Genomic DNA, 288,358 nt, shown 5'->3' with positions numbered 1-288,358 from the left:
AGCAGACACATAAACTTTATTTCTAAATGAAGTTGAATGGAAATTTGGTTAGCATATGATGGATTTTACAAAAAAGAAAAAACAGAATAGTGGTTATGCAGTAATACAAATTATATTAGGACAGATTAATATGGTTATATTTTATTTATTTGTATGAATGTTGATAATTTTCTAAGTAATTCACAATGAAGTTCAGGTTCGTCTCACAAACAAAACAATTTGTACAGACCCTTCCTGAGGACTTCAACACCTTTGTCAATCAGCCTGGGACTCCCATCATAGACTATGCTGTTTTCCGGGAGAGGTTATTTATTAGCATATCAGTGACACAGATTAACATACATTAACATACATTATGCCTGAATTAAGCATGGCATGAAGTAGAACTTGGAGAGGCTTCTGAAAACAGTTTGCTCTGAAGTCGATTCAAGGAAAAGCTTGCTGTTCCTTGCATAATAATCTCCAGTAACTCAAATAAACATGTACAAAATGTATACTGATATTTTTTATTATCTGTACAATGCCCATTCACTCATTCTTTAGCATATGCATTATCCAAGCTGTTGACATGGCTGCTGCACTAATTAATAAAAGATTTAGATGTAACAGTTTTTTTTTTTTTTTTGTGAATTTTAGACTAACCTTCACATCTAGCATTAACACAGGTGGTTGTCTGGTGGTTTGCCTTGGGATGATGTTTGTTCCAAATTGGTACTTTGTGGATAAAATTAATTGAAAATACAAGGAGAAAAGTGTAATTTCCTTAGTAACTGTTGCATATGTTTTATTAATTTATTTTCTATTGAAGATTCAAGATTTATCTGAACACAAACTGAATGATGAGGCTCATCATTAAATGATGAGGCTTAACAAGAATAGAACCAAAACATATCCAGTCTGAGTACCACCATAAGATAATGACTGCATTACTGTACAACTGAGCATATGCTGGCATTTTAATTATTGCTGTTTTGTTGTTTACTTACAGCAAACAACTTTTTGACCTCAATCAGACTCTTTCCTCATACAATATTTTTTATTTAAACTGACATTTTCTGGACCATTTACATTGAATCTAGATTTTTAGAGAGGGAAAAAAAACAATGCTTTCAGAAGTGGATAATTTGACAAACTTCTGCATGGAGGGTAAAGGTAAGAGGGAAGGTAAACTCAGAGAATACACAAGTTATGATATTTTGGAGACATCTTTAGCTTAACATTGTTTTAGCTGTGCTTAGGATCTTTTAAATTCTGGTGTTGCTAACCTTAAAGTCTGCACTTGTTGACATGGTAGCTACATGTAATACACAGTCTAGCACTTGAATTAAATTAAGTTATTAAAACAAAGCGTTCAGACTTGTTTTGTTTTGCATTTGACTTGGCTCTCTTCACAACATAACATACAAAGTGTTTTATTTATGATTTTAGTTTAAGCAAGACAGAACTTGATGTCATCTTGTCATTATTATCCCACAACATGATAGGACATGTCACACAGGTCATAAGAACTTAAAATATAATACACAGAATAAAAAATACATATCACCCATATGGAAAGCAAATGTGTAGGACACAAGTGAAGCTTGCATTCAATTGTGATAAAGAAGGATAAAACAAAGCAAAACTTATACTCATTTGATGCTTGTCAGGAAAAGAGACAATTAAGTCCTTCAAGATTACTCTGGTTTAGACCTTTAGCCTCATTTGGCTTCACCTTTATAGCAACCAAATAACTGTTTACAGTCTGAGTGTGGGATCTTGCAAGATTCTCAATTCACGCTTGATTTCAGCAACATCTTCACATGTGAGTTCAGTAATGAACTAGGGTTCAATTAAGAAAATGTGATTTAAAAAAAAATACTTATTCAAAAAACCTATTAAATTAACTAATGCATTGTGAATATGTAAACATCACCTACTCTTGACTTCCTCTGAGATTCCAGTGTGATTGTTTTTTGACTGTGCGGTGTAAGGAGGACGGTACAAGCTTCTCTTTTGAATGTATCTGCCAGAGACTCATGAGTCGAGTAAACCTTTGCATGCAAGAAACCTCAAAAATTTGCACACAAGAGCTTTACGTTGAATTTTACCTATTCTTCAGACAATCACTGCAATTCCTATTACAAACAGTAGATGTTGCTACAGATAAAATTTGTCTGTAAGTATTTAAGAATTGGCAACAGAAGAAGAATTTGCAAAGGCAATAGTTTCATAGCTACAAATTTTGGCTACAAGTATTACCTTTAAACATATTTTTAAGAGTATGTAATATTTTGCAGTCAGCATTTCTGTCTTACCTTAAACTGTTTAGAAGCAACTTCTCTCTCAAAGCTTATTTTGATAGAACAGAAAAGGCATTTTGTAACTCGGGTGTTAGATATCAAAATCTGTGTTTGTGTGGACAGTTTTTCACCTTTCACTTCCATGTTTTTTTTGGATAAAAATGCATTATCTTTTCAGAATTATGTTTTAACTAGATATTGCTCAGGGGATGTAATACTATTTTTTCTCTTTAAACATGTAACACGGTCTACCTGCAGTCACACATCTAAGGCCGTCTTAGTCCCAACTGGAGCAAATCTCGAAGTGACTCTTTCACTTCGAGAAAGTGAAAGAGTCTTATAGTGGAGGGCCTGAAATAACTCATGAAATGTCACTGATTCTTTTATCAGTTGGTCAGAGCAACTTTTGAGCTTTGCTATCTGGGTGAGGCACACAGCTAGAGTCCTATCTTGGCATGAACACACACTCAGCCTTGAGCTCAGGAAGCATCTTATGTGGTAGCACTCTTGGAGATGAACTCTAAAAAAGTAGATATTGCTGTTCCTTTCTATCATTATCAGCTCCTGACTGCCAGCCATATTGTGATGCCCTCACTGATGCAAGGCCATATCATCGGAGGTGTTACTCAGGTCCTGACCGCCTGTGCAACTCAGTTAAGAGTTCCTCTAATAGTACCATTCAAACATGATTTGAACATCCGTCAAAGGCCTCTCCAAGTAATGGAATGACCGCATCATGCAGAAAATTAGAAAGCAAATGCCTAAGTTAAATAGATCCCTTGAAAAGAAGTAACACAATGGTGGACAGCAGCATTTTGTGGCCAGATACTTTTCTATGTTACAAGGAAACTGACTGACAGCATGATTTACATGGAAGTTATAGAGTCCAATCTGGCTCAATGTGACTCTTAATAACACGGCTGTAAACATGAACATAGCACTGCAGGTTTTTCCCAGTAAAAAGCCTAAATTGAGAGCTTAGAAAAATGTAAAAGCAACTCCTCTCTGATGATACTAGTGCATTTTCAAGGCCTATGTTGTCTCTGTCAGAAGGAAAAAGAAGTAGAAAAAAATCAGTGCACAAACAAATCAAGAGTGACATCTTACTTCAAGACAGGTATTCTGAAAATGAAAAAGGTGAATATTCATCAAAGTAGAAATTCCTTTTTTCACAATAATGGAAACCTAATTTCAAAGTGTCACTTAGAAATTACAATGACTTAGGGCCCTTTGTTAGTCTAACAGATAAAATAGCAATAAAAAAAATAATTAAAAAAACACTTCGTAAAACCTCTGAAGCACAGATTGCCAACATATCTAAAAATACTTATTACCATTTTGTAGAAAAAAAAAATCAAGTAAACCTCTGGACTTCTAGGCAAGGCAGTTTCTATGGGCTGACAAAACCAAATTAAAAATTGTCTGGGAATTGCAGTTCTTTGCAACTAATAATATAGCTTTCATCTACATACAGTTGAAGTAAATACTTTAAAGAACAGCTTTTTTACTCTTATTTAATGAAGATATTATTTCAAATCTGCATTTTATATTTACTTGGGGGGTTTATGGCAATTTAAAATTTGTTAAGGACATGCAAACACAGAAAGAATCTAAAATAATTTAGCTGTCGAAACACGTGACAATGGTAACCATACTCTACACCAAAAGTTAACAAACTTACTTTTGCCAAAATCAGATAGACACTTCTGTTTGCAGTAAATATTGCAAATCCTCAAAAATAAACATCTTTAGTTCCAGTCTGCTGTCTCGATCTCAGATGGCATTACTGTATTTGTTTTAACTCCCATACAACTCACATTTCTATTTCTGTTGTTTCCTTATGGGCCTACGCCTGAATGGTACAAAAACCAGAAAAGAAAAGAAAAGAAAAAACTTCCAAGAAAAGCACTTTGCTTGATGACATGGGAAGGACATGAGAGGACAACGTCCCTTTAATCCTTCTTACACTGACTAAATAATTCATGACACCATCCAAGTGTAACTGTGGGTTTAAAAAGCATTCATTTATAGTAATTGATGACCTGAAGGACCCTGTCTCACACTGTTAGCCAGGCCAATTCAAACTCCTTGGTACCTGTGCTGTGATGTTAAGAACAATATTTCTTTCTGCTTTCCCTCTTTTCATCCACAACCTGCAGAGAGGAATTCATGCCAAGGACGTGACTCATGTTCTTTTAACCTTGTACACAACTCAGAATTTTTTTTTCTATTTTATTTTTTTTACTTTTTCTGTTCGACAATGTCATAAATGCACATTCGATGTTTGCAGCATGTCAGACAACTTAAGTCGTTAACTAAGCAGCTCTTTCAAAAGAACAGGAGTCATTATTCTGTCCTGCTTTTTGAATGAATGGCCTTGAGGGGCAGTTTAGTTTTTCACTTATTTTTGGGGGGAGACCAGACCAAATATGTGATGCATTGTAGTTTCGATGGAAATGAGGAAGAGCTAATTCAGTGTGAAACACAAATGAACACATCTGCGAAAATTTACAATTAATTAGGTCTCCTTACTAAATTAACTTTGATTCAAACATGTGCCCTTTTGATTGCTCTGCTTATTCTGAGTGAATCAGTGTATTTGAATTTTCTCTGAGCCAATTATGCATAAAACAATGCCTTAACAATAAAACAACTCACTATTTTGAAATATAGAATTTAAAAATGTATTTTTAAATGTTTTCTTCTAAAACAAAATACAGAATTTCTCTGGAGACATTTGGGTGGAAAGTAACTGCAAAATATGTCAGCTTTGAGCGCTTTACTTTCACTGCTGATATTAGGAATGGATGGCTGCTCTTCGGAGATAGCGTTGGCCCTTCCAAAGCAGTGCACCTCAATGACTTTGAACAGATCTTTTTCAAAGATATTGTATAATATACCCTTCTTGGTATAACTTGACATGTTTCCATCTAATATGGACGGTGCTGTAAGTGGAGCTCCCTTACGTCCTTAGGGGAACGATTTATACAACACACATTGCCAGAACTGGAATAAGACCTGACAACCCCATAAATGGAAACATCTGATATCTGACTTAAATTCTTATCCAGCTCTCTGGTTTTATGGAATTTTGCAGATTGGACCTCGAATCGTGAAGGCCACAGAGAGGCTCAAAACAGACTTTTTGTGGATCAGAGGTGCTTCATTTGACATTTTGACACGAGCACTAGAAGAATTGCTCATTTCTATGAACAGCATGTCAGTTAGTCTGAAGAACACTTGACTCTCAAAGAAGAAAATATAAAAAAAGGTCGAGTAATCATGTGTGAAGTCTGTCAATTAATTGTCAGACCACAGAGATTCATTAAGCAGCCACTCTAACAAAGTAGCAGGATCTTAGCAAGTTTTTATTGCTTTCATGCAAGCATTAATTGTATTCATTTGAGGCGCTTTTAACGGATTGAAAAAAGAGAAAGATTAAAATTAAGTAACAGTTAAACTTTATTGATTTATTTATGGAAACTTTATGATTACTGGTAAATTGGAAAGAAAGAAGTGGATAACGTGAATAAAACAGAAATGTGTATATATATATATATATTTCTATTTGAACTGTAAGAATAAATTAATGGGAGTCAAAGTATAAAAAGATAATAATAATAAAGTTTCTCACAACTGCAAATAAAATCTGATTCAATACTTGAGGGAACAGCACAAGATTTTTAAAGACTTATCGAATTTCTATTCCCAGAAGAGCTTTTTGAATTCTGCCTCCACCAAACGTCCGTCTGCTCCCAATCCCTCCAGACTCTAACAGCTAGAGCAAGGAAACAGATGAGAATCACACTGACTGAAATTACATGCAAGCCCCCCATTGTGAAGCATTTCACAAAAGGACCAATCAGTGATTTAGCATGTCATCAAGGTGACAACTCTGTCCTCACATTGTTTGACAGCACACAATATGGCAACAGAGTGTCTTTGGAGATTCTGCAGGTCATCAAGGTTGGCCGCCCAGAAATCTCTGACAGTAACCCTGTGCTCAAAGGGGAAAATCTGAGCAAACCGCTTCTTTGGACATCTTTACTTTCCACCTCCATTCTCAAAGCTAAGAACTCTCTGGCTGCTCTCTGCTCTGACGATCAAATCCTTTACACGTCTCTCTGGCGTCTGACAGAAGGAAAAATAGTCTACCCCATGAGGATGAATCCTGAACTAGACAAAAAATAAAAAATAAAAAAACATACATTAATCTGGTATTGTCTCTTTATTGTTCGGGGAATCATAGCAGGGGTCAGCAATGACTGATCCAGTGAACTTGTAAGACTTTTATTTTGTTGGATTTGTTATAGATGTGGATGTTTCTCCAGAGGGCATGGTCTCATAAATCTAAAGAACACAAGTTTTGAAGCACAAAACTTCTAAGAGTTTCGCTTAAAGTTACGGGAATACCAAAAAGTGGTACTACTTTGCTGCTTATTTATCCTAATTATAAATGGTTTGAGAAACAACACTATTTTCCACATTTCCACATTTTACAATACGTCTTCGTCAATAAAATCTATTTTGGGCTGCAGAAATACCTAATATCACTTCAACATCCTTTACTCATACTACTTCAGCATTTCAGCCTAGTTTTGGTATTTGTAAATCTTAGAAATATGTCTTTAAATGGCCATATTCAAAAATATCTCCAGCATGAGCTCTGGCAGAGAAATAAATCCTGACCAGACAGGATCTGCTGCTGTACTCCGAGAAGGGATACGATCAGGGAAGTTTGTGGTTTCATTGATTTCAAGACTCCAATCAGCTCCATCTGATGTAGTGGGCTGAGGGAGAATCTACAAGGCTAAACAGTCTGCAGATTGTCGCACTGTTTGAAAACACAAGTTTGAAATGTTTGTTCTGTGATAACAGCAGTCAATTAAAGGAAGTCAGGGGTTATTGATTCATGTATGAGCTACATTATTTTTATGTTAATCTTCTATAATTCCTTTTTTTTTAATTACTTTTATCCAATTTTGAGGTTATTCCTTTTCACTGTCCCCATAATTAGAGGTTCTTTTGTGAAATCTGAGAAACAACCGTTTTAGTGTTTATACCCCCTCACAAGCAAAAACACAAACACACACATACACACAAAAAAATTAATGGAAAAATAAAAGCACAAAAGATAAAGGACAATATTTCCAAAGGGCCGACAGCGAAAAATTAGATCAAAACAACTTACAAAGGATTTTTAAAAGCGTTAATCAGTTTGTGGTAAACTAGGGTAAACAGCAGTGAATTAAATTTTCTGTGGAAATTTTGCACACAAATGTCAGAGTCATAGAAGTCCTTGTTGCATGAATGAGCTGACTCAATCAAATAAAGCTAACTTTTTTTTTACTTTGTTTACTTTGATGAAAATGCATTATTACATTATGTTTGATTGAAGGTGATAGATTATTCTTAAAAAGCGATCAAAACACCAGAAGTCTTTAAGTTCTTGTGAAACTTGTAAAAATGTAAAAATGAAAGAATAAATTTTTTCCCTTCATCATTTATTCATCTTATGCCTCAGAAGAAAATAACTTTAACCTCTTTTTAAACTCCTTTGCTCTAATTATGCAAATAACCAGGAAAATGAAAAATATTAAGCAATGATTGGTTTTTAATATCTCTGTTTGAGGAAATGTAAAGGACCAAACCAAATTAAAATATCATTACAACTATTTTAAGAATGTACTTAAATAATATATTTGTATTATTATTATTATTATTATTATTATTATTATTATTATTATTATTATTATTATTATTATTAAGAAAAATATTGTGACATGTTAGAAAATAAGTCACAATAAAAGTGTATAAAGATTGTCAAATACTGAATATGTTTATCTACATAAAAAACAACAATAATACCAATATACATATATACAAACAAATATAATGATTTGTATGTAATTCAATGTAGACAGAATTATAATATATATTTTTTTCAAATCATACCCCAGTTTGGATTTTTCACTTCAGAGCATTTCAAAATCTAGTCAGCATAATATTGATATTAAAACAGCTGAACGAATATTTTGTATTTCTCCATGATTAAAATACAAATGTATTTTTCCCAAATTAATACAAATAGTATTTTTTTTAAACCAGTAATTTTTATATTAAAAAATTCTAGTTATTTTTATGGCCAAAAAACAGCCATAAAACGGCACATGAATCACATGTGAAGTCACATGAAGTTTACCGTCATATAATAAAAAACATGTCATTGCAATATTTAGCAGAACAGCACAATTTAAGCTGCAGTCACTAAGAATAGGCATTTAATGCACGAGTTATTTATTTCTTACCTAAATAAATGCCATGTCTGGAATAATAACTGTAAAACACTAAAATGCTGAAATATTTGTTTAGGAGACTTGGTTTTAAGTGACTGTATCTGTAAAGTTCTTATCAACACAAAGAAGACTTTACAAACATCTCTTTAGCAGCAATAAACTTCCATAACCAACAGCAGTCATCCACCAAGGTGACGAGTCAACAGAAACAATCAATCGTGTCTGTTGCAATAACCGTGAAAGGAAGTGCCACCAATTTATCTTTATTAAATCAATAGGGATTTGATAGCCTTACCTGCAGTGGAGTGCTTTGCCCAGTGTTGGAGCTGTAAGTGTCTTGTGCTTTGGGACAGGGGGGAGATCTCTGATTCACTTGTTGTTTGTCGGGGATAGGGTAGTTTGCTGTGTGGCTGGAAGCGACACTCCTAAGGGTCCACTGTGAATAGAGGTCAGGATAATAGACACAGGCACACAACAAAGACTGATAATCCTGTCTCGCCCCACAGCTCCCATGTTGCAATCAGACATTTTCAGGGCAGTTAATTTGCAGTGAGGGGCACCTGAATGAACTGCGGTTGGGAAAGACTCCCAAGCTCCCATTATAGGCAGTAACCGGTGTCAATTCACAGCAATTAGACCACTCAGATGTGTCAGTAGACAGGCCTCAAATTAATAAATAAATAACGTCAACCACAAGTGCTTGCTGATATAGCCTTTTGAGTCATTTGAGTCTCCCAGTGGTCTATTTCAGAGCAGAACGCTTACCCCTTTAAAAAGTGACGAGGTGTGCTCTCCTCCCTGGATGTCCGGGGTGACCTCTGTGTGAAAATTGCTCTTAGCAAGATGGTTGCTTAAATCAGTTTTCAGTGATTTGCATTAAACAAATCGGCATTTTGAGAGGAGTGGCAAGAAACGCGCATTTGTTGAAACAAAATCACAAGAGTATATATTTAATATATATACATATTTATATATATAAACAATTCCCAACCAAATAAGATTTTTTTCAATTAAATATGGTGAATGTGTTACTTTGAAAAATGAACACCGATATTTTGTTTTTCTCTGACAAGCTACATACACTAAATTTTTGCTGTTAATTCTTCACTGAGCTATTTTAAAAACTGTACCCCATGCATTACTAACACTGCACATCCATCCTTAACAAACCTAAAACAAGGTGGTGGCAGCATCACGCAATGATTTTCATGTGTAGGTACAAGAACAGAGGCTGGAAATAATTTTACAATTGGGACAGAGGTTCACCTTTCAGCAGGACAATTACCCTAAAGGCAGAAGTATGTGTAATTTTCAATATAATTTGTTGCAAAGTTTTCACTAATGCATCTTAACAGTCACATGGTATTTGAACATTAAGAAGTACAGAAAAACAATGTAATATAACAACGTTAAATGAGGACACAGAATACATGCTACCAGATATTAAAAGCTGTGAAATGTTAGAATCAAGGTTATTGCCTTAGGCCTTACAGGAGTAAAAGAGTAGCCCCAGGCTCGCCACTCTGTTGGTATGAAAGGTTAATCACAGGCTGTAGGACCTAACTTTCCAGTTAAACATTCATATACACAGTAAAATCATTTAAAAATGTTTCTTATATTTGTATTTAAAGAGAAGTCCACTCCACCGAACTGTAAAGAGGGATAGGCGAAAATTTTTTCAAAAATAATTTGTGGGAACAGCCATATCACAAAGAATTGTATGAAAGCATATGCAAAAGAAAAATAATATATATTAATTTGCATGAATGCTTGCAAAGAGGAGAACAAAAATGCCTTGACATTTTTCCAGCAACACTCAATCAAGAGGAAGTCATTACTCCAGAATAAAGGATAGCTATGCTTTGCAGCTTGACTTCAACTGAATACCACACTTTTCAGCAATGCATAAATAATGTGCCAGCTGCCTTTGATCTGTTGGAGGTGATAACTTCACAAGCATGGACACGTTCCTCTGATAGAAGAGGCCCTGCCTTGTCCAAAAATGTGTCAGCAAGCATCACGCTCACAGAAATCTACTGAAGGGGAGTCAGTGAACAAAGACAAGCCCCCAGTGGAGAATACAATGCTGCAGGAGACAAACATGGTTATTGATTCACAAAAAAAGATAAGGCATTGCCCCTGGAAGATACCTTTACATTCCCTCCTACCCCGGCTTGGACTCCCATCATGAATATGCATTGCTGTTTATGATGACAAGAATAACAATTGGTGCAATCCAAATATTGCCTTCTACAAGGCCGAAAGTATAAAAGTATTTTCTTAGTAATAATGCAAACCTAGAAACCCAGTTGCAGGCTAAAAAGTTGTTTATCCATGAAAATTGAACAGATTGCTAAAAGGGACAGTACAGAATATTTTAGCTGAGTGTTGGTTCACAGGATTATAGGCGGCTGATATCTTACCTTCAGTGGACAACTCTCTTGGCTTCATTTAGTATAAATTGAGAATATTTAAATTTCAAAATGCTAATGGGTATTCTGAAAGGAGAATATACAAAATTATAACTCCAGTCTCCAAATTTTCTCGACAGTTTATTCAACTAATTTTTTAATAGCATTCTAAGCATTGTCGTTTGCATTAGGTGGTTATTTATTGGAAAGTTGATGACTTATTTAAACAGGAAATGGAAGGAGTTAAGTGGATTTTGTTGTGTAAAAAATGTGCTAAGAGAAAACAGTGCTGCCAAATCCGAAGTGAAGAAAGTAGCTGCTGGCTATCCTAAAGGTCATTATCCAATTTGCATACATATGCATTTGCATGTGTTGAGAGTGGATGCCAGTGGAGAAGGAAATCAACAGAAAACAAATGAGGTGAGACAGAGAAAAAAACTGAAGATGTTTAAAATGACAACACAATGTTCTTGAACAAATTTTTTGTTTTCTGAATGTAACAGTTTCGGCCCTGTTTCCATTGCCTGGGTTTGTTAAAACCAAAAGTGACCAAAAAACAATTTTCTATTTGTGGCATTTCTTCCCTGTTATAATTTTTCTCTTAGCTTTTAAAGTGGATTCAGTTTTCTAATTTAATAGTGCAATTACGAGCCTTTAACAAAACTCTTTTAGCCATACCATTTGAACTTCTTTTTTACCAAAAAATTACCAAATTTATCATCTGCATGAATTAATCACTTGTAGTTTGAACAAGCAACAACATTTATGCTTTACTGGAACAGCTCCTGCACAAGCAGTTGAGTATAGTAGGAGTTAAATGCCATGTCAGAGTCTCCAAAAGTCTCCAAATTTACTAGAAATTTGCTAGATTTTTGCTTATCACATTTTGAAAAAACACTCTCATATGAGTGTTTTTTGCCTCTATATTGTTGCAAAATATAGTGACAATAAGAAGGAAACACTGCTTCTTGAATGCTGGTATTGAATTCCATGTGACTTTATTTTTCCATCATGTAGTTACTTGAACCAGAAATGTGTCAAATGTTTAATCTAGTCTATTTTCTTGAAATAAAGATAGGAAGATAAATAACTACAGATAATAAATTATCAAGTGCTCATAACCTCTGCCAGAACTTGCATTCCAGAAAATCAGGCCTTTTGAAGTTGTTTAAGTCATGTACCAAACATGTGGTTTATTTATATCTCCAATGAATTGGATATTTTTTAACAAAATCTGAAATAGCAACAAGAAGGCTAGATGTAGCTTTAATATCAAGAAGCAAAAATGATTACAAAAAACAGTCCATTAATGGTGTGTAAGTTAGTGGTTTTAAGATGGTAAAATATATTTATTCTTTTCTCTCAGGAGAAAGAAAATCTCATTTATGACAGCTGTCAGCAGTATTTTAGGGCCCATGGTAAATTCTTTAGATTCAAGCTCCCCAAGAAATCACAGAGGTCTGTAAAAGCTCTCTTGTGTGTCAACGTGGCAGACTGAGTGACTGTTCACGGACAGTCTGAAACCCTGATACAGCTGAAGAGGGAAGAGAGAGTAAAAAAAAGAAAGAAAACACATGGTAAAGTGAGCACACAAAGCACTCTTCTGAGAGGTCAAAGTGAACACAAGACCCCCTTTCAGTCAGAAAAAAAAAAAAAAAAAATCCCATGTGACTTTTAGCACACCTGCTTTGACCAGAGTGCCTAAGCTGTGTGAAATGAAGGCTCTCTGTGTAATAATGGTGATATTAGACATTGTTATAATTGCTTTACGTTTCCATTTCAGATTTAAGCTGTGAAAATATAACCAGAAATGGCCTGGGCTTCACAGAAGCAATTTATTTAATCCTTATTAATTTGAAGTGGTGAGGGACCTGAACAAACACTCTGGGAGAAGTATGATTAAACTCTGTTTTCACTTCATCCATTCATTTATTTTTAATTACACAAATAGAACAGAATATTCATGCTTCTTTTAAAAGTTGTTCGGGAAAGCAAACGCATGCTTAGTTCATTTTATCCAACAAGGAATGAGGCCGAAAGCAGGTTGGGGTTAGCCCTGGGAACTTATTAGCAGAGCCTCCCTGGTGGGTGAGCTTCCGAGGGAAAGGTAAGAGAGGCTCTTCCTCTTCAGAATTGCCTATAATGCCACAAGCATCTTGTCTTGGTGTGGAAATACTTCAAATAGCAAACCATTAATGAAACATCTAGGCACTACACTGATTCACATAGAACATAAATAACCTCTATGAGTGGACCCAGCGCTCAGTCTCACATTATAATCGCATCTTACACAGCAGAATTCACTAATGAAGACATGCAATTAAAAAGTAACCCCATGACTCCGGCGTGTATTCAGAAGAACATGTGTCTATTATAGAGGAAAGAGACTGAAAGAGATTGTTCCTCTTGAAACTAACAGTAAGATTTAATGCATTTTTATTTCTTCAGAAAGAAAGACAGACTGCTCATAGATGTAAAATTACTAAATATTTTTTTTAAATCACTTTGAATTGTAAGTTAGTTAACTGCAGAGCTCTAAGATTTCTAGTGATGTACCTTGTGGCAGAGTAGATATTGTTTTTTTTTTTTTTTTTTTTTTTTTTTTTTTTTTAAGATAAACCATTTTTGTCAAGTTACTCATATAAACTGTAGCTAGATTTTGCATAAAAATGTAACTGGACATGTGTTCTTCAAAAATTGCAACATACATGTCCTATCTTTTTTCTAGACTAAATGGAGGTTTGTCACAATTTACTTTAACTCATTTATATGCATGGAGTTTATTCCTGAAGTAAGAAAAATGCCTGTTTGAGTTGGTATTGAGTGTTGAGTTTTCTTGGACCATTGACAATGGATTTAATTTTTTTTCTGTTGTGTGCTTTAAAATACTGTTCACCAAGGGAAGATGGGTGTAAGCAGTAGTGCCCTTTCAACACTAAAAGCAACCACAAAATCTCCTCAAATTCAAGATAACACAGCAAGACTGAACCATTACAACTTGAGATTATTTTAATTTATCTATCGCAATACATTTTCTGTTTTATTTATTTGTTTATTCATTTATTTAAAAAAAGGCAGGACAGAAACTCAGTATTAGTTGCCAACCAAAAACCTCTCAGCAGCATTATATAGTTTTATATCGAAAGAAATCCACCACCACCTACTGGTGAGAACTCTACCTGCTCAAAAAAAAAAAAAAAAACTGTTATGGTAATAAACAACCCTTGAATATTGACAAATTAAAATGGTTAAATCAACAAAATATATTTTATGATCATGTCCATTCACACATGCTGACACATCCATGTATCTGAAACTATGAGGAGCAGACGTTTCCCAAAGTAAATTCTTCCCACAATCCCTTAGGGTAGCAAGCAAATGAGTAACACAACCAAAACTGGAATGGTCAATTAAACAACTGACCAGGAGCCGAAACAGCAACCAAGACGTTGGAAATCATGTCCATCCAGAAGAAAGGGTCCAGGTAGGGCTTCTATCAGGGGAGACCTGTGGTTGGGCAATGAGTAATTTGTTGCAGCCACCAAAACAGATATCTGACAAAATTGTGCTATTTTGGCTAAAAAAAGCTTAATCCAGGCTCCTCATGGCTGGACAAGCAGCATGTAGACAGTGACCTGATGAATGATGCGTTTAAAGAGATTCAGCTCATCCCTCAAAAACTCATGCAATTAAACACTCCTGCAGCAAAGCTCACCTTGTCACAGGGTGTTAAAAATGCAAAATGAATTTACCTCATCATGAGGTAAATATTTATATATTTATAAATATATAAATATCAGTATATAAATTTTACATTAGCTAATTAATCACAAACAACTGTCATTCCATCAAGAGTTAAAAAATTATTCACAGAAGTACTTTGTTACAAACCAATATCCCATATTATAACTCGTCATATACACAGCCAAAACATTTGTATATGATGGTGGAGTGGCCATTTATGTGGGAACTTTTCAAACCCTGCAGCAGTCTCTCCACAAACTGAAATTGATTTTTTATCTTGTTGAAGATTATTTTCCTGACTCCAACTTATGCTTATGTGATACTAGACGGTGTAAAGAATAATATTAAGTATTGTCCAAATTTTTGGAATCTGGCCACGTAAGTTATGCTTGGATGTTTTTGTTAACATTTGTCTAATTGTGATGTCATTTAATTTTTTATTTATTTATTTTTTTGTGGTATAATTCATCTACCTACATGTTAACATTTTGTCCTGTTATGCTAATCGTTTTATGTGGCTTATTTTTCTAGTTGAATTTTATTTGGCATGAAATGAATTATTTTCCTTATATCTAATTTCAAATAAATTTCTGGAATTGTTTTACTTTTGTGAATGTTTACACTTGAAACGATGTCACAGGATGTTTATGCTATCATCTTGCTCAGAAAATATCTTTTATTTGCAAAGACAGCTTCCTGGCTAAACAAAAACTTCATCATTATTATAAACTGTTTAGTTGACTTGTATTTAATACTCAAAATAAAACAAAAGCAAACATTACATCAGGGCTACTAAAAAAGATGTGATAGGTTTGCAATAATTGTTGATTGTCCTCATAGACATGGCTGTGACACTAATCTTCAGATCCTCCAAAAGGACATATATAGATATATATGTGAGAGCGCTGAATGGATTAGGCAGGGTTATCTACCTCCTGTGGGTACATAGCCTGAGTCATGCTGAGAGTGCCAGGAATTCTCTGGAAGTCTGTTAAGGATGGAGAGGATTTGGCTTTACTTGTTGCATTGTTCTGACGGAATCCAAACAAAGCCACCAGCATGAGGCTCGTGCAACGGGTACAGTCCATTCACTCGTGACTATCCCCATTTATTACTCATTTGTTTTTAATCATGGCAATTTAGACAGCTAAGAAATTTATATTTTTATTAACATTATACTAAAAGTACAATTCTTTACTTTTTGTATCATTTGAAAAAAAAAACATTAATGACAGCAATTATACTTAAAATACAGCTGATACAATGATACTTTGGTCAGGCACTTAACCTAGTGAAGAAAAAATGTTAACAAATTTTACTTCATCAACATTTCCAAAATTATATATTTGTCTGTTGCATGTTTTTACACATTTATCATGTGTAAAATGTGTAAAACTTTTACACATGAAGTGTGTAAAATTTCATTTTACACATACAAATTTCATTGTTTTATTGATTCTGCATAACCTGCATAGCATTAGCTCAGTTGTACATTTTTAAGACATTTTCAAGAATATTTTTATTATTTTATTTAATGGAACATTTTAATCTTACTTTAAAATAAATCAAAAGGAGAATATTTACAGTATAAATATTATAAGATTCCTCCTCACTGTGATGTCTTGAGACTTATTTGAACTGAAAACCGGTTTTCTGTTCAAATAAACAAAAAACTTTAGAATTTTCTATTTATTTGTGTTTGCAGTACTAATTTAAGAACTTAAAATGATTTCAAGGTAAACTAAATTATCTCCAGGTACATTGATGTGTTTCAGGAAGTTTTTGAAAAGTAATATATGGACAGAATTACAACAGTTGGACTTTTATTGCATGCTACTAATCAACACTGACAGAAGTTTGTTTGTTTATCATGTGGTATTTTTTATTTATTTCTTTGCTCCCATCAGTGTTTCTTACCAGAAAATGCTGTTACTTAAATACAAAATGAAAAAAGGTGATTTGAAAATGTGACAAACCCATTTCTTGAATTCTACAAGATGATGAGGGGGAAGTTGTTTTCTAACAAATGTGTCCTTTAGTTCATCGTTTGTTTGTAATGCCCTTAGAAGTCCAGTGTGTGGTGGCAAAAGCTTAGATCATGTCTCTATCTGACATATTGAGGGTGAATGAGACAACAGCATTTAAGGTTTCTTAAAAATGAGAATTTGAATAGATTTTCATTTCTGATAGCATATCCCAATAATCTCTTCTTTGGAAAATGAGTGAGACGACATGGCCCAAACAAACAAATACTCACTGAGCCAGGCACATAGCTATATTTGCATTTATAGATCTATATATATAGATCTATAAATGTAGTCTTCCTAACACATTGAAAAGTACAAGCTGTTTCAATAATTTTACTAGTTTCTGTATCTGAATTTATCAAACGAAAAATGTCTTTGCAATAATTTGTCATAAAAGTAATATTTTACCATAGTATTTTAAATGACAATGTAAAATGTTTTCAATGATTATTCTCTTGACTAGCATATAATTCTAGCAATAGCATCCTTTCCTATACATATCCTAATGGTGGCAAAAATATGCAATTATAAATCAAGCAATACTATTAAAATGTATAAATTCATGTTAATCTTTTTAACCAAATGTGATGTCGTAGATATCTTAAGATGTAAACTAAATCATGGATATAGATGTCTCACATCATTTAATAAAAGCTCAGTTAGTTTCTTATTCTCTCCAAATGTTAGGTTTCTCATAATGCAATTTAAAAAAAATAATTCTTGATTTAAAGTGGGCTGTGTGAACAATATATATACTTTTAACTGGCATTTTGAAATGTCTTATGTTAAAGAAACTTTTCACAATCAATTATCTATTTACTGTCTCTTCTGATCCTTCGTCTTTGAGCATTACCATCAAATCCTCTGCATGCTTATGCTTTGATATGTTTGCATTTGATTTCTTTCTGTTCGTCTCCATCACAGGAGACCAGCTCTGTTGGATCATGACTCTGTCTCATCCTTTCCGACGTAAATCTCCATCTCATCCTCCAGAAGCACAGCATCTGTCAGAATGATCAATGCTTTGGTTCCTGACTCAAGGAACTGTTTCCACTGAGCAAGATATGGGGACCATACATTGATATTCTTTCCAGTGAGCCTCCCTTCACATTTTATTTCATATAATTATTTTTTTTACCATACCATGTCAGTCAAACAGACCCTTGTGCACCCTATGCTTTTAATCATGTCTAACTGATATGTCTTCATTCTTTTAAGATGTTAAAGAGGTTTGAGGTTTTTGCCAGTCATTTTCAAAAATCGAACTATCATTCTCAACAGTGTTGTACAGAGTTAATTATTAATTAAGTTTTTGTTTCTTCTAATTTTTGTGATTATAACTTACAGTGAATGAAAGTCCAAAATAATATGAAAAGTTCTTTCCATTTAGACTCAAGACAATATTTTTAAACTGGCAGCTTTTAAGAAATATTGCCATCTGAAGAATTTCACCACTCCTATGTTTGCAATATCTTTTCAATCAGAGGCAGGAGAAGTGTCTCAGTGCTGTCTATCAGCCTCATGCATATTTACTAAAAATGCTAATGTCAGGGAAACAACTTACTGTTAAAGGAAAACCAGTGGCCGTGCTTACTAGACTAACATTTATGACAAGTTCTGTTGTGGTGAACCACTAGTAGCATAGCAGAGAGCAAGGGGGTTGTGAGCATAAAGATGATTGACAGCGCTAAGACCCTCCTCCTGGCTCTGATTGGTTGCCCATCGGGAGAAGGCAGAGGTTTCTATTTATATTTGTTTAATGCCATACTGTCAAGCCATAGTAGAAACAAATATGCAATATATGCAAATTTGCAAATATGATTATGTTACTATTATAGTAATTATATTATTATTATACTCCGGTTTAAATTTCTGATTCAATGAGAGTGTCATATTTGTTTTTATTTTTTGTCTCAATAAATAAAATAATTGTTTAAAAATTGCAAGTTGTATTTACACTGAATATCTGCAATATTAAAATGGATTTCAGCAGCTAAAACGTAGAAGTGAGGGGGAATAAAGCGAAAAAAAAATAAATACGTGAGTGAAGGGGGATTACTTTTTTCACAGCACTGTATTTACACCATGTTTGAACAACTTGATAAATAAATTTTTAAAGGGATTTAATCCACATAAAACATGTGATAAAAATACCTTCCACACATTCCTCCTCACTGTGAAAGTAAAATTACATTATAAAACAGATAAATGCTTGTCATATAAGGTATTTATTTGCTCTCAGCACAGCTTCCCTGATGCTACATGTGCTGACACAAACTTACTGGAAAGGCATGTTAATTTAAAAGCAAGCAATAATTCAAAAACGTACAACAGTCCTCAGAACAGCCTTTTTGAAAACCTATTAGTTCACACTGCTGATGTACACCAGCAGCTATTAACCCTCTCAGTGATTCTCCAGAGTTAATTCCTAATGAAAAATAAATTGAGTTGCTCCCTACACTTTCATAATATTTCCCCCTCAAAATAAATGGGTTCCTTTATGAGAAAAGACACACTGTTGTTAATGATTTTATAAGCAGGGAGCCCACCTGACATGCTATTTTCTATTACTCTTCTTTATTCAATTTGCAGGGCTCGCTGCAGGTGACCTAACCTATAAAAGGGCACTCTAAATTAAATTATCAGAGCTTCTTGAAATTTTATAAATTCAGAACCGGTCTCACAGAGGGGTCTCGAAGCAGAAACTAATGGCTTCACCTTTAGCTCTGAATAAATCAATTGCACCAAAGGTTAGATCATAACATCATGCCAGGGCCTATCAATGCCGTTTTTAACATCATAACACACAGTCATTTTGGGAGTGTGAATGGCAGATGTATGAGGTCATCTGTGAGAAAATATGTCTTTGTGTAACTACATCTGTTTCAATCCATGCTCATGGTGCAAAACATGTTGCAATAATTATAATTCTCTTATTTTATTTACAATTTGCTAAGTTTTACAGACTTTTCAGGATCAGCATGTACAACCTTATGCAAAGTAAATTTCAATAATCTATTACATCAGCATCACATCATTGTAAATGTCATTTGGTTAAGCTGAATTGACTTCAGATAGCTATGTTTGTAATTGAGGCTTTTAGCTCCTGTGTTTTTATGGTTATAGTATGAATATGTAAGAAATTAAAGATTTCATAAAAGTTACGTAACAATTAATGATGGTTCCAGTTGGTCCTGGAAATAGAGACAGTTTGTGGCAACGTTTTAAAGAAAATCAATACAAACTCAAAAAAAAAAAAAAATGAGGAAGGAAACAAAGAGTTACAAGCAGGGCGTAATGGTAACAAAACAGCAGAATCCAGCAGGAAATGATTGAAAGTGATGAGCTGATATTCGGGTGATGAGCTTATATTTGATCACATGTTGAAAAACAGGTGGCTGATTGGGAACAAGCTACAGATGAAAGTGTGGAACAGGTAGGCAGACTGAAGGAAACAGAGTAATGGCATGGAGGAGCAGAGAAGAAAAAAAAACCTACAAGGAAAATAAGAAATGACTAAGGAAAAAACACTGATCTAATAATATGAGCAACAAGAACTAAGTCATGTAAAAGAAATGAATTAATAAGAACTAACTAATTAGAAAAAAAGAGTGAATTAATGAGAACAAGGCTAAGCATAAATACAAATACAAGAAAACCCAAAATGACAAACACTTGGAGGAAAGATTAAACCAATCAAAATCAAAATCATGCTCTTCATATTTTCACTTCCAAGTAGCAAATAGGTTATATCATGGCTCATTATTTAATGCACCCAAATAACCCAGAATTAACCTTTCAACTATGAAAGTCTTCATGTTACTTCAAAATATTTGTGATTGACCATAGGTTTGATCAAAATAATTTTTACAAGACCCATTGTCTGAAAAAAGGTTTCTCTGAATGCTTGTACTTATGAGTACTTTCTATAAGTATTCACATTTTAAAGATTTTAAATTTCACATTAAAGTAATTTCAATCTTTAATCGTGTCAGATATGTTTTGTGTCCCTGTCTAATATTTAATTAAAAATGTATTACACACGTGTGAGACATCCACAACTGTCAGACAGTGTGACTATACAAATAGACTGTTTATATTTTAGGTTTCTTAAATGACTACACTTGTCTGTGTTGCAAGACTTTATTTTGTTTTCACAGTTTATGCCATGAAAATGACAAGCAGTCATCATAGAAAATTGTTTTGAGTTCATGGATTTAATGACACTAAAATATTTTTTGAAACTTAAACAAGCTACTTCTTTTGATTTAAAAAGTACATCCATACTTCCTTCTAGCAGGTTTATGTTTGGCAATAATTTGAGTTGAATTTAGAATGAATGCTTAATGTAACAGCAATATTTGTAATTGTATTTTTGTGCAATACTGAAAAAATGGTAGTCCAAAGCTTTGTCACCTCTGTTGGATCCCCTTTATCCTTGAGAGAGCAGAAGCTCTTTCCAGTGTCACTTTGTTCCAGTTGGTAACCTAACAAGAGGTTGGTGGCAGAAAAAAAAAGCTCCAATCAGTAACACTTGTTGCACCTGAGAAGATGGAAATTTCCTACTTCTTTCTCTCTGAAAATGGAAAACATTGTCTGGTAAAGAAGTCGGGAATATGGATAGGATCACTCAAGTGTGTTCAATCTGAGTCAGGACAAATGCTTTTATGAAGCAGTCAAGCATGAAGGAAATTCATTTGTAAATTGCACCCCATCTTTGGAGGAATTGCTCTTTTTTTCAAAGTCAAGTCTTGACACAGAATTGACACAAAACAAAGACTGTTTCATGTCATTTGAGTGAAGTGTATTTTGGCATTTGTCATTTGTGTAATAAATGAAATATCAAAACTTTTTTGCCAAATGAGTGTGATAGGGGTGAAATTCATACATTTAAAGGAAAAACTTTTGGTGGTTTTCTCACTTTTTTAGTTTTGTAGGCCAGATAATTATTATTCAATTGTTTTTAGAGCTATAAGTTTTCAAAATTTCCATAGCATTAAATGTTACTCTCTGCTTTTACTTGATCATTGCTAAGCATCCACTTTAACTTGAGAGCTCCAGAAAGAGTACAAGAGCCTTTCATTCTTTCCTTTTTCTTTTGCACACAGAGACTTTTTTAAATTAAGTTGACATGATCATGGATGTAAAAGGCAACATCTGACAACAAATATCCAAAATTATCCCAGGCCTCAGAGGCAAATGTAGTTGTGCAATTAATTAGAATGAGTTCTTGATACAGTTCTTGATTAGCTTTATTGATATTTCATTAGAAAACAAATGGTCAACAAAGCAGGAAAATGTAATAAAAGTGGTCTTGATATTCCTTTTAAAGACATTACTGGCTATAGTTAATCTAAAGGACCTTCTTCCTGACAAGCATTGTATTTAACATTGTATGTTCACCTATGTTTTTTCTCCTCCAGATTCAAAATGGCCCTCTATCCAAAAGTGCTCATCTCTGGTATTTATTTTGAGCTTAAATAATTTTCAGTTAAAAAGTTTTACGTATTGATGGTAAACCATAGGGAGAAAATTATAAAGCACGGATTCCTTTCCCACAGCTAACAAAAGTGATATTTGCTCCATTTCTTTCAAGCCCCGCAGCATTGTATCTAAAATCAAAAATCTTTATTTCAACATTCCCAATGGCCACAGTTTGTATCCCATGGAGAGAATATTTTAACAATGAAAATAGTGTTGGTTTTGCAAGAGCTTAAAATTACACTGTTTGAAATGCCCTGATGAAACAGAGTAGCAAATGCAAAAGGCAATTTGCAGCCTTGACTTTGTTGTTTAAACTCAAAAGTGCCCCTTTGACGCTGCATTTGTGGTTTAAAACTGATAACAGCTAATTGCAAAAACCATAACAATGAAGTGTGTGACCCGTTCTCAGGAAGTGATTTTAGAAATGGTGCAGCAATAAACAGCACCTTTACCTGTAAAATATTCTTCTAGCCTTATATCTAAGAAAAACCTTAAAATATATTTTAGTCCACCTTTAAGATTTGAAAGCTTAAAGAGCAATAAAAGTTAAGTTTCTAATATTTCTAATTATTCTAATATTTTCTACATAATTATTTTAGAAGTTAAACCTCCACAGACATTTGTGGAAATAAACATAAAGTCAATTTTCTTCTCTTCTGAAATTATTTATTCTTTTTTAATTGACATTTGAGTTTTTTTGTTTTGTTTTTTCTTGTACAATTTTTTCAAAAAATCATAGCTCCATGCAATTAAAAAGATTATGACGGGGGGAAAAAAAACAACATGAAATAACTGCCTATTACTCTAATATTTTGTTCAAGGCAGAGGTTGCCTCAGGTTTAAAATGGGTATTTCCTATTTAAAAAGGTTCAGGTGCTTTACTTGAAGTGACTATGTTACTATATTTCCCTCTTCTCACACACGCAAACACGCATGCACAGCAATTGGAATGTGTGTGAACTCGAGCAGGAAGGATAGTTTGTTTCTCCAAGCTTGTGTATTGAAATATTCAAGAGTTGGTTGTTTAGGAGACAGTTGCTGCCATCTGCGCCCGTGAGTTCAGTCCTCCTATAATGGCAGCGCATAAGGCCAACATCAGAGCAAATATGTGTGAAAAGTGTCAAAATAGATTCTCCGCTCTACTCTGTATGGCAAATCTCAATATTGCCTGAATAGCATAAACAACACTTCTCCTTTGCTTAAACACTCGCAAACGCAGGAAGGCCTGCACCTGTAGGATCCAAAATTTCCATATCCATGAGAGAGGAAAGGAAAAGAGGAAACATTTACACAAGGCTGCCTGCAGACTTTTGAAGCAATCTTTTCTGTTAGATGTCTTACAATGTTATTGTGGAATGAGCATGCTCCTGTAGGCTTCACAGATTCCTTGCTAAATGAGAGATTTTCTGAGACAAAAAAAAAGCGGAGGAGGAAGGGTGCAATCAGTCCAGGTTTGTTCTAGGCAGCATCACTTCCTTCCTTACCGCCAGGAGTGTGTCAGAGCGAGACATTCAAATGTGGTTTTCACCCAGCACTTTCCCAGGACACTAATGTGGAGCAATTCTAATGGTGCCATTCAAAGCAGCTGCCTTTCTCAGCAATAAACTGAACGCCTTGCCTAAGCAATTCAAACCACCTCCAGAGATTGCAATACAGTCAGTAAAGAACTTATCTTTGAAGTGAAACTATTCATCAATGAATGTGTTTGTATGCCAAAGAGAAGAAGGCGCTTTGAAAGGACCCTTAGCTAGACCTGAATGGCTACTCTTCCTGTTTGATGGCTGTCACTTTCTCACATTTTGTTCATTTTACCTGTTTTGTATCTGCTGTGCCAGTTGGATTCTCCTCTGAAACAGCAATTTATAATATTGATGGATTGACTGGAATTACAGAACTGGAAATATTTGCTGGAGAAATAACCTTTTACTGCTGAGGAAAAACTTTGTTTTGATGGGTCAGAAGTCTACCAGAACTAAATAGCACAGAGCCCTGCTCATTTTCTTGACAGAGAAAAGAGTCATTAGTCCATGACAGATGTCAAAGAACCAAAAATAGAAAGCAGCGCTTTATCACTTATCTTCAAAGACACACTCTGAATGTGACCACAGCACAAAGGGTCTGAAAATTATGTTTATATTGCCATTTTATACAATCCCACAATTTCTCGGGCCTTGGTCATAGGAATAAATCATGCTTAAAGGAAGTGTGTTTGTAAATGTGAATGCGGCACACTGCATAGTCGTCAAATGGCTTCATTAATAGAACACAGCTTCTTCAATGAATTGCTGTTTTAAAGAGAAATATGTTAAAAGGCCAGACCTTATAAAAGAAAAACCGTCAAAGAAAAGTCTTTGAATATAAATTAGAATTTGACCAGCGATAAGTCCAGATTTGTCGCAATCAGTATCTCCTTTTCAATTTATTTTCTTTTCATCAGTCCAACAATAAGCCTAACGAAAACATAAAACTGAAAAAAGGAGCTGAAAATTTTGTTGCAATTTTTTTTACATATATTTTTACACATAAGTATAAATAGCTTGCTTCAGCAGTTAGAGGCTAAAGGAAAGGCTTATGTCCAATCCTTTGTCTAAGAAACACTGAAACAGACTCTGGACACGCTGGAATGTGTGCGTGTGTAAATTTGTAAACCGTCTTTTTGCGGAAGGGAGGGGGTCGTCCTTCAGTGAACCCAGTCTGTGTTGTTTTGACCCATGTTTACATAGCCTTCTGCATGTGTTCCAATGAGAACAATGAGAAGGAAGGTACCAAAATGGCATTGCAGAGTCGAGCTGCAAATAACTCCACAAAAATGTGATTAAGTGTCAGGAGAATGTTTTATGTCTTATTTGTAGGGTAACATAAAATCATAAAAGAGTCTTTGTAGTCAACCAGTTGGTAAAAGGGGTCAGGATGCTTGTTTTTGAAAGCAGATTAAAGATCAGGACAGGAAGGGCCAGGTTTAAGGAAACAGGAAAACTGATGCAAGGAAATGGTCTACGTCACCAGGCAGGCCACTGCCTTCTGGACTGAAAGAATAATCCACTCCCAAAGTCAAGTATGGAGTCTCTGCTCAAGTCACCAATGAAACTTTTACTTTTCGCAGGTAAGTGAGCCTCTTTGTTTTGTAGTGTAACATAGATCTAAAACAAAGCTTCAATAACTGAGTCATGATGTTACTCATAAGTAGTATTTGTACTTGAGCTTACTTTAAAGACAAAAACTTTTAACATTTTTCTTTCACATTTATGATAATCTTTTATGTTTCCATGTAAGCTGTCAATCTGTGCCACACAGAAGGCATTAGAAATAAATTTTTGTTACACTGGAGATAAACATCTTTAGATAAAAAACAACATCCTTTATTACTAAAGGATTAGGAATCTTGCGAGTTTAAATTGTTAATTGTCTTTTATCCATTTCTCTTCACAGCATGGCTCTGGAGTCTAATGGACACTGGAAGCCTCTCTGGTATTTGTGAATCTTGTCACTCAAAAGCGACATGTAAGCCTCAGAATGGCTCAAGCAACGTCTGCTTATGTAACTATGGATATACAGGAGATGGAATAAGAACTTGCAAAGGTGAACACAGTCACACACATTTTCTGTTTTGTGTCAGTTAAGTTGAACAAAGTTATTTCTACTTGCTAAATGTCAGAAGTTTTGAGAAGTTTTTTTTATTTTATTTGTAGTCAGAGCTTTACACAGATTTCCTTAGTAAAATTGCCTGTTAAACTGTATAATTTAGCTCAAATATTTTGCTGTCCAGTTTGGTCCTTGCATCAGTTTGGTCTATTCTTTCTGGCAGAACGAGTAACTTACTCAGGTTTGTAGACTTCCTGTCTCACATTATAGCGCCCACTTTATAATGACCTCTCCAAAATGTCAACTTTGTTGCTCTGCAGCTGAATTTTTATTAATTTGTATGGTGTGCTTAGAACCAATGTTCATTTAAATTAAAATTCAATTAAAATTCTATAGAACTCTTGAAGGGGAAATTGCTGTTATAATTCATATTGTCCAAGGTTCTTCAAAGAGTTGTTGATGCTTATGTCTAGGGACAGGATGGAGTTCCTGTAGCTGTCTGTATTACTCTGAAGCAGCCTCTGACTGAAGACAGTTTGTTGTTATAAAGCAGTGTCATAAAGATGATGTTCATGGTTGTCCATAATGGCCTTAATTTTGTGTTTGCACCATAACCTCCAGTGTTTCCAGAGTCATTCCCAGAACAGAACCAGCCTTCTTTATCAGGTTGTTGAGTCTTTTTAAGTCCCTGCCGCTGATGCTGCTCTGCCAACAAATGATTTCTGAAGATTTTAAACCTAGATGGACTTACAGACCTGAGAAGTACAGTCTGTTCTGTGCCTTCTTGTAGATGGCCTTGCTGTTGCATCTCCAGTACATACTGTTGCTCAGATGAACACTAAAGTATTTATATTCCTCAATCACTTTCTCCCATGATGGGAATATAGTTTAACCAAACCCTCTTTCTTTTGAAATCTACAATCATCCTCTTTGGTTTGTTCACTTTTAAGATAAAATGATTGTTGCCACATCATTCCACAGAGTGGTCCACCATGACTGGAAAGTCATTTGATTTTTTTTGCAAATATCTGGATCTGACCTGTACTGGAAATCGGAAGTGTACAGAGTGAAAAGAAATGGTCAGAGTACCGTCCCCTGTGGTGCTCCTTCACTGTTGGAGAAGGAGCACCAGCATCTGTAGCTTAAAGTCTACACGTTATTTCCATTTGAAGTCCAGTAGACCACACAATGTTGCATTTTAGAATGGTGTTCTCATATTTGCAAGTTCCCAAATTTCCCTCCAAATGTGACAATAATCAGTATGGTGAACACTTAGATTTCAGCATGATCAGACCCTGAGTGTATTTATAAATTGTCATTTGGCTTGTTATTCTGGTTTTGCAGTAAAGATTTTTTTTTTTTTTCACGAAGTGGCCTTTTAGCACATGTCTATGTGGAGTTTGTTTCATTTTAGACATTTTTTTGGATAGTTTCCTGTCAGGTTTTGCTAAAAATATTCACAAGGTCTTTTGCTCCTGTTATGAGATCAATACAAATTGTAAGCAGTGTGTTTGAGATGTGGTATTTCTATTTGAATTAAACATTATAAAATAACCCAACATAAGCTTAAAGAAGAAATTATATCATTATCAAATAATTTAAATGTATTGAAAACCTACTGTGTGTAATCTGATATTGTGGAAAGGGACAAACGCAATCTGCAAAACAATCCCAATTAATATTCTGGTATTTAGCAAATACAAAAAAAGAGATTATAACTCCTTATATTTTTCTGCTATTCAGGTGGTAATTATAATTAGAATTAAAACATGTATAAAATATAAATGTAGTATAGCAAACCTTCAGATATTTTATTATTTTGTATGCATTTTTGATGCCATATTTAAACTTTGAGAGACAGGGCACAGTTAGAAGAGACATAATCTCCATCAAGCAGCTTTATTGGTAAAATATTTATCGCTGGCTCTGCCTTTTGGTTGACATTGTTCTTCCTGTTATTTTTCTGAGCTGTTTATAATTGCTGGAACTTTTTCCGCCCCGTTTCCTGACCAAATCAAAAGCACGAGCACAGTGTACGTACTGTATTTTGAGAGATGGGCTTCTGAATTCTTTACCAACCAGACAATTCACAATTTATACTTCCTCCGGAACAAAATTTTAAAACTCAGATCGAGCTGCCAGTGCAGTTCTCCTTTTCCAGATGGTAGAGGAATTAATGAAAAATTAATAGGATGTATTGAAAATAAATCCAAGTTTTGCCTTTTTTTCAAATTACATCTTAAAAATGTGTTGTGAGGGATTTTATATAATAGACTCATGTAAAATATGGCACACAGTGGAAGGAAATGGTTTTCATATTTTATGAAAAGAAAACTTTTCAGATTTTTATTTGCCAATTTTTTTGAAAACCACATATCCCATTCCTTAAATTTCATAATTATGTATCACTGTATCGCAACCTACAGTACAACATCTGAATAAAGTACATAGAAGATTCAGTTTCATATCCTGACTAAATGTTAAAATGTTGAAGGAATATGAATACAGGTCACATCAGGGTGACCACATCAGGGAGAGTCAAAAACCATGTGACATCTTTGTATTGGTCACCTCCTCCATAGGAGCAGAGGATTTCCTTTACCGGACATGTTTTGTGCAAAAGGTACAGGAAAGTGGAAGAGCAGAGTGTTCATCACATCCAGGCAAAGCCAAAGTCCCTGTAGGTCGTTTTACAATAAACTGTGGAGCGCAACAAGGATGATGTGTTTGGAAAAAAGACTGAAACAGCAGTTTTTCTAATGAGTGAGCAACCGTCACATTCACGGCAAGCTGCCCATTGGCTGTTTTTTACACCTGAACAGAAATACAAATGCTTGGAAGTCATTTGCGTATACTGGAATTAAACAAATCATAAGATTCCATATAAAAATTGTAAATATTACTGCCAGCCCAAACTTCATTTCAAAGTAATCCTGATTGGCGTTCAAGCTTTTTAAAAAGGCTAAATACTTGTGTAGGACAGTTCTTTGCTTGTTGTAATTTATGGTGCTATTTTGGGGTTCAAACAGTAATCTCAACATGAGCTACTTTTTGTGAGTTACTAATGATTATCATCACTTTTTTGTTGTCAAAAAGCAGGGACACTGTAATAGGCTGGTCATGTTGCATTAAAGCTCGGCAGTCAGTAAGATATTAATTTACTGTGGAAGAGGCAGAACCAAGATTTGGATATCTCAGCAGAGTAAAATGCAAATCCTATGTCAAAACAAACTGCTTTTTAATGAGGAAAAAGACAAGTGCGATAAGGCTGCATATTGGCCATATTATTACTGCTTGCAATATGAAGCCGAGAAAAACGTAGCAGAGATGTCACATGTACAGATGCTGACACGTCCAGGGGGAAATAAACCAGTTTATTACTGATACTTGATTTTCTTTTTGTTTTATCAATCTGAGAAGGATGGCGTAAGTTTGTGTTCAACCATCCTGAGTAAATAATTTGTCAAGCTGCCTCTCACTCTTAATCTTTATAGAATTTGTCACTTTCGGCTTGACTGAAGACATTGCCCATTACACTGCAGTTCGGATTATTTTTAGCGTCATTGTCCTGCTACAGCATTCTTGCTGCGTCTCATAGATTGTATTTCTTAGATTGCCCGGTATTTAGCTTTTTTCATTCTCCAATGAATTCTGAACAGTTTCAAGTTGAAGACAAAGTATTTCCTACAACCACCATGTTTAACAAAGGGGATGTTGTGTTAAAGATGATATGTTGTGCTTGTTTTCTGTCATGGAAAGTAAAATGTCTGGGAAAGAGAAAGTTTCATTTCATCCTTACTTGACCAAAACACCTTCTTTCACTCTGAAAAAATTGAAATCAAATATCTTCAAGATTGTTTTGACAGTAACTTTCTTCTTCCCACTTTTCCATGGAAATCCGATTTATGGAGATTTGGACTAGAAGTAACAATTATTAATGGGTGAGAGAATAAAGGGGTGCTGTTTACTTCTTTTAGAGTATCCATCCATCCATCCATCCATCCATCCATCCATCCATCCATCCATCCATCATCCATCCATCCATCCATCCATCCATCCATCCATCCATCCATCCATCCATCCATCCATCCATTTTCTGTTCACCCTCATCCCCAGGGGGTCGGGAGTTGTTGGTGCTTATCTCTAACTACTTTCCAGGCAAGAGGTGGGGTTGTTTTAGATTATAATTTTCAAAACATAATTTTGAAAACCATATACTTTTTTTCATTTCGAAATAGTGCACCTCTTTGTGTTAAAAATGCAAAGTAATACTTAAAAAAAACAAAAAAAAAAAAAAAAACACTTGGAACTTAAACTGTTTCAAACTGCTTTGTACAACTTATCAAAATATTTCACTGCCATCCCTCCCACAAATTTGTTGTGTAATTGTAAATTATTCTAATTATACAATTTTCTCACCTCAGATGACAACGAATGTCAGAATGTGACTAACATCTGCGGGGACAGGGCCCAGTGCACAAACACGGAGGGTAGCTACTACTGTACATGTGTCTCTGGATATACATCGACCGGAGAAGCCCAGTTCCAGCCCAATGATGGCACTGGATGCACAGGTAATCTCAGGGGAAGTTTGCAAATGTGTAAAAAAAAATAAAATCTCACACAGGGATCTGTAGCTTAAAGTAAACCCTACTCTCGGCGGACCCCAGTAAAAATACCCAACTCGAATGTGTTTTAAAGCAGTTACCTCACAGCTGCAAGGACGTGAGGTCTGCATGAATGTGTGAACTGTTTTCTTTCTCACTGAAGAGAGGAAGATAAATATGTTGGAGGAGATTTTTTTTTCCCTCTTCAGCCTCTTGCTACTTCTTTCCCATCTGCTGCCCGAGAAACCATCTGAGATGTTTTGTTTATTTTGCACCAGGATAAAATCAGCACCTTTATTGTAAAACTGCAGACGGAAGAATTCCTGTAGAAATCCAACCGGATGTCAGAGAAACATGCAACAGACGAGTTCTGCATATCTAGCTGCAAAATATGCTTACAAGAGTTTACTGCTTTGAGGTTTATTGGTCACTGACAGAAATAATGTAAAATAAATGATGTAGAACCAAGTTTTATTCTACGTTGGTGTTGCTCATATTATAGTGCAATCATTTAATTAAAGCTCTCTGTCTTATTTCCATCCTTTAGATGTTGATGAATGTGAATCAGAACTGGTCTGTGGCCCAAACTCACGTTGCCATAATACAAATGGATCTTTCTATTGCTCCTGTAAGCGTGATTACATCTCAACTTCAGGCGATAAACACTTTCATCCAGCAAGAGGTGCAAGATGTAAAGGTCGGTATGAGAATCCAAGGACCGGCACAAAAGCACGCAGCAGAAGTCCTTTGATGTGTATCTTCTTTCATCCTATGTTTTCGTTTCTTCAACACAATTTTAACTTTCTTTGAGGATTTGCTGTGTAACATATTGACGAATTGTGAAAATGTTAGGGTGCAAACCGAAGAACGTTATACCATGCGCTCTGAAGACTTATTTTTCATAAGTGAAATTGTTGTTTTTCAGAACATCCCCAAAAAGATTGTCATGACAACATTGGATGCATGACACAGGCTGTTAACAAAACGCTTGAAAATGTAAGTACCCCTCAGTTGAGGGACAGTAAAACTAGACATGTTAAAGCTGCCCCCTGTTGGAGAGAGTGAAGAGTAACACAAGGCAGAACAAGTTAAAGTTACATTACTTACAGAAATGTGCATCATCAGACTTTGTGATGTAAAAATGATCTGTGACTCCAACCTGCAGCTCTGAACCCTAGGGTTGTGCATGAGAAATAACACAGCATCCATTTGGAAACATTAAATCACATAGCAAAGACAGCTTCAGTTGAATTGTGGCTGGTTGCAGGTGCAGTAAAAGGAGCAAATTAACTGTTTCGCAAGAAATAGGGCATATATTTGGGAAATTGATCATTGAAATGGAAAGTTGTTTTTAAAAATGAACATAATTAATAATAATTAGATCAAATTTCAGCTCTACTTGCTGTCTATATATAGAGCTGTCTTTAAATAGATATACTGCAGGATTACTGGCTATGTGATCAATAACTTTAGTATGTATGACTATCATAATTTGTACAATCTACATTTGAATCAGTAAATATGTTAATTATAGATACCTGTGTATGTTTGTTTTATGTGTCTTCATTTATATATTTTAAATCAATGTGCTTTATGCAAATTCATCACAAATAATAAAAAAATAAGCTGCTTCTTGCTCCCAGAAACCAACCAAGCTATTTTATAGACAAAAAAAATAAGTTAAAAATTATTTTAAGTTCAAATCACACTTTACCCACCAGTGCAACATAATTTAAAGATATTCACGAAGAAGCCTTCGGCAGAAATTTGTGTATATATTACCGAGCTATCCGCAGGTTTAAACATTCTGAAAAGATTTGAAGTCTCTTTAAAAAGTCATTGAAAGTTTAACAGCATTCAGACGTCAAAAAGTACCTCTCTCCCACTTTAGATGAGCAACCTCACGGAGCCACAAAGCCTGCTGAGAGAAATTGCCAACAGGACGTCTGGTGAACTTACCTCAGTGGAAGTGATCGCATATGTTGAGGCCTTGAGTCGATCCGCATCAACACTGACTGCTGTGGAGAAGGATTACACTGTCAAGCCATCTGCCGTCAACTCCACTCTTTCAGTAGGCTCTGTTTACCATTGTTGTTTCTCAGTCAACACTTGGAGCTATGCCGAAACAGCAGCCATGTTTTGAACTGGTTTAAAAGAACAACTTCTGCCACATGTGCCCTCGATATAGACTTGCATGCTCAAATCATTGAATGCCATCAAAAGATATCTGTGAGGCGTTGCAAAGGTGTTTATAACCCCTTGAACTTTCACATTTTTTTGTGTTACAGCCACAAATGTCAACATATTTTTTGTGGTAGTTATCTTTACTGACAATAAATTTGAAGGAAACAAGCCCATTTGTGTGAAAAATCAGGAAAATGTAGTAGCTAATTTTGGGTAAAGGTAAATGTTTCATAGTGTTTAGTATTTCTGTTTGTGGGAAGAAAATCTTAATTGTGAAGTGCACATTTGTATTCAGCCCCCCTTGCTCTCATCCAGAAGTCACATATTTCTTTAACTTTAACAGAAAATGAGCTGTCAGTCGCATGGGCTGTTCACCAGAAGCCAAGTTAGGGACACAGCAAATGTGGAAGAGGGCGCTTTGGTCAAATGAGACCAAGATTCTACTTTCTGGTCAATATAAAAATTGCTCTTTATTGGGGAAAACCAGCATTGCACATCACCTCAAACACACTATTTTCACCCTAATGCATGGTAGTGGCAGTATAATACTGTGAGGTTGTTTTTCTTTAGCAGGTGTTTAGAGCTGACAGGAATACAAAGGAAGCACCACACAAGTTATGATGAGGGTTAAAGTAATATAATGGCCCAGTGCGGCAAGGCCTGAAGAAATATGTTTACAAATTGTCTCCCTCCAATTTTACTAATCTTGAAAATTTTGCAAAGGACAGGCCACAAACTTCAGTCTTTATTTTGTGCAAACTTGCAGAGACATATATCAAATGATCTGCATGGGTACATTTCCCAAAAGGTGTGTGTTTCTGCCATGTTTTGACACAAAGGTGTTTGATGCAAATACATGCCACACTTTTCAGACTTTTATTTTGAAAACCATGCATTCATTTTTTCCATTTCACATTATTATGTTTGTGTCACTCACATGAAAGAATGTGAAAAATTTAAGGAATACCTTTGCATTGCATAATGTAATACATAAACAGCTTGAGGCCCCATTTTTAAACTGGTTTTTATTGCCTCTCTTTATAACTACAATCAAAATAAAGATGGCTCTTACATTTAAAAAAATCACATTGCAGTACAAATAAACATTACATCCACATATACAATTCTTGTCAAACAGAAATTTGTGAAAGCAGTAAACAATCTGGTGGAGAAGGATGAACTAGTGGCTTGGAACAGAATGAAAGAGGAGCGGCGAGAACATACCATCACCAAGCTGCTGCATGTTGTTGAAGAAAGCGCTCTGTTGTTGGGCTCCAACCACAAAACTCCAACTGAGCTCCAAATCAAAGCATCTGAAATGGGTGAGGGAACTGTGACAGAGAGTCTCAAAATTCTCTGACTTTTATGAAACTATTAATCCTCAGGTGTATATTTAGATATTACTGACTCTTTTTTATTTTTGTCCTCTGCAGAACTCAAACTCTTCACCTTTGATGTTTCTCAAACAAAGGCGCCACTTTCTGTTTCGATGGGAGGAGATCGCATAACCCTAAACCAGAAGACAAAACCAGAGAAAATAAGCGGTAAAGATGCTAACTTTCACCGTGGGAAGCAGAAAGTCACTCTGCTATGAAAAAATATTTTCCCTCTTACAAGCTTCTTCTGTTTTTGTTTTTTGTCACCATCATTCTTGTTAAATGTTTTGTTCATTGTGTAGCTCTCAGTGTGATTTGCCATAGCCTAAAAGCCTAAAGATTTTTGTGTTACAATTTCCAGATTGATAAGTGGTAAATGAACTGAACATATGACATTTCTTACTGCTTAGGCCTAAACATAGAGTACTTTTACACTAGAGCCACATTTACTAACAAGGAAACACTGCCGTGCAGATCAGAAGGTCGTTTTCTCAGGAGTTAATTGGAATGTAGCAACTAAAATCAAAGTATTCAAAATATTATTGAATATTATGAGTTTTTGGATCTGCATTAAAAGTCCTTCTTACAGTTTATCCCAGAGAGATTTGAGTAATGCAAGCCAATTTTCCATTATAAAACTAAGGTGCTGACTGGCTTTCTTCACCTAGCTAAAAGTTTGACGAGCAGTACAGTAAGTTTCACTCCGACTTGTCTTTTTTCTGCTTGTTTTGTCCGTCAGGAAGTGTGTCAGTGGTGTTTGTGCGATATGACAGCATCGGTGACATCCTGAAGCCGAGCAGCGACCCAGGTGTCACCGACTACTCACGCTACGCAGGAACCGGGGAAATCACTGTCAACTCCCAAGTCATGGCAGCAGCAGTCAAACCTGCTGACGTTTACCAACTTGACCATGTCACCTTCACTCTAAGGCACAATGAGGTAAAAAACGAGCAGAGTGCTGATGCCAGTTACATTGTTATTTCAGTCCTCTCACATCCTGCTGTCTTTTTAAAATGAACTCCAGCGGAGTCTGTTAGTAATGAAGAGTCTCTCCACAAAGGAGTCTCTTTTCCTAATGTTGACTTGCTGGTTTTAGCTATACTTCATAAAAAAGATTTGGAGACAAACTTGTTCAAGATCACATGAATTATAACCTAAAATAAAACTAATAATGTGTTAAAGATTTGGAGCTGTATTAAAATATAAACTCAAACAGACAAAGGAAACAAAGAATTAAAACCTGCCAAAATAATACAAATGAAACATAATGTAAAAACTCCTCTAACGCGGTGTGGCAAAACACTAAGAAATAGAGACTACATTTACAAAGGTAAATACTTCAGAAACAAGAAACCTTTACAAGCTACATCAACAAAGGTTACAGTGCTGCATCTTGAAATGAAACAAAAATTAAAAATGGATGTGAAATGTTGAAACAAGATGACAAAATGATAACAAAAATACAAGAAATCACAGTGAAACATTTACAAAAATAGACCACAAAAGTGCCAGAGAATAATACAAAATGACAACAAACGGCAACAAAAAGATGAACCACTACCACAAAGAAAATCAAAATCGGCTACAAAGGAAATCAAAAGAACACAAAGAGACAAAGAAAGCAAGGAGAGACACAGCAAATGATTGACTGTGGCAAATAATTAACAAGATATAGCAAACAATCAGAAACACACACAAAATGAGAAAAGAATCGATAATACAAGGAAGGCAAAGTGTAACTTTTTTCAGACTTGCCCCTCTGTCAGAGGGCACAAAAGCAGAGGCCTGTCTCGTGTTACTTTACCTGTAAAAAAAATTATTACATTTCACTTCTGCAACTTCAAACCATACTTTTTGTGTCACATTTATGAAAGGTAGTTTAATCTCGTTTATTCAGTTCTTATCTCACATTAATATTGGGCTTAAGAGATATTTACATTTCTCTTGTTGCACAAATTCTCATCCTCCAGTCTTGGCCTCAAGATTTACATTAAAGTCAAATTTGATCTCAACTTAGCATCTTAGACCATCTTTCTTGTAAAACACAAACAAATGTGAAAAAACTGGATGTAATGAGATAAATTACCCTGAAAGTTAATGTTCTGCTATTTTCTTTTTAGATAATTAAAATGTATGAAAAAGTAATATCATTATTTTTGTTGCCCCCTAGAGGTTTAAACCAAATGAAGGTGGTGTTGATTTATGCTGAAGAGGGAAAATTATCTTTAAATTGCCTTTAAAGATGAACAACCAATAATTTCAGTGGCATTCTTTCCTTGTTTGGTATTTTACACAGAAATACATTTTTTAAATAAATGAACGTGTTCCAAATTTTTACTCAATTGCATTTTTCATTAGATATTAATTTAACAAAATGTATATTATTCAAGAAAAAATGAAAGAGATAATATTTAAAATAAAATCACTGTAGCCAAAGCTATGCATTGAAACTCAAGCGATGCATCGTCATAAAACTGAGTTACTCAGTCAAATGACTGCTTCAGTCACTTGCAATGGTATTTTGATGAGACCGGCACAATCAGGTTTTATGTGGCGTCACCACGCACCGCAGTGGTAAAACTAATAAAAACGGCCTCTTTCACAGCGATAACACCTGCTCTGCTTCTTCTCTGTCCCCAAAGCCCATCAACACTAAAGTTGATGTGACGAAGTGCGCCTTCTGGGAGTATGAAGTGGACAGCCTGCAGGGTCACTGGTCCACTGAAGGCTGCAAGACTCTCCACTTTAGCAGCAACGCAACCAACTGTTCCTGCAATCATCTCACACACTTTGCAATCCTCATGTCATCTGGAAGAGCTAATGTGAGTAATTTCGTTCTTAAATACACAACCACTGGTTTCCCTGTTTAACTTGTCTAATGCAGTTTAATGCAGCTGGAGTTTCAGGCCAGGACACATGCAATGATGTTTCTCATACTGACTTTGTTGCACCGTAAATATATAAGGGTCTTTCTCAGACTCATAGCGTTAGGGATTTTTAATTATTTTTGTTAAGTATGATTATTTGTGTACAGTATTTTATGTTCTGCAGATTAGCTTTTCCACAACACTTCAGCGCCCTTCTTAAACGTAAAAACCTGAAACATTAAAACATTGAGAAATGTAACTAAAAAGGGAAGACGCTTGCTGTTTTTCCAAAGGCAATACTGTTTTACTGCACTCTGTGGAGTCTTAGATCAGTAAGGGGTTTTATAATTATTAAAACTGTAATTTTAATTTCAGATGTGAACAAAAATTAATGACAAAGTACATTCTTTTAAAACATGGACTAAGCAAAAACAGAGCATTTAAACTCAAATGAATAATTCAACAGAGCTTTTCTCTGATACTTTAAAACCAATATAAACCCAACATGTCTACAAACTGGCATATTGGAGTAACCTCTGCCTACATCTATGTTATACGAAGCTATTCCAAGCAGAAAATACAACAAATTACAACTCCAGCATACCATGAAACTGCGAATGAAACACCTCCCTTTCCATTTGCTTCCCAGCTGGCAGCCCACAATACCATCCTGACCCGGATCACCCAGCTGGGGATGATCATCTCCCTCATCTGTTTGTCCTTGTGCATCTTCACCTTCTGGTTCTTCAGCGAGATCCAGAGCACCAGAACCACCATACACAAAAACCTGTGCTGCAGTCTGTTTATGGCTGAGTTCATCTTCCTTGTGGGGATCAACATGAACTCACACAAGGTGTGAAGGCACTTGAAGAGCAGCTATAATCATCTGTCTGACAATCCTGCAATAACATCTGCATTTTATTTATTTATATATTTTTTCATCTACACATAAAAACACAAATTAGATGTTGGAAGTGTGTAGCAGATTTATAAATCTCCCCCATTCAGAACTTGTAAAATATCTCTCTGTCTCTTGTCTCTTTTCCTTGCAGCTGTTCTGTTCTGTGATTGCAGGGATGCTGCACTATTTCTTTCTTGCAGCTTTTGCCTGGATGTGCATTGAGGGCATTCATCTGTATTTAATAGTCGTCGGTGTCATCTACAACAAAGGTTTTCTACATCGGAACTTTTACATCTTCGGCTATGGGAGCCCTGCCGTTGTGGTGGCAATTTCAGCGACACTTGGCTCAAAGTATTATGGCACAGACAGAGTGTAAGCAGCAATATATTTTTTTTTTCAAATTTGTGTGTGGGGGTGGGGGAGGAGAAAACAAACTTGCAATTTGCAAAAGCATGGTAAATACATACAATTCTGGTATGAAGGAGTAAGTCACAATGTCTCACAGAACATAAAGTATCTTATTTGAAAAAGACATGACTAAAATTAGTGTATGTATGCAAATCACAATTAAGAGATTTAGAAATAAAAGCAGATTTTTTTATTTTATTTTAGAAGTTGTTTTTAACCTAAATACTAATAATAAAAACAAATACAAACAGTAATCAACTTGTTGTTGCTATTTTTAAATAGCACCAATATATTTTTCTCAAACCTTGTTTTTTAGGTGTTGGCTGAGTACAGAAAATCACTTTGTGTGGAGCTTCATCGGTCCTGCATGTTTAATTATTCTGGTAAAAAAAAGAGATGTATCAGCAATAAACTGAATATGTTGAAACATTAATTCCACAAATAGAAGTTGTTCCTCTGATAAATATTCATTACACTCATTTCATGTTTGTTGTGTTTGCCTTGTTTCAAACTAAAGGTTAATCTTTTGGCCTTTGGAGTAATCATCTACAAGGTGTACCGGCACACCGCTGTGAAAAAGCCTGAAATCAGCCACTATGAAAACATCAGGTAGGAATATTTATGTTTATGTAGGTCACAAACAACAACAAGAAGAAATTACTTGAATAGAGTTCTTATCTCTATTGATTGGTAGGATGCATTCTCCTGTTGGAATGTTGTATTATAAATAGGTTCTTTTTCAAAAACGGAGGCTTTCAACGCTGTGTGCAGGTCAGTTAAATCAATAATCTTCCCGTCAGGTCCTGTGCCCGTGGTGCTATGGCTCTGCTGTTTGTTCTCGGTGCCACCTGGACTTTTGGAGTATTGCATATTCTTCATGAAACCACACTGACAGCTTATCTGTTTACCATAACCAATGCTTTCCAAGGAATGTTTATCTTTATCTTCCTTTGTGTGCTGTCCAGAAAGGTAAGGTTCTTATTTTTCTTTGTTTTTTCCTTTATACTTCCTTTTTTTTTTTCAATGAGATTCATATCAAAACCTTGGGTATAAGTCAACATATTGTACTGATGTAAACCTTTTTCTGCTTTTCTTTCAGATTCAGGAGGAATACTACAGACTTTTCAAAAATGTACCCTGCTGTTTTGAATGCCTAAGATGAAACCTACCAGCTGAAGCTCAAGCATCTGAACTTTAACAATAATATTTGATAGTACAGCTCTGTGATACCTTGTGATTATTTTTATTATTTTTTTTAAACCATTGGGAAGAAAATACAAATGTCTGATGAATGTAGCATTTGCAGATTTAAAATATTTTTGGTTTTGTGTCTAAATACTAATAATATATACATGCTTTTATCTGACCACTTCACAATCTTTATTCAGTACTGTTGGACATGTTGTTTTTTTTTTTGTTTGTTTGCTTGTTTTTTAGTTTGTTTTCTCAAAAACATGTTTTAAAAGAATAGTGATAGTACTTTTGTATTAAATTGTTTCTTAGACATCCTGCTTTCACCTTTATTTCTGAAAATAATTTCTTTATTGCTATTCGCCTTTATAATTAATATTAAATCATATAGAGAAATGTGACAACGTACACATTGCTGATAAACGTTGTCAAAGCATAGCATTGTTCTGATTTTATTGGCCAAGAGCTCCCTCTACTGGACATGATGAGAAACCTCGAATAGATTATAACTCGTGCTTTTATGTCACAGATTCTTTGCATTGTTTGTTAACGATCATAAACTGTATGCTTGAGAATATTTTTTATAAAAACATTTTTTTTCAAATTACAAATAAATAAAAAACGTTTTAAAAGCAGTCTTATGACAAATGATGTTTTATCAGTACAGTGTCTGAAGCATTGGAAGTTTTATCTTTTTAATAATTTTACAAATCAGTCATGATCAACATAATCTGTCTTGACTCAAACACATTGAACATAATATATATCCTGGGTTCAGTCCACGTGCATCATAAAACTGCTTTCAGCGCCCTCTTCTGGCTAATGTTAAAATAAAACATCAGATAAGTTGACGGCTTCAAATGATGTTTGAGGGGGAAAAAAAAGGCTCTGATAACCCAGGTAATTGCCTGAGCATGGTTACACAATGACAAACATGTTACTTTGACAGAATGTCATTCTGAAAGTCATCAAGATTAAACATTTGACATGATTGCTGCTTGATTTCATCACCCTGAAAGTACATTTTAGTGAGGAGCATTTTTTGGGAGCTCTTGAAGCCAAGGAAGATTTTCAGAGCCGGTATTAAGACAAGAGAGTCATAACGTTGATTGTTTGATGAAATAGTTTTGAAAGAAGATTTTTGATTTAGACATGTACTAAAAGTGGGTGGAAGGTATCTTTTTTATTTTCCACTTGAAAATGTGGAAGATATGTCGTAAAGCAGTGCTGTACATGCTTTACATCAGTACTGATGTGGTCACTGCATTAACTTGACAAAAGACTTTTATTTTACATAATAGGAAGACATTGCCCTTTGCCTTTTGAAAATTTTTACTGATTTTCAGAGAGCTTTGCATAAACCTTGTGATGGTTTGAGTGCTAGCTGCTGTTAATTTTTCCCCCCAATCTGCAATTTATTTAATTCTATGTTGGCTATGGAATAGTTATGTCCTTGTAAAATTAAAAAAAAAAAAAGTTCGGTGAACACAGCCTTTCATCTGTTGTTCGTGTCACTCTGACAATGTCACAGGTTGATGTGACCTAACATCAGAAGACAAATGTTTACTCAGACTATGTCATTTATCAATGCATGTCATCTGTTCTCAAGGCTGAATGTGAAATTAAACAGCTGCTCTTATTTAAAGGGCCAGGAGAAACAGTCTCCACTACTCTCTCACCATGCGGGGTCTTCTTCTCTGCTGCCTGGTGGCTTTGGCTAGTAGGTTTTCATTCACTAACTTAAACAATGTGGCTGGATTGTCTGATAATTTATGTGCTTGTGTTAAAGCTAAAATATTGTCAATTCTTCATGTGATTCATATGCTCACTATAAATTCAGAATTTTCTCATTCAAATGACAATTTAAATGAGAAAATTATGCCTTTGTAGAAGATGAAGTAAGGAAGGGTGAGGGTTAAAGCAGAAAAGTCTTCAATATTGACTGTACTTCAAGGCATATGTATTTAGACATTTAGTACTATATGTATTTATTCAAGGTGTTTTATGCATCCTGTCAAAATACTTTGACAAATCCATAACACTTCATTCTTCAGGCTCTTTCATTGTACACAGCAAGCTGGCTTCAAATCAGCATTATGTGACAATTTTCTTCACAAAAATTTTAATTTTGTTTCTTTCATTTTTAACCTTTCAGCAAGCCAAAACCAACGATATGGTGAGTCTTTTTTTTATTTATTTATTTTTTTTGTATCAAATTGTATTATAAAAATTTCACAAAGTGTTTTATAAATAAGAATGTTAAGTTTAATGTTGATCACATCTTCCAGATATGACCCTGAACCACAGGAAAACCTATGAGTACAAATATGAAGGAGAGGTAAAGTTTGGACTTGGGAAGTATGACATGGCAGAGTCTGGGGTGCGAATTACCTGCAAGGCCACGATCAGCGGTTTATCTGAACATTCATTCCTACTTGAGGTGAGAAAAAGACAATGTGGTCTTGTATTGGATAAGTGGGGTGATATAATATAGGGATGGATGGATATGTTAAATTAAACAGTAAATTCACAATAGTTCAAATAAGTTATTTTTCTTTGGACTTTATCTACTCTTTGACATTTATTTTGCTTATTTTGATGCTTAGAGCAGAGCCAACTTACACAAGGATATAGCAGTGCAGTTAATAATAAAGCATACAATAAGCTACTTGTGCTAGGATAGCTTTTCAGAGATTTATGTTCTTTGAAAAGTAGTAGTTAGCCGACTAATAAGGATGATGCATGTTTATGATTAGGTTACTGGTCTTTCCATTTTCCATACCTCTTTAGAAACCCAATAGTTATTTTAGAAATTGATTTTCCATTTGATGTTTAAATCAGCAATATGTATAGTGTGGTGATCATGGACATGGACTAGAAAGACATTCAGGTTTATTCTTGTATTAATACTGGACACCATTTCACATTGTAGGCTACAGATTTCTCATAAATGTTATGATTTTAGCATTTTTTTTGGTTGCTGTGGCTGTCTGTCATCCAAGAATGACAGACTTTCTTGTTTGATTTTGGTTCAAAGGTCTCTGAAATGGCATTTGCTGAGTATAATGGCTTTGAAGGCAACACGGACTATAAAATCTCCCCAAAAGTCACCAAACGTCTTGCTTCTGAGCTTGCCGATCCTTTCCAGTTTGAGTATATCAACGGACACATTACTCTGATCACTGGACCTGCTCGGGCTTCCACTACTGCCGTCAACATTATCAGGGGTGTACTCAATTTTTTCCAGTTGACTGTGAAGACTACACAGACCATCTATGAGCTGAAGGAGGTGAACCATTTTGAAATGAACAACTCTATTCTACTGGTGATAGGTAATGGTAATTGATGTTAGATTTTGATTTTGTGTGCAGATTGGAATCCATGGCAAGTGTCAGAGTAACTATGATATTCATGAAAATGAGGAGACGAAGGATTGGCTCCTTACTAAGGTTGTGGATGTGACAAACTGCAAGGATAAGGCTGTAATGCACAGAGGAATGGCAACTGCTCCAGTGGAGAGACTAGCCAAAGAGGTTTTTATCCTTTTCTTATTTTAGCCTTCTTTGCAGTTGTAAGTCAAATGGATCTGTGTCAGCTCTGCTTGTGTCTCTTTGTTCCATCAATCCAGAGAGGAGAATCTGTCATTTCAAACATGAAGTATAATTACACCATCAAGCCAACAGCAGAGGGAGGTGTCATAACCAGAGCTCACGGGTTTGAGCAACAGCACTTCAGTGCTTTCAATGTGAAGGACGGCAAATTTAAGATGGAAGCAATGTAGGGGCAGAGAAATTATTTTTTTAAAATATCTGAAATATAAATACTGTGTATTAAAAATGTACTCTGGCAGGAATAACTTGATGCTGCTGAGAATCGACAACACAGCCAGAGGAAGAACACATGGACCACTGGTAAACAAAGGCAACATTATCCACAAGTTTGAGGATGTGGACATTAATTTTCCAATGATGATGCAGAACCTGAATAACCCAGTACCAAAGGTGATATGCTTGGTTCTGTATTATTCAATCTTATAGTCCATAAAGTTACATTTTACAACTTTTTTTAATTAACTGCACAAAATATAATGTCTATGCCCTTTTACAGGCTATAGAATTGGTCAAGCGCTTGAGTGACTTAAATAGAGCCTCTATTGACAATGCCACCACTGAGGACTCTATGAAGCTGTACCATCTCCTGCGAGTGATACCCAATGAAGGACTGGAAAACATGTGGAAGGAGTTAGCTGGAAATCCCACGTATAGGTGAGCAGGTTGTAAAAACACAAGATTAATCTTTTATAAAACAGCAATGGACAATTCCACCAAAGTCAGAGTATGATGCCAAGAATCAACAAGCTTAGCCACATGTCTGCCACCAAACTCACATGACACTCAGTCATGATCTTTCTTTCCTGAATGCTGAGCCCACCTGGAGGGAACTTCCCTTAGTATCTTGAATCTGGCTGCACCTCAGGAGCCATGGTTCAATCATCAGTTGCTCTCGAGGAAATTCTACCACTAGGCCTCAGGAGGGCATCCCTGTCTTCCTAATCCCGGCAAGATCTCTCTGCCTTTATGGGCTGCTATTTATCAAGATTATTGAACCTCAAACCCTCGAGCTGTAGAATTTAAGTGTATGGGTGTCTTGTACAGATGTAATGGCAAGGAGGAGCAGGAGATGGATTATCCTTTTGAGAACTTGTCTGGAGTAATCCAGAACAGCTTAGATGAATATCAACTTTTCTAATTTAACAGTCAATTCACTTTCTAACCATCACCTATGGTCGAGAAATTGGGATTATGACCAGAAAAATGAGACCTTGGATACAAGCATTAGAAATTAGCTTCCTCCAAGTGGAGGTTGCTCTCTGCATTAGAGACAGGATTATCTCCCAGTACCAGGAAGAGACATGAGATAGTTCATGGTTCTAATTAGGATGTATCTAGAGCATGCTGCACTCAGGGCCAAATAACCAATAGATGGTCCTTAAATTCTTGCCAGCAGAACACCTTGGGATAATCCACTTTCTCTGGGGAGAGGATGTTTAGGTTTCTCTGTTAGGGAAAAGGTAGGTGGATAGTTAATGACATTTTATAACATCACACTCACATCGCAGCCACTTTGGGTTTTCCTTTGAAGCTCAAAGTGGCTTCAAAGTAAACTTCCTGTTCTATGTCATTTTTATAATCACAGTATGTTTCCTGTCAGCATGAGTGTTTCTTTTCATCCAAACAAAATATCAGTATCATATTAGTACAATAAAAAATAAGTTGGACAGTTGAATTCTCCATTTATGAATTAATGTAAAAATTCTCAACTTTAAGGCAAACTCCACTACAAGTATTGACTTGTTCAAATTATAATTGTCTTTTTCAGGTCTTGGTTTTTGGACTCAATCGTTGAAATTGCTGATGTCAAAGTTCTGAATTTCATAGAGACCAGATTCAAGGCAAATGATTTGACTCATTTTGAAGCTTTGCAAACCATCTTAATGGCTTTTCACCATCTTCAGGTCACACCTCAACTTCTTGAAATTACTAAAGTGAGTAAGGCTATCAAACTTTTCTTAGAACTTAAAACTCTATTAAACCAATATAAACATTCTGGAAAAGTGACTGTAAAAATGTCCTTCTTTCTACATTTTGCAGGTTTTCCTCAAGCTGCCATTCAGTAAATCTGACCCCTATCTGTGGCGGACTGTGGTACTTTCCTATGGCTCTCTGGCGAACAAGTACTGTGTATATACTATGCCATGTCTGGTTACTGCTGTTCAGGTACAAAATTCATAAGGAATCAAAATTTATTTGGAAATACACATCATAAGTAGATACAAATATGTATCCTATGATAAGTGAAGAGAGCTTCACTAAGGCTTAGCAACATTAGCACCTTCTGATTTCTGAAATTTGAAAGTGACTGATAACCCATAAGCCAAATGTGTGTTGCATTTGCACTAGCCCCTGATGGAAATGGCTACAGAGGCTCTGAGGAGTGGCAACAAAGAAGAAATGGTTATCGCTCTGAAAGCACTGGGAAATGCGGGGCACCCTGGGAGCATGAAAACCATCATGCGTTTCCTTCCTGGAGTGTCTGTCACTCCTCTGGATCTGCCTCTTCGGGTGCAGAGTGCAGCTGTCCAGGCAATGAGGCTCATGGTGACCAGAGACCCTCACAGTGTAAGAACATAACATAACACATCTGGTAAAATCCAAATGCCTGAGAAAGCCATCTGAGTGACATTGAATAGTACGGAGCTGTTCTTAGAATAGAATAGAATAGAATAGAATAGAATAGAATAGAATAGAATAGAATGCTTTAATCTTCAATCTAGACAACAAATCTTGCTGCAGGCCAAAGGAAATTACAAAATGGATTCAAAGTGTAATCTAATCTTAGTATGAATACACTTCTTCCGTGAAGTCTTCAGCACAAGGGACAAAGTTCGACAAAAATTATGTTTGGTAATGAAACAAAATTCTAAACATTGAGTATTTCATGGAATGCTTTTCAATCAATCATCTGAAAATGGAAAGAGCATCGTACACAAAAATTATGCTAAAAACGTTCTCTTGTGACAGCTATGAACTTTATTCACCAACCCATAATGCCTTGTTTTCAGTAAGCTGCATGGTGGGGTTTTTTTTTTTGTTTCCATACCACTGACCTGTATGGCATCATTCCAGGGTCTCCATCAGTTCTCCACAAGACAAAGGCACAATATAGTTAGGGTGGAGCTACTGCTGTCACATCACACAGTCCATTTATTGGGGAATGGAAAAAAGTCACCACTTGCAATTAGCATGAGAGATACATTTGTCAGATTTGTCACCGGTTCGTTGCCACAATAGGTGTCTTCTTTTATCCCCACCTTAGCAGTGAGAGTCCACTGAAAATGCTCTAGAGCATAAAACAGCATGTCGAATCCTACCGACCCCTGATGCAGCACTCAATGGAAATGAAACTAAAACTAACACAACAATGGAAGAAAAGCTCTCTGTTTTAATAAGTTTGTGGAAGTTTTGTCATTAAGTAATTAATTTTAAAAGTAATTTTGCTTTCAGGTCCAAGACGTCACCCTGACCATATTTCTGCAGAAGCACGTTCCAGTTGAGATTCGCATGCTTGCCTTCAAGATTCTTTTTAAGACTAAGCCTTCGATGGCTCTTGTGTCCACTGTGACAGCTCATCTGCTGGAAGAAACAGACCTTCAGGTTGCAAGTTTTGCATACTCTTACTTGCATGGTATTGCCAAGTCCAAGGTTCCAGACAATCAGTATCTGTGAGTTGATCAAGAAATAAAACTTGTTTTTAACTGTAAATTTAATGTTAAATGTTAATTTTTTGAAATCTTTCCAATAGTTCGATTGCCTCCAATTTGGCTGTGAAAATCCTTGCACCCAGACATGGCCGTCTCTGTTTCTACTACAGCAAAGCAAAGCGTGCAGACTGGTTCAGTGGTATGTTGAAAAATGATAGTGACACTTTTGTTAAAAAGCCATTTCAAAAACCTTTCCTGAAGATGTATAATTTTTCAATCCAGATGCATGGCTAACTGGGATAACATCTGAATTGTTCATGATAAAAAATGCAAGCAACGTCATTCCCTCAGAGATTCTGTCAAATAATAAAATGCACATCATTGGTCGAATTATTGAGTTACTGGAGGTAAGGTATTAAGCATAACTGCATACACATGCATTACAATTGGACATTTCTCTCAAAAGTCTTTCCTGTCTTGTAGTTGGATATCAGTTTTGATGGAATAAAGGAGCTGTTTGGAGATCACATTCCTGGATTTAAAGGAGACTTTAGCAAGAATGACCTTATGGCTATTCTCCATGTGGTGAGTGATTTATCAAGCATTTCCCCACAAAACACACACTTATCTGGCGTAGTGAAGCTGAGCAACATAGTAAATATATACTATTGTTTCCAAATTAGTCTCAGTTCTTTTCAATATCAATTTGAAAGATAAAAAATCCTTTTTCACGTAGAGGTCGCTGCCAAACTGTAACAGAAGCAGCATGATATCTGCAAAAAAATTCACAAGTGAAAGAACAGCTAAAATACTTATTCAGCTGAATTTAGGTCTGAAAATGAGTAGGGACCTGAATGTTCAAATATATTCTATGTTCTAACATTTAACTTGAATGTCAGAGAAGTTATAATGAAAATCAGAATCATGAGTTTTTGTTGGTACCAAACAGTCTCAGAGTTTTAGCCTGACAGTTTCCCAATAACCTGGCAAGGTCAGGAGGTTTTCTGCAAAGGATTTTCTTCTGCAATCAGAAAACCTCTTCTGAACTTCACAAATGATGAAAATAACAGCAGCCACACAAGACATAATAATTATCAAGTCAATTAAGTTATTACCGCATTTTCTAAAATTTTTGGCAGCAGATTGTTCAAAAATCATATTTTAGGTGTGTGCGTGTGTGTTTCTATTTACGTGTGGTAATCAATACACTTTTTCATTTTCAGCTTCAATCGTGGGAGAACATGGACAATGAAAAACCAGTCTTTTCAGTTTTTTCACGTATTACAGGGCAAGAGTGGTTCTTCGCTGACATGAGCAAAGACACCCTCCGAACTATCATCAATGTAAGAAACAGAACTGACCCATAATTTGTCTCACTGTAGTTTACCATCTATAAAAAAATGTAGTAGATGGTGAAGTCAACAAGTCTTGCAATTCTTTTCATTGTTTCAGGCCTTCAAAGCTGCTACGTGGAAAACAAGTCCGGTGTTGGCTATGATTGAGAGATTACAGAAAGGAATCTCATGGGATTACACACGGGCATTTTTGGTCTTGGAGGCTCGTTACTTCCAAGCCACATCCCTGGGGCTCCCAGTGGAGATTAGCAAATATTATAATTCAATCACTGCAGTCAACTTTAATGGTGAAAAAAAATTATTAAACTATCATGTGATGTATGAATGAGAAAAATAACTAGAATTTTAAAATGATCTTAATTCCAATGACATATTTTTTTCTAGTTAAAGCTGCAGTTAATCCCCCTCCCACTGAAAGCCCTTCACAGCTCTGGAATGCTGAAATTACAATGGAAACGGATGGATACGCTGGGTAATTATGCTTAAAGTAAACAAAAATGGCAGCACCTCATATGAGGTATGCTAGTATCTGTGTGTTGCCAATTTGTTTGTAAACAAACACTTTGGACAAACAAAAAAGCTTAAAATGTATGTATGTTCAGCATAAATTCTGTAATAGACTTCATATTAGATCCTATAAACATTAAAGAATGGGATTAGGGGATTTTCTTTCAGCTCTTCTGCTGAGAACCTCAGAAATTTCTTGTTTAAATCAGACTACTGAATGAAAAACTTCTTTGTATTTCATGTAGAATTAACTGATAATTGCACAAGTTTGTAACTTGTGCAATTATCGACAGTTAATGACAGTTAACTAATTATTAATACTGATTACGTTTTGATTAATAAACAAACATTTCTTTAAGTTAGCCAAAATTAACTGCTTTAGTGATCATAAATTTTACAGTCTTGGTCACATTGATGTCAGACATGTCAAGATATGCATACTTTGCTTTTACATTAAGCAATGCTATAGTTGATGACACTTATTCTTACATTATGTTATGTTAAATTTCTTTTTTTCAGTTGCACCAAGGACTTTTGGGTTTTCTACGGGGTCAACACAAAAATCTTCCAGAGTGGCTCAGAGTTAAAGCTTAAGAGGCCCTTAGCTGTACCATGGAAGTTTTCTGCCAAGCTAAATGTGCCAGAAAAGAAATTTGAGCTTGATTTCCCCCCTACCACAAAGGAAATTGAATTTCTTTCGACCAGGTAATTTTGCATGATGATAAAATGATTGACTGAATTTAATAACATAACCATATTTGTTTTTTACATGGGGGTTATTATAAACCATATTTATGACTTGATTTACAGATTCTATTGGTTATATTTTGCATCATTGTTGTCTTGCGATGCGAAACCTGAAATTCAATCAACATTTGCTCACCCCAAAAAATTTTTATCACCATACTGAAGTAAATATTTTATGTTTTAAACAGATCAGATGTGTATGCAGTGTCCAGGAACATTGAAGATCTAGATGCATCCAAAATGACTCCAATAATGCCCCAATCTGCTGCCCTCAATGTAGGACTTGAGTCACAGCAGATACATTCTTTGCTTTTGATATAAGAATCATTTATATCAGTATGAAGAGATTCATGTCATGTGGATTTATTTATTTTTTGCTCTAATAGGTAATGAAACCCTACATCTGGCATCCTTCTCTGAAAATGTGCCATGAAGACAACATTTATGGAGTGGGTTTCTGCCTGGAATACGAGTTAAAACGAGAGTATCACGATGAGGAGTACCCACTGTACTATTTTCTTGGATACAGCTACATGGCATTCAAAATAATTCCAGGTATGTAAGATTTTTGTTTTGTGTAAGTGCTTTTAAAAGTAAAACTATTGCTTGAGGAACATAATGGATGTTCAATGATATTTAGATAAATGATGCACATTTTATGCTCGTCTGTTTTATCTCTCTATTCATGTTCCAAATATAATAAAATATTGTATCACATTAACGCAATTTTGCTCCCTGTGGGTGGATGAATGATGCAGAAGCTTAAATCAACAGAAACATTTTTACAATAATGAATAAAGAACACTTGTTTGCAGATGTTCTACCAATCAATTCTACCAAATGGTATTCCTTAACCTTCATTGTAAGGAGTGGGTATTTGAATTTAGAGCCTTACAACTAAATTTGATGAAGTAACTAAAAAGTAACCTTACATTTCCTAAATGTAAAGCTTTGAATTTGTTGAAAAAAAAAATTATACTGTTTAGATTTGATACTGACTTGAGCAAAAGACTTAAGATTTGACTTGGGCTTGAAGCATAAGACTTCTGAACATCCTCATCATCATTTGGTGCAAGAACACAACAGCAGCTACATTCTTAGAACAAAATAAAGGATATGGTAACACGGGTTCTTGGCCTCTTCCCTGGAAATCATTTCCTGCATTGAATATGAAAGAAATCCTGATATTCACAACAGCAAACAATCTATTCCTCTTCCTTTTACTTTGCAACATTTTCACCTTAGCAGTCAGTCTGATTGACTTCTTTGAAGCTTTTATTTTTAAAACAGCTTCTTAAAGGATTTAGCAAAGCTATCATTCAAACAATCATCTTCACAAAACACATCTATTGCTACTATATTCATGTTATTTTGAGTCAATTTTTTAACCCTCTATGCTAATGAAATCTCTGCACTTTTATCAGTTCCGACAACAAAAGCTGTTGAGAAAATCCACTTTGAGCTTGTCATTCATCCCAGCAAACCTCCAATAAGTGCACGCCAACTGTTTGGGACTCTGACAAGGCTTTCCAAGGTATTTGACATCATGCGCAATGTTATTATCACAGCACTTGTTCTGGTGGGTGATCCCATCAAATTTTCAAACTGTTCTAAAAATGTGTTTTCAGGAAGGGACAGAAGAAATTGATCCATCTACAAACTCATCTGAAAGAGACAGAGACTTCAATGACAGACATCTCAGCATCCTTCTGGAAGTATGGCTTGTACAGTTTAAGCTGAGAAAGCTTATGAAGGAAAATATCTGAGCTGTGCTTTTGCCTCCTCAATAACTTAAAAAATAGTGGCCGTGATTGACCTTTTTTTATAAGCATTTACGTGACATGTCACGGCTTAGGTGACAGACAGCGTGTATTAATTCTATCTTAGTATTTGCAATTATGAATATTCTGCATCCATGAAGCAGCAGTTACATGTTTTTGTACTCATTTCTTATGCCCAGAGCTCGACATCTAAAGCTATCTTCAACTTCCAAGCTTTCGCCATCATTGAAAACCAGAAGCCTGAGGGTTATGATGCAATTATGTACCATGTACCTGAAGCAAGCATTAAAAATGCCCATCTAATTGTGTCCCAAGTTGGAGCGGGCACCAACTGGAAGATGTATGTTGATGCCAGTATGGATGCTAAAGCAAAGGTTAGTAAGAAAACAGGAAAAACTGATCCTCTTTACCATATGATTTCTTGACATTTTAAAATCTGCTTCCTGGTTTGTGCAGTTGTTTTTAATATTATTATTTTTATTTATTGCCTCGTTTTAGGCATACATCATATGGGGCGATGAAAGTCAGCCCTATGACATCTCACTGGAAGCCACTGCTGCATATATCGATGGTTCCAAGCCAGAGCTCAAGGCCAAAGCACAATGGACCAGGATTTCAGAGTACTTGACTGACCTTGGCAAAAGGTAATTTTTAAAGGAATGCATCAATTAAGGAAGAGAATACGTTGTGTAAAGATGAATGCATAATCAGTATGACTCAGAGAAGGAAAAATTGTGAATTGAACAAAGTGTTCTTCTCAGTAAACATAATGCAATGTCAGTACACACTAAAAGTGAGTGATCAAGAAATCTACACAAAGAAGTCAAAACAGATGAAAAAGTTGTTAAAAATAATGTAGCAATAGGTATTGGAGCTTTATCTTATATTTATGGGATATTTGTGTGATGCAGAATTTCTTAGTGACATCTGAGGAATATAGGAAAAAAATAATAACACTTATTTTTCCAGTGTGATTTTTGGCCATTCTTTCAAACAAATTTCTTTAAATCTTGAAGGGTCTGGAACCATCTTGTGTTCAATCTGACCATCATGTTTTTCACATTTCTTAGCTGGATTCAAGTTGTGTTGTACATCATCATAGCTTTATTTTCTTCCACTGATCTGAGAGTTCATTGATTATGTAATTGATATCATTGTTCACATGTTCCACATTCTCATCAAGAAAGTAGTGGTACATTTCATCATTCTTCTTTCAGTCAGATGTATGGAGACCAGTCTCTACTATATGCTAAGAAAATAACCTGACATGATGGTGTTCCCATCTTGAAATTTCACTGCCAATGCAGTGCTTTTGTTGTGATCTATTATGTCATTTTCTCTTTCAAAATGCAATTTCCAGCACAATATTTTCTGTGTGATTCTAATAATGATGATATTCACATGTCTTCATTATTGGTTTAATTTACTGTCATTTTTGAGGGTGGATGGCTCTGATTACATCTGATACAAATTTCACTTCAATGGTTCCATTGTGAAAATATTTATTGAGGAATGTTGACTTTTCACGTCTGAATAAGGGAACTCAGTATCGTATATCTTACTGCTTAACCTGCCTTTTCTAGAATTGAACGGTACATCCCAGGTGTGGCATTACTTCATGGCTTCTCCCAGAAAAATGAGAGAAATCCAGAGCATGAAGTGTCTGCAAGAGTTTTTGGTGCCTGGACAGACGCCCTTGATGTGGAGATTAAACTACCAGAGGTACCATTAAATATTTCAACTTCACGCTTTGTGTTCATTTAAACGTACATCCTCATATCATATCTAAATATTTATTTGCATGGATTATGTTTTCTTGTGTTTGTAAAGTATACACTGCACAAAGATATGTCATTTCCGGTCCAATGGTACAGCGACTGGCGTTGTCATAACTTGACAAGCTCAACAGAATATTAAATTGTAAGTAATCTCAGCTAACCTTCAGTGAACACATTCACAACCTCTTTTGCCTTTTTGATGAAATTGTGCCTCTGCAATTGGATGTGTATTTCTGAGTTTCCTCTTAAAAGCAAATGAGAAAAGATTAATGCCAAGAATCTGTTTTGTTTTTCCTCATAAAATCTGTTTTTCTTGCAGAAAAACTGCAGAGCCCAGATGGCAGACAGATGCCTGATGTACCATTGTGGACAAACAACTGCAGCCAAAACCAGTATTCTAAGCCTATTGTCAGACTGTCATCAGTTTTAAAATTATCAGTTTGTATTATGTTATTGAAAATATCTTCTGAAGAATTGATTAATTAGACTAATAAATGTAGAGCAACATTTGTGTTTCCTTTGTAGTCATTTTGTGATTTGACTCTCCAGTGGCTTGCATCTTCCGTACCATTTGTCAATGGAATAAAGGTTAAAAATCAGTGAAATCTGATTTTTACCCAGCCTGGACTACACTGCAGGCTAGTTAACAAGTGTCTTGCAACAATGAACAATTATGATCACTGAAGATGATGAAATTGTCGGAAATACCCAAGAGGAAATCTTAAAATGTTGCATACAGTACATGCCACAGCCCTTTCAAATGTTTTATTTTGTTTGAGAAGAGAATCAATTTATATAGCACTCAGTTTGCAAAACATAATCAACCTCATGAGATTCAAGATCTGAACTACAATCTGAGCAAAAACCAAACGAACAAAAAAAAAAAAAAAACACAAAATGAATGTTTTATTTTTATTTGTTAATTGTCCTACTTTACTAGCTAGTTTGGTAGATTTAACCTTTTGTTATTAGATCCTCTTTTCATCTGAATATGTGTTATTAATGAAATTTGGATTTGCAAATGAATCCTAAGTGCTAATTTCTGAAGGTTTGCATAAAGAACAGAGTAAATGTTTGCCAGGTCTCCACAACCTTACATGTTTGTCTGACAGAATGACCCAACAGGAATGTTTGTTTGTTGGAGTACAACAAACAAGATACCCTGAAAGTTCACTACCACATAGGTGCATATTGATCTTTTGCAAATACACAAAAAGTTGACATTTTGACTTACACATATCAGCATAATTTTGAGAAGGCTTATTTGTCTTTTGTTTTTTTTTTCCCTCTAACTAGTCATGTAACTCTGGGAATAGATGACATGAGATTAACATTAAGTGAAACTCATTAACTGGGCACTCTCATAGCAAATGGGTTATGTCAATGTGCCAAAACCAATGATTGCATTCTGAATGAAGACTGGTTGTTCGAACAGCTTCCAGCTCCCGACTGCACAGACTTAGCCAGATGGTGTTGAATTGCAAGCAAAGGCATTGCCATCAAAAGCAGAACGGGATGAGCCTAAAATTATAACAACAACAATATGTTCCCATTTTCATTTCCTATATCCAAAGGGCTATAAAGATGACAGAGAAATCTGTTATGCCGAGGGCAAGATGCACATCACCTTGTGGTTAGGTAACAGATCATGGCAGCCTGACCTTGCGTTGATAAAACTTCAGCAGGTGACATCGGCCGGGTGGAGAACATTTGCAACTGACTGATCTGGTCATTTGGAGGAGGCGAGATTGACTGCCCCCTTTTTTAACTGTCAGTCCCTTTGTAATTGTAGCAAGCCTCATTAGGTTGACTATAGGATCCACATTAAAACCCATCTGAGAGGAGCTGATAGGAGAACAATGGCAATGTTCAGTCCAATTGCGGCTCCATGCTTTGTGCACAGAAATTAATCAAAGCTTTTATTATGTTGTTAAAGTGATTTTATATTGTAGGAAATGGCAAACGTTACATTAAAATACTCATCAATTTAACAAAGCCTTTATTTTTGTTTTTGTCGTTGCTACGTTATTTATAACTTTAAATCTGAATTTGAGTTATGAACATATGGGTGTGGTTTAGAATATAAACACTAGAGGGCGCTGGGTTCCAAGTCTTTAAACATAGCTGGCATTGTTGTTGAGAGCTTGGATCCCATCAGTATTTGTTCACAGTTCACAGAGAGGGCTCTGCAGAGCATGTTGACATTTTGAGAATAAATAAATATGTGACTTGGCATATTCAAAGTGTTCCTCTCTGTGGATTTTAGTGAAAGGACACATTCTGAACAAAGGTAGTCATGAAAAAAAAATACATACATATAAATAATTTTTTATACATATTTCACAATAACACACCTTTTGACATTACAGCTTCCTTATAATGGCATTGAATATTATATCACATATTCTGCAATATTTTTCTTTCCTTATTTTTACAAGTATCATTACTGACATTTTAACTGAACTTGACACTGACCCAATACAGCCTGCTGTGAGCCTTTCACTGCATGCACATCATTTCCCTCAATAGTTTTACTGCCACATTCACAAAATGAGCTGGTTGCCATGTTCCCCAACAATAATGGGAAGTAGATGTCCCAATGTTTTCAGGGGGAGATTAAAAGCAAATTCCGACTGAGAAAAGCTTTGGAAATCGCACAGGTCCTTGAAGGAAACTGAACATGTTATATGTTTATGACCATGTCAATGACATAATTCTCACTTTTATGCTGTTTGGTGTGTTGCTGCACTATGCTATTGCTTTCAGTTCATACAGCAGCCTCTTTAGGGCTTTTACATAAACAGAATTGGCAACAGAAGTGAGTTTAATGTGGGATCTTGTGCTAAAGGGTGTGAGATTGCAGGCAGCACAAAGGTTGATTTAGATGTGTGCATTACGTCATTGTATCTTACCAGTTTAATGTTTACTGGAATCTAATTCAACTGCAAAAGTGAACAATTATAACAATAATAAAACAGGATTAGCCATCCTGGCTAATCCTGTACTGTACTTCCTTCCTTTTTTCCTTGTGTGATTATTTTTGACTAATGAATAGCTGAATGTTACTTACTCATCTGATTGGAATAAAAATGCCTAAATTTAATTAGATAAAGTTAGATAACTTTGAGATGTAGAAATTTGGTCAAATTCTGAGAAGAAGATAAACATGGATGTACTGACAGGAGTGTTTCCTTCCTGTTTGCTAGAGCAGTCTAAGACCATTATGTTTATTTTGTGAACAGATTTAAGAGCTTTTAAGCAGTTTACTTTGACTTTCCATGAAAATATTTTGTGAGAGCAGATTGACAGTTCTGTTTTCCACCTACAGTGTAGAGTAAAATGTGAGCCTTGAGGAAATGTGTTTTGGCAGTTTTGAACAACTGTATTGTGTGAGTGGCTTCTGAATCCTATCTCGAGGCAATAAATCCATAAACAGTTTTTCCAAGGAAGCTTTGGCTACTGTAATAGTTTGGGATTATCCCCGGCTATCCATAAAGAAGATCACAGTTCTAAAAACCCTCCCGGTGGTCAGGCTAACTTTGTAGTTCCTTGCAACTAGTTTGAAGAGAACGACATTAATCCCTACAAGAAAATTTATAAAGCATGTAATATCAAAAGAAAAGAAACCATGCACACCTTAGACAGGGCTACATGCAAATGCAATGCCCACACCCCTGTTGCTTTTCATCTAAGTCTAAATTGTTTGAGCTCCATAATGAATTATCTCTCTCTATTTTAAGAACTCCCTCACACATTGCATTTGATTATTTAGAAAAAATGGCCAAGAGCTTTTTTGTCACCCACAGACCTTTCCTTAGTTTTTCTTCTTGTTCTTTATTCAGGATTAGTTCTTCAAACAGTAATAGAATATTTTTTGTTCAAAGAAAACGGCTCTAATAATTTAGAAATGTCTACAATTCAATGAAACTGAGAGCTAAAATCAAGGTGAACAATAAACATGAGCTGAAAAGATTGGATGTTAGTGTTTAATATATGACATAAAAAAGAAATATGAAACAACTCATTGTGTTTGTAAAATGGCTGGACAGAGCTCAAATTTTCACTTGAGTATGAAAAGTTACACTCTGTACCTTTCTTGATTGATTTGGATGTGTGTCATCTCTTCAGGAAATAGATGTGAGAGTTCAAATCTCTCCTCAACCACCAAAAGCAGTGTCTTTGTTGGACAAATTTTTGGCAACAGAGATATAAAATAATTAAAATCTCAAATTTTAAAAGAAAAGACAAACCAAAGCTGAGAGACAATGAGGCTGGTGAGTTAATGCCAAGACCAAAGAGATAACCATAGCTCTAAGTCAACAGCCAGACCACTGATGAACCTGTGGATATTGTTTCTAAACATGAAGATTATAGGTAAGAAAGGACTTTCTTTTACTGAAAATTAGATAAAGTTGCATAATGTTTTCAAATCAGAGGCCACAGATCAATCTGAACACAGTCGCCCTGGACTGTGTTCAGGGCGACTGTGTTCAGATTGATATGTGGCCAATTTGCGCAAATCAGCTGGAAATCAGCCGCGGGACGACAGTAAAAGATTCACTGATTACCATATTTGATTACCAAGCAAATATTCAAAAACAGCTGCTGTCTGAGTTTCTTAATTCAAAACAGAACATTTCTGGCAGGATTCAAACACTTACTTAAATGTCTTGGCTCCATTGCACTATGAGCCTGGAAAATACATAACAACGCCCCTTTAAAGTTATTTTGTTTTTCATCATAAGACACTGAATTCAGATTTTTTTTATTACAAAAAAATAAAACTATTAATTAATAGTTATATATATATATATATATATATATATATATATATATATATATATATATATATATATAACAGTTACAGGATGATTTTAACTTTCAATCCCTTTAGCCTTGTGTAAGTATATTGTTTTTAAATATGACTCTTTCTGGAAAAATGTTGAGAAGGTGATTTAATATTTCAGCTTTCAAAGGAGGTGGTTTTAAGTAGACTGGAAAACTTAAATGTGCAAATGACCAGGAGGGGGCACTGTCGATCTTGGCAGTGATGCGATACTATTCTACAGCAGCCCTCTCTTCTGTTTTTACTTTTTGTGAAAATGCAATCTCTTTTAGCCAGAATCAATGTCATTCTCCATTTTTACCAGTTTGACCCACCAAATGCATACATACATGATAAAACAAGTACCTTCGAAAGTCCTAAAGTGACTAATGACGTCAGTCAGTATGATAATCCTGTGAAGCTGTTTTACTGATTTTTTTTTCCAGTTCTGTATACATAGAAAAAAATGAAAATTACAACATCTTCCTTCCCTCTCTTCAAACACACAGATTCATAGATTAACTGATAACTGAGCAACAGAAATAGAAAAGCCTGTGAAAGAGTAAAGGTGAATTAAGGAGCTTTAAGCTTTTAGCCGCCAAGAACACAACAATTCATTCAGTGCAGTTCTATTAGCTCGCTGTCTTCGGGAAAAGAAGGCCACTGATCTCTGTGACTGTGAGGAGTGGTTACCATAGCACCCTGATAATTTATCAAACCGGCGAAGAGAGCGTACAGATGATCCACACGTAAACACACATGCAGGATGTGGGCTACAGTGACAAGCAGCAATCCTTGGAGAAACATGTTTTGTAAATTATGAATTTACCCAATCTCTCTGTTCAGCATGTGAGATGGTAAATGAAAACATGACTATATTCCTAAATTATATCAGCAATTCTATCCAGGAGCTTATATTGTAGTGAGTAAACATTTACATACTGAGTTGAGCAGGTGGCAGAGCGACAGGGTGATTAGAGATTAGCTATGAGTGTAGGCTTACAGCTTTGATTCCTGCGAAGATCAGAATTTATAGAGAGCTAATGTTGTGTTTCATTTAGTCATACCATAACAAGAGCAAGTCATTAAATTGCTACAACTGCTAGAACCAAATGTCTCATCTAATGACAGCTATAGTTGAGTCAGGCTAGAAATCTTACCGTTTAAAGTTCCTGATGTAGTTATTGGAACAAAGTGCAACAGCTACAAATGAAATGTGCATTTGTATTTGAAGCAAGGGACAAAAATAGCAAGATGGCCAGTACTTGTATGTTGATTCATCAAGTTCAGAGGACCCTAAACTGCTCACATTCAATCATTTGTGCACACATTAACACGCTGATGGTGGAGAGGTACATTGTGCCACAGAGAGACAGTAGGGCATCAAACCAACAACCCATCGATTCAGGAGTGAAGCTATCACTGATCACCATCATCTCCTCTGGAAATGCCACATTAGCAAGGCATGTGGTGCTTCCAGATTATGAGTTCAATTTATGGTGGCTCAGGAGCAAAATAAATTCGACAAAAAATTCACACCAGCAGCAGAAAAGAAACATTACTATTATATTCTAACTCTAATAGGGCAAAAGGGGAATTGAAAAAAGTAAGAGCTAAACACAATCTCTGTTCATTCTGTTATGGAAGAGTTAGAATTGCAGCAAAACTAGTTGCTACAGGAAGTAAGAAGAAAAAAAACTCTTGCTGTCTTCATACCACCCTTTACTAGGCTTTTTATGGAGCTTTGTCCTGTGGCCATTAAGGCAAGAATAAGAACTTTGAGTTTGGTATATTAATGTTTTGTATAAAGGCTTTTTGGCATTTGACACTAATGGAAAACCTATTTCTCTTCAAATTATCAAAGAAAAAATATTTATGTAAGGGACAGGGGTGATGTTTTTCCCATTAAAAAGTTTGATGCCAATTTAAAAAAATGTTTTCTTGTTTGGTATCGTTTGTTGAATTTGATGATTTACTTTTAAAGACGCAAGGTATTTTGGCATTTTATTCATTTAACAAGACCCTCAGACGTGTGAGTGGAGCAAATAAACACAACAAATTCACTCTGGCTATGGATCATAATAATGACAAAAGTATTTAACGTGGTTGAAGCCAGAACTGCAGGAAATTCATTTATGCCTCTCCCCTCCCAAATTCTTAGCATCTTAAAAAACAGAGTGGGAACCCAAAGAGAGGAGATGTGGGATTGCTATGCATCTCAACATCTATCTGGTTGAAATCACTTTTTGAAATGACTAACGTGGTGTTTCTAGTTAAGGAACTATTCAGGAAAAAAAGAATTTGGCAAGTTTTTATGCGTACAGCTCACATACTCTACCGTATAAATAAGCTCTCAAATGAGATATTCTTACATATAAAGCACCATTTAATGGGAAACAATTAGATTTTTCAATAATGTCTGATTTACTGCCAAGAAGAATTGCTGCAGCTAAGAAAAAAAAATATTTATAGTTATGTTGGGTACAATAAGAAATGTGCTTCCAATGTGTGCAGGATTAGCGAGTGTGTGAAAATATGCTTCATGCTCACATATGCATCAAAGGTTTTTCTGCTAGTCCTTTATGAAAACTGTTGCTAAATTTTTCCATAACCAGTCTGGAGATGGTGTTATCTGTAAGCATGCATCCAACAATCTCGTGGTGAGGAAAGATAGAAATAACCAGAAATAAAGCACATGTAAGATCCAATAACACACTGAGGAAGGGGAGGAGGACACAGACAGCCAGACTTTGTCAATCTCTCACCTTTAGAAGACTAGGTATACAATTCTGCTCTCTGTTAGCATGTCGAATGCATTCCCACTTTCTATTTCTCAAACACACACAACACACCCAGTTGTGTATTTTCCTCTCTGTGTGGGAGTTACTTTTAGTATAAACTCCACTATAACTAGTGTGACTGCTCCTTGTCATTTCTACACAGCTAAAGAAATAAATAATCACCGAAAAAGCATGACAAGCATAACGGGTATACACAGTGTGACACCTGAGTTCATCTCGCAGTAATTGAGCTGCTCAGCTCACAGCTAATGGAGTGAGATTGAGGCTCAGAAAACACACTCAGGCATTTATTTTGAGACCTGTATGGAGTATTTACCCTTCTTCCTGAAAGGTTTTTAGAACAAATGACGATTTCCTTTCTTGTTCAGTCTTGCATTAATAGGAAGCCCAGCTAACATACCAATTGTTGAAGGACTCTTGCCCTTCATCTTGTCACAACAACAACAAAAAAAATGAAGTGTTCAATTTGGCATAATTGACAGAAATTACAGTATTTTCAGCCTCACAGGACAGTGCTGTAGCTTGAAACCTGCCTTCTCTTTGAAGATATGGAGTGTTTTATTCTTTGTCACAGGCAAGACAGGTGGTAGCCCTTTGGAGTTGCTACTGATTGTATTTTTCTTTTACATTCTTCATGAATATTTTAAATGGGAGCTGACAGTGCAGACAAAATACAGTGTGCTTGCCATTTTCAGACAGCAACAGCCTTAGAAACAATATTGCGATGCAAACATGCTACAAATATGTTCTACAAGTCAGCTTCATTTGACACGGAGTTAATGAGAACCAGCACCATAAATTATTGTGTCACCCATTTAAAAATAAACGGGGGAATTTCAATTTTGTAGCTAGCAAACATTTTTAGACACGCCGAAAGATGTGTCTAATCTGAACTGTGGCTGGCATCTCACCGCAGGTCTGCTGTCATGTCTGCTCTCTGTGAAGCAGAATGATTAAAGAAGCAGCAAAATAACACTCAAGACAACAACCTGACAAGCTGACTGTGGTGGCACTAGCTCAGACGTAAATAGGTTTGAACTGAAAAAGATACTCGCACCAAGGTAACTTTTAAAAAACAGCAAAACAAACACGCACCGAAACCTCTTGACACATAAATATTTTTATATTCTTACACAATGCAAAGACACAATGAGCACACCATTTAGGCATATAAAAGAAGTAATCAACTGTGTGACAGTGAGCACGTTTTTTCTTTTTTATCCCCATCAGGTTGTTTTGTTTTCCTGCATGGTTTCCATCATCTCCTTACTTGCAGATACAAAGCTAAGCAGCTTCTACATTCTGTTTTAAACATGAATCTGTCTCTTAGAGATTCATAGCTCAAATCCCAAACAGTCCCACTGACAAGTGGTCAAGTGCTTTGGGATTCAAGTGCTTAAATTGCTTTCCCGTGTCTCACTGTGCAAATCATCAGGATTCATGCTAGCATAGTCGTTTTCATATTCGGTTTGAGACCATTAGTTCTGATTCAGCTGCTGAGGAAATTCCACTCCAGCCCATCAGGTGGCAATAATCAATGGACGTGAGTTCTCATCAAAATTTGGAGTATTTTTTGAGTGAGAGTGAAACTGTCCGACGACAACCCTTTGCAAAGATTTTCCTTACATTACATTTTGTCAAAACAAGGATCCATAGAGTTTTCTTTTTATGGTTTTGTCTTGCTGTTTATTTTCTACCCTCAGCATTTTACACTCCGTTTGCTTATGAGTACCTAAAAGGCAATGTCTGTCACACTGAGGTTTGCACTTACCATGTAAAGAATGCATGCCCGTTTTGGGAAGTTTTCTTTAATAAACATAACAAAGTAATATTCTACCATCTGTTCATCGTCTGTTTCTATATGGCAATGTAGTTGAGAGAGAAGACAAGTTTCCATGGAGCTATGTTGGTATGTTTAACAAAGAGAAAGCAAAAAAAGAGTTTTTGAACCTTCTTTTGTGAAATTGAATTATTTGAATATCAGAACAGAGGACATGTTTGATGGAAAGAAAAAAAAAACAGCATTTGAGAAAAATAACTTCATACAAGCTGTGAAACTGGAAATCTGATGCTTTTGGGATGTTTTTCTGAATCAGGAGCTGGCAAGGTCGCTATAATTCACCATGAATCGTACCATATATCAGAGAGTGGTCAAGGAAAATGCAAAAATGTAAAATACATGAATTAGACTTAAGTAGAACTATGATAAAGAGCCAAACTAGTAAGGTACTACCAAAAAGTTTGCTCTGAAAACAAAAAAAATTAGAAGTCCTAGAATGAAGTTGTTACAGGGTCCTATTATGACTTGGACACAAATGGTTGGTCAAGGCCAGAGATCACTTCACTGAAATTTATAATGCTTTTCTTCAGATGAACAAAGATGTCAGATGCAGAATATATACCAAGGACAGCAAAGGCAGGTTAAAATAAGACAAACAGCAGTACCTTCAATGTAAGAGTCCATCACCTTCAGCATGACTTCTCAGGAGTCTAACCACAGACTGACTGACTATGGAACAGAGCCCTGCTTTTAAAGCCACAGGCTCCGCCCACAGGAAGTCCAAAAAACAAAAAAAAAAAAAAAAACTAAGCAATTACTTCTAACTCAAATAAACTCTTAAAATATACAAAATAATAATAATAAGAAGAAGAAGAATCAGAAAAATAAATAAACTTGTAATCAAAAATGCAATACTCAATTTCAGAGAAAACACTCAGTAAGTTTTGATGACATCACTAAGTGACTCCCTTCCAGTGTGCCACAATCAAGAAACAACTCTGCTTGAAAATAGACTGGAAAAATGTTGAAAATAAACTGAAAATAACAGGTGAGGGTGAATGTTAACTAAAGCAGGAACACTGCGTGTGCACCCACAATGAACTGCGTCAGTTTAAGCTGCAACAAAAAGTAAGTCAGCGATTGTATGTGTGTGTCGGTGTGTATGCGTGTGCGGCCGTGCTCGCATGCTGACATGGACTCATAACTAAGTCCTGGCTCGTGACTGCTCCTCCGTCACAGAAGCCAAAACCTGACCTCATTCTAGGTCAGACCATCTACTTTTCAGATGGTATTGGCTAGCTTGAAGCAAGTTGCACAAGTAAGACACCCACGAAACATCAACAACTGAAAGAATCTTTGCCTTGAGGAGTGGGCCAAAGTTTGCTCAGACTGATATTGCAGACTGGCAGAGAACGGATATTATTTCAGCCAAAGATAGTAAAACTTTTTCCTCTACTAGAAAAGCACATTTTGCTTGGATCTTCTTTTTAACTACTCAAACAAGGTAAGCTTTTGTCATTGGCAAATAAATTCAACATTTATAGCACATACTGCTGACAAAAATGCAGGTTTGTACCTAAAAAAAGCCATTGCTGGCTGATACAGATAAAAACTTGCTACCTTCACTTAACGAGTCAACTACCCGGTTGATCAAATACAGAAAGACAAATGGGGTATTTGAGACTATTTAATTTCTTGCAACCATATTTCAAAATCTCATAGACTGACAATTTCTTGTGACATCAACACATAAACATCGATGGCCTCCCCTTGGAAAATGTAGATAAATCATATGGTGTGGGTGAAAAATAGGTTCAGACATATATCTAAGACACAACAACTGTTCATTTATTGTCACATATTGAGTTGTTTGTGTTATGATCAAATGTTTGCATTGTCTTGCCATCTCTATTAGCTTTAAAGGCTTTTAGTGGTGTCCAATGTAGAGGCCACAAAGTATAAATACAGAAATGTAAGTCTGTTGGAAGCAGGAAAAAAAAATCAGAAAAGAGCTTTTTTCCTTTGTAAACAAGAGTTTTTCCCCAGGAAACATTGCTATTACAAGAATGTGGCCCAGTTAGCCTTTTGTGATCCTTTAATCTTTTTCATACAAACTCAGACCCAACAGTTTTGATATTAGTTACTAGACGTTATTCTCAAATTACTTTGGCTCAAGCTATTTTTCCTGACATTCAGAGCGTGCCCATTACTGTTTGAATAAATCTAGAAGAATGACAAAAATCATTTTTGTTTTGGAAAAAATGAAAGAGAGGCTATCCATTTGATTATCCCTCTGTTTCTGTGTTTGCAAATAACATATTTTAATATAGCAACAGTCACATAAAAGCTTCTCTCGCTTACATGTTTTTCTGTTTGTGTTGTCAGATTGCATTTTGAGTCTGAAAATCAAAATGTAAATTTTGGACCAGCTCATTACCAATAGTCACTGTCTTTTTTTAAAAGCTACATTTCATTTACGGATGTTGTTAGTCAACAAATTACATATTTACATAATTTGAAAATACTGTCTCCACTGCTGATTAGGTTTTAATTAGTTGTAGGGTACTAAGAGAAAACAAAATATATGAACCACAATGCCAGACATCTCCAGTTTCCTCCTGCAAGGCTCAATCTCGACTAGGACTGTGTTCACACAGGTTGCATGCAGAGGTAAGTAACAGTTTCAATTGTGATGGTGATTCTTTCCTGTGGTCATTGTTGGTTTAAGACATTGGGAAGACCTCCTCAGATGTAGGAACATTTGGATGAGTCCCGTCACAGCAGACCACAGAACATCGGACCTGGTCAGCCAGGAAAAATGCTGTGATAGCTAAAATTTTTCCAAATGATTCAGGTTAAAGCAATTAAATCAAGAAGAGAATTTTGTTTAATGTAACCTGTGAGCTGAACTCTGTTCATCCACAGCTGAAATAAAGTGTTCAGACAAAAGTGTATATAAAATATTAACACTATGCATACTAATGACTCCTTGTAGCACAACTGGCATATGCACATAAAGTGAGCATTGTCTTTTTTTTTCCTTTGTATCACATTTGTATTGTCTAGTAAAGTAAAAAAAAATCTTCATACATTTTTATCAACTGGATCACAGGGTATGTGAGGATCACTAGTCTCATCTATAGTTCTCATAGTGAAATCGCGATTCTTTTTTAGGAAATCTGGGGAGTATAATTTTCTTTCAAGGACTTGTTTTTATGTTCATGGATGAAATTAATTACCAGATTTCTTGTTTTAGTGACCAAAGTCAGTGAGCTACAGTACTGCTTTCAAGCTGAAGCTGCAAACTTGCTGCAAATATACAAAAATTGCTGCTAACATACATAATAATCCATTATTATCTGGTTTTCACATTCACAGAGCACCTCATCCCTTTCTGGAAATAGAAGCAAGCATTTGCATAGATAAAAGCGCATTATTACAGAGACCAAAACAAACAATCAACAGATTTTTCAGTGTTGGGGCTTAACCCCACTAAGAAACAAAAATCTCACCCACTCAGTTATATAAGTTTCCCACACGTTATGCAAGTTAATCAAATCACCAAAACTGTACACAAAACAAACTAAAATTCAGACATAAAAGGCTGTAGTTTTTTGGGCGTCAATGTTCAGAATTAATGGACCAGTCACAAATTTTATTTCCTCCTAATTGTCTTCACAAATGTAAGCATTAAGCAAAAAAACAACAAAAAAACAAATAAAAAACGTACAAACGGACCCCAGTATAACGACATCTTGTGAAACATTTGCAAACTCAGCTGAATCAGTGAATGTTTACGTTCTATTCCAAATGCTGTATGAATAACATTGGTTATTTGATGTTATGATTATTTCCAGCCTATGCTGTTGTCATGGCTTGTAGGTAGATTCATTGTTGAGAGATTTTTTATTATATCTTTAAATGAGATTAAAAAATGCAAAAGGTTTGCATGGGTAAACAAAAAGTCTTACTTTTAGATGCTTTGTCTTGGATTTTGAAGTTACATGTACAGCTGAAACCTAACTTTTCATACACCTCGTTAAAAGACTTTTTTTTTTCAAAGTCTCGTACCAATCTTTCTTGCTTTTGGTAAGTTAGGACTACAAAATGTATTCTTATTTCCTAAAAAGTACAATAACAGAAACGTCTCTGGGTATGCTTAAAAGTGAAACAGCAACTATTCAATATAAACTAATTAAAATGTGTTTTAATTAAAATGCATTTATTTGTACAAGAAACACTTAAATGTTTTTTTTTGTTTGTTTTTCTTTTTATTAGTCAGACTTTTATTAACATCACAAATTTTCTTCAAAGGCAGTAACTCAGTCACACGACTTGAGGGGTAATTTTGCTGCCCTTCTATTTATAGGTTTTCACAGAGTTTTTAATACTGTTGATCACACCTTTTCCTGACAGCAAAGACTTGATATATAAGCCTTGGTTTGTATGTGATGACAGACTTGACTTGATGTTTTTCCTTCACTGATTTTCATCTGGGTATCAAAGAGCATTGTTGCTGTTTAAATGAATGTCTCTTTAACAAATTTTTACTGTGAATCTATGTGACAAGCATTAATTATTCATGTCAATAATACATATGTGATGTAATATTTTAGTTCTGTAAATGACCAAAACTATAAGCAGTTTTCATATCCTTGAACTTATGCATCGGATTTATCTTTCTGTTCAATATTCAGAAAAAAACTCTTAAGCTTCTGGGATTTTTCTGAGACCGTTATCAGAACCATTTTCTATACATTAAATGCATTCAGTTCAATTTACTTATTTGGCACCAATTCACAACACACATTGTCTCAAGGCACTTTACAATAAAAAAGGTCAATTCAAACCAATCGTAAATTTCAAGTTAAGTACATTCATTCCAGTTTATCCTACTTATCAAACAGAGTAGTCAATTTCAGTTTATTAGACAAGATGTTTTCTATCGAGGGAAACCCATCAGATTGACTTGCAACATTTCTCAGTCCTAGTTGCTTACATTGTGACTTTGAAGCAGCTTCTCATGCTGAGAATGCATGTAGCAACGGTGGAAAGAAGCAATCCCCTTGACCAGGAAGAAACCTCCAGCACGATCTGGCTCAATCAAAGCAGCAAAATATTGAGGAATTCTGAAGGACAACTGGTTTCCGTCTGCAAGACACCAACAGATGCAATATGTTATTTTTGCAAAATGTTTGGAGAACATTTATTTTCCAACAAGACAACAACCTGAAGCATCCTGCTGAACCTACACAAAGATGGTTTGAAGACAACGAGGTGGATGTTCTGAAGAGGCCCAGTCAAAGCCCAGGCCTCATTACAACAGATTGTTTTTGACTGGACATCAAAAGGACTGTTCGCAGCCAATCTCCACACAACCTGACAGAGATGAAGAGTTTTTCAAGAAAGAACTGAATAAAATTGCGCTTTCCAGATGTGCACACCTCATTGAGAAATATCCACAAAGAGCTGCTAAAAGTCCATTTACTAAATGCTGACTTGAAAGAGGGAAATTTTACCCTGGATTTACACTGCCTCTCTGCTGCGAACCCCAGGGGTGCTGACAAGAATACTTGAAAAATGTGAGATTGTACCACAAAGCTTGTGATAAAAAAAGATGAGTGGTGTCATATAAAATGCTGTAGTTCTCATCTTCTAGATTTAATCTTTCTTAATCCCTTACTCTGTCACTTCACCTGACTAAATAGATTTCAGAAAAAAAGAAAATCCACATTTTGTTTGTATCTGTGCATAGCCACAAATTAGACATTTTGAGAAATCAATATTTAATTGTCGCGCTTGTTCATTTTGGTGTTGGTGATCTTTGTTTAAATGTGTATCTAAGCATGTGACAAATGTCAAATACATACTAAATAAATTGTTACATGGTAAAGTTTATTTTCATTATCTTCTTCTTTCTAAAATCTTTGTTAAAAGTATCTGTATATCTGCCTTAGCAGAGGCTGTGTGTTTATTTGCAACCCCTGCTGAGCCAGTTGACTAAACTGTAAAGAATCTCTGCTTTCCATCTTGTTTTCTTTCTTGTCTCCAGGGAATTTCACTCTCTCTGAGCTGCATGATCTACTTTAGCTGCCATAGAACTTCAATGATGCAGCTTCAAAGAAAGCCTTCATAGTATTTCTGACTGCTAACAAGTTTAACAGAGAACAATTACCTGGTCAAGTTGATAGTGTCTGCACACCCCACGTGAAGCTATGGCATTCAGCAGGATGCCATAAATCTATCTAACAGAAAAGGATTTAAAAGTTGTACTTCAAACATCATGTGTATTATGTGCAAACATTGACCACATCTTTGTTTTCCTTGATATTAATTGTAATACTACTTATATTCATTATTTACTTGGAGTGAATTTCTCAGCACTTGTTACTCTTACTGTCTATGAATATAATTACAGTATTTATTTTTTTATAACAAGGTGTTTAGTCAAATTTAAATTTATTTTGAAGATCACTTCATACCCTTTATATGTTTGATATTCTCTACGTTGCTGATGGTGCCTGTCTCGTCCATTTGCTCCCTTATAGGTCACTGTGAGTTCATTGGTTCAGAAAACACTGAAGACAAATCTGTCCTTCCATAAATCAGCAATGAGCAGTGAAGCAACATGAAACTTGTATATCATAAAATAATCTGAAAATAATTTACAAAATTTTATTTTTAAAACTGAAGTGGTTTACAATTTATGATTACCTAAATTCAAGCATTTGTCTTGTAAATATTACACTATTCATTGTTTAGATTTTGCCACAAACCACAGTGTGCATAAGCTACATGTGTACTGTTTACCTGAAGCATGTGCATCACACTGGCCTCCGTTTTTCTGTCTTGTGACCAGATCTGGTTTCCCTAAATAGAATAAGTTTGGGTTCATACATCAAACCAGTGTCAGGAACTTTGAGGCAGTGGCAGGGCCCTCCGCTGTGTCTCCTCACGTTGCCAGCGTCTGGGAAAAAATAGCATTGAAACATCCTTGCAAAGAGGACATCCAGCTGACAGTATGGATCCATAAATACATCACTTGGTTGGATAAGACTTGTTAAGCAAAGCTCTGTTTGAATAAAGTTGAGTGAGAATTTGCTCAGTTTCTCTCAAAGCTTCAGCCAGAGATGCTGTGACTGTGATTCAGCACCTTCCTTCCCAAACTCTGATTTTAAAAATCTTTTAAAAGTAATTTGAAAATAAATGTCAGCCAAAACTGAGTCTCTCTCCAAAAATGTATAGTAATATAGGCTATACTTACTTTAAAAAAACCACAATTAGTGAAAACAATAGACTTTATTTGAGAAATACACCAGTTTAATAAGGAGGAATTCCTGCTAACTACTGCGTGAAAGCCTGCAGTATGTTTACTGTTGTCGGGATGTTATGTTTCAATCCCAATCTCCAAACAATTCAACATTACACCAAAGCTTGTTTTATCACATAATTTCCAGAACATGCATATTCTAATCTCAGGGGAAAAGGATTTTTAACTGTTATATTAGGGAAAACCAACTCACAAGACGCAATGAATCTTAAGCCAAAGAAAAAAAAATCCCCAAGACAAGTTATCTGTTTCCCTAGATGTTCAAAGACCTTGGACTATTACTGCCTCGAACTTTGCACTGTTGGACTTTGCTGACCAAAAGTCATTTCAAAGGGCGATAACGCTGATGGAGGCCATGCCCTCAATCATTTTTAATTCTTCTATAAATGCTGCTGCAAGTTGAAATAAAGTAGAGCTGTTTTACCTTTCTGTCCTTGACTTACATTGCAGAGTGCCTAAACCTCTACAGGCTAAAATGCCTCATGTTTCCACAATAGCACAACACAACAATCAACTGGCCTGAACAGTTTGAACTCCTGTGCTTCTTTTATGAGAATATATTTTAATAAATCACATATTTATTAAATCTTCTCAAAGTGGATAATCCTGGTGCAAAATTATGTAGCACACTTTTCTGTTTTATTCTGTATTTACATTGTATACTGTTCAGTGTTTTTTTTTTTTGTTTTGTTTTTTTTTGTTTTTTTTTGTTTTTTTATGGAGATTAGCAGTTTATTTGCAATCTTTGCTGTGTTTGTGTTTGAACTTTATGGAAACGGCCAGAGTAATTTGTTCACTCACTTCTTTATGCCACTATGAGACAAAAAAAAGCACTTCATTTGAATATTTTATATTATATTCTGTTGTTCTCTGTAAATGTATCCTTACTGCCTTATAGCTACTCTGTAGAAGCAGAGTTTTCCTTTGATCTAATGCTGTCATAATGACACAATGTGAAACTTTCGTGCAACATCTGAGATCTAAGAGATTTCAGAGAAGAAAATGTCATTACTTCAACCAGTTTCTGGTTGTTTTTAGTGGCCTTTATTTAACAGTAATTGTTCGAATAGGGAAGAGAAAAAAGAGGAAGACAAGCAGGAAATGGACCAAGATCGGGAATCAAACCTGGACAACCACATCGAGGACTACACCTCAGACACATGGAGTGCGTGGGCTACCAACAAATGCACTCAAGAGCCCAGTTTCTGGCTTTTATGTGATGAGTTTTTGAGTTTCTTGTGATTGCAAATAAAGAAGTTGATATTCTCTTGAGTGTGGGAAGTAATGTTGCCGCAATGCATGCAGTTTGATAGAAGCCAAAACATGCACACAAACAACTGAGTAAACCCTTTTTGAAGACTGATTTCTGTGGGTAGATCCATTAAAAGCATCACATCTTCAGATACTTTCACTAAGAAGATTATGCTTTCCAGCTTCTTAAAATGTTTATGTAGTGCAGTGGTCTCTGAGGGATAAAGAATGGACGTCTGAAATTGAGTCTTGCATCGAAATGTTTGGATTTTGCAGAAGTTTATTCCACTGTAACTTCCATTTAATGTGGTTGTTCCACATCAGCTATCAGTCCTTTAACATCATCATCCTGTCTTTCACCCATCACTGAAAACTGCAGAAAGTGGCTGAAATGAAATTTGCTGTTCTGGCGTCCTTGAGCGAACACTAGCGCCGCTGAGTATTTGGAGGATAAAGGAGTAGTGAAAATGGATTAATTACTCCGGTCACTTTCCACTTGCAGCCCAGGGGACGCACCGTGGGACTGAAAGACTCACACAGACTCCCACTGCTGCTTCCATCTGTCGTGTCACACCTAGTGTTTACAGCTAGTGCACCACAGCTATTAAAAACCCACAGGGCACAGGGGCAAATTAGAAATACTTGGTTTGGCACAGGATGCAAGAAACTCTGGGAGTAGAACAAAGGTGAAGGCTAAGGGTTATGTGCAGTAAGGGTGAGGTTAAAGTGTTTTGACAAGAGCTCTAAACCCAACCATTGTGTGCGTGTTAGTCGCTTCATGTGAAAACCCCACAGCGTCTGACATATCTTTGACAGTAAGCTCCCCACCCGAGTGAGAATGTCAATGCAGCAATGTGGTGTCCTCTGGCCTCACTGAGGTTTGTCAGTCACACAGCTACTTCCGCCCCCTGAAGCAATCTTCCCTTTTTTTCCGGTTGTACAAGAGTTTTCAACATGGCTCTCCAGTGAGTAAAACATTCAAGCGTTCTCGTGTCAGTGCCTTCACATTTTGGCGTTGACCTGAATTGAGAAAAGACCATAGTTATCACAGTCCCACACATCCCAGCCCTATGATGCCCTCTTGCCGCATTAAATTCAGAGGGAGCTCAATCACTTCTTTGTGGGTTATAACATATTGCAAGAGTTTAAAGGACATGATGTAAGCTGCGATAATCCTTTTCTGAAAAACATGTTTTCATACTGTCTGCATCATTTCAGTCTACAAATGTTGCCTCTTAATGTGGTTTCGATAATTATGTTCGCTATGTTTTGGGTTTTATTTTTTTCCCTGCCACACAGACCAGTGTCATGTGTCTAACATGACTCTCACTCAGTTAGCTGTTGAAGAGAGGGTCTCCTAGCTTTCTATCAACAACAGCCATGATGGACATAAAATTCTCGAGGCAGGTATGTTTTACATAAATAAAGAAAAAAAAAATCAAGTCCTCATTGATCACTATGTATTCTTTCCACCATGTGCTGCCACTAAAGATTTCACCAAAAACTTTGCCAAAGTAGCATTTAGCAAAGCTGTTCTTTTCCTTGACTCTACTAGGTCAAGTAAACACAGGATTTTTGCATAGTCTGTAGCTTTGCAGATCGAACAGAAAGATTGGATGTAGCTTTTCTTGGACGAGAGCAGCAAGTCCCTGGCTTGAGGTACTAGTCCCCTCAAACTATGAGGTGGTTGTGAGGGTGAAAGTTTCAATGCTTAAGATCCTTGTAATATGCTTGGCACAATAGTGAAAAAAACACAACTTTAAATAACGACCAAGTCTACAAATCCATAGCAAAAGATTTTTTATTGTGAAAAATATCAATATGTTTTGCTGCTCATTTCAGCAATAAAAAAATCACATTTATAAATTTATTACATAATTAAATATTTTACAATTTCATTGGCTTACAGTTACTGAAAACTCAAAATTCAGGTTGCTATAAAAACAACCTTGGCTTCCAGAACACTTCAGCTGTGCCACACACTGATCCACCAAATGCCACGCCACCACAGTAATTCATGCCAAATAAGACCCAACCTTGAGTGCAAAGAAAAAAACATACCTTTCAGAAGTCTGACATTTCTGTTTAAAATATCTTGTGCAATATTGAATTTTGTCATTATTTGGAAATCATAATCCTCCAGAAATAGTCTTGAAATATTTAACTTTATATATAATGAATCTATATGAGTATATATGAGTTTCACTTACTAAAAGGAGTTGCAAAATATCTTGAGCTTTTTATAATATTACATTTTCATAGATATACCTGCGTAGGATTTTTTTTCTTTTTGTTTGCCACCAAATACTGTGTTTACAGCTCCCACTTACATTTCCAAAGAGGATTTACTAGATTTGACATTTTGAATACATCCGGATTGTAGACCCAATCCCAGTTACATTTTTGGTGAGAGTACTTTTACACATCCATATAACCAGTAAAACTTTCAAAATGTAGATATACTTTTGAAAATGCATGTCCACTATTATCTCCCCAATAAGTATACACCTTCTCTCCCATGTGTGTAACAGCTGTTGTTGTTGTATGGCACTAACTGCATGTGAAAAAGAAATGCATTTCTTTTTCAACATCTCCTGACAGCATGTAACATCGCAAATACTAGTTGACTTGACAGACCAATTAAAACTTCCCCAATGGCAACACATTCCTGAAAACCTTTCAGTTTTCTAAGAGAAGTGGGGTCCATTCTTGCTCGCAACCTTCCTCTTTCTGACAAAATTAGGTTTTGCATAGCCTGGTTGATTTGCTCTAAACCACTAAATGGAAACGCATCTAATTCCCTTTCTTTTCTCCTTTCAACATTTAAAATTTTTCTCAAGATTTGCATGACAATTGGATGGAGTCACAACTATTGTTAAAATATAAACAAACCTGCGACACCAGCTAAATGCTGACATCTAATCCCTGGATAGTGGAATGGCAGCTTAAGGTCATAGTCAGTTTTGAGAAAACTGCGACCTTATCTTAAAGGCTGAGGTTGAAATCAACAAATAAACATTATCCTTCCTATGTTGCCATGAGTATTGTATTTGAAAAAAGTAAAACTGTGAGGTAGTGTTGAATTTTCCATTTACCTTCAAACATGAAAATAAAACCTTAAAGTGCAATTTGAAAAGTTGAGCCAAGACATGGTGCAACATCATTCTTTCACCAAACCAGAATATTTGTTGAAAAAACCAATAACTAAAAATCTTTTTTTTTTGTTTTTTTTTTTTTTTTTTTTATAGTAAAACCCTTATTAGTTGAGACATTTTACCACCTGCCTGGCTGCAGGAAATACCTGCCAGACAGATAATGAGTGAAGGTTTATACACTTTGAGAAAACAGTCAGAACTGCTTATCGACACAGCTGTCAAAACAAGGACGCTCGTTTATGTGAAAGGATTAGAAACGTGTCAACAGTCGTGTCAGTAAAAACAATACAACTTGCACAACACAGCCAAAACTCTTTAGACCTGCTCAGTTAGCATTTGCTTGGCATAAAACATATTAATAATGATTATTGGTAAAAAATCCATTCTTTTCATGTTGCCCCACAAATTTATGTTAATGTGTTATGAAATCTCCAGTTTGTATTGAGAACAGGCTTAGGAATATTTGAAGCAGAGAAAAAAATAAAAACCAGACAATAAAGAAACTAATTAAAACAGATAACATCAAATGGCATATTTCATATGAAAATATTTGAATGATGTTGTCACTTGTTCTCGTATTGTACAGCCTTGTCCATTCATGCATAATCAGAACAAAAGGCCGTAATGTACATTTCCAAAGTCACACTGCTCAGTCCCAGTTGTGAGGAAAAACACTGATACATCAGAACAGATGCTAATTAGTTAATTGTCTGCTGTGTGGTGATAAAATAAATACTCATCTAATATACTTCTAACAGCAACAAACAAAGCATACTCATAATATATATGTGATGAGTAAAACACATGAGACCAGCTGCTGGATTTGTTCCCCTCACAAAAGAGACTGTCCCATCATTACTGCTGTAATGATGGAACATATCAGTGCCACCACTTGTTTGAATTTCATGGTGGTTTCAGAGCTTCTCTTTTGTTGCTGGAAGATAAAGTCCTTTACTTTTGGGGAGATCGGAAAATAAAGCCTGCAGGGCGACTTCAATCGAGGGAAGTGTGCCCTCACCGCAGGCAGAAATAAACCCTGACACACTCTTCACCAGCTTAACTCCCCATGACTGTCTATGACACACGGTGAAAGCTTTCGGATCGCTGGGCCACCGCATCTCCAAAATAAACACTGTAGGTTGCTTTTGCAACAAGACAACATGTAAAACAAATGGGACCAGCTGTTAGTTTAAACACGCTGCACATTATCTCTTGTTTACTACATAAAATATGGTAAGTATTGTTTGAGAATTTCTAATTTCATAGGGCAAAAATATTTCAGATAAACCATTTCATCTAAGAAAGGTAAAGGCATAACACATTTATTTGCATGTTTAGTTATCTACTAAGGCTGTATGGTAACACAATTGCTGTACCATAAAGCTCCCAAGTTTGAACAGAACATTTCTGTTTCCATGTCCTCCCCAGGCATGATGTTTTTTTTACCCATGTCCCATTTAAGGTTACTCCAGGTTAGATTTCTAAATTGTCTTTATTGTATCCAGAAATGTTTTTTTTTTTTTTTGCCCTATATGTCCAAAGCATTTCTGCAAGGAGTTTGTATGATTTCCTTACACATATTTGGCTTCTTTCCATGTACACCTTCTTGCACAATTTAAAAACATGCATTTGGTTGATTGAACACTTACTTTTTTTTAGTGAGTCTACACCAGGATTTATAGTTGCTTTTACTGTTCTCCCTTATTTATTTTTGCTGCAACAGACTATGTATCCAATCCAGGTCATACCCTGTCTCTTACCCATTGATCACTGTATACATGCACTTCCCTTGACCCTCATTATGTTGCGTGGATTAGATGTAGAAATGGACTGATCCAGTTTCCTGCTCCCTGAACCTCTGCTTCAGCTTTCTGCTTGTATTCCTCTCTTGCAGTCAAGTCATTTTGAGTTCAGTTAGTTGAGTTCTGAACCTGCCTGTTTGGGCATTTTCTTCAAACCCATAACATGTGCCATTAAAGTCTTTACACTGTTTTACATAGGAAATTTGTAAAACTCATAAAATCACAATTATAAAATCATATTCACCTTGCTGCTGTAGAACTCTAACTCACTTCTAAGATATAAGGCCGGTAAATAGCTAGGAAAACTTGTCCCAAGAATAAAGAAACTGTTTTTTTTTATTTTTTCAAGGTATCAAGAAAACAATTTCCTTTTGGCCAGGACATTTCATTCTTCTCGAGTGTATATTTACTGAGAAGTCCTCATAGATCCTACCTGCAGCAGCATGCATCAATTAAATAAACACATCCGTTACAATTTTTTTGACCAATCGATCAATATTGGAGAAGTAAAAAGTTCTGCCCAGAAGTTGTATTAACAACAAACTGCAAGAACTTCCTTGCAAGCAGAGAATGTTGCTTGCCATTGAAATGCTGGGACATAAAAAAAAATAAATAAATAGATTTGTTCCAGCAGAGCATGTATTGGCCTAAAGATGTGAACATTCACAGCTTCTTTGTTGGCGGCAAGTCAGAGTTTGAGCTCCAAGCAAGTCAGATGTCTTTTCTCCCATTAAGATGCATGGAATCTTTTGGAGTCTCTGAGTTTTTGTGTTGTTTTATTTGGATACTTTCCTTCTGTTTGTTTTCTGTAAAATTGTTCTGGGTTGGTAGTTTATTGTGCAGTGTGATATTGTTGTTCTGCATTTTGATAGCTAGTTTGCTTCTCCATTAGCTCTGCCATCTATTCTTCCTCTTCACCTGGTTCTAATTTACTGATTGTACCACCTGCTGAGTGTCTGTCATTATATTTCCTCTGCATCATTGGTCCTGGGTTTGTACTTTGTCAACCTGAATCCTGTTGTTTCTTTTTTTTTTTGTCTCTGAGAAATTTGGAGCTTGACATAATTCTACAGTAATCTTGGTTTCTTTTATTATTGACAAAAGGTGAATTACTGTTTGATTACTTGCGTTTGAACGTTCTCCAACCATTTACAATGAAAATGGCTAAAGTTTCTCTGCTTCAAAAGTAGTACTACTTCTCCTTATAAATGCATGTCATTCTGACACACAACATATGTACTGAACAAAAATGTAAATTCCCCATGTGAAATATAAGAATTTTATTAACATTTTGGTTACGCAATATATAGAGAAACTCAAAATATATTTTCAATAATTACTGATCTTCATTTCGGCATTGATAACTTTGTAGCGTGGCCATTTGTGGCGGATTGACAGTCCTTTGAACATGATACAGGTCAGGTTGAGGAATTTACTGAATTATGGACAGTCTGAGGTGTGATGCATCTGTTGTGAAGATCAATAGTCTCATCGGCTGTATGTATCTCTGGTCTTAGCCGATCCCGCAGATGGACGAGCCAGATGTGGGGATCTTGTGCTGGATCGTGGCTGACGAGGATGAGGTAGATTTGCAGTAGTGTCAGTCTGTTGGAAACAAACTGTTTAAAGAGTCCTTTGAACAATAGTAATGATTATGGACATTGAGCCATGCAGCTACTGCTGTGACGGACATCCCTGCATCCAACATGTCAAAGGCATGCGCCTGCATAACATCTGAGGCACAATGACTTGTACCAAAATTTGACATTTTGCGATGGCCTTTCATTGTCCCCAGTTGTCCCTAATTTTGTCTGATCACCCAGTGGACATACCCCACCCATGCACTGAGTAAATAAAACAACTCACTGAGTAATGCTCACTAAGAATCAAGTTGGATTAAAAAAAAACACAAATCAAGAGAAATATTCCTTTTGAACAATAAATTGCCAAGAAATGCTCATTTACAGTTGTCAACTCCACATGGCAAAAATATTTGACATGAGGGATTTATATTTTTGTTGACATTCATATTTTTTAAATTAATTCTAAAAATAATTTAAATCATTCAATTACTTCATGTTGTGGTAAAAAAAAATGCTATTATTCCAGTAAACACCTCATTATTTAATATCCTTACAACATAAAAGTTCTGTCCCATAATCATGAGCTGACTTGAAGGACTTTGAAAAAAGCTCAGTGGAACTCGTAAACATAAATATGTCAATATCCATGGGGGGCCAGAAGATGGATATCGATATACTCACAAGGAGGAGTATCCATTCAGCATTGAAATGCTGGTAAGCAGCAAGTCTCTGAAGACCTGTAAACACTTTGAGTGATCACGTTGTATTACAGATAGCGCTGTGTCAGCTGTCATTAAGATATGTTATGGTGATTGTTGGTGAGAAGAAATATCCCCGCTACAGCAAACAGCTGCATTAGAATCAGAAGCCACCCTTTCCAATGTATACTATGTACAACATGATCTAGATTTGTGTAAGTATGAAGACGTGGCACGATTTATCAAATAAAAACTCCAAGCACATGCTAATGGTTACTCCAAACAATAATCAAGTGAGATTAGTGCTACTGAGACAAAGTAAAAAAATTTCTTCTCCTGACACCAAATGGAGAACATTGCAAACCTGACATATGAATAAGAGACAGTAAGATATGGAGGAGAGAGACCTGAGGGAAAGATAGGAAAATTACAAGTCTATGCAACAGAAATACAAAAGCCCTTAAAGGTCAGGGGATTTTTTTTATTTAAAGACCCATTTTTTAAGCATTTCCAAATGTTACTTTATTTTTGTGAGTCTTATGTTTCCTTTTCCTCACTGAAGTCCTGAAGAATCTGTCTTGTGAATTGTGTTTAGTTCTCTTTTTTTCTTCTAAACAAAGTCTAATCAAAGTCTTCATTTTATCTATTTTTTGTTAAAACCTTAAATTTAAAACCTTAACTATCAAGTTGGGGAAAAAAAAATATGTTATTATTTCTTATTTTTAAGCCATATTTCATCCCTTTTCTTGTGTTTTGGTTGAGAACAATTATTATGTATTATGCAAATTATAGAAATCTGAGTGCATTTTGTTTGTGCCGATCAGATGTGGAAAAGTCAGACGTTGCTGGAAACTGCCTTTTAATACAGGCCTGTTATCCCACAGTGGAAGCAAAATCTGATGTTTTGCTTGGTTGTTCTAACTGTGCTATCTCAAATAGCAGACATTATTCAGCTTAGTGCTCGGTGTGATATATCCAGTTACCTATGGATAACTTCACAGAATTATTTTGCTCTATGAAGTAGCTTTGAGGAAAAAGTTAATCATTTGTTAGTTAATTCAAACACAAACCTTTTGAGTAATCTAAACATCTGTCTGCCAATTTAAACCTAGAGATGCTGTGACTGACTGTAAACAGACCATTCATGCTCAAAATCTCACAAATGTGGCTGAATTACAGCAGTTCTGCAAAAAATAATTGATCGACATTCCTCCAAAGCCACTTAGAAGACTTGTCACTAATTATCACAACTACATGATGGCAGGTGTCACCAAAAGTGCCACAACAGTTGGTAATTTGAGTGTGCTGTCCTTTTTTCAGAAAATCTTTTTATAAACAATATGTTTTGGAAAACTTGTTTGTTAGATTTACTCAGAGTTTAGCCAATTATCCTAATTTGTTCACTGATATGGAACATTTAAATGACAACAAAGACAAAAAAAATTAGTCTAGGTAGAAGAATTACCATCGTCTTTACAATACAGTCGATAAAAACCCATTAAGGTAGAAAACTGCTCTACTTGTACGGATGTCAAAATATGCTGCTGTTGCTGTGCCACCAAAAACTCTTGAGTGTTGATTTCAGGGCATAGAGATTTCTTTGTGCTGCTGTTGGTTTAGAAATTACCTAACCTGTATTTTTCTTCCAAGTTTCTGGTGGCATTGTTAAATTTGAGATTTCTGCTCTTTCAACCTGTTTGCCACCAGCTGAGTCTGTTTTGAAAGATTGGGTCAAAACAGGGGCAGCTTAAGATCCTCCTAACTTAAACCAGGGAGCCATTTAATTTTTAGACACAGAGGAAGTCTCGGGTAAATGACTGGTTTCGGCGGCACTGTGTTTTCAGCATAAACATAGGCTCCTGTCAGCCTTTTTTTGTACACTCCCAATCTTTTACTTGTCAGACTCGACACAGTTTGATTAAACTTGTCAACACTTCTTGTCTCCGCAGCTTCCGATTCATGATGAATGCAATCACCCCTTGAATCCCCCACCGACACACACATACCCACACCCACGCTCCTGTCGATCCCCTCATCCCACCTCAGGTCACTCTCGAAGAGAACTGCTTTGTTCCTGCGTCGCTACAGCTCACCTCAGCAGCACTGGATATACACTATTATCATATTATTTATGAGAGCTGGCCTTCGGGGATGCAGCTCAAGCAAGAATACCAATTGAGCTCTCCTGCTGTCCTGCTCCCAGGCCTTCCTCCTGGGTTAGGCACTTACACTTCTCCTCCCCAGGTAGTGTGTTATCTTCAAGCTGGGGTTCAGTGGGTGTTATTTATTTGCCATTTAAGCAGACACTGTGTACACACTTTTACTGCAGGTGTCTTGTTGGTGTCCTGCATTTGTAACTTGGAGAGAGAACAAACAAGCTTGAATCCTGTGTCTGAGACTGTATCTTGGGCCTGATGAATCCCTCCCGGTTAGTTTTCTGTTAATATGAGGATTCGGTTAATACGCCTGACTTTCACTGTGTCTCCCTGGTGGCAGGGCATGGATATGATGTGTTTTCTGTCCTGGCTGTGGACAATCCACCAGTCTGTTCACTGGATTATGAAACACAAAGCTTTCCCCGGTGTTTGGACCAGCAGATTACATTGTTAGCAGAAAGTCATTATTTCCAGAAAGCGCACTAATCTGCCGTGGCTGTCCGAAAGCAAGACCTTTACTCAGCTCCCATCTAGATGATATTGTTTCAGCCTCCACAGTTGGATGTATATAAAAGATGTGACTGAAATGATGTCAGCATCTGAATCCCATTTAACAGCAGGAGTCAGGTGGTTCTATTAGACATTAATACCTGCTGGCTTTCAATCCTATACTGCTGATTTTTTTATGCATCAGGTGTCAGCTTATATCACTGTTCATTCCAGTCAAATGCTTTAATGCAGTTTTCAATAGACTCTAACTCTGTTTTAAAAATGCAGGCATTTTCTTCTTTGTTAGGTTAAAAAAAAGAAATACAACTGCATTCATTTCAAAAAAATTTTGTCTTAAAAAAATAAGAACTCCAAATGTTAAAGTGTTTGCTGCAGGTCTTACTGCACAGAAGTTGCACTCATTGTTGACATGAGTATCTTCAGTGTTTTAATTTTAGACTTTTGACTTGTTTAAACCATTCTTTCAATTTGCATAGGACTGACAATACATACAAATGTATGGATAAGTATAAACAAGTATTTGGAGAGGTTTGATATTACTGTGAATTTGCTCTGATGGACAATTGTGACAACTATTCAAACTTAAATCATTTCACTATTTGGATAAATGTACCAGACCAACGTGCAAACTGCAAGATCCTTGATAAATATTCTAGTATCATTCTATACATGGTGTGGAATGCATTCCTTACATTGGCAACAGAAAATAAAAAAAGACAAAAACAAAACAAAACAATTTTCAAAAATCCTCAGCATGATTCACTCACCACCATGTTTGGTTTAAAATATTTACCTTGACTTCCCTGCAGAATCTCTTTGTCATGTTGCAGCTCAATTATCTGAACTACATGCCAAAACAAGTGAGGAAATAATTCTCAGATGATTTTTTTAAGACTGTGCTCCCACTTCTGTTTTATAGAACAATTAAAATCATATGTCTGTTCAACGTTTAAGCAGCAGATATGCGTCATTAAAACTCAGAAATCAACTTTATATTCATCTCTTATCAATGTATGCAAACTCCTAAGCAGAATGGAAAAATCTGAAGAAAAAAAAAGAATGAACATATGCAGTGTTGTTTTTGTGCAATGTCTCATAGCATTGTATCTGTCAATACATAACTACTCAGAGTAATTTTCCCCAAATTGTCTATCCTTGACATTTAGTGCCAGCTGTGTCTTTCATGTGATTGCACATCCTCAATGAAGAAAAGGAATCCGGTATATTCTTCTGCACAACAAAGGACTGACCTGAAATATTTACACGGCTGAACGGTCAAACTGAAAGGAAATCTTTGGCTTTTTGGAATTATTCACTGAAGAAAAGAAAATTTATTGAGTTCATTGTGTGGACAAATGCTGAGTTAAGCTTTTGGACAATAGTTTTCAGAAAGACAGGAAGGCATGTGTTATATGCCCTTTGGAGAAATTTGCCCATATTGGTTTAGTGTCTGCAGTGATGGAAGCGCTGAACACTGTAATGATTTTTGTAGATATGTACTCCTCAATGAACCTCTTTCTGTTCCACAACCCCATCACACTAAACACGAACCATAAGCAGGCTGTATGCACGTCACACAGGATGGATAAATGTGTTGCAGGCACTTTGCAAAAATTGCCTCATTCTCCGGTGAGCTTTCTCTGCAACTGTCCTAGACCACAAAATGCAGAAAAGCAAAAGGTTGCGTGGAGGGAGTGGCGCCTTGGGAAGAAGACACTGGCCCCGGTAGCATGTCTTCCCTTCATGCCTCATTCATTCACTTCATCACCCCATTAGGTGAATGTGAAGGTTTGGAGCATGAGCCTTGTCACCCTGAGACTGAAAGGCAGAAGCTGCACTCCATCATCTCCTCCCCAGGCTCAACGTGTCCCCTCAGATATCAAGATGGATGCAGAGTGGGATATTCATCACTAAGTGATGCACAACAGAAATTGTTAGTTATCTGCAATTCTTGGTAGGAAACAATAGAGTGAAAACCTTTCCATAGTTGCCTATAAGGTAGTTGCAAATTCTCTTTCCAAACAACAAAGAGAACGTAATGTCCTGTACAGATCATAAACCCTTTAGCGGATTTGGGGATTTATGAATGAGAGACATCCTGACTCACCCATAATTATCTTTTAATTTTGATCATTTTTTGTGGCTTTCATTTGTTCAGTAACATTAGACATTGCTTCACTCAATATGTTTGATATTTCAAATTATGCTTACTCAAATGTTATCATCTCACACAGTTATGTCAGAGGTGAAAAGCAATATCCCAAGCAGATGGTGCGTATCTTATTCTGGCTTTGCATAAGTCCTGAAGCACTTGTAACATAACATCTTTTGTGATACAGAGTGCATCTTAAGCAGTGTTTTAAAAAAAAAACAAACAAAGGTAGCAACTAAGTTAGTATATTGTAAAAGTAACTAATTATCAGGGAAAGTAACTGCTGTATTATTTAAACAAAAAAGTGTTTAAAAATGTCAAACTATTTTGGACTCCCTCCCAGAAGAACTTTAAAATATTTGTGGAAATGTTTATCACAAAATGTAATCAATAAATCGGAAACAGTTCCAAACAGGAAACTGTATACACCAATGTTGTGGGCTCATTATATCAGTGAAATCAACCTTAGACAGCTTGGACAGCTGATTGGAGTGATGAGCTACATAGGAGCTGTATATAAAAGAGTCTTTCGTCTTCCTTTTCCAAAGAAAACTATTTAATAGGATTACTTTGTTAAGAAAAAGCTTGCATTCCAGATTCACAAATGTGAATTCTTTGTTGAGTGTTTTTTCACTACTCATTCAAAACAACAAATTGAATGCCAGGAGTAGAGAGAGACATAGCAAAGAAAAAAAGGGGGGGGGATGCAACAATGACTTTGTCAGACAAGAGACCTGGGTTTGATGTTTTGCATATGAGACAAGAATGCAAAATAAAATAGCTTAACTCATTTGATGTGGCAGACGAAAAATAGCTGGAAAAACAGCTTACTTCCTTTAGCAATGCTCAAGCTACTCGATAAATGTATTTATTCATTTATTGATTTCTTTTGGCATTTTTTTTTTGTTTCTTTTGCATATTTTTAACAATTCCAAAAATATCAGAAGGAAGCCTTAGTGTAATTTCAAATACACTGCTAAGACCATCTCAAAAAGAAGCACAACTTAATTGCCAAAGGAGAACAGAGGGAAAGTTTTCTTAGGATTTGGGTGTGAACAGCAACCCTCACCCAAAATCTCCATCACCATCACCACACACATAGACACAGTTAGTGGAAAATGGACAGCACACCTTCAGATGTTTTTGGCGTTATCTGAAAAAAAGAAAGAAAAAAACCAACGACAATACTTAAGAAGTAATTATTTCTCTATTATCCACAGAAACCTAGAAAGAAGTAGTTGTGCCCAGAAAATACGCAACATTTTCTGATTCTATCCAGCAACAATCAAAGCAAATTATAATAGTAATAAAGGCAGACACAAAATATGAAGTGACAATATGATAGTCCATTTCTTCCTGGAAGAAATTACATAAAGGTTGTGTTTAACAAGCACACTAATCAGATGGAAAAATTTATTCCGTTTTGCAGTGAATGTTTTGTGCTTTTAATTATGTTTTGAATGATGTTCCAGGTTAGACTGATTGGAGGATCTGCAATCAAACCATTATCTGCCTGAGGTTGTACTGATGCAACATTGTTTTTGGTACATAATTTGTACCTTGCATCATCTAATAAAATACCCAAACTGGCTTCTATAACTGAAATGAGCTTCATGAGCCCTAATTTGCAGTCCATTAGTCATTGAACTACAAACTCATTTTCCCGTTCATCTTGTCTGGACATAAGAACTTAGACAAATTAAAAACAAAATAACTGCCTAAATTATTCCTTTCATTATTTTTACTTTGAGAGAACATGTCTCTTGCAGAGAAGCTGTGTACGAGAACAAAATACAATGTTATGATAATGAATTGGCTTCAGCTTTTTGGTGAAGTCAACAAACCTAATTGTTTAAGATCATGAAGTCAATAGTGCCGAACATGAATAAAAGAAGCGTAATTTCTAATCTCCTCTGAACTTTCAACCTGTGGCTGCTTTTGGTTGCTTTCTTTTTGATAACACACCACTCAAAACAATAACACGTAATCCATGCAGTATTTTTGCTAGTTGCACCACTGCAATATAAAAAAACTAAATGTTTAAATAGTCATAGTTTAAATGTTTTTCAAAGAATATTTGAAATATAGAACACTTCATTTTGCATGTAGAATAACCCATGAACTGATTAGTTGTAAGTAACAAACAAATCAGTCTTCAAACCTAATGGTGAAGACAACAAAAAGACAAAATTCTCTAAATGGTAGAAAGTTTCAGTAGAACAGCAGGTATCAACATGTCCAGCTTCAGACGTTAATGTCTCTGGATGTGATTGTGGATGGTTTTATTGCTTTCTTAAATAAAACCAGCACAGAAATTAATGAAATGTGAAATGAACAGTCATTTTTCTTGGTTACAGTGTTTGTTGTATTTTTTGCAAAGTCTGTTTCTGTTTATTTCCCCTAACATGTTGCCACATTCGTGAGGAAATTGCATTTGTTGTTCAGGCAGAAGAGTTGACTATGTGGGTTGCACTGTTGAAAAATAATCCAAATCCGGTTTGCAGCTCCCTAACAGCTTTTGATGAACACAGTGTGAAGGTGTGGGGACTATCTCCTTAATGGGAAAACAAGGCTTTAAATCACTGAAGATTAATTCAAAGCAGAAATAAATTGAGTTGAGATTCTAAAACCTGTGAAAATAAGTACTTTTGGCTGATTTATAACTAATGTGACGAGACCATTGATCAGCATGTTGTGTGGTGTTGAACATCCAAGTTAACGGTTTTATCATGCACTAATGAGGCTGCCATTTATTGTAACATTACTATTATGTCTAGGTCTTTCTTTCAGACTTCAATCACCCAAAGCAAGAAATGGCAGCAAATCATGCAAGTTGGATGCAGTATTAGTTGTTTAGCTTTGGAAGGGCAAAAAGAATTTGGCAACATTTTTATGGATACAACTCACTCTGCTGCTCAATTCAGAAACGCTTCAATACATGCCTACATATTACCAAATTACCAACACCAAATTTTCTAGTGCTATTAAAATACAACATTTATTGTAAAAATTCACTTTTTTTTCTTTAACAATATAGTGTTGTTGCAGTGAGAGAATAAATAATTAATTAATGATGTTTCCAGCAAAGTATTTTTTTCACAGCAGCTAATTTTTGAAAGCTATCTCAATGTTTTGGGGGGAGAAGGTCACAAGTTAAATTTTGAAGGTTCAAGTTAAGTCTTTTTGTTTCAATTAAGAAAATGTATTCATGATAATTATTAGGTTAGTTAATGAAAATGACACAATTTACATAAATTCCTCACCTTAGACAACTTTTAATTTGTAGTTTCTGCCACTTTCTTAAAAAGCACCACAGAAAACAACTTGGCATGCAGAAACAGAAAGCAAAAAGTGACTTTTTCTTGTTAAAGTGACAAAATGAGGGGTCCTAACCCTAAGTGGTGCTTATTATGAGTGAGAACCACAGCTCTCTCCATACATTTCAGTTTTAAATTAATGTTTAAAACTAAATTATTCTTCTGTTCCAACTTCAGAAGGGTGTCAAAGTAATTTTAAGGTGATCTTTATATTTCTGAAATTGTTCAAGAAAAATCCATTAAACAGAAAGTATTGTGTGATGAGAAAATATGTCCAATTACACATTGAGCAAGTTTAATTAAGAATACATCTGCCCAAAGCAACAAAAAATGTCTGGTGTTGCTGGAGAAAAAAGATTTATTATAATTGTACTTAAGAGCACAAGCATAGATAAGGACAGTTTTAATTACAGAATTAATCTTTGTGGTAGAATGGCAAAGAAAAGCTAACCTACCCAGAAACCAAAGCGAGTGATCTCTATACTACGTAAAAAGTGTAACAGAAAATCTCTGTATTGTTGTATTTTTTTTTAATGCTGTTAGACTTCATATGACTGGCTTACTTCAGAAGTGATGCAATTAAAAATCATGGCTGAAAAGATTGAAAGATTACAAAATCATCTTTTTAAATTATGTGTGGAATAGAAAATGTTCACCTCCACGGTGAAAATTGTTCTTCTGAATAATGGCTGCCTCTGAGGTAAGTGATTGTATAATTAGGTTGGCATTTACAAAATATCATAATCATTACCACCTGGTAGGTCTTCATGTCGGTGTAATTTAGCTAATGACTCAGACTTTAGTCATTTGGTGAATTCATTCAACCCAAACAAAAAAAAGTCCTCGTCACACCAGTATCCTAAATTGTTCCCTTAACCCATCCTCCTAGCAGTAATATTCCAACACCACCTTAATGTCTTAGTGAGCTTTGGCAGGTTACATTACTACAGTGCTCCATTTCAGTGACAATCTGCTGTAAGCAACTATATTTTTCTAAATTAGAAATAGAAAAAAATAAAACTGATAAATTGCTAGTCCTGATGTATGACTTGATCTGTAGATGCAGTGTGGGAAGTAAACTACTGTGTGTATATATTGTAAGTTCAAGGAGAATCTCATCGACCACTTAGACCATTTCACCCAGTTTCTTAGGTTTTCCTCTGGCAATAGTGCGTGGCCTTCAATTATATGGCCTATTTTCTTCACTTGGCTGTTTTCTCTTAGAAATCCCCATTTGTATAATGTTTAAAATTAATTCGACCTATTAGTCTTTTGTGTATTTTTTTTTCTTTTCACACAAGATATGTGATTTTGAGTTTAGCTTTGACTCTTTCCTGAATGAAAATCAATGAAGAAACATTTGACACTTAACTCTGTTTACTCTTTTTGTCTTGCTTTCTACGAGAAATAACTATTGGCTTAGTGCCAACTCAAGCCTCTTTCCTAAACAAAACATTTAAAGAAGATATTGATATCATTAGGCCTTTGCACTCTTTGTTTTTCCTTTGCTCACAAAGTTCTCCTGAAACACTGTTTATGTGTCTTTTTCTCTCATTTACATTCGCTCAACTACCAGCTACTTAAATTAAGCCTACTTCGCCTCTGTTGCCACATCTATGCTTACAGGGAATGACAACAAAGTTAAAAGACCTTGATACAATTAGTTGGACTTTCTTAGATAAATAGGTTTTTACCCACTGAAATGATGTCGATCTGAAAACTGTATGTTGAACAGGAAGTGGTGTTGTAAATGTACACTCAAATGAGGGAGTTAAAGATTTAATAATAGTCCACACTGTGGCCTACAGCACAGCTAAAATTGTGGGGAATCTATAGCCATTTGATCACCAAATACAGTTTTTAATTGTATCTAAACTAGGCAAAGTAGGCACAAATAGGCAAATACTTGTAGTACAAGTAGGCCAAGAATAAAACCCCTAACAAGGGGAACCTCATCAGAACAGTCTGCAGTTATTGTGGCTTTATGTCACATCAACTTCAGAGGTCATAATAATCATAATTTTGTGATGTTATTCCAGTTTGTTTTGGGGTTTTTTGCCTTAGTTCATCTGAAAGGCACTTTACCAAGGCAGTGACAACAATTGTTCGTTCAATTTGTTGAGGTGGTTTATTAGGTTATTAATTATTAAGTAATAATAATACAAATCTGTATTATACCTCGGACTTAACAGGACTTTATGTAAGTGAATATTATAGTGTTGGATGTATTTGGATTGTTTAAATTTGGACAAATGTAAATAGATTATATTTGGGTGTGAATTGGTTCTAATTCAGAATTATAATCAGAATGCAATTATTATTATTGTACCGCAGCACAACAAAATTAATTTCAGTTCAGGATTGTTGTCTAGAGTTGTTTTAATATATTTATGACGGAAATAATTTCCAGTCATTAATTTTTTATTTAATGCAAATGAGCAAATGTGTGATTACCTACTGCACAAGCACACTCTGCTCCCAATAAGAAGTAGCTTCAAATGTTAATAGAGCATCTTAAGTTCATGGCAAAGTGTATTTACTGTTGTATCATTGACAGAATTTTGTTTTTGTTTTTTGTTTTTTATATATCTTACTGTCAGAGAGAGAAACAAAATGTATGTCACAAAGGACTCATAAATCTCAGTTGCAATTCCGTAAAAGCTTTGACAATAGATGAGACAATTCATTCCAAAAACCACATTAAGCTGATTTTAGCTGACCTGTAAGATAACGACCAGAGGCAGATGATTCCTTAGATCTGTGATGGCTGTGCAAACAGAAATCACTTTCAAAAAGCCTTTCCTCAACACTTTCAAATCTGAAATATTAGACTCTAACCTCTCTGGAGGCTGAAAAATCTGCACCCTGACTGCCTTCTGCTTGCTTCTTTCTCTGATAGAAAATCAAAAGATATTTAATTTTAAAATGGTGACACTGACAGTAAGAAATTTTACCATGGTAACCATTAAAACTAGTGTTTTATCTGAGTCTCTCTCAGGAGCCTCTGAGGCATATTGATGGTTCATTTTGTCTTGGCTCTTATAATATTTAGCAGGATAAGGATTTGTACAAGGCACAGGCACCAAAACCTTTATGTGTGTAAGCTCATGTCAGATTGCCATATAATCCTTAAGTTACTAAACCTGTCCTGGAAACTAGAGATGCCTCCCATATCTACTTGCAACTCCAAGTCCTTAGCCAATGAGGACAGAGAGGCTGGACATTACTTTTGTTCCAACAATTTGGCTGCTGAAAACAAGATGCCCGAAAAACATTTTCTGCGTCTAGGTGTAATACTAGTGGCCTTGTTTCAAGGCTTTTGCTAAGCTGCTCCGTGTTTTATTCCAGGATGAAGAAGACAGAAATATCTCACAGAAAAAGGTGACAAATTTGCAACAGAAATGCCACAGAATAAGCTTTTCTTTGCTGATGTAACTGTTAGCAGTGACATTTGTGGTGTGATACGATTGATTTAATCTCGCAAGCAGAAGCAGTGTGGTTTCTTCCAGAGCTCTGATGCTATTTTCAGAGTCTCTCATAGCCTATTGTGTATTTGTAAGTATACAGAAGCAAACCACTTGTGGTCTCCAATGTGCAACTTAGCTAAGCAACCCATCATGAGCAAAACAACTGAACGTCAAGTCAGCATAATAAACTCAGACTGATGAATGATTTATTAAATTGAATTTATACCACAGGAAGGCTCTTTAATAGGTTGAAAGAAAAACACATCACAGATGTTTAGGGGTAAAAAATATGAATAGTTTCTTCTGTGTTTATCAAAGTTATCTGTATGCAAGCAATTAATCTACCACCCACAAAAGCACTGATGTTGTTGCCCAGGAATTTTTTGTAATGTCCCGGGTTTGCTTAGGTGGTATTTTTATGTGTTTCTTAGAAATATTTGCCAACTTTTTGCAATTTGTTATTATGTGATTCACAAAAGCAACATAATTTTTGTGTCAGAGACAATCAGAAATGGATGACAAAGATAGGAAAGCTTTTTAATTCAGTTATCCTGAAAAAATAGTCTTTTCTTTTACAGAATAAAACAAATGGCCATTTTATTGATCACATTGTTCTGGCATTGGGTTGGTGCACTTTGACCTTCGGAACTATCTTAAGGGGTACTTTTAATAAAATAAACTTTATATTTTAGCTTTATATTATGTTGTAACGTTATTCCTTCATCAAAAAACCTGGGGGCCATATCTCCCTGGGGCCCCTGTTCAGGGATGTCTAATAGCTTGTTCCCACAAATTTCTGCCTATTTCCAAAAGGTTCCTCCTTGGAGATGTGAGCCTCCAGCTGAGCTTCTGAATCACAGCCCACACCTTCCAGACTCTCTGCATACTAAGAGGTGTGTCTTATAAAGAGGTACAATTGTCTGTGAATACTTATTCTAAACACAAGATATTGCTCAAGACAGCACACAGAGCTCTGTGCAGAAAACTTTCTTGGTAAAAATTTATCAGATATTTATTTAATTTCTACTGATTGTGAGAAAACGCTGCAGATGTAATAGCCATGTTGGTATTTCGTGAAAGTGCATGCATAAAGATTTGTGCCAAGTCTGCTGTAGTGAGAATGTCCATCTTGACATTTAATAGTTTGACGTGACGTGCAATAGCAACTCTGTGAAAATAGTAGGCTAACCATCAGAGCCTTGTCATTATTATTAGGTGAATCAAATTCTAGAGCGCCGACCTTTAAAATATTAAAAAAGATCAATCTTATGGAGAAAAAAAACTAAGAAAGTTTCTTTTAACCAGAAGCAACAATTCCAATCATAACAACCTCTAATCTTCCTCTCACCCTTCTTTTGGAGTTTGACATTTATTTCAGAAACAATGTCATTAATCTGGCAGAAATCCCTGCAATAAAATTATATTCTTCAGGTATTAGGCCTCATATACATTTGTTGGCCATGTATAAGTGAGCTTATCTGAAGTTCAGTCACATATAAAGAGACATGGACCAATTAGTTAACCTCATTTGAGTTGCTCTCTCATGATAATATTCCCTGCAGCGACAGGATTTCACCTGGCTGAAAAACGTCTATGTTTTCTCACAGGTTGCTTCACAAAACTGAGCTCGCTGCAGTGTTGTTTCTCCACGACTGGTGAGCCACATAAAGCAGGACTGTCCCTCAGGAGACAGAGAGCATTTAATTTCACACTGACACATTCACCTCTATCCTCTCCGTTCCGCTGCGGGTTGCAGGGGTTGTCGACCATGAGGGAAATGAAAGAAAGAATCAAGATTTTTGCCAAAAACAAAACGACATGGAAACAACAGTTTTGACTGCAACATGAAGCTGGTAGATAAAATGCTTCCGTCTCTTAAGATGGAAGAGTTACTTTTTATGGTTTCATGTTAGGGTGCCTGTTCTATCATTCAAAAAGATTAACTTCATAATACTTTAAGGAATCATAACACCCTGAAGTAAAAAATAAGCACAAGGGTTACATGCCTTAAGTACCATTTGCAAAAGGAATAAAATTATGATGTATCACCTCATTCTCTTTATAAATACATGAATATGGGGACCATTCACTGTAGCTTTGTTTGTCTTTGGTCAAGTGGAGGTCAACCTTCTAATAAAGCACCTACGGGGGGCTAGCAGCAGTCAAATAAATTGGATTTTATATGCTTGTTGTGAATATGAGGCTCATCCAATCTGGAGGCTGCTTTGCACTTTTTAGAGCGTGGATGATACCCTCAGGCTTTTCATCACCAGGAAAGCTTAGGCATATCACTTCTCATTATTTCTTGCTGAATCCTCCAATCTCACCAGTTCGAGGTAAAACATAACTCAGATGTGACTCCCCTGAGGTTGAATTTTTGAGGTATACTGGGCATGGGAGAGAAAAGGGCAAAATGTGTTGTTTCTCTTGCTATTTATGTACATAGTTTCTCTTTTTTCCTCTTTTCTCCCAACATCTGTTAATGAGCAGGAACTCTGTTGTAACTATACAGTGTGGTAGTGTTTTGTTCAGGTTGTTTTTAGAATCCTAATGACATTTTAGTTGTTTTCTAAGTTATACTGTTTATTGCATGTGTGTTACAAGAACCATGTGAGGACATTTACGTACAATGACTTTCAAGAGAAAAAAAAAGAAGACATATTCTTTGAGGGTCAAATAAAATTTGATGGACATGAGTGGGAAGTTATAATAGAAGTCTACCTACTAATGTTTAGGTAGTAGAACAATCCAATCAAAGTGGATATAAATCCAACTGAGAATTGCTACTTTCCAAAGAAGATTTGGCATAATTGATAATTGTCAAATCTAGATTTGTGGAATTGGTGAAGTAATACCATGAAAGATTTGCATCTGTAATTGCACCGAAAATTATTTTAGGAAGCAACTCAGGTGGACCGAACACATATGGACAACACACTTATGTTCTACTGTTTTGCCTTATCAAATGAAATTCCAATAAAATACTTTAAAGTGTGTGGTTGAGACATGACAAAAGAAAAAATAAAGCTTAAATGATCTTAACACTTTAAAAATACAGAGTTGTTGCAGTCTTGTCTTTTGGGAGAATACAAACCAGTCCCTATGTTGATATGATTAGCACAGATAAATGTATTTCTAAAGCTTGGTTTTCATGTTCCTAAAATAGAAAATAATCTTAACAATGTTAAGTAAATTTGTAGTTTAAAGGGCTTATAGGTATGCATGTGGTTCTGCAAGGAGTTAGGTTCTATTTATCTGCTTCATAAGGTCATACAGATTAAATCCTGCTATGAAGACACCCATTTCCCATGACAGCTCCCTGCAGGAGAGCCACATGGTTCTAAATCAAGGTTAAAATAGCCGCAAGTGTTCAAGCTTAAAGGTTGAGCGTTTGCACAATGCCTACTCTCAATTCAATCTCTATCATTATAGCATTGAAGTTTATATGAAGGGAAAAGTAAAGTGATGGTGTTCTCTGAAGATATCAGTGGGCACATTTTTCTTTAAATTAAACAGTACATTTGTCAAAATGGCCAAAAATGAGATCTACTTTCAGGTGCCATACAATATAAAGTCCTATAAGTCACTTGAAGCCACACTAAAACACAGCTTCTTCTAGAGAAGTGAATTTCAGTCAAGTGGGTGCTATATTCCCATCTTAACCCTGAGCTTTACTATGCAAGAAATATCTGTTTTTGTCAGCTTTTGAATGGAGAAACATCTCCTATAGAGGATGGTATTTTATTTCTCTTATTTCAGTGCGTGCATTACATTGATTTCACTCAAACTTAGCTAAGTTGCATAATCTGAGAAAAAAATGTTCACAACCACTATTCACTCACTTCTACTTGTATTGTTTTTGTTCGGGATAGTAATCCTATTTGTAAAAATAACACTGACTGACTGAAAGTTATTTCAACCTTTGACTGAACCTCTCTAGTGACTCCTAGTGAATACCTTTAATTATTTGAGGGGTTTTCTTTAAGCATTAAAAGGTCACATCTATGTGAGTATTAAGACTAATCTCAAACTAAATAATTTTGAGGGGGAAATTTATTTTGTTTTCGTCAGCCAACCCAAATTGACTTTGATCTTTACACAAGTCCTAAATCACTGAATGTCTGCACTTATGTGATCATTTCAGTTGCCATGCCATTTAAACTGATACTTAAAAGTCACATTTTCACAATTAATTTAACTGGAAACTGAAAGTTTATTTTTAAACTACCTTGAAAATGCCCACTTCCATTGAAAAAGGTCACATAAGTCATGGCGTATTGTTTCATTTTTATCATTTGATATCCACCCCTTTACTCTACCAATTCACCCCAGAGTCAGAGACGTTTTAAAAATTTATGCAGATCTATCAAGGTAGAAATGAAGGGAATAAAGCTTTTCACATAAAAATCTTCTCTGTGAAGGAATCAACTGCTTCGAGGGTTGCAACATGTAATATTAACACTGCCTTGAGGCTCAACATGCTCCAGTCAAAGAAACCTTCACTGCTGCTGACAGCATCAATGAAATCGAGTAAGATGTCTTACTCTTTTTTGCTCATAGGAAACTGTACACAGAAATACGTTATAATGAAAATGAAAAATTAAAACCAGTTGAGAGCAAAACAATCTTCACCCTCACTTTAGATGCATATTATATTTTTCTACCACTAAAAGGGAAGATGCGTGCAAAATATCAAGGCCTACTACTGATTTTGTTTCAGAGTAGGAATGGAATTAAAAATATCCTTTTCTTTCATGTTTCTGTCTGGGGATTTTACCAAAGTGAAGCTTGCCACTGCTTGAACAGCAGCAACATTCTCTCAGAGGATCATATTCATGAAAGAACAGGAACACGATTCTCACAGTGCTCTTTGGTTTCTCCAGGTGGGTCAGAGCTTGGTGCAGGAGGTAGATGATGGCATCATTACTCCAACATCAGGCTGGTAAGTAAACTGCTGCAGATCCGATGAAGACCTCACAGATGGATATGGTTGAGGAACAACATCTTAAAGGTTTCCATCAAATGTGAATTAGACATTTATGGCCTGTAGTTGATGAAGTCCTTTGGACATTAGGACTTTGGCATCGATACCACACAGGAGGTCTTCCACAACTGTGGTACTTTTCTAAGCTTCAGATCCTTGTTGAACATGCGTTCCATGATGGCACACAGTTGGTCTACACCAGGGGTGCTCAAGTCCAGTCCTCAAGAGCTACCATCCTGCAACTATCAGATGCATCCCTGCTACAACACACCTGAATCAAATGAATGGCTCGTTACCAGGCATGTTCATAGCTGCGCCTGGTCTACTGGAGTAAGGCTGCAACTAAAAGTTGCAGGACGGTAGCTCTCGAGGACTGGACTTGAGCCTCCCCTGGTCTACACAGTGCTGCAGAAACCTAGAGCTGAAGCCATCCTGATCTGCAGCCTTTTGCACCCTGATTTTATGAAGATTATTCCTAACCTGAGGTGTGGAAAGGGACAGGATCGTGGAAGGGTAGGCAAGCTGTTGAATGGAGTCCTCTAAAGCAGTGGGCCTGGATGATGGCTGAGAGGTGTGAAGTTCAGGGAAGAAAAGCAGCAGTTGTTAAAGGTAAGATGGTTGATAGAAGGGGTGACTCGGCTGAGGGAAGAGTGAGTGTCTGATCAAACCTGCAGAAGAACTGGTTCAGATCATTAAGCGACTCTCCTCAGCCACGAGTTCTTAGTTTGTCTCCTGAAATTGTCTTCAGGCTCTTTGAAACCCCACTGATGTTTTTTTCTGCTACAGTTGGTCCTCCATCTTCGTTTTGTAAATGTTTTTTTTTTTTTATCCCTATGTCCTCTCTGTTTCAATTTGCCAATACTTCTATTTTTTAAGCAACTGGTATTTTGTCACATGAGTTTTTTTTTTGTCTTTTTTTTTGCAGGACTATGAGTTAGAAGCTTAGAGATTTGTTTTCACATACAAATTGGAGTCAACACATAATGGTTCTGTCTTCATAAACTTCTGTCTGATTCTGCTGATGACATTTACTTGCAGGACAGGCTGCTGAATTGTTGATAAACCTGCCTATAACATTTTCTGTGTGGCAAAGGTTAATTGTGTGCACACAAAAGAGTTTCTTTTGCTTAATAAACTTTGTTGTTTGTTTCAAACAACCTCTTCACTGACCTCTAGGGTTGTCTTACTGAAAGATAGTTTATGTCTCTCTCTTGTTTGTTCACATGCATACTGACACAGGCTGAGGCACAGCTAGATTTACTACCACATCTACAGTGGACTGCATAAAAACCTCAGTAATCCAGTGGCATTACCCTTCCTCTGATGCATCTGTGATGTGTTTGTCTCTGTAGCTTAATCTATAGGTTGCTTAGTATCTGAAAGTAACTCCATGGTGCGTTCCTTTGGTTTAGGTGAACTGTTTTCCTAAAGGTGTTGCGGTGGTTATCCATCATATTCTTCCAACGTGTTTTCCCTGGTTTTGTGGCCAGCTGGGAAGCTAAGCATTGTACTTTTATTAGATAGAATTTCTATTTTCAGTCAGACAGGATAGTTTTGTAGTTTTAGCCTTGAAGACCCTGAAATTTATTGCTTTGCTTAAATTGAAGTCATGTATGAAACACTGAACTCTGAAAACAAGAGTTTTTTACTGAACTGGGGATTGTACAGTATTTTTAAGTTGCTGATGGCTATGTTTATTTTATGAATTTTGTATTACACCCTGTTTCTTTTTGACTCATCAAAACTTGATGAATTGGATTTCAGCTGGAATTTGTTTGACAGCTGTTGGGTATTTGATCATGTAAAGCAGGTCACATGATACAGAGAGGGAGCTGCAGCTCCCAATCTCTCTTTCACTTTACATCTTTTCATATTTGGAGAAAATACTTTTGTTGTTGTTGAAAGCACATTCATTAGATAAAACAATTGCGCCTAAGATACATTTTGCCTACAATGATCTCATAATATCTTAATGGCCTTTTCACTCAACTGACTTGTGTGTTATGGCTCAAGCGTGTAATATCTAAAATTATAATTATCGTTAGCCTCCATAGCCAGCTGATGAGGGAATTTAAGGCAAAGCACACAAACCACTTGTGTGCAGTGTGTGTTTAATGCACCTCCATATTCATCATTAACAGACAGTTAATGAGACGGGACTGCAGTCATAGTTTCTTCAGCAGCAGTTATTTATAATGGAACAAAACGTGAAGGTCTCACGCAATACCAATGTATTTAACCTCTTAGAAATTCTCAACCCTGATTTTATGTGTAACACTCTATACTGACCCTGCAGAGCTCCACTCCATGTCACCTTTAGTTTCCCATTACAGGCTGGATTTCTGAAAGCCCCTGTGTGTGTGTGACATTTCATTTACACATGACCAAAAAGCAGCTCAAAGAGGCTTTAAAACCATGTATACAGTGTGTTGCAAATTATTATGCAACTGATATTTTCTCAGATTTTCTTAAATGGTCAATGCAAATGACCATATAATTTTCAAGTCACAAACTAATACAGTATAAATCAAATTTTACTGAACAAAGCTCCCCATGTGAACATTTTTTTTTCAAAAATGAAAAGCTCAAAATGCACTGTTCCAAATTATTATGCACAGCAGATTCTACAAACATTTTATGGATTATAAAGAACTGCTTAACAATGTGGAACATCCTTGTCAAATAGATTTCTTTTAATTGAGCTCACTAGACAAATTAATCAACCCAGCTCTCTGAAATTAACTATAGTGATTCAAAGAGCCCTGACACATAATACCATATATAAATTTAATAGCACAACAAAAAAATTAATCTTTATGACACTTAAATCCAATTTGCAAAATAATTTGGAACATGGTGTGATAACAATAAGTACCTGGAGTTTGCCTGAGTCAGACTCCAATATCAATCATTTCAAACTACCTTTATTCCTGTTTCACTGCAGCATAATGTGTTGTCTGAAAACACAAGTGGTAAAAAAAGTATCAAAACCTTCTTCTTGAGCACCTATTTTTTTGTATCATTTTCTCTGTGATCAACACATTTGAAAGCCCAGAATATTTAATTTCAAAACTTTGCTATTATAAATGAGAGCCAGCCAATTATCCTATAAAGTAGCTTTTTTAAATGTCATTAAGTAATTTATAATTTCAAAGAAAATTATTTTGAAGTAATGGAGGAATAAGAATAGCACTCTTTTTGGCATCCGCATGTGTACATACCTTTTATCTGTAGTCACAAAGAAAATGAGGACATCCTATTATCACTTCTGTTTTTTTATATGTATTTGGATATATGAATCTTTCATGTTGACTTCAACATACTGAAGCTTGTACTTAATCTAACCATTTTATTTCTCACACCAAGTCAAAAGTTCCATGATTGTTTCAGCCATTTCCCCCTGATGGATAATTGAGCTCTGCTATTCATGATCTCTCCAGCATTAAAAAAAAATGTGGCTATTGTATATCACTGTGCTCTTCTTTTTATGACTAATGGTGACTTACAAACACATCACTGCACCTTGTACACTACAGCAAAATGTCCATCTTTGAATGACCGCAGACTTTCTCCCTGGCTGGTTTTTATCTATAAATGCATTTTTGGGCATTTTCCTACATATTTATGTGCACTTCTGTCTAGAATCTTCTGCCATTATGGCTTGCACTCTCAGGACATCATTTTGAAGTAGGTCCAAAAGGTCAGAACTGACTGGGTAAAAAGGCATTAAATTTTCTGCCCCTGCCACCAGGAATAATCTGCAGAATGACTTAAAGTTATCATCTGTTGTTACCTTGCGGCAATCCAATTCAATTTTAAAGGACAGAGACATCAGATCACTTGGATCCTGTAACTGCCCGGATGTCTAATTATATAATTTCTCTTGATTTTGTATTTTGTGTATCTGTGTTTATATTTTGGATTTGTTATATGCTTTATGCTGCTGTCTCAGCAAGGTCACTCCTGGAAAATACATTTTTAATTTCAATGGGGTTTTTTTCTGGTTAAATAAATGATAAATACATGCAATAACTGAAGAAAATAGCATTTTATGAAATGTATTTTAAAACATGTATTTCTTATGTCTAATCAATAAAGACCTCCCTGTCACAGAAAATGAAACACCATACATTCCTATCACATTATGTGCATATGATAAGAACATTGTCACTCAGCATTTTGAGGAAGGCTTGGACTGTTTGAACCTCAGCAATTTAGTTTTGTGTTCAGGTGTGTTCCTGATTGTTGAAGTGAGAGCGAACTTGAATATAAGCAAAATCAAAGGAGGCCTTCAGAAAGAAGACTGTAGCAGTTTTTGAGCCTGGTTAGGGATTTAGATTTTAGATCTCAAAAGAACTTGAACTCAGTCTTTTCACTATTTTGAAAATTGCCTTCGAGAGAAGAGGACATTCAGAACATGACAAAATGCCCAGCTGTGGTACTCTTAGTAAGTTCACCCCAAAAGCAGGTTGAATGTTATTCAAAGGTCTCAAAAATCCTAAAATCTCAATCATAGAAACTAAATCAGGTTTTTGCTGCTACTGATTGAATGTGTATACCTGTATAAACAGAAGAAAACTGCACAAATCTAACCTCCAAAGGACATGTGCATGCAGGAGACCTTTGATCTTCAAGGCAGAACGAAAAAAGAATTAAGGAGTAGGAAAAAAAGACATATGTTGGAGAATGGTTGAGTCAAAGAATTACACTAACTATTTGGCGGTAGAATAACCTCATTCTTGTTGGTAAACTCTGTTTAATTACAAAAACAGAGTACTTATTCTTTTGGTAAATAAAAAATAAGGTTGGGCATGAACATGTTTCTTGATGAATAACCAAACACTTAATGCGATTAAATATTTTCCATCTGAATGTACACAAAAAAACAAATGAGACAAAATAAAGTGGAACTTTATTTTTATTTTAACAAGCAATGTTTTTTTTTTACTTTATGTAATTCCTCATTCATTATAATACCATAACCGTACAGAAACACACAAAATCATTTCGAAGGCAGCATGTCTTTTGTGTGTGGAAGAGTCCTATTTCAAAAATGTGTGTATGGAAAACAGAGCATTCATAACCATAGAAACTTTTAAATTCACCAAAAACCGGTTGTGGATATGTGGTTGAAACCACAGTATGTAGATATACAGAGGCTTGGGAATTAAAAACACCCTTTAATAAAAATTTAGAAGCTAACATTGAGTATTTGGCCTAACAGACACGTAAAGAAGAACTTTGTTGAAGACTGAATGTGTATAGCACTATTGTGAATGTCTTACCTGCAATAGAAAACACAAAGAGAAAGTCTGGTCTGGAAGATTCAATGTGGAAATGTGCTCTTCAATGATCCTTGCTTTATAGTGGAAGCCTATCTTCCACTATAAAAAAAAGTCCTTGATTTCTGTTCTGACTGCTGTCTACCAAAAGTGAAATGTATTGGCAGTTCAGAAGAACTGCACCCAATTTCTCTTCAAAAATACTGAAAAGTGACTCTGGTATACTCAAGTGTTTTTGGAAATAATCCACAAGTCTGGTTCCCTTTTCTTTAAAAAAAATGTCTTCCTCTTTAATAATGATAATAATAATAATAATGACACAATTATTATAAATTATTATTATTATTACAATAATAATATTTTTTCATTATTATTGTTATTACAGTAGTAGCAATAAGAAGAATATTTTTATTCCAGCTCCCAAGTTAGAAACGTTTAACTAGAGAGCAAATAAATGCCTAAAATCCAAATATTATCAGTTGAGTGTTAAGATTTATTCTGCAGCTTCATTTATTACTGGTTCCCCAAGTCTCATTATTATGTAGCCTAAAGCACATATAATCCACCATGGACTTTTCTGCATCCTGCCAACTGGGCTGTTCTAGACAGCTGTTTCACATTTAAGGGATGACAGTTAAAAACAAACTCAGCAATATCCTATAGCAATTTGAATAATTTTTTAGAGATGCACACTCTCAACATATGTTTTCACATAAAGGCATTATTCAGTCCCTGGCTTTGCTATATTTTATAAGTCTGGCCATGATGCAAACCCTGGAGAAAGTTCAGAGTATTTTCCAGTCTTGGGGCAAACAGATCAGTCTCCTGCTATATGTAATCACTCAAGGGACTCGGGAGAGCTTTTTGAACTTCCCACTATGTATAAAGTATGGTTGGTGCTGTCTGAGAGTGCAAATCAGTTATGACTCACAAGCGCTGTAGGTTTCATGCCATGCGATGTGTCCAATCCAGGAAAAAAAGCAAAGAAAGTCTTGGCTGAAAATAAATCACTGCTTGTGGGCCACATATATCAAATGCCATGGTTCATTACAAATATATTTTGTTCAGTATTTCTGTAAACATTTGAAATCTAACAGTAGGGTGGAGATTGAGAAAAGCATTAATCTCTCAGCAAACAAACAGTTGAAATCAAGTATAATAGAATTTTCTGTATAATGAACTTAAGGGAAAAGAAATCAAATTTTCTGCCTTTATTTTTCATTTTTTGATTATTTAATCAATCAATTCATTGTCTACACCTTCATATCCTTGTGACAGAGTGCTGGGATCAGTGCATATTTCCCACAGTGTTAGCCACTAGGTGAAAATTGGACACACTGAGGTCACTAGTCAATAACAGGGAATTAATCTCTACTTTAAGTTGTATGATTAACGATTGTCTAATAAATAAAAAAATCACTATTTTCTGAAAGAGTAACTTGGGAGTGTTTGAACTCCCAATATATACAGTATATATACTCCAAACAAAATGTGTATATGTAATAGGTATACCTACATATTGTCTGGATGTGATTTGATTTTATGACCCTAGAAACAGTGCAGTCAGTGAGTTCTTCTGCCACTTTTCCCAAGACAGCTTAAAGTTTCAGTGACTGGCAATTATTTAATGCTATTTTGTGTTATTGTATCCATTGACAGGGCAAACCTCAAAAGTCAGTCTGTGCTGACAGTACAGATCAATTCAATAAATTAGAATATGACTGAAATTATTTATTTCAGGGGCTTTATTACATATTAGATTAATTGCATAAACTGTGATGTTTGAAAGCTTTCATTTATGGCAATTATGATGATTTTCCACTCACTGTTAATAAAAACATCACATTTACAATTATAATATATAAGACCAATAAAAAATATTTGAATACAGAAATTTATCCTTAATGAAAACAGTGTTGAATACCTACTTTTTGATTAGCAATTTTCAAAAGGTACTTAAATAAGCCTCATCAGAAAACATATTCTAGTTTAATGATAAGACTGCATAATAGAAGGAGAGTTGATACAGAATGAAAAGCGCTTCAGTCAAAATATTGTGAACTTAAATGCTTTTTGATGTCATCGAAGTAAATTTAGGATGAGTTCTTTTAAGGGTCAACTGGCTCAAGACCGTCTATAACTATATGTTGTCACAAACAAGAGGTTGTGGCAGCTTTTCAATTCCTTTTGTTTCACTTCTTGGGGGAAAATAATGCCAGCTTCTTCTCCCAGAAGAAAAATTAAAGTACAGACTTTTACAAGCTTTGTTAAAAAATTAATATGGAATACGTACTTGTTTGTTTTTGTTTGTTTGCTTGTAATTTTTTCCCCCTTTTTTAAAGAATTAAAGATAATCTTTGTACAATGATTCTAATGATAGCGTAATTTGAACATAGTTTTAATAATTATTTGACTCATTGTTTATTCAATGGCTTTTGTTAACTTCAGCAGCAGGGAAGCATTTAATACAACTGTTTTATATTTTAGCATTCTGCCCGATCGATTGACACATTTCCCTGCTGTAAGTCAGCCATTATCATAACAGTCTACATAATCAACTGAGAAAATGGAAATGTACATAACAGGATACAATATGCTTCAATATCCTGCATTACTCAGGCTGAATAAATTGATTAATCTAAAGCAAACCTTAATATCTAGGGTTAAGGTTAAGGTTAGGGTAAAGGTTAGGAAAGAAGGGGGGGGGAGCAAGTATCGTATTAAAAAAAAATTTATGCATGACTTGGTTGGCTAATATAGCAATATCATCAGCAACAAACAAAATGTATAACAAATATGTAATAATACTGTATTCGAGAAAGGTTTCATTTGACATCTTTGTCACTTTTTTGTTTTCATGCAGGAGTCAAATTGACACTGTTCCCATGAGAAGCTGATTGGCTTTGAAAACTCAAAGTAAAAATAATAGCCAAGGTATCCATCACTGAAAAAGCACTAATTCTGCAAAGATTCAGACCTGGTAGCTTTCATTTTGTTCATAATTCCTGAGGTTATTATGAGTTGAATATTAGAGGCTGTCTAAATGGAGTTATCGTAATTACAGGTTTTATGCATGGGAAGGTACATTTTCCCAGGTAATTTGAGGGCTCAAAACTGAGAAAAAAAAAAAAAAAACAGCAATAGAAAATATTTGACTGTCGGAGCTCCCAAGCTCCTATGACACTGAAGTATTTCTGTTGATGGAATTATCATAGCTATTAACAGCAGAGGGAGCTTGAGTTATGCAAATTACAACAGTGTTTGCAACAAGATGAACTTTTCATTCCCCCTCTTTTATTGGTGCCTGTCATGGAACGCTGTTTTTTTGACTCACTTCCAGAACACTAAAACGTTACCTTTGGAAGCCATTATGTTTCTTTCTTGTTTACAACTAACCATGCAACTAAAGTTGTGTCCCTGATGCACTGCAATAAAAAAAATAACAATAAATTATAATAGAAGAAGTGTATAGTATTCCAGATCTTAACAAACCTGCAATCTTGATGTTGCGGTCTTTGTAAAAATTGTAAAAAATATTACATTAGCATTAGAAAAATGTAACAGTAGATCTGAAGCTCATACTTGAAAAAATATAATCACAATCAACTGCAAATTCATCTTAATGGGTGTGCTGATCTAAACACAAAAGGGATTTAATTGTGGTTTAATATCTGTGACTTTAACAGATATTATACCAGGGGATCTATACCAGTACATCCCCTCAGTTTGCTTGTGGAGCATTTCTTAAACTCAATAATGCAGTTGGTCTCTGAGACATCGTTGAGGCTGAATGTTCTCGATTTGACGCCTTCTGTTGTCACACTAAATGCTAAATGTTATGTCCATAATGTCATCGTGTAAGTCAGCCGTACCACGCAAACATGCTGTCTCATTGAATGTATGTCATTCCCATGGTTACGGCTGTACAGTCTGTCAAGTATTATGTAGGCTAAGTCAAAAGGCTTAGAGCAGAATAATGCAGAGGGGGGCTGCTCTAAAACAAACTTTGCAGTTAAGTCATCTGTCTCCTTGTGCATATGTGTATATGTTGGAGTTTTCCAAGCCAACTGAAATCCCCATAATACAAACTATATGGACTTTAAGTAGTGTCTTAAACATCTCATCTGTCCAGACCTTATGTTTCAGTTTTAAAGCAGATTTTCATCTCTCTGCTCTCAAAAATTGTAATTCTCAAACTCAAAACTTCTGCTCTTTATCAAAAATATGCCCCTTCTCGCCACACCCAGATTTTCTTGCAAACCTCTCTGCTCCTTTGCGAATTCTGTTCTGGGTTTTTACAGATCAACGAGTACCACTGCCTAGAAACCATTTCAGCCATTAGTATGACAGTGTTCCATTGGGTGCACTTGATAATATCTAGAGGTTGTGCTTGTGTGGCTACAATAGATAGCTGCAGTTCCTCTTCTGGCAATGTATATAAAAAAAAAAAAAAAAAACTTCACCTATCTTCTCCTTCCTCTGTGTTATAATGGCAAGAAAGTCATGGCATGTTTACAAAAGGATAATTGTTTGTTTTTGTCAATTTAATGGTTTTCTAACAGGCAAAACTTAAAGACAGATTTTGGCCATATTGCCTGCTATCATCTGTCATGTAAACAGAAAACTGATAAAATATCTGTATTCTTAATAGTGAGTATGTACTAAACCCATCTTAAGCACCTGTTCCTCATTTTACTGATCGCGTTTTAGACCACGTTTCATACAACAAAGAATGTTTTAGTCCTGCAACCATGCTGAAAATGTAGCCAGTTAAAATAGTAAACTTTTTTTTACAAAGTTTAAATATTTTGGACAGAGGTAGGAGGTTGCCCTACAGTCGGTGGGTTGTGGGTTCCGTATCTGTCGTTGTATCCTTGGGCAATTTACTTCACCTACCTTGCTACTGGCAGTGGCAACATAGCAGTCTGGCGTCTGTTACACTACAAACCAGTAGCATGGTATTATCCGTGTGTGAATGGGTGGATGAATGGAAATAACTGATTTCATTGTGAAGTGGTGCAGTGGGTCCTGAAAAGCACTATACAAGTGTAATGCCATTTATTTCATAAGAACAAATGGAGTGCAGCATCAAGAATGTAGCTCAGAAACACTGACAACACCCACTGCATCTAAAAAATATCAGTTTATGATGTATTGATAAAATGTTATGTGACGAGTAATGAGAGAGATAATTGACATAGTGAGTAAGTACTTTTAAAAGCTAGTGGTGTCGTGGACCTTTTTAGAATGAGGCTGCCATTCCCAATAAATACAGGACAGTTTCTATCCTTGGCAGGATAGAGAAGTTGGTCTGAGATGATAGATAAACTCGGACCAACTTCTCCTGCCAAGGATGTTATTTATATCCTTGGCATATAAATAAATGTACATGGCCTCAGCATAATTTTATTTGGGGTCAACTTCTAATTAAAAAAGAAAAGCTTATGTATTACATCATAGATTAATATGATGTAATATATTGATATATTTCACATATTTAATTTTCATAGGTGTTGCTCTTAACTAGGGATTATCCAAAATTCAGTTAACTTGCAAACTGGAAAATTACAAGAGCCCAGTAGAAAAATATGTTTTAGTACAGAAAAAAACATTATGTTAAAGAAGCTGTCTCTTTGCATAGTACTATGGAAGCATATTATAGGGAAGCTTTGTGGAAGTAAAAAATAAGAAATAGAGCAATAAGGACGTGGGTGTGTGCATGTGTGTGTGGTTGGGGGGGGCGGGGGGGGGGGTGGCTTTAAGTAATATTTGAACACAAATTTGGGTTTGCATAATCTACAGGGCTGGAGGTCTAAAATTACACAGAAGTCAGTGTTTGAACTCTGGTGAGTTTTGTGTACTGTATATTTAATCTGATTTTTTCATTGTATGACACATGAAGAGTTTTACTTTTTTTTAACTAAATATTTAACCGATTGTAGTGTAAAGTGCTTTGGAGTCACCTGGACTTGAGAAAATGCTATACAAGAATATGAGTATAGCACTGATGGTAAAGAAAAAAAAAACTTTTAAATTTTTCATTTGCATATTTGTTTCAGTTTAATAATGTCAACATGCACTGAAACGTTAACATGAAACGTTAACACCTCTCATGGAGAGGCAATGGATTCACAAAACATTAGCAAAGTTTGCTTATCCCTAAGGCCGGCCCTTATGCAGGTGTACATTTCACTGGCTACTTTGACCGCATGCCCCGCTTGGTAAAAGGGACTTCCCAGATTTCTCATTCAAAAAAAAAAAAAAACATGTCCAGAGTTTTCCTTTGGGATAAGTGCCTTTACGTCACTAGACTCCATTTCTACAAATGCTCGGACTCTTCGTTTCCTTACAGAGGGCTAAATAGAGGGTGGTTCGCAAGTCGATGTCTTTAATTGCTCCTGGTTGTATCAATACCTTCCGGTTTTACTGCTCCATCACGAGCCACTGGGAACGGGTTGCCCGGGAAACGGCCGCATGGCAACAGGATCAGAGCCTGGGGGTTGTCTGCTTCTAGGTCTGCTCCCATTTTACATCGCATTTCCTCACTAGATGGTGTGCAAGCCACTGGAGAGAACACTTCCCCACACAGCGAGCTGTACATCCAGCTAAACAAACCTGGGAAACTACGAACCGCGGAGCGTTTCTTCACGGGGTTCCGAGGCGGAAAAGTCTGGAGTTAAAGCCATCGGTCGCTTTTCTCTTTCTTTAAAAAAAAAAAGAAAAAGAAGAAGCTTTTCTTTGGGGGGGCAACAACTTGGGAGGAAAAAAAAAAGCGACCACAAAACAGCTGTGATGGACATAATGATTGCGGTGCAGGATGCTTGTGTCTCTGGTCAGTGGCTTACTGCGATCATTTTCAGCTTGTGCTGCTTTCTGCCGTCCTGTTTGCCGGCCGGACAAACTGTGGACTATTCTTCGGTGGAGAATGTAGTGAGCAGACAAGGCGACACGGCTCTGCTGAGGTAAAACAAGCCAACACAACTTCACTTTCTCCCGCTCTTACTCTCATCCCTTCCTGCAAAGTTAAACACTCAAATACGGTAGCCCCTTGCTGGGCTTCCGTAATGTCCATTAACTACTTTAGAAGGCGTTTGGTACATGCGACATTCAAACAATAGATAGTTTTCCCTCCATCCAGTCGATGTTTTTTTTTTCCGGGAGGGGGTCGTTTGTGCAGCGAGCCCCTGATGCAGGACGCTTGCACAAGTGCATGTCGACTGGCTGCTAACAAAGTTTTCATTGACAGTTCCCTTCGAAAACAGCAGTAAGCATTGAATAAAGAGGTACAAGAGGGGTCTGATTCTCCCAGACTGAATTCCACAGTTTCGCTGTGTGCTGCCTGTCGCTTATGTAATCTGATTACATTGTGTTCGCCCGATTTCCACCGTTTTGAACGCGACGGCTGCTATCTAAGGGCACCACGCAAGCTGAGTGTCAGGTTTGGGAGAGTACACAGTGATGTCGCAGTTTCAAAAGCGAGGCAAGAAGAAGTGTGGCCGCTGCTGATCTGAATCGAGTTATGGCAATGACGCGCTATCTACCTCATTCTCCCTTTCCTCCATCCATATATCCCTCTATCCACCTCCCTTCCCCTCTATCACGTAGGCTTCGGTGCCAGCTGCCCAGGTAGCTGCTCATTAAGGCTTGAATTAACAGCTCTGGGTGGGGTTTCGCTCCAGTGCACGCATTTTTGTAGTCAAGAATCTATTCCAACATAAAACCCCCCATCCCCAGAAAAAAAGACAAATGCAAATCAGTAAATAACTTCGAAACACACTTTAATATTGCTTTTTTATGTTTTCAAACTCGTGTTAAAAAAAAAGAAAAACAAGTTAACTCAATAAAAAGATGCAAAATCTCTTGGTCTGCCTGTAATAAACTGAGAGGACAGGCCTATATTTCAATATCAAGATTCTATGTGTGGTGCTGGATAGAGAACAGCTAAATCTGCTTGACTTTTAGTCATTGTTGACTCATACTTGATTGTTGAAGCTCTGAGGGGCATCTGCACAGGGCAGCCACACTGAGATGAGAGTCATATCACAAAGAGAGTAATAAATAGTTAGTTCGAAGCAACATAAGTTCTGCCCATATTAAGGGTGTGACAGTACATCCCTGCTAACAAGATGCTTCACAATAATGGGACCATCACTGCTTGAAGGGATTTTATCAATCTGTTTGGGAATAAACAATTTTCATTTTGTGTTTTACAAAATGAATAATGGCTTTGTAAATCTCAAATGGTGGTTTTAAAGAATCTGCATACAATGCAGAAATGTCTAGTTTTGGTTTTACAGCTCTTTCAGATTTCCAACTAGACCTGACAGGAAGCTAATGAAGGGAAAGCTAACTTTAGCACTGGCGATGGTTAAAGTTAGCATCTTATTCACTAGGAGCTAACTTAAGTGTCAGTTGCTAATTTTTTCTAAACCTTTAATCCCACAGGACTTGTATCTAATTTTTTTACTGTCTTACACTTTTTTTTGTTTAATTGCATAAGAAAAAAGTTGATTTATGGACAATTTAAAAGTGGTGTACAATGAACAGTCAGTATTTGTGGGGGTTGAGGACCATAACCACCTGAGAATAACTTAAATTTGCGAATACTTGGGAGTTCCTTTAAAAATATCAATTTAATGATCCCAAAGTAAAATTAAATGTTGTTTCTCATGTTAATTCAAGGTTCTTCAAAGAGTATAGATGGTGATGGCTATTGGCAAGAAAGCTCTTCTGTAGCTGTCTGTGTTACAGTGAAATTGAACTGGCCTCTGACTGAAAACACAGTTTTTCTATGACAGTTTCATGAAGACGATGTTCAGGGTTGTCCTTAATTTCAGAGGATAGAAAAATTAGATTGTGGTCAGGTTTTCCCAGAGGAGGTCTGTTAGGGTGGGGTGATATGGCTGAAAAAGTATCATGCCAAAAGGATTTTATATCAGTCATTATCAATAATCGATTTGTTTGTTGTATTAAATATCTTATATACAGTCAAACTGGGGATGTGGCTTTTCCTTTTATATTCACAATTTTCTCTTCAGTTCTACTGATTTTATTCTTTCTACATGCTGCTGTTTTTTTTTTTTTTAGTTTTAAGTGGCTGTGTGGTGCAGTGGCGAAACTTAACTTTTGATGCATCAGATTACTCAACAAGTTGTTGCTCGGTCACCAAAGAGATAGTTGATGTCACCAACCTATTGAATTACTGAATATTGTATTGGATGAATTATGTATTCATATGGACCATGTGTGCATCACAATATATATTGTTACTGATTTTCTTTTCCAATAAGAGATTACCAACAACAGAACTGAGGTCTTCATGCATTGTCAGCAACAACCAAGGGTGGAATGTAATCAGTCACCAAAATAACGAATAATCATGAGCTCTCTTTATAAATAATATGGATGGAAACTTACTGCCAATAGTTCAATGTCTGGACTGCAGAAACAACATTTTATAGTAACACATCCTGGATAACATTATCTGTTGTTGCTAAGCACTGCTACTCCACCTCTTTTGCTTTTCTAACTTTTCTGAAAAATTCGCAGATACTGAACCACAGACTGTCTGGGGTTTATTTGTAAATTTCTTTGCTGCCCATGTAAATGAGTTTCCACTGGAGGTGTCCAAAAAAATCACAGACAATTTAAGGAGAATTGAGGAAAAGCAGTACTGCTTGTTGAGAACAAATACAACCCCACAACACCATCTTTCACCTGCTGCACAATGCTAGTCAGCTGACTGAAACAAAGCTACACTTTTGTCTCACGGATAAGAAAGATATTCGACTGCTATAGAAAATCCCATTTGGGAAGTTACTGAATGGAACCATTTCTCTTATTATAGTTTGTGCCATTTTAAAAGTTTTCTAGTCAAGCTACTAGAATGCCTGTTCGTTGCAGACTCTGCCCAATTAAGAAGCTAATATTAGTTTGCTATTTATCCATTCTAACTCTGTGAGGAGCAGAAGAGTAAAACGGGACAATATTCCAAGTACTTTTAAACAACTGCTAACCTTATAATTTCTTGCATTTTTTATATCTGTATATTGAAATTTGAATTACATAAAAAAAAATATCCTCATGGTATAATCTGAAGATGATCATGGGAATCTTGCTCTATCTTAGGTCGAGATTTGCCTGTGGCAAATAACTTGGATGTCTGATTCTATTCAAGAGGAAGTCTTAATTCCCTGCTACCAGTCTGGGTTGGCAGTGATCAGTGGCAGGAGATTTTCCTGAATCCTGAGGTTTATTGGTTCAGATTATCCCTTTGCTATGAATCAGTCCATTAAACAAGTTGCCTCCCAACCCCCATTTCCCTCAATAGGGTCACACTTACTCTCAAGCAGGTCATCACAGCAGGAAACATTTTCAAGATGATTTCATGGCTAGACTCTCATAGTTAATTAATGGGTTATTCAGTGCTCAGTGTAACCATTCATTTCCCTTTTTTCATATGTTAATGCTACCAGTATGACGTTTGCTCTGCTTGGACATGTAGACCATATGCAGATGCTAAACATTAATGTTCTTAGTTTTCATCTCACTGCTTAACATTTTCATCATGGTAGTGATGATAAAAGCCCCGCTCTGTCTCTGCACTGTCATTTTCTCTAACCACAAGGAAGCACTGCTCTATCATTTTCCCTCTTGATTGAGAGTGCAGCATTGATGGATGAATGAACTATCTCTTTAGGAACTAGCTGCAGAAAACAGTGCCTGCCTGTTGAATTTCTCCATTGTTGAGACCCTGCCTGGTAAAGGGCACTTTTACTCTGCGTCAAAACTGATTGCTGGCTAAGAATGTGAACATTCTCAAACACTGAAACACCTAGAAGCATGCAATTATTTACTGCCTCCGGTTTATGAAGTGGCTCTTGAGAGATGTATCTGCTCTCATGTTTATTTGTCCTGACCTCCTTGATTCTTGTTGCTGCATTTTTGCTGGCCAGATTTTCTGCTTAAGCTCTTTGAGAAAGAGAGGTTTACAGGTACATCATCTTTGTAAAGGCCCAGCTTGTGAGAGAGGATCGGCTTTCACAATGCCTTACTGGTGGATGTTAAAGTTTGGCAAGAAAGATAATTCCTCTGTGTCTGAACTTTCTGTGGGGGCTCATTGTTCAAATGTTTCAGTCCAGACTTGGTTTTCAGGTTTCATATTGTTTGGACTCAGATGAATGAACTATTCTAGTAAATGACTCAATGGGTTGCAAATTTGAAATGGACGGCAAAATGAAAGGGTAGTTTTCTATGCTGCCAGGAAATTCGCAGCATCAGTGTTTGTCTCTTCCACATGGAAAAGCATTTGGAATCAACAGTATAATTTATCTGTGTAAATTTAGTTCAAGCAGACTTAGTTCTTTTAAGATGGGACTGGTCCGTACATAAAACTTCTTACATTGCTAGCCATTTGTCTTGTATACTTTGATTTGTCTGTCGAAGATTGAATTTTGTTATTCTCTATTACATATAAAGTTGGAAATAAAATTATTCAACTCCATCACCGCAACAGAAATTGAATTATACAGATAAATGATGTCAATAAATAGAAAAAAAAATCCCCTTTAAGCGACTTTTAATATTTGTTGAGAGTTGCTTTTTATTTTAAAGGTTCACTTGCCTTTGAAATTTAAAATAAAAAAAATAACTGCTCAAGCAGTATTGTTTGAACCCTAGAATTTGTACTTGGTGACCCCTTGGTGAAATTTTCATATCTTCTTGCAGCTCTCCATTAGAATCATTCTTCCCATGCAAAAATATCGAGCTCAATTATGTTTTTAATTGTGTTTGATGGATTTCATTCGCTAAAATCCTTCCAAAGATATTTATTTCAAATTAAATCTGGCAACTGACAAGCCCATCCTAACACATTGCAAAATATTGTTTTCACAGAAGAAATCAAATTTAGACATTTCTGGGAATCTACATTGTCAGACACATGACCAATATTGCAGAAAATCAACCACAGTCTATCATCATCATCATCATCATCATCATCATCATCATCATCATCTATCACTATCCAAATTCCTCCTAGTCTAGACTGGACACTGCTTGTGTGCAACAGTGTCTGGCTGTGAAGTCCTTCTGCATGCAGTATCTGTCTAGTTGTAGTGGGTGATCATGACACAGGAGCCAGAAGTTTGTCCTGTCATTGGTTGGTTGCCGTTTCAAATCCCTCTCTGTCTGTTTCTGGCCCTGTATCCTTGGGCAAGACAAGTCACCTGAATTGCCTATTGCTGGTGGTCAGCTGGTGATGGCTACAAAGTAGCTTACCTCCATCAGCATGTGAACGCATGCGTCCATAAGTGTTTGATTAAATGTAGTATGAAACGCTTTGGGGTTCACTGGATTAGATAAAGCTCTATAAAAGTGCAGGCCGTTTAACATTTGCCATCGTCCCTGAAGCACCTTTATGATCCTTTATTATATTGTGGATGTTTTACCATCGCACTGTGCTTTTTCTACATTGTCATGTCTAAACTACAAAAGTTTCTGTCACCTTGTTTCTCTTTTTGCCAGACAGTCAAATATGTTAAAAAAAAATAACACACACACATTCTATAAGGATTTGAAAAGAGGAAATGTAGCAGACGCTGTGAAAGATCAGTTCTTAATTGTGCAATGATAAGACTTATACTTCTAATATATATTGTTTTGTTTTATCAACTGACCACAGTGCTTTATGTGCCTCAACGTAATCAGGTCATTACAATCTGAATTAATAAGAAACTGGACAATGTCATCAAATCTTGTCCGAAGCAGATAGAGCATTTTCAAACTTTTGCATACCTTAGTAATGCTTCGACTTGGGTCACTGCTGTAACATTCAAGTTGCAGCTGTGTACAGTAGGTACAAATGTATAGGATGTTTGGTATGTGTCATGTTCATCTACCTAAGCATTCTCAAACAGGAAGAGAGAGACAGATAAGTTTTAGATTTACTTGCACAAAGAGAAAGGACAGGAACTTGCTTCACTTACAATTTCCTACCAGCATTGAAACATAATGCTGGTAGGATTATGTAGATGCACAATAGTATGACGGGGTTTACGCTCCCATTTCTGAAATGTTTTTCTACAGCTAGGTCGGTTTGCAGCAGTTCTTTTAGTTTTAAACTTCCTAAAATGACCACAATACTATGTTTTGGATTGTTACTTTTTGGGGGAAATCTTTTTATAGCCAAGGTCTTTGATATATGATGAAATAATCTCCTCTTATTGCTTTTGTGTAAAGCTGCTTTATCTTAACTGTGATTAAAACTCAACTTGATTACTGTTGTGGGTGGGGTGTTTATACACTACAGCTGAAGCAAACGAGGACTAATTACAGAGGCTCTAAATGCTTAATTATGTTTTAACTTTACTTCAGACCCAAAAATATCTTCATAATGACAATATTGTAAAGGGATTAAATAATTGTGATTGGTTTTATTAACTGTTACACAGAAAGACTTCATTATGCATTGTCTGTGTTGACTTTATATGGTGTTCCAATCATAAAGAAGTTGCCCAAAGTAGACTTTGAAAAAACTTAAGTAATAAATTACAAAACTCCCTGGGGGATAGATTTTTTTTCTGATTGCAACTGAATATGGGCAACCCCCCCAAAAAAATATGTAGTAGTTTAGCTTTTAAAGCTTTATTTTAAGTTTAAAGCACAGTCAAGAAATGCAAGGAAGACTACAAAGAATAACAAGATAATCTTGGCTTATTTATGTTATTTAGTTTGACAGCTGGCCCTCAGCCACAAATAAGGCCTGCACTACAGGCTTTTGTCTCTGTAATGGTGCAAAATTGACCTGTCACTTGTTTGAAAGTCTGGTATTCGTATAAATCTAAAATCATTGCCACACGTCAGCAGGCCGCTTGATGAAAACCTTTTCGGGCTGTACACAATTGCTGCAAAGACTGGTTTTGTAGCTCTATCCTGGACAAAAATGGTGCCATGCATCACTTTCCTTTTCCGTGTCATTATTACGGCTTTGAAAGGTCTTGACATTTACTATAAGCACTTGTGCCAGAGACAGTGCCTATTTTAAATGGCTTACTGCCTCCCCCCACGCATGTACAGATTCTAGTGGGATGGAATAAGATAATATTAAATGACTGTTCAAGCTCCACAGGATATAATTTAAAGGAGGAATTGTTGACTGTCTTCCTAAAACAGACCAAAACCAAAGAGTGTGCTAACTACTTTCAGCCATTCAGCACTTTTTTAATTAGTCCAGAGCCACTTCACTGAAAGCCGTATCAACAGTATGAACTACTTCATTTCCAACAGCCATCCAAAGGATGGAGCTTATATTGTGTGCTACGAACACATTGGTTACCTGGCAGATATCAGAAGTACCATGCGCTCATTTAGGTGAAAACCTGTTTTGTCTCTTACGACACATCTGGAGGCACACCTGAGTCTGTCACTGTTAATTAAACGGCAAAATCTTCTCTCCTGTTCAATGCGGTGCATGTTTAACGCAATCTGTGCTGCTCTCAGCACAATGTTGCCTTTCTTTCACAGCCTCTCTGCTCCTCGCAGTCTCCATTCTAAGAGGAGCCAATGTTTTGGTTGTCATTTGATCTCTCCTCAGCTAGGGAATAGCCATGATCATGAATAAAACTGTGTGCAAGTGGGAGGGGCTCCCAGATGGAGCCCTCTCTAAATAGATATTAGTGATGATGGGAAGCTGACTGTCTCCGCTGCCAGAAAGCTAACATTAGGGAGTATTTTCTGTTGCTTAAGGGAGGCTGTCTAACTTACTAATTAGATTCATTACGCTGTCTTCTATTTGTAAGTGATTAATATTAGTTAGAACAGAAACTAGCTGTTGATGTGACATACAAAGTTTTCTATGGTTTGTGTTTAATTTTTCGGGAGAACCATAAAATCAGGTGTTCAGGAAAATAGCAAAGTATATTATTTGTTTTTACATTTTTTAGAAATTATGTTATGCTGTTTACATTTGTCTTTAACCTGTAATTCTAACTATTGCATGCATGGAATGTTACATGTAGGAGTTTTTATGTGTGGATTGACTCTGACATTCAATATGTCAATGATGCAGGGTCACAAACAGCGATACCTTTACTTTCATAAGTTTTTGCAGATTATGAAAGTGGCAAAATAAACCTTATGGTTTCATTATATCAGTCAACGTTTACTTAGAGTTTTTATATATATATATATATATATATATATATATATATATATATATATATATATATATATATATATATATATATAAAACAATAAGACTTTTTTTCCCTTATGTGGAAACAAGCAACAAAGTCTTTAATTGGTCTTGACTAGGCAGTAAAATTCAAGTTAAAGTTAAAACTTGCTGTAAAATTTATTGTGAATGATATAGTACAGTTTTTTTGTCTCAGATTTTGAAATAGCATTTTTTGAATTTATTTTTATGGAAGTGGTTTGGTTTCAACCAACTTGCCTTTTTTGCGCAGTTTTTACTGATTTCTCATAAAAGTTAAACATAATAAAATTGATAGAACTTGGTGTATTTTTCTGCTGTTTTGTTCAGTGCATTTCCAAGTTGCTTGAAAAGGTCTTCGTCTATATTGTGCATTTACATGCGAAAGGACATAAGAAAAAGTTTGGTCTTTTGTCATTCTTGCTTAGAGATTAGCTTTGTACTGCCTGTTTCTTTTGTTTTCATCGACAAATGGCCCAAATAGTCCGAGTCAGAATGTAATGTTATTTCCATGATAAGTCATGTTTTGCTTAAAGATTGTAAATTGGGCATATATTAATATATTTCAAAACCATAAAAAAATTAATCAAATCTAGTGTTAAAATTAGAGGAGAGAGACACTTAGTTTTGTCATCAAAATCTAGCTTTTTATAACCTAATGGTAAAACTATGAAGTGCCACTGACATGCATAAATGAACCAAATTTACACACCAGGAGCATTCTTCAAATGGAATATTTTTGTGGCCCTGATTTTTCAGACAAATCATTTCATTGTACTTTCAGAAAATTAAGCTTTTCTATTTCTAAAATATTTCAATTAGTTATAAAGTGATTGAGTGCCCTGGTAAATTAAAGCCTAAATAGAAATGCTTTTTAGAAGTAATTTTTTCTATGGAAATAGATGCTATGTTAGGCTTTAAAGCATCTTTCTAATACTCCTATAATCACTACAATTATGGAGGATAGAGGAAATAATTTGGGATGGAAAATGGAGCTTTCACACTTTTGAGGCTCTAAGTGTCCATATAATTATAATAATTTGGCACTAAAATATCACAAAGGCATTTTTATGCTGTGTAAAAAGATAGTGTATTGGAATTGGACTCAACAGTTCAGGGTATAGGCACTAGCAGATTATATAATCTGTTTAAGTTTAAAAAGAACTAACTTGAAAGAGAATTTTTCTGAAGTTCATGTCTGCCTTGTTGGCATACTACACTTTCTTGTGATGTCAAATATACTAAGTATGTTGTACTGTTAAAATAAAGTAATTGGGGCACCATTTCTCCATTTGCTATTTATATCTACAGTGCAGATACATTAGATCAAGTGAAAGGAGTTCTTACAGACTGCTTAAGAAGATAGTTGGTGTGGATTGATTTGCAGAAAGCTGTATCAGAAATAGCACTGTTTCTCTGCATGTTTCTTTATTGGCGAATCACTGCTTTGTTGTAAGATTTTGATACTCTCTGACGGCTTCTGCAGAGTAAATTTGTTTTACTAGCTCCTTGTTGAATGCTGTAAAGCCTTCTTAATCATATGCCAACTCTTGCAGCCTTTAATCACTGAGAGAACCCATTCCTTAGAGCCCCTTCAATTACAATCCTTAATCAATCAGTTAGCATCTCCTTGTGTTTCATAATAATTAGTTGTGCTACTCTGACAACATTTTGTAATCTCATCACTCCCTCCCCAGTTGAACAGTATATGGAAAGCCTGGTTATGTAGCTCATGTTGGCAGGTCATTGACAGCATCTACCGTTACCCACTGTAAAGTTTAGATGCTGTGACCTGAGATGTCTTTATTTTTCTCAGTGCACCTCCGTGACCTAGACACTAAAGGTGGGACTTTTCAAATTTCCATAAAAATATCACCTCTGTTTTCTTCATGGTAATATTTGGCATGTTTGAAATCTTCAATATATATAAGAAGTGGGTGTGAGGTGGAATCACCATCAAGACAATAAATTTCTATGTATAATGTAGCTGATGACACTATCAGCCATGGTGGATATTTATGATTGAGCATGGCTGGAGGGAATGGAGCCAGACATTAGTCTCGTCCCATGGGAATATTAAATCAGATGTGTTGACACATGGATGTCTTAACGATGTCCTTCAGTGAATTAAAACCAGCTAAAGAGATTTGAGATCTAGGCTGGAATGTTCTTGTGGTTTAATGAAATTCAGTCCTTCCTATATATCTTGGTTTTACATTATATTATGCGCAAGGATAAGTGTAACTTTAACACCCTCCTACCATGTCCTTTAAAATATTAGAGATGGCTTGAAGTTTGCTCACAGTATGTTGGCTGTAACATGTCTTAGTCACATTAAAATGCATTTAGATGCCTTTGAGCTTCCTGGTGTACTCCACTGTGGTAAGCTCAAAAAGATTAACACCCTTGGCAGATTCAAGTTTAAAGTAATCTTATCATTTTCCATGTTTCCTTTGACTAAATTTAACATAAATGTTTTTAAATCTTGAATTTGATAGCAAATCTGTGGAGGGAGCTAACAATTAGGTTAATGAAAAGGGAAGCCTTGTAGCATCAAAGCAAACATGCCAAACAGTGGCGATTCTTAAGCTTTGATTGCTTCCATTTTACATTTTCAGCTTGAAATATTTATTTTATAGTAAAGCTGTCACTGTTAATGCGTTAACGCTAGAGGTGTGCCGATCCATCGCCCACCAATCATAATCGGCCCATTTCCATAAAAAAGTGTATGATCGGTGATTGCCGATCACGGTCTCTTGTTGCCGATCACGGTTTCTTGTTGCCAATCATCTGTATCTCATTCGGAGCCTGGATATGCAGCTGTCTCCTCTTTCCTTCACACTGCGCAAGCGTGCAGCAGCAAATTCTGAGCAATGTGGTGTGGAACTTGAACGCTCTGAGAGTGAACAGGAAAGTTTGCGTCTTGCGGCGGAAAATTACCTCTTGGATGAAGCATCGACACAACGAATCTCATGTGACATTTAAAAAACAAGCACTTGACGGAGTTTGGCTGTACATCGAGGCTCAATGCAGGATAAAAGGACATCCGGAGCGGCCAGTAAAGCAGCGCACAACTACCAACATAAACCAGAAAGCTAAACACATAACCTGAAAAATAATTTAAGTCTTCAGAGGGTTACTTTGTTCACAGGAGTGTGTAATGGGCTCGACACATGGGATGTAAGAAACAACAACGAAAGATCAACCTTTTAGACTGATGCAAGCATCAAGCTTCAGTCTAGAAAATGAAATATGTCACATCTGTCAGTTTGTGCCCTGAACAAGTTTGTTACTACTTGTATGCCTGGGAAGTGGAGTAGGTTTTCCTTAGTTGCTGTTGAATCTGGCAGACCATGTTATCTGCTTTCTGCTGAAAAACAAAATGAAAATAAGAAAATAATAATAAAAGAACCACAACGACATATTTATATTTCACAATTACACGTTTAGGCGTAGTGATTCATTGTGATTAATCACAGCGTCAGACTGTGATTAATCTGATTACATTTTTAATTGATTGACAGCACTAATTTAAACATAAATAAGAACAAAATCATTTTCAATATATATGTTGTATTTGCAAAATTAAACACTTTAGTCTTAACATAGACTTGTGTTATAAAGTGTTGAGACTTGAACTTACGACCTGGAATTAAAGTTAAATAAACAACTGTTTAAACTATATTTATTCATTGCAATAATCAAGAAAGCATTTAGAGTAAGGAATCCATAAATGGCTGCAACAATTTTAGATGTAAACTGTTTTCTATTAACAATGTTTGTTTAATCAATCTGGGATGCTTTTGGACAGTGGGCAATTTACACCTGAGCAAAAAGGAAATCAAATAATAAATAAATAAATGAAAAAGATAACTGTAAGATGTCCATGGTAAAATTATGCTTAAAGTTTATAAATTGTATCCATACCACTGTAATGCAGTCTTACTGGATACACTGCATGCATTTGATGTGAGAATTTTTTTTTTAATTTAAGATTTGTCACTTGACTTGACCTGGAAAAAATGACTTTTCTATAGCTAGTATATGATCACTTTAAAAGACAGCTACTTTCTTTTTGTTTCGAGTTGTCTATCTTCAACATTTCCTCAAATAAAACTTACTGACTGTAATCGCTTGTATTTCAGTCATCTCAGTCATATTTTCACAAAGGCTGCTCACTCACAATGAAATAGAGGCCACACCAGCTAAAGGAGGTACATACTGTCATAATTCATTTGTCTCATTGTTGGCATGGCTAAAGAATTTTAATTGGAGTTGTTCTCAGAAAGTTATGGTGATGTTTTTTTTTTTTTCTTTCTTCTTCTTTGCAGTTTCATAACGTGCTAGGATTTCTGATTGCTGTAAGTGTTTGTTAGAGCTGAGTAATTGGAGAGTCTGTTTTGGTAATAATTAGTAAACATAGATGGAAGGGGGAGAGCAAATCAGAGTCATTGAATGGTTCTACATTTTGCTTTCAAAAGGGGTGAAGATAAGAGAAGTGTGTAAAAGACTCAAGAGCTGATTAAGGAGAATTTATCTTGGAAATATTGTAACACAATGCTGCAAAGGCTGGAATCCACACTGGATTTGAAGTAATATTTCAATTTATATTTAAATTTTTATTTAATTGTCCAACAACATTTTTAGAATCATCACAAATCATAACTTTTTGTCAAGTACCATGTTTTATGGAAGCTCTTTGTGGAAAGAATCCAGGCCGGAAGTCAAAGCCAGGATCATCTTGCTGGCAAAAATTTATATAGATTACATAAGTGCATTCCTCCGATAAATATGATACCACACATATAGTCACACCTTGACCTGTTGAGGCATGAATGAAGAATGTCTGCGGCAACCCAAAGGTTCCTGGTAATACTTTAAGAACAGTAGCTTTCTGGACTGTAAGGTGGAATTTCTGTGGATTGAATTTGGCATAAGAGGGACAGTAAGCAGCAGATTCTTTTACCCTTTGTAGAGTTGAGGAAGTAATGAACAAGAATTTATACATGCAGCTTTTACTAACAAAGCACAGTATAGTATATTAGGTAAAGTGTATTAAGGCATATTTGACCTTAAATACATTTATTCAGCCTTTGTTTTTCTCCAGACCTAGAGTTTTCATATCACAAAGCACATTTTGACATTTGATAACCTAACTGAATACAAAAAAAAAAAAAAAAAAAAAAACTGTCATTCTCATGCTAGCACATGAGAATGAAAGCTTCATAATAGCTTCATACGTGCATGGGTATTGTTACCCATGTTTTATTTTATTATTTTATGTGCATAGCATAGTCATAAAACACTGTTGACTATATAAATTTAATCATAAGTTTGCAGTCTTGTTTACCTCTAAAATGTATGTGTGATAAATGCTCCTGCTGCATTCAAAAACACTTTGATAAAATACGTAGTGAAGGATTCAGTTCGTTATTGCTCAAAAATTACTAAAAAAAATCACAGGGGTACGTGGCGTTACGTCGTGCCAGAAGCCGCTCAAACTGACTGACAGGGCTGACATGTTTGGAACTATTGAGAGCTATGTGAACCAGGTGATCACGTACCAGCTAGTTCAAAGAGTGACCTAACATTCTCTCTATGGTGATGCTTAATCAGTCATCAGGCCTGGGTGCAGCTTACAAAATTGACTCAACTTTCCATTGTGTGTCTAATGTGTTCCTTCATGATTTAAAAAAGATAATACAATCATTTTAAAAGTAGATTTTGTATTTACTCTTGCTATATTTGCTTTTAAAATGTGTTTTAAGATTAAAACATTTAACTGTGACTAAAAATCTGTACAAAATATGTACTGCTCCAAATGTGTTTTCACATCTTTAATATTTTTCACTTAATGAGGACCTATTATCTCTGAAATGTCACTGCTCTCACACATGGCATATTTGAAACATATTTTACTTCGAAGCTGCAATTTTGAAGTTAAAAAAAGGAATTTGTATTGTTTTTCTGTTTAATACCAGATGTGCAGTGTTCAGATTGTACACATGGTTTGTTACTGTAAAATTACACAACCACAGAATAATAAAATAGCTGTTTTTCTGTTGGAATGCAAAACAGGCCCTTTAGATCTTGAGATATGTGGCAGCTTTGAAAGAGGTCATTAGTCAAATGGTCAGTACTAGGCTATTAAAAAGTGTTAACAGTATTATACAGTATTCTTACACAAGAGTTTGACAGTGTTTTATTATAATAGCCATCAAATCATAGCATATCATTTAGTGTAATGAAAAAAAAAACACTCTACAACAATGTGCACATGTTTAATAGTGAATTAATCAACTGATCCATTAGACTGCTGCTCATTAGTTTTCTAATTTTAGAAGAGGGGGTGATGGAGAGCTAGGCTTTTAAGATTCTATGATTTCTTCTCGCTCCTGTCTTTTTTCAAGCTCTTTGGCACAGTCTGATATACTTTTTTTTCTTTTTATCTGTCTTTCTCACTGCTGTTTTCTCTCCCTAATTGCATCCAGAGTTAAGCAAATGCAGTTGTGATCAACTTCTACCCAGTGATGGATGAGCTGTCTGGTGTTCTTGCTGAACCCTCCAGAGTTTGTTCAGTTGTGTTTAGTGATTTTCTATGCTGTTCTGTCTGATGCTTAGTTGAGAGGAGAGCAGACTATCTTTGGAGTTAAGAAAAGCCTTCAGCAATGTTCTTTGCTCTTCAGTCAGTCAACAAATACTCCAGAGTTTTAATATTACAGACACTTAAGCAGCATATACGCATGGCTCCAGGCTAGGGAGGATTGATGGTAATCATGCAAATCTCAAGAGAATCCAGCTGCTTCACAAGATAATTAGAAAGTTTAGTATTCATCCAAAATATGATAGTAGCTTACCTAGATGACAGTATTTTTCAGACTACATTCTTTTGGGGTCATGACATAAGTTAGAAGTTTTGAAGTTACTTGGATGGGAGAAATACAAAAAAGTATGCATCCATAATCAAACAAACATCCATATACCATATTTTTTTAGTGCAATTTTTCAGCTTGCATTGCTAGTAATTGTTAGAACCTCAACAATTATAAAATCCCACTGGTTTTTATGCAACTAGAAAAATGTAACTCCACAATATAAGAAAATCTTTCAATAGCTTCCAATGCTCTCTGTAGTCTTGAGCATCATCTTAGTCAGGAAACGGCATCTGATGCATCAAGATTTAATTAAAAAAATTGACTTAAATTTCTAGAAATTATAAGAAAAAAGGATTCCCATGGCTATAGAAGTACAACCACAGCAAGACTAATTTCTTGTTGTGGTTGTACTGGGTTGCCTAGCTTTTTTCATATTTTCTATCACATGACTTTTAATATTGTAATGTTACTGATTTATTACTTTTTAAATTATTGTCCATAAATACAATATTGACTTGTTATTGATACTAATTATACAGTATGTGAAATTACAAGTGAAACATTGTTTTTCACACTGAAATTTTAATTATGTGAATATAAAATAGTACTATTAAGAATAATGAAAATAGACTGAGTTAGAGTTCATATCTATGGATTAAATTATCGATTAATTCATTTTAGGTAAAATGACTTGTGCTGAACCAATGTTTGTCACGTTCTATCAGTATATCAGTATACAGATAAAATGTAACAACGACAACTTGTATAACCTTCTAGCAGCATAAGGCAAAATGATCTCCCTTTGGGAGAAATGAATAAAATAAATTAAATGTAGTTCCATTCAGCAGCTTAAAAACACTTACAGTAGTGTCCTTTTTTAACTCATCAGTAGACTTATGGTCAGTTTCTTGAGAAACTCATCATGCCTGGAGCAATGAAACTTGCTGGTTGTTTAACCCAGGGATGCAAACAGTTAATCAATATACAATTAATTGTTGAGTAATGGTTTATTAGATTAAAATTAGTTCCACCCGATTAACTAGTAACGTCACAAAGGTCTTCTTTCAGTGGCCACCATCCAGAATATGATTGTTATTCGATCGATAAGATCACTCAATTTTGAATTAACTCATTAATTGATAACAGCAGAGATGCATGTGATGTAAATCAGGGGTGATGGAGAGGTGTGCGTGTTGCATGAAGTGATAATACCAAGAACATCATCCGATGGCCATCATTGATTACATTGATGAATTTTTTAAATTGAGGCAGAGTAAGGAGTTTAATGTTATTAATGCTAACCATTGTGGTTAGCATCTTAGATGCTCTTGGGCATCTAGTTTCTACAATATGCCCAAGACATCTTAAAATGTCAACTTGATGTCCTTGTTCTAAAATAATAGTCAAACTCTGCTTTACAACACCTCCTGTTTCACACATCATATGGCATCACTTCTGTTACCAACATTAGAAACTCAGGAGAAACAATGGTGACTGTAGACTGTGAAAAACATATTTTGATTACTGTTAAATGAATCTGCTGGAATCGGTATTAACAGGTCAAAGCTTTACAAAACTATCAAAAATCTGCCACCTAACTGATCTTTGCATCTCTCTCTACAGAGGTAGATGCAGTCTTTACAGACCCAACATTAAATTACTCTGAGTGCTTCACAGCAGGTTTCAGTTCCACATAATACCAAGTCAGTGTTATCACAGGAAGGATTACAGCTCGAAGCTAATTAGCATTCAACCCTTGAGGTAGGAAATAAATGTATTTCTATGTTATGCAGTGTGTGCAGCTATCATTTTCTTGTCATGTAAAAATGCGCTTGCCAGTTTTGGATTTCATACACATACCTATTCATCTTACTGTATTTTGGATAAAGCCCTATTTCACAATAATACTTCCCTTAAGCATGCAATGAGCTCGCAGCTTCTATAGCTCATGGTACAATTTCTCACTCAGATGTCTTTCTTGGAAGTGAGTAGGCCACGTCTTCTGCCTCAAACCTCAATCCAGGCAGCGTCTTTGATTTCAGTGCAATGCCCTAGCTTTTTTCCTGCACTGTTCAAGTGCCACTTTCATTTCAGAATATTCACCCCTTGTTATTACCAGTGCAGTTGCTAATGGGTACGCTTTTCAAAGCCTGAAGATGATAATCCTGTCATCTTTGTTTTCATGGTCACCTCGGGGCTATTCAACAAGTTCAAAAGAGAAAGAAAAAAAAAAACTCATCACTGCAGTGTTTGAGGTTTGTTCTTGCTGTTGTGTTCCATATCTGCCATCGCAGGCAGAGCTTCGTGTGGAAACAGGTGCTTGCGAATGACTTTCTTGGTGTGCACTGGCTCACTTAAGGGAATTTTTGGACCAGATGTTTTATTATGTTCTGTTAATGTTGCTGTCAGTGTTCCCCACTAGACAAAGGAGCAGGGGCAAGACAAGCTTGCTTTAAAACACTTGCAATCTTTAAAATGATAGCTACTAAAATGATGTTTTTTCCAATTTCCTTTTTCCAGTGCAACAGCATATAAGGCGGAAGAAGTAAACATGAAACCAATCAGATATCCAAGTTTATGTCACACTTGACTCAAAAAAATTGGCTGTATTTCTGTTTTTGCATCACATTGAAGCAGAAAATTTTGATGTGATTGTAAGGACACTGGGAGAGGAGAGTCTTCTTAATTTCCTTTGTTGAGTATATATTTGTAGATTGCATGGGATACATCTGTGAAATACAGATGCTCAAGGAATCTGAAGTGTTTACAGTAAATACAAACCAATGCTTCTTCACTTATCTCTGTAAATGACATGAATTCTGATGCTGACTGAATGAACTTTAAGACTCTGGAACAGAAAAATTGTAAATGTATATGTTTTTCTCTTCACAGTGCACACCATTCTTTTGTTTCACTATGACATTTTATGAGTAACGTCTTCAGAGTCTAGGGGGTTTTTTATCAAAAAATACCATTGTAAGCTCAATACAGTGATTATAGATTTTTGTGCATGTGTTTTACTATTTGTATTTTATGAAGATATCCAGTATATCCAATGACATACTGGACAATAATGGTATACAGGTGTGAATTGAAGACGGTGTCAATTTTATTTTTTATTTTTTTGAAAAGTAGCATGACGTTTTTGAACTGCTGGGGAGCCACTTTACTGAGACGATAAATATGTGTAATTAGAATATTACACATCTAATTTGCAATTTGACGTCAAAATTGATGAAGATATTCTTTTCTCTTAAACACCAGAATTATAATAACCAATTTTTTATACAAAAAAATTTGATAGATATAAAATAAAGGTTACATAGTACAGTGAAATAAGAATAATACAGTTTTTTTTTTCCTGTAAAAGCTCAGGTTTCAAGGTTAAACAACTGCTTGATTTTGGAGTTTGAAGCATTATTTACATAGATATGGTTATAAATTACTATCCTTAAAAAGAGGATGTTTTACCTTTAATGAAGATCACGCCACTTTGCAGTCTGTTTGAATATGTGCTCTTGGCTACAAAAAAATCTTGATTATGGATTTGCATGCATTTTAATGAAAAGCCCCAAAAGGCTTTCAGACTGTCTCTCAAAGCCTAATGCACTATTATCTTTCTTTGATAGTTGGACTTTTTTAAAAATTAAAGTCACTAGTCAGGACAGTTTTTTTTTATCAAGGAAAGTTAATTTGGGATGCAAAAACAGAAGGAAAAACATTTTATGTTTTATAATAGCTGTATTTACCTATTAGTTCTTTTTTAGTCCTTGGCTCTTACTATTCTAATCGATGTGACAAAGAAGATGCATTGTATGGGTGACGTGTGTTGAATGAATCAGTAGCTGTGTAGTGGAGCTGCTCACTATCTTGGAAATTGTGTGTTTGATTTCATCTTCCTCTTACGATGTGCAAGTTGTCTGCTGGTTTTGTATCAGTTTATAAAAGTGTGCACGTTTATGAGTGCAAATATGTGAATGTGAAAGTACTACAAAATATATTTTTTAATAAGTTGTCTTTGATTTGATCTTGTACTCAATTTAGCAAAGACTAACTTTAGAGATGAAAATATAAGGACGGGACAAAGGGCTGTAATAGCCTTTGTCCTGTAAATGTATATGTTTTTCTCTTCACAGTGCACACCACTGCACTGTATGTGTCGATGTGTGTTTCTACTGATTTCTGTCACTGCTGTGTACTGTAAACATGTATTAGCAGGACAATTTTGAATGTGTTGACAACTACTATATGTTATCTTTGTTATTTTGCTGTACTTCATCTAACAGAAAATACAATTAAATAATTAATGTTCAGAGCACATGCAATTGGCACTTACCAGTTGCTTCAAATTACATTAATTTAAAATCTTCAGATTCATTTTGGACTTTTCAATTTAGCTGTCATTTGACAGACTAATTTAGTCCACAGATTTATTTCTTATCAGAAACTTAATGAGTAGACAGATACTATATACTGCTCAATGAATAATTCATGCAGGAGTGGCTTTATAAAGATTACAATACAATTTAGAAAATAATGCTGTAAGATTTTGTAAAATGCCTTTAAACTGCTAATCAACTAGTGATCCTGTATAAGGCAAGACAACAGCTGAAATGTTGAGCTCAGCTTCAAAAGTGCCTGTTAAGCCCAGATGATTCAATTTAAGGTCTCTTTTTATATTACCATTACCTCCTCCTCAATCTTAATGCTTGTGGTTTTTCACTTGGATGTGACACTTTGGAGCCTCTCCTGGGTTATTCTGGCACCAAGGAAGTGACAGGTCCTAATTATACAGCCATGGTGCAGAGACACTTAAACATTAACAATTAGGTAGGGATGAAAGCAGAACATGAAAGAAGGGTAATAACGAGTTGGGAAAACGAGAGAGGGAAAAAATGAATAAAAACAATGCATTTTGAGTAGGCAGGAGATCAGGTTTGTGGAGGACAGATTGAAAGATTTATTAAAAATCCTAATCAGATTTTGAACCACATTCATCAAATATTACATAGAACTTTTTGTGTGTTTTTTGGTAGTTGGCAATGCACTGCTGCAATTTCTCACCCCTTGTGTTGAACTTTTGTCCTTCATTGAGAACCCAATAACATACAACAGACCGTTATTAGACGCTTCCCAGCCATATGGTTAGCAAGCATAGTAATTGCCTCATTCGGCATTAGGGAACATTGTGGATGAATCCGTGATCTGATAATGTCGCGATGTTTAACAAACAGTTCGAAAGGACACTGGCCTTCTGTTTATGCTGCCAGCTGTAACCCTCCCAGCTCTAAATGGATTAATGGTCCTGAGGTTGTCAGTTTAAACCCGGGCACAGAGGATACAGCTGATGTGTCCTTGAGAAAGTCACCTAATCTAAATTGTGTCAGTTAATATCCATCTCCGTAAAGGCTTTATACACATATCATAGGTTATATAAGTTGCCCTTTATCAAGTAAGGAGAAAAGAACAATGCAACCTCATTTGGCCACTTGGCTCAACATGGTCTTGGTTGTGCCAAGCAGCCGTGGCCAAAATTAAACTGCTTTGTCACTGGAGCTATAATGGTATTGTATATACACAAAGATTTTCTTTATTGTTTGTTCATATAATTGAGTGACTCTCAAAACTGTCCACATTTCTGTTAAAGTGCCAGCCTTTTTACATCTTAACAACAAAACAAAAAACAAGATAAATTACAGACAAATTTGTTCCACAGTGTGTAGTTTGGTATGATTTAAGTGATAGTTTTTTTTTTTTTTTCACTTTTGCATTATCTAACTAAAGGAAAAGTTTGCAGAGATGGTAGAAAAGATCAGAACGATGTCATGTTTTAAAGTATTAACCAGAAGAATGGCACAATAAGTTATATTTTCGTATTGTGATGCAAAAAAAGACATTCAGATAATCACCTGAAGAGAGCTGAAGGTGAGACGTTTTCTCACAATATCAGAGATTTGGACCTTTGCAAGGAAGAGAAAAATGCCAATGCAGATGTGGCATTTTGCTACGTTCCTACCAATAAGGCTGAATTGCTGAACTTGCTTTAAAATGTGTATAGATGCCAACAGATTTATGCATCTGGGTTATTTCACCATTATTGCTTAAAATGACTATTTCTGAAAGATTTTTGTTTCTCCGTTGAACTGTAGTTCGTAAAGTATATGAGTGAAAAACACAAAAAAATGATTAATCATGGTCTTTCTGTATGTCAGACACATCTTGGTTCTGGGGTGTGAACATTTTCAAGAACCAGTGCATATGCTTCACCTGTTTCAAATGTAAACTCACAAGTACTTCTCTTCTGTCACTATCATGGCACAGTATCTGGCAAATGTACAGTACACAGTAAACAGTCCCGCAGTGTGTTTCCTGTGTGCAATGTTTAATCAAAGCAGGGTAGCTCAGACACTTTGCTGAGTGGGTGGTTGGCTCAGACCTGGAGCCCACATACGCAGGGCGGAGAGTTTGCAGGGTTGCCCAATTAGTGCTGAAAAGTGTAGCACTGTGAGAGCGTGTCAGCAGGGAAGTGTGCACCGGAGGAGGCGTGTCATCAATCATCACTTCAGCTCTGGGCTTTTTCCAACCCTTTCCCCTGTCTGGCAGGAGGAGAAGGAAGGAGAGGCAGGAATGACAGCGGCCAGATCATTCCAACAATGACAGGAATGACGGCTCTGAAAGTGACTGCATTGAAGACTAACTCTGGGCATCAGAAAGGGACAGTTACATCTTCTGTTGATCCCTTTTCATTGTTTAAGATACGTAGGCTGCGGTCTGAAAAATAATAGTTGATTTGAGTGTGAAGGATGTCAGTTTAAACTGGAAGAGCCAACTCCTTTGAGCCATGTGACAGTTTTCACCTAAGCATTAAGGGCTCTTCCTTTGTCCACATTTTACATCTCAGCCACGTTTAATTAAATCAGGGCTGGTAAATTTTGCTGACAGTTACACAAATTGACAAGTAAAATGCGCTGAAAAGGTAGCTCAGCCTGAGCTCTCACCTTGGGCTAGGATTAAATCAGCTCATTCACATTTTTGCACTTGGAGGCTTATGGCTGAATACTTATTCACATATACTTAATAATTTATATGTGCCAAATTTCAGCACAGTTGAGAAACAGTGCCATGGAAAAGTACATATACCTCTTGAATATCTTCAGTTTTATTTTTATATTACAACCACAAAACTCAGTGTATTTCATTGGGATTTTATTTGCTAATTATGAATTACATGGAAGATTTAACCTGAATTTAAAAAAATTCACAAATTTTATAAGAATGAATTGTACTTGTCTTCAACTTCCTGCTCTTATTACCCTAAATGGAATATATTCCACCATCTGTCTTTGAAAGTGGATTTGTTTGTAATTTATTCTTAGTGTTAATTACAGCTCTTCTCTGAAAGCTATGATGTATAGGATAATAGAGGAAAACCTTCTAAATCTGCTCCAAAAACAAATTGAGACAGGAATATTTTCATCTTCTATCGGCTGTAATATATAAAACTTATATATTACAGTTTTAAATATGTTAAAAAAAAAAAAACATAAACAGGCTTAGCAAAACACAATTCAAACCGGAAGGTTTAGAGTATTAATTATTAATTGAACCTGACTGGAATTATACAGAAGCCATCATAAAACATTATGGGACTGTGAAGTGTGTGGAGCCATTGTTTACCTTCAGCAAACACTGTCAATATGCAACATCATGCACCATGACCTCTGACAAATGTTTTAAATTCAACCTGCCAAATGTTTACACTGCCTCTCCTTCCTCTTGTGTCTGGTTTCTATAGCCAGCTGTTCTTCAGGCTCAAACACTGACATATTGTGTCACACCGGTACAGAGATTTGTAATGTTTCCAAAAATGCAAACTTGGCTCTGTACGTACGGTATAATGATAATGAAATGTTCATCATCTCGTTAAAAGCCTCTCATTTAGGCAGACTTCTCGCTGTGTTGTCACAGTCTTTTTCAGAGCCAATTTCAGCTAATAAAAGCTAAAAAAAATCCTCTGGATGTAATCTTTAAGATATTTCATCATATAGGAACCTGTAAAAATGCTTTTCATTACAATTAAAAGTATGGTTATCTTTCCTGGCACATGTCCTTTTGTTCATAGTGTGCTCTAAAAATCTCTCCAGTGGAAACCATTGATGTGGAAAATGCTTTCAGGTAATCTTTCCTTTGGGAGGTGTACATTGATATAATACTGGAGGTGCCCTCACATAGAGGGCTGTGGAAGTGAAAGGGGTTTTCAGTTACAAGTTAAACCAACCTTTCACAATTTTTGCATAAGCGTAATTACAATTTTTGTATGTACAATCTGGTCCTAACATGGTCTGTGAGTTAGTGTCCAAATATCTGACAACTACACTTCATAAACCACTCATCCACTGTAGTGAAGCCGTTTCAAATTTGGTTTTGTTATTCAGTTTCTCTGTCAAGAATCTTAAAATATTTCTTCATCATTAGATAATTTGCACTAATCAAGGATAATTAAGCTTCATCACAAAAATTGGATAGCAGTGGATCTCTGTGTATTAGCGGATGAGTATGCACAAATTTTTTTTGGGAATGAAACTCTAAATTGTTAAAGGAAAGTTTGCTTATTTGCAGACTTTTTCATAACTAATAAATATTCAAATAAACATTCATAGTACTTGACATGGTATTATTGGTTGGTGTTTGCAAAATAGATAATCCAAGAGGACCATTCCTTGGCGTTGTTTGGCTGTATCCCTAAGACAAGGGATAAGAAAGACCATGGATGTTAGCTTCTGATGGAAAGCCAAGACAGTTTCCACTGCGCCTGTTAATGTTATGTCCTGGGTTGTTTTTTGAGGTTTGATTATTCTGTATTTCTTAGTCTCTTTCTTTGATTAGATCAGTCTAGTATCTGTTTTACTTTAGTTTAGTCCTCCTTAGTGTTTCTAGTTATGTTTATTTCTTATCTGTAGTTGTTCCTTGTCACTCTAATTTAATTATTTGTTATTCTTTAGTGTTAGATTCATTTCCTAGTCTCTTGTGTACTCTTGCTTGCCCCTTGTGACGTTTTCTCTCTCTGTCCTCACATCTGCAACCCGTGAGCTAATCAGCCCAAGTCTTTTTGTTCCAGCGTTCACCCTCACATTATTTAAACCCCTCTCCTGCTCACGCTCCTTGCTTGTTTCTCCTGTTGTACCCTGTTATTGTCCTGGTTTGGCCCTGTGTTTTCTGTTGGCAGTTTTCTTGGATTTCTGTTTTTTCCCTGCTTTGGTTTCCTGTACACCTTGTGTTTTTTTTGCAAGTTTTTTCATCTTTTTCATTAAAACAATTAACTTGATCCTTTCGGCATCCATTCACAAACTCACTCTTCATGATATTTAATACATATTAAGGTATATTTGGTTTTTGGAGTCATAAAATAGGAAGCCGTGGCATTTCAATTGTTCACAAGTTGCTGTTGTCTCTGACTTAGGCAAATACTGGGAATATTTGCTTAAGTTACAGCAAGTTATTAGCAATTTGTATGGTTCTTTCTTTACAAAAAAATAAATGACCAACATTATGAAATTATTGGGAGGTATTTTTTTAAAATCCTTTTTACATTATTTGTTTCTGCACAACTATCTAAGCTTTTAGCCTCTTGTCATGAAACATTGTAAATTAGGAAATGTTAGCAGTCATTTTGGTAATATTAGATTTATCTATAATTAAAAAAAAAACACTTGGAAGACTGTTTTAGTATTGTTAGCTGGACTAATATTGCTCTCAAGGACAGTTTTATAAATCAACTGCAAATTATTTTATTTTAAAATAATTAAATCCTATTGTGACTGCTTGCTTATACATACACAGTGTAACATTAATTGTGCTCTATATGTATTTGGTGATCATTTTTGACAAGCTGACTATAAAATTATATCATGAATGCTGTTTTTACCTCTTATTTTTCATAAAGAAAACTTGGGATCCCATAAAATCTGGAATAGCAGGTTGAAACTTGAGAAACCTAAAGATATCATCGCAAAGACGTGATTGATTAAACTTTTTTTGCCTTTACAGTCAGTTTGTCTGTTAGAGATATGTTAAAATACCTTGAAAAAAACAAATACTTCAATGGACTCCTCGAAGTCTATTATGGGAGCAGAAGCTTTCTGTTCTCAACAAAAAGCATCTGTCTGGGGGGAAAAAGGGGCTTGGATCTAACTGGTTATAACCTCTTTTTTAACTGGCAGTTGGAAAAGGCAGAAGTGACCTATATGCTGTAAGGAGGATTCCTACTCTCTTGTTAGCGTGTACTGGTGTGGAATTGAGGTCTTTTCTGTCAGGAGGTGATACGATGAAACTGTGGACTATTTCAGCAAAGCCCCAGGAAAAAAAAAATAAAAAAAATAATGAGAGCAAGCTCTGGGAGAAGGGGCAAACTGTTTTTAGTTCACGCGTGCGCTCATGTATGGTTGTGAGATGTTTGTGTGGTTGCAGTGTGTATGTGGGTGCATTTGTGTAAGAATCGAAGGTTTGACTGGCGGCCCTATCTCCCACAACTCCATGGAGCTCCATGCATCATTAATAGCTGACAAAAATGAGCATTCTGCTGTATCCTTTAAAAGCTGAAAGACTTTACTGCCGGCTTTTCCCAATTGTCAGCTTGTGTGCATGTGCGTCTTCTTTATGCTTTGTGTAGGTGAGGACTCACTATAAACTTGAGGTTTTTGACCTGTGTGTTTGGTTCATTGCCACTATGATGGATGACATGGCGATCAGAATCTCTGCTTCTGGATGAGGGCTGTCCTATCATGCTGTCAAGGTCAGTGGTTACCAGGCTCATAACAGAGAGGCAAACCGGTGAGATCACTAAAATACACCCTATGTTCGATCCAGCATCCATTATGTCAGATGTCAGATTCAGAATGGGGTTCAACACCAACAAGTAAGCCTGCAATTGGAAAAGGCTGACCCTGAATCGGTGTTGGAAGGTGTTGTAAAAGTGTAAATAATGGCAATATTTGTAACATCCGTTAGCTGGAAGACATTATAATGAATGGATTTGTTTTATAAATCAGATTTAATAAGAGGAATTTTTACACTAGCTCCTTATACATTACATGTTAGAGTATAGCTATTTATCCAAAGTCTAACTTTGGGAATTGATCTGATAGTGTATGAAGGTACACCAAGGTGCTACAAAAGGGATTAAGCTCCAGTGTTTGAGGATGAGTGTTCTGCAACATGTAGAAGTTGCAGAACGCTCACCCTCAGTTGCCTACAGGTGCTTTATTACTCCTGATTAGGTCATAAGTGACCCGCATGTGTAATAAAGCACATGCAGATGTGTTATTACAATGTCCCTGATTGGTGCTTCCAGTCAGTGACATTGCACTGAATCTAAATTTTCTATATATAGATCTAAAAAGATGTATATTTAGCCACTTAGTTTGATGCATGTTTGACCAGGGACAGAGCTAAAAGTTGCAGCCTACCAGCCTTCAAAGCCTGGAGTTTAGGATTCCTATTCTAAAAACCTAATTTTATTAAAATGAATGAAAACCATTAAAGAGCAAATTTAGAAAACACATTTCACTGTCACCAGTAGTTTCTGTATTAACATCATTGGCTTTTTGTTGTCCATATATTTTATATTGAAATATAAAGTTTTAAATTAACAACAAACTATGCACATATTGTACATAAAAATAAATGGTGATGTTTGCTCCATCACTTTCAGCATATGTGTAAAAGGGGTGTTTTTTGACAGAGGCACATGATTGCGTGTCTGATGTTATTAAGACTCCTACAGTGTTGCTTATTGTTTTTGGATTGATTTGGATTTTTCCATGGTGCTGGTTGAGTGCAAAATGTGACCTGATTTGTACTACAGCTTTTTTTTTTCTTTTTACCAATTAAGTTTACATTCAGATGATGATGATGATGATACCAGTGAGTAATTGAGTGCAACATAGAGCAGACTACATACAGTGTTGTTGCATGATGCTTTCGATTGTTCCACTTTGTTTCCCCATCGTCTCTGCAGTAGAAAGAGAAATTTAACAGCCGACTGGTGGGGTGCTCCTCGTTGGTGCTCCTCATGCTGTTTTGTTTTATAGCTGCTATATGTGTCACATGCTGCTATTGTTTTGTATTAATGCACAGAGAACAGTGTGGCTCATAAGACATCAGTATATGTGTAACTCCACTCCCACCCTGCACTTAATAGGAAGGACTACTTGTTCAAAAATTTAGGCTGATCCAACACTTTGTGTAGGATTTGTTCTGAATTTACATGACATTACAAAACATGCATAATTCTGGGTGATACTCTTACGGGAGTGGTGATTTGTTTACTTAGGTACTTCCCTGGAATTGTCTATAGTTTGCATGTCTTGATACGAAGACTTGCACATGTACCCACCAATTTGTTTTAACAAAGCATACTTGTCAAGTTGATGACAGTGTGTGCTGCTGTGCCGAGAATGTACAGGTGTTCCCGCCAAGAGGAGAAGGTGTTAAAAGAAAGTCTCTGCTTGTGTAAGAGCTTGGAATAGCTTTAAGAAAACATTCTCAAACTGACTGCCATCTCATTTTATTCTTAATCTACAGAAGGAAACCTAAGATGAATCCGTAAGTGAAAATAGTGTTTCAATAACTGCTGTTCCAACATTTTTGCAGCCGCTTATATTTCATTCATTTCATTTTATTCAACACTGTGATCTGATTCTGGAAAATCTTTTTTTATTGCAGATGATAGCTGTGAAAGGTTCCCCTGAGTGACCCTGAACAAGATAAAACGAGCATGAAAATCTGAATGCATGTTATTGGACTATATTAAGCTTTAATGGTGCTTCCTTACTCATATATGCTGTCTAATCTACAAGTATTTAAAATATGTTTCAGTGTAGTTAAGCTGAATAGTAAAGGCTGATAAAGAAGGAAGAATCCAATTTACAGGTTGTTTTTTTATTTTTTTCTTAGCCAAGGTGAGCTTGTAACATACCTCTGAATCCAGGCTTGTCCCTTGTGCTTTGTTGTAACGACAGAAAAGTATGTTTGTCATTTGCAAATGACACTCCTCTAATTATTAATAGGCCTGTTTGCTTGTGTCTTCTGCAAGCAACCAGAAGTCACAATCTGCTCTGATAAATGCAATTTATGGGAAGCTACATTTTCACATGCTTTTGAATTGAACTAGTTGCACCTGTGTTTGGTGATCAGAACATTTTTGTGATATCACCCACAGAACTGAATACTCCCAAAATTGCTATTGCTAATTTGCGACAAAAAGCCTGACTTCCCTGCTTCAGCACTGCAATATTAGTCATTAACAGAAAATGCCAGTACTATATATCATTTGTAGCATTTGTGTATAAAATACAGCGATACAATTTTTGGGGGTCATATCACACCAAATGGTTCTCCATTCTGCTTTGTAAATTTTAGAATAGAGGTTCAATGGGATCCTTGAGCTTTCCCTTGTGTGGTAGGATTGTAGTCATGGATGTAAAATTAAATGGAACTGAGCACTCCAGCATGGTGGCAATTAATATTAATGACAACTAATTATTTTTACTTTCTTTTAAGTTTAACGAATGATTTCAGCGTTGCCTTTTTATTTCAGTATGGAAAACACAAGTTTACTTTTCAGTATTGTCAAGAGAAGTGGAGTTTTCATGACTATACTGAGCCCTTTCTGACAACTGAGGATGAAGAATCTGCATCTTTACATCCCAGATGAACCTCTTCTTATTCCAGGGGATGAGGACACAGAACTGCAGGAAGGTGTTGGACTCCCAGCATGTGACCTCGAGGAGGGGATGTCAAGAAAACCTGAGATCATCCCACTTCCCCAATTATAAAATAATACAACTTTATTTTATTGAAGTTTAAGTCTGCTGTTGGGTCTAGATGTTACTTGTGTGATTCATTTTAAAGGTAACTTTATTTATTGTTACTGTTAAACTAAAATCTCCAGAACGGAGAAGTGGGACGATCTCGGGTTTTCTTGACAGTATTTAGCACTATCTTGTACATGTTTAGGTGCCATTATTGGAATTTCATGTGCTCTAACAATTGCATGCCAGTAATAAAATGTCTCTCACTATTCTGGCAACTCATCAAATTTAAAAGCATGTATATTTGGATTGACTGTTACGAAATAATAATAAAAAATAAAAATAAAAAAAACTTTTTGCAAGATTATACTCTTAGGTTTTAGGATTTGTTCACACTAACCAATATTTTGCAGAAATATTTGTGTTATTGTATTCTCTGGTTATTTAGAGACTTTTCAAAACAACAACACAGAGGTCAACCTTGTTGTGATTACATTTTGTTCTGGAAAGTACAATGATGGAGTTAGTTTTAGATTTTTTTTCCCCCCACATTTGTCTCCCTTTCTTACAACCCATGTTCCCATTAATGCTTAAATATAAGCCTACGTTAGTAATATGAATGAGAAGAAAAGGCAAATGCAAGACTGCTTCATAAAATATGAGTAAACTTCCAAAGCGTAGTAGCACAGGTTGCAGTTTATGTGACTCAGTGTTCTGAAAAGTGTGATTGGCACATTTCTAAAGTGAAAATGGTACTAGAAGACAAGACATTCAATAAATAAATGGAGACATTATTACATTGTATGCATTTTATTATTTTTCTTTTAAGAGGTTTCTTTCAGTAAAGGTATAAAAAGAAATAAACTTCTTAATTCTGATGAGGTGGTTGATAGGTTATACCCACCATGTACAATAGAACCTGGCCTACTGTATTTGTTATTTGGTATTTGCTGATTCTCCTACTAGCAGCTTTTTTTGTAGAACATCAGTCAGAATCATTTCTGTAGAGCACACATAAAATATGCAATTGGAAATACAGGGTGAGACGCTGTAATACCAAGGCATAATATTATTGGGTGTATTGCAAAGCAGCCAATCTAGGAATGACATTCATGTTGCTGATCCAGTATTCTATTTTTTTCTGATGTGTTGTGCTGATAGCTTAATAAGTAAAGATATAATTTATATCAGCAGACTGATATGAAATAAGTGCACAGATGTATGAATTGCAGTATTTGTAAATAACACAAGGAAGCTGGACACATCTTCCATTTTTTGATTACAGACAGTGTGAAGAACTTGGTTTGTTGATAAAATATCCTAACCCCCCCAAGCAAAAAGCAGCCAACCTATACTGTTAGCTTCATCTGTTCTGAATTATTTCTGAAACAGATTTCATTAAGCCCTGATTTTTCATATTTCAGATATGATTTGTTTGGTAATGTAGAGGAGGAACGCTTGCAGTAACTCTCATCAGCAAGGCTAGGAAGATTGGCCCCTGGCTCTTAAACCACCAACCATCTGAGATTTATTGTATGTTAATTATAGCTTGTGTGGTGCTTATTCTGTAATCCATTCTTCCTTCTACGTCGGTAAATTTAATCCTTAAAGTAGCAGCATTGTTTCTCTTCATAACTTGCACTGTAACAACATTAAGAGTAAGCTTCTGACTTTTGCATTTAAAAATTCTTCCAGAAAACAATTTTATCCAAAAGAGTTATTTAATAAACCTTGCTACCATCTCAGTTAATGGCATGTTTTATAAATTCATGCGAAAAAAGTAAGAGTACAGGCTGCAGCTCAAACATTTAATTTAGAAAGACACACTTTAACAATCTGCTTGATTGTTAAGCTGAGTTTTTCCTTAGCAGCTTATGTATTCTATACCCTGGGATTTGCAGGGTTTGATTTAGTGTAGAGAACATACACCGTTTCTGTGATCCCAGTCATTTATTTTGTGAAAAAGAACTCGTCTAAATAACAAAATCCGTTTACTGTGGTGTTTCCCTGTCAGTGTCTTGATGAGTGGAGCTTGTTGTATCATGTGCACAATCATCAGTCCTTCCTCTCATACCCCAGAGAGCACAATATTGTTTGTGTGCATGCTCATTTTCCATTGGCTCGTTTGAATGTGTGGAATGTCGGTAATGAGCAGGCAGAATTGGTGAGGCATAATAATGCTCTGGGAGGGGAGGAGATGGATTCTCTTTTGGGTGTTTCAGTTTTACCATTATTATCCTGGTTGCCAAGATTTGAAAGTCCCGGATGCTGCAGCATTTACATGGGCTTAATGAACCTGCTCACTTAGATATGCATTCTCCTGCTAGTCTCCCTCGCTACTGGCACATGGGTAGGAGGACGAGAGCCCAAATCCATCATTTAATGAGCTTTAGATAACATTGTAATGGTTAATATATTTTTTTTCCTGCCGTTTGGTTCTGCATTTTAAGTGATGGCTGTGTTTTCACTTTTGGTTTGGTAAAGACAGTCCAAGTGACCGAATGTTAAAAGAAAGAAAATAAAAACATAATTTTTGATCGGTTTTGCCTTCAGATTAAGACAGAGCAACAATTGATCAGGAGGTTATTGAATTAAATCAGATAACGCTTGACTGCACTTGGATTATTTTTGTTTTAATGAGTTGGAGGATTATTGTCACTAATAGAAAACGTATCATACAATTTGCTCCCCTACTTACTGTCATTACATTTATTTCGTTAATCCAGACACATTGGGGCTTTCTCTGGGAAGTATTCCCAGACAATAGAAGCAATTTCTTGTTCAGGACAATCCTTATTTGTCTCCAACTTTAATTTTGCTCTGCAAGGTCATTTTGTAACATTTGTCACTTAAGTATCAAACGAGGATTTGACCATCCTCACTTTTGAAATGGAATGACGTTTTTATTGAAGAAAATTTCACTAAAACTTTGCTTTCCCCTTTGGTATTCTCTGACAGTAACAGTAAGCAGCAATTATGTTCAAAGCAAACATAATTACTGCTTTACAACAACTCTGTGCCATGTCAACAAAATATTGGACTAATAGCTGCTAGTTATTCTCACCCAATTATTTTTTGTCAAATTTTCTATATTTTTATGTCCAGGGCAAACACTTAACCTATCTTCCCACAGTAGTGATTGTTCAAAGAAAAGTTGTTGACAGGCAAAGAAGAACCAGGGTAAAAGCTCTAGCCGTAAGAAATCCACACATTTGTCTGTCTGACTGAACTAAGTTTGTAGTTAAAGTTTGGTTCATGATGTTTGTCAACTGTATATTGGCTGTATCTATGGCAGGAGAACAATTTGCATTTTAATGCATAAGGTTTATGCATTTTAAATATGGAACTCAAGAAATATCCTCTTGGATATAACAACTAATAAAGATGTAAATTGATACAGACTGAAGTACAGATTTATTTTTACCGCAGTAGATTAACATTACCAATGTGTTTTCTTTATTTAAGTAAACACACTCACCTATCATTCTATTAGGTACAAGTTACATAAAAATGTTAAATTGGACCCTGCTTTGCCCTCAAAACTGCCTCAATTTTTGGAGGCATGGATTCAACAAGGTATTAGAAATATACCTCAGAGTTTTTGGCTCATATTGACATAGTGGCGTGATGCAGTTGCTGAAGATTTGTTAGCTTCTGTTCTACCAAATCCCAACGGTGCTTTATTGGATTGAGTTCTGGTGACTGTGACATACTCTGTAAACTGGTTTGAGGTGATTTGATCTGATCTGTATTATATTACCTGTTGTCTTGTTGAATGTATCCAATTGAAAATGGGTAGACTGTGGTGATAGAATGATCGATATGTTGAGCAACAATGCTGTAGTAGACTGGCAGATATCATGCTTATTCAGTACTAGAGGCCTTTAGTGTTCAAACAAAATACACCATTACACCACCAGCACTAGTGCGAACCTTCAATACAAAGTAGGATGGATCTATGCATTCATGTGTTTTATGCCAACTTCCAACTCTAGCATTTGATTCTTACAGCTGAAATTGAGACTCATCAGACTGTGCTGACATTAACCGGTTCTAGCCAATTAATGTTTGGTTCGATTCCAGCTTGGAGCATCTCCATTCCATTGTGTTTCTCACTGTTTTGGTCATGAATGTGGGCAGACACGTGGGTGGGGTGTGAGTGTAAATAAAGGAGCTGTGGTCATTGATCCAACGATATTATTTGCAGCAACACTGAAATTAAGAACATCTAAATAAATCCAGGTATTTCATTTTGCCTCGTAGAACTCCATTACTGACCAAAACATTGAGATTAGCCGATTGTTTGCTATCCATACAAGCCTATCCACATTGTGGCACTTTATTTTTATTCATTAAATATGTGCAACTGTTGAGTTTAGGTAATACCGTCAAAAGATGTACATCAGTATCAACACATAAAATTTAGAGAAAAGGAAAAACCCAAAAAATAAAAGGCGCATGATGCCAAACTAATGCTATGCAGTTTTGGTGTTTTGCACTTTTCTGTGCAAAATTGCAACCAGAGCTGTGCTGTTTCTTGCTTCTTTATTGCGTGCCCATTTTTCAGAAAGACAGGTTGCTTCTAGGTCTGGGAAATCATGGCCATTCTTCTCTAAAAGTAGCAGCTACTTTGTGAATTGTAGCCTCAGCGTTCTATTCTTTGCTGACAGCAGGGAAGCCAGTGTGGTCTTCTGCTGGTGTAGCCTATCTCCTTCAAAGTTAAATGTATTCAGATGTAGTATTCCAAATATTTTGGTAGTTCAGATGCGTTTTTAGAGCCAATCCTTTCTATCATCTCACTCTGGTCTATTTGTTCTTCTCTGATTGATAATGTGAACTGAATTTTTTATCCACAAAAAAGCCATTCCATGGATGTTCACGTAAATAAGCAACTGAACTGACTTACTAAATAAAATGGTCAGTGTGTATAAAATTTGAATAGAATGACTGTAACAATTCTAGCAATCCACACATACAGTCGTGTAAAAAAACTTTTTCCACTCTTACTGGTTTCCCTTTTTTTGCATGTTTGTCAAACTTTTGTGTATCAGAATGTTTAACCAATTTAAATATCAGTCAGATGATACAAGTAAACAAGAATACAGTTCTTAAATGAAGATGTTTCTTATTAAGGGAGAAAACAATTGAAACTTACATGGACTTAGAGGGACTCTTGTATTAGTAATGGGCTCAGATGCCAGAAAGGTGGAGGTGGGTGCTGGTATGGACCGGATGGACCTTTTCAAATGTTCATTGAAAAGTTTTGAGTTTGTTTCGAATTCTTTCTTTAACATATTTTACAGCAAGTTAAAAACTGAGATGGAAACATGTATTTTTTCAGTTAGCCTAATAGTTCTAATAAGGCTTTCCCGACAGCTCGGCACAGTTTGTTGCTTTTACTCATCACGAGATCCTTTTTGTGCCAATTGGTAATGAGAAACTGCTTATAGACAATCAGTTTGAACTAAACTGTAGGATTTAACTGATACTAAGTCATGATTATTTTCTAATTAACAACAGTTTTGAGCTACTTCCTCTGCTTTTTATACCTTTTAAAAGCTTTGTTTCGGTTCTTTTTCCATAAGTCATTCCACTCCATTCCAGTATATTTTAATATGTGAATTTAGTTTATTAACTTTATATGCGTACTTGTTATGTTTGTGTGAATTTAATATCTGTAGTCATATTACAAATACATATGTGGAGAGAGAACACTGACGTTTTCTAATGTTTGTTTTCCGCAATGTATCTGTTATATTAAGAGAGCAAGCCAATAAAAGATACAAGCAAGTTAAAGCTAGACTTCATTAAGCTTCAGTGATCTTTGCTGACATGCTGTAGTGGGTTCATTGAAAAGCTTCACATGTGACCTTTTGATCTACACGGCACACAGGCTACCATTGCTTTGAAGTTAATACAGTTGAAAAGTAAACAAGGGGAAAACTCACCCAGGAAGCAAGTAACTTAGAAATCATCCCCCGTCCATCATTTAACTTAAATTGTTTGGTCCAGCTTGCCTTGCACGCACCACCTGGAGCTTTGGATTGTTTGATTGCCTCCTTAAAACTGTGTACCAGTGTTGACACTCCTAGAGGAATTGGGTTGTTTTTCACCCTGCTGACCACCACTTCAGTTAGTTAAGTGCAATATAGACTCTGAGTCGAGGTGCAGAGAGATAAATAAGTGCCTCTCTGACCCTTGTTGTGCCCCCTGTTGGCTGTCATCTGGAACTCATGCTCAGACCCTTGGATTATTAACTAATGTCTTACTTATTTGTTTCGCTGTACTGTCAGGTCAACACATTCAAAATCTCAATGAGCTCTAGAGATAAAGTGACAGCTTTAATTAAACTAATTGTACTTTGCTTTTTGTGGTGTCTGTTGTGGAGATCTCTCAGTGATTAAGAGAGTCTATTACTCTATTAATAAAATTAGTCTCAAATAGCTGTTATGAATCAGAGACCCTGTTTGTTGGACAAAACCTGAGCTGTACATAATCCTTGCCAAATGATCTGCCGATTAGCTTAACTCAGGACATTTCGGTTCCTGCCAATGCACTGGCTCTGCATTTTAAACAGAGGAGCATTCACTCAATTTCTGTATTCATCCAATCTTCTGCTGCCTTCTCCCAAACAAACAGACTGATGTGCAAGCATTTACATGCACAAATTAAACGATAAATACTGAAATTTATTCTACTAATTATACTGCATTTAGTTAATAGACTTGATACAATAAGGTGCTGATTTAGGAGTCAGCTGAATTCTGTCATTGCAGTTAGCTAAACTGGTCTCTGAGAATCTATACACATCTCTTTTATGCTGTATGATCTTAGCAGTCCTTCCAGATGATGTATTCTGTAATGTTCTGAAGTAAAAGCAGGATGTTGGAGCATTCCATGATGAACAACCCAGTTCTTTCACCCTCTCTGTTACCCAGTGGTGGAAACTTGCATGAGCCAGACAAGAAAAAAAACTAAACTAAACTGGAAAGTCCCTATAGAAAGCCGGGAAGCATAAATAGGGCATGTAAAATATGACTTTACCCAGAGGGACTTCTCCTTTGCACAGTGTATTTATTCCAATATTTGCAGATGACTGAAAACAGTTAAGTACTGTGGCAATTGGTTATTTCTCTTTGTCAGAGTGATGGATGCGGTCCCACCTATCGTACTGTGCAGAGGTTCCAAACTGCACTGACAGTGAAGAATTGTCCATTTGTGCCATGGACAGAGCACATCAAAAAGGCTGGATAAAGGCCTCCAGGAAGCAATTATAAACCCTGGCTTGTTAGAGTTGTTGTTTATAATAGAGTTGGTTTAAAGTATGGCTGTGTTCTTTGAAGACTTGACATCAGATTACACTTGACCAGATAGGCTAACACATATGAATTTTTAGCTGCTATGTACATAATATACATTTGCAGCTGGAAATGTTGTCAATAACTGATATTGCTGCTTTTTCATTTTGGACTGCGATCCTGCAATGTTTTGTATTTGCTAATTCGTCATGTAAATTTTCTTCAATACTTAAAAGTGCTTAAACGGACACCTTGATTTACGTGAAAAAGCACAAAAGGTATTTGGGATAAATATCATACATAAATGATGGGTAATTGTGACATGATTTTTTTATAAATGATTATTCCTGTGACATTATTGACAAATTCTAATTAGTATTTGCTGACCAACCAAAAACTGAGAGCGCTTTAAAAACAAGATTATTATTTATCTTGTTTATATATATATATATATATATATATATATATATATATATAAATATTAAATGACACTGGTTGTGGTATGTGATGAAATGTTATAATGATTTACCATTTTCGTTATGTTTGTTATGTATGATTGTTTTGACTTATTTTTGACGTTTGATTGTTCTGTGTTCCTTAGCGTCTTTCTTTGATTATATCAGCCTTCTTTGTGTTTTACTTTAGTTTAGTCATTTTAAACTAAAGTTTACAAGGATTAGTGTTTCTAGTTATGCTTAATTCTTCTCTATTTATTCCTTGTTACTCTGAATTAATTATGTTTCTTAGTACTTGTAATACTTTAGTAGAAGATCAATTTTCTAGTCTCCTCTTGCTCACCCTCCGTGACGTTTTTTTTCTCTCTCTTTTCTCTGCAACCTGTTATCTAATCAGGCCAGGTCTTTTGTTCCAGCAGTCACCCTCACAGTATTTAAAACCCTCTCCTGCTCACACTCCTTGCTAGTTCCTCCTGTTTTACCCTGTCATTTTTCCAGTTTCTTACTTGTGTTCCCTGTTGGTATTTTTCATGGATTATGGTTTTTGTCGTACTCTGGCTCCCAGAGCTCCTTGTGATTTTTGTAAGTTTTTCAGTCGTCACCTACAAGCTGCTTCTACCTCTCTGCATTTAGGTCCACCATCAAACATGCATATCGTGACCATTTTTGATCAGCAAATTGTATTTTTAGATCTGTAATGGTATCAATCATCACAATGCAATCACTTTTAAATTATCTTTAAAAGTGATAATTTTTAATAGTTTTTAGCATAAACTCACTAAGTGCCACCAAATTTTGTGTTAAAGTTTTAAAGGTGTATTGCCCTTTTCTACTTTATGCATAAGATATATTGAAATCATTAAAAAATACTGTAGTGTTGTAATGAATGAAGAAACTCAAAACTTTGGTGATACTGGGTTTATAGGAATGAAACTGAAGTTTAACTAAATTTGATTATAGTTTCTAGAGATTGTATTTGTGGTCTGCATAATATTCAATAATTTAATGTTTTTAAATCATTTAAGAAAAAAAAATTAACTAGAAAGTATTGCGGAAATGTTTCTATTTATTAGATAGATATGCAAAAAATGATGACTAAAATAGTTGGTTTATTATGTATTCTTTATGTGCATTTGTTGCTTTTTTTTCTTCCTTTTAGGAGTAGAATGCTTTTCAAAAACTTTATGTACCCTTATGGTTTACTAAGTAAACAGCAGTGATTGTGTCTCATCTGTTTCATCTCAGTCAGTAAGTGCTGTTGTAGAGGGCTATAAACTCATCTGTAAACCCTACTGGTTGGAGGCAGTGAGTGGCAGCATACCCCACATCCAGCCTGACCTATCCATCTGACTCAAGTTCTCCCGGTCTCCCTGGCACACCGCCAAGCTCAACCTGTCACTTGGGTAGTGAGTTGTGAGGGTAGACGGCAGTGGAATTCCCAACTAAGAAGATGCAGACATAAGGAATCACCTCTGAGGCTCATGCATACTTCAAAGCACGAACAAACAAAGTGAAGAGACTGATCTCTGTATTTAGAGAAGAAGGTGTTGGGATATAACACAATTATTCTATAAAGGAATCCATGTTTTTAAAATGGCTTTCTCACTAGTTTTCAAAAATAATTATTTCATTTTGCTAATAACTTTTGATATAATAGAAAACAAATCATTTCTACAAAGGCAAACAGTAGTTTGGCATCATTTACTGCTGAAAGAAATGGCTAAATATGAAAGGATAAAATAAAAATAATATAATAATAATAATATATATATATATATATATATATATATATATATATATATATATATATATTTCCAGAAAAAAAATAAAAAGTAGCAAAAACAAACAAGAATTTACCATAAAAAACTTTCAGCTGTATCATAGCTTGTAAATCTTTCATGAAATGTTTGTATTGTGGTCCTTTTCCGTCTTTCGCTTGAATTCTTATCCTACTGTTGCCTAAACTTTGCATGTGTATGAGAGCAAATATGTACAGTCTGCGTTTGAAATAGTAAACATTTGAGCTGGAGGACGACATTTGAAAAAGGAGAGCGAGAAAGCTTGACAGAGAGAAGGGATTAGGAAGACCTGGGCACAGATGGCTGTGGGAGGCAGATGTCCCTGCTGAGCTGTTCAGGGTACTCCCTGCCAGCCCAGAGATAGAAACACAAGTACACAGAGCAAATAGACTAACACAGAAGAGGGAGACAAAATTTGTGAAAACAGATGCTGAAAAATGCGTTTAATGCTCGCAAATGTCACCAGTAGCATTATGGCAGAATTAAAGCAGCCCCTTACACTAGAGGTTTTAATCCCCTAAAACACAAGCAAAATAAAAAGAAAAAAATATATAATAACCTTTTGGGTGGTGGTAAATTAGAAGCTAAGGACTCATGTTAGCAAAATGTGAATTTAAGCATTTCATCTTCAGCTATATAATTTACATACAAATAAATGTAAAAGCAGTTGAAAGGCTATTCATTGATTGTTCTCTGAAAAGTTTACACTATTTTAATGCTAGCTAGTAGCAGTGATGCAAAATCTAGATCAGGGCAACTCAAATCCAGGATTCAAGAGCCTGTGTCCTGTAATGTTTGGATGTCTGCTTCAGCAAATCTGAGTCAAATAATGAGGTCAGTAGCAGGACTCTGGGGAACTTCACTGCATACTGAGGGGGTTATACGGTCGTTTGATTGAATCACCTGGACCAAAGACACCTAAAACTTGCAGGAGACCAGGTATGGGGGCCTGGATTTGAGAACCTGTCATCTAGAATCTAGATGATGCAACGTTTTGTTAGTTGTGATGAGCATCAAAGGTGCCTCTGTGACCATCTGGCTTGTGTTAATTGTTTGTTTATTGTGAACTTTAATTGGATCTTTGAATCAGATTTAGCGGGCTTTGGGGATTGGATGTTTTTGGTAATTTCTACACAATAGTTACCTTCTTAGAGTTTTTGCTTTGGAATTAGAATATCAAACATGAATACTTCTTACACTTTTTAACATTATGTCAAGTTATAACCAGAAACCATAATGTACTTTAATAAAGCTTTAGATAAAAGGCCAATAGAAAGTAACTCTTTTTTTAAAGTGGAATGATATTGACATACAGTTTTTACAATACTGCTTCATGCATATACATATTTGTGTACTATATGTAATATTACATATAAATTTAAAATTAAAATATGTAAAGTAATAACAGACAAGATGTCCCAAATAACCATTGCTTCTTTTGCAAATCAGAAATGTAAACAATAACCACAAGTAAATAACATTCTTTGCTGTGGTCTTTTTTCCCAGAAGACTTTGTATGAATGTAAATGGGAAGCACTTATGCTACTTCTGATTTCAAAGGTACTATTGTGATAGCTACATGACGTTTTTGCTACATCTGGAAATTAACTTACATCGCTCTGCGCTTGCTTTAAATAGTGTTTAGCTCATCTTTCATAAGATGAAACAATTCCATTGCCATTTTCTGTTTCCACTTTACTACTACAAGAACCCAATATTGGTTCTTCCTTTGAGGTACAACAAGCTTCAGTGCAGCATAGTGAAGATTGCTATAGAAAGTAAATGCTTTTTGAATAAAATTAAAGCAAACCAAATAAGATCAGCAGACACTATTATACAAATCTTTGCAACAACTCAGCATGTGGTCTCATTAATTCAACTTAATCCAGTCAGATCAGCTACATTTAAGGCAAAAGATGACTGTTACTTTGAGTATTTGAAAATGGAAACAGTTGACAAAATAATGAGACAGGGGAAAAAAAGAGAAAATACACAACTCATCCCAGCCTCTTATTAATGGCAGTATTAATTGTAAAACATATTTTTATTGGCAGCATTACTCTTATGTTCCACTTGGTAGTGGAAATCTTTGGTGCTATCACTGGTGTCTCATGAATACAAACTGCAGGAACAGTATGATAAAATTGTTTTATGGTTTTTAAATCAGAACTTTTTAGAACCTTGGTACTGATTCATGTAAGCAGCCCACACAAATCCTGAATATCTTGAGCTTGTTGAAAATAATAGGATTAATCCTAAAAAAAAATGAATGACTTCAGTTATATAGAGGACAGAAGCCTCACTAAGTGATCTGGTGTTCTGTTTTCTGTCTGTGTCTAATGGCATTTTGGAAATGAAATAAAGCGTAATTAAAGGGCTCCCAGGGCCCAGACTGTATTATAGCACCCAGAACTCAAATGTGTTTGTCTGGGATTTGTTGGCCACCCACGGCTTGCCTCGGTTTGATCTCTGGGTCTTTAATACGAGGCAGAAATGCAGTTATTCACCATATTTGCATTCTTCCCTTTTCCCCCCTCCTGCTGTCGCATTAAATTCCATCTCCCTTATTTCCATAGGAGAGACAGAGTCTCTCATTGATAGTGAATGTCACATTCAGTCATTACAAGCTCATAATGAGGCATTTATGAGACAGTGTAAAAACTTTCTGGTGATAATGTATCAAGCAGTGTCAAAGGAAATGTAGTGGGCTTTGAAGACGTATATCTGGAAAATAGTTTAAAAGTGTGTCATGTTGAACAGCTTAGGTCAGCGGTCTTCAAGTTCCGGCCTCAAGGGCTGGTGTCCTACAACTTTTAGATGCGTCTCTGCTTCAACATATCTGAGTCAAATAATGAGGTCATTAGTAGGATTGGAACATTTGATGACATACTGAGGAGGGGAATTTAGCCATTTAATTCAAGTGTGTTGGACCAGGAATGTAAATGTTGAAAGGTCATCGCAAAAAATGATCACCTTAGCTGTGTATTCACACTTAGCTGTGTGAAAACACAGTTAAGCTAAAACACAAGCTAATTAGATGACATAATTGAAAGCACCTCTGTAGTCTTTTTCACAATCTTTCCTTTGGTGTTGTGGTCAGGCCTAGAGCATATAGTCTCATTCACATGGGCTGCACAAAAATAGGCTTTTTAAAAAGTCTAAAGAACTAAAGTGAAAATTTCACCATTTCCTATTTGTGTGGAAATGTGTAGACAGTAAAAGTTCCTCTTTTCAACCTCAGATGCATTGTACATAATAACAATGGCGGATTATGTGTTCATTTTGTAGTTTTTTTTTATTGTTTTTATTTGTAATCCAACATGACACGGAGAAGTTAGACTGTATTGTCACTCCACAGAGTCCACTTGTCCTTTGTTGTTTGTCATGCTTTTTGTGATTACCATTAACCTTGTGTGGAGGCTTTTAGTGTGTGTCTCATACCCCAAGTGTAGCACCGCAAGCCTTGGGGAGTAAAAAGTGCGTTTGGTCTGTTCTCAATGCTTCCATGTGGATAAAGCATCCCCTGAAACAATTCCTTGTTGATGTAGGTGTTTTTTGAAATTGACAATCCGTTATAGAAAAAAAAAAATATCCCATGTAGACAGAGCCTATGATATTTTGTTAATTTACAGGACAGAAATCAAGAAACATCTGAAAAATTGTGAATGATAGTTATAAGCAATGAGGACCAGAGAACTTGGCTGTAAGTTGCTAAAGAGAATGACACAAGGGCGATTCAAAACAAATAGTGAATACCTCAAATCACCAAATAAATAAATGGTGATTTATTTATTTATTTTTTTCAGTCAAAAGGGGAAAGTCGTGTGTGTTGCCTGATGAAAATAACTGGGAGACATAACAAACCAGCAGTCTATTCAGGGATTCAGGAGCTCTCACTGAAACCCTAGTCTCTGTGTGATTCACCAGAGCGATGAATGAGGGCTTACAGCAAAATCATTACATCACATTATAATTCTAGCTTTATTCGGGTTAAACATCAAAAGTTTTGCCAGTTCTAAAAACCATTTGTATGCTCCTCTAGGACACCAGCACTCCCGTTTCTCTAAATGACTTCATCCTTCGATTTTGCAAGTCTTCTTTTGTACATGTGGATTGACCTGTTTTACTTATGAGGATTTGGCGACATTCATTTAACTGTCAAAATGTTGTTTCAAAGACATATGTTACACCATTTATGCTACATATAGTTTCCCTACATTTAGTAATTATATTTGGCCTTTTAAAATTTTATTAATTTAATAACATAAACAGTTTATCAAGATGAAATTTTTGTCTTCAATAGGTATGCTTTATCCAGGTCCCGCTGATCATCTCCAGGACATGTCCAGTGTTGTTTCTGAAAATATGAATTGATTCATTGTTGACATCTTTTTGCTGCATGTAAATAAACTATTGGAACTAAACTATTCCAAAAACACAAATCATCAAAGAAAAGTCTTTGTGCTTCATTGAACTATCTGTTAAAATTGTGTATACACAAGTCGTGACAGTCTTGACTTAATTGCCAGTCCACATTTCTGCTGTAATCACAGGAGGTTGGAAGTGCCCAGTGGTAAAGCAGCAGTTTTGAAGGACAAGATAATTTGATTTCAGAGATAATGCACACATCAGGTGACTCTTGCAGCCAACAGAAACCTCAATCTACTCACAGATAGCTGAGTGAAACAACTCTGTTCTCATTTTGTGTATTTTTCTAATATCTCTCCTTAATAAATATATAATTGGTATGTACATCATGAAAAAATTGAATAATGCATACAAGTATACAGTGTGTCTTACCAGTCATCTCAGAAAGTGAAACTTCTATATAATATAGAATCGCCACACAGTGATCTATTCCAAGCCTTTGTTTCCTGTCATTTTGATGATTATGATTTACAGATAATGGAAACGACCAATCCTGCTCTAGAACACTTCATGCCTCCCTCTGTTGACAAGCTGTATGGCAGTGCTGATTTTATTTTCCAGCAGAACTTGTCACCAGTCCAGTATGACCCTTGCCTTCCCATGCTATTCTGCTTCAAATCTTGCTTCACACCTGGGAGTCTGGTCAAATTTTAACCGGGTCAAATTTTAACAGAGCCAAAACGGAAGAAGAAGTTGTGAATGATGAAAAAGATTTTCTGTGGCATCTTAGATTTGTAGCCTGCCTGTAAGTTTAACAATGTTTAGCAAAGTTTAGCAGTGGAAGTGAACAAAGCTGTTCAGTCCATGTTGGCCACATTTCCAAATATTGTATTCATATTAACAGCCGCCTTGTACGGTTTGGCACTTCTCTCTTTGCAGTGAAGACTGGTTGTTTACAGTGCAGGCCATTTCCAGTAAGCTTCATAGCATCGAAATGGCAAATTTCATACATCACGGGGAAATGTTAACAATTGGGTAAAGTTCAAAACTTCAACACAATCCACGTCTCCAGGAGACAATTGCTTTTTCTATAGCTGAGAGCCTACACCCTCTGTATGAAGCAAAGTGTAGGACAAAACCTAGTTTTTATCAGGCTAGCACCAGTCCATAATGCCAAACTTTCCAAAAAGTGGTTCTTTGATCATGGTGTTTAGGTTCTTGATTGGCCACCATCTTGTCTAGAGGAAGATGAGACACCAGCCAGAGTAAGGCAGATGACCTAAAGGCAACTATCAAATTAAATTGGGCTTTCATTAGCCTATGCAGTGCCACAGGCTAATGGCATTTATGCCAAGGCACATTGATGCACTAATTCATGCAAGAGGAGGTCCAACAAAGTATTGAGTGCATGGAAATATACCCAGGTTTCAGAAGTCTGACATTTGTGCTTAAAATGTCCATTTTTAATTTGTCTGACATGATATTCAGGTTATTGACACACTGCATATTGGAATTCTTTACCTGTGAGCATTAAAAAATCATTAAAGCTCCAACAAAAATACTGCTTTTATTATATATGTGTGAATCTCTATGAAATTACTGCTTTACTTTCTAAGATGACTGGCGAGAAGTATTGCACTTTCATGCAAAATTCTAATTTACTGAAATGTCCTAGCATAGACTCTGGTGATAATATTAATGGATATCAATCAAACACTAATAAAATGAAAATATCCTTTGTCATTCTTTTTCAGATCTGGTAATAAACAATAAGCATGCTGAGGGAATATGGCTGAAGGGCAAAGACTCCTCTCCTAATGCTCTCATCTGCATGAATACAGAGTAAAGTGTTAAAGTAACACAAATGAAGTGATTTAAAGTGGGCTCTCAGCCTGCAGGATGCTTTATTTTCAATTTGACTGAAGAAACAGGACCATTCATTTTCCCAAGTGCTCAGTGTGACTTGTTGTGAGTGAATGTTTAAATGAGAACTGTATCAATAAATTTAGTCTGAGGCCATTGTGCTTCTCCTTAGATTCTGTCACACATTTCAGAAAATAGTACTAGCAGTAAATTTGAATGCTAGTAACATCAGAATATGATATATTTTGATGTGTACCGACTTCATGTGTTACTTTGCCATCAGCGATGCTCCTGTCTCATATTATATTGATTACTTGCATTTCCATTAGAAAATGCATCTAAAGACAATTCTTTAACTCAGACTGTCATCAAGAGAGCAACTTATTAATGTTTGCTTTGCCGTAGTGTGACATTTAAGATTGCATGCGCCAGCCACAGTTGTTCTATGCACTTCTTTTATACTGATTCAAATCAATTGTCTGTGCAGAGGAATAGTGGAATGGCTACTGCCTGTCCTGTAAAGACTCCGGTTCTGGACAATTTTGCAGCTGCTCATTTGTGAACCTAATTAATTTGTTTGTCTCTCAAAACTGTGTTTATGTCATCAACATGAAAGCCTGAACAAAATACCAAAACAACAATCAATAATGTGAATTAATCCAGAGATTACTCAAGTAGCACTTTGAATGATTTTCTGTACTTGAATTATTTGTAGTGGAAAGTCTTGTGTTGATTTGTTCACAAACTGACACAAACAGGTTGTAAAATCTTTGTGTCTGTAGTTCAAATAATTAAAAAGGAGTTAGACTTTTACTTGTGTTTCCAAGTGGGAAATAACTGTGTTGCAGATTCTAAGCACAGAGGAACAGTTCACACATTGCTGTAAAATAAATAGAAAGTGCCTACAATATCTCGGAAGTGCTGCTATAGTAACAACACACTGATTATACCTTATGTGTATAAAACATTTTGATTGATTTCATTATGTTGCCATAGTGAGGAGATCTTTCTGTCTGCCTTTCAGAATAAGGGTGCCTTTCAAAAAGCACTTTATTTAAAGTGACATTTTGGAAATTTTAAATGAATGGTCATGAAAGAGTGTCTGTACTCCCTCTTTGTCTGTGACGTTAGATGCATTCTTTCATCGTTGTGTCTCTGTGGATTAGAGCTGGAAAGCCTTCTATGTGTCCCTTCGTTGGTCACAGTCGGACAGATTATATTCGGGATTAAGAGCTTGATGCTCTGTACCTCAATTTTACAATGCTGCACAATGTCCTTGTTCTTGCAAATCCGCTGACACGTCCTGACTGCCAAACTTTACCATGTGAAAAGTTCCCATTTAAAATACGAGAAGAGACAATTCCTTAAAGTAACATCCTGACAACATCTGAGGCATAAACTGATCTGTTGTAGTTATCTTTCTATACATTTTTTAAATGATGCTGAGGGTTCGCTGTGGTCCCTGACAGACAGGAGCTTGATGCCTGTGCATTGCAGCACAAGCATCAAGATGTGATCACATCTGTTTACTTCACCTATTCTTTGCTGAAAGACTGTATTATTTTCTTATTGATTTTTTTCTTTTTTACTTTTATTTATACACATCACTACAGGTGCTATCAATTTCTCCCCTTTGTCCTTGTTTTGGTTTTCCAGGTTTGTTTAGATAGAGCTGTCTGCTGAGCATCCCCGGCTCCAGATAAGTTTAACAGGGGGGCATCGACTTATTTTGGGGGGACAAAATTAATCTACGTAGCTGAACATAGACAACAACATCAGTAGCCTACAGGCTACTTGTTCAAAGACATTAATCTTTTTTTAAAGAAACTGAAACATAAAATTGTGTTAAAATCTAATCTGAAAAATTTGAATATTTATTCAATCTGTGATAGCAAAAAACATGACACCCTTAAGAAGTGTTTTAAAGTAAATGTAGCTTTATGTTTATAATTTGACCAGTAATTAGCAATTTCAATGTCTTTTATGACATTGCCATAGACTTTAACTGAAAATGTAGAAAATCAATATCTTTCCATTTCTTTAAAAAGGGCAAGACAATAGAGCCTGGTGTTCACATTTGGAAGATTAGATGATTGGTTAATAATCAAATGATTCAAGCTAATGTATTGATACAAATGATATGAAATACTAATATTTTTTCCCCCCCATTTTTGTTAAAATTACGTTTTTGGCAAAAATATATCCGTTTTGCTCATTTCACTGAATAAAAGAAGGACTTTTTTTTAAAGACTGCTCACTTCTGGTCTCCTTTCACTTGTGCTTTAACATCCAGTCAGTCAATGTGAAATGCATTTTCTCATTTGATGATTCATTGCACTCCAGGGCAGCAACTTGCTCCGTAAGCTGTGAAGAGAGGGGTACAGTCACCTTTTCATGTGTAAGATGCCTAAAATGGAATGCACCATTTCTCTTTAAAGGTGCAAAATTGGAGTGTTTCTTCCACAAACTAATTGTTGTTCAGACGTCTCGTCTTGACGCAATTATTTTAAGTTTTTCATATCTTTCAGACAGTTATGAAATTAGGATCTTGACACAAAACAAACAAACCACCACATGCTAGTGTCATGAGCCAAACAGTTTTTAACTGTATAAAATATTTGATAACTTTATTTTCACCTAATTTATTTTGAATTAAACAAACACTGGTTCTACTGCCGTGAAAATATACTTTGCTAACATGCATGTATTTATTACAAATCTGAACTAGGCATAATTGTAATAATATTTGTTTTTCTTAAACTCAAAGGTCATAAAGTATACCCGGACAGTGTTGCGGTTTAAACAGTATTGGTTATGTACTTGGATAGCTAGTACATAAAAGGACACCTAGAGACCTGTCCTTGAATGTAGTAATTTACTCTGCCAATTGTCTTAGAAAAATACTGCTGACTGCAAACTACGAGACTGTGAAACATGAGAAAGCTGTTTACAAGTGGATATATGTGGGGTTGGTGCCAGAAGGATATTTATTCCTCAAGAATCCAAGAAAACTATTCTATTCAGGTAGGAATCTGGGTCAGAATAATCTGAGTGTTAAAAATGGCATCCAATCAAAGAGATTCAGTGAGTTTGGCTAAACAAATTACAGTGTACATCTCTTACCTGCTGCTGTACTGTAATTAATGGTTTGTACTCATTAGGTATTAACATAAGGCATTTTGATACCATCTTAGGACTTTTTCTCTCCATCGTTTTAGTGTAATCACCTCCTGATCTCTGTTCCAAAATCTAATATCTTGCATATATTTAAGTTTTGAAGAACATTTCTTGTTGTAAGCCTGGTTCCTGAGCAGTCACTCACATGAAGCAGGGATGAAGAAAAGTAGTAATTAGTGGATGCTACAGAATGGAAACTGCGATGCCTGAGGACTAATTGGGCAGAATTTATTCAAGACAGAGGCTTCTGAAAGAGAAATTGATGAAAGCAAAGGCCACCAAAGTTATCTGTTCTGTGCTGTTATGCATGACTAAAGGGAAAACCCCAGAGAAAGTGGCTGAAAAAGCTTTACCTGATGGCAGGACTGTGCTTTGAAACTACAATATGCTTATTTTTGTGGTGGCAATACAAAATGTGACTTTTTGGAAATGTGTTTTTCTTTTTAATATTATTTCTAGCTAGAAATGTCATAAATAAGTGTCAACAGAAAAATCAAGCATGTAAAAAAGAAAATCATTTAATTTTCAATTAATATCTTTTATTAAACTAGTATTATCAACATTTATCAGGGCAATTTTCCAAATTTGTTAAATGCATCCATCTGCATGACTCCGTGGTGAGAAATTTTCAGAAATGAATGGACCAGAAGTGCTAGCTCAATAAGAGAGCATGAAAGGAAGATTCTTCAAATGTTGTATCTGACAAATATGTCCCTGAAAGTTGATTCATAAATGCTTTTTAAAACTACAGAAAAGCAACAGCAAAGAAAAGCAAAGTTATTTCACCCAAAATTTGGCATAGTTTGAATACATTTGAATTAAATGGGTTACTCAAACTTCTCTCCACATACCTGTCATGTATTTAGCGCCACTACTGCGGTAGCTTTCTTTTGAACAAAAAATAGTTTTTAACAGCTACTCTTAAACCTTTATCACAGAAAGTATTGGCTTTTAAAGAAGTGCACTCTGAAAAGCCGGCAGAGAAATCAGGTGGAATCAAATGAGACAAATGGAGAAAATGTATTTTATACTTACGGTAAAAATATAGTGATAACAGCCCAGCAAGTTGTTGAAAAGTTATTCTTGTCAGGCTTTGTGCTGAACAGAGGTCAATGGTATTTTTTACTTTCTCTTGCTCCCTCACCTTCCTTTTAAATTACGAGTCACTGAAGATGTGTGGTCATAAGTATGGGTGGCAAAACTCACCAGAATGTGTGGTGATCCAAGTACTACTTAAAAGCAGGAAAACACATAATTGCGAAATTAAAATATGTGGAAAATATTGTCATCACAGCAATCGCATGCTTTTTATAACGCTACCTAGCATGTTTCCACAGGTATATGGATTATTTAAATCTTTGGTGATGAGTTCCACGTTTTTGAGGTTTGAAAGTCATATTTTGCTCCTGCCATGTATAATGTGTGAGATTCCAGCTCTGCCCTGCATTTGCCACTCAAAACATGTTAATTACTTGGAGTCAGAAAAACATAGTCAAAAATACTTTGCTTAAAACCTTATATATAATATACATTTATATTTTGACAATAAAAATTGTCCTTAAGCATTTGAATTCAGGAATTGAATTGAGGAAATATGTTATTGGCCTGTAACTCATTAGACTGGTCACTGACCACAACAGATTGTGAGTCGCACTGGTTTTCTTATTTGTATCTTCTAAACTCTTTGTCTTAAGTTTAATATCAAGCACATTGTATTCAACATTTTAGAACAGATAGAAAAAATGAAGGAAACGTTAGCTCCAGGGATGTATAAGTGTCTGCATTTCTGTTCCTGACTTAAACTTCAATTTATTTTTTCTACCTGTCCATTGTCTATGCTCTCGGGGGAGAAGTCAGCTACATAGACTATAGTTCTATGTAGCTTTCTTGGCAGATGGAGTCGGTGTTTTGTTATTGTGCCAAAACGATTTCCTTGGTGGCTTTTCCATCAGTGCCTACAGTCCTGCATGGCATGTCGACAATAGCTTAAGAGTCTAACTTGATTGCCCTTTACTGCTCATTATCACAGTATTTGTCATGGAATATGATTGGATTTCATCAGTTCATACCATTCTGAAATTTCTAACAAAACAAATGTATATTCACCAAAGAGGTTCAGTGTTTAACAGATTGTCCAATGTATTCAGTAGCTTCTATAGATAACATAGAGGTTGCATAGTTAGGCTGAAACTTTGCAGAGCTTTAACAGGTTTTATATTTCATACTTTATGTTGTCGCAAGTTAGAGACGTAGTTGTTCAAAACTCAGAATGTATGCAAAAACGTTGTACAGTCATATTTTCATAGGAATACTCTACTGCCATGTTTTCTTGCTTGTATCCTAAAAAAAACTGCCTAAGTGGAGCTGACAGAAATATCTCAATTCCCGAAGTGTTTTGCATAGCAGTTTTTAGAGAGGAGCTAACAGAAATTATGTGCTGGTGTACATCATGATGAAATATGAAAAGCAACAGAAACTTTGTGTTGGTGTGGCATGATGCAGTTTTTGCTTTGCTGCTCTGGAAATAGTGCATTCCCTGCAGAAGTTTGTCTTTCTCCACCTGCTAACACTGCTGTAAGGGTCATATTTCATTCCACATTGGGCTATTTTTTCTCTGTCTGAATCCATTATGTGATTTTAATAATTAATTTAATTAATAATATAAACGATTTTTCATGTGGCCCTTCAATTAAAATGTTTTAAATGCCTATTTGTTGAGCATAGCAATTTTCTTTATATTTTTGAACATGATCAATGGTGTTGTGTGCATTTAAAAAATATAAATAAAAGAATGTCAGATGAGATAATACATTTGAGACCTTTACTATCTTGTGAATTTCTTATGATTTCATAATAATACAGAGAATTGATCATGAATCACCTGAAGGTCCAGTGAGGCTTCTAATGTGTCAGATGTTTAAATTTATGTTAAAATTAAGGGAACTTTATCTGTCACCTTTGTCACATAAGACATAAAAATCTCCTTATTATCCTGAGTTATTGAGGGTTACTAATAATTCTATAATATATATCTCAACTAATAAGTTATTTTAATAAAACCAAATTTACTAATAAATCTTTGTCATAAGCTTTTTACATGTATTTTAATTTAGAGAAATTATGTTCCATAAACTCAGTCACTTTTTGACATCTTGTGTCCATCACAGGACATCTTGTGCCCTGTAACGGACCCTGAGTCCATTAGCCCTATCATGAATTGGTGACCTGTTCAGGACATACCCCTCCTCTTGACCGATGGTCGTCGGACATAGGCTTCAGCTACCAGCAGCATAATTGTGTTGAGATGATGGATGAATGCAATTTTATTTGTAAATACTTGGCTGTGCAAAATTAGTCATACAATTTGAACTTGTCCATATTTTGACGAGCAACAACCACCCACTTCAGTGGGATTTGTTCAGTACTTTATGGTATATCGGCACCATATTTGTACTTCTAGAGAGAAAGCAGTTTTGGTAATTCCACTCACATCTATAAAAATAAATCACTCTTTACGTATTTTAACTCAAATATATGCACGTCTTTAGATCTGCAGCATGTCATTTTAGGACTGGCTGTTTGTTTGGGATTGCTGACCTGCTGGAAGACCAAGCTGTGCTCCAGTCAAGACAGGATTTCCCCCATATTTTTCACTATGTCTGAAAAGCTTCACCATAGAATGATGTTGGATCACAGAGTGTGGTGTGTAATAATTGATAGTGTGCAAACAAATGTATGTGTCAAATGGATAAACTATAGTTTTAATTTCAAACATTGTAGCCATATGTGAAAAAAAAATAGAAAAAAAAACATTTTTGTTCAGTTTTATTTATTTCTCTTAATCCAGGTGCTACCTGTTGGACGGGATCTCTAAAGGAGCCTGGCTGAACCGCTCAAGCATCATTTTCGCAGGGGACGACAAGTGGTCTGTGGACCCACGTGTGTCCATAGTGTCCAGTGTTGGAGACAAACACGAGTACAGCCTTCAGATACAGAAAGTGGATGTTACTGATGACGGCCAATACACATGTTCGATTCAGAGCGAACGCAACCCACGGCCGAAGCTACTCAACCTCATTGTAAAAGGTACATTGGGATAGCCTCTATTTCTCTGCTGTTGTGTATCTTCTGAAAGCAGACATTTCTTATTTTTGGTGGAATTCAGTTGTCTGCATATCTGCTATTTGTATGTGTGTGTTTTTTTGAAGGATGTGTTTCTTTTTATTATTCCTGCCCTATGTCCTGTTTCTAATTTAACACCTTGCATAGAAGAACTGCTGTGGAAGAAAGCAAAAGCAAACTGACATGGTGCCTTTAGGCTACACAATATAAAGTAGAGGCTTGCTGGTTTAAATGACTGGAGGCAGACTGCAGCTTTAATCAGACCTCCCTGGGTTTTGTCACAGCAGGCACCTCAGAAAGATGTGATTCATATGACTTCAGACCTGTGTGTCGCACTATCATCAACATGCTATAAACAGTGTTATGACTGAGTTTGTGTGTCAGTCGAGAGCACTATAAGCTAGAATCCATAAAAATCTATCTTTTTTCTTGTTCTGTCTCTTTAATAGATTTATATTTTTTTTCTTTAAAAGACTTCCTGACAATCTGTCAAAATAAAGCACTTTTTTAGGTCCCACTGTTTATTTCACAGTACAGGAAACACATCTTTGTAATTTCACTTTTTTTTTTCACAGCAGAGTTTGATGGCTCAAATTCACTGCTTAGTTGCATGAGTTATATTTCATCTACTCAAAAGAAGCCAAGCTTAGTGTAACCCTCCAAGGAAACACAACATTAGAATAACATCGTATTAATCCAAGGTGTAAGGGTCGGGTTTGCATGTTGAAGAAATGTCAGTAGTGTTGTGTGATGTAAACAGGCGTCCAGCTGGCTGCTCTGTTACAGCATATGTTCGGTTGTGAAATCCATCTTTGTTGTGTGATTATACTGTACCAGCAGTTAGTTTTGTTTGGTGTAAGTCTTTGTAAATATATTTGGCTTAGTATTCTTTATGGTAAATTACATCATTTTAGTGGAAGTCTTTCATCCAGTATGAAACTATTGTTGAAGCAAATCACTTTCCTTCTGTGGTATTTGCTCCTTTTTAGAAAGTGCCAACAAAGGGCCGAACATGAGTAAAAAGCAAAATAAATTCCAGTTTTTTTTTTGTTTTTTTTTACTGTTTCTTCTTTACCTTAGCAGGTTTCAAAATTGAGGCTGATGTTTTAAGGTGAAGGTGACAGCTGAAGTGAAAACCTCTCATTATGTTGTTTCGATTGAAATGTTCTTGTAGTTCTTGGCATCCATGTGGATGATACAAATGACACATTACTGGCACAAAACCATGCACAACCTCACTCTAATTGGAGTGACCTGCCTCTGTTACATGTCACCTCATGTAACATAAGGAATGGCTCAAAAAACATAGCAGGCTGGAACAAACCTGGATTCTTGTAGACCACACCTGGCAAATCAAATAACCTCTAGTAACCTAAATAATAACATGAATTGTATTAAAAATGCTGAAAAATCTGAACATTTGAGTTGTGAAAAATATGGAATTTTAACATAAAATTTGTATAAGAACTGTTTGTTATGTAAGACTCTTCTACTGGAGAAGTAATGCAGTGTTTTGTTTTAGCTGTCAACAACCTATTTAGGCCTAGCTGACGCTATAACTAAATGTACTTTTTTTGACCGTTTCATTTGCTTGTTTAAGATCTCTAATATCAAAATTTTCCAGACTACAGTTTAGGTAGCATAAGAAATGTGATTTTACACATGAATACCCAACTTCGTATCTTTCAGAATTTTAGAAAATTTGATGTGGAGATATTTGTGAAGAATTTATGGAATTTAGAACACAATGCAGCATCTAAATGGGTGCTGCATTCAAGCAAAATGTGGTCCAAGAAAGTACTTTATTGTGTTATTCTTTTTCTCATTAGGGGCTGCAGGTGTACATTTGCTTGTTCAACAAAAACTGAGCTGTAATTGCACCCACTGGCTCTTTAGAGTGTCCCTTCAACGTTATAGTGACAGTAGCCTGTGTTTAAAAAATCAGACCAAAAGTGGGAGAGCAAGTATGTGTCAAACTCAATAGCACTTAAACTTGCCACTTCCTGGACTTAACAGGGACTTGACTGGGGGTCCCTCTGGGCCTGGGGTAGGGCTTTCAGCCCAACAAATAGCCTTAGGCTAGAAGGAGCAGAGTTTGATCCAAAATAATGTCAAGGTGAAAGGTGACATTGATTGATATGGAAAATCAACTTGCAGAAGAATGTCCGTCCGCTCATCAATCTGATTTTAAATTTTGTTTCAGGGTAGATTCAAACAGAAACTAGTATTAACTGGTTTCTTTTCACCAAAGCTTCTTTTGTAGTATTTTTGAATTATACTACACCACAAATGTGGCAACTTGGACAAGTGAGGAATTTTGAATAATTTGAGTGGTACCCAAACATACAAGTGAAACAGTCCAAACGTTGGCAGGCGTGAAATCCAACATGCACTTTATGGATTTCTGTTTTGAAATGTAAACTCTTGACAAGGTCCAAGTTTCACCTTCATAGTGCTCATTCAGCTCATTTTTGTCCTTAGTCAAAAATTTCTGATGTGATGCGAAGGCGAGGATGTGATGAAAGAAAAGTGGAGAGCATTACATAGAAAAATGATGACATAATGACAATAAACTCGGCTGATTTTATGGCTGTTACTTCTTGGAGCCAAGTTTTAACATTCCTTCCAGAGGAATCATAACCACCTGCTTAGACGTGCTCTACAACAAGAAGGAGCACAATTAACAACTCAAAGTGTTGCTCTCACCACCTATTGCAGATGGGGCAACTTCACAGGTATGACTTTCCATTTCTTTGACAAAGAATGGCAAGTACAGTTGGGGGTCCTAAACAACTCTGTTCAATTTCTGAATTAGGTGTTTCATATATTTTAGTATTTTCATTTTTTTTTTATTCAGAAACCTAAGAAGTTCCTGTTTTGTTGCATTTCATAACTATGTCTACATTTGATAATCTATTTTCTCTTTATTCAGTAAGAATGCAATACATTTTACACAAAAATATGTTGAAACACAATTATGTGCTGCTTTTTTAAATTTATATGGAAACTTTAGCTCTTGATGTTTGGAAAGACAGTTGACTTGTTCAATACTATAAAAAAAATCAGGTTTTTAAGAAAACGATTGCTTTAATTGTTAGTCAATCAATAAGTTCAATCAACTTTAGACCAACTCATTAATCAATTATCATTGATCAGGAAATTTCCTGTAAGGTATTTTAGGGGCTAAGTGCCTGTGTGTCTGTAGTGTTGCTGTGGAAAATTGTGAGCCAACTTGGGGACATGATAATGGCTCAGTCTATATTGATTTTGGTATAAATGAGCATCTTAAATATTTTTTTTAGTGCTAACATAATTATTATTATTCAGATTGTTTTCATCACAGCCTTTTAGCTCATCAGAACTTTACTTTGTGTAACAATACATTTCTTTGTCAGTATTTTAATTTTATGAACTGTCGGACAATAAAAGTATCAGACTGAGAGTGAGCACTGATAGAAACTTAACCTTTAATGGTGAGAATAATTGCTGGACATCTACATTAGAATTCCTGCAGCCTAAACTATTGTGTTTCAACTGTTACAAAACCTACCCACTGTATTTAAACACATGATGCCGATATAAAGTCCAGCTTGGTTTTTGCTGTGCTGCACTCAGACTTTACAGGTGCTCCATGCCTCCAAATGTTGTTGTGATAAACCTGATTAAGCTGTTTGGCAAGCAGTAGTGGTCACTCCAGGACCGTCGTGTTTTTGGGGGTGTTGGCTTTCTGAAGAACGCTCTGTAATTTGAATCCTACCAGGGGTTTTTCAGGTCATGTCAGCTCCTCACCGCTGCCCATATGGTCCCAATCAAACAGAAGCAAATGTGCCAGCTGTCAGCTGTATATTATGTTTTGCAATGTGCTCCTGATTATTGTGACCCAGCGACAAGGATCTGGCACAAGGTTTGCCCTGTGAATACCAATTGTTTTTCTGAAAGGGTAGTTTTAGTTTGTGATGTTGGTAAGTTATTCACAAAAAATAAACAAAAGATCCCAGTTTGGATGAATAAAGCAAAAAATATTGTAATATTCACCTTAAGCTTCATATTTATTTTAGTCTATTTTTCAACCACCATACACTACTCAGTAAAATATAATGTATTGTTGCATTTGTACAATAAAAAAAAAAAAAAACAAGAGCTAAACTAACTGCTCTTTAATGGATGTCACAAATAAAGAAATGTTTTAAATATATATAAATATTTTAATGTTTTACTTTTTATAGATTTAAAAATATGAAATTCATTACTGCCAAGTTTAGTTTTATTTTTAAGTATTTATAATACAGACATTTTTTAAACCATTCTGCTGCCTATAGGTCAGCATAACAAGCTGATACTTGACTTGTTACAGTGCAAACAGGGAAGGCAGATATTCCAGTATTCCCAGTTGTAAGGAGGACAAAAAAACCCACAAAATCAGATTTCTAGCTGTAGAAAGACATGAATTGCCTTTCAGCCCCAATTTCTGCATTGAGGTATGTAGAGTAATGTAGAAAATAGTGAACATTTTAGGTATGAACTCGAGGGTTTTAAATGACAGTAGGTAGATTTATTTTATTTTGACGGTAATATTCTTCTCATCGAAGAAGCTACATGGCTTCTGAAAAATCAGGCTTTTTCAGTTGTTTTTCAAACGTTCTGCATTTAAGACATCATGTATAAGATGCCAGTCGTTTAATGTGTACTGGACAGAGTTGTGTACTGGAGTGGAATCTGTAGGCAGGAAGCATGTGAAATACAGATGGTACACTCTAAGTGATAGATGCCTATAGTCAGGTTTCTGACAGCTTTTGGGGTAGTTAAATTTTACTTCCACTCACTCTGAATCGTAAATGCAGCATTTTCCCTTGTTTGTGCTCACATGGCATCTCCATAGAATTACACTTGAAGGTACCTTTGCTTATTTGCTTTGTCAAAAGCCAGTCGTGTTTCTGAAACATTACCTGTCACTGTGTGGCACTTGTATACACATGCTTAAGCCCACTCATGGGGAACACAAGGATTACTTTACAGATGAGATGATGCAGGGGGAGCAGCTCTGTTATGTTGCAGAGGCTTCTGGGAGCATCCACCTTGTTTTTGTTCATCTGCTGGAATAAAAGAAAAAAATGCAAAGGAAAATGAGCTGGCACTTTAATCTGGGCTTTTCAGTCCAAGCATGATTCAGATACAACAAATGTTACAGTTAAAGGATTTCACATTATTAAAGGTTTTGGCATTTTTGCTTTGCAAGATTGTGCATCAAGAGGAGTATCTTGGAAAATGGGAACAAGAACAGATTACTGTACACGTAAGAAAATGCCAAGGTCTCAACCTATTGTAGTTGGATGACAGGATCTTTGACTTCTTGATCCACTGAATGATTATACTGATCTGGATGTCATATCTTGGCTTGTTCTCAAAGATTACGGTAGTCAAAATATATATTAAAAACAGTTTTAACTTGCATAACAATAATTGAATTGCATGGAAAATTAAAAATCTAAAGGAGAAACTTTGCAGAAAATTATGTTTTTACATTTTACTGGTAATAAAAGAGGGAAGTAAAATGAAATCCAACAGTGATAATGATGATGATCAATAAAAACAAATCACAATTTGCAAAAATCTCATTTAGATACAAGACTAAACAAGTTTACAGGGTGAAGTGTGGACTTCTACAGTTGACACCAGATGTTACACACCTGGTTAAAAAGGGTGACTGACATTTCAGACTACAGTTTCCTGTTTTAGGTCAGCTGGGATTACAAAAACATTTTTTATTTGCTACAATAAGGAGAAAGATTGTAACATTGCTTTTTCCTAATTATTTCCAGTCATTCTCATCTCCACACTTTTATGTGTTACTTTTTCTAAAATTATAACTTTATTGCTTTTTTATTGAAAACATTTTTGTTATACTAACACAGTGTAGCGTCACGTAAGTCCCTACTGAAAACCTTTTGTCCATAAATTCTCCTTCTAGATCATAAATAATTATTTGTTATGGTTTTCCATCAATAACAAAGCTAATGACTTGGATATTTTCCAGGTCATTAATAAAAATGACTTGGAAAATGTTCACGTTTGCACATGAACATTATATGACATTTTTCCTCCAATCTCATATCACCAAGAACTTCAATAAGAAAAAATAATCTTTACATGGATATACGAGAAACTGTTTATTCCACTGTAATCACATCCCATGGGGTTTCTCGTTTCCAGCAATCTTACACAACAGGAATCCCTCGTTAGCATCACCCTTTCCAACACCTGAATTACCTGCTGCTGAATTAGAGATGATGACTGTTACTTCTCTGGCATGTCTTAGAATAATTTTGTCACTGTGTGACATTTATCCCCTCTGAGACCTTATGTCACCGTACCATTCATGTGAATAGAGCTTAGTCAAACATGGCCCATTTGCAGTAATTTTACCTTACAGCACCACACTAATACTTTGTTGATTCAGATGCTCTTCAGAGCTCTAAAGTTGTGGTACGGCTGTGCACATATAATTCTCTTACATAATCCCCGCCAAAAGCAGAAAGCCGTTGTTTGCTGAAATAGCCAAAAAACTTCTATGTTTTTCTTGATATGTTTTTGACATTATTTGTCTAGTCTGTGGTTAAACCAAACTATTTATTCACTCTTAATGATGAATACTCTGACCCCTTACATAGCTCATCTTTTTCTTTTCTCATCACATTGTGCAGCTGGTCTTCATCCGTATATCCTCATCGCTGCTTTCACTGACCTATTTACAGCCTATCCCCAGCTTTATCTGATGAAGGATACAGAGGAATGAGAGATTGGTATCAGGCCCAAGCAGTCCTTCCGTACATACATGACTGTCTTCCCTCTCAGCTTCTATTCTTTTCCTCCCTCCAGCTTAATTAAGATTGAAAATGTGATAATGCATTAAATATGCACAGCACCTCTCATCTAAAAATATCTTGTCCTGGGGAGAAACTGGGAAAGAGGCATTTTTCCCTCTTTTTCACTTGTAAATGCTTGCATGGCATTAATTTGTTTTTACCATTTATGGTTACGGAATGCAAACAAGAGTTAGGATAACTTATAAGATATGGAATATATATAAAAACCTACTGTCAAATATTCCCTGATAATGGTGCATATAACTAAAAGGCTCCTCCATTAGGCCATACATCTAAAGATTTTAAACTTTCCACCAGTGTTGTTTTCCATCACTGTTTTAACTATTGTGCTAGTAGTAACATGTTACAGTAGTATATGATTACTATAAACAACTTGTGCCACTTAGGCATAAGTTGTTGTTTTGTTTTTTTGCGGGGAGGAGTGGGAGAGCACTATAAAAATCTTTGTCTGCTTATAATCTTTGACCATCTTATAAAGCATTGTATGTGCAAGTTACATACAGGCTGTCAAATTTTGCATCAATTAGTGTATATACATTAAATCTCACACTGAAAAATTCTTAAAAGTTAATCTAAAAAGAAACTAGAAAACAGAAGCATTGATTCTATGCCATAAATTCAATTCAAATTTTGAAAAACATGTATTATATTGACTCAATATACATGTTGGTGTTCTGTATGAACTAAAATGTTTTAGATGTTTATATGGATCAGAGTCTGAATCAATTTTGATAGAGAATTTGTTATAAATAAGTCAAATGGAGAGTTAAATTCGCTCCTTGTAGCGTGTATCTTTAACAGCGAGATAAGACCAGAGTTTATAAAATAAACTCTAATCTTTTAGAGTGTATCTTATAAACGCTAAAAGATTTTATAAATCTTTTATAAATATATCCGAGGTTCCCTCATCATCACCTTCGACGTGGAGTTTCCTCAGGCACAACTTGATGATCAGCAGAAAGATGGTATCTGGAGTATCTTGAAGCAGGGATCTGTACAGAAGGTTTACAACGCACTGCAGGGATGCTGAACCACTGGGAGAGACAGCCTGGACTGATTCTTTACTACAACCACAAGAATACACTTGTTCAAGTCAACAGCAGTGTGCTCCAGGGATCTGGTCATGTATTTATGACCAGATTCCTGGTAATAAATACCAGGTTATAAATACATGACCAGGGATCATGTATTTATGATCCAGAATACAGAATACACAATAGCACAGAATACTACAGAATGTTAAGTGTTTTATTATAAATATGTCATGAAATGTTTTGGTCTACATATTCTATATGTCCTCAGGCTGTCATGAAACAAATCACCAATATAGTACATTACTTTACATGTGACAGGCCAGAGCACCCTCCTTTTTTCTGTGGAAGAATAAGAAAAAAAATTGTTTTACATTCTTGTGACAGAATCAATGCCTTCTGATGAAAAAATAATCCACTGATATAGAGTTTCTGCAAAAGGAAAAAAGAATAAGCTTGATGTATTGGCTGACTGATTAATCAATCACATACTCTATCACTTTCAATAATAATTGCGGGGGATTCTTGATCAGCAGAGTCCGACAACAGCGCTGGCAAATACCTCTAAAGCATCTCACTGAATTGATCAAGTGATGTAAGACCTTCAAATGTCATTTTCCTCTCATTTACAGTCACTAATGTATTGATGGATTAGTGACATCAATAATATGAATTTAAACCGTAATTTGAATTTAGCTCAACCTTGTACACATTTTAAAATCGATTCCACACTTTGAACATATTGTTGAACAAATTTCTATTTAAATTTGGTGTTTTGTCTTACACATTTTCATACATCTACTTTAGAAGCTTAATGTTAAATTCTCCATATTTAATTTGAACTAAAACTTCTCCTGGCATTTTGGCAAAGGTGACTATTGCCAAGTGTAATTGTGGCGGTGCTGCTCCTTTCACTGTTTACTAAAGGAGTATATAAATGTTGTAAAATTAAATGACTGGAAAGTACATCTAACTGAATTTGGATGACTGTGAATTAGTTGGTAGATTCATTGTCTTACAAAAAAAAATGTTTTGGGTTTGATTCCAGCATTAACCCGATGTTGCCTACTGGTGTCTGAATGTAAAGCATTTGACTAAGAATATATATTCACAGTTTAATAAGAAATTGTTTGCTGGTTGTGAATTGTTCCTTACTGGATGACCTTTACTTCCAATGAATGCATTATTAAAATTGTACAACAATTTTTTTTTTCTTTTGACAAGCAAAAGAACATTTACAACATAGTTAAGTTATGTTTGTTATGTCTAAGAGGTATTTTGGGAAAAAAGTCTAGCTGGTGATAAAGAATCCCTCTATTTAGAATCAAAGTGAAAAAAGACAGAGTCCCTGTATCTATGTGTGATAATACTTTTTTGTGTTGCGAGAAGAGCTGAAGTAATTGTGTATTAGGAGTGTCAGTTGAATAATTAGCATTCAAACAATGTGTTTTGCCAGTGGTATTACAGTGGAAAATATACAGAGAATGTGTGTCTGCAGAAACAGATTTGCTATTATGCCGAGTGACATTTAGTCAGCCACTAATCATTGTCATTTGCGTGTGTGCATCTGTGTGCGTGTATGGGTTTGTGAGAGTGAGTGAGTTTGTGAATCCTACGCTGGGTCTCTCATGTTTTTATCCTCTGATGTGATTAGACATGCATCCAGCACTGAATGTGTGCATTTTTGTTCAAATTTGTACTAAGAGTAGTTTGTACTTCTCTTAGTACAAACTTTAATGTTTATGCACGTTAATGTGTCCTCATCACGTAAATAGCTGATATTAGCTCTGGTTAATTAAAATGAGTGAGGACAAAGGTCAGCCACTCAGCTCTCACGTCTCTCTTCTCTAGAGAGGGAGTAGATTCAGCTTGAGTGGAGAAGTACCTGGCAGCTTTTATTATGGCCTTTGTAGTGGTCTTTAAAGGTAAAGCTTTGAGAATTTAAATGCATATTCTTTATGTAAATTGAAACTAATTCTGTATACAAATATATGGCAAAAATGTCAAAATGATCTCTGCACACTTTTTTGTGCATATTTGACTTGCACATCAGTAGGAGCCTCGGATTACAGTTATAAAATTGTCTTTAAACAGAAAATGCAGATTTATTAAGGGGTATTTTCTATATTGTCCACTTGAATGCCTCTTGTTTCCAAACCCAATATTTTCCATCCAGTACTTGTGGATAACAAGCAGAAACAATGTTAGCAATGCCAAAGAGGGTGCAGAAGCTCACATAGAAACACATATTAAAGTGTAACTGATCCATCCATCCATCCATCCATCCATCCATCCATCCATCCATCCATCCATCCATCCATCCATCCATCCATCCATCCATCCATCCATCCATCCATCCATCCATCCATCCATCCATCCATCCATCCATCCATCCATCCATCCATCCATCCATCCATCCATCCATCCATCCATCCATCCATCCATCCATCCATCATCCATCCATCCATCCATCCATCCATCCATCCATCCATCCATCCATCCATCCATCCATCCATCCATCCATCCATCCATCCATCCATCCATCCATCCATCCATCCATCCATCCATCCATCCATCCATCCATCCATCCATCCATCCATCCATCCATCCATCATTTCTCACTTATTCAGGGTTGGGTCATGGGGGCAGCAGTCTAAACATAGAGACTCAGACTTCCTTCTCCCCTACCATTTGAACCAGCTCGTTCAAGGAAATCTCAAGGCATTCCCAGGCCAGCCAATAAGGCTTGAGTGTTGACGTTGCCAGCAGGACCCCAAACTGAGAATCCACCAGTTACAAGGCGAACTCCTATGTAGCCATCAATTTTTTTTGCTTGATTCTGATCTCAGATTAGGATGGTCACTATTGAACCTTTTCAGATACATCACACTGAAACTCAGGAATAAAACAGAGTACTTTGAGTTTGTTCAGCCTTTCTGTTACCTGCTCATCTTTCTCTCTCACAACCTGAAAAAACTCCAGACATGTTGTAAAAAACTGTTTTGTCTTACACATTTTCATACATCTACTTGTTTGTGCTTCTTCTACTTTAGTCTGTAAACACTTTAGATCTCCTGAAAATCACTAAGAATGAGTTTTCTTCTCTTAGTACAAATGTTCACAGTTTCTTAACAGAATAGCAAAATGTCCTAACAGGGGTTGTTAAGAAATTCTGTTTGTGGCTATCTATTATATAATTTTCTCTCTGCTTAGAAAAAGATTGGATTTTAAAGTTTTCAGTCGGTCAGGACCAATTAAACTATAAATCATCTACTTCCGGTCAATAGACTGTTTGCATGTCTCTATAAGTAACTGCTTCTTTGTGTTGCCCGTTAAAGTTAAATAAATTATGTCTTATGAGATAAAGTTAGAACTAGTTGATAGTTTTACAAAGTGCTTCTTTTTTTATTCCATAACAGTAAAACTTATACAGCACTTATCGGTAATTTTTTGTTTGCACTTGGCTCCTTTTTCTGCACATTCATAAAAAAGTTGGTATATTGAGCCAAGTATATTTTGCCTGGGAACTTGGATATATTCCTGGGTTTTGGATCGAACTGCTTATTTGATTGGAAGAGAAACCAATTACCTACAATTTCCCGACAGATAAATATTGACGTCAAAGTTAGTGTGTATTGCTGGAGGGCACCCCCATAATGAAAAAAAGGTGGTCTGTTCATTTTATATATTTAAAAAACTGAAATGGTGTCTAATTTTCTTTGGTTTTTTTGTCATTTCAAGGTTTTTACTAATCTGTTGCCTTTTACTAAAAAAAAAAAAAAAAAAAAAAAAAAAAGCAGCCCAAATATACTTAGCTTGCTGTAATCCTTTGTCAGAAAGGCTTTTTCTAAACTGCATTGTGCTGCAGTTGAATCCTTTATTGTTCTTGTGAATTTTTTATTCAGTTCAAAGATTTTATGTTTTTAGTTTATAAATTTGCAGATTTAGGTGATGGCTAATCTTTGTTACTATTCTGTCTGGCTTTGGTGGTCATTAAAAATTATATACACTGCTCAAAAAAATAAAGGGAACACTCAAATAACATATCCTAGATCTGAATGAATGAAATAAATATGAAAATAATTTCGACCTGTTGTCTATTCCATTTGCACAACAGCAGGTGATATTGATTGTCAATCAGTGTTGCTTTCTAAGTGGACAGTTTGATTTCACAGAAGTTTGATTTACTTGGAGTTATATTGTGTTGTTTGAGTGTTCCCTTTATTCTCAAAAAAAAAAAGTATATATATATTATGTGAGATATATTTTAAAAGGCGTTCTGATGGGGCTGCTTAGTCATTTTAAAATTCACATCAGTGTTATTACTTGGGAGTAAATTTGACAATTTTTCTTATTTAGACAGTGGTGAAGGTGTTAATACATCTCCACATAAAACATAAAGCTCATCCTGGTCCTGATGTTTATTATGATATTTCTCCCATCTCCAAGCATTATTTGCAACAGATATTTTTTAATTGTGTGCACAGGTTTTTCCTGCAATGTGATAAAGTGTGACAGTCAGGCTTAGCGTGCGAACAATCTATATTCAGATGTTTTATCAGTCAGTGGTGTGAGCCCTTGGCTTTTTTGTGGTGTTAAACAGTTGGTTGTCGGAGGCGCAAACCATAACTGAAACGTGGGTTCTCTCACTACTTTATGTGGATCCAAGAACAGTAGGCGCTCGAAGCGGTGTTTATCATACAATGTAACCCTCATCAACAGAGGCTGTGAAACAGATTTCCAGGAGGTGAAGCACTGGCAGACATCTCAGAGATACGCTGGCCTTAATTGGGCAGATAAATATCACAGGTTGTGCTCCCTGGCCCTGCAGCCCTGTTGCATACATCACCCTGAATCCAGTCCAGCAGTAGCAGCAGGGTCTGGCCTGCTTGTCTCATCCTTGAAATTTGTCTGTAGCCTGTGGTGCGCTGAAAGAGCACTCTGGGCACTAGAGATTTTGTTTCTCAGTCTGCTTCCCATGGTTGCAGTCATTTTAAGGTCAGATTTCAGAGGCCCTCCTGCTTTTTTTAACCATCTTTATTCCCAGAATTAGAGTCAGATGACCCAGGATGTATTATCAGACAACTTGAGGTTGTATGCTTTATTATTTAAAAAGATCAGAGCTACAAACACCATTACTGGTCAATACCAATTCTGTAAGTAAATTCCAGGAATTGACATCTGCATTCTGCAGAGCAGCTGAGGGTTCTTAATAATTAGCATTGTTTTGAATATTCATGACTCTGGCCTTTCGAAAGTCCCCCAGGAGCTGCGAATTACCCCGTATTACCTATGTGTTGTTCAGTCCAAGTCTTCTCCCAGCAGCCCATGGGGCCAGCTCTGAAGATGCAGAGCTTCATTTGGGAATAAATGTGGCATCAGACCCATACAAACTACAACAAAGCACGCTGTATTCAAACACATTCACAAACCCACACATCAGACACACACAAAGTCAGAGTAATCACTCTTCCTCCTTAGTACTTGCACCATGGACTAATGAGTCCTGTTGAAGCAAATAAATCAAGACAGACGGAGAAGGAAAGAGGAAAGCCTTACCCAGGATTCTCATTCAACACAACTTTTTGGTCTAATCATGCTTTCTGAAGAACTCAAAGTCCGAGTGCGCTGCATGTTTTAATCATAGATTCATATAAATATTTAATCTAAATGGATGAATTAAGACAACGTATTGAGGTCTCATTTGACAGCCATCTTCTGCAAGTTCAGTTTAAAGTATGTTGCGAATATAACAGAAGACTCAATTCAGAACTCAGAGACTGATGAACTATGACAGTTGATTATTTTTTAACATCTAAAATAGATTTTTTTATGATTTACTAATTTAATTTTCCTGATAAGCAAGCAAGAACAAGAAATGATAGAAAGATGACTGTACATGTTTGTGTTTTGTGTCGGTGGTTATCTTTTACATCACGACATTCTACATTGCACCAGTATAAGAAAACTGAGAAATCATTTGATTTGAGAATATTTATGAAATTGGGGGTAAAGTCCCATGTTAAATGATAAATTTTGGTGCACAAAGTCAGAACACTTTTGTTTTAAACACATTCGTCTTTTACTTTAGCTATAACTATTCAGAATAATAATGTGACTGAAATACTTGCTTATAATGCTTTTCTTTTGTAAGTTTGTGAACGTGTCTACAAATCTGTCCATATCTGCAGGCTATAACTACCATTTAACTGGAGCCTGAAATTGTGTTTTTCAAATGGGGGGAGGGAGGATTCCCCATGGGGGACATTTATACATGGGGCAGGTTGGCTGCAGGTTTTATCATTTCTAATATGCAGCTCTGTTTTTATTTATTTATTTATTTATTTTTATCTCTTTTTACGTTGCTAGTAATACTCTTCGGTGCTCTCTCATGTCTACTTATCAGTTTGGCTTCCTCAGCTTCATGTCTTTCCAAATTAATGTTTTATGTGTCAAAAAAAAAAGAAAAAAAATATAATAATGATAATAATAAAAACTAGAACTTTTCCAACTTAAAGCTTGAATTTTGAAAACCCACTCTCACTGTCAAGTATTGTGAAGGACATGTGATGTGTAGAATATTTTCTTTTTCAAAGGCCCTAGGAATGTTAGAGTGCATGGTGTAAAGAAATTTCATGCACTTTGAGTTATTCAGTAAGATAATATTGCAAAACATATGGCCAAATAAACACAGCTGTGGTTTAGAAGATACAAACCTGATCTTCCCAGAGTCTTTCTAGAGTCCCAGACCTAAATTTTAAAGAAAACGTGTGGGCAAAGTTGAAGAGATTAGCCCTTTAAGTGGGCAATGTGTAGCGATTGTGCTTAAAGTAGTGGTCAAAAATCATACTTTTTATGCTATGAACTTGTGGAATGTTGTAGAAGACGATTGAATGCTGTCCTGTTGGCAAAAACAGGGTTTTCTAAGGATAGAGAGCAGTGGTATCAATAATTTGGAAACTACTGAATTATTTAAGTATTTTCTTCTAAGTAAATAAAGATGTTCAAATGGATATTGTTTTTCTTTTTTTAATGCCTAGTATAAGATTATGCTCTCAGAATGAAAAATGAATAAATATTATGTTCTTTTCAACATCTTTACCAAAATAATTCTCCTGGGTCCTGCAGATAAAACCTCCAGTAAGAGATTAATTTCAAGGTAGCGGCAGAAAAAGACAGCTACAGAAGTTTAGCATTAGCTTTTGGCTCATTTTGTTCAGATAATGATAACCTGTGATCATAACTACTGCCACAATGGCCCTAAAACGGACTTTCATCTGTTTTGAAGCAGAACATGCTCGGAGCATGACAAATGTCTGAGCAAAGGGCCAATAAAGAGCAGATCCAAACACCCACTGAGAGGCGAGTGCCTTTCCTCTGACTGAGAGAAGAGTGTCTCTGCTGGCTGCCAGCCGCTTTCTCCCCATTAATCACGACCCAGGTTCTAAAGTTTGAACTCTGACCTTTATGGCTGCATCAAGTCCCAGTGACAGATGGAGACAGAGCTCTGTGTCTTCACATGAAATTATTCAGCTCACATACTCTCTCTCTCTCTCTCTCTCTCTCTCTCACACACACACACACACAGACGCACACAGACAGATTCTCCAATAGCAAGGGTCATTTGGTCACAAGCTGATATTTTGTAGTTGGAAAAGACCATGCACTGCGATGGTCTCTGTTTCCTTCTGACAAGCAGCAGTTTGAAATGAGGCCTTTGTGTGGCAGTACTTATTAAGCACACTTTGTGCTGCTAATTGAAAAAGCAATGATCACCCTTGAGAGTGAAAAGCGAGTGCCCCGTGTAGAGGAGTTTTGTTTATAGGCAAGATGCTATGGTTGAAAGATGCTGATTAGCATGAATAAATGAGATAGCTTATCTTTGAATTGCATGCCCAGTGCTGCTCTCCTATTGAAGATTAATTGCCTCTCACAAGGTGTTGCTAAAAGTTCATTTTCATCAATTGATTTCCCTTAATTCTTAAATTCCCACAGAAGTGCATTAAATAGGGAACATAACCACACATCAGGCATCATTAATTTTGTCTGCAATTAGTCACCACGTGTATTGCTTGTGACATTAGGTGGAAGCATGTTATTTTTGCACTGTTAGGCAGTGACGTGAATATCATAATATACTAATAGTTGGTACAATTCAACATTTATGGTGAATAGACCTACACAATGTTTCGAAAATTTGTTGTCATCCCGTTATTGGTGTGCGCAATATATTGTGATGAAGTTCTTCAGCGGCATACATTTTGTAGTAATGGAAGATATTTTATGAGGCCATTAAAATGTATTGGAAAAGTCATAAAGGTATTTTATTCTCAAGCAAATATTTGTTTTCATTACAAGTACAGCACTTACAGCAAGGTGCATCAAAACAATTGAGTGTAGAATGAGCTGCAAAGACCCACACTACTCGCAAGAACAAAGGTATTGTTGAAACAATTCGTTTGAGGTTTGCTGCCAAACATTTGAATGACACATCGTAGGAAAAACAAGGAGATTGGTGAGACTAAAGCTAAATCTTTTTTATTGCATGCAATAGCAGCTAACACTGAAGTGCTTTCATTTAGTGATGATTCGCATCTCTAATAAAGGCAAACAAAATTTGCCTTTATTAGAAGGTCTTATAAACACAAATGTCAAAATTTATTAGAAGGTCTTATAACACAAATGTTTCAGATATATCATAAGCTTTGTTATTATTTTGTGTTATGTTATTAGTAATTGAATAACAACAATAATAACTTTATGATTTCACATAATATTACAATTTCTTTTTTTTTTTATAGAAGTTCTTAAAAGACCTCATTGGAGTCTTCTAGTTATTGTTGGCTTTAATATAAGCAAGACTTGAGTAAGTCCTGGATTGGCTGAGACTTAACCCGACGCCCTCATATTTACTCTGCCTGAAGCAGACCAGGAAAAGTAGGGAGGCAGAAATGATCTGAGTTGAAGAGATGATTTGAGCACAGATAGAAATTTTGTGTAGAAGTTTAAATGTCACCCAGTCACTAACGTTAGTCATGACGTGTGCAATACAATGTTCACTTCCTCCGGTGCACTCCTGAAACTACAGGCAGACTACAATACTAAAACAGAACAGAACATTCATATCACATTTCACAACTTATCCTTCTGTTCACTGGGTGAAATTTTACAAGAGCTATTCCTTGTAAACGGGAGAAAGCCCAGCCGTGTCTGTGAAGTGAGGTTTCAAATAAAGCAGAATAGCACACAAAGGAGTTGGCCAAACTAAAGAGTAGTTTTAATGTTTTTATTTTTTAGAGCATCCCGAAGGCTACAGAGTGGCACAGTTGGAGACAGGTAGGTGGTAGTGTCACTAGCAAAATATGGTATTTGTAACAATAAGTCCAGTTTCTACATTGAATGTACTATCCCCATGGTAAAACATGCTAACAGTAGCAACATCATGCTATTGAAAAAAACTTTTCTTCAGCAGGGACTGGAAGCTGTCCAAAACTGTTTAGAAGAAAACTATACAGAAAGTCAGGATAATCCAGTGCAACGGTGATGATAAAAACATATTCACGTGCTAGAAATGCTCAGTCAAAAAAAAAAAAACATCCAGACCAAAATCTAGCTGAGCATCTTTTACCATACTTGAAAATTTCTATTCACAGACTGTCTTCTTGTAATCTGATAGCCATTTCAATTCAAGTAAAAAAAAAATAGCATCCTCAAAGCACAGGCATTACTAGTTTCCAAGAACCTCAACACATCAAAAGGAGAAAAAAAAAAAACATTCACAAGACTTCTGCACATCTGCCTATTACCGAGAACATGTTTGAGGCTTGCAGGATAGTTGTCAGAGGCTATTCATCACCTCACCACTACATAATCATTACTGTAGCATTGGGATCATTTTGGATTTCATTAGCGCAGCTTACCTTGAAGCCAAAAAGTGGACTATTGAAATAAACTGAGGACATCCTAAAGCGGTTACACAGCAAGAACAGATCTAAACTTACATATAAAGAAAAATATCACGCAAAGATCCTTTTATGAAACTCCACTCAACATGTTTATCAAAAAAAAAAACTCTCACTGCATGAAAAGCACATGCCACAGCAGACAGTGTACATCATAAAAATATACCGGTTTTCCTAAACCATCATAGACTTCTAAGACCCCCAGGCAAATTCTGACTTCCTGTAGTGCATTAGTATGGTAAATCACAGGATTCATCATGCATAATGATGTCATTATGGAGTAATGTTCATCAGCTAATGTGCACTTGCCAGGAATCTATTTGTGTCTTTAGCCATTTGCTGTCTCCTACGACTCTTTAAATCTCAGTTTTTTATTAACTTACCCAACATCTTTGCCACAAGGAGCTCTTACAATATGAAGAGATACCAAAATAAGACAAGCAATAAGGGCTGATGAGGTTTTGTGATTTTGTACTTTTTTTCGTTCCTCCTCTTAGTCCATCTCTTCCAGTGCTTCTGGGCTGGAATAAATGGGAAGAAAAAGAAAACATAGTTGTTGTTTTTTTTCCCCTGAACATTTTTATTGCTTTTTATTATTGGCCTGTGTTTTGGTGTGTTTCAGTTGAAAATTGAGATTAATATGTTTCATAACATTGCAAGAGGCATCTGAAATTGCACATATAAGTCGATTGAGTTTCAAAGTTTACGTGCTGGGGGGGTCAAGTGTGGTTTTCCATTTGAATAAAAGCAGGCACTGCAGGCTTATGTGGTTTCAATTGTGTGGTCAAGGCAGAAACCAAATGTTGCTGGACATTTTAAATGTGCGGAATTTTAATTTGAAAAATTTTACAACTTTAGAAATGATGTAAAATAATCGAAGACAGGATCTTGACAAATATAAAAAAAATAGGCTGCATTTAGTGGTCAAAGCCAATTTGACCACTAAATGTTATGTGTTGTGGTCTGCAGCAGTGATAAAAATTTCATATACTGGGAATTTTGTATTTATTTCTGCACAAACTTTTCCCAAAGTTAAGCACTGCAAATTAACTCTGCTTGGTTTATGACATTGTAAATGAAGTTAATCCCCTTGAGTAATATAATCTGTCACTGTTTATGTTTAGTTTCCATGTCTGACACCTAATTAAAAGACTTGAATTTGGTTCTTTTATGCTGCATTCTGTGAGAAGAGGGGAATTGAACCCCTTCAGGAATAACTGTGTGGAGACTGTCTCATTACAGAGGTTTATATTGCACCCCAGAAACCCAGGTTTATTCTACTGTTATATCATAATCCATCTGTGTTAGTGTCATCTCAACAAACTGCGGAATGGGTAAACATTCAGTTTGGTAATTTGAGAATTGTAACGAGCTGTTCTAAAATCCCACCCTTGGATTTGTTCACCGCTTCATGCAAAGCTGAATAATAAAACTCAAATCAGCCTCTAATCCAATTCCAAAGTGCTGCATGCTGCAGATAAAATAATATCTGTCCCTGGTTCAGTAAATGCATAAGTTTTAATAAAACTGTTACATCAAATAATGTTTGGACAGGAAATGTGCGAGAGGGATTTAAAGCTATTTGAGCATTTAAATGTGTGCTCAGTGGAAAATACAGTTACTTTCTACAACTTTCAAAAGTGACCATTTATAGGTAATACATATTTTGTCAGTGTTCAGAGTTTTATGACGCCCGACGTCAATTTGCATTAATCTGTGTGGAAGAAACAAATATATATATATTTGTTTCATTGGTACATTTAAATCTTTCCGATTGTCAAACAATTTTAACTGATCTGGCCCACTGTGAAATGGATTTGTCCATTTGCAGATCATGAATTAACCAAATAACTATAAAGTTTTCAAAAATTAAGTCAAACATCCCTGTTAACATAAAGTATTCTCAAAAAGCATGCATCACAAATATCCACATCCACAAATGGAGAAGACTTAAACAATGCTATAATTACTCTGAGACCATATTGCCGACTCATCCAGAAAGGCATAAAAGAATCCAGAACAACACCTAAAGCAGTGCATGCCTCACTTGCCAAGTATCAATGTTTATGATTCCCAAATAAAAAAACAGACTTGGTGAAAATCACATTCCTGGAACAAGGTATGAAAAACATCATGACTGTCTCACATTTTACAAAAAAAAAAGAAGAAAAAATTGAATAAAATAAAAACATCTTGATGATCCACAAAATATTGTATTGCCTGATGAGACAAAACTGGAAAAGTTTGGAAGGTATGCATTTCATAATGTCTGATGTAATACTGATGAAGCAGTAGAGAAGAACAGTATGCAGAAAGTAAAACATGGTGTTTGCAGTGTAATAATGTGGGACCACTTTGCCACCACAGATACAAAGGATATCTGCAAGTCTACTTTGGGATGACTCGAAACTTTAAATCTAAAACTAATTTGAATCTTGAGGCACTGCCTTTTACATGGTGCTTATGCTTATAATGTTATTGAATTAAAACAATTATGCACCACACATTAGGCTTGGGAGGCAAATACTTTTTCCCACATTCTTCTTTCATTAATGCATACAATCTTGATATGTGAGCCACATTTTTATTTTATAGGGTTCTTGTCTGGTAATAAAATTACTTTCATAACCTACAGATTAAGTATCACCAAACAAAATAGTAAAGGAGAAAATACTTTTCAAAGCACTTTTGAGAATCTGTCTTTTTCACACAAGCACAACTAGGATTTAGACCGAGGGTGTACTTTCTTTTCCGATGATCATCTCATATTTCCTAACTCCATGCCTATGCGTATGCCAACTTGTGGTCATACTTCCACTTCGAGCTCTAATTGGAAAGTTTGATGGCAGTGGGTTTAGCCAGTAATGGGGTTCAGCAATTTGGTAGCAGACGTTATCCCAGAGAGGCCTGTCAGGATTTATAGTAGAGCCCAACTGTGTGCATCCGCTCCACAGCTGCAATAGAAAACCCTCTTGCATTTTAATAGTGCAGCTCTGAGCATTTTCGTAATTTAAAGTGGCGTCATTAGCACTTTATTTATTCAGTCGAGGCATCTTCTATGAAGGTGATAATGCCACCCTGATCAGCTGTGGCAGCTCACTCGATGCACCTCCTGCAGAGCTTGAGAAGGGAAATTGGAGAGGTAGGGGCAAACATGACAATTAGTGTCATTAATGAATTAGTGTGGGAAGGAGACAACAAGCTGCGTGTGAAGGTACTATAGTGGGTGGATGAGGAGTTATGTTTTGTTGTTGAAGGGGCAACAAAGTCACGGCTGTGTGCCACAATGTACTGAGAGGAGAAAGTCTAAATGCGAAAATGAAGTGGAAAAATATGCACAAAGGTGAAGTTATCTGCAAAACCATTGATACCAATTGAACTTTTCTTCATCTTGTCACATTGAAATGACAGGAGGAGGAAAAAAATATTGAAGTGGAACTTCAAACTTTTTAAATAAATGTTTTGTATTTAGATCGGCTTGTATATAGATCCAGACATTTTTACTTTAACTGCTTTAAGTAAAACCCAGTGGTACCTAAAACCTCTGAAAGTCAACAAAAAATTACTCTCAATATAACAGCTGATCTGTAAAGGCCTCAGAGGTTTCTTAGAGAACATTAGACAAGGAACGGAATCATGAAAACCAAGGAACACGGCACACAAGTCAGACAGGATAAAGTTTTGGAAACATGTAAAGTAGGATTTTAAATAACATCTCAGGCTTTGAACATATCACGGAGCCATGATCGAGTTTCTATACAAAAATGAAGAATATGACATGTTCTTCAATGTGTACCGAAGCTGCAAGCTTAGGTTGCTCAATCATGTGCACCTAAATGCAAGAAGCTAAACAAGGAAAGCATTACTCAAAGAAGTGCTCAAAAAGCCCATTGAGTAGTTGTAGAGTTAATGGTTTAGTGGAGAGAATCTGAATTATCTGTACAATAAATATGTAATTATTTGTAATCAATATTTTATCATCTACTACAATTTATTACTTATAATGAAGATGTGTGAATAAAAAAAAACTGGCTTGGGGATAAAAGAAAATTTACAAGCAAATATTTTCTACACTGACTTATTTGAACAAACATTTGAAAACCAAAAGAAATAATGTGATTGAGATATAATTCTCATTTTTAAAGGTTCGGTGCAAATGAAAGATCTCGTTTTCACACACCAACAGCCTTGGACGTCTTCATAGTGCTGGACGTTTGTTAGCAAAAATGAAAAAGCTTCTATCTATTTAACCCTCCATCCTTTTGTGTGTTCATCTGTCAACAAGGCCTTACAGATTTTTTGAAAACCTTTGCTGATTCTCAAATAAAGCCTGTTGCACATTTATAACCTTCCAGTATCTCACTGTTTTTTTGTTTTTTGTTTTGCCAAAAGTCTTGAGCACTGAATGTACCTGGATCTTGTCATTTTACACCATTCAGGTGCACCAGTTTCATCATTTCCAGAACATTTTTGCTAAATGGAAAAAAAAAAAAAAAGTGCAGTTTTGTAAAAGCCTACATGTGTATGTTTGATTTCTCAACTCTGCATCTCTCCATTAGGCTGTTATGAAAGAGCAGTAATGGTGTTAAGTGAGATAATGGTAGACCTTCACCCCATTGCTGGTCATTATTCTCACTAAAAGGTTAACATCTGTTCTGCTGTGTAGGCATGACTTAATGCCATTTACAACATTACTGATAAACACTTTTTCAGCAATTTGGGGTAATATCAGTAATGATTAGAAAATTTCTTTTGTAAGCACTTATGTACAAAGAACTGAGCACTGAAAAGTAAAGTCTGCAGTAAATTGATTTTTCTCAGGCCTGGCTGTTGAGTTTGGACTGAATTTACATTATGACCCTGGTAAGAGCCAGCATCAACATGCTTTCTAGCTGATTCAGGTAGAAGTTGACAGTTTAAATCACAAGTGTTCCCAACTGACATTAAAAGCAATCCTGAAGGATTAGGTCATGGTTACCTGCTCTACATGCAAATAAACAAGCAGCCATGTCACACAGTGAGCTGAAAATTGAGCTGTAAAGATTTGAAGGGCGATTTATATTAGAGGAATGGCTTCAAAGCCAAAAAATCTGCACATTTTTAGAAAGGCCAATTTCAATGCAATTCTCATTTTAGTAACATTTGGTGCTGCTATTTACTACACACATCTTGATTATAATCTCAATGCATCTGAACAGACTTAATATCAAAGAAAGAATTGATTTTTCACCTAACTGAGTACAGCGTTATAAAAAAATATACAAGAAAAGTGTACACTCTCATATGCATGATTGAAAATCTGGCTTTTTTTGTGTAAACAAAACTGTTATGTTTCCAAGGTTGTTATCAAAATGTTTTCTTACACCACAAGGAAATGACTCGCTGCTTGAGAGTAGCCACATATTTTTAATAAATCAATCTTTTGTGTGTCCCTGGAAGCTTGCAAACTGCCTATTTAATGTGAACTGAACCTTTCCAGATTTATTTTCTGAGTGTCTTAAATTAGTGAAACTACACTTGCACTTAATGCAATTTAAACAGAACTGGATTTCCCAGGAACTATTTTAAGTGTCAAGTCTGAATGAGGCCCAACTCCATGTTTCCCAAACACAAATCCCATGAAATCAACTATGTTAAGAATCTGTTATATTGGGGGAGAATTAAATTGCTGTTTCAGGGCTACTCAAGAAACTGGAGGAATGTCATAATTCTGATCTCAAAATCATTTGTTTCTTTCCTAATATGAATTTTAAAAAAATTTATAAAATCATGTTTTGAAGCAATTTTGACAAGCCATTTTCACAAGTCAAAATTGCATTCTATTATAGTTACATGTATTCTATTATATATATATATATAAAAAAAACAAAACTACTGTTTAACTTTGTTGCGGACCTTGTGAATAAACCTAAACTAAATCTTAATAAATGTATGCCGTACAATTAAATTTGTTTCCGCAATTAATTTCTTATATGACTTTTTTTTAGCTAAGAAACAGAGGTACAGTTGCTCCGAACTGGAATAAAATGAATTTTCTTAATCTAAAACCTTTGAAAGTCTCCCAGTCCTTGTCAAAGAGAGATAGGATCAGTAGACAGCCAACATTTCCAATTTTGTGCTATCAGACACTGAGGAGATGTGTCAACACTTGGGTCCCTCTGCAAGTAAACACATGACTCTGACAACCAATAACCTAGATTCAACATCACCTCTGCTCCTATCCCACTGTAGGTTCTCCTTGTTAATCTAATTTAGATCCAGATCTGTTGATCAAAGTGGACTCCTATCCTCCCCATATGACAGAATAATTCAGAGTCATTCATGTCGTTCTAGGTAATATTTTAGAGTGGCAGCCTGTGAATCAGATTATTTACTTTGTCTTCAGAAGTAGAAACTTTCAATGCTATCAGAGGAGGGCTGTTGGCTATTGGTTCTGACAATATAATTAAAAGGAGTACAGAATGATGCTTTAAATTAAAGATGTTAGAGAAGTTACATGTTTCTTGTCTGGTATTGTAGTTGAAATCAGATCTTTACATACACTGCATGGAAAAAAATATTCCCAATGTGTTACAATAACTTAAACTAACTTCTCATATTTGTTAGTAAAGATTAAAAAAATATTCCTAATTAAAAAATAGCAAAACTAATGAGTCAATAAGCTTGTAACACTGCAATAAACTACTATGTAAAAATGGTGAAAGAACAATAAAACTAATAAACTACTAAAAATAAAAACAGTAAAAATATACCAAAAACAGAACAAAATGTCTGTGAATGTTGAGAACCTGGTTTATTTAAGAGGAATTTAGAGCTTGGGCCAAAATAGTTTTGCAATAATTCACATTTGCTTTCATCAAATTATTATTTATATGTTACATAGTAACACCAAAATATGTAAGAAATAAAGAAGATAATTACCCATAGAATTATATGTGGTAGTGTCACAGTTTAGTAGAAATTTGTATGCTTAAAGACGAAGGTTTGTATTGAAGACTTTTGGAAATGAGGCTGAATTAGCCCTAAATTAGCTGAAACTAGTTTAATAATGTTCAAATAACCAGTTCATGCCATGACGCAGAAGTGAAGATAAAACATAATTCTGAAAAAGTGATGTTTTATAAATCAAGGTGCTGAGTTAGAAATTAATAACCTTTTGGACAATTGATTCTAAAACTGTTGCTCAGTCACCATCCTGGGATTTGTAGGCTTTTTTTTGGGATGCAAGGAGGACTGTCTACCTCTAGCCTGTTTAGCTACATTAGTTTAGCCAGAGTTAGTTTGTGAAAACAGTTGACATTTAGTGTGTTTTTTGACTATATTATATAACTTAGTCGGAAGAGGAGAAAGGAAAACTGTGGTAAGCCGGAGAAAACTCAGTGCATGACATAAATAACTTAGCAATCAATAACCTTATAAAACATTGCTTATACCATAGACTCATTGGAAATTGGCATGTACCCCAGCAGTCTGATAGATTAAAATTCTGCAGAACACAACAAAGCAGTGAAAGAGAGAATCAAACAATATTAAAATAGTTTATCCTAATCTAACTTATCTCTGCAATCCTTATTTGAACAATTTTAAGCGATAGTGAATCTCCTTTGAATGAGCCTCCTGGTAAGAAGCAGTAGTCATCTCCTCATCGGCAAAGTAGAGGAGGAGGCTGAAGACTGTCTCCCCAATACTTAGCTGGCCTCAAACAGAAAAGGTTTAGAATGATTTATTATCAGCCAGTAAGAAAAACACAATTATGTTTTTTTTACAGAGTATATGTAAATATCTGGAATTGACTGTCACAGTTTTACTTTTAGCTTGTTAAATATTGTATTTTTGATCAATATCGTTTTGAACAAATTGGCTGCATTTTAAAATCTTTTTGAAAATGTTGTATCTTTTCTTACCAAATTCTCAAGGCTAAATTCACAGTACTTTCACTCAAATTAGTAAATAGACTCAAGTGAAGGAGATTTCTGTAAAACCATAGCGTTAAATTATTAAGAAGACTATGTAATGGGGAAAATTTACAAAGACGAACTTCAGAAAATGTTGAATAAACTTCTTTGTTTTGTTTTTTTTTTGTTTGTTTTTCTTTAGTCAGGCGTCAGGCAGGGTCATAGTGTATAATAGTTGGACCTAGATGACTGAGAATCCATTTCTATATAACACAGTCCACTGTGGAAAAGCTCCCTTTGAGATTCAAATCTTGCAGTTTTAAAATAGTGGTTCATAAGCCCATGTATGCATGCGCATGTGTGGGTGTGAGTGCCTGAATGACTATGCGCATGCCCATGCATGTGTGCACAGCGAAATGTGCTTAAATGCCTTTGTGGGTGGCTGCATGTGTGCCTCTGTGTTTTCAGAAGCCTAAATACCGAAGCTTTTAACTTCAAAGCTCCAAGAGGATTTAAGTGGCCTAAATTTTGAGAATTATGATTATAAGTGATGTCCAGCAGGGATTGCTGATGAGCTGCCATGTATAAAAAAATAATTCACTTTTTTTTCTCAAATGTATTCTTCTTTGGGTTCTTTATTATTCACTATAAATGCCTGAAGTACATCCTGGTGTTAGAGATAGAATAATTTCTATGTTGCCATAAGTTCCAGTTTAGACATTATATGTAGCCCTAAGAAACAGTAAGGACAGTAAGAAAAGCCAAACCAGTCCTTTCCATTTTTTAACATTTATTTCAAGTATTTGGTCAATTTTGTTGTAACCTTTTCTAACTACAAGCAGTTTTAACTTATATTGCTCAACCTTTCAACATACATATATTTTTCACACCTGCTTGAATGATTTAAGTAAAGAACAGCTAGAAAAGAAATTGTTAAATCAAGCAAGAGGGGACTTGTAAACATTATAAATCCAGCACCAGCCGAGCTAAATCTTCAGGCGTAAGAGTCAGAAAATTCAGGAAAAAACCTTTACACTATGGAAGCATGGGTATGAGGATTGTCGCGTATGGCAAAACTACAATAGTCCCATTGTACCACAGTTTGTATGATATGATCTTCTGCCACAAATTTTAATGCAGATTAAAAAATAAATACCAATGTCCTCCGTAGAAAATGCTTATTTAAAATAAGGCTAAGAGAATAGAAGTAATCTATTCTGACTCCAGTTGATGTAATTTCTGTTGTTTTAGATTGTTTAATACCTATTTATGATTAATGGAAATATGTTGTTGATTTTGACTAAAAAATAACAACCAAAGAAAAGTAACTTTTTAGCTACACATCTGCATGTGTATTTAGTGGAGTAAAAGGGGACCATAAATGAAAACCAACAAAATTTACTCCCTACAAATTAGAGTTGTTCATAGCTAAACTTAGCATTTAGTTAAGATGAACTTGCCATCAAGTGAAAAGATACCACTTTGATCACACATTTTACTTTAACTGTGCATTCCATTAATATGTTTGGATACAGCACTTGGTGAGCAATCTTCATCTTCAGCGATGGTCTTTTTTTCTTTCAGAAAACATTTCCGTCATAGAAGACAAGTTGCCTTTAAGCTGCCTCCGGCCATTCATAAATCACAAGTGGAGATAGTGATGTGCCGCACAAATGAGAGTTTTTAAAAATGACTCAGCGGTTGTACCGCGTTTATATTAGCACTACACATAAACCTGTGTGTGATGTCAAAGTAACAACATCAAATGAACTAAATGTTGTGATTTTGTTGTTGGCTGACCAGATACTTCAAATTAGAATTGGATAATATGGCTGAAAAACGTCATGATTAAAGAATTTTCATCGGTCAAAATCAATAGTTATTGATTTTGATTCAATTTTGTTTTGAACATACAGCTGAGCTGGTGACATGACCTTTCCTGTTTTATTTGCAATTTTCTCATGAACTGTTGTACTCAACCTCTCCTTTCTCCACATTGTTTATTTCTAAGCACCTCTGTGGCACAATGACAAAAGCTTAAACTGCTGCTGCAGCAAGCTACTCATCAGGTTATTGTTAGGTAACTAAAGAGTGAGTGAATTTGTTCATCCTACACCTGGCTGATCACGTCATCAACATATCACTCTCTCGACCAGTGAAGCTGGCTTCGACCTACTTCCTTGGTCCTCTCATAAAACACATAGACAGCACAAAGATGCCTTAATCCTGCTTTCATGTGTTTTGAGTTTGATGTTGAGCATAGGCCAACTCAGCAGAAAATGATTGTGATGATCACCCAACATTTCTTGTAATTTGTTGTATTGTGTCAATTGTAATTTTCTAAGACGCAGATATTTTATTTCTGAGATGTAAGTCAAACCTGAAAATAAAACATTACTTCTAAGCTGAAACCCTCAACCCCCACAAAAATAATAATTAGAATTTATCAAAGATATTCTTATCAAGTTGCACCTGCATGTTAACACTAATTTATAAGATTTCATGATTCTGAGCTGCCTTTTGGTCATTGTGTGAAAAAGTACAAGACAAAGTAAGAGAAAGCATTTTGAAGAAGGGTTTCAGAACACTTGTCTACAATGTCTGGTTGAATGACAGATGGAGAACGCAAATTGTGAAGCCAAGTTGCATTTGATATCAGAGCAGTTTTATTGTTAAAACGTTACAAACCTAATAGTGCACTATATAGGAAACATGGCCATATCTCAAGCCTTTTGAATCTGCTATCTATCTTCCTCTCCTACATAATAGCTATGATGCTCTAACACATGCCTCCTTCCACATAATGAAATTTGGCACAAATCTAATAGAAAAGATTTGTGTTAGGTAGTATTGACGTAATTTAGACAGTGCCGTTCCAGCTATTCAGTCAGAGTTCAGTCCTCGACCTTGATAATAAGACACTCTCTGTCTCCAGTACGGCTATCACATAACTTGATGTGAGTGTGTGTGTGTTTGTGTGCACACACACATTAGCTTTCTGAAATTCGATTTAACTTGATGTACGAAGCAAGCTTTTTTAGTGTTATAGTTAAGTCTTATTTAGTATATTGAACTTTATAGTTAATTAATTGCTTAATTACCCTGTTGGCCATATCAACCTGCTTTGTTCTCAGTGGTAGAAATACATGAATAATTTAATGGTTGTGTTTAATTAAAGGCAGCAGTCTTGTACACTTAATAGTGTAAGACATTGGAACTCCTAAATGTCTTTCAATGCAAAAAGCTAATGACCTAATACATGTCTTTGGTATCCTTAAACATGTTTTTATGGTTTACTGGAGCATGTCAGTTGTACCTTTCAGTTGTATTGATTCTGTAGCAATGGCACAAAGGGTGACATAGCATGGTGTGTGAAAGATGTGACATTTATTTGTTGTGTTTTAAGGTGATACCTTCCTACACCTTTGAAACAAAAGTCAAGTACACAACAGTATGCCAGGGGTATTAGTATTACATTTTTTTTGCCTTGTTTAAATTAATGAGGGGAGAGTGTAGCTTCATTTCCTCTCTCAAAGCAGAAACACAAGTCATGCCTTACCCAACTTCCTTCCATTTCATGCAGATGAGATTGTTGCTTGATTGAGAGGTTGCCATTTGAAACACTAATCTTGTTTCTATCTTCTTCTTTATTTTGTCTTCTAGTTCCACCTAAGATATATGACATTTCCTCTGACATCACAGTAAATGAGGGCAGTAATGTGTCGCTCATCTGCACGGCCACTGGGAAACCTGAGCCAACCATTGCCTGGAGACACATAACCCCATTAGGTGAGTTCATCCCACCTTTCATGTAGCTGATGGACGGATGAATGGATGGATGGATGGACGGAAGCAGAAATCAGAAAAGTCCTACATGATCAATAAATGATTAAATGAGAGGTTGAGGAAGTGCTTTCAGTTACATTGCAGTGAGAGATGTAATTCACTGAGATATCTTAGCATGATCAAGTTAAAAAGTGTAGTATTAGAATAACTTTTAATGGAACCATGATTAAATCACAGCTGATAGCTCAACTTGTATACAAATAAAATATATATACATATTTTAAATGAAATGTGAAAGTATTGCAGGATTTTGTTACTATAAATCAAACAAGGTAGTTCAAATGTAATACACTCTCCTGAAGGTAAATGTTAATTAAGTGTGCATTACAAATTATATCTTTATTAATATTATCACTGTGGCACAGACACTTAATTAATTTCTTCAAATCCTGAATCTTTGCTTTGAAAACTCTTTCCAAAGCATAACTGTTACACCAAACCCCCCACCCAGTCACTTCTCGTCCTCCCTCATTTTCATATTAATGGATTAAAGCATGCAGTGCTTATCTGATAGCTGTGAGGATGACTGCATTTATCTTATGGCTGTCAGATCCTCCCACTCCGGCACGCTGGCCCTGATTGCGTTTGGGGAGTTTTCAAAAGATGATCAAAAGAGCCATCCTTGGAGTCCAAGTGGCAGTCACTCATTCTACTTTGAAGTGTCCACACTTTGAAGTATGCCAGGGAAGGAAATGATATGCTGGTCAAATGAAAGGGCCCACGACGAAATGTAATCACAGAGTGTCTCCCAGCACATCAGAGGAGGAGCCCTTTGCCATGGGATGTCTGAATCAGCTGTTGTAAGGGTGATTTGTCTAAAAAAAAACCCTGATACAACTGGAAGGTTGTAATAGGCTAATTACCTATCCATGGAATTTCATTAACTCTCTTGGATATGCAAAACAGGACACCTCAGCTAGTGTTCATGAATGCCATGCAAATATGCAATCACTTGAGTAAAATATATATGATTTCTTCTGCTTTATTTGCTAAATGAACGATCAATTAACAATGGACCTTGAGTTATCTAAAGGGAACTGGGTAAGTGAAGATATGTAGTCTATAAATACTGGTAATCACTTCCAGGGAGTGATTTTATAAAGTGATTTATAAAATCAGACAGTTTACGAGTTCATAAAAAAGAAGAAAAAACAAACAAACAAACAAAAAAGCATAGTATGTTATACAAAGGGTGGCCAAGACCAGTTCCCGAGAGCTGCTGTGCTGCATCTTTCAGTTGCATCCCTTCTCCAACACACCTAAATCAAATGATTGGATTGCATCAGCATGTCCTTCAGCCCTGCACAGGTGATTCAGATGTATTGGAGAAAGGATGCATCTAAATGTTGGAGGAGGATAGATTTTGAGGACTGGACTTTGACACCCCTCGTATCTATTTAGTATTTTGTTGATTGATCGAATCGATAGATGTTTCACCTGTCGATTGAAGTAGTTTGCTACATGGTACAAACACTTTTCACTCTCTTGGAGTAGAGTGGCTACTGCCCGCCTGTTACTGGGAGTCTGGGTCCTGCGTGTCCTCACATTTATCAATTTGGTATCACATACAAAACAGTACGACGTGAACACTGTTTCCCACCGAGCAGTTTACTGTGCAACACTGAGTGTGTATATGCGATTTGTAAAAAAATTACCTTTGAGCCGTCATGTCTAGTAAACTTGTGCATTTAATTCACCTCGGGGAAATGTTTGGAGTGATTATGCCTGTAAATAAATTGGTGACTTACTCCTGTAACCCCAAAGTATTGCATGGTTTGTGACTTCCAGACCAGTATTTCAACATGCACACAAACACAGCAAAGGCACTTTACTTATTAGCCTGGTGTTTTCCAAGCTTTTAAAATCACTGAGATTTCATTCTTTGAGTATTTGATTGTTTTCAAGTGGTAATTTTAGCTGTAGGCAGATGATAAGGTCAGGCATGAAATAATCATATGAAAAAGATATTTGAGTAAACTAAAATCCAGTTATTTCACACATACAGTTCAGCCATATATGACAAGCAACCAAAGCAAATAACTTGCTGGATTTAAGTTAGATATAAAGTGAATTAGGTTCATGTGAATACGACACCATCCAGAATATCATTCATGATAAACTGTACAAGCAGGTAGAAAAATTTGTATTATCAACAATGATAGCAGACCATAAAAAAGTTAGCTTTTCTCTGTTTTCATCCAGTGAACAGTCCCTTCCTTTGAGTTAGGTTAAGCAGGTGCAATGGTTACAAAGTGGAAAACATCTTTACCTGGTTGGTTTGATGTTTTCAGTCTCACTCTCCTCAGCAATCACCCATTTTGGCGTGGGGGGTGGGGCTCTTTTGCACTGTAGATAGCTCCACTGCAGCAGTCAGTGAAGTTTGACAGGATGATAAATTGCCCTGACTGACTGTCAGGTTCTTTTTTCCCACTCCGGCTGTTTTGTGTTTGCATTTTTCACTCTCTTGCCTTCCTGCCAACCACCAAACTGCCAGCTAATAATAAACTTTGCGCATCCAGTGAAGTGTGCCCATAAACTGTTTATGGAGACAATAATTTGGCATTGTATATGTGCATGCAGAAATTGGATCCATGTTTCTTGATTACAGAAGAGCAAATGCTTTAAGCAAATGCTTAAAGTTTGTAGAATGTTTTACATAAGAAGGACGATGGTGTGTCTGGACTGCAACTGGAGATATAAACATTGCTTATTGATATTTTACTGTGCAAAGTTTCTTGTTCATTTTCTTGTAAATTTCCTGAGAATTTTGGAGGAAATTTGAATGATAACAGAGCTTCATGTTTGCCAAGTATATTAAACTGAATCTATTAATGGATGTACCAAGTGAATTTTTCCTTCCTCTTATCCTATCCTATAGAATATTAGTCCAGATATCAAATGATTTGCCATGGTTGCAACTTAAACTAATATTAAATACTGTAAGTAATTTAACGACTTTTCCCAGTTGCTACTCATAATCTAAATCGAGTTATATTGGTAAATGAAATGCATCCCTAAGCATAAAATATCATTAGTGAATAGAGTTTATTAATCACATAATTCATTTGTAATGTTGCACTTGTCTGACTTTCAAGGTATTGTCAATCTATGAGCACAATGCTGTCTGCTTGCCACTCCTTCATAGGTCACAGAAAGGAGGGGCTGAAATAGCCTTTAACATGGTCTATTTCAGTCTGGTTTAGTTCTATGGACGGTGGGGGGAAATTGCTTTGATAAGCTTTTCCCATTGAGATTTGAATTCATCGGATAGAAGTGTGACCTTTGAAAAGGCTGACTAGAATGCTTGAGAATGTGTTTGATTTTTTTTTTTTTTTTCTTGTGACAGAAGTCAGCCTAGGCATATTTTTCTCTTCCTTTTCAGTCGCAATGCATTTATCAATACTGTACATGTTTCATTTTATATTTATGAATGTACAGACTCTAAATGATACTCTAAGAAAGCAAGCATCACCATAGCAACTCATTAAATATTAAGCATCTAACATAAAGCTTGATCCAATAAAAGCTGGTGAGCTACACAACTGTGATACATGATACAATTTAGGAACCACTAAAATTGTACAACGGCTGTTCTTTTGGCGTTCCAAACATTTTCATATCTACATATAAATTAGGTCTTAAATGATAAAAAGCAAAGGAAGATCCTCATAAAGATTTTCTTTGTCTTCAAGACTCGCTTTTGTTTTCTTTTTTTTAATGTCATAATTAAACTATTTTGACAATGTTACCATAAAACCATAACATTACCATAAAAAAATGTTACCATAAAACACACAAGACCATGAGAAAGCAAATTATACAAAGAAACTGATCAGAATATCTGAATTTAGTTCAAAAATGTCTTCTGTAAGTGTTTGGTTGACCGTGATCCAAACTGCCAAGGTATACATATACAATTAGACTAAAAATAAGCAGAAAGTAAATGCATAAATGCAGACGATATAAATGTAGTGGTATAAAAAAAAAGTTTGTCTCCTTCCTAATTTTCTATTTCTTTGCATGTTTTTTCACTCAAGTGTTTCAGAATATCAAACCAATTTAAACAACACAAGTCAGCACAAAATGCAGTTTTTAAATTCGGATGATTGTTATTAAGAGAGCATAAATATTAACTTACATGGCCATGTGTGAAAAATAATTGCCCCTAAATCTCACAACTGGTTGAGCCACACTCACCAGAAACAACAGCAACCGAGCATTTGCGATAACTTGCAGTGAGTCTTTTCCAGCACTGTGGGGAAATTTTGGCCTTTGCGTATTTACAGCATTGTTGTAATTCAGCCACACTGGAGAGATTTTGAGTATGAACTGCCTTTCTAAGGTCATACCACAGCATCTCAATAAGGATTCAGGTCAGGACTTTGACTTAGTCACTCTAAAGTCTTCATTTTGTTTTTCCTCAGTCATTCAGAGGAGGAATTGTTGCTGTGTTTTGGATCATTGTCCTACTACAGAACCCAAGTTAGTTACAACTTGAGGTCACAAACAGATGGCTGGACATTCTCCTGCAATACTATTTTTGTTGACAGCAGAATTCATGGTTTCATTTATCACATCAAGTCCTCCAGGTCCTAATGCAGTAAAATAGCCCCAGACCATCATATTACCCCCACCATATTTTAAAGTTGGTATGATCTTTTTTTGAAATGCAGTGTTACTAGATATAATGAGACACACATCCTCCAAAGAATTCAATTGTCTCGTCAGTCTACTGAAATCAAATTAAATAATTTTTATAACTTCATTTTATGTTGGATTTATAAACACTTCTTATATATGTATATATATATAAAAAATAATGCATACTTGTTTTTGTTTTTGGTCAGTGTTTGTGATCGCTAGCTGTTAAAGATACATTTACCCAAAAGAATTGTGTGAATTACAATCTGTAGAAAACACATAGAAATTTAGTTGAGACCTTTAGATAAACCACAAATCAGCATAGGTTAGAGACTAAAATAATTGCATCCTTGGTATTAAGCAGTTCTGTTCTAAAATAACTACAGATCTTTCTGTTAAATGCAGTTTGCCAGTTGTACCACTAGGTGTCACTGCTGTGTAAATACTTTTCTGTATGTAAGTTAGGAACTTTAGTTCACAAGTGGGAACTAAAATTAGCTAGTCCGAGGTATTCTTAAACAATGAACCCTTTACATGATTACGTAAACATCTGGATTTATCTGACTTTGCTGAGACAGGAGCTATAATCACTAAAGTGGCAGGATTTGGTTAAATGTAGTGTTTTCCTCTAGGTTTGTAACAGTTCATCTGCTTACATCTATTGTTTAGATGGTATTAAGATCTTTCACCTGCACTTCTTCATGGCACAGTAGCTCTTTAGCTACTGTCCCATAGCTGTGAAAGTGTCCTATTTAACAAAATTAGAGTAAAAATAGCACTTATCATATTTACCTTCTAATTTTAACCGCATTCATTTTAAAATTTTATGTGGGGTATTTTTTTTTATCTCAGATTACTTCTGTGTTCAATTATCATGTCTATCGATATTGTTGACATCTAGAATGCTGATTAAATAGAAACGTTTCAATTTATTTTTAATCAAAAAAATGCTATAAATATTTGCAAATATGTGTATAAATTAATGATAAAATAATACATGCTGAAAAGCTTGCTCCTTTAGCATAAACAGATTTTTATTTTCTCATTTTGTCTTTTCCTGTTCTGCACATATTTCTCACAGACAACTGCCTGAAAATGTGTTTCCCTGCCCAAGGAGCATTGCCTAAATGTATAAACATAGAAAGTAAGAGGAAGGTAATCCAGCAGGTTGCAAAAGTGAATGCACATCCAATCAGACATGACTTAAGGCCCCTTTGACCCAATTCCTCTCTCTGGAGTTTAGCACTGAAGATTGACAGCTGGGGAACAAAAAAGGGTTTATGTATCAAAGTACTGTAACAGCCTTTTTGTCAGACAGCCCCTCCACACAGTGTGCTTTTACCTCTACATCTGACCCACACCTTAAGTTGAGACCAGAAGGCAACAGGATACAATGTAGCAGTGTGGGCTGTTCTCCCCTTTCAAGGGTTAAAACGATAAATTGATGTAGAAAATGCTGCTCTATGCTATAATAGAATTTCAGCAATGCCTGCCCTATCTGTGCACTGCAGCCCTGAAGGAAGTGTACCCCTCAGCTTCTCTACACATTGTGGGAAATTGCTTACTGCAACAGAACTTAGGCAGTCATTGGCACTGAATACACAATCAACCTTCCCATGATTTCTTTAATTTGCTACGAGTGAATTGTCCCTCAGGTCAGAGGAGCCTCTGTCAGTTCCTCTGATATCTCCTAGCATGCTCTCACACTCATCTGTGGAAGTCCCTTGGTGGTTTCATATTACACCACATTAGTTTATTTTTCTTGTTTTATTATGTTTTCAAATGGCGTATTGGTGTTACTGCTTTGTCTTCCATAAAATAAGGGTTTAGTATGCACAATGTAATGATCTTCAAACAATAGATCAAGGAGAGGATTCGTGTTTAATAACTTTGACCTTTGCAGAGCTCCCATCCTTCTGTAATCAATAGGAATACCATTTGCTGCATGAGCAGGAAGATGCAACCAGATCCTGCATTGAAATGATGTTGCGTTCATGCATTTGAAAATGGCTGCAGTCTAATGAGCCATATTTTAAAAAAGGAAATTCAATGTTGTTGTTTTTGTATTTTTCAGAATAATGTTTTCTGTGTTTGATCATTTCTTCAAATGAAATATTATGTAAGCAGATATCTCAATAATAAAATGCATTTCATAATCAAAATCCTGTACATCATTGGTAGAGTATTATTATGATACGAAAAACAAAAACCACTGGAGGTTTTTGTCAGACAAGAAAACAATTAAATTTTCTTTTATTAAAGGTGTCAATTAGTTATACCTAACTAATTGTTGTCTTTGTGGTAATCAATTTCTAATTCTGTCAAAAATCAGGTGACAATACCTCTTCAAAATGATGTCTTGTGTTTTAATCAATTTCTAATTCTGTCAAAAATCATCAGACATTACCTAAATAATGTCTTGTGTTCATATATATATATATATATATATATATATATATATATATATATATATATATATCAAGGATAGCTCAATACATAAGGCATCAGTATATCACCCGAGAGGGCGGGGTTCGAATCCAGTCTGGGTCCTTAGGCAAGAACCTTCAAGCTACTGCCTACCTCATACCATGAGAGATACTAGTTGCGTAACATGCCGGCTCAGACGTCGCCCGGCCAAACAAGGTCTGCGTCAGGTGTTGGGGAACCAGAGCACCTTGATGACAAATGGGCTACTGGAACAAGATGGAAATGGGCGAGAGATGAAATGTGGATCTGTTGGAATGCTACTACTCAAGTAACCCTAGTGAGAGAGGTTACATGCAAAGACTGGGGAAGGAATGGTTACTTCGACATCCCCAGTCAGCATACATGGAACGACATAACCAAGTGGCAGGCATAGTGTACAGAAACATCTGTGCAGAATATGGACTGGAAACCTCCACCACCCCCAAAGGTGGTGGAGAACGCCAGAGCTAAGATCCTGTGGGACTTCCAGATCCAGACAGACAAAATGGTAATGGCGAACCAACCAGACATTGTCGTAGTGGACAAACAACAGACAACAGAGGAAAGCCGTTGTGGTAGATGTAGCGATACCAAGCGATTGCAACATCAGGAAAAAGGAGCACGAGAAACTGGAGAAATACCAGGGCCTCAGGGAAGAACTGGAGAGGGCCTGGAAGGTGAAGACCACAGTGGTGCCTGTGGTCATCGGGGCCCTCGGGGCAGTAACCCCCAAACTGGAGCAGTGGCTACAACAGATCCCAGGAACAACATCAGACATCTCAGTCCAGAAATGTGCAGTTCTTGGCACAGCCAAGATACTGCGCAGAACCCTCAAGCTCCCAGGCCTCTGGTAGAGGACCCGAGCTCAGAGGATCAGAACCACCCGCGGTGGGTGAGAAGGGAATTTTTTTTTTATATATATATATATATATATATATATATATATATATATATATATATATATATATATATATGCTTTTCATCTCCTTGGTGAACTTGAGAAAAAGGCAAGTATGCTGAAGATAACTTATCTAAAATCTACTGAGATTTTATGGAAATAAAATATTATGTACAGTACATTTACAGGAATACGCAAAAATCTAAATTATTGGTCCTTAATTTATCTTCAATAACTGAAAAACAAAAAGCTTGAATTGTAACTGATGCCATGGGCAATCAAATGTGACAATGAAGGTTGTTAAATCTGCTTCCAGAACTATTTACAACCACTGATATATTCAGCTCCATTTGGAAATGGCCAATGAAATCCACCATGATCAGCATAAATTTGAAACACCTGTTGATAATCAGGAGTTGGTAATTTAGCCGATATTCAGCCCAACTGCTCTTTGTTGACCAATAATCGGACATATAAACATGAACTTTCTCACTTCCAAAGTGTTTCAAAAGACCTGAGCCGATGCTTTGGTCAAATCTGCCTCTTTCATTAAAATAAACTCATACTTCATAGGTTTTATGATGTTTATCATTCTTCAGGCATTAATTGCTGTAAATGTGCCTGCCATATGATACTGTTTTCCCCATACTGGCTCACAAGCAATTCATTGTGTTTTCTACAGAGTGGAAATCAGTTCTTGTGGCTGCCAATGAAAAACAAAGCGTTTGATTCAGCCATTTGGCAAACGGTATTGGGAGCAACAAGAATAGTTGCCCTCATGGGTCAGCGCTTTTGATTTTACTGCCCTAATAAAAGACACAAGTGCACACAATGGATTTCTACATCCTGGGTATCATAATTTCCCACTGCAGTGAAATACACTGGAGCTGTGCATCAAGGGCAGTGTTCAGGTCAGCCATTTAGTGCAATTATTCAGTGAAGTTATTCAGCATGTGTGTGTGTGTGCGTGTGTGTGTGTGTGTTAAAGGGAGGATTTTTTTCCCCCACTTCCTCTGTAAATAAATATACTTTGAACAGCTTTTATCCAGATATAAATTACCGGGTACTGGTAGACAATAAAAGTAAAAAAAGTTCCCTGCTATGTGTTATACTTTGGCATCCCATTCTCTTTAAAAGCCAAAGAGAAGTCACTAATGTTAAATAAAATTCTATTAAAGCAAAGCATTTATTTAAATGTACATATCTAATACTATTTTTGTTTTGGGAATGAGAATATTCCTCATACACACCAGTTACTGTAGGAAATCACTGTACTCTACCATGAGTTGTTAGTAGGGTTTCCAGGATCAAATTCCTTTCAGTTCATTCATACTTGTGCTAATACTCCAAAGATGCACTCTGTTTATGCAACCCCCCAAAATCTTTTGCTTATGGATACTCTGTCTGCTCATGAAGATTCTCTTTCACTTATTTTCTGAGTAATTTGGCTAGTAATTATTTGACTTCTTGGTGGATCGCACAGAGGATTAATCTTTAATCACCGGATGGTCAGCAAATCCTCAAAAATTGATAAAAAATTCATAAAGTTGAATAACCCAACATCAGGCAAATGAACACTGAATATCATCAGTCCATTTATGAGAATAGGCTTGCACTATTTAAGCTGGGAGTACAACAAAATCAACAAACATAAATAGAAACGCAGGACTTGATGTTCCACAAAATCTGCTTGATTTTCTCACGTTACGACATAAACAATGATTATTTTATAATCACAGACAACTATTTCTCCAATACAAATGGAGTATAGAAACATCCATCTGTCCACAGTCTATGGTTTCTAATCTGTGCAGAGTCTATTGTACAAGAGGAGGGGATCACAGTCTAACATAGACACACAGGACAAACTCACACACTCGTTCCTAAATGGAATTAGAGAGACAAGTTGACCTAACATGCAACATTTTAAACTGCGGGAGGAATCTCGTAAATGTGAAGAAAACCCTCGTATTCATGGGGAGAAAATGCAACTCAATTCAGAAAGACAACAGCTAAGGGCTCGAACCAAAGGCCTTTTTGCTGTGGGGCAACACAGTTATCAACTGGTTCACTGCAGCCTATTAAGAAATGCATTAGTATATTTTTTGCAATAAAATCATAATCTATATTTACTATGATTGTCAATGTAACTTGGCAAAAATATTTGGCTATCAAATTTGGTAACCAATGTTTGGCTATTATGGTTCCTATCAGTATCTGATATTGAACATTCAATCAAAATCAAATTGTATTTGTATATAACATTTCAGCAGCAAAGCATTTCAACATTGATGTAGTTTTAACATAGTTGAAAATCTACTTCAGGCTTTCAGATATGTTTTTTTTTTTCAGTCTATGAGATAAGTTTGATGTATTTAACAAGGACTTAAGGGGTTTCTTTTGCTTCAACTCACATTTAAATACAGACTTACTTGGTTAGTAGAACAGACAATATCCAATCTCCCTCCTGCTGTCGTAGTATAATTTAAAGTCAAGATTACTCTAGCTGCACCTCATGTCTGGTCCCTTGTAAAAGCTGTAGCTAATTTAGTTTAAACTCTGTGTATCTCTTAAATTCAGAGTTCTATTTATATTCTCTGGTTAGAAAAAGCCTTCCTGAGTCAAAATCTGCTGCATATTCTTTTCAGTAGAAGCAGTTCCATAACACATAACCTGTGCAGTCACAAATAGAAGGCGCTTAAACCATGTTTACATAAATTCCTGTTTCGTCTGAGATCACACTTGCTCTGCACCATTTGGTTGCTCTATTGACTCACTGGACTGCACTTTTCCTCCCACATCAGTGGGATTAGGTACAGACAGTCTTCACCCACTGAAAATACTTCTTCAAGGGTGCCAAAGCCTGGCTATGTAGAGAAGACAGCCAACAAAAGCGAAAATTAAAGAAACTTGTGTTATGTCTTTGTTTTCTATTTTCAGGTTTATTTTTAAGAGATAAATAATATTATTCAAACCTCATATTCTAATTCAAAGGTGAAACAGCAATAATATGCAGATAAAACATACAAGTTACATACAAGTTCATTCATAAAGGTAAGAGAAAATAGAGAAAGGTAAAACTAGAACAACAAACACAACAGAATCTGCCTCATTGACAATTTTATATTTCTCTGTTTTGGTTGATTGTCAACATCTTTTTATTTTTTTTGTGACTAATATTCACATTTCACCCAAAGAAGAAACCATTTTTTCTTCATAAATCAACCTGCGCCTGATTAAAGAGACTAAAAACATTTCAGATTTGTGTCTGCTAAATAAAAATCTTGACTTATCATTAGGCACTGCCATGACTTTGTGTGAGCTAAAGCAGGAAAAGGTGGGTTGGACAATTTTCAGTATATTTTTTATGCTAAAACATGCATGGAAAACTGTAGTATCAAAACCTAAACAAAAGCATTGAATAAACATGAGCCAGGTGTAGTTGCCATTTTGAATGAAGTGTGTTTATTGTACACTTAATGTAGTTTTGACATTAACTGATTAGCTAAGGTTAACTGATCTGCTAGCTGTTTGGTTAATTAGCTGTTTCCAGTAGCCATCCCGCAGGGAGCAGTTTATTTCACCAACAGACATGCTAACAACCAGAGCGTGTTGCCAATTAGTTTAAAGATATCAGTTGCTAAACAGTTGTACCCTAAAGAGTAACAGGTCTCACTTCTTTTGAGTGCAAGCCATGCCAGTGGAAAAAAAAATGCTTCAAACATATCTGGCATCTCATTAAAGTGAATTTAAAAGGTAAGAATGAGATGATAGAAAGTTTTTTTTTCCCATTATTTGTGGACATTTGAACTGGAAATTAATTTGCAGTCTTTCCTGTTTTTACATTAAACCTAGGTTATTTATTATTATTATTATTATTTTTTTTTTTTCATTTGCAATTATCCTATTATGACTGGTGTGCATTTGGAAAGACCAACATTTTGAGTGCTTATGAGTGAATCACTTTATCTCATCTCACTAAATGAACAATTTCTCAGGTGATTTAATACTCTCTAAACATGTCAAAAAACAATGGAATTGTGCTAATCTTTAAGCCTTTGATGATGGATGTACATAATCAGCAGTGTAAATGTCACAGATGGTCAGTTTGCTCACAACCTTGCACTTGAAGCAAGGTTGTCACATCAGGAAAGTACTAAAGAAATCACTATCTTTATTAACAGACCTCAGAAATAGCAGGCAATTAACTTTAAATCCATCAGTGAATGAAGATATTTGTTTAATGTTAAATAATACAATAAGTGCATATTTCTCAGTACTGCTAGACGTAAACTTCATTTACATTCTTTTGTTCTGGATAAAACTGTCGAAGCCATTGTTGCTTTCCAGCTTTTGTCTCTGTCTTTGAACAAGCAAATATGCACAGCATCCCCGCCACCAATTTGTGTGTGTGTGGAAAACAAATTATATCGTGCTTGGTAGGAGCCAAGGTTAAAAGGAGCTGTACAAGTGTACGCCATTTAAATTATCTTCCTCTGTGTATTTATATCTCCTGATTCTAATGGAGTTATGGCGCACACTGTTCTGTATCTCACTGTTTTCTCATTACTTTCCTTGATATGCAGTGGGAGCTTAAGTCTATCAGCTGTGACAGTGTTAGTATGTTTTAATTTTCTGTTAATTGGAGCTTTGAGCGTGCAGGTTTGTGCAGATTTTTTCTTATCAAGTTAAGTATGCAGCCTGCACACCAGTTCTGTTGCTTCGAGGCTTCAGCCTTTGGCTCCTCCACTATAAAGCACTGGCATTTGCATTGAGTCATCAAATCTGTCTGTGTGTCAGGAGGTAGCTCTGTGCTTTGATAAGAACAAATTATAAGTGGATGGCTGGGAACACAACATTATTTCCTGCTACCATATCAATAAAAATAGATCAATTCACTGCTGATGTGCTATTTGAGAATGCAAAGAGGGGAATGAGGGGTTCAATGTGATGTCTTAATTGTTATGCATCTTCTGTTCAGGCTTACATTTGAAAGCAATTCACCACAAATTAAATCTACCATGGAAACAGCAATCCTTGTGCAATAGCTTGTGATTTGTGTGATGTGCTTGTACTCTGTGTGGACACGTTGTAAGTACTTTGCTTCCATTTTTCTCTTTCCAGCCAGGAAGTATGACAGCAGTGAATATCTTAACATCACCGGCATCACAAGGGACCAGGCTGGAGACTACGAATGCAGTGCTTTAAATGACATTGCCTCTCCTGACACCAAAACAGTAAAAGTCACAGTCAACTGTAAGTACATCTCTTTCTTCTTCCTCTTTTTTTAGCACGCTTCTTTCACCGACACAAGGAAAGGGACAGGGGCAGCCTGAACTGACACTAGTGTCGCTTCCCTGCCACTGCTCTTCAAAAAAGTACATCCTGTAGAAGTTTGAGAAAGTAGAAACCCAGACAGCGAAGTTTCTTAATATTTAATGTGAGAATTTCCTTTTTGTCTGTGCATGCAGGTGATTAATTTGTGCAAAAGAAAGGTCTGACTGTTCTAAGCGCTATTCCATTATGCAGGTAATGAGTCTTTCAAAAGTGTAAGGAGACAGTAATGAGGAACCCAGGCATTAATGAATGATACCGGGCTTTAGTTGTCGTGGTCACATGGAATTCAGCACCACTAGGAATGAGCAAGAACAGGGGCTTGACAATTATGGTCGATCCTTCTTTCTTTTTAAGTGCTCCTTCACCGCACTGTTGTTCAGGAAGGTTTTTGCATAAAAATTCTGGGTTGAATCTCTCTTTTTGGCATAACTTATCAGCCAGTGTGTAACATAGATGTTAGGGGAGGGGCAGGAGTGAGAGAAAAGAGGCTCTTTTGCTGATTCTGAAAAGCTAATCATGCACGTTTTCTCGTTTAACCTTCAGTAAATAGGGTTATTTTATGTTATACATTTTTGACTACCTAATTATTTTTTTACAGCTTTGTGTCTTGCAGCCCCTCTACTATATTTTCACCTCACTGAGTTAAGATAGTTCTTATTTCGACCTCCTTATAAAACCAAATCTTGGCACCATTATTTCAGTCTAGTATTTGGCTCTAATGAGCTGGACATGAGTGCAGTTTCGGAGACCAGTTATTTATAGCTCTATTGAGACGTGGGTTCAAGGATGAAAAGTGCTTTGACAACCGTCAGCGTCTTTGTGTTACAGAAGAAAGGAGATATTCTCAGTAGTTGATAGGGCATGTCGCTGCCAGTCGCTGTATTTTAAAGTAAAACTGCAGGGTTTTGTTGCGTTAGTCTCAAAACTAAGTGAATAGATTAGGCATAATTTCCTTGGCTGTGAGACAAAGTGTGCACATCGCGAGCTAAGGAAAGACCCTTGAAGCTGAAGTTTGTTGCAGCTGGTCAAGTGTTGAGGCAGTTTTTGCCTCCTGTCCTCATAAAGCTGCAGAGCTCTCTTTGTTATTGATTTGACACAGTAAGAAGAACAGCAATAATAACAATTTAAATGGTATACTATACATTTGTATGTGAGAATCTTATATAGTTTCATGTTACCTGATAATTTATCATATGTTTAACTATTTTTGCTTTAATTCAAGTCCCAAGGGAACAAAGAGCTTGATGTGACTGTAAATGAAAACCATTGACATAGAAAACATAGCAGTCAATATTGGATGTATTCTACAATTATTACTCCAGTTAAAGTTCAGAAAACAATTCTTCAAAGGAAGAAAAATTTCTGATGAACTTACTTTACTACAAACACACAGCAGAGATGCAGTTATTAGGTCAGCAGAACCGCAAAGCACTAATGTTGCAATAACAGCAAAGGGCTTAATAGTTCTTTTAGAAGTTATTTTTTTCTTATTTGCTTCATCTTTAAGACCTGAGTTCCACAACTCTCTTCCCATTCCTCTTCTCCTGTTAGCCAACATTTTCAGGACCTCAAGCTACAACTGGTTACAACTGGTTCCTGATGTAAAATCCGAAGCTATTTTATCACAAACAATTTTTCAAGACGCTGTTTGTTCAATAGTTGTTGTTTTTTTTCATCAATTTGTGATTATTATTATTTTTTTTTTTTTTTTGCCTCAACTGTACCTTTCCTTAACTTTCCCACTGACTCCCCAATATGGAAAAATCGGTCATAGATCAACTGAACAAAAACTGAAGTAATTGTACTAATCATTCAAGCTGATCTGGAATCCATGCAAGTAATTCACTTGCTCATTATGCAGGCGAATTAGTGAATGTCCAGCCAGGACAAGAAGATATTCCAAATGAACACTAAATAAAATTTAACCAAACAATGTTTTTTTTTAGATTCTGATTAACTCCACTTTCTCAGATTACTCCTATTTTCTCATCCTTTTCAAAGTATACCCTTGCGAAGCACTTTGTCATTTATATGTATGTGAAAAGTGCTGTAGAAATGAAAAATTACTGAAAAATTCCTCTCTGAACAAGGAACCTATGTGCACATTTCCACTTTGCCCTTATAGCAGATCCGTTCTAAGCTGGAGGTGACATGTTGTCAGAACATTATAGTATTTTTCTCAGTCCTAGTTAATCCCCTTTTGGAGCAGGGAAGGAGGGCTAACTTACAAGAAACTGCTGGAACGAAATATCTGTTGCTCTCAAGATCAGAAAGGAGAGATTTCTGCATCTGGGCAACAATCAGTGTTTTACTGTACCGAGTACAACAGTGATGAAATGCTGTCTGTATGTTCACTTCAACAGAGGGACTCTTTTTTTCCCTCTTTCTCTTTTTTAGATGACATTATAACAACATATTTAATTTTAAAAAGTGTGAATTATCTTTATAGGTATAGGTTAAGCAATACCAAGCCACTTGTTGTCTTCTAAGTTTTCCAGGCTATTGAAATGCTTTTTTTTAAAAAAATATGGGTATGCATTTTTTGTTTTGTTCATGTAAAATCTTTCTTGCTATTCTTTCATTATATGAACATTATGTTTGATGTAAAATATCTGCGATATCATTTGCCGATGTGATGCTCCTGTACGCATATATAAGTGACTCCATTTGTTTATTGTGCTATAAATGTTTCATAACTCTGTATATACTGTTAGAGTTATGACCACCACTGATTCATATATAGTCAGGGGTATTTGTTGTTTTTCTTCTTCTGCTTCACAGCCACCTCTTACATGAAAGGTGCTGAGTTTTATTGCAGCTGTTTAGTATTCAAAGTGCTGTGAATCCATTAAACCCAAATAAACAAAACATTTAGCTGACATTAAAGAAGAGGAGCATTGGTATTTAGTGGCTTTAAATGGAAAAGAAAGGTATTTGTAAGCTACTGCTTTCAGTCCGTTTAGAAAATAGAAAAAACATTTAACAATGTTTTTTCTATTTTTAATGTGCAGTTGGTAGCACTGTTGCCTTGCAACAAGAAGGTCCTGGGTTTGATTCCCGGCCCGGGGTCTTTCTGTACGGAGTTTGCATGTTCTCCCTGTGCATGCGTGGGTTCTCTCTGGGTACACAAGTCCAAAAACGTGAATGTTAGTTAAATTAGTCTCTCTAAATTCTCCCGAGGTGTGAGTGTATTTGTGCATGGTTGTTTGTCCTGTCTGTTTCTGTGTTGTCCTGCGACAGGCTGGCGATCTGTCCAGGGTATAGCTGGAGATGAGCACCAGCACCTCCTGACCCCATTAGGGATAAGGGTGAACAGAAAATGGATGGATGGTTGGCATTTTACAACATACATTTTGTTTTTAATTAGGTACCTTCAGTGATGCATATGTCATTTTTCAACTTTATGAAAGCAGAATGAATAAACCCATGTGTCCACTGGAATGACTGATTCAGTCAGAGCCCATAAAGCTGCATTCATGAAAAACCCAAGTGTTGTTATGTCTTTGAGATCCAGACTTAGCCAAGTTTTTTCATTATTAGCTTTTATTTGACTTCAAACAAGAACACAGTCCTACAAGGCAAAAAACAACATGTTTATATTCTAAAAATAAAAGTAGTGTTGCCCTTTTTAGCTTATTAAATAAGACTCTTGATTTGCTAAAATGGTCTCTAGAGGATTTTACGTGTGTTGGATCTGTTTAGCCAGTCACCAATGTAAATTGTTCTATTGAAAGGATTTCAAAGTGAATAACATCTAGATACAACTGAATGTGGATCATTTTTCTTATTTTACATGTATACCTAGATAATGTAAGTAACCTTTATGGTGTGCACTGATCCCCCCTTTCACCATGTTAGCATTGATCTGTTGTTTTCTTTCTAATAGCAGTTTAATGAAATTAAGTCATAAAGATCAATTTGTCAGACCTGCACCAGTTATTCTTAATCACGCTATTTAAACTGCATACAATTCAGTGACATTGACATTTCATCGGTTAACAGATTAATTAAATATGTATATGTTCCTTCAAAAACAATGTGAGTTTTTTTTTTCTAAGTTGAGAGTACAGTTGACCTCGGAGCTAATTGCAGATTAAGGACACTAATTAAACTCAGGAAAATAAAACTGAGCTTGAGCATCTTTCCAGTTTTAATAAGAGCAGCCTGCAGTTTGCCTTTCTATGTTATAGTGTTTTAGAGACCCTGTCACTGTGCATGTGGTGCACCACTTGCAGCCTCAGCTTGGATTTCTCTAAAGCTCAAAAGACCACTTTGATTAAATTACTTGCCTGAGTGGGCTTCTTGCCTTTATTCGCGCAGTGATAAATGAATGCCGACTGAATACTTTTATCAGCTAAAGCTGAAAGATGGCAGTCATACAGAAGGTCGTCCTGAAATCAGATTGGCTGAGGCCCCCTGCTTGGCAAAAGGATATTTCAACTGCGAATTTACCCGATGAAATTCGATCTCCGACCTACTTTTCAAATTTACATATTCATCTTCACTGCAGGTGGGTACTGTTATTGGCTGAAATTCTCATGACACAGTAAGATTCAAAAGCATAAATATCACATCTCAGCAGCTAAGTTGCAGGGATGAGTGAGAAGGAAACCACGGCGGAACACCTCCGCCTGCGATCAAAAGCCAGCATTTCATTAATTAACGAAGCCACCTAGTTCCAGAATCAAGGCGTTCATCACTAACTGTGTAGATAAAACATTAACAGCAATCTGTTTCTCTTTCAAGATGAGAAATCAGAGGTGTCTGACCTTGCTAAGCAGTTTACAAGGTTCTTCCTCGCACAGCGATAAGTCTGCTGTTCTACAAGATTATGTTGCAAGGTGAATTTGACAGTGTGCACAAATTTTTTGTGTTTTTTTTTATTTTATTTTATTTTTTCCACAAGTAAAAGCAACTGAGACATTCTGTCTTTTGCTTTATTTTATGCCCTTTTTGTTATGGATTGTATTTGCATGCACACCACCTGCTCTGATCTTATTTGTACGCTCATGTAGTATTCACAAAGCTGTCACAGATGAGTAACCAGAACTGGAAAATGACACAATAGCTGGGGCACTCCTCACAACTGTATCCAGATACATAAAACAGACTGTAGTTTGACGACTAATAATGTATGAAGCCCTAAATTTGCATACGAGCAGCACATATAAATTATTCTCTGTATATTTATGAGGCTGTTTATTCATATATTTTGTTAATAAATCTCATGAAATTGTATGAGAGCACAAGCTATATTTAGAGCCATATTGTTGCACATGAATAGAAAGACATTATGTCCCCTTAATTAATCCTTTACGTTTAAAGTGTTGTTTGAACCACAAATGAAGAGGCGTAATGAAGCAGAAGTAAAGAAAAAGCATCATTTTTATGCTTAATTTGACAGAGAGGCTTAAAAATGTGAAAGAAAAGGGAATTGGCTATATTTTGTTCACAGTTTCTCAAACACAAATTGATCAATTGGAAATGCAGAAAATTGAATAAGCTCAGTGAGTTTAGAGTAAATTAGCCTACTGAAGTAATAACAAAAGAGACAGCTAACTTACAAACAAAGGGCTAAAATTCCCATCAGTTTTCACAAAGACAGAATCAAAGCTACGTTGGAATAAACTTCTTCCACAGCTCACCAAAACAGCCTGTGGAAGCTTAAAAATGAGCCAATAATCATCTTGAAACAAACAATTGCAGTAATCTCCAATTACTCATCATGTATTGAGGAGTTGTGTTTTTTGGCACCTGTTGTAAAGATGTGTACAAAAGCATTAAAATAAAGTGTACTGGGAAGTTAGTGACCCCAAGATGTCACTCTTTATTGCATTCCTAGTGCACTTGTTTGATATTAGTGCAACTCTAGCATCAAATAAGTGGTGATAAGTGTCTTTCAACAGTTTTTTGTTGTTTGTTTTTGGGGTTTTTTTTAGCTATTTTTATAATTGTTCTGATATGGACAATGTTAAAAGAGATACTTGAGAATTGAAACACATCTGGCGAGTTCTGATTCTCTTATTTTTTTCTACTTTGAAGACTAAGAAAAAGGCCTTTGTGCCGTTTCATATTTATAGAAAAAGGCAAATCATTGAGAGCAGCGTTAAAAGATAATTTTATTTTTATTGACTTGAGACATATTTGCTGTGGATATCAATCTTTTAGGAAGGTTCTGTTTTTAAGAGATGTGAGATTGTTTTGTAAAATGCTGGACAGAATGCAACTAAAACATTATTACCAGATTTCCCTGTGATTCTTAAAGATATCAGTTTTAACTTCTAACATCCGGGGCACCCTGATGTTTAATATTTGACTTTTTGAAAAGTGCTATGCCGTCAGTATTTTCTGATATGCTCCTGAGTGGTTGAGCAGATTAGCTATTTAGAGGATGGTGACCATGAACACATCAAGTCTGACCTTTCAGAAACATGTAGATATGTCCTTCAAGTATCTTCAGAGTGCCCTAGCTGGACTTTGTTCGGCAGTGATATTAACTACTCATCCCACACTGATGGCGTCCTGAATGACTCTTTACAGCAGTGATGTCTGATGTTAGTTCTGAAGGTCTGGATGTTTCTGCTTCATCATATCAAGCTTAAATAACTTAAAGAATATATAGGTATGCTGATGTTCTGAAGAATGGAAGCGGTGCACTGATTTCCACCACACATTGTCTCTTTATTAGCACGAGTTAGTGTGATCGAAAGGACTGTGTATGTGTTTTGCACGTACACATTGTGTATGCATCCACCCTCTAAAGTTTTAATTGGGTTCCTCCGACACACTGTCACTCTTTGTTTTACGTTCTTTTATCTATGCTGTTTTTATTCACACTAAAAGTGTCTACACAACTCTTTCCCTTTGTTTTTTAATTAAGGTTAGGGGTTTAACTTTGCACAGACTTAAACCTTTTTACTTCATGGCACAGTTTTACTTGCCTTGCAAGCTGTACCCTACTTGGTTCAAAGTTTGCCAGCCACTTTTACGCCTCCTGTCTCCCCCAAGCACCCCGCAGCTGTGAATTCTGCTCGCACTTTCACCATCACTGTTTTGTTTTTAAAGAACAGCCTTTTTCCTTGCTTACAGTAATTTTCCAACAAAAGTATAAACATTTTAAATAATAATGAGGATGCATATTAGATCTGCTGTAAGCCTTTCAAGCTTGTACCTCTGTGGAGGGTTTGCAAAAAAATAAGCCAGCAGTGTACACTGAAAATTAGTCATTCTGAACATTACTTTGTCTTTTGTTTGTTCCCATCTTGCCTCTTATTCTAGTTCTCTTGTCATGTGTGCCGTTTGTGATGCAGACGTTGCTGGTGTGGATGCTCCCCTAGCATGCACTTCTGGCTCCGCACAAAGAGTTGTTCTGGGAAGTCGTGACCGACTCACATAAATAAACAGCCAAACCTGTTTGCCTAGCACGACCATCCAATATTACAATGTCAAGTAATGATGACAAAGTAAACAACTATTAGCAGAGTGTGGGTGTGTTTGGACAGTATTTCACTGTCAGTCATTATGGACTAATAGCTCCATAGCTCTTCATTTGCATGTGACAAAATGCATGCCCTGACTGTTGTGTGTGTGTCCAGTGTGAGTGCAGTGTTGGCTTGTAAGTTTGGATCAAAGGTAGGAGAAATGTTCCTTCCATGGCTCAATGAAATCGGGTGTTGAAAGTGTTTTAAAGTAAGACACAAAGTCTCAGTTGAGCATTTGTCGAATACTCAGGCTTACAATTCAAAAGACAAGGCTTCCTAGAATTGGTTTCTGATCCAATCCTAAGTAGAGTTAAAGCCAGTGCCCTCAAGCTGTTTGGATGTAAATCCATCTCTCTACATCTCTCCAAAGCTCTCGTCTTGATTGCTATTTGGATTCCATGCTACACGAGGGGCATGAATAAATGAGTGAAACCTTGATCTCCAGCAGAATAAATGTTCTAGCTAGTATCATATCAGAATTTACTGGCACACATCAACTTCCTTTTTATGCTTCGTCTGTGGTTTTATTGACTGATTTTAAAGCTGAAGTAGTTGGCAAAATCTAATATCTTTAAAAGCACAGGTTTACATAAAATCTGAGTTTTATTCCTTATCGTATTTGGTGTCCGAGCTGCAGCCTGTAGCCGTAGCTTTGGTACAGGTTACGCCATGTACATTTATCCGCGACTATAACTACCACTTCTATTTTGTGAGTGGTAGTTATAAAGGTGGTCTGGCTCAGTGCAGCCACCGAGTGACTCGGGTTTGGGGTTTAGGTTGGTGAGATGACTTGTCCGGTGGGATCTTTGAATAATTGTCGAGACTCAGTAGTGGATGTGGTCTGATAGTTATCCCTTGCTTGACAGTTGTGTTGTGGGGATGGATTGCTTGGTGTTGAGTGCTGGGACATTTCTGAAGAATATAGATTGTTGAGCCTGCCAGTCTTCTTGGTGCATTTGACCTGCTTTTTTCTTGTCACTCATACTGCAGTCCCTCCAGTACCACCACAGTTCAGCTGCCAAGTTAGGACATTTAAAGAGAAAGGTAATTTGTCAGGAAGTTTTGCACATTGGACTATTTAGTGTTAAATACAGACAATGGATTAAACCCCTTCTGTTGGCCCAAACAGAATGGCAAATTAAGCTGGTTATTTTTAAGCCACGCATTGTATGAAAAGCAGGAGCACATTGTTTGCTTGCTGTTTTGAATTGAAAACTTAATGAATTAATAAATCCTGGCAGCAGACTGACAAAAAAGCTGGACAACGAAGCCTACAGATGGTAGTAGGGAACACTGTCTCTGTGTGTATGCTGACAAGTCATGCACTGATGAGTCCATTTCTTAATTGCTGGAAAAACCTTCTTTTTTTTCAAGTCTGACTCAAGATGTTGGATATTAATTAATAAGCATCCATTTTCTGAGTTTGCTTGGTAAACAATTGCATGCTAGTGAGTAAATCTTGATCATAAATCTTGTAGAGACATGTGGGGCATAATCTTTGTCGTGTTGACAAGCTTTGTATAAAACAGGTGCAGCTGAAGTCAGTTTGTGATCAGCCCACAACTGGCCATTTGTCACCCCGGAGGGCTTCGCATGTGCTCATTTTTCTGCTATGCCCGTGCTATTCCTGGACCCAACCCTTCACCCCCATCTGGTAGAGTCACTACGACTGCAGGTATGATTTACAGCGCTACCCCAGCATTCTGTAGGTACTAAATTACCTGGATTATTGAATTTTTATGATTTTTAGTGCACTACTTTGCATTCTCCTCCAAACCTCCTGGTGTATTGCACAATATATGATGATATAAGACATGCCAGCAAGTTAAAATTGGAATTATTGGATTTGACTAGATTTTATGGCTGTGATCCGTCATAACAGAATCCAGTGCCAAGTTCCAAATTGAAAGGATGTGATATTATTGATATGCATAAAAGCAATGGCCTTCTGGACCACCTGCAAAGGTGTATGGAGTTTTTTCTACTTTCAGTGCTGTAATAGTTAAATGATTTTTGAACCCTGCTATTTGCTGTAGATATGTTCAACGAGTCCTTGAAATAGGCAATATAATGCAAGAACCTTGCTTTTTCTCTTTTTCTCTTTTTTTCACTTACACTACTGCAAGAAATAACATGTCTTTTTGTTGTCTTTTATAAGCAAAATAATACATTATTATCAGACTGGAAAAACATTTAAGACACAAATCACATTGTCAAAATGCTTTCAAAAGAACTCCCATACACCATTATTATGTTTATTTGTATTATGAATAGTATGATGTTAGATATGAGTATTCTAAACCCACATTCCATCAAAAGAGCTATACTGAAATCATATCAAGTAGTAGTTTCTATTGTGATTGATTAAATTAGATTTTTATTTGAAAACCAAGCTTTTTAAGCTTTAATCTAAGTATTCTACTTATAGATGCAATCATAATGTTTTGTGTATTAAATCAATCTTTCTAAACAAAAAGATTAGTTGCTATTTCTTAAATCTAAATAATTATTCAGGGCGATTTGGTACAAAGGAGCAACAAGGGTTATATTTTTATCAAAGTAAGTTTTGAAAAGGACAGCATGCCTTTAATGTTTATTGATGCTAAGCCATTCAGTAATTTATAAGTTAATATCAGTATTACAAAGTCTATTCTCTGAGCTATAAGGAGCCACTGTATAAACTTTAGAACTGGGTTGATTTTATATATATTTTATTTTTTTTTTAAGCGGACCTGTGAATACCAATTTGAGATAAATTTGTATTTTATGCAATTTTACTTTAATTGGATGAAATAAATTTTGCTTTAGTCATTCAAAAATATAAGTTTATGCCAAGAAATGTCAGAAATTGTCCTAGGTTCACCTTGTACATTTCATTTAGATTGTTAAAAGCATTGTTGAGTCTGATGGTTCTGTTTGGGGATATTGTCATGCTGCAGAAGGATTTGGAAACTCATCAAACTCCTCCTCATTGTATTGTGTAGTGGAAAAACACCTGGAGTGCCTACCGCTCTGTATAGGACTTTCTATTTGCTAATCCCTTTTGTTGGCTCAGTCTAATTTTCTTGTTAGGATTTTAACTACTTCTCATGGAGAAGAGTAAACCAAATGAACCATAAATAGAAAATAATTTTTTCGATAGAAAAAACAGAAATTACTGTTTGTCTTAACAAATAATTGGTTGTAAATAAAAGGGAAATGAGTCAGTGCATAAATCGCACATGGTTTAGAAAACAATTGGGATTTTCTATACTTACTAAGAATTACTAATATGTTTTTGTTAAAGCATTTTAGGTGTGAGGTTTTGAGTATTGACTCACCTGGCAGAGTCCCAGTGTTCACTGTCCTGGTAACTGTACAGGATGACAGCTAGGTCACCCTGACACTTTGAGAGCCTTCAGATAATCAATGATGCCGCACAATGACACCAATGGAGGATTACGAGGACTCACTAAGCCGCTGTCGGTCAGCACGCTGCATTGATTTTGTCACAGTTGTTATTGCCGTGTATTTCTGGGGCTGTTGAATTTGGTGGCAATTTTTTTTAGCTCCCTGTTTTATTCCTTTGCTTTAAATATAATTCAGACCTCCTTTATCGAAATGCTTAACACATTAATTGGATTATGTGTAGGCAGAGACTGCTCTTCCTTAAAACTCCTGGTGGAGTGTTTAACTTATCCTGTGTTTATTGCCACTAATGCTTATTTTTCTGAAAATACATTGAAATTCTGAAAGTTTGAACAAACTTGTCAGATTTCTGGAACAGAAAACTGTTAGTATTAATTAATATTCAAGCATAGACACAGACATCCATACCCTTCCTCAACCTCACTTGCATGGTGTCCAACATTTCACACAGTGATAAATGAATTCAAAAACCTTAAGCATTACCTATTTCTTTAGGAATTATACAGCTGAGCCATAGCAGTAAAAAGAAAAAGCTGTATAATTTGGCACAAATATAAAAAGGTAAAAAAAACCACAAAGACCAGGCACGTGAATGCACTCATTAGGATGCAAAGGAAAGCTGGTCAAAGGGCATCCATCATCCCAAAGCATGCTGTCTCTTCGTTATGCTTCTCTCACATGGATATACACAATAAGTACAAATTCCTCCTCACAGCTTTTTTGCACAGATCTGTTGGATTCTACCTCATTTATCTGTGCTGACTCTCAGGCTTGCTGAAATATTGCTCACACATTGCCTCCATATTGCTTTCTTTTAATTAAAACCAAGTCTGTCTCTAACAAATATTACATGTACACACACCCAAACCATGACTGCCTATTAGATGAATTTGCTGTTGTCTGCAGTTGGTGTAATTTGATAGGAGTTGGCATTTTGTTGCCGTGTTGGGAAGCTGCTGCAGCCCAAGCAGAGGTCATCCATCAGGAACATCTCCAGATCCAATTGAAAGGAGAGGTTTGCAGGCATTTAGCCAAGCCTGTTCCACTTCGCACAGACCGCATCTCTGACAATCAGGTCATTCTGAAAGGCTCATTGTCAAGGTTTTATACAGTCTCTGTCTCGTATAAACACAACTGGGTATTTTACTGATGAATGAAAGAGTGACCCTAAGAGTTTAAACTTTTTCTGTGGCATATACTCCCAGGCAGAAAATTGGATGGATGGCACAAATAAACTTTATTTATCTACCTATTTTAATTGTTTTAATGTCTCTGCATCTGCTTGGGCAGAAGGGCTTGAAGTCAGCCCAGACCATAATGCAATTTCGGATCTTTTGCACCATGTATAAACTTTAGTTCTAGTTCACTCAGTCTGTAATATTCTGGCTTGTGATTGTAGCACAAAGGAATGTAAAAAAAAAAAAAAATGCACACACACACACACACACACACAATGTATGAATATATTTGCACAATATATATTGTAAGAATAATAGTGAAACCTTTGTTACTATTCTAAAATTGTTTTGTTTTTGTATTTTCACTAACTGTGTTGTACATTAAACAAAATCGTTAATTTTATTTATTTTTTTTAATTCATATAACATCAATGCCTTAAATGCTCTAAAGGCATTGTCGTTTGAAAGCTGTGTGAATGCATAAAGTACTGAAGGATGGCGTTGCTTTGGAAACTGCCCATATGCAGAGCTGCCTTCATGACATTGGCAAAGAGATTTACACCACATTTCAGTACATGAAAGGAATCTCATTTGGCATTCAAAGAACCTGCCTCTACCAGCCAGTCTTTGAACCTCCATTAAGCCATTTATCACCATGCTGTGCAGTTCTTTTTATTTCCCTTTACTCTAAGGAAGGAGGCCCTTCTTCTCAATTCAGCATCTGTTGACCCTGAGCATTCAGGTTGTCCTATACAAAATGTTCAGAAAACAGAATGTTAGACATCATGAAATCTAAAGCACTGTATATACTTGATGCCATTGTTGTACAGACAATGGAAAATAAATGTCCTTTTATTCAAAGGTTTCTTGTAATCCCTTTCTCTAGTTCCACCGGACATCCATGAAATGAAGAGCCACGGAGTTGGTTTGGGGCGCACAGCTCTGTTGCGGTGCGAAGCTGCTGCTGTGCCGTCTCCAACCTTTGAGTGGTACAAGGGTGAGAAAAGGTAAGTGTTGTCTGATTGTTTGTTCTGTCACGTCACAACATGTAGTTGCATCACTCTCCTACATGTGCTCTGGTTGTAGGTTTCATAGTACTAAGCTCCAGCATTGTGTAGTGTCAAACTAAAGGGTTTGGTATCTGATATCACTCAGTTTATCAACTTGATACATGGATGCTACACAGTCTTGGAAGGTTTGATTTTATTCTTTTCCTAGTTTTGATGCATATGACAAAAAGCACTCAATATTGTTTTGAAATATATAGTCGCTTTATATATATATACATATATACATACATATATATATCTATATATATACATATATACATACATATATATATCTATCTATATATATATAGATAGATATATATATATATCTATCTATATATGTATATATAGATAGATATATATATATATATATATATATATATATATATATATATATATATATATCTATATATATAGATATATATATATATATATATATATATATATATATCTATATATATATAGATAGATATATATATATATATATATATATATCTATATGTATATATATAGATATATATATATATCAATCTATATATATAGATATATATATATATATATATATATATCTATATATATATATAGATAGATATATATAAGTAAGCTGTGCTACAATTTGTCAATGTTTAATTTTTAATGTTTAAATAAGCATACACCCCTTTTAATTTGTTCGTGTTAGTGTTGAGGCAAAACATTTAACATTGATTTTATTATTGTAAAATAAATATCCTTCCAGCACAGCTTACTATTGTTGATGCGATGAGTGGCCATATTGAAATGTGAAGTCAGCGAATGAAGACATAACTGGGAGTTGTCAGACTTGCTCCCTCTTTCCCTGTGGGAAATCTGACTTCATTTTGATTTATTTTCCTACTGGGAAGTCTGAATTTCCCAATAGCGACTACAATCAGAGCACAGCATAATTTCTCTTTGTGCCTGTTTTCTTTGTTTTGTTTCTTTCCCAAAAAAAATTATGCTTTTCTTTGTCATCCCACTCCTCATTCCTCTGGGGAGAGCCCACTAAAACACTCCAGCAGGAGTCACTTGGAGCTTTTTCTTACCTTGCATTCTGATGAAATATTTGCAGGCAACTGGCTTAACTCATTTGTGACACATACATCAATCAGTCTAGATTCAAGTGTTAGTTCTTGAATTTAAAAATCAAATTATACCCATTACCCATCATTTACCCACTCCTGGTGAGCACAATTTCAGTCATCAGCTCACACTGTGCTAATTGTAATTATGGGGTGGATTCAATTTATTCAAATTGCTAAGGAGGCAAGTTGGCATAATGCAGGTCTTTTCTTAAATCGAGAACTTGTTCCGTCTGTGACTTTTCACATGGCTAAATTGTGATTCCTTCTTCCACTTGTAATCACAATCAGAGCAGTGGTGAGAGATCTGAGGCACAAAGTTCAGATTTCTTCATGGCACGTTCATTGTCCACATGAAGTAAAAGCTGTGTTTTAGCTCCGCTTTGTGCAGCTTCCCTTTTAGTTTGTCTGCATCAGTTTTATTGTGACAGTTTTGACAAGTAAACGTTTCTCTTGTTGTGTCATTGCTTTCATTATTTGAGTGGAAGTGGGCGAGTGTTTATGTGTACATCTGTCAGGGTGGGGAGCTTTCTTTCACCATGACAGGGGGAAGCATTGACTGGTCTGATGTTGAGCTAGTAATGGTGTGAAGCACATGCTGAGATTTTCAGAGAGCATCGAGGTAAACTTTGAAGAGGTCGCAAGCAGTGAGGCAACAACACATTTTGAGGATACTGTTGGAAACAAGGTCACACGTAGAGTTTTGGCTCAGAATGCCTTACAAACCAGTTTGAACCCAGCCATAGCTGCTGGGAGGTCACAGTGCAGGCAAAGTTTGGAGGATTCTCAGAGTTACAAATAAGTAAACAACAAAATTAACAAAAATAATCTGATTAAAATCAGTAGCATGTGCCTTCACGGAGTCACGTTTAATCTTCTCCGACTGTCAAAGATTATCACCATCAAAGTACAAACACCTTGAATTCAGCTGTTGAAGACAGATATTTACAAGCACTGCATAAAAAGACATATAATCTTCATTTTTTGTCACTGTCTGACAGTAAATTTAAGTAAATGTTTTTCCATTCTATTCTATGTCAAAATTACCAAGAATATTTCTATTTGCTAAGTCCAATTTCTTTTTTCTTTTATAACTTTCCTTACATAGTGTGTTAAATTTGGGAGGAATGTCTGTTAGCTTACTGTTACATTTGAAGTAAAAATGAAGTTGTTAAAGCAGAGGTGAAAATGTCTTTAAGCAAGGCAGCCTTCACACCTCACTCAGTTCAGGAGGGGTTGACTAAAACTTCAACAAACTGTTGTGAGAAGCTTGTGGAAGGAGCCTCAAAGTGTTTGACCTGCATTTGTTTACAAGGAAGTTACAACAGTTACTTAGTAAACAAATTAGAATTTATGTCCTTTAAGACAAACTTAGCTGAAAAACTATCTCTTTCTTTCTTTACCAAATAGAAATATTAAATTATTATTATTATTATTAAATAATTAGCCTGGTTAAATATCACACAGTGAGGAAATAAGTTATTTTTTAATGCAATACATGTACATATCTGGTTGTAAATCCTTGCTGTAATCATGTGCACCTGCAACAAAAACGAGTAAAATGTCAAGTTACACCCCACTGCTTCTCCTCCGGTTCTTTCCACTCTTGTCTCAGTCCTTCAAAAAGCGTCTCTCCAAAGCAGACACGATGAAATAAATAGATGCGCTGAAGAGCGGGGTGATGATGGAGATCCACTTAAGATGACATTTGCTCCATTCTTGCCTCTTTTCCTACCCCACGCTTTGTGTAGCAGGTGAGAAATCAAAGCCTCATTTGTCATATTTACATTGTTCTTTTCAGGATCATTAGGGGACACGGTATTGAAATCAAGAGCCTCAGCTCCAGATCAGTCCTCACAGTGACCAACATGACAGAGGATCGTTACGGGAACTACACGTGCGTCGCCATCAACAAGCTGGGGAGGGCCAACGCCAGCGTGCCTCTTATTCGTAAGTTGTCATTCCACTTGTTCTCGGCTGAGTGGAGTGGTGGAAGCGACAGAGGCCTGAAAGTATCAGCTCTCAAGAGTTTTCTTTATATTTACTGCAAACCCAGCTAAACCAAAGCAGCTGCTGGTTAAGGACATACTAGGAGTTAAGCTTAAATGTTCTTTTTGTTTTTTGTTTTTTTTTTCAAATTTGTTGTCTGCTTTGGTTGCAGTCTGCGTGGTTGTCTGCTTTGAAAGTCTTCATCTCCATGTGTAATGGATGAAAACACCATCTGAAAGCAAAAATTAACTTTGGTGTAATGACATCATAATTATGAACATGACTGCAAAGGTTATAACTGGTAAAATCAAGGCTAAGTAGTGTTGCTCAGATTTGTTTTAAAAAATGTCTGGGAGTCAACCCTTTTATAATTTTCAAAGCTTTGAGTTCAAAAGAGGCCAAAACATCAGAAGCCATGCTGCAGGAGCATCTGTGCTACGCTGGGCTTTCATTTATTCTAGCAGAAATGCAAGAAAAGAAATAGATGAATATTTGCTAACACCACAAAACAGCCAGAAAAAATGTTCAAAACAACAATACAATGAGTTAGTTTGAAGAATTTTACGACAAAGCACCACACAGCAGATATGGAGAAAAAAATCTCAGTACGAGAGGCACTTTGGTGCAGTTACTTAATCTATTGTGAATTGAAACAAAAATACAGCAATAATTTCTAACTGCAATTTTTCCAGGAGCTTTCCTGTACATACTTGAATTACATTGTATTGACAAACAAATAACATGTTGCTCTCATGCCAGCATCTTTCCCCAGACTTTCCTTTGAATCTTTTGCTTCATGCTTTTTTGTCAGAACTGGAGATTTAGCTTTTATTTGTGTTGTGTAGTGCTGAGTTGTAGATGAATATTATTCTAGACTTCAGAAGTAAAGGTTTGATAGCAATGTGCTATAGTGGAGGCATGTAAGAGGGTTTGGATATTTTTCTTCTTATTAATTTGGAAGTCAGCATTCAAAAATAAGGGGAAAAACATTTAGAAACCTAGATAAAAGTATTTTATTGCAAAATGATTAGTTTCGTAATCTACAAGCGTATATGAATACTCTTGAATGCAATCAAAATATGCACTCCTTTCAGTAGTCCTAATTAGAAAGGTTAGCCAATTTGTCTTGTTTTTCACCTGTTTATTTAGTTTTTTCTCTATTTCTACAGCATTAAAGGTTCAGTAGTCACTGTTGTGACATAATGGACAAATAAAATTTGATTGATTTGATTGACGAGGAAGACTGTTAACTTCAAAGATTTTCAGCAGAGACATTAACCTCCAAAAGCAGTGTATGCCACAATGAGTCAAGCTAAGAAAGCTGGTTGTTCACACACCACTATATTAAAACAAATAAATAGAATGTTAACTGGAAGGGTAAAAAAAACAACTTATTTTAAAAAAGGTGAACAAGATCCAGGGAAAACCACAATTTTGACAGGATTGTGAAGCAAAGCCATGTCAATAGTTTGAAGTGGAGAGGCAGAATCCAGGTTCAAAGTTTCTTGAAATCCAGAGTTACGTTTTAACATTCAGTAAAACTCTGTGATGCCATGTCAGCTGCTGAGGACGATCCAAAGACAGCACAACATCTATTGGAACATTTTAGAGCACTTTATGCTTCCCTCGACTGATGATCTTCATTCATTTCATTTTCCTCCAGAACTTACCGAATGGTTTAATGGCCATGGTATCCCACTGTTTCATTGGCAAAGCGTTATATAAATCCTGACAATAATCTATGCAGAATTTTCAAGAGGAAGATAAGAGAAAGTTAACAATGCAGATGACCTAACTATCAGCAGTTATTCCTCCTTGCCGTACTACATTTATGCAGAAATTAATGTAGAAAGAGCCCTGACCAAGTACAGAGTGCATGCACACTTCTGGACTTGGACATGTTTTTTTCTATTAGAATGACACTGTAATAATAACCACATTTGGGGTTTTCATTAGCTGTAAACCATAATTATGAAAATTAACAGAAAAACACAGAAAACATCACTGTTTGTAATAAATATGTATAATCTCAGTTTCACCTTTTGGATTTAATAACTGATACAAATGTTCTGTTTTGAATGAAAATGTACTAAAATACAAATGATTCATAATGCAGCAGGAACATTACCCAAAACATGTAACTGGTAGGTTTGATCTTTACTTTGAATCCAGGTTAGGTTCACTGAGTTCAGCTGGAAAATGCAGGAGCCTCACATCACTTCTCCTGGGATTAGTCATCCTTCTCTTACATGGCAGTCATTTCAGTACTGATTGAGGTTATTTATCAGCAAAATCAAAGAAAATCACAGGTCCACGCAGGACACTGTCTGATACTTAACATCAGAGGTAAAAATGAAAAACAAGAAACAACAGAGCTGAGGTAAAGCACAAAAGGAGTTTTCAATGTACAAAAAACATAGTAGCATAGTTTGTAATGGTGATTGTAATTTTCCATCCTGATTAATGAAACAGAAATAACTTTTTCTGTAAAGCTTTTTTTTTTTAGCACAAGGTGCTCAAAGTTTGTCAGATTCTCTTCCATCAGCAGTAGATCCCTGCTGCCACTGATGAAAGTCTGTGAAAACCACCAGGTGCAAAGTGGTCACTGCTGAGACAGGTGTTATCCTCAGCCTTCTGTCATTGTGGCTCTGCACAAAATCAATAATCTGAACATCACCCCTGCAGCCCTCACTCTTAGAGTTTGTGAACAGTCTCATAACGCCCGACAGCACAATCTACTTAACTTGATCTTTTGGCCCGACATAACTCACACTGTCGGAGAATCTGCATTCCACATCTGCACTGCAGATTCTCGAATTATCCAAGGGAATTTAGTTGAAAAATTTAGAAGCTTTAAATTTGTTAGAAGATTCTTGTTTCAAGGAAAGGTATGTTGAGACATGAAAGCTGATATTACTCGCAGCACTCCACTGAATTGAAATCAGATTAAATGCATACACCCCTAGAGCATTAACGAGAATTTCTGACTTACTGAAATAAAGTGAAATAGAGATGATCAGTAACAGTTTTGCTGTTTAAGCAGACACCAGAGCAAAAAGTGCTCCTATTGACATTGATTCCTCTAATGCTTTCCTACTCTTATAAAGTGCTTGAAAGCAAATCATTTTTTCACACAGAGATTCAGATAAATGTAAAACGTATTTGCAGAAGTCTAGTTATGAAAATAATCTTCCTTCAGCCCATCATAGGCATGTGCTGACTAAGCCAGAATTTTTCTATGGTGGGTAATCACAAGCATATTGGATTTGTTAGCCTATGCAACAAAATTTCAATTCTAAAGAACAAAATTACAACAATGACTAGAGCATTCTAGGAAAATCTTTCTCTGAAACAAGGGTAGTTTGTGCTTACTTTCACATTACTTACTCTTTTCTCTCAGCCGCTAAGCAATAGTGGGCACATCCATCTTGTAATTGATTTTAAATATGAAACCTGTGGATGTCTAGTCCACATTAGTACATCACGAGTAGAGTTTTAAAAGTCTCGACAGGAACATTTTCTTACCAAAAATGCAGTATTCATGTGTACACTTGTAAACAGAAGTTACTGTTCACCATGGTAACTTAGAAAAAAAAAATAATTCAGTCAAAGGAGGCACCGCACAGACAACCACAAGAGGTCCTTCCTGCTTACAGTTCTTACCTGTGATTATTTTATGAAGAAGCTTAGACTATGATAACTCCTGTGTCTATATTCCCTTTGGGATTAATAAAGCAATATAGGATTATATGATGTACCACCAAGCAAGCCAGTGACAGAGCTGTGACAGTCAATACCTGCAAGTGTTAGCCTTCTTCTCGTCTTGGTGATGTGATATAGAGATGAGGAGGTTTGTACAATTCACCAGGATCTGGAGATCATCAGTTTACTGAACATGACTTTATCAAAATAACGTATTTAAAAGTCTTTCTTGTAAAACAGGACACAAGATAAGACTTGAGTGAACCTTGTATTTTTCAATGGAATTGAAAGAAAATGGGTTTTGTAACAATGTGGACAAGGTTCATGTTAATGGAAATGTGTTAATATAAACTCAAACAGTGTGAGTTAACACGCCACATTGTGTTTCTCATTGTGTTTTGTCACTTTCAATCTAGTCTTCAATCTTTTTTTGACGCCATGTGCTTATGATGCATAGCATGTTCTTTCTCATGAAAGCAGCCTTTCACCATCCTGTACCTTTAGCATTTTGAGCGCTTCATATGTTCATCATAATGAAACAAGCTGCCTGCATGCATTTGGATCTGCTTGAGGAAAGGACTCGTTATTGGGCTGGTAACCAGTTGCTAATGTGAAAACAAATAACAGTAATTCATTATTCACCAAGTTTGTAATGCTACTCCTCTTTCAGTAATGGTCACAGCTTAAATCTTTGCTTTGTGTCATCATTTGGCTTTCGCTGTTTGTAGCCCCTTAAGTAAACTACCTCCAAATAACATTTTTTCTGTTCAACTAAACAGGGTCAAGTTGTGCTACTGTAGTTTTAAACATCCACCACATGTGCTTTTGTTTCATTTTAAGCTGTGATTATTCAGGTGAGCTGCTGCAAGAGAGGTTTGGTGTGCGTGCGTGTGTATCTTTAGCAGTGGTGAAAACAAGTCCATTAAGTTACTTATAAAGATATGTCAAGTGTTTTGACAATTCCAGCAGACAGATATGCTTGACTTTCTACATTGGCTCACAAGATTATAAACATACAATCCTTTTTTATTTCTTTTTGTGAAATTAATAAACATTGCAGGGGTCCAGGCCCTATTTAGCATTACCTAACCTGGAGTACTCTGAAATTTTAAATGTCATAAGTCTGTTTACATTTCAAAATACTTAATTTTTGTTTTTACCTTTGGTAAATCATTTAAATGAACACTTTGGAGACTCAGCAAATTTTTCCACCCACTAATACATGTGCTATACATTCATAAACTTCTTAACTATTTATTTTGCTTGCAACCCAAAACTGTATGTTTGCTTGGTGTGTTAAATCCCTGCATTGTCAGATTGTTTCATTATTTTGTCCACCTGCTGTGCTATTTGAGCAGCTAAAAAAGACAACAGCAGTAAAGGGAGTTGGGTACAGTGTTTCAGAGCTGGGTAAAATAATTTATTTGAATGTCTTCAGTGATGAAATACGAACAGGTAAGTTAAAATATTCACCAGTTTGCGATACTCCCTCTGATGGTAAAATTGTCCCTATCAGGCCAGAGACTGAGAAAAAATAAAAATAAAAAATGTCTGTTGAGTTGGCTATTGTCAAAGGAGGACTCCATTCCTCTGTTTGTGTATGCACAAAGAACATCAAAGGCCTCTCTCTGATTCTCAAATGGATGATCTTAATGTGACACTAGCAAGAGCTCAAAGGCAGAGTAGTGAAAAAAGAAAACCCTGAGAATGGGTAGCGGAGGCAGCTTCCTGAGTTGCCACCCCCAACTTCTCTCACTCTTCTATTCCTTTTTATCTCTCTGTCGTTCTCTCTATCATGCCTGTGTCTGATTCTCTTATCTCACACAGTCCTGTCGCTCCTTTTCCTCTCTCTTTCTCCCTTGTCGTTCAATCTTCCCCACTGTCATTCTGCTTTTCTGTCAAACATCCACACAATCTGATGCATTGCTCGCTTTTCTTTCTCATGATCTCAGTTTCTCTCTCATGATCTGCACTAATGGAAGAGAGGCCAGTTCTGATGTTGCTCTTAACAAGAAATGGCAAGCAGTCACCAAGGAGCACTCCACCACCACAGAGAGGCAAATAATAAAAACCCTGGGCAAATTTAGTCACAGGTGAATTTGAATTGATGTTTTAAAATGAGACAACAGCTATTGATTATCAAGATGTAAAGGGGAGAAAGAAACATGCATATTTTATAGCTCATGATTTATTGAGGTGAATTTTAAGTAAGGGTCCCAAAACATGTGTTTTAACTCCTGAGGGATCAGCCTGCCTGAAAAAGCTTATCCCTGAGTGGGGGAAAGGAGGATCTATCCAATTGTTAAATCTTGTATTTGAGAGGAAAAGTTTAGCTTTCATCCTGGTCGTGCAACAGTGGACCAAATGTTAAACCCATGATATTGTTAAGGGGGATTGGCTGCACAGGCCCCCTTCCTTTCTGAAGAAGCTTACAACCTTGTCTTTTGAGATATTTAGCAAAAGGTGCTGGAGACATATGGGATCTTTAAAGGAGCTGTTTGTCTGATTCTTCAATAATCAAACAGTGAGTCATGCATGAGTCTTTGGCACAAAATCCTGCATCTTCTGAGTCAAGATCGGGCTGTCCTTTGTCATAGACTTTTTTGTGGTCTTCGTTCGTGGAAGGAATCTGAAGGTGCGATCCTGAGGAGAACAGTGTGTAATGTGGGAACCTTAGAAACTCTCCATGAGACAGTTCTGATTATCTGTTTCTGTTGGCATCTTCAAGTCTTTATCTTTACTATGTGCAGTAGGGTGGATTGCAGGTACCGATCATGGATCGGTACCTGCTTCAGAGAAAGAGCTCAATTATTTAAATTTGTTCATTAGTGATTTAGGTTGTATTCACAGCTGTTGAATTTGATCCACTTTAAAGCAAACCAAAGTTAACTTCCTGTGGTGGTCCGGACCTTTTGTTCTGTTGTGAATACACTCAAGTGAATCTGGTGTGGGCCATACCCCACTTTTTGAAGTGGTCCAAACATACATGAATACAAACCTGCCTCTATCATATTGGGTTTTCTGCAGTTAAGTCATGGGATTGTGCAGTATGTTTTGACTGTATCAAAGCCGGTTGAAACATAAACTGGTTTATTTTAGCAGAGGAAAAGCAAACTACATCTGTGAGTACCAGTCAAAGTAACAGATGTATCTCTGATTGTGTTTAAAATAGTTTTTTTTGTTTGTTTGTTTTTTTTTTTTTTTTAGTTTCCAATTTTGTCTGATTTTAAAATATCAAAGAATAACAGATTACAATCATAACAGGTAAAGGAAGAAAAAAAAATTCTGCTTATGCCTCACAGCATCTGTCCCTAAATCTTATTTGATTTTTATTAAATTCAACAGAATTTAATAAATTCAGAATTTAATTTAGTTAAAAAAAAACAAAAAACAGTGTAAGTTCTTAGTTTTAATTATTTTAAGAACATAGTGCTGATCTTTAATTATACCCAAAAAATAGCCAAAACAGAGGTTCAGTTTTTTTCATTGTATTCACAGCTTCTGTAGTTGTTTTTACGCTTAACTTCATTGTCAGTCATTCGGAATAAATGAGAACCTGCAGTTTTTTCCCCGAAGATCTTGTTTGTTTCTGAACAAATCTCAAACTGTTTCAGATATAATGAAAATGTAACTGCAGTTCATAAATTAAAAGACTTAGATACAATTGCAGTGTATTGTGTACCTTCATGAACACAGAACAAACATGAACTGAACTTGTTTATTCTTTCTGGATGGATGTTCTTCTGTAAGCTATTTACCAGTTCCATTACAGAAACCAGAGCACTTAGGCATTCGTCAAATCCACGTCCTCATGTGTCAAAGTTTTGTTTTTGTCTGCTTCACAAGTTGCTTTTTGCATTTTGTAGTCAATTTAAGTACATAGCATAGTTTAAATATATGTCTTCAGAAAAGGACTGGCCCTTAATAAATTGAGTCATTCTCCATTACAAAGGTTCACTGACCTGTCGCAGTCTATGCTTCTCATTCTGGACAGTTTAATTAAGATGTAAACAGTAAATTGTGTTTCTCTCCTCAGTCAGGCTTCAGTTCACATATCAGGTCACAGTTTGCTGCTTGCTTTTGTATTTGGATGGCTTCAGTCTTTGCTGTGCTTTTGTGATATTACTATATTTAGTCATCATCCATACTGTCTTTGCCACTCAGCTTATTTTGAGTTGTCCTCTCATATTTCAGATCAGTATGACTTCTGGAGGCTTATAAGAAATGTTGCTATCTAAACTGCTGAATTTGCTTTCATACTTAACTATGTACTTATTTTGCAATCTGTTTAGCCATTTGCTTAAGTTTCATCCTTTATCAAACATGCTAATCGCGAGGGGTGCTGGTGCCCATCTCTAGTGGTCAGCAAGCGAGAGGCAGGGTACCCTGCAGGCTACCTCTGTGTCATCGCAGGATGACACAGAGACAGACAAGATGAACAGTTATCCATGCACACACCCACACCTGAGGAAAATCAATAGAACAGTCATGATTTTGGACTGTGGGAGGAAGCCAGAGTACCTGGAGAGAACCCAAGCAGGCACAGAGAAAATATGCTGGAAATCAAACCAGGACCTTCTTTTTGCAAGGCAACAGTGCCACCAATTTGCTTTAGAAATAATGCAAAATATGTTTATGTAGCAGCTGATGTTTTAAGTTCAAATTGAGATCTGATGATTGCTTTTGCCTCTACATTCCAGATTGATGTTATTTGTGTTGTCTTTTACCCTCTACGTGCTACTTATCTTACTTGTTGCACTTCAGTCTTTCATTATTGTCATTGTAAAACAAGAGACATGACCCTGCATATATGCATATGCTTTTTCCACAAAGTCTTGGTGCATTTGAGGTACACTGTTACATCCTTAAATAAAGATGCTATTAGTATCATGCTGTAAATTCATTCATCTGCAAGTCAATAATATTGAGCTATATCTCAGATAAGAAGGGCACTCCAGCGATAAACATAAATTGGAGCATGCTGTGGTTTCTCATAAAATAGGCTTATTATAATTTTGCCTTTTTCCCATTGAATTACAGTGTTGTCAGTATTTTATTTTCAGTCTACATAAACAAGGCCGGTGTGCCAGTGAGCCCCATTTCTTATTAGAATCTCTTTAAGAGACCGTGCATGTCGCAGACATTTGTCTTTTTATCCTGTTCCCGTTCTTTGGGTTTAAGAGTTGTCCCTTAAACAGTATAGTCCTTCAGATCAAACTGTATAACTTTGAACAGTCAGTTCTTTGACACACAGTAGGGATTTCTGACACAGAGAACTTGATGATTGATGCCGGCTGACTGCAGGGGGTTGACTGGTAATAGTCTGGAGCAGTCAAACTTTAATGTAGTTTTTTATGTTCAAAATAACTGTTCTTGTACCTAGGTAATGCATATTATTACATTAAACATGCATAAGTTAGCGATGAGATGTAATTCATCTAGGTAAAAAACACTATGTGCACATTTTGCAAAGAGAAGTGAGTTTTGACTTTGATACAAACAGCTGAAAAACTGCAATTTATGAAACACAAACCAAGGCATTTTTTGTGTTCAGCAGAAATTTGGGATTTACAAGCAGATTTGTGATTATCTGTGGCATCTGTGACTTAGTGGGTAGAGTAGTCATCTTGCAATCGGCAAGAGATACTCCATTGATGCACTTCATTATCAATATGCTTTGCCTGAGCACAATTCAAAACAATGTGCACTTAGGGAACCATCTTCTGTCTCTGCCTGCTGGTGTGTGAGGGCAGATAGATAAGACGCCCAATTATCTGCTACCGTCCTGTCCAGTCTGAACCCAGCTGGCTGTATTTATCCAAACCACTCAAACACATCTAATTCTCCACATATTCTTGTAATATTAACCTGCACAGTACAAAAAAAAAAATAAAGCATTCATACTCTTTCTATAGTTATCTGGGTCCCCCTTCTGAATTTTTATTTTTCTTCCTTTATAGTACATTTTGAAATAACTAACCAGAAGAACAAATCTAAGGAGAAAGCTGCAAGTTGAACTAAAGATACAAATGCATCACCTTAACATGCATTGTTCACTTTGGAATACTCAATTTGATCACCAGCAGATCTAAAACTTTTAACCTGCATATACTTCATGCCAGGATGTGCAGACATTCTGTCTGCCCAAAGGAAGCTCACCTCAAGATTCCAAACAGTGACGTTTACCTAGTTAAGAATTTGTTCTATTTATTATTTAACTTTTCAGGGGCAAACATAATTTGTCTACAGTGTATTAATAATTTACAAATAATTAGGCATTACAAAATAATCCGTCAAAGCCAGATGTAGCTGAGCATGGGCTTTTACACTTTTACTCATGCAACATACACTGTGCAAACTGACACACTTTATGGTTCCCAAAATATACTTAATTTATTTATGTTTAGTTCTCATAAGAAATGCTCTGAGATATGCCAACATTCATGGGGAGATAAGATACATGTAATAAGACCTTACTCAACAACAACCTTAGTGGACATATTCTAAGCCAATAATCCCCAACAGACTAAAGAGCTAAAAAGAAAATCAAAAAGTGTTTGTGTTGAGTATTAATTTGACTTTTGGATGTACAGTCATCAGATTTATATAAGACATTGTCATATAGTTCCATATAATACATTCTTCTTGAAATGCAATAATAGAGCTATTGTATAAATTATCTTTATCCACTATGTATCAATGCAACATCCTCACACAAACACACATGATGTCAGTTAAGGTTTAATAGTTGACAAAAAGGCAATTCTGGTTTTAACTTCTTTTTTCATGTGCTAGATTAAAGTAATCTTCATTGAAAGGACCAAACTGACTCTCCAATTTTCTGAGGACTCCTTCTGCTTAATTGGTCAATCTGTTATCCCTTAAACCCACCTCAGCTTAGCCCTGGAGGAAGATTTTCTCCCCCTTTTTCCTCTGTCGTAGTTTCCTCCTCTATTTGCCTGTAGTCCCAACCCACCTTCTCCCTCCCCTTTTGCTGTTTGTGCTCATCTTCCCCTTGGCAGAAGAGACATTGCTGGCTACTGGGTTAATGAATGTTGTGTTCATTTGTCACGCTTATCAATCATTGCATGTGTAGGTGTCATTTTGACACTTCTTGTCATCTGCCATTGTTGCTGATGATGTTGTTTATTCCCACACTGTGTGATTGTACCTGAGTCATAGAGCAGAGGTGCAGCAGATAGGGTGCTAAAGGTGAAACCTGAAACATGGGCATATTCGATAACAGCTTAAAATTCTGGAGAAATATGTGGGGATTGGATGGAGAGGTGATGTTGCTCTCCGACTTAACTGTGCTTCCCACATTGTTGTTCTGTGAAATAACCCTGTTAGATTTTAGCTTGTATGAAGAAGAAGACAAAGTTTATAGACTCAACATCTTTGAGATGCTTTGTTTTTAAAATAGTAACATAAAGGATACATTCATCATAAATATGTTCAGTATTTGGAAGTAGCAGTGTCCCTATTCTTATGCTTATGCTCACTGCAACATTTACCTTTTATTTTCAGGGTTCCCATTTCCATATTTAGGCAATCAGAAAATCCATTAACATTTCCCTGTTCATGGCAATAAGGAAATGTTTGATACTTTGGTACTGAAGCTGAGTGTTCATTTGGAAGCCCAGCAGGCACTGGGCTTTATGTGCACCCACACCACACCCACCCTTGGTGAGTCTGGCAGGAGGCAAGATGTACTGCCATAGGGACCTTTGTCCCTGGACGATTCATTCCTGTGTGTGCCCAAAAGATTATACATTCACTGGCTAGCATTAAAAAAATCACATTGGACCAATAATTAAGTAGCTGGCTCACATTAATACAGACTTTACAACCTACTGTTCTCTCATCACTGAGGCATAAGTCAAATGGATGTTTAAGAATTACTTATCTGATAAATGGAAATGGGAATGAATGTTACTTCATAAGCATTACCTGTAATTTGGATATATTTATTGTGATTAGTAAACATTTTTGGATGCCTAAAATGCCTCAGACTAAAAATCACTGTGATGTGATTAGGTGAATTTCAAATGAGTATTATTGATTGCATTATTTGATCTTTTTTCTTGTTTTCTTTTATTATCGCTTAATAGGTTTAGACAAAGTTACATTTTGAGTAACTCTGAAAACCTTGTTTAAATCCCTCCAAATCTGAGCAGAAACTAGAACAACAGTGAAGCCATGTAGCCTCTCGGTCGTCAGAAGAAAAATCATTAGAAAGTTAAAGAATTCTTAAGAAACAAACTCCAAAGTTTAAAAAGAAAAAAAAAATCAAAGAAAACCAAAGTTAAAAGGGTAGACTTGTGCAAAAGCTCAGACAGCAGGGCAAAAGTTTATCTCAAATAAGAGGCTTTATTCTGCCTCAAGTGATGGGCAAAAGCCAATTAGTGCCACCGGAGACACTGAGTTTTCCAACTATTTTATATACACCAAATTTTTATCTACTCGTTTTTCTTATATTTCCAAGACATCTTTGATCTATAACCCAATAAACACCATTCTTGGTATTGTAATAAAGATGGGTCAAACAAAGACGTCCTGCACCTGTGCACATTAGTTATGAACTTCTGACCTTGATGTCATGATAATTTTCATCTTAGATTATCTCCCCATCACTTTTATTCTTGAGCATGCTCTGTAACAATTTAACTCTATGGTGTTGTCCCACAGTTCAGTTACAAAATATTAATGTTTCCCTTAGAGCTTCTGGTAGTGTAAGATTGTATTTAAATACTTTATTGATGCTTATACATGTTAGTATTTGCTCTTTAAAGAGATCCACAATTCATAATAACTTCAAAAATGGCATTTTTATATTTTTAATATTTTTACTGACGGTCACCTTTTTTTCACCCGCTAGACCAATGATGTGGGTAGGTTATAGTGGACTTGAGACTTTAAACAGAAGTCAACATCATGAAGGTCGATAGTGGCAGCTCACAAAACATCTGGCTTAAGGTCAACTGCTTTAACATTCTTATGTGCTGTTTTGCATAAGATATTGTATCTCTCGGAATTGACAAATGGGATCTGCTTGTGGTCTTCTGTTTATTAGCTAGAGCTAACATTATTAGCAGAAGATAATACAAAATTGCAAAGACATCCATGGAAGGAAGAATAACAACCTTAGTTAACTTTGTGTGTATTTTGTCAAGCAACGTTGCTTTTGAGGGTTCCACGACTCAATTCATCACTGCTTAGTATTACTAGTCATTCAATGCTACTTCTGCAGATGAAAATAAATGTATTAGAGCCCCGAATACATTTGAAGTGGACTTCCTTCCAAGCCCTGACATTAATATAATTTTCTAAGGTTTATGTCCTATAAATCTCATATTGTTCCATCTGTATTTAACAAAAATACATACATTGAAAGAAAATAGATTTTAAAAATGTGCCTTGTCTTTCAAGCGAGCAGGTTGTGCACAACAAAGAAATGCATCCACAGTATGTAAAATGATGTGTTGCTCTCTTGAATGAGCAAAACAGTTAAAGTCAGAGTGGAGCTATATGAGGGAGAGTTTGTATGTCAAAAGACATGCTCCACGGTAATGGAGGAGTGTCTGAGAGCTCATGAAATGATTCACTGGCGAATTCATTCTCAAGTATTAATCAGATAGTACCCGCTTGGCTTTTTCAAGAAAAGGACTGAAAAGAAACTGCTTTCGCATGTCGGCTCCCCCAGGAGTGCTTAAAGTAGAAGCATTTGCAGAAGAAAAGATGAATCCGACCATTTCTTCCACAATATACCAAGGGTGAAAGGCATATAATTTCATGTATGAGCACTCGTTCCTTCACAAATTTTCCTTCAGACAGAATGATGAAATGAAATGAGAGCAAACAGTTTATTGTTGTTGGCATAACAGTGGTCTGTTGAACAAGAACACAGTCATTACACAGTTGTTACAGAACTGCAAGAACGTGACACAGATGGTCAGATTTTGAGAATTCCATTGACCATCTCTTTTGGACTGCAAATGGAAATGGCCATATTGAGTTTCCATGTAAATAGATTAAAATGGAGAGTTAAAGTGTGGCTCTGCTCTCTTGCCTGGCCTAGATGCACCAGTTCACTTCAACAATTTAAAGTCATATTCTTTTCAGAGGAAACATGTGAGGTATAATCACAGCTGCCATGGTCTCTCTTGTGACAGACAAGTTCCTCCTCTGCCATGAAGCCTTTTGGTAGGGTATGACATAACTCTAAAGTTAATTAATGTAGCTGCAAGTATTAGATTTGTTGGGCACCAGAGCAAAAATGGGAGGACATTTTTGCTCTACCCCAACTATTGCTTCATTTTGTGTTAGTCTATCCTGATGAAGAACAGCTTTGCTTTGCAACCTACATTTGACTCATGAGACTCATTGGACACAACCAAACACAGCTTATTTGTTTAACTAATTACAAAGGCATCCTGTCTACATAATCATATTTTGTGTCTTCATATGTAATTTTCACAATGCTGAAATTCAAAAAACAATTGTGACTCAGACACCTCATACTAGCAAGGACAATCTTTTGTCAGCATGAAGTGTCTCAGACTTTAGCAAGTTTTGGAAACAGTAATAAGAGATGTTGTTAATATGGAAATGATAGCAGTTGTTGCAGAATGGTTGTCTGCATGTTAAATATGCAAATTCTGTGTTCCACCACATTCCAGGTGATATGAATGGTTGTGTTCAACAAACCAGTTTGAGGTGATTTGAATGCTATGAGATGACACAATGCTCCAAAGTCATAAGAAGATGTGTACAGTACAGTTAAAAAAGGGTGGACAATTCAGGTAGGCTGCAGCATTTAAATGACAAATGATGTGTAACAGATGCTGAGGGGCCCCAAGTGTTTCAAGACGTCTTCCATACCATTGCATCATAACCACCAGACTGAGACATTTATATAAAGCAGCATGAATTCATGCTCTCATGCAGTTTTTTGGCAAAGTCTGTCCATCATAACTAAAACAAAAAATCGTCAAACTAGGAGACATCTGTCATTGTCTGATTTTCATGAGGCTGTGTGAAATGTAGCATCAGTTTCCTCTACTTAGCTGACGGGACTCATACACCGCCTTCTGTTCTCCTATAGCTCATTTGAGTCAGGTTTTCCATGTCACGAGATGATATTATGCTTTTTCTTGACTTTTCTTTTGACCATGCAATACTTTTGTCCTGACATCAATAAGGCATTTTCATCCACAGATCTTCTCCTCGCCTGATATTTTCTCATTTTTAGAGCTTTCACCAACAATCATGCCATTTGAAAAGTCCCTTCAATCTCCTTTCCTCCCCGTTGTGATGGTCGATGTGAGCATAACCAAGTCATCTTCATCACATATTGATGCTGGGTTGCTGCAATGGGATTGGCTGATTTGTTTGCTTCCATGCAATATCACAGATGTATTTAATAAAGTCGTCAGTAATTGTACATCTCTGTTTAAATAAGCTACAATCTATATGGATATTTGTAACTATTGGCATGATCAAGTACAAGACCTACTTTAGTGACATTTTACCCATTGATTTTGGGAGGAAAGGGTTCTCACAGGCTTGGTTTTGACACACTGGGTTGAACATTTTATGGTCTCATACTATTCCATCACTCAAATGCCACCAGTGGCTCAGCCTGAAATGAGTTCATAAGTTAATCAGATTGAGCCTCCTGACTTCATTCCTCTGTGGGATCAAACACAGACTTCAAGTTCCCCATTTTCTGCTCATTCTCTAGTCACTTCATACATCCTAAAAAGGATGAGAAAATCGAAACCAGTGGCTGAATCTGTGACAGAGAAAGATGTGATTTAAGAACTACCCAAGAAGTGCTGTTGAAATTATAGGGTGGTTCCAGAGATTGGTGTGTTTAACCATCAAAGCAAAGGATAAGTCCTTGTTTAGCAAACCAGAAGCAAGATTTCACATCACCAAGAAATCTTCTTAGCAACAGCTCCAGGGTTCATATATTTATTTTATTATTATTATTATTATTATTATTATTATTATTATTATTATTATTATTATTATTATTATTATTATTATTATTATTATTTATTTTCAATTCATGCAAATCTCAGAGCATTGGGGCAGTGGAACATGTTGTTTATGAGCATGTAAAAGCTGCATCTTGCCACAGAGACTTTAGTCATTATTGCATGGGGAGGGTTTGTCTCCATTCCCCGTCCTTTCTGTCCTTGCATGCATTTTTCTTTTTGTTTTACGTCTCCATTCTGTTAATAATACATGAATGTCCTCTTTCCCTTCCCCTCCCTCTTTCCCTCCTCTCCTCCCCTGTAGCAATTATTGAGCCCACCACCACTAGTGCTGTCTCAAGCCCAGGTCAGTATATGTCACTATACTGTACACCAGATTAGTAAAGAGGTCCGCTGCCTCATACTAACCCTAGTCAGATTCCTCCCCTCCATCTTGGTTAATTTCAACTGGCTGGCTGGAATGCCTGATGGGTGTACAGCTTTATTTATGTCATCTGTTGATTTTATTTCCGTTTATTTGCTAATTTTTGTTTAGCTATTAATCTGGCCACATTTACTCCCAGCAGCCTGCGTCATTGCAGTTTTACGCCCCCTACCTTCCATTACAGCCCCCATCACCGCCACCCTTTTGTGGAGTAAGTAGTAACGTCATCAAGTGGCTGTTCCATATTCGTTTTGGGTCTTTGCTGCTTTTCATAATGCTAATGCCTTCGTCCTCTTCTCTTTCTGGCTTTTTACCACCACTCCCTGCAGTACACGGTGGTAAAGGGCCTCGGTTGTAAGACTGAATCTCTTGACGTTCTTGTTCCTTTATCACTCCCTTCCTGTCCAATGCTCTTACTCTTATTTCTTTTACTTCTCTCTACACCTTTTCTTTCTGTTCTTTCCTTGTTTCTAGAACAATCAGTTGGTGCTTTGCCACTGTCTTTCACCTGATATACTGCTTGTGCTGTTGTCGTTGCTACACTTTCAATGTCACCCTTGTTTCCCCTCCTTGCTCTATTTCGCTGCTTCCACATTCCAGCCCAGAGTAATCCCCTCTGCTTGGTCGTCTTTTCTCCCTTTGTAATGGTTTTAAGCAAGTCTCAGAATGTAATCTCTTTTGCCGGTTACATTATTTTTGCTTAATACTTTCCACGTGTCAAAAACACAGACACACCGAGAGGCTCTCTGTGGCTAAGACACATTAAAATTAAACCAACATTCAATAGTTTCCACTTAACCACATGCAATAATTTCTATCACATGATTAATTTTCGTTAAGTGTTATATGTAAATTATTTTCATTTTGCAATCACTTTAGTGGATCGGGAAAATTTTGAATGTAATTATCTATGGAGATTTAGTGAGATCACATGCACAAGCTCAAATAATTTCACCAACAAAAAAGCGGCCCTGCATGGCCTTTAACTTTCATTTGATAGAGCCCTTGCAGGACAAATGACAATTTCATGGTCCAGAGGAACACCAGTGGTTCAGTCGTTAAGATAAACTCACTCAGTGGGTCACTGTTCCTGTTTTTTTTCCAAGTTACTTTAAGTTTTATTATTTAATTTAAAAAAAAAAAAATTTAATGGTGGTGGTGCTCTAAGTAAAATAGGCATTAGTTTAAATTCCCAATACTCATCGTTGGCACTTTGTCCCATTTATTGTTTACATAATTTAGATATGTTTTATGAACAGAATATAGATGTATAAATACAAATATAACTTTTTCTCTCTTTCTTAACATCTAGAAAGAGATGTTAAGGAAGTATGATGTGCATCATTACGAAACCTATTTTATATAAATAAAAATATTTTAAAATCTTTTAAAATTATACATGAACCTCTCAAGTTTTTAATAGTGATATTGCAGGTAGTTATTGCAACAAACAACAACAACAAAAAAAACTATTCAATCAGCCAACAATGTTTAATGTAGAAAATAATTTTGCTCTTTCAGTAGGTCATCAATTTCCTTGATATCGAAACAAACAGCACCGACAAATGTAATGCTCCATATATATTTTTGTTTAAAGACACATGAATATACGTGTCTATTAACAGTTAAGTGGCATTTATGCAAAATGTCAATTCAAAATAATTAGAACAAATTGTGATGACATGTTTGTTACAAAAGCATGGAACTTCCTACAGTAAGCTACAGTATTGACCTTACCACTTGCATAGAGATGTGAAATTTCACCCTTCACAACAACTTATGGCTTATATCTATAAAGATTCAATATACAATCCCTAACACCCATGGAACAAGAAGATGGTCAATCATTCTCGCCAACTTTGACGAGAATGGTCAACAAAACTCCATGATCAGTAGACAGTCCCCTCATCAGGAGAGGACACAAGACCGTTGGATATGACACTGCAGTCCAATCAAAATCAGAGAACAGAGAGGAAGAAGATGATCAGTGTTCTAAATAATTCCTCCTCCTCACTCTATGATGAACTGTGGCAGATGGACATCAGATTCAGCCACCAATTTATCCCACCAAAGAGCAAGACAGAGCAGTGCAGCCGTTTATTTGTGAACACTGCCATCACACGCCTCAACAGTCAACAAGCCCATAGCCAAAGCCAGCTGTGGCCTCTCACCTCCTCTGACTCCCACTCAGCCTTGGTGTTGTCACACTTATTGCTCTCTTCTCCTCAGCTCCACATTCAGATTCATTGCTCAACATGTGATAACCCTGAGTCAAAAAGAGTAGTTTCAGAAAATTTTTATTGTTGCCATTAAGAGTGTATCGATACCACTGTTGTGTCGCCTCATTAACCATAGTGGTAGTCACATTAAAGATTATACAGAGAATGAATTATCTTTATATAAAGACACGACAAAGATGTTTTTTTAATTTTACATTTTTTTTCTTTTTTGGGAGCTACAGCGTGAAACAGCAACATGAGTTTGCTTGTGTCCCTTCTAATCAATCCTAACATTGCTATCTTTTGCAACATGATGTTTGGCTGCCATGAGTTTACTGAAGGAAACAAAAGAAGACAAGAAATGACTGTGGGTGATACTGGTTCTTTTGTGTTCAGACAAAAAACAAAAGCAAGCCAGTCCACAATTCTTGCTGAAAGGATTGTATGGGTGTGCATGGGTTCTTGTTGTTTTGCTTTTATGATACACCAAACATCCTTTGCCTATCATATTATTGGGATGATACTTAACAGCCACAGAAAAGCCCATCAAGTGACATTCTATATCATTTGTTTAAGCCATGAAAGGCTTAAGTGTAAATGCGACAAAATGTGGTGCTAGTAGTCAGACTTTTGTCATTTTAGAGACTACAGGACTTCCTTCTTTATTTCTAAGCAGAACTAAGCAAGCTATCTCCTGCTTATACATATGAAAATGGAAGTTTACCTACGCTATCTAGAGACAATCTTTTTTCTGACATTAAGTCAGACCAAATATTAATTGTTTTCTATTTACTATATGACTGAATAATGGACAAGATTTATGCATTTTTGAAAACTTAACTTCTTTTAAATTAATCGGTTTATGTGCTTTATTTGTATTTGCTAGGTTTACCTTTAAACTCTGTGTTACTTTGATCAAATGCATTATGCAGCCTTTCACGCTTATCACATTAACTTGAATTTTATCCTATTCCTTGTGGCAGAACTGGTGTAAGTCAGTCATTACTGTAAAGTACCTCATTCTTTTCACAACTCAGCTCTTCCCATACATTTTCTATGAATTAACATCAGAGCTTTGTAGTATCTACTTTAAAACATTGCCTTTGTTATCCTTATACCACTTGTTTATTGGTATGCTTGGGGTCATTGTCCATTTGGAAGACACATTTGCTACCAACCTTGAACTTCCTGACTCATATCTTGAGCTGTTGCCTCAATATTTCCACTTAACCTTCTTTCCTCATACTGGATTCTGCAAAGTGAAGCACACCAGCTGTGGTTTACAGGCCCTCTCTTGGCCTCCTAGGTTTTTGTTTGGATTTAGTCTGAGGTGCTTTCAATATAATGGAATAGAAGGTCGTATGCTTTTCTTAACTTTAACAAATGGATTCGTGTACATTTCCAACAACATAACACACATCTGAAGCATTCTAAAGCAGCTGGCCTGATGCCATCCTGTCAGCCAAATGAAATGTAGATCTGTGATTATACCATTCACTCTTATAGACCGCTATTTCTGTTTATTGATACAAATCACTTCTAGCTGGTAAAAGTATTCGTCTCATAATTGTGCTGAGTCACAATTATTGTTTTTCAAGGCCCAACTCTGTTGGCAACCTGAATGCAAGAACATTTAACATAACCTAACTCTTCAGTGTTTCATGGGCCATTTTAGCCTCTGCCGTGATTTAAGTTTGCACACTGAGAGTCTAGGGAAAAAAGAGCATCCTAATCCAACTTGACTTGAATTACTATTTGTTCTTCTGCTTCAAAAGAAAAAGAAAACTTGTCATTTGTACATTTTGATAGAAGTAATCACTGAAAGATTGAAGATGGTCTGCATCTTAAAAGATTGATGTGTCTCGCATCATTTATAAGCATTTATTTGCCCCTCCTTTGACCCAGCATAAAGCCTAAGGAGATGAGAGGAAAAAGATCAATGAGCAGAAAGATGATGTCTGGACATGTTTTAGAGAAACCCATAAAAAATGCAAATAATGGAGCAATGCCCAAAGATTGAGATAAAATCCGAACTGTAGACACACATTGCTTTCCATCTTTGTAAAGCATCTAAAAAAACTGTAAATTACCAGTCTTATTAGACCTTGCTCTTATTGCTTTAGACTGAAAGAATGTCATGCATCATATTTCATTTCAAAGTCTGGGGCATAACATCAAAGAGATAATCGAGTATTCTTCTGAACATTTCTGAAATTTAAGTCTCTCTCTGAGCTCCAGACTTGGGATGTTGTGTTAATCAAATTATCCTTGCAACCATTTAAATCTTGTACAATTAAATGTTTATTTATAACCTAAAATGGGCAGTTTGTCAGGTATTTTTGCTTTTAATAATTTGTTCTTGTTTCATACTTTTATCTGATAAAAACTGTCTTAAGGCACATTTTGTAGTAGTTGTACATGATTATACACCTCAGTAATTATATATCTTTTGCTGCAAAGTTTCCCATTATTGCTTAATCAGGCAACTAATTTAAAATACCTGGAATGGTTTCCCCAGCATTTAAATGGTTTCCCATTCTGGCTCAGTTTAGTGACAAACTATATAAATCAATAATATTAGAGTTATTGATCATACAAAAGATCCAAAAGCATTAAGGATGCCGAACTTAAGTTCAGTGATCTCTCTGAACTGGAGAGATTGATTGCTTTTTAACAGACAGCTCAGAAAGGTTTTGGTTTTAGCAATAAAATTATATATTGTCCATTTCTATGTTTACAGCCAGACACACAAGCCAAAAGTGCTGTTGTTAAGTCATGTCAAGTGTCAATTATGTGTAATAGTGAGAGCGACTGCTAACTGCTGGGGTTTCTGAGTCACTCCTGGATTATGTGTATATAAAAACATTTCACTTATGAATTATTGAATACGATGGAGTATCGTGATTCAACAAGCTTTTACTGAGGTCTCCGATGAGTGGGCTTGTGTCGTACATCCAAGAGGACTGGACTTGTTGAAACCAGTGTGCTGAACTTCTCGAGGAGATTCTAAGGCAAATAAACCAGCATTTACTACACCCAGCACGCTTGTCGCCAGACACGCTGAGCTACCCACAGATAATCCTTTTTGGAAGTGCATTTTCTCCCAGCCTTATCAGTTATATGGTAGCAAGATCAAGAACCGTGCAAGCAGCTTCCACACCCTCGGAGCACCTCCACCTCAGCTCCTGGCCCGCACGGCTTGTTTTGACTTGATATGCTGACCTTCATTTTTACTGAGTGCTAACTCCACCATCACCTCTGGAAGAGTCTGATAAGCAGATGGCATATCATCTATCATATTTGACCCTTTGATCCCTGGACGATGTAAATAGACAATGGATTTTGTCCTGTGGACCTAGAAGCCTGCAAGCTTCTCCAATCAAAAAAATAAATAAAGACAAATATATTTGAAAAATAGGATGGAAAGGCACACAAGCATGCTTGAAGTAAGACCTGCATCTCCTCTTTCACTCAAATGAGCATTGTATTTCTAATGAAAAGTAAGCAGAAACACAAAAGCCACCAGTGTATGCACATAAAATATGCATAATGCACATACAGGCAAATACAAAAGGGCACTTAGTGTGGCTAATTTTACCGCTCCGAGCAGCTTTATAGCATGATTCTCAGAAATATCAAAGCTTGCCAGAGTTAATTTAATTGATCAACAGTTTTCCTTTTGAAAACATTTGCTTTACCATACTGTGTAAATGTGTTTTCATTCAACGAAAGCAATTACTGTAATCTTAGAACAAGATTGCCATATGATCCTCTGTTTTCTTTCTAATGAGTATTAATCGGGTTAGATCTGTGTGCAGTTGTTTGTGTAATAATAGTCATTACAAGCAAGAGTCTGCTTTGCCATTGATGTTCTAGCTTTTTATTACAGTGCACTATCTCACACATTTACCTAATGTGGGAAATAGCCACACTAAAATAGACTTTGTATTTCATTCCGTTTATAGGATCCTATGAAACAAAGTGATGTCTCTTTCCTTTCTCGTGTTTTATTTTTGCTGTCTACCATGCCATTGAAGTTAAATGGCATCATTCCTAAGTTAACTTTTAACAAATATTTAAATATAGCAAATAAAACCAAGCTTGAAAGCTGTTTCAGACTTTTAAAGTTTGGTCTTCATCCTGTGATGTTGTTTTCAACAAGAACATTTTTCATGGTCATGGGCAGAGACCCCCACAGTTCGATACAAATGTAAGTTTTTAAATAAAAAGAAGTTAACCGTAATTCCATTCACTATATGTTAGTCGTGTTATATTGAAATCCACAATTCAGTCCCTCAAAAAAATAGAATGTTATGAAACACCAATTTAAAAACTGTTGAGAGAGCTGATGTTGCTTCAACAAAGACTTTCAGCTCATCGGCATTGTTTGGTCTGGTGCCTCATCTTCTTCTTGACAATAACCCCCAGTTATGCCAATTTCAGCAGAGCTCCTCCTTGAATCTGCAGTCTTCAGTCTAGTTTCTAGACTAGCTCCTATCCCACACCCCTCACTGCCAGCTTATCATTTTAGCTTCTGCAGACTAGCGGCAGCAGCAGTCAGAAAACACCTGGGGAACTGTAAATCTCCTGAGCTTATCATAAGAACAAGTCAGCAAATCGCGAAGTCAGTTTTTTTTTAAGTTGTGCTTGATATACAGCATTTTTACATCAACTGAAGGTAACATAATTTCTTGATTATGCAATAAAATGGCACTATGTGCCTGGAAAATACATGATAGATTCTATTTTAAGATGTTTTTCTAATGGTGCTGTGATATTCTAATTTAAATCAAATCAAATCAAATTTTATTTGTATAGCACATTTCAGCAGCAAGGCATTTCAAAGTGCTTTACATCATAAACACAAAAACACAAAGTCATGCATCATGGAATAAACAATACATTGTTACATATTACATTTATTTACCAAGATACTGGTTTCTATTATTTTTTGGCTTGAGAGACAAAAGCTTGAAATGTGTGACTCAGTGTGTATAGAATCTAGTTTCACTTTTTAAAATTACATTTTCGAAATGAATTAACTCATTGATGATTTTTCAGTTGATGAGCTGATCGATGGGACAGCAGAAACAGCACAGTGGATACTAATTTTTTTTTAATTATTATTATGTTCACTCCAGTTACATCAAACATGTCAAACTCATATTAATTGCTCCATCAAACAAAGTTGACTTTAAAAGACTGCAGTTGAACACACACCGGGGTATTAAAATTAATCCACTCAGTGAAGGTGTACTTGAGCATTAATCCATTTTATCCTAATAATTTCCAGGCTCTAATAAAGCATTCAGAATACATTCTCATCATCCACAGAGGCCTGCTTTCCTCCCATCCCTCTAATGTTAACTACATAAACAGATATCGTTATTTTACATGACTTAACCTTCCCTGTTCATCTCCTCTCTCTGCACACACTCATTTTCAGGGCTGCCATTCACCGATTTGTCAGCCTCTTATATAAATGGTCATGGCGTGCTCTCTCTGTCAGCATATTATTTTACTTACCTCACATCTCTGTCAGAGCCGCTCTGTTTCTACCTGTCTTTTGCCAGCTTTGTCTGTTGCTCCCTCATACAGTCTCTCCTTTCTAAGTCTGATTATCTCTCCCACTTCACATCTCGTCAGTGGTGCCAGCCATTAAATACAGAAGTGGCCACATTGACTGTCCCACATGCATAGAGAGGAAAAGCAGCATTAAACGCAGAGTCTATAAGTGTCTTCAGAAGAATATGAAAATTATTTAACAACAGTTTTCTGTCATCTTCTCTTTTGTGGATATTTCTCAGTATTTATTACAGAAACATTGTGGATATTAAAACCGACTCCTGCTGGAGCCCTTGGCGTTGTTAAATTGTGCCAAAAAATGTTTTATCTTTCATGTGTTTATTCCTACATCCCATTTGAATTCTCATTGCAGGCAGTCCTTTTATCCCTGTCGGTCACTTTTATTTTTTTTTCTTGGTATAACTTTTTTGAGTTTGCAAAGCACCAGATCCAACCAGAAGATGAAAGCGCACAGTGAACTGTAATTTCTTGAAATCTATTACATCTTTCACTATTATTTGATGTTGCATTTTCATCTTTGCTTTCAAAAGCCTGATTTATTTTATTTTATTTTTCACTTCTGAAAGTTTTCAAATAAACAATACAAGGCCGCAAAGAGAAACTGCACTACAAAGCTTTGGAAAATAAATGTAAATCTTAGGCTAACTTTAATTGGCACCTTCACTGCAGTCAGGGTTATTAATAGTTGGAAAGATGAGTTTTTGGTGCTCTGAACAACAGGCAGGACTGCGCAGCCAGCGTGTGAGAGCTGAAGCAGAAAATGGATAGTCATTTCCTTCTACAGCTGCCGTAGAGATTCAGTCTTGGCCTATAATTGAGACACCAGGGTATATTCTGTTTCTGGACAGACTCTAATGGTTAGTGCATTAAGGGGGATGATTGAAGAAAGCCACAAACTTACAGTGGAGGCCGCAGTAAATCAGAAAAGATGGCTTTTCGGCCAATTTGGAGATCGTAGTGAGTTCACACTGTGACGGCTTGGGGTCTTTCCCCTCTCTTACTACGACTAAGAGCACTCCTTTGAGGAGTTAAATGAGTGTAATTTTAAGGTAAAAAAGTGAGCAATTTCAGCAGTAACGGAGAAAGACCTATAGACAGATCCTTGTCTTTGAAAATGTGGTTAATGGGCTGTTTTACGCTCTGTTAGTTACTGTTAGTAACAAGCAGGTCTTCTCTGCATCACTGTGATTCTTGGATTAAACTCTTCAGGATTAAGGACTTACAGAGGTTTGTATTTTTCACGATGTCTGCTGGAGTTGGACATATTCCTAATTTTCACCCAGAACATTTTACACAGTTCTAAACTCTTCTTGTTCCTCAGCTGACTTACAGTCATTACAGCAATAAACAGCTCAAATTATAATTTAATCTGTACTCACGTCCATTATAGCTCTGTATTTTTAACCCAGTTCTGTTGCATAATATAGCTGCCTTGTTTCTATGGTTCAAGAAAAATATGCTGGATAATTGTACATCATCCTATTTATGCAGTAGCCTACACTGTGTCATCTGAAGGTGAGAGGAAGAATTAGAAACATATCGTAACATAGTAAAGTGAGTGATTCAGACGAGTGGAATTATCTATTCATAATCACTTCCCTGAGGTTTTTTCAGTTTCTTACAGTTGTGGCTTTTTTCATGTCAACATCAAAGGCACAAATGTTCCTAGTGTGAACAAGATGATGTAGTTGCTCTTTACCAAGTATTTTCCCCCTTACATTAACTCCTAGAATAATAGACTGATTATAATTAATTGTTTAATAAAGAACTGGAAGCAAAAGAACAATTAGTTTGTTCTAATTAGCTGACAAAAAATCTGGGAAGCGGAGATACTATACTTATTGCTTTTAAAGTCATCTGCCATTAAAGATTACCCTGGACTTGTTTTACACAAATCAAACATAATTTTGATCTCTCACTACAAAATTGAGGAAGATAGTTGGTTATTTAAACTTCAATGCCAGTAAAAGTTTATGGTAAACATATTTGTACTAAGAATACTCATGTAAGCCCTGTGTGTTTGGTAAGCAGCTGTTCCGAACAAATTTTATAGCTGAACATATGCAGAATGTTTATGTGCACAACGAAGTGTGCTATGCAACATTCTGTCGCAAAAAAATTGAGAACTTCCAGATGTCACTAAACTGCTAATTCAGAACATTGAGGTTTCTTATTCATCTGCAGTGGAAAAAGAAAGATGGACTGCACTATCAACATACAGAAATTTCAACAGCAATGTGATCTGTGTCTCACCCTGTACTTAATCAGAGTATGTACCTGAAATGCCAAGGTAAATGTTAACATTTACCTTGGCAGTCCAGGAGAAAACTCTGCTGTCATCCAAATAGCTACCTGTAGCTTTCAATAAGGAGAAACTCCATATGTGCTATAGAATGCAAATTGTAGGAATTTGATGATCATGTTCTTCCCCGGATAAGAATAAAATGGTTATGTTATTGCATAATCGATCAATCCATTGCCTCTTCTTTTATTTATTTCATTTCAAAAAAGTACAGCCACATCTGTTGGTGCTTACCTGTCCACTTTTAAAGTTGTAGATCGTAATAAATTCAACTTCATTTCAGAAACTAAAAATGATTGTTTACTACCAGCCAAATTAAAAAATATATATCTATATGTTAATTACTTAAGATGTCGATGTAAAGTTACCAAAAATATTTTAATCCATAACTTTAGTTTATTTGTATAGCACTTTTCAGCAACAATGAAGTTCAAAGTCTTTTTCATCATATATATTTTATTTTTTTAAAAATGTCATACATATGCCAATATTTTTAATAATGTTATTGGATTTTTGGTATGTAGTCTGGAGGTGTCTGCTTTAAATATCAATTTGAGACTTTATGTCTGCTAACATATATTCTTACTTTACTCTGACTAGTTACAGGGACAAAAACAGTAATCAGGACACCCGTTAACACTACGTTTCTTTAAAAATAATTCATATGATGTAATACCATTATAATATGCTGACTTTATTGATTTCATCTGTACTTATTGATTTTGTCTGTACAAAGAGTTTTGTTTTGTTATTGTATACTTTAGAAGCATTTTTAATGAATTTGAACAAACGTTTGTTTCGATCCTTGAACTAAGAGAGAAAGTTGCTTTTTACTGTTCACTCAAAGAAACATCTGCCACAATGCCAGCATAAAAACGATTTGCCATTGGCTTTAACCAGAAGTTTCCACACTTTCCTGTACTTCTGAAGTCAGAGGGATCCTCAGTAAATCCTATTTATGTTCTGTGCTTGTTTCACCTTCGATAACATTCTGTTACCAATTACATGGATCTAAACCCAATGACCTTTTGACAAAGGAAGGATTTTACTGCATTGATTTCTCAAATTCTAAAGCCCTTTAATAAACACCCTTTCAGATTTTTTCTTTTAACATCTGCTGTTATGTTTTCAGTCTTAGTCTTCTTGGTCTTTCAGGGTAAACTGTTGAACAGCATTGTTTTACTCTGGTACACTGTTGTGTGGGCAATGTCTAAACTAGAACCTAGTAGTCAGGGCAATTACCCACTTTGTCCTGAAAGCCTGGATTCCGCATCCCTTTACAAATGCCACTGAGATGTCTTTACACACACACTCTGATAACCCCGTTGTTCTTTTCACTTCATCTTTGTTATGCTATTGAGGCTGTGTGTCCTAGCTTTAAAGTTCATCAAGCCTACACACACAGAGACACACACACATCTTCACAGCTTCAATCACTGTGATGTAACCAAACCAGTTCAGTCAAATCAACAATATGTAATGGTATGTACATTAAAACCTGCTCACGTGTGTCATTCTTCTGCCCATTTACCATTCCCCAAGTGTCTTCAAATTCACTTTATTGACAGATCACACCTTAATGACCTTGGAGGGTTTTAAAGACGGTTAGAAAAGGTCATGACATTCAGAAATGGCATTCTCTTTGGGGGGATCTGGCTCAGATGTCTGCCCGTTAAATAAGGTTAGTTCTATCGGCTTGACTTCGAAGCCTTTTGGCACTTCTGGCATGTCTAAAGCATGGCTTCACTCTGCCAATACTAAAGGCTCTCTGTAACTTGGAATCATGTCACTCTTTATTATGGCCAATAGAGATCTCAAAACCTGCTCAGACATGCACACATACACACACACACACATACACTGTAAAAGTACTTGAGTATGCTGTTATGTGTACAGAGAAATGCATTAATGGGAGATGTGTGCATGTACATGCACATATAAACAGAAAAACAAATCACCTGAATACACAAACACTTTTATGCATCCTCTGCTGTTAACTGCTATCTCACCTCCCCAGTCTCTTCCTTAGCTCTTTTTGTACATGAGAGGAATGGAAATGCAAGTACTTAGCAGTAAAGCCTCTAAGGTTTCAAAACGGAACCATTAACCCTTTATTATTTCCCCCAGCTTTTAAGATGATGAGTTATTCAAGGTTTTTGACAAGGATCCACCCTCTTTACATTTGCAAATGATGAACGGAGGTCAGTCAAAGTGCTGAGAAGTGTCTTTGGTGAAGTAATCTTGAGATTCAACACACCAAGGTTGTAACAGCCTCAGAAGTGATGAATGACCCTTTTTTTTTCATTAAAGTCCTTCTTTCGCGCTGTATTACTGTGATACTCTAAAACTATCAATGAGATGAGCATCTCACAAGTCCACAGTCTGTCAAAGACGACATTGTTAATTAGCAGTGAGGGATCCCAGGCTTCTTGTCTGAGCTGTTTTGAAAGGAGCAGATCAGATTAGACCAGTTTGCTCTATATTTGTTCTCTCTAATACCATCTAGCATGTAGAGATCATAGTAATGGTGGGTGGCTCCCTGCGGTCCCACAACACCAGATTTGCATCCCAACAGAAAGAAACTGAAAAAGACCAGAAAAAAGACATATAATAAAACATTTAGCAGTCCACACTCAGAATGAAATCAGAAAAATACATCCTACTCCAAGAATTACTACTTTCCACACTAATATCTGCAATTTGTGTGCTTTCCTTCTTAAGATTTAAGTGACAGACCAATTTAAGATGAAAATCCGTCACAGCCACTAATCAAAGGATGACTCCACTTATCCTGAACCAATAAATAAATAAGAAAATAAATGAATAAACTGGACGAGAATGTATTTCAATTACCAGTTTGAAAATGTCCTAGGGAACTGTTTGAATTTCTCGAAAAAAAAAAAAAAAAACTAAAAAAATAGCAAAGTTTAAAACACAAACTGACACTGGATGGCATATTTTCATACACATTCAGAGGGACTGGGCTGTCACTTTCAACAGCTGAAATAAACTTTGCTGGAGATGCTTTGTATCATCTTCCTCAAATTAAAATTTATTCTGCAGGAAGCTTCACAGCTTCACTAAATTGATGTAGGTTCTCTCAGCAAGTCCAAGGACAGAAATTGTTTGCAATGTGTCCACTTTTTGACTCCAATATTTTAATTATATGTTCTTGCACCACAAGCATTTTTTTTTGTATTTCACAGAAACTATTTCTGTATTGAAGCAAGTTGATATTAATGAGACATTTTCCAACTATTTGTCATATGACTAGTAAATGAACATTATGCACACAAGTGAAATTGAAACCCATGGTTCATATTTTGTCATATGTTTTTTTTTTTTGGGGGGGGGGGTTAGATTAAGCCAGTTTCAAGTCATATCAGATATCTCAGGCCTTACACTTTTTTGCCTTTTTTGTTCAAATATGTAAAATAATAAGTAACTGAACTTGCTTATTCACACTAAAAATCTAAAGTTGTTTTAAAAAAAAACACATTCAGAAAAAATGCTTGTATTCTATACAAGCAAATGAACACAAATATAAAATATTGATAGCTTTGGAGAAAGATAAGTAAGGAAACATTTTCCATCACATGTTACTGCATTTTTAGCCAAATAGTGAAAACCTTATTCCCTATCATTTATGGAAAATGACATCACAGAATGACAAAAACCATGTTGCTACTATAGTGAGCTAAATGGAGTGGTTGTTATTATTTTAGCATTTTTTACCAGTTTGCTTGTTTGTTTTGTTTTTTACTAGAAATATCCCAAAGTGTTGTGCTGCTCAATTTTTGTGAACAGTAAAGAACAGTGTTAATAAAAATGAACTAATCAGTATCTGTTGAATCCCCTGATCCTAAAGCATGAGCCCGTCGCTTCAAGCATTTAGTTCAATGTCAGTTTAGAAGTGCCTATTGTGAAGCAGAGAAACTACAAGTCCCCTAACAGATAATAATCTTTGTTGTACTTGTCCTTTTGGCACCTCCCAACACGGCTTTGCCAAAGCACAGATCGGAGTCTGACACAGAGCAGAAAAATAAGCAAGTCTGTCCTCTTAACCGATTGGCTAACAGCGAAGCTTTTCAGTGAATTCATTTGCCATTGATTCATTCAAATTCTATTATAAGAAACTACAAAGTTTAGCAGCCATTGCTAAAATGGTTTTATTTGGTCGATAATACTCAAAATATTGAAAGAGGTTCATAATTTAACTTTATTACCCCACTTTCTACAATTTTAGTACTCATGTTTTGTTTTTAACCAGCAATGTTACATCATTTCTTTGTCTTTTTGTGTATTAATTTGTCCAATAAAACAGAATGTTCATCTGGGAGATATTGATGTTGTGTCTTGTATTAGGGGTAGAAGATGTAGGAGGGAAGTAGCTCTTTTCACATGTATATGTGATCAGCAGTGGGACTTGCCTAAGCATTCAGGAAAAATAACAGGTATGAACTTCCCTGACCATGCCAGTAGAAATAAATTAAGGAGATTTAATAGCAGGGGTGCTGCAAGTTCTTGCAGATAACAATATCAAAAAAATATAATATTCTTGCCAAATCAAAGCAGTCTATCCAATTACTGTTAGTGTCATAAACATTTTTAGGAGATTTGAAAATGAAAGGACGGGGATTTAAGCCTGTGACATGTTTGTATGGATGTGGAAAACCTGTATTTTATTTATGTGAACAATAATGGTAATTGGTAAACCTTTCCCAAACATTTTGACAAATTCTTCTTTGTTCTTGTTCTTGTGAAGCCGCTGTCTTGTTTCCTACCAGCTGTATATTTATCCCCCTATTTAATAATGTGAGTTTGAACTATGTCAGTCAGCTTTTAGTCAAGTTTTTAGAAACCCAAATTTCAATTAGTTTTTTTTTTTTTCTTTTTTTTTTTTTTTGCAGTAGAATAAATAGGGAACCTTCCTGACAAAGACACATTCATAGAAACCTGAAGGTTGGTGGTATTTTGGTATCTTTCAAAAAGGGGAAAACGGATTTTGAAATCAGAGACATAACATTGTTGGTTACGATTAAGTCATTTTGTTCCTTTTAATAGAATTTGCTGTGGGCAAATTCAATGAATTCGAGACAGACTGTTGTCCTTGATTCAGCTCTACAGGCATTAAGATGAATGCTGAAAAGTGAAAAGAATCATTAGGTTTTACAAAAAAAGACAGACTGGTATTGTTATTCATTCTGAAAAACACTCTATGGTTTAGCATCACAGCTGAACCCAGAGAGCATATTTTGTTAAAAAGAGCACTGTTTTACCTTCACATTTACGTCCGAGTAACACATTGATAAGCTTTGTGTGAATAGAAGAACTTTACTTATGGAAAACCAAACTTTAACACTGTGAGAAGTCTTGATGGAAAAGAGCAGATTCAATTAATCTAGGTTAATTTTTCTTTCCTCACATTCTACTTGGACAAATGAGAGCTGATACTGCAGAGACTGTAATTGGCTTCTGGGTCTTACTAGCCAATAAAACAGCATTTTAAAACTGCTGCTGGAACTTCGGTGATTATTTTCTAGACATATGACATGAGTCGCTTTTATATGGGCACTTTGTGACCCTTTACTCTCTCCTATAATTGCTCTTAATGTTATGAATGCAGTATAATTAAAGTGACATTTCCCACACTCACATTTCCTGCCATGGGGGCAGAAAGTCAACCTGATGATGAATACTGTATGTAAATGTAAATCTGTCTGCCCTATTTCTGGTGACTGAGTGAAATTTATGTCTTTGACCAGATGTATTGATGTTTCCTTCTCCTGAAGTCCAGCTAAGTTGAACCAGAGGTCAATCCAGGGGACCAATTTGTTGGTAAATGCAGGCTCATTCCCCTCACTGGTTCTAGTCAATAGTGTCTGAGCTCATGTGAAAAACAAGAACATAGAGAGCAGTGCGCACATAGATTTGGGAGCTGCACTCACTGATCCTATAGTCAAAGATGAAAAAGCTTGTCGCTCTCATCGCTTCTGCTATTTATGCAGCAGTAACAGTTGCATATCGATAGTGTCAGTGTGGTAGAGAGGATGGAGCTCACTCAGGAAAGGCTGAAGTGGATTTAGAGTGGAGGGTTTTTACAGACACACAGATAAGGTTAGGACATTTTTTTAGGGATCTCACACATTGGAGTTATTGTCAGTCTCTTATTCATGAAGCTTAAACACTTTGGAGTGTTCAAAGTTATTGTGACTGTCGAGGGCACACACAGATGAGTAGTTCCAAATAGCAGTTTAAATTCTGGAATCCACTCACATAAAATTAGATGTGACTTTCTAACATACTTGCCATTTTTATTTTACTGCTTTTTTAGTGTTTCAAACAACCTCAACCTTGGTGATCTTGAACTCTTTTGGTTGTTTTTGAAGCATCAAAATTGGAGCTTAACCTCTGCAGAAAACTGAGGCTGTACTCTGAAAGTTATTGCTTCTCTGTATAGCATCTCATTTCCATTTAACACCCTTAAATGAACTCAACTGTGTTTAGATGATAAAATTGGATAAAGCATTTTTCTGAGAGCAATGGGTTCTGTTGCAATGGTCATATTACATTGTTGGTGTAAATGTGAAAGGTTATGAAATAATAACTCAAATGCACTTTTGACTAAAAAAAGACTAGATAAATGGTGTAGGTAGATACTTAATAAGTATTTATTTAAGTATTTTTCCTTACTGTAAAGTTTTTAATCATACATTGATTTATTTTTCACTTTTTCACCTTTTATATTCCCTCTTTGCATTTTCTCCCTCCAGTTTTCTTCCTTGGGTCTTTATTTACAGATGTCTTTTTTATTTTCCTGATGTTCTCTTATGCTCTCCCTCAGAGTCTTTTTGAAAGAATGCTGGTGGACAGGCATTCAGAGTCAGCTTCTCTTCTATTGGTCAGCTTCAAAATCCAAATGTGTGCTGAAATAGACTGTACAGGACATGACATTTATCTTAACTCTTGTAGTCTATTGGTATCCTCTCTGAACACCTCTGAAACAGGCACTTCCCTCAACTGGCCATAGTTGTATGATTCCTCCCAATGATAGACTTGTGAACTTCTCAAAAGAACTGCGTTGTGCTGAATACATACAGTATGCAACACAGGGCACAGACTTTTGTGTCTCCATCCAGCTAAAAAACACATGGGTTGCACAAGTTTTCCTTTTATAATAAAAGGTACATTAATTTTTATATCCAACAATTTGTGATAATGTGCATCAAGCACCATTATTACACTCAGAGCTACACTCGTAGGAGCTTGTGAGTTTAATGGAATTGCAGATAATAAAGTATCTTTTGAAAGAGCACTACAGGCTCAGTTTAAAGTCATTTACATACATTTTGAGTTAGCAAATTAATCTTCACTAATAATGGTGGAGTGGTAATTTAAAATCAAACTTATTTCTCTCTGAAATACATCAACCTGAGAGTTTTAAATTGCATATGTTACACACAGTTTATATATATTTATGTTTCCCAAGAAAAAAAACACTGTACATCTTGACAAAAAACTGTACATTAAAAGTTCTCAAATTGCTTACAGGATATAATCAAGAACTATATTAACAGAATTATTTTTTTTACTCTTTTTTTAAAGAGTACTTCAAGCAAGCTATATGTCATCTATGTTACTTGTACTTTTCTTGAATTAAATCCAATTTACTATGTGTGCATAACTGCACGCAAGACAAGGTCCGTCCTGTTTTTATTCTCCCATCTGCAGTCACAGCCTATTCATGTCAGAATGTATGCCTCACTATGACACATTTCAACTCCCCTCTCTGTTTATGCCTTAAATACAGACGCCAAATTAACTGCAGCTGACATTGGTGACTTAGTTTTTAGCCTTTTTTTGTGCAGTCCATTTCCAGCACGACAGATGGAGGGTATTAAGAATTAATTACTAACCCTACAATTAGTTTTCTAGTTTCAGTGTGAAAGGAATTCATTCTCATTCCTCAGTGTCAAGAGGGTCACATCATTAGCACAAGGGCTGCATTGTTTTGTTTACTGTCCTCTGGGTTGTTGCTAACTTACTAGCAGGATATCCATTGATTTTTACATTTATTGGTGGTGTTAAACTGATAGGTGCCTTGAAAATAAAGTATTTATACACATAGATACCAGAATACACATTTGATGGTGTGTGTGCAAAGCCACTCAAGACACAGCAAAGAATCTCCATTCAGATCAATACTGATCACTTCAGCACACTGCAACTTTTATCTGAACCTCCCTCAAGCATTCTGAAACAAGGTGGGGAAAGTGGCTTCACTATATGAGGATCTAAAGAGCTATTTCATGTGTGACACTCAAGCAACCTGTGGGCGTAGGCTATTAAAAGTAGACTTTGACTCAACATTAATGTAAAGATAGGCCAAGTGCATCCATTGAATGGTGCCTGCCATCCGCTCAGCCTCCATTCTTGTGCAGTCCTTCAGTTCGAAGTAATCCACTGCACATGCTAATCACTCGGCAATTGATTGAACCCCTTTTGCTCCAACAATTTCTGTAAACCACAGAATTGATCTGAGAAAAATCAATTAACAGCTCAAGGAAGGTAAATATGAAGAAAAATTATAGATTGCTCTGCATATAGTGTGACCATCCGAGCAAATACTGGCAGCAGGGCCGTTTGCTTGTGCTGAGATGCTCAGCATGAGCATATTTCAATCAGGTTTGGCTAGCCTCAGGTGAACAGTGATAACCAGACAGTATGCAGTGATAAAGTTATCTTATATCTATCATGAGGAAAATGCACTTACCCCTCTACATTCAGCTGCGCTGCTTTATCAGGACCTCAATGGAAATTGACAAAAGGAAGCTGTTTTATCATATTCCCATATACACTACAGCCGGGAATCGATGTGACAACGAATGGCTACAGGTGAAAGAAATGAGTGCGTGAGAGCCGACAGAAAGTGTATTGACGCAAAAGCTCACAGATTCAACCCTGCCATAAGACTTTCCTCATAACTGGTTAGATTGTCGCTGACATCATAGAAACCAGGCAGCCTCCTGACTCAGCAAAATGCCCGAGCCTACGGCTGGACTTCCAGAGAAATAAAACCTTGATAAGCATTAAAAAGAGTAAGGAGGAAATGGGGGCAGTGGGAATTATCAGAGGGAGTGGGGGAGAGAGAGACGCAAATATGAAAGTGAGATTATTACACGGACAGTGAGAGAAGAAGATGGGAATGTGGGAACTTACAACATGCTGACACCATTTGTTTGCATCCCTGTGCATTATATTAAACCTGGAACATTAAGGAGATTTAGTGGGAGCAGCTAAAGTCATGGAGTAATTATGCTGTTGGATCTGCTGCGATTAAAAACAGTCTCAGAGGATGCTGTGTTGAATTCTTGAGATTTGTTTTTCAGAGTATATGGTGATGTATCTTCAAGATTTATAGAAAAAATACCTTAAACGACTGGGGAGGGGGGATTTTTTGTTGTTGTTTCAGAAGGGGATATAAACAATATCACCTGAAATTTGATTAATTTTCTATGTAGTGAGCACAAATATCTTGCATTTTACATACCTTAATTGCCTTTCTTTAAGTATTTCAAAATATCGCCTCATCCCATATGGATACCAAGCTCCATCTTCAAAATATGCATATTTTATTTTGTGTACAAAGAATCACTAAAAGGTGACACAATAAAGGCTCCCTCATTATGGTCTATTTCTTTTCCCAGAGCTACTTTCATACTTGAGGGGCATGTCTGCCTGACATGTCTGTGTGGAAGTCATTCCTTTAAAACCTCATATGCATACGCTGTGTCACACAGTAAGCTGCTCGGCTGCAACGGTGTTCACATTGAACTGTTTTGTATTCACTGCCGAGCTCATAGATGTTGAGAATCCGTACCATCTTGTGGACAAAATGGAGTCAAACTTTGAAGCGCGTCTGAATAAAATAGAAGCTTTAAAGAACTTTGGTCTGCAATTATGGTCTTTTGTACCACTTTGTTTCCTATTTGTAAGCTGAAAGGCAAAATATCAGTCTTCCTTGTACTTTACTACCATGGCTGAATTTGTGGGAAATTAAGAAAAGAATGAAGTTGATATGCTCGACTATAAAATTGTTCCTTTTTAAATTTGTCGACCTCCCTTTATTTTCCAGTAGTCAGACAGGAAAACAGATTTTGAAAGAAGACATGCAGCAAAAGTGAACAGGCTGATACTCAAACATGTGACAGGCACGTTAAGGTGTGAGGCCTTAACGCTTTCTGGTTTCATGCTGTACCGCTGTGCCCAACAGACAATGTGTGCAGAGTACTTGTGATTCACAAAATACGCAAAGTAAACCAAAGTATGCGGTTGTTGTTAATCCGGTGTTTTGCAACTTTTAGTTTTCTCTCTGCTTCAGCTCACCTGCTTTAGCAGAGCTCTGTAGTTTGTAGTAGCCTGCACCTGCATGCTAGTTTAAGGCAATTTCGCCATTTAATTTACGTGTGTAGGACAAGGGATACATCTAAAAGTTGCAGGACTCTGGCCATTAAGAAAAGCAGTTTGAGACAACTAATTTCAAATATCTTTGTTTTGTATCTACCCCTCACATTTTTTACATTGAGTTTTACGTAGTAGACTTGAAATCTCGGCATGTTTTGCCCTGCATTTGTTGTCTTTTGGATTTTATAATCTCTACATGTAACTTACTTTTTGTTTCTTGTTTTATTTATTGTTTTGTTAACAATAAGTTCCACTCCAGAGAAAATAATTAATCCTCCAGAGAAAATGCTTAATATTTTCTTATAGGTTGTGTGACTGATTATGGTGATTAATATAATTGAACATAGTTTGAGCTTTCACGCCTGCAGAAAGGATGTTCTTGAATTAAAGCTACAATGAGGTCAGTGGTCCCAGATTGTCTCTAAGGACACATTCATTTCAAATAAAATAAAAAAAAGTCAGAGGAAAAGGGGAGAAGGTGCATTACAACAGAGGAGCTAATCAGTAGGGAAAGGATCAGTAACTGAAGAAAAGGTGGAAATGTCTACTCAGGTAGGATTCCCCCCTCTCGTTTACTCTGGGCTGAGGTCTCTCAAGTGCCCAGATACCCCACAGAGGTGTTGATTAAGTCAAGCTGAAGGCCAGCGCTTGCCTGCATTCAGGAGCCTCCACCTCACTCAGTGAGCTATCAGGTGACCTGTCACTTGCTCAGTCTCACTCCTTTCAGATACAGATGCTGAGAGGAGCTATTGTAGCCAGCCCAAAAAACGTTCTGCTAGATGTTGATATCCGACAGGTAACAGGATGTGGGCAGCGGGGGGAATGGACTGTGAGGATACGGCAGTGCTGGGAGGCACAGGAAGGTAAATGATCTCTGAAGGCCATCTTATTAATGGAGGCTTTTCATTACTTGCACTAATGCAAATGATTGGTGGGGCTAATGAGCTCCAAGGTGTGAGTGAATGAGAACTCTGTGCAGCAGCACTCTGTAGTAATCATAACAGGAGACAGAGGTGATGAGTTTGAACATCATATTTGGTCATGATGAACACTTTGCTTGTACAAGAACAGAAGGAATAGAAAGAGAAATGGATGAATGAACTGATGGGATGGCAAGTCAATTGTGCGCCAACTTAATATGGCAGCCTGCTACTGGCAAGAGGCAACAAGATAAATAGTGAAGGGGGAGGTTGTATTTCACTGTCAATGGGGTTGAAGTGAAATAAGACATGGGAAATGACTTGATCACCTTCCATGAAGTGCTTTCATGCTCCTTCTTTAAGCACTGAGCAGGCGATAAAGCTTGCCATATCATTTCAATATTTTGCTGCTCCGTGTTGTAGGTCTTAAGTGCTGCATGATATTCATTTATACTCTCCACCAAACAGCAGCACATGGCCTAGAAAAGACAACTTCTATGTGCCTTAGACACCCTCCTGGTGGCTGCTGTGAACCTTGCATGTAGTGGGATTTAGCCCGAGTCACACCACGGTGTGTATAGGATCAGTTCTGGCTCACAAACGTCTCTTGTGGCCTTCCTCTGGGAATCTGTAAGGGGAGGACTAGAGGCCACCGAATGATGGTCAAGGACATTAAACCCCTCCTCCAACTCCTGCTCACATGAACCCTTTTTGAAGCTGCCCCTGGGGGATCAGGATGATGCCTGGCTGGCTACCATGTCTGTACTGCTAAAACAAAACAAAAACTGCTTAAAGGAGACAACTAACTCAAGGGAAGTATTATGAATAAATAAACTGAAATAGAAAGCAATATGGAAATGCTCAGTTCCTTATATAACCTACCAGAAACAAGTAGGCATTCCTGAAGTTAGCCAAGTCAAGACAAGACACAACATGTGAATACATTTTTCAGTTACAATTAAATAAGTCATAAAAATTCAATTAAAAAGCAGATAAAACTGTACCAATAAATAGAAAAAAAAACTGATGAATAACACCAAATTCAAAGTAAACCCTGATTACAGGAACTCAAATAAAGGACATAAATCATTTTTTTTTAAAAAAAACATTCTTTTTTTTTAAAAATTGTTCAGTCTGTCCTGTTTCTATGCAAGCAGCTGTAAAAATATTTCACAACTATTACAAAACATAAAATGTTTTTTTTTTTTTTGCAAAATTCCTGTATTCATTATAAAAACAATTTTATATTATTCAAGGTTTTAAGAGTTTGATCAATTAATTGACATGCAGATTTTTATCATAGTAGCGTAAACAAAAATCAAAGTAAAATAGATTTTTATTAAGTTGGACAACTTTGTTAAAAGTATTTACCACAAATTGAAATTGAAACAGTTTTTTTTTCCTAACCAACAATTAAATATTGGTTGACTAAGGACTAGCATTCTGTACTAAACTTATAGGTCAATATTGTCACCAGCTAAACCTCCAAATAGTCAATAGCTGTATTTTCTAGCTGTATTTTCTTTTTCTGTGTCAGCATGACAAAATAAGTATTTTATTGGGCAGTAGTCAAAATGGAGCATGATTTGTTAAAGAAGAAATCTGTTTTTGTACAAAAGTTTATGTAAAAATGAGAGCAAAGCAAGAAAGCAGCACACATTTTCTACACAAAGTAGGATTTTCCAGGGAATAACAGCATGGTGTCACTGTTTATGTCACTGTTGCGTATGTCTGTTTGATTCATTTTCTTTTTCAACAGTCACTGAAGTTCAGGGCCTTAGCATTTGTTGTACATATGATATGTGGGTGACAAAACTGCTGTCGACGTAGATTCGGGAGGCATCGGAGAAAGGGAACAAGGACAGGGAAATGAGTGCGGCTCATGCTTCAGCAGGCTATTTAAAGTTAATGGCTGCTCTCCAGATTCAGGGGAAAGAACCATTGATTGTAATTTTCATATGACTTCAGCCTTGGAAGCCTATAGTTATTTTTTTCTTTTTTCAATTTTAATTCTGTTGCAAACAGTAATTGAAGCGTGTCGCTTTCATCTCCACTTATCTCCTCTGCTGCTCTTCCTTTGGAGTGCTGCTTCTCCTCCCTGCATTGGTGCTTTGTGACGCTGTTGGTTTCCCTGTGATGTATTGTCTGGGATTCTGGTGCGTTATTGTAACTTGGTGTTGATGTACATGGCAATTAAATTCTAACTCCAAAGAAGCACAGCCCACTCCCACTCGCTCTTTCTTGTGTTTTTTTTTTTTTTTTTCTCCTTTTGTGTCCACCAGACACCGGTGCGCCAGCTCCATCCTTGAACCCCTTTCAATCAATGTCTAATTTTTCCCAGTTCTGTCTCTTTTGATGAATCCTTCCGCTGCCTCTATCTCCGTTTATTTCTTTCTCAGTTTCTGTGGGTCTGTCTCCTTACCTTCATGTTAATGAGTAGAGTGAAGGCATAGCAGGCAGTTCCTGGTTGGGGAGTTAATTAAAGTGGCAAGTTACAGCCCACACAGTCAAAACAAAAGGAGGCTCTTGCTCTTTCCAGTGACATTGGGAGATATTAAACACCTCGAAACTTAAATGCTGTGAGGGGGCAGCTGCACCAGCATCACCTTCCTCTTCCCCTCCTGAAGCACTGAGGGGTTTATTGTTACGCTCTCCAGGCCTGTCACTGCAAACCAAACCAGTGAGCCAGTAATTACTTACCAACCGTCTTAAACTGCTGCATGAAAAGCGGAGATATGAAAGGGAATCCTGCGACCGGAAAACTGCCCTGGCACTGATCAGATAAATCAAAGTAGAGAAATAGTGAAACCTGCCTCTCTCTTTTTTTTTCACCCCCACCATGCCACCTGAGGTGCACACAAGCACACGGAAACGGACGCTAAAAGATTTGTTCGAGCACGGGCAGCTCTGTGCGAGCGCACTCGAGCTCGAGGTACGGCGGCTCGGCCGAGCAGGACGGGAGCTGTTGCCATGGTTACCGTTCCTCGGCTCACTCTCGCAGCCCGGGAAAACTGTGTCATTATCCCGTACTCTGGACAGGAGGAGAGAGAAGGGATACAAAGAGAGAGGATGGGGAAAGAAAGGGGAGACAAAGATAAAAAGGCAGAGAGGAAAGAGGGGCAGCCATGCATCCCACTAAATCATCAAAATTTGCACCCATATGTGGTCCTGTATTCATTTTTTCCCTCCTATCTCTATTTCCATCTGTCAAGCGTGCCATGTTATCAACGTAAAAAGGTAAACAACCTCAGTGCTGACAAATAATGCTTGAAAATGTCAGGTAAAAGCAGAGCAGAGTCAGGTGATAATGGGATCTGCTTTTTTGTTGGGGTTTTTTTTGCCTTTGAATACTGTTTACAGCAGGCTATTGTGTTGGTGACAAAATCAATCTCTTAATCATCCTATTTATTTTGATACTGTAGTAGACATATTCCGCCCTAATAACAACCCACACAAGTTAAATAAAGACATGCTTCACAGTAGCGATTGTTCAGCGGGATAACAATCTTCGTCTGAAGAGAAACAACCGCGAGTCGTTTTTTAACCTCACAAACCTAAAGAGAAGAGCTATCTGCCCAAGATCTCTTGTGTTTTGCCTGCGCTGTACAAGCACAAGCGCATGTTAGGTTATTTTGCTGTTTGTGCAACAATTCAGAGGAGTTACTGTACATAGTGAACTAATTACCTGGCAGTGTAAATAGAGGCGCCCTGCTGATATGGGTTGTTCGCCACATGATTTCCCTTGGTACAGCAGAGCCTGTTTGCACCGCCTTGCTGTGCTCCGTGTGCAGGCATGCATGTGACCTGTACACGCAGGTATATGTGCGCATTGATGGAGAGTGTTCTTTGTAACCCGCAAGGTGGGGTTTATTGAGCCGTAGGCTAAAAGAGTGTGTCTGTGATGGAGGGGGTTGGGGGGCACAGGGGCAGTAGAGTAGCCCTTCCAAATGAAAAGCTGCCCTCTACTTCTTTGTCCACCACACGTAGCTCCCCTGAGAGACCTGTTCATATTACCTGTTCTGTCCGCTGGTCAGAGAAACACAAACAGCACAAAACAAAAGCCTCCTTCTGTAGCAGTGAGAGAAAGGAACTTGTGTTGCCCTCATTTATCCTTCTCTCCTCTGATGGGGTCTGTTGGCCAGCAATATGAGGGAAAGGAAAAGGGGGAATAAGTGTTTAACTCACAACTGAAAACAGATGAGATGGAAGGAAAGTCAGTTTGACACGTTTCCAATTACTTCTGCCTACTTCATCTCAAGTCAGGTTAAAGCGAGGTGTCACATTTTAACAACAGTAATAGCAGCTGGAAGGTAGTGTAAGCATTTTGTCCATTTGATGTGAGAATTTCTCCCATATTAAAAGTTTCTGATCTCTTTTTCTTTGTATGAAGCTTAAGCAAATTTATAATATTTTTAAAGAGCTGTAACATTAGAGGGTATAGGAGATATTCAAACAGCTTTATCGGTGTGAAAATCATTATTATTTATATTAGCAGCAGATATGCCACTGTGTGGCATATTATTTTAAGAAGAAATTATTACATTGCTGGCATTTTAAACTTGATTTACAGTCTCATTTTAATCACTAGGATAATTAGCACCGTAGCATTGCAAAAACCCTGATCTCTAGCTGTATGTTCGACAGTAAAGGTCAGCAACTTTAACGATCCAAAGAACCGTTTTTACCCTTGCTGTTGCTAAGTAAAGTTGAAGAGCCACAACAACATCCTTGATCACTGTAAAAAAAATATTGATATAATCCATACAGTTTTATAAATAAACTGGAATAAATGAAAACAAAGAAAATTCATACTTGTTGAAAAGGGGAAGAAATGCATTTTCTTGAGTAAAGCAGTTGAGCCCTTGAATGAACATAACAAATAGGTAACAAACAGAAAATAGAAAATTAAAGCATATGCTGTGGTGACTGCACAAAAGCATTCCTTGTTCTTCTGATGCCATTCAATAGGCACAGCATAAGAAGATAGTATATGAAAACAGATAAAATGACAATGTCTTTAATCTGCCTTTATATTTGAAATCAGCCATTTCTATATTGTTTTTTTTTTTTTTATTAAAGTCAAGCTCCATCATGGAGGTTCTACAGAGATGCCTCATCATCTCGCTTGACTATGAGATTCCTAAAACACTCCTATCATTTTCAAACCCTCAACCAGAGTTCATTTAGAGTTCATGAACTCTGGTTTATTCACCAGAGTTCATTCACCAGCCTCAGAAATAGCCTAATTTTAAATATGTTCTTGTATCTATGTGGTTCCCCTGATTTGATCATTTAAAATCTCCAGGACCAGACTCCACATCAAAGAAAGTAGCTCACTATATGAACTCAAACATTTTTCCTCACGCAGTGTTGGATCTTTTTCTGAAAAAGTATAAAACCAGATTCTAGACTTTTTCTGACCTTTAAGGACTCTTTGGGAAACCTTCACATGGGATAATCTAAATCTCATGAATAAGAATGATGAACTTTTGAAAATGAAACTATCTTCACTCACACACAGAAGCAGCTCTGTTTATAATGTGTCACAGAACGTAACATTTCATCTTGGACAAGCATCATTGTAACATTGGTGACACATTCAGGAATACCAGAGGAAGCAAGAACATAGTGCTTTTTAAAGAAAAGTTTACATTTAATTGACATCTTTGATGACAAATATAGCCTGGATTAGGTTTTAACCTATTCAACATGCAATACAGCAACACTTAAAACTACTAAGTGTTTTCAGTGGAGCACACAACCAAGTCACATCTAATTAGGTTAAAAACTGAGTGGCCTACACTCAGAAAATACATGGCTGTTTCATCCAGAGTGGAGGATTTTGTTATTGCAACCACTTTACGCCTTGTGAACATGTGGATACTGACTGCTGTGCTCAAGTGCAAATATGTGAGTTTTTCAATAATTTAAACTCAAATCCGCTAAAATGGGAGTGTCGAACTCATTTTCATTTCAGTCCACATTAAGATCATGGATGTCCTCAAAGGGACTGTTGTGGCTAAATGCATACATAAAACTACAAATTAACAAACTTAGAATGTCATAGCTTCCTCTGCATCCGATTTTGTACTTAAATATTTAACACATTTTCCAGTTGATGTAATGGACCCTATGCAACTGAAAACTGATTTGATTTGACTGATAAAGTAATATTTAAGTACACAACCGTTTAGAGAACCACAGTCTCTAAACGTTGACTGTCTAATCGAGCCAGAGGGCCACAGAAATAGAAATTAGTTATGGTGGGCTGAATTTGACCCACAGGCTTTGAGCTTGACATGTGCTCTAAAATATCTATCAGGAACAAGCTGATTGACAAAATCCTGTTTATGGGAAAGTCATGCTGGTCAATACCTATAGTTTCCTTTTATGCCGTCTATTATGAAAAGTCACCCTGGTTAAAGTAAATGTGCTAGACTACAAAAATATTTTGACCCTGAGAATGTCATCAGGACAAAATGTCCTGTCCAGCCAATTAAGTTGTCAGTTTTTTTTGGTATATTTGTACGTTTCAGTTCAGAGACTGATTTTCATTACTTTATATTTTTGTGTGTGTGCAATATTATTTATTATGAGTCTAATTTTGTGCAGTTTTCAGAGTAAACTGCAAACAGCTAATGCATTAAAACATTGATTGCACAGAAAGGTATAAGTATTAAACTCACCTTCAGGCCTGTGAATAACTCTGCAATGTTCCCCTCACAAACCAGCTCAAATCAGTGGTGGTTCTGTAAATTACCACTCTTGCCATTCTCATTTGTAAGTTTCAAACCAAGCCTGCTGTGGATTTGGAAATAACAGGTGTGGAAGAGTGAAAGTGCAATCACAGCTAATCAGAGCTTCTCTTGTTTTCTGCCCACAGCACCCAACACTGCACCCTATGGGAGCACAGGAAGCGCCCATGTCCCGCTGGCCTGTCGATACCTGGTCCTGGCTCTCTCCTCCTTCATCAGTGTGTACTAGCAGAGGCCGGCGCAGACACAGTGACTGTCCAGAGCATTTATGAGTCCTTTTTTTGACATTGCTGATGGCTGAATCCAATCTGGTACTGTTTGTTAGAAAGCTGAGGTGGGGAAATAATCAGCTTCTCTTTTTTGTGGGGGAAATATATTTTTTATTTTATTTTATTCTTCTTTCTTTTTGCTTTTTTGGTGAAAATTCTGTCATCTAAATGCTATGATGTTGTTTTTTATTATTATTCTAATTTTCTCATATCTTATTTTATTTTCTGATTGACTGACCACGTTGTGAATTAGTGCTCACGCCCACCTCCAGTCTTATCAACAGCCTCTCAAGTGAGTTATTTTCATGCTTTTTTTTTTCTCCTGTGAGGCGATGGCGCAAACTTTTCCATTCATTTTTTTGTACATGGTTCAAAAGAAGCAATTGTGCCAAGTCTCTGAAAACACAGATTACCATACCAATGTTGTATTGAATGTATTATGGGCTGTTGAACAAAGGAAAGACATTTAGATTCCTAACAATAACATTTTTGATTATAGAGTGAGCTTAAAAAATACAGGGAAAAAAGAGGAAAAAAACAAAGAACAAAAAAGGCAGTTTTTTTTTTTTTTATTCGGCACCCGTGTTGCCATGATTACTCAGTAGGTGGATAAACAGTGTTGAAGGTGTGCTTTGTTGTATTTTGGAAATGGGTCCGTCATTTACCATGCCTGCCTAGCAGCTTTGATCAGGCAGCAGTCAAAGTAGCAACATATCCTGTATCGTATCTTTATACTTTAATATAGTGTAGGCTTTTGTTTGAACGTGGGACCAGCTTCGCTCATCCAACCAAGAGCATTAACACCAACCATAACTTTGTACAGTATGAATGGAGGAACATCGCTGCACTTTTGTTTACATTTTTCTCAACAGACGGTACTACAGCCTATTCGTCATGCTTGTTCTGATTGCTTCAGCAGTTTGCTTTAGTTAGGAGGAAAACGCAGAGCCCGAGTTAAAGTGTTTGAAAAATTGCAGTTCTTTAAAAGAAGTATCTTTCTGCAGGCGTCAGAGCAGAGACATTTGTTTTTTTTATCTTGGTTCTTTCTAGCTGAAATAACACAGCAGCAGCCTACTGTCTTTTGGCTGCAGGGTTCACCAAAAATATTTGGATAACCAAATCAGACAACAACAAAAAAAACTCTGCTGCACAATTTTCCCCCCTCCTAATAAAAAGTAATCTGAGACTCTGAACACTTTTCCCCTCACACCGCAAGGGTGAACAGAGATGATTAGTCTCTATTAAAGTTTAAGCCCCATTAAATAATGGAGCCGATTTTCCATTTCCATTTTACGAAAGCTTGTAAGAGCAGCATCCCCATTCCTACGTACAGTGCCTTGCAAATACAAAACCCACTTTTGTATTTTTACTCTTGTTCATATAACAATCACAAACTTAAGAGTATTTATGCTGTTTCAATACATTAAAACCAACACATGATAAAGACAAAGTAGTGCAGAACTATGATGTGAAAGTTAATGATTGGTTTTTCAGAGTTAAAACTAAAAGCAGTCACAACATTTTGGAGCACTATCAGCTTTCATCTACAAACAGAAATATTTACACGTTCTTTCTTACAAAATTCTTACAGAACTGTGCAGGTTCTGTGTCCCTGCTGAAGAATAGCTTCCTCACAGCAAGATGCTACCACAACCATCTTTTATTTATAGTGGACATAGTGTGTTAATGTTGTAGGTCTGCCATTACGTTCTCTTTGGTCTCGCCTCATGTTTTTGCCTTCTTGTAGTCGCCTTTAAATGGCAAACAGGAGAGGGTCATTAATTCGTCGTTTAAAACTTCAGTAACTTTATTAGTCTTCAATAGGGGGCCAATTTGTAAAATGCAAGACATAGTTGTCCTCTCAAAAGATTTTCTATGTGGAGCTGTGGCTCTTTGCAGCTCCTCCATTGTTGCCATGGGCTCTTGCCTGCTTGTCTCTTTAGGTCCTGGAACATTTGCCATTGTACTATATTTTTACCATTATTAGAAGAGATTTGAATTGTGCTTTGTTTTATAACCTAACTCTGCTTTCAACGTGCTCAGAATTTTCTCCCTGATCTGTATGATATGTCACTTTGTCTTCGTGATGCAGTTTGTTCACTGATTATCTCTAACAAATGTCTGAAGCCTTTACAGAGCTGCTGGATTTTAACTGAGGTTAAACATTTTCAAAGGTGAACGTTTGAAATAATTTAGCTGCTTTGAAATTTATTTAGGGCTGTCAAAGTGAAAGGGGCTGCATGCCACACTTCTGGGATTTGATATTTCACTTATTATGAACCATATATCATTTTACTTATGCTTCATAATTATGCACTACTTCATGTTGGTTCCTCCCATGAAATCCCAATAGAACACATTTGACTTTGTGGTTTTTAAGTGGAAAAAAAAAATAAATGTACAAGGGTTATGGCTAGTTTTGGAAGGCATTGTACTCTCAGCCCCATCACTAAAACAGATACTGAAATGCCTTAATATACCCATACACATACATTTCCTCCTAAAGGACACTTCCAGAAGCTCTCACCAAGGTTCTCCTCCTTTCTGATTATAGAATATTCAGTAACCATCACTCAACATGTCTTTGAGTATTAGGAATTATGCTGGGGATAGTTACAGTCCTCACAAATAGATATATAATTTTTTTATTTTTTTTTTTATGAATCAGATTATTCAGAGACAGATACAGCATTTTTGGTTGAGGTTAACATGTTTGTGAGGTTGTTTGAATTTAAAATGTGTTATATTTTACCCAACAATTGAGGGGCTTACCCACCAGGTTCACAGAGTATTTTCAGAGGTGACTGAAAATCTGTAGAACAATAGCCATCGCGGTTAAAAGACTTAAAGCACAAACACTGTCATTATTTACATGGTGGTATTTTGGTTACTTGTTTTCTTTTTGTACGGAAATTATTTTCAGTTTGTTTTACCAACGATAAATTTACTGCACCATATGATTTTGTTTAAATGTTAAAGTATAATGGAAATGGTTCAGACGTATATTTATTCTCTTCCTTTATTAAAATGATGTATAAACAATGCGTTTTGAAACATGTAAAACTGGATATGTGACATTTATTTCAATGAGACACAGTATGGCATAGTTTCTAATGTCGTCAGATTTCTTTAGATGCCATGACTGCTGTTGATTTAGGTATGTTTAAAAAGAACAATGTTTGCAATGAAATTTACCTACTTTTTGAAACAGAGGGTGTGAACCAGTATATCAGTATTATAGAACAGAATAATTGTGTGTATATTTGGAGAAAATAGATACCTTTTGATCTGTAGAGCCAGTGTGTAGTCCTAGTTTTCACACACTCGCGTGTTTGACGATGTGCAGAGAGTATGGTTGTGCTGCATGTTCAAAATTAACCCGTGTTTTTAAAAGGTGGCCATTTTACAGACCTTCACACTTTCTAATGAATGGAAGAAGTTTTTTATTTTGTTTTACAAAATCTCGATTCATAACCCTGGTCTGAAAATACATACCTCTACAGATCACCAGGCTGTGTTTGTATATGATTTTATTTTACTTTTTTCAATCCACTTGCTCTTGAGTTATAATGATAATGATTGTTGTGGCACATTGTGGTGACAGTCTGGAGTTATACTGGTTGCTTGTTTGAGCACTTAAGACCATGCTAGTATTCCATATGAAATGTACTGGATGTTGATTATTATTTTTGGAATATGGTATTAACAAGTCCCTTTTACCGAATCCGTATAATTTGCAATAAAAGTCTTCATGTTACAATGTAAACCCACATCTGAGTTAATGAGCAGTAAAAGGCAGTTCTCATAGGTGATGCCAAATAAATGACAGTGAAACAGCATCTCTGTTGCTAATTTGACCCCATGAGAACAGAATCAAAACATCTGCTTATGTTTTAGCTATTGTTTTTTTTTATTATTTTTCTTTATTTTTACTTTCAGCATTTGGCATGATTTAACTAATCGACCAACATAAATTCTCTGGGTCAAAAATGCAAATAAAGCCAGTGTTGATTACTTCAGCTACCCTAATGCCAAGTTCACACAGCAAAATTTTGAAAATGATCGGGTGATTTTCAAATCATGAGAAACTACACACATGACAGTAAAAATCGATTTCACTCATCAACATTCAGATGTCTGATAGGAAATCTTGCAAAACCTCTCAAGACCATACTTTGACCTTAGAGTAAACAAACATGGCCGACGTGGAAGAAACAATTGTGAACTGCAATTTCCCCAGAACAATAGAAGAAGTTGTCTCCAAAATCCACTTTCTTTGATTTAGAATTCCCTCCATGTTTCAATCACCTTGCCATCTGCTTGGCTATACGTCACATTCATCAGGCAGCATTCACATTCATTTGTCCTCGGAGAACATCACACACGTACTGCAATATCGGGCCAAGACAATCCAACATGTTGAATATACTTAAGATCTTAAGAGCGATCCCAACAATCGGGACGTTCTTAAGATTGTCAGAAGAAGAAAATTGGGAAAAGTCGACATAAAAATCTTGTTTTGAGAAGTAGGCATAGCACAATAATAACTGACTGAAAGTTATTTCACTCACAAGGAGAAATTGCTAGCAAGAATAAATACATTTAGACTTTGCAAGAAGTCACAAAATCATGCATTTTTTATTTGTCACAGCAACTGAGAAACACAGAAAGGTTTTCAGATCAGGAACTCAGAGAAGGAAATGCTAGCTGGACTTTGGCCAAGTGCATCAAGCATGATATTTTAGAGAGCTACATGCAGGAAGCAAAATTAAGAAATTTAAATGTTATTGAAATTTTTGTTATGACAACTCACGGGGGATGAAGTAGCTCAAAAGATTTGCTTCAACAAATAGAAGGTGGGTTACCTGTAGCTGGAAGGCGAAAGTTTTCTTCATCTTTAAGGTGCTTTGTAAAAGTATTCACAATCGTACTTTGTCATAATAAAACCTCAAAATTTATCGAGACTTCATGTGCTAGACCACCAGAAAGTAGTGAGAAACTGAAGTGAAACAAACCTACAACTTTATCCATGACCTGTCTCCTGTGTTCCTTGACTCTGTGCCTCACTAATGTCTGAAAAAACCTCTGACACTTTCACAGAACAGCTGGATTAACACAGCAACCATTTTACACCCAGGCAGACTCTTGCTTACTAAGAAGTCACCGCATCAGGTAATTGGTTGAACTGGATTTTGTTTAGAGGTTTCCAAAGCAAATGAGACAAGATCCAAATGTAACCCTCAGATTTTCATTAAAAAAATAAACAAATAAATAATGTTTTCTCAACTTCATAAATATTCTTCGTCCATCATAAAAAATATCACGGTTCTAAAGGATTTGAGTTTAAATTGACTAAAACTTGGCAACAGTAATTCAGCTCCAATATTTGACTGTTTTTAAACTTGTTCTTGAACTTCTTAGTCTGCATTATAAATCTTAATATAATCATGTCTGATATTGAATGGTTAAATATTTTTGCTATAATGACAACATTTTCATGAGGTAAAATAAGTAAAACAATTTATGACGTTTCAACTTGAAACAAGTGAAACCTGCAGGGTGAGAAGACCCACACCAACCACAGGTGGCAGCATATCTGGTTTTATGACAATATCCACAATTTATTTGTTTTCTTGTAGTTTCATGATACCACCAACAAAAAAACAATGACAACAATCTAAATTGTAATTTGAGTGCATTTGGTTAGTGGAAATATTTTGGGGCAGATTTATACTTATTAAAACCTTTAATTGTATTTTAAGGGTTACCAGCAATAGAGCCAATTATTTGCTAATGCAGATTTCTTTTTCACTCAAATGTTGTGAAAGTGCTCAAACTGAAGGCTGACTTTTTATGTCCAAATTGTTACTCCAATTAAAAGTTTTTTTTTTTTTTTTAGGATTTTTTTAAAATACATTTTTACCTTTCAATGTGTATTCACTTAGTTCCTGAGTCACATTGTCTTCAATAAATATTCCTCATTATGGCAATGAATAACATCTCACTGCCACCATGCAATTATGTTTTTTATGTTTGTTTTTTTTTTGTTTGTTTTGTTTTTTCTTTTGATATTAGTTTGCAAGATCGCATATCTAAAAGGAAAATTCTCTTGCTTTAAAATAAAAGGAATCTTATTCTGACAGAGCAGATAAGATTGGATGTTTTCTTTTTTGGCATAAGAATTTTTTAAAGTCTAAAACATACAGTAGAACTAAAAAGCTTTGATGTACTGAAAGTTGTTGTTTTGAAAAATGGGGCAAAGGCTTTCACTAGTACTTTTGACATTTCCTCAGTCATAAATTCAGTAAAAATATCCAGGTGGCCTATATAGCCCATGAAAGACATGAACCACATATTTATCTGTAAAAAAAAAAAAAATACAATGCCTGCATTTCTTCTCTATACTGTTGGTAAAGAAAACTCATTATGTCCAAACCATAAACAACTGTAATTGAAAACAGGGACTAGTATGGATTAAGTCTACAAAAAGCCCATACTCTAAGCTAGTAGAGAATAACCCTGTTCTTTTTCTCCCCTTACTTTAATCAATATTTATTATTCAAAACAACTTTCCCAGCAATTAGCTCCTGGCTCAAAATGCTCTAAGCTCAAGGACATATCAGTGTGTTGCAGTTGGCGCCTGAAGATATCAAGTCATCTAAATTGTGCAGGATCATGCATGTCTGATTCATTCTTCCCTCTGGCCTTGCATACTGTCTGCACATTCTGGAGCTCAGATGGCCATGTGCCATGGCACATACAGAAGGATCAAGCACCGTTTACTCAGCATCATCTTTACTGGCTCAAGAGCGTCATTCAACATGTGGGATCTCTACAAAGATAAGCCACTACTCACTCCATCCATCCCACAGTGCACCTGGGTTGGATCAGACCATGAAAAAAAAAAAAAAAAAGCGTGCACAGCTTTCAAGTGTCCTATGACCTGAATCGTCTCTTGACTTAAACATCCTGGATGTGGCATGCCTCAGAGAGAGGGAAAAAAAAAGACGTGTGATGTGCAGGCTGAAAAGAGGCCATGCCACCCACCTGCAGAGACTGCTGCCTCGCCTCATGCTCCCAGTTGACAGTTGTTTAAAAATAAAATTCCTCTACTTTCCATGTTTAAGAAGATTTTTTAAACATTCATGTTAATGTGTATTATTATTATTATTATTATTATTATTATTATTATTGTTGTTGTTGTTGTTGTTGTTGTTGTTGTTGTTATTGTAACTATAATGGCCTCATGATATTTTTTTTAACACTTCTGCTTTCAAAGTTTTTTCTCCTCACTCTAATGTCTTTTAGTTACACTGTTTAGCTTGAATGCATCTCTGACTAGTGGCTGTTTAATATCAGCTGCACAGGTATTGTATTGAATGTGCCTTTAAAGTATTTTATCAATTAGTGTAATCCCATAACCCAATCTTTCCTAGTTTCCTTGCTGCCATTTATTATTCTTAATCTTAAAGCTGTAATAAAAATGTTCAATGGCTGACAGAATTTTACAACTCTGCAGCTTTTTTCCCAGTAAACATTTTCTAATGCAGTTATCAGCATAATATTCATGCCAGATGTCAATACAAATCCAATTAATTAATTAATATGGATATCAAAACAAATAAAGTGGAATGATACAAAGAATCAGTTTTGTGTTCTAAAAAATATTTCATAGATAATAAACAGATTCAATATGTATCTTGTAAAAATTCAACAGGTTTCCATGGTTGTGTATTTAGCACCACCCTCCTGTGCACTAATTTTGTGTTAAGCAGCCTGGAAAAATACAAAAAAAAAAAAAAAACATCACCAACGACCCTGTACATTTCTTAAAATGTTTTCTTCTCCAGTGGAGTCTTGTGTTGTAAGCTTCCATAGTGTTTGACTTCATTTTCTCAGAAACAACCTGCTTATTTCTAAAACTCTCTCTGGGCTGTTCTTGGCTCTTTGACATGTCCTCTGAGTATTGACCTTGTGGTTAATGAAGCTCTTCCTGTGCCTCTGTCAGCTTTAAGTTGGAGATTGTGTCGTGTTGCAAGCCGGGGCTTCTGCAGTCACCAGCCCTCTTCCCTGAGCAGCATACTGAGTTGTCAGTATCAAAAAAAATCCTCTCTGTTTTCAAGAACATGCAGTTTGGTAGATACGTTTGTTGCACAGCAGGCAGAATCTATCCCTCCTGTCAAGCCTGTGCAGAACGAGAGAAAAAACACTCCATATAACCAGTTTTTCTAAGAAAGTCTGATTCACTTCTAAATAGAAATATATATATTTTTGAAACAAGACTTTTTCATTTCTCTCTTACAATGTGTGCACAGGAAGTGAGTAATTTACTGATGTGAGCCGCTGATTTCTTTTCAATCTTTCTGAAAACACAGCAGCTCCAAATGTGAGAGGGTCTGAAAAGGAAAAGACAGAAAAAGGTTGCATGAAGTATTTGTCAACCTGTCCCTGGTTACTTCCAGTGAACTGGAAAATAAGTTGCCAGCCAACGATGCAGAGCCCAAGATAATGCCTGGGTTTTAAAGCGAGCTATCTGAAGCAGGACCCTTCATGAGGCTGATGACTGAATCACAAATTGTGTTTGTTGTTTTGTTTTTTTTTAACACGAAGCCTGAGGCAACTTTTTAACCAGGATTGAAAAGGAGTGGCAAAGAGAAAAGTCATTATTTGACTGACAGCAAATGTAATCCTATTTTATTTGTTTTTCTCCCTTCCAATGGCAGATTACACGTAGTTTGGCGCTCCCTGACTGACACAGGAAATTAGTTCTTTGTAGCACGGGCTGCATTGTGTTTCTCTTCGGTGACGAGTCCAATGTCTGAGATATGACATTTCCCCTCTTCATTACTATAGATGAAATGTATTTACCATCATTTATAGTTATTTTTGCACAAAGTGGGAATGGGATTTTGAAACACTGTTTGGACTTTCATCTTTTCTGACTGTGTTATGTTTCTATCTTATTGCTGAAAAAACATGTGGTGGGGATTTAAAATGTTTACTTGTGTTGGAGAGTCCTTTGGCCACTAGGGGCATAGTTGTACATTCATAGGCTTTAGGTCAGTGGATTGATATGTAAGCTTTTCAAGTGGTATTGATATATCTCTTTATAAAATAAGCATATATAAAAATTATAATAATATATACTGATATTTGTCCAGAAGTACGAACAATTCCTGTACTTTCATTACTTTAAAGCTTACATTGTGTTTAGCACGTATGCAAGTCCATTTTCATGATGTTTGATGTGATTTTGTAGCAGTGGTTTGATACTAATAAATGGCACTTAATGATGAAATTGTAGATTGTGTTTGTATTGAAATGAAATGAACAACTTCAATTGCATGAATTGTAATAATTTATACAATATAAAAAAATATTCCACCCAAATTTTCTTTTAGTGGATCCTGACTGATGCATGAAACCAAATTTGAGGTTTCATTCAGGCACAGTTTCAGTATAATTTTTTGTCTTGCATTTGAGCATTTTCTGAATAATGTTTTGTAACGTTTAATGTTTTGTAATGCTGTGGCATACACAGCGTTCATTGTTGTTTCAATTGCAAATGCAAAACATAATGAATTCTAAGATCCCACAATAGAGTTCACTTAAAAAGTACCATCAAATTACTGGATGATCCACATCACTAAACCAATAGTCCTGACAGAAACCAATCAGTCACTGGGCACTGTGAAGTTACACCGCATTAGAGTTAAAACATATCTATTTTTGGTTAGAAAATGTAACAAAACGTCATCAGTCAGCTTTTTGAATTATGACATAAGGGTTTCCAAATGAAGATCTGGACTGTGGGCTTATATATCATCCTCAAAGGCCAGGCTGTTTTAGGTGTTCCTTTTGATTAGAAGTTTCCACAGTAATTTAAACGAGTGAAAACAAATCATTGGTTGCATAAAAATATTTAGAGCATGAAATAGTAGACCAGTCTCTATTTAGTCCAAGGGAATGGATCTTTGCTTTCAGCTCTACTTAACATGTTTCCATGTTAAGTGATCATCAAGAACAGCAAATTTAACACACTTTTACAGACATTAAATAATATTTTAGTAAATATAAAGTTTTTCCAAAATAGCTACATAGCAGCTTGCAAAAGTATTCATACTTGAATGTTTTCACATTTTCTCATATCTCAATCAATTTTATTGGGGTTTTCTTATGCGTAAGTAACACAAAGGAGTCCATTATTATGCAGTACGAAGAAAGGAAAGTGAAATAAGGTTTAAGCTTTTCACAAATACAAATCTGAAAGGTGAAAGCATATATTTGAATTCAAATCTTTTTACCCAGAAAATTAATGAAATACAATAAAATAAAGTAGCACAGGACATCAGCAGGATGTTCACATTGAAATATGGTGCCTCATGTGGAGGAGCTTTTAATCAGCAGAGTTAGTGAAGCTGGTCAGAGTTAAGATGAATGGTGCTAAATACAATGCAATCCTGTGGATTTAGTCACTGCAAGGGACTTCAGACACAAAATAAAACCCTGAGAGTTTTAATAATTAAAATTAAACAAAAAAAAAAAGACTTTGTGAAGATCTGGGTTTAAATCCATTTGAGAGTCTGTGGTAAAACTAGTGTTCACAGATTCTCTCCATCTAATCTGTTTGAGCCTGAGCTATTTTATGAAGCACAAAAAATCCCATCTCTGGATGTCCAAAGTTTGTACAGATACAAAAAAAAAAAAATTAAAGCTGCAATTGCACTGACAGGTGGCTTTCCTAACGCATTGAGTAAGTTTTCTTTGTGAAAAGAAAATTGAATCCATCCATCCATTCATCCATTTTCTTACACCCTTGTCCCCAGTGGGGTAGGGAGGTAAAAAAAAAATTAATATCAAATATAATTTTTCTTCCACTTTGCAAGTCTGTATAACTTTGTGATAACCTATCACATAAAACCCCTTAACAAGGAAGTCACATCATTGTGTTTGTCATTTCACCAAACATAAAAGTCCAGGGGTAAGAATCCCTTTTTAAGGCATTATAATAATTAACATACAACAAATACGTTTTTCCAGTCTTTTTGTTCCCTACCTTTCAAACGGTAAACTTTTCACCTGCTGTTGTTATTATTTTTCTCTCCTCCACCATCAACACAATACAGTAAGCACCCAAAGATGAAAAGAAAACTTTGAAAGACAATCAGAAAGCCAAAAGATCTACTGATCACGACAAATTTAAAAAATTAACAACTTTTGCTGATACAACATCAGCAATTGTTGAAAATATGCAAATGTTTAGAGTGAAATTGTCCGTTTTGTATTACCAAATAAACAGAAAAATATTTTTTTGACCATTTTAGAAAATTAATTTTATGTTTTAATTTCATTACATGAAGAGATGAAAGAATATTCTCTTTGAAGCTTACCTACCTAAATAAATTCCAATCAGCCTCAAATCCTAATCAGTCTGTTGGGTGAATGGTTCATTCATTTCATCTTTAAAATTGATCAAGTGCAGCAAACTTCAAAGCTTCAGCAGAACTCTCAAATCATGTCCTGACAAGCACCGGGTCTTGGCTCCTCTAAGCTGCTGCTCACTACTCTGAGCTTTTGAATAATTGATGCTTGAAAAGCCAAAAAGTCGCCTAAAAGAACATAGAAAAGCATTTTAAAGGAAGTGTTGCTCAGTTTGTAATGCAATTAGGAAATTTAAGTTAACAGTAACTAGAGGTCAAATTAAGGTCCAACATTCAAAGAGAGCTCCTCTTTGAATCTACTCCCCTTTCAAATAAGATCTGCGGAGATTTAGCTGGAGAACAGAAACTGGTTCTCTGCAGCGCTGTGTAACTATGCTGGAAAGATAAAACTTTTTTTGCGTGCTCAACAAGAAAAGTAGGTTCAGATGTTTTAAAATGTGTCTAAAATAAGTTGAATGCACTAAGTACACAGTAGTTTGTGTTGTAAAATGTGTTTGAAATCACATGTAGCGTGTGTCCAGAACTCTGTTGTGATACTGCAACTAATTAAATGACTTCAAAGCATTCATCAAATCTCTTTAATGTTTTTACCAGACAGTTGTGGTCCTGAACCTCTGCGGATACTGGATGTCAACTGTACTGTACTGAAACATCTTAAATTTGCATCCAACTTCTCAAGTAATGATCACGAAAAGGTTTGAACTTTAATGCCCTCTCACATCTCGAGTTTTCCTTTGATCCAAATCAGTCGACGAGTTTAACTTCTAACATTTTTCAGGTGGTTTGGTTTCTTTTCAGACATAGAACTCTCCAATGAACTAGAACCATCACTGCAAACCAGGTGAGAACGCTCAGTCTGCTGAATCCAGAGTGAATTCAGGGCCAGAGTACTGAATGTAAACACAGGAAGCAGATGTTGTGCTCTGAGCCATTAGAAAACACACACCATTCATCATGACATTAGTGAGGATTATTTTAGGCAAAATTATCTCAGCAGAATATCAGAATATTTTTTGAAAAAATGACTCAAAAGATGCACGGATGCTGAATGACAAGACACTTCAGCGTTGCTCATTTGTTTGTTTACAGTAAACCTGCCTATGGAAAGGCGTTTGGCTGAAGCTTGCAGTGTAAACCTGGAAGCCTGCTGGATTGAGGTCTGATCATGTTCACACCATAAACAATTCCTCCCCACCCTCCAACTCCCTTCTCACCCCACCCACTCAAATGCAGTTCACATCTGAGGGGGAAAATGAACCAGAGTTTGTTTTAAATGAGGTAAACACCTCAGGTGCGAAAACACCCCAAGACTTTGTGACGTGTGGGTGTTGATTAACATTAGAGTTGTTTTTAATTACTGACATACATCCTGCCTTACATCTGGTCTTTTGAGGCTTTAAATGCCCATCAAAAACCCTGCTGATATCTGACGCTCATTTATAATTAGATAAACACTTTTTTTCTATGTTAGTCTCAGTTAATCGTTGCTGAACCTAATGGGTTTTAAAGAGACCTGTGAGTGTGCGCTCAAAGATTATTTTAATCTGTTTCGATATAGCTCCACCATCTTAATCAGGCTCTGAATCTGTGTAAAACGAGGACACTCTGTGAAGGTTTGGTTAAGCCCAGATTTTTTGTGATTTTGGATTATTGAGTCATTAAATGGCTCTTGGGTCAGTTTAACAGTGAATGTTTGGGGAAAACATTTGTCCTAAGGAGATTTAGTTTCTCATTCCAGCTGGAAAAACAAGCCAAAGCAATTAGAGCTTTGAAAGTTGACGTTTTCCAAATATGAACTTTTGCTGGAGTGGAATGTTTTTCTATTTTTTGGTAAAATATTTACAGTGAAGTGGTAAACATTTTATCTGCTGTCATAATCATTCTCTCGGACAGAGTGGTCTCGAGGGATTTGAGATTATCCTGCTTTCAAAGACTTGTCCATGCTGTTGCTGATAATTGCTAATGTTGAATTCCTGGAGATAACTTTTCGCAAGTATAATTTAAAATATGATTTTATTTTTTTTTGCTGCACTGAGTTATAAAATGTCACTTTATATAGGTGGAAAAAACTGAGTTCTGCAGCAACGTTTTAATTAAAGATGAGCCTAAAATTTTGTGTGTTTGGGTCATTGAATCTGCTCCTAATGTCTAGTTTTTGCAAACTTTTTGTATTTCTTCTTTTGATTGCCGGTGTGTCACGAGGACAACAGAAGGAGCAGGGTGTACTGAAGATGTGCTACCAGGTTTTCTTAGAATGAACAATTCATTCCCTGCACATGAAAACAGGTCACTCTTAAAAACAAAAAAATAATAAAATAAAATACAGTAGATAAAAACTATCCAAAAATTATCCAGACTTAGATTATGTTTATGAACCATTCGGTGGCTTTGTACTGTGTAAAAAGATCAAAGTATGTTGAGCTTCCAAACACAAATTAATTTTTGAATATAGACATATAAATACAATTCAGATCAATTCAAAAATACTTAATTGATCTCAATAAATTGCAATGATGTTGCTATTTCTATTATTCAAGATTCTTCAAACAGTTGTGTACATACTGATCTACATACGGATCTCCTGAAAAGGTCGGTATTGAAAGCTGTTCATGGTATTCTTTATAGCATTTGCAACTTTTTTTGCGATCTATTTTATTCTCAATCACATACATTTTCTCAGTAAGATAAGAATTTATCTTGACTTCTTACTCACTCTCAGCAGTTGACTGAATCATTTTGAGCGAGTTTTCCAGGATTTTCTAAGATAAGGTAGGACCTCTGAGAGGACTCTGAGAGTCTTTGAGAATTTGTGAGGTCAGGTTGAATAGTTGTCACGTTGAATCTCCTACCTGAGTTGTGGATCTCTGTAACTCTGAAAGAGTTACTAGGGGCCTCTTGGCTGCTTCCTGGTTTCTCTGCCAGTTCAGGTGAACAGATGTAGTCTTAAGAGGTTTGCAGATAATGAGCTCAACAGTGCTAACTCTGATACTTCAAGGGTACCAGAGCAAAATAGATTTTACACAAATTAATTAACACTTTTCAGAGTTTTGTTTGCAAAAGAAACTAAACACACATTATTATTCACAACTGTGGACTATTTTGATTTATACATTCAAATGTCTGGTGACAAAAAAAAAAGTGTCATGAAAATTTTGGCAAGGAATTTAAGACATCACATCAAATAGATGGCTTTCAGTTTACTGCTTTTGTCAAAGTTAATGTTTAATTTATACTCGTCAACCTTTTCCAAGTACAAACTCTGAAAAGTTTTACTCTGAAAAGTACCTCAAATATAATGCACAGTTCTTTGTAACACTTATGTGTAAAGTACATCAAAAGACCCAGACCAATAACCGCCTGTGATGCTGGAAAACCAATGTTAACATTCACAACTTTGAAACATTGTTTAGCTCAGTTTGAAATTTGTAAATCATTCTTTCATTTCCTCTATCCTGAACTGGAAGGTGTTTATGTAATGTTTCACTCCAACAGCTCCTTTTTGCTTTTCCTCCAGTCACTGCAAGACCCAGTCAAAGTGCCAGAGGGGAGTGTGATTTGATGACAAATGGTTAAGTCCAACAGCTGAATTATTGACTGGAACCAAAATGTGAAGACAAAATTCCTGTGGGACAGGAGTTGAGTGGAAGCTGCTCTCCACTCTAATTGCTCCCCGCCCACTAACTCGTTTCTTTCTTGGCAGCTCCGTGTTGAGAGTTACGGAGCGCTGATGAACTCCACAACACACTTTAAGTGTTCCAATAATTAAAGCCCAAAGAGATTGTCAAGGTAATGCACCACACAACAATTGACTACATAAATTCAGGAGATTTAAGCAACACATTCGGCCATGTCGCTTAATTGCTGTGTCTGTGCAATTATCTTATCGAGAAACTTTTTTTTCCCAGTGACGGTCTGCCCTCTCACCTGTGGAGACAGCTGGGGCCAGTGCAGACTCTGTGACTCTGAAGAAAATATGCAAATGTGCAGAGATAGAGTTTATCATCCAGAACTGCTCTGCTCAATGAAGGCACAATAAGTGACAGCAGCTGGAGTCAGGTAGGAAGAATTTGCAAAGTATTTTTCAAATGAAAGTGAGAATAATGAGACCTGTGTCTCTGGTGGATCTTTGCTCCAAAACCACAATTGGAACAAGTGTGACAAGCTGGATGGCCTTTAGGCTGATGGTATTGCCTCAGGCCTGTTATTTTATAGGCATCTTAAGAGAACAAGTTTCAGTTGTTCATTACTTACTTAAATATCTACTCTAATGGTTTTAAATACTGATGCTGCTTATAAAACACGAGTCACTACATCAGTATATTTGTATTTTTTTATTTTGGCTGATTTAACATGCTCGGTGTTTTTCTTTTTTTTATATATATATTACATAACAAATAGTTTGTTGGTAATGATCATCTGCCAAGAGGCAAAAAAAGAGAAGCTTTTATGTTTCGTCAAACATAAAAGAATCAAAGCTGCTGATTTTTTATTTACTTATTTATTTTTTATTTATTTTTTGCCATCGGACCTGAACCAATTCATCATTGGAGAGGACAGGTTTTAATTTAGTTAATCGACATTCATGTTCATAGTTCACCACCAACCCAGCTCCATTATGAACTCTGATGGAGTTCATAATGGAGCTGTTTAGGTACCTTAACAGCTCCATTATGTTTAGGTACCTTTTTTATTTTACAGTTTTAAAATATGTTTCTCTTTTTACAATTCAACTATTAATACATTGACTAGAGCATGTACCAGCTCTTATTGAGATCTGTCTATTCGCCTCTCTTCTATTTGATCATATAACCTGAACACTGTTGAATTCTCTACTCACCTGTTTTCATTTTCACATTATAAGGCCGCTGTCGTCAGAAAGAAAAATGAGTCACTGATGATTTTGACGGAAAGGTGGTTAATTAAGTCTGCCTTTGCAATTGTAATTGCTTTTGAAGAACTACAAAGTCGAAGTCTGAAATGCTGATGCTGAAAAATCTTTAATCATGTAGACAACATAATTGATGCTATCTTTGAAGTTTTACCTATATGTATGGTCTTAGAAAAATGTTAGAAGCAACAGATTGCAGTAAGCTCTATCCTCATCTCTTTGATCAACTCTGCTTAGTTGTTATTTCTTGGACTGCAGATATGCATCCTTTCTGAAAAAAGCAACAAATGTTCCTCTCAAAATAATAGTAATGTACATATTTTCTGTGAACTGGTTGAACTGTATGACTCTAGGCTTGAAATGGAAAAAAACCCCTCAGTATTGTTCAGCTTGGATTACCGAAAAGTGAGCTCCACTAATGGAAAACTCATGTACAATGTGTCTTGAAGTTTATATTGGGATATCCAAAATGTGCATCACAGGGTCTAAAACTAAATGGGATAAAACAGATGTAAAATACTACAACCTTTCAAATCTATGACATGTCAGTTAGGTGAGTTCAAAGTTCCCACAATACTGTACAAACTCTAGAGAACATGGGCTACATGCATATATCATTTCTTTATATCCAGTTACAAGTGACAACAGGGTGTAGTCATCTCCAACCTCTCTATTAGTTCAGTTTTTTCGCAGCAATCAAGCAGCTTATGGAGTAGTGCATTAGGCAAAGCACACTGCACAATTTGAAAAGATGAAACAAAATACTGAAAGCTCAGTGTTATAGTGACTCATGTCACACTGCAGAAGAAAAGACTTTATCCTGTATGATTTATATTCCACCACAAAACTGCATCACAAAGGTTAAAAGGAGACATGAGGGCAACAATAAAAGGACAGGAAGTTCTTGGTCGCCATGCATTCAGCTAATCAGATGCTGGGAAAAATGTAGAGGAGGGTGGAGAAAGGAGATAGTGTGCTTGTGGGCGGGCATTGGAAAAATAAATGAGAATGTGGAATAATCATGTGTTGCAGAATTTTTCTAAAAAATTTCCAACATTGCCTATTATTTGTCATAAGTCATTTTTGGTCTAAAGAGGACTTCGATGTGTCTGAACGTGTTTTTCTTTTTCAAGAACTTTCTATCATCTCCAATACTCCTCCCTTCAGCAAATCATCACAACAATGCTTCTTTGTCTGACATGCTAACTATTAACTTAACATGTGGATTGATGGAAGGAATGAGTTAGATAATAAGAAGTTAAAAAATATTGAGAGAGAAGAGCTACCTAGTCTGATTTCTAGAATAGAATCTACTTTTATGTTTTAACAATCTTCAAAAACAATGTCAGAATCTATTCCAAAGCAGAAACTGGAAACAAACACACAACTTTCAGATTACAAGATCAATACTCTATCCACTGAAGTACAGCTGTCCTTATGCCATGTGCTATTTATGTATCTTTTTGCATGGAAACAGTTGGGTTAAAACAATAGCAACAAATACACCAAACAATTAAAAACAATCTAATGGGATGGGAAAAAAAATTCAAATGCAAAGAGATCAGCTTCCATAACTCTTCCAGGGGGAGCAGAGAGTTGTAAATTCAGATATTAAAAACACATAAACTGTGCTCTGTTGGCAGTATTTGCACCTTGTTAATTTATTCGCATGTTTCCTCATTCAAGTCTAACTGGCACTGTCACTACAACGTAATCCCTACCTACACCCAGCAACAGGACAAAAGAGTTAGAGGGAAACCAATTTGATTATGAAGATTCAGAAAATGAGGCTGAAATTTTCATTTGGATGAAGTTATGTTGTTAGATCATCCAAACCTTCGGCTGAGTCGGTTGAGTTCCAGGGTGTTTGTCAGCTGTGTTTCACATGAGCTCAATACAAAAACCTGAACTTTGTCATGATACAGTTCTCATTCCAACCACAACAAAATGTTGATTTAATGTTTTGTTTCTCATTTTTAAACGTGCAATATTATGTAAAACTGACTCTTTTTTTAGCTTTACATAATATTATTTCCTCATGATAGAAGAAACTTCTCAGGAGGAGAACTGGGCTCACTACGAACCATGACTGACTATGGGTTTGAGAAGAAAACGAGGATTTGACTATGTTCAGGAAAAGTAAAACGTTAATAGGACGAGAGGGACAATGTCTAATTGTTAGCATTAGTATCTCAGCCAATGCTCTCCTCCAGGAAGAAACCACTGCCAAGCACAAAGCCAGGTGAGGTGTAGCTTCTATGGAAAGAAAAACAAACTGAGAGAAACGTAAAGTTAATAGTTGAAATAATAGCATTTAATGGAATTGGAGAGAAGCAGAAAAAGAAAGTGAGGAAAATAGGTCAGTTTGGCCTCCAGCAAACTTAGTCTATAGAGCATGTCTCCTGACATAACTTTGCAACTGTATGAAGACATGAGACCCTTTTATTCTCAGCACTAACACATTGAACAACGCTTCTGCAAGCATGCAAAAGAACCCACACTTAGATTCCATCCAAGATGTGGTGAAATTTATAAGAGCACAGAGTCAAAGCATCTTACATAACCAAAACCAAAAGTGCCTGGCAGGCGATGTCATCAAAAGTGTGTCCACAGCCACCTTCCTGAGATGAAAAACAAATGAAACACTTTGAGACTGAGCTGATTTCCCTCCTGCTCCGCATCTCCATCTGTCACTCCTGGTGACTTATTCTGAGCAAGAGTGCTTTCCTGCGTGACCTCCATCATGGGGTGCAAGATGAACGAGGTGGGTCTGGTCTCTGTCCTCTGTCTTCTCTTTGCCAAGGCAGCAGGAGCACTGAAGCATCGAGAACACCTGCAAACCCAGAGTAATGAGGCAGCGGGCCACACAGCCTCCCCTCCTCTCTGCACTAATCAATCCTGCTGGCCATTAAGGGAACCAAGAGCAGAAGCTCTTAGAGAGAGCGTAGCTTCATATGTATGCACAAAATCCATGGCCCTTTTTTCTATAAGTGAACTTCTGTGAGATGGTCATATGTTTAGTGTCCATTGCAGATTTTGTGGCTTCTTTTTCCCAGCTATTAGATTCAGAGTCTGCAGCACATTTCCAGATAAATAGGCTTCATTAAATTTAATTTGTTTTGTCACTCTTAGGCCAAATTAACAGAGGCTAGAGCCAAAAAACAGAGGCCAGGATGCCTAGATTCAGCAAATAATTGAGTTTTCAAAATATAAAAATAAATGAAACTGCACAGTGAGATACGGTCTTTTATTTCACTGTCTTGAATTGAATCAGAATAAACCTTTCTTTAGTTCACTCCGGATAACCAAATTTATTTCTGTTCTCTGAGTAGCAGAATAATGATTAATTAAACACTTTTCAAATTCAGGAATGCATATATTTTAAAATACATGTACATTTAAACATGTATTTAAATGTTTAAATGAACAAGCCCAGCTGATGTCATGTGTCACTAACACTTTCAGTTTCCCTAACGGTGTCACTTTAAACAGCATTATGCAGTATAAATGGCATATGATACATAGTTTTCTTCCTGACATTTTGGCTGATTTCTTTCACATTTTCTTTTTTTTTTTACAAAAGGAAACAGTACATTTGGGGTTTTGCCTTAAGAGTGCCTGCACCAGCAGTACAGCCATCTCAGCCGTTCTGAATTACTAATACAGAATCTTAGAAACCCCTGGCTGTTCAAAAATTACTTAAAAGAATAAAATTTGCGTGTGAAACTCCTGACATCGAAAAAAAGAAAACCAAATTCTGTGCATTAATGTTCTGGCATTTATCAAACAGAAATGTCAAACAGCGAGAGAAGAAATGTTAAATGTTCATTTAAACTTAGTCATAACACTTGAGTGTTTCTTTAACTTTGGTTTGAAAAAGTATAGTAATATATCTCTTTGAAATATTATCTAAAAAAAAAAGCCCGGTATAATTTTATCTGGCCAAAGAACCTAGTTACAGTTAAAGACCCAAAATATCTAATTGTTTCTGTTCTCAAAGTTAGGAGAGAAAATCCTGTTTCTGTATTTAGGATGCAACTCTGCTTTGGTTCTTTAGCAGTGAAACTATTTTCCTTCCTTAGCTTGCTGCTCATTGAGTGTGAGGATAAACCTTGTTTCTCATCCAGCTACGTATGGCTGTTGCAGCTGTTTTAAACTTTGCAATCGTTGCTTTGAGTGATGGTCAGACTTAGACCAGTAGCTGTTGCTATTTTTGACGCACATCTGCCAGACTGAAATGCTACATTTTCTTTTATTTCAGAATTTTCTGAAAGACGAAAGGAAATGAGCGTCTGTGTAGCATTATGTTTAGAAGGAAAACAATCCTGACTTAATTATAGTCAAAATAAGGAATGTTGAAAAGATACAAATTTATTGTTTTAACCAAGAATAAAACAAACAAACAAACAAAAAAACATTTGCACTGGTTTTAAAATGATGACTTTTCCCTATCATCAGCTGGTTAAACATTAAATGATGGGTGAGAAAAATCTGTGCAGTACAAAACCAAAAGTTTAGCTCTAGCTGTGCATTAATGATCTGTTTCTCCCACATACTAACTGGCTGGCTTCCAATTCATGCCTCTCCTTAAATACTGAGTTAATTTTTAGAACACTTTATTGAATTTTGTCCTTCTTAGAATAGCAGCAACAATGCTTCCTACACACAGTTGCGAAAAATTAAAGCACATATTGTTACAGACTAACCGTTTCTCAATTCTTTATTGTCAAGTCGCACAATAGTTACCTTGTTCTGATGTGATAGGTGCTTTAAATGTGTCACTTGAGACAGAATGAGAAAATACTGCTGATTTAAGGCACTGTTCAGGCATTGCTTACTTTATTCTTTTGTCAACTTTTTTATCTATATTATCGTGAAATTCCCTGTTTGGGAAAGCTTTATTATAGAAGTCAACAAGAAGCAGCATAAATTAGAAGCTCGTCTGAAACAAAAAAGAACCAAGGATAAAATAAAAATCATACATGTACCGCAATGAGCTGCACGGCATATTATTTTTCTGTTGCACTAAAATAAACAATATTTAACCCTTTTGTTTCATAGTAATGAGTAAAAATATGTTCATGAATTCAAGTAGAAACATTTGCCACTTGGCTCTATTTACACATACAAGAAGACAATTTAACTATGTGGGGTTTCTGCAGAATTAAAGAATTTAGGGGAAAAATCATTAATTAGCAGACTGTTTTCTAAGCAAAGAAATTATAAAAAACAAAAAAGAAACATGGCCACTAAGCACATGGGACATGCACAGTGACTTTCCAAATCTAATATAGATTCATGAGTTGTTGTTTTTTTTTTACTTGTGACAGTCGCAGTATCAACTGGACAACTGACCTCAAGTAACAACGATCAGACAGTATGCATACTAAATACACCAAGCTTTCATTGATGCTCCACCGGTTTCTATTTATGCTACTTAATGTTCACCAAATACTGTAGCGTGATACAGATCAGTTTCACTGATCTCTATCAGAGCTGAGCCCCAATAGGCACAAAGAGCTTTTCTTTTTCTATATGTTGAAAAGACTGAAAACAGTCGGACCTGAATCGGGTTGACTCCCCACTCTAGTGATCGTCTCCATTGAAGCAGCCGTACTGCCTGCATGCTAAAGAGGTAATTTAGTTATTTAAATCAGGTGTGCTGCATTACATTTTGCCTCAAAGCTTTGTGGGAGACCAATCCAGGAGGACTGGAGTTTGAGATCTCTTTGGGGATTGATACCAAATTTCAGGGTTGTGATATTCTAAAATATGCCTACTAGCAGGTTTTCTGCATATGTTACTAAACTAATCATTAGGTCTTCCTGAATGCATGCATTTGGCTAGGGTGGATAATTTTTTTTATTGTTTTGAAATACATTTATTCAGGATTTGAAACATCAAATGCATATTTATAAATGTTAGAAAAAGTGTCATACTTGCCAAAAGTCTATTTCATCCCAAAGACCCTCAAGCACTGGTTCTCAATATATCAATAGTATGCACAGAAAATTATTTGAATATATTTGATTTCAATTCAAACGTCCATCTTTTCCACCTCTTCATTGCTGTCTCCTTCTTTGCATTTGTCACATCTCACCCTGCCAGCCTGCACAACGGCAGCCAGAAATGCACTGGAAAAGACACGCTGTCACAAGGTGTACCTCCTTCCTCCAAAGAGGAGAAAAAAAATCATGCCAACATGTCATTACCCAACCTACACTGTTTCTGAGTGATCACATGTACGGAGGATTTCTCAGTTCGCTTCCCTGCGCAACGAGTAAGCTTGGCTAATGGAAATTTAATCAGCAACAAGAGAGGACAGCAGGCATAATGCAACACATGATAAATAGAAGAGAGATGCAAATGGTGTTTGTTTTAGACAGACTGTGCTGACAAGCCTGATAATGCATCCTTTTGCAGTTTCACCCTGAATCTCCCTTTTTGCTCCAAAGTGCTGTGCATCACATTTCACATTCATAAAACAAATTGTGTTATTCACAGAAATATTTTCTGATCTCTTATGAGCTGCAGGACCTGGGGTCCAAATTAATAAAGTGCAATGCAAATTTCTTCAATCATTAGAGTATAGAAGTGTTTCAGAATAAGGAACACGCAGCACTTCTTTAATATTCTAGCATTACAGAATCTTCACTTAGAATTGTTCCTTCATACGTAGAAGACAGAAATCAAGATCCAAATGTTCTCGTTACAAAAGAACATACATTTTGATTATATTAAAAGTTCAGAGATTTTTTTTCTCCAAATTTGCCCATATTTCAATGACACACTTAACAACATAAATCATGCCTTTGCTACCCACACATGACATCAATTCTGTATTATCTCAGCATGATCTCAGTCTAGGTTTAGGCAACTGCACAAAAGTATTTCAGAAGTGAAGGCATGTGGTGAATGTATGTTTGAAGCTAACTATGGCTCTCTTCTGGAGCTCTGACATTCAAGGTTTAATTGCATACATTTGCAGGTGATTTTCAGATGTCAAAGAGGATTAAAACCTTTTTTCTTCCTGCAAATGTTTGTCAGAAACACAACGCCGCTCACTAAAGCAACTGTAGGACTGAGATTTTCCTGAAAATAATTTGGCAGTTGCAACAGAAGTGAACAAAACAATCTTATTTGTTAGCAGATCAAATTATTGCTAAACTGCAGGCTAATTTTAGTGAGTTGTTGAAAATAACTTTGAACAAGCTAAGGTTTGCAGATTTGGAGTTTTCCTTCCTCATAAATCCTATTTGAGTCAACAATACTGTCTTCTAAAAATGTTTTTCAAAATACCTGAATGTCAGACTGTACAATGTTTTCAACACAAAGGTATTTTTTCCACCACACTACTGCTGCTCCATTTCCCTTAAAGTTGGTATGAATGAGAATAGGCCACACTGCAATTGGTAGAATATGCTGTATGTGAATCCGAGTGTCTCTGAGGCTTTTTTGTTGTTGTTGTTGCTGTTGTTGTTGTGCAGTAAATAAGTAGACCATAGCTACTTATTTACTGCACATCCCTGCTCAAATCCCAGTGCTCTGCAGCGTGACATCCAGATATTCAAATTTCTCAATTAGGGACGAAATAAGGGATTGGCTGCAACCCGATATTGGCTTTTCTTTGAATGTTTGTATTGAGAAGGAGACCACAACTGAACTAAATATTGATTATATCAGAGAATGTGTCCATGCTGCAAATGGAGAGAACTTTCTTTCACATCTTCAATTTGTAGGTAGTTATCTTTGTTCATGTTTGCTAACGGCATGTTGTGGTTTTAAAGACTATTGTTGCACTGTTGTTATGATGCTAAAAACCTACAAGATGGTGTGAAAATCTCAGTAGCATTCCTCACCAATGCTACTGAGATTTGAATCATGACTGAAAGAAAATTAGCTTCATCTGTAGGGTGGGTAGGTTCGGCCAAAGGCTCAAAGTAGAGCTCCTACATATCGAAAGGAGTGAGTTGAGCTTCTGATCTGGATGCCTAATTGAATTTGAAAAGTGTATCAAGGTTTCCAGTGTTTTTCAAAGAGTTTTTAAAAAGTTATTTTTGGCTGGGTTGACCAACCAAGACACTATACCAGTAAAATGTAGCAAAATCTCTTGTCTGAGAAATCCCAAATGACACATTTTGACCTATTTTAAATGTCAGTAAACACTTTTTATCACCTAAATTTGCATAGTTTGTCAGGAATTGCTCTGATAATGTCTAGACTATGTAAGGTATCTACTTTTAGCCACACATATTTGGCCTGATACTTATTGGAAATCCTAGCATTGGTTTGACATTAAGGCTATAGAGTTGCAATAGTTGTGGATATATGCTACCTGTATTTTGAGTAAGTAATTTTAGGAGCAAAAAAACATGCATCATAATGTCAAAGTGCTACTCCAAGCCTCCAACCTGTACTATTGATGAAGCACTGCCAGAAAAAGAGAGATCTTAAGGTTCCACATCGTAATTTTCCTGTTTTTCTCAACTGGAAATATTGTGGGTATAGACGGCTGAAGAGAGTGGGCAGCAATGGGTGGGGAAGAGGGAGCACAGCATTACTCTCTGCTTCACAAAAACAGAAGGAACTCCAATAACTCTAGTTTTGTGATACGTGATTTCAAAAAGGGGACTTTACACTGTATGGAAGAAATGATGGAAAATGATGCTCATTTGCTGCAGGTTCCCTAATAATACTCTTCTCTGCCCGTTTCTTAGAACTGATGTGAGGAGTTTCTCCTCACATCAGTTCATCAGTTCTACACAAGACCACACATGGTCTTGTGCATTGTATTAAATAACAGGTGTGAATGAAGCAAGGTCCTCAGTATGAGGCATGCTTTGCAGTGTGAATCACAAAACATTGAGCTGTGGCACATCTCAGCACACAGCAGTCTGTGTCATTTGAGACTGAGCCACCCCAGAGTTTGTTTATATGAACAACGGGAACCAGTTGCAATCTGCTGTGCTTTATTTAAATAGTTTAAGAGGGATTGGAGTCAAAGTGATACCTGACTGCATTTCTCTAAACCAACTAGTATTTATTTAGAAGACCTTTACAAAATGATATAAAAGAAATAAAACCTCTGACTAGTGTGGCAGTTGTACAGTCAGAGAGTCAGGAGGAGAGGAAAGTGAAGGAAAAGACCAACGACTTGGAAAAACTTAAACTCAAGAGCAGGTTAAAAGATGAATATAGTGTAACTCACCCACATTGCACTGCACAGTGATAATATGTAGCCAACCAATGTATTGATGAAGAATCCATGGGCCATGTGTTTGTGCTTATGAACATTTAAAATGTAGGAGGAGGTCATGGAGAGCCATGGGGCTGGATGAACTTTCAGGTCAGAGTGCAAGGTAA

General features: G+C 36.1%; 3 protein-coding genes across 3 annotated transcripts; all 3 read left to right on the top strand.

The window, feature by feature from the left end:
* The first annotated feature begins 25,282 nt into the window (after positions 1–25,282).
* On the top strand, positions 25,283–39,995 carry adgrl4 (adhesion G protein-coupled receptor L4). Its single transcript, XM_055044776.1, has 16 exons — positions 25,283–25,347; positions 25,674–25,823; positions 30,251–30,400; positions 30,981–31,130; positions 31,359–31,429; positions 32,325–32,504; positions 33,756–33,939; positions 34,051–34,161; positions 34,733–34,932; positions 36,636–36,815; positions 37,510–37,713; positions 37,913–38,133; positions 38,486–38,552; positions 38,687–38,778; positions 38,970–39,138; positions 39,269–39,995. Exons 1-16 carry the CDS (start codon positions 25,302–25,304, stop codon positions 39,329–39,331), a joined length of 2,238 nt encoding a protein of 745 aa, XP_054900751.1. The 5' UTR covers positions 25,283–25,301; the 3' UTR covers positions 39,332–39,995.
* Positions 39,996–40,995: 1,000 nt separating this feature from the next.
* Positions 40,996–53,276, top strand: vtg3 (vitellogenin 3, phosvitinless). The gene is made up of 28 exons (XM_055053015.1): positions 40,996–41,080; positions 41,516–41,536; positions 41,649–41,800; positions 42,398–42,649; positions 42,732–42,893; positions 42,989–43,137; positions 43,211–43,361; positions 43,468–43,625; positions 44,740–44,905; positions 45,012–45,137; positions 45,321–45,539; positions 46,425–46,642; positions 46,723–46,820; positions 46,904–47,028; positions 47,105–47,206; positions 47,845–47,964; positions 48,074–48,263; positions 48,361–48,448; positions 49,003–49,188; positions 49,419–49,506; positions 49,617–49,785; positions 50,655–50,764; positions 50,859–50,945; positions 51,191–51,385; positions 51,510–51,655; positions 52,595–52,733; positions 52,842–52,931; positions 53,109–53,276. Exons 1-27 carry the CDS (start codon positions 41,041–41,043, stop codon positions 52,926–52,928), a joined length of 3,744 nt encoding a protein of 1,247 aa, XP_054908990.1. The 5' UTR covers positions 40,996–41,040; the 3' UTR covers positions 52,929–52,931; positions 53,109–53,276.
* A 52,951-nt stretch (positions 53,277–106,227) lies between these two features.
* negr1 (neuronal growth regulator 1) lies at positions 106,228–266,432 on the top strand. The gene is made up of 7 exons (XM_055050717.1): positions 106,228–106,844; positions 158,587–158,825; positions 188,297–188,422; positions 201,609–201,740; positions 214,775–214,895; positions 217,836–217,984; positions 262,526–266,432. The coding sequence occupies exons 1-7, from the start codon at positions 106,675–106,677 to the stop codon at positions 262,624–262,626; spliced, it is 1,038 nt and encodes a 345-aa protein (XP_054906692.1). The 5' UTR covers positions 106,228–106,674; the 3' UTR covers positions 262,627–266,432.
* Positions 266,433–288,358: the final 21,926 nt, after the last annotated feature.

The sequence above is a fragment of the Poeciliopsis prolifica genome, unplaced genomic scaffold (genome assembly GCF_027474105.1).
Source record: "Poeciliopsis prolifica strain line A6 unplaced genomic scaffold, Auburn_PproV2 SCAFFOLD002, whole genome shotgun sequence".
In the NCBI taxonomy this organism is placed as follows: Eukaryota; Metazoa; Chordata; class Actinopteri; order Cyprinodontiformes; family Poeciliidae; genus Poeciliopsis; species Poeciliopsis prolifica.
This window is presented reverse-complemented; position numbering and strand designations above follow the sequence as displayed.

Excerpts from the sequence above, each read along its gene's own strand:
- adgrl4 (XM_055044776.1), top strand. The coding sequence starts at position 25,302 with ATGGAGTCTCTGCTCAAGTCACCAATGAAACTTTTACTTTTCGCAG. Across the intron at positions 31,430-32,324 it reads TTAACAAAACGCTTGAAAAT|ATGAGCAACCTCACGGAGCC; the intron begins GTAAGTACCCCT and ends CTCCCACTTTAG. Across the intron at positions 38,134-38,485 it reads TATTATGGCACAGACAGAGT|GTGTTGGCTGAGTACAGAAA; the intron begins GTAAGCAGCAAT and ends CTTGTTTTTTAG.
- vtg3 (XM_055053015.1), top strand. The coding sequence starts at position 41,041 with ATGCGGGGTCTTCTTCTCTGCTGCCTGGTGGCTTTGGCTA. Across the intron at positions 50,765-50,858 it reads CTCTGACAAGGCTTTCCAAG|GAAGGGACAGAAGAAATTGA; the intron begins GTATTTGACATC and ends ATGTGTTTTCAG. Across the intron at positions 52,734-52,841 it reads TGGAGATTAAACTACCAGAG|TATACACTGCACAAAGATAT; the intron begins GTACCATTAAAT and ends GTGTTTGTAAAG.
- negr1 (XM_055050717.1), top strand. The coding sequence starts at position 106,675 with ATGGACATAATGATTGCGGTGCAGGATGCTTGTGTCTCTGGTCAGTGG. Across the intron at positions 106,845-158,586 it reads GGCGACACGGCTCTGCTGAG|GTGCTACCTGTTGGACGGGA; the intron begins GTAAAACAAGCC and ends CTCTTAATCCAG. Across the intron at positions 158,826-188,296 it reads ACTCAACCTCATTGTAAAAG|TTCCACCTAAGATATATGAC; the intron begins GTACATTGGGAT and ends TTTGTCTTCTAG.